Raw genomic sequence first — 246186 nt, forward strand, 5'->3', positions numbered from 1 at the left:
GTGAAATACCTGGAGGGGAGCAGAGCGGGAGAGTGGTGGGGTGTGGAGGGGCTGGGTAGAGCTGAACAGGTACAGGGTCCAGGAGGGGTATGAGGCTGTGTGGATGGCCCCGGGTCAAGAGGCCCCAGGGCCAGAGGCAGGAAACCTGGACCTCTCTCCCTCATCATAGGCTCAGTTCCCTGAGAACCATACTGCCCCTTTGCTGGGAGAGACCTGCTGCTCTATCCTGGGCACGGGGATGGCATAGAGGATGCAGGAGCTCTTGCAAAGGCTTGGGCCCAGGTGGTAATCGTGCAGGTTGCAAGGAGCAGATAGAGAGGGTCTCTAGCTCCTCTTAAGAAAGACTCGGGACGAGTATATTAGAATCCAAACAGGACTCTTCAAGGTGGACAGTGTTTATTCACAGACCAGCCCCTACTCCACACGACTTGCTCAGCTGGAAAATCTGCACATCTTCCTACACCAGGAAGCCCTAGGCTATGATCAATCTCAGTCCCGCAGTGAGCATTGTCACCTCGAACTTTTGCAGCTTGGGATTCTTACACAGTGTCAGCCCAGCTGGAATTTCCCCTTGTAAAAATCCTCTCCAGATGGCCACCCACCCCTTCCTCCTCCCTGGATTCAAACCCTGCAGGGTGACCTTAGCCAAAGTGGAAAAATAATATCACCCAACAGATTCAGGCTTTGGACACCATTCTCTGCCAATTAATCACTGGGGACAGGAGCGAAAAGCTACAGGGGCTATCTACCTTAAGTTTGTGTTTTTTCATCATTGTTTAGATGGTGTTCAATTCCCTTCTAAAACAAGGTTTTGCTATGTCTGGTAAATGCAAGTGAGGTGAGGTATGTGCGTTTGAAAAAAGAAATGTATGGAAGAGGGATATTCTGAAGGGCCTTAAGACAATGTAAAGCAGGATGGGTAAAATGAAATGGCATTAGAAAGAAAGAAACAAAAGAAAATTGTTTGAAGGTCTGAGAGAGAGATTTTGGTGAGAAATCGTGTGTACTCTGGTGTCTCCCCCTCCTCCAACACATTCATGGGCTTGCTCATCGACCAGCAAAGCCCCTCTGATCACTAACTCGTCAGCCGAACGTAGGCCAGGACATCATGGATCCTGCCCCTAGTAGTCCCAGTGATCATGATGATGCTTTTCTTTGTTTCTGCACCCTGTTTTCTCTGCTTTATCCAGGCAAAGCTCTCTGACATGAGCCTTCACTCTCCCAGACCCGGGAAAGCCATTCCTGTAATTGACAGATGAGCAACAGGGCATTGCTCTAGGGGTCTGCGCCAACCTGGGCTGTCCAGTGACCAGTTGCTTATTTCTCTAAACAAATGGATCCCACTGTAAGAGGATGGCAGGCCCGCCTGCGCACACTTGTGGCAGCTGCTCGTCTCGCTAGACAGGCCTTAAAACCCACACTGGGCCAACCTGTACATGTAGTTCTCCACATCAGCTCCACAACCAACTCATTTACCAGGCTCTCTCCCCTCCATCACCTCTTGTCTGTTAGATTTCTACTCTTTGTCAAAGACCCTCTCATCTCCCTCTCCCAATCGATGACTCTCCAACCTGCTAGCCTCACGGGTGTTCCACTCCCTAACGCAGATAACACCCTCTTCTTCTATGGTGGACACCATCACCAGTCGGACAGTGGACCTGCCTTTATCTGAAAGATTACTCCACAGGTCTCCTCCCTGGGCATCACCTGGAAACTACACATTCCCTCCCGACCGCAATCCTCTGGTAAGGTAGAACGGGTATATGGTCTGACCAGAGACCACCTAACCAAACTCTCCACTGAGCTGCGGAAATTCTGTGTGGAGCTGCTCCCACTGGCTTTAATGAACTTCTGAGTCACCCCTTGAGGCCCCTTGTTCCTTACCCCTTTGAATGGATGTATGGCAGACCTCCTCTTACTAACCATGAGCTCCCCGTCCAACCTACACTGTTGGCTGGATATTTTCCATACTGCTGTTTGCTCAGACAGCTGCTCCAAGAACACGCAGACCGTTGTCTGCCACAACCTGTGCCTCCGTCCCTGATGCACCTGTCAACCTGCTGTGTCCTAGAGACCAGGTTCTTATGAAAGCCATCTCTCCAAAATCACTTCTGCCAAAGTGGATGGGTCCACACACGATCATCCTGACTACACAAATGGCTGTCAAGGTCTTGGGCAACACATCTTGGCATCAGCTTTGCAGGGTCAAACCGGTCCCTGTGGACAAGCAGTATGTATGCAAGTGCTGGGCCCAACTCGGGTACGCATCACTGCGCCCCTGGTCCAGGTTCCACTCAGCCTGCAGAGCAGAGGCCCTCTGACTCTCTCTCCTCTGTTCTAATCCCATCACTTCAAGCCACATCCCGTTCTTCTGTCGATGCCTAGAGATTCCAGATCAGTACAGCCTCAGGCAACGTATGAGCACTTCCAGGGCCTCTGATCCTAACCTTATTTTTTCTTTTTGCCCCATGCTTACTGCATTTCATCCAACACCAGATCCAAGACTGCCCCGTAGCACCTTTAACCAACTCCTCCACCCATATCCTCGCGTCCCTGCAAAGACCGTCTCATAACCAGGCCTGAGCCCCACCCTGGTCTTCGCCCCCGTCCAGCAGGAAGTAGCCAAAGAAAGAACCGTCGCCCCTTTTCCTATCAACAAAAGGCTGGTATGAAAGGTCGATGCAGGGGCCAGGAATGGGGAAGCCCACATACAAACAATAAGATGGCCCTAACACCAGTACCCCTGATTCCATCAAACCGAAACTGAAGCCATAAGCAGGAGAAAACAACTCGGCTCCACGAAAAAAACAACTTTGTTCCCCCTAAGCCTGTTTCCCCGCTACCAACCCAGTTTTCCTGCCTAACGTCTCCTCACCCTATGAAATGACATCTCCCCCCACAACGGGCGTGACTTCAGGGACAACCCACCTTGGGTCAGCAAAGCTCGCCTTGGGGCACAATGAGTTTTCCCTTCCTTTGAGAAAGTTTAGCCTGGCTCCCCTTTTCTTTGCCACGCCAAACCTTTCATCTTGGTGCCCGAAACCCAGAAGGCTATGTTCCCTGGCACCAGGGCCGCCTCCCTGTCCCTGGGACTCTCCTCTCCATTGTAGACGCCGCACATCCACCACAGGCCTTGATCCTTGGGGGTGAGTCACCTGCCTGACCCTCCTTCCTGGGAGGCCCTCACCCCTGGTTACCCGGCTCCTCTCCTCACCCCCATCCTGGTTGACTATTCCTTGAACCGAAGTCCTATGCCAGCTGACCCCCATTGCTCCTGGTTCTGGATTTGGGGACACCCGTCCGGCCCAGTTGTCCCAGTCCGGGTGTCAACCGAGCGGTGGAGATGTCCCCCTCGCTCGCCTGCCCCAATTCCAAAGGCCAGGACCGGGTCGTGGGACGCCGCGATTCGGGTCCTGTGCCCCCAAAGGTCAGATGAGGTCATGGAAAACTGCGTTCCTGAGTCTGTACCCCCATTCGTTCAGGAGAGGAGCCAACTTAGCCATTGGGTCCTCACATTCCAAGCTGAGCCCAGTTATCCCTCTGGGACGCCATCTCTCAAACCTCGATCTGCTGGGGCTCAGGCCAGATCTGCGCCTCAGCGTCTAGTCTTCTTCTGCAACACTGCCCAGCCTCAGTGCCCATTGGAGAATGGCTCTCATTGGCCAGAACAGGGCACTTTCCATTTCACGGTCCTTACAGACCTGAACAGTTTCTGTCACCGCAATGGAACATGGTCAGAGATCCCTCATGTCCAGGCTTGCTTTCTCGTGCGCTCCAGTCCCTCCCTCCTGCAAACCAGTTCTACTTCCCAAGTCTCGAGACTCTTCTCACTCTTCACCCTCTCCAGACCACTCTTCTGCATTCTCTGATCCTCTAGATGTTCAGTCTTCACCTCCTTCAGCTTCCCAGGCCTGGGCCCCTTCCACCTCCCAGCCGCCACACCTGCTCTCACAGTCGTCCTCTTTGTCCCCTTAGGGAGGTTGCGGGGACTGAAGGAGTAGGTGGAGTCCACGATCCTTTCCCTCTGTCTGATCTCTCCCAGATTGAAAAGTGTCTCGGCTCTTTCACTAATGATCCCACTAACTACACCAAAGAATTCCGTTATCTTACCAAGGTTACACCTAAGGTTACACCTATAACCTTCGGTGTCATGATTACACATTATCCTCTCTTCCACCCTGACCTCTAATCAAAGAGAACGTGTTTTTCAGTCTGCTCGAGGCCACACAGATCAGGTCCACTTCACTGACACAACCATGCCCCCGGGCCCTGAAGCAGGTCCCCGCCAGGAGCCTTGCTGGGAATACCAGACTGACACTGACGTTGGTCGTGGGAGCAGGGCTCACTGAGGTGTCATTTATAACTAATACTCCTAAGGCATTAGACAGTGATAGAAATGGATATTTTTTGATTCTTTTTTTAAAATATTGGTCATGTGCATTAGTTTTAAAAAGTAGTTATTTTTTTAAAAAGTAGTTAGTCTATCTGTGAAAATACTGAGACATTTTTATTGATGAAATGTAGATACTGGTTTTACTAATTCCTTTAGAATAAATATTTCTCAAAATTGTATATTTTTTATTTATTTTTTTAAAAATATTTATTTATTTATTTATACATGAACCAGGGTACAGGCCAATTGCCTTGGAGGGCAACTTTTTTTTTTTTTTAACCAAATTGCTTGAATGCCTTTTTTTTTTTTTAATATATTTTGGTGCTCCTTCGTTTGGTGAGTATATATTAATGAGTGTTATTTCTTCTTGAAGTATTGTCCCCTTGATCATAATGTAGTGACCATTCAGGTCTTTTTTTATCTTTTGGAGTTTGAAATCTGTTTTATCTGATATAAGTATAGCTGTTCCTGCTTTCTCTTTGGTCCATTTGCTTGTAGGATTGTTTTCCATCCTTTAACTTTGAGTCTATTTTTATCTTTTGTAGCTAGATGTGTTTCCTGGAGACAGAAAAAAGGTTGGGTTTTGTTTCTTAATCCAGAATGCGACTCTGTGTCTTTTTATTGAAGAGTTTAGTCCATTTACATTGAGAGTTAATATTGATATGTTAGCATCTGTATTTGCCATTGTGTTTGTCTTTCCTTTGATTTTATTTATTTATTCTTTTAATAACTTTTTTTTTGGCCTTCTTTTGTTGTTATTCGTCCCTCTGAGGTTCTGGCTTTAGGATTACTTGTAGTATTTTTTGGAGTGGGGATTAGTCATAATGAAATTCCGGAGTTTCTGTTTGTCTGGGAAGGTCCTTATTCTTTCTTCACAGAGGAAGGAGAGCTTTGCAGGATAGAGTATTCTTGGTTGGCATCTGTTTTCTTGGAGTCTGTTGACTATGTCCCTCCATTCTCTCCTTGCCCAGAGTGTTTCTTCGGAGAAGTCTGATGTCAGCCTGATTGGTTTTTCCTTTGAATGTTATCTGTTTCTTCCCTCTTGTCAGCTTCATTATTTTTTCCTTGTCCTAGATTCTTGGGAGCTTTACTATTATGTGTCTTGCTGTGTTTTTCCTTTCGTCGTGGAAGTTTGGTGTTCTTCTTGCTTCTGGTATATCAATTTTCAGCTCCTACTTCACATTTGGGAAGTTCTCTTCAATTATCTCCTGGAATATTTTCTCTGTTCCTACATCTCTCTCCTCTCCTTCTGCTATTCCTATAACTCTTATATTTCATTTCTTCATGGAGTCAGATAGTCCCTGAAATCTTTCTTCGTTCTTTTTCCTTCGTACTTCTCTTTCCTTTTCTGTTTTGGTTCTTTTTATTTCTGTTTCTTCAAGAGTACTTATTCGTTCTTCCATTTCATCTATTCTGCTTTCATTGCTTTTCCCAGAGTTCTTTAGTTCCTCCATTAATTCTTTGATCTCCTGCGTTTCTTTTGCTTCCCTCTTTAGGGACTCAATTTCATTCTTCTGACTATTGTTTTCCCTCTTTAGGGACTCAATTTACATCTTCTGATGATTGTTTTCCTTTATGAGTTCTGTCATTTTTTTAATCACGGCAATTTTAAATTCTCTTTCTGGAAGTCTCAGAAGTTCTTCCAAGTTACTGTCGTTGCAATCTGGGGGGTGGTTTTCTTTTTGTGGTGTGCTTTTTTCCTGAGGGCTTGTTAGGTTGTGTGTGTTTCTTCTACTCCCTACTGTCTGTTTTCTAATTTGTCGTATGCATTGGGACACTGTTGCTGGGACTGGCCGGCATCTTGGGTGAGCTTCTCCACTCCCCTCTGTCTCCTCCAGGAGCCATCTGTCGGTTTCAAGCAGTCTTTACTGAAGAAAGGTGCCTGTTCTAAAATGCCAATGTGGGGACACACTCCCCTGTGTGCTTGGTCTGCCCCGGCGGTGGGTTCCCGCTCCCCTTCTCGGTTTGGACTGCAGGCCAGAAGGGGCCTGGCATGGGCGAGCTTCCCCACTCACCTCTGGCTCCTGAGGGAGCCTTCTGCAGGCAGTCTTTACTGAAGAAATGTCCCTGTTCTAAAATGGCGATGCGGGACGTACTCCCTGCGAGTCCAGTCTCAGGCACACTATTCTGCATGCCCGGTCTGCCCCGGCTGTTGGTGTCCGCTCCCCCTGTGGGCTCAGACTGCTGGTCTGAAGGGCCCTGGGGTGGGCTAACTTCCCAGCTGGCCACGGGCTCCTCCAGGAGCCTTCTGCTGGTCAAGCAGTCTTTTCTGAAGAAAGGTGTTAATGACTTTTTTTCTGGTCACTAGGTGGCGCCAGAGATCTCTCCTAGAGCCCTTGGGGAGCTGTGTTTTTCACCCTGTGGGACAGGGAACAGAGTGGGAATGGTAGGGAAATCCTCAACGGCTTTGGGGTGCTGTGTCTGCCTTGTGTCCCACCGACGTGGAGGGCCCACGCCCCAAATTTCATGCCCCGGGTCTCAGTTCCAAAGCCCTCAGGTCCAGGACATGGGCTGTAGCCCAGTTCACTGGCCCCAGGAATGGCACATTTTGCACCCTGGTCCCGTGTCCGGGCGCCTGGTTTCTGATTACTCAGTGAGGGACTTTCACCTCAGTGAGGGCCCCCGCGTGTCTCCCCGCAAGCCTCGGTCGCAGGCGCGGGGACCTGGGCAGCCGCGATCCTGATCCACGTTTGCTTTTCAAGCGCGCCGCTTTTCCAAGCAAGCTTACCGGCCAGCCCGGGGCTGTGTGCAGGTCTCCAGAGTCTTTGTTGTTCTCTAATGGCGCCTGGAGCCGTTCGCTCACCACCGTGGTGAATCCTGCAGGGTTCTCCACAGCTCCTGTTCACGGGGTGTGGTGGCTGAAGTATTTCCTTTCCACTCCCAGTCCCACTTGCTGCGTAGTTTGTTCTTGTTGTTTGTTTTAGTTTGTTTTTTTCCTCCTCTCTGTTGGTTGGAGAGTGCCGACTTTGTGGGTGGGTGGTGGGGGCAGGGTTCTGCGCTTTCCTCCCTTCTAGTCCTCTTTTTTGGCAACTTTCTTCTTCGGGTAGTTTGCTGGGGTCGTCCATTTATCTTCCGTGCCCCAGTTCTTACTGGGACCTGCCGCTTTTCCATCCTATTATTTTTTTTTTTAATGGGAGATCTTACTCGCAGCGTCTCCTCGCCGCCATGTTGCTCCGCCCTCCTATTTATTTATACATGAACCAGGGTACAGACCAGTTGCCAGGGAGGGTGAGAGGATTCACCAGAGACAGAGTGGCAGACTGATTGTAGGCCAAATGGTTTTCAGGCTTTTCTGCCCTCCCACCATCAGGACTGCCCTGCCTGATGGGGCACCTGCAGTTGTTACATTGTAGCAAACTGTCTTCTTTACTTCTGTGGGCCATGAGAGGAGTCCTGAGAGATAGTCACCAAGAGAAGCAGAAGCAGGAGAGAGGAGAGAGACAAAGAGACAGAGAGAGAGAGAGAAGGGGAGAAAAGAAGCCAGAGAAGCCCAGAGTGAAGACTTAGGGCTTGGAGGCCTGCCGGCCTCTTGGCCCCCTGGCACCCCAGCCTGCCGTGTACCTGGTTGCTGCAATGCATGTAAAGCTCCATAGAAGCCTGAGAAAGCCACTGAGGACTCCAAGACTCTCCTTTACCCTGTCTGCCAGATCAGAGAACCTGCACTGTGCCTATCCTGCCACTACACTGCTGAGGGGAGCAGCAGGTGCCACAGGAGAGGTCTGCAGTGCCATGGGGGACCCTCGTTAGCCAGCCGGGATCAAACTGGCACTGCAGAGGCTGTGGACAGCTTCACAACACTACACTAAAATGACTGGGCCACGAGGGGAGGCCCTCAAATTTATATTTTTAAGAGTGACTTGTTGGCTTTAACTTTTTTTATGTACCATGAGGTATACAGGAGAAGAGACACATTAAGATCTTAATTTATTGTTCGCTTATTCCTGGACTCTCACTAGAAATCTGATTTTGGGGCCTCCCTGGTGGCACAGCAGTTGAGCACTGGGTTGCGTGGCTGGCTGGTTCGATTCCGGGCTGCCGTTCGAGTTCCCACATGGCACTCAGACCTCTCCTGCCACCCGCTGCTCCCCTCAGCAGTATACTTGGTTGGTCTGCCTGCTCTGCTCTCCCCTCTGGCTCTGGTGAAATCTCTCACCCTCCTGCGCTTCTGACTGTACCCAGTTCTTGTATAAATAAATAAAAAATCTTAAAAAAAAAGAAATCTTAGGTTTGGAATTTAACTCGCAAGAGCTGAATTTTCACTCTATAGTTTTAGCAGGCTAAGTAGTTTTAACAAAACTTTACACAGACCCGATAAGCAATTTGGAAGTTTTTCAACCATTAAGTGTCCTGTATAGATTATTAGAAGTCCAAAGTAACTTAGCAATTTTTACAATAAACAGTCAGATTTTAAGATTAGGAAAACACAGGGAAATAGAAATTTATACCCATAGTATTTGTAGTATAGTTAGTATTGCTAGTAAAGAGAGTGAAGTTAGTATTGCTGGTTGAGTTAAGTTAGCATTGTCAGTATTTAGTGAGGTTTAGTGAATACTTGAGTACTATTAGTACTAGTACATTTATTAATATCGTAGGAGAGTCAGTTGTCAGTGGAGGTAGCACAAGGGCAGTGAGCACAGTCAGGGCTGGTGAGTGCTGACCCGAGAGGGAAAAGTCAGGCTGGCAGACTTCGGAATCAGCGTCCAGGGCTTCAACCTGGCTTTGAGCACGTGCTGCTGTCGCCCGGAACACAGGGACCCCGTGGTCTACCTTGGCCAGAGGTACAAAGGCCCCAAGGTGGATGTGTGGAGCCTGGGCATCATGCCCTACCAAATGGTGACCGGCACACTGCCCTTCAGGGGGCCCAGCCTCAGGGCAATCAGGGAGCGCGTCCTGGGTGGGAACGTCCACCTGACCTCCTACCTCACGGTCCAGAGCGGGGACCTGCTGGCCAAAATGCTGGCACGGGACCCCTGGAGGCTCCGCCCCCAGGAGAGCATCCAGAAGCACGCCTGGGTAGCAGAAACGAGCAAGGGACTCCTGCCCTTCAGCGAGCCGTCACTCTGCCCCCAGGACCCAGCCATAACCAAAGGTATGGAGCTCCTGGGCTACCAGAGGCAGGAAATTCGGGAGGCCATTGACGCTAATAAGTACGATGAGGTCATGACCACCTACCTGATCCTCCGCTCCAGGAAGCAGGCGGGGGAGGAGGACTATGAGGAGGAGGGGGAGGAGCAGCCGCGGCGCGTCACTTTCCAGGTGCCGAAGTGCGTTACCTTCAGGAGCCTGGTGACCCGAGGTTTGGGGGAATACACCAAGCCAGTTATCCTGCGAAAGCACCCAGTGCAAAAGAGCGGAAAGGATGCCCACCCGCCCCCCTCCCGCAGCCTGAAGTTTTGGGGAATGCCCGAAGGCCAGGTATCCTGCGAAAGCAGAAGTCCAAAAGAGGGGAAAGGATGCCACCCCGGGCAACAGGGTCATCTCCGCCAGGTCCCTGAGCTGGAGGACGCCCAGGAGCACACCACTGCCACAGGGCCAGGCCCCCTGCTAGAGGACACCCCAAAGGGCAGACCCTCCATGCTAGGCCCAGAGCTGGAGGATGCCTGGGGGGACACCAGCACCTCTGTGGCTGGACCCCAGCAGGAGGATGCCGGGAAGCACAGCAGCACCTCGGTGTCAATCCTCCAGCTGGAGGACGCTGGGGAGCACGGCAGCACCACTGAGACAGGCCCCCAGCTGGAGAGGGACCAGGAAAGCAGGGCCAACACAATCTGTCCAGCTCCCCAGCCCTGCAGCAACGCCCTAAGATGTCTCCCAATACGTGGCTGGCCTTCCAGTGCAGTGGCCCCTTCAGCAGTCATCAGGGCCAGAGATACAGTATTAGAAATTATCCTGGAATTTTGTTGCTGCTGTGCAGCATTGGAACTGGAGAGCAACAAAGATTGAAAATAGCACCATAGCTGGCAGAAGACACCCACCCCCAAAGCACTACCACTCAGTGGCCATGGGGAAAAGGAGTACACCCGGGAAGGTTGAGGCTCTGGAGAGGCCCAGTGGCTGGGCCCAGTCAGAGGGGCCAGGAGCAGCATGAGACTCACAGGACTGCAGCACAGAAGTCTGGGCAGCACAGATGTCCCTGGAGCACAGACGTCCCTGGAGCAGAGCAGGTGAAGGGCCAGGCGGGCAACAAAACTGGTGAAGCACCTGGAGGGGAGAAGAGTGGGTGACGGGTATGGTGTGGAAGGGTTGGGGAGAGGTGAGCAGGTACAGGATCAGGAGAGGGGTGTGGGGCTGTGTGGGCAGAGCCTCCAGTGGCCCCAGGGCCAGAGGCGGGGAACCCTGGAACTCTCTCACCCATCTTAGGTTCTGCCCCTTGGTAGGAGAGACCTGCTGCTCACCCCTGGGCACACGGATGGTGCAGAGGATGCAGGAGCTCTTGCAAAGGCTTGTCCCCAGGTGGTAAAACATGCAGATTCCAAGGAGCAGATAGAGAGGCTCTCTAGGTCCCCTTAAGAAAGACTCGGGGACCAGTATATTAGAATCCAAATGGGACTCTCCAAGGTGGGCAGAGGTTATTCACAGAGCAGCCCTACTCGACCACGACCTGCTCAGCTGGAAAATCCGCACATCTTCCTGCTCCTCGAAGCCTAGGCTATGATCAATCTCAGTCCCCCAGCGAGCACACCTAGGTGTCCAGTGTCCCCTGGGCCAAAGCTGCAGCTTGTCATGGAGTACGTGCAGGAGGGATTTTGCAGCTTGGGATTCTTACACAGTGTCAGCCCAGCTGGAATTTCCCCTTGTAAAAATCCTCTCCAGATGGCCACCCACCCCTCCTCCTCCCTGGATTCAAACCCCACAGTGTGACCTTAGCCAGATTGGAAACATTAATATCACCCAACAGATGCAGGCTTGGGACACCAGTCTCTGCCAATTAAATCACTGGGTACAGGAACGAAAAGCTACAGGGGCTATCTACCTTAAATTTGTGTTTTTTTCATCATTGTTTAGATGGTGTTCAATTCTCTTCTAAAACTAAGATTTAGCTAAGTCTGGTAAATGCAAGTGAGGTGAGGTATGTGTGTTTGAAAAAAGAAATGTATGAAAGAGGGATATTCTGAAGGGCCTTAAGATAATGTAAAGCAGGATGAGTAAAATGAAATTGCATAAGGAAGAAAGCAAAATAAAGTGTTGAATGTCTGAGAGGGAGATTTTGGTGAGAATCCGTGTGTACTCAGGTGTCTCCCCCTCTTTCAACACATTCATGGGCTTGCTCATCTGACCAGCAAAGCCCCCTCTGATCGATACTTTGTCAGCCGAAGCTGGGGCCAGTACAACCAAACGTGGACAAGCTCTCCCTTACTGCCATGGATGCTGCCCCTAGTAGGCCCAGTGATCATGATTAAGCTTTTCTTTGTTTGTACACCCCGTTTTTTCTGCTTTATCCATACAACGCTCTCTGAGATGAGCCTTCTCTCCCCCAGACCCGGGAAAGCCATTCCTGTTATGGACAGATGAGCAACAGGGCATTGCTCTAGAGATTCTGGACCAACCTGGGCCAGTCCAGCAAACAGTTGCTTATTTTTCTAAAAAAAATGGATCCCACTGTAAGAGGATGGCAGCCCTGCCTGCGTGCACTTGTGGCAGCTGCTTGTCTCGCTAGACAGGCCTTAAAACCCACACTGGGCCAACCTGTAAACGTTAGTTCTCCACCTAGGCTCAAGGGCCTGCTCATTCAACAGGCTCTCTCCCCTCCATCACCTTCTTGTCTGTTAGATTCTACTCTCTTTGTCAAAGACCCTCTTATCTCATCTCCCTCTCCCAATCCTCAACTCTCAATCATGCCAGGCCTCAAGGGTGTCCCACTCCCTAACGCAGATAACACCCACTTCTTACTATGGTGGACACCATCACCAGTCGGACAATGGACCCGCCTTTATCTCAAAGATTACTCCACAGGTCTCCTCCCTGGGCATCACATGGAAACTACACATTCCCTCCGGACCGCAATCCTCTGGTAAGGTAGATCGGGTGAATGGTCTGACCAGAGATCACCTAACCAAACTCTCCACTGAGCTGCGTAAATCCTGGGTAGAGCTGCTCACACTGGCTTTAGAGCACCTCTGAGCCACTCCCTGTGGCCCCTTGTTCCTGACCCCGCCTTGAACGGATGTATGGCAGACCTCTTCTTACTAACCATGAACTCCCCGTCCAACCGACACATTGGCTGGATATTTTCCATACTTCTCTTTGCTCAGACAGCTGCTCCAAGAATACGCAGACAGTTGTCTGCCACAACCTGTGCTTCTGTCCCCTGATGCACCTGTCAACCTGCTGTGCCCTGGAGACCAGGTTCTTCTGAAAGCCATCTCTCCAAAACAACTTCCGCCAAAGTGGATGGGTCCACACATGATCATCCTGAGTACACCAACGGCTGTCAAGGTCTTGGGCAACATGTCCTGGCATCAGCTGTCCAGGGTCAAACCGGTCCCTGTGGACAAGCAGTATGTATGCGAGCACATGGGCCCAACTCGGGTACACATCACTGCGCCCCTGGTCCACATCCCACTCAGCCTATAAAGTAGAGGCCCTCTGATTCACCTTCCTCTGTTTTTTTTTTTTTTAAGATTTATTTATGCAAGCACTGGGTATAGTCAGAAGCACAGGAGGGTGAGAGAACTCACCAGAGACAAAGCGAAAAGCAGAACAGGCAGACTTGACGAAGCACATTGCTGAGGGGAGCAGTGGGCGGCAGGAGAGGTCTGCCCGCCTTGTGGGACCCTCGCCTTGAGGCCAGGAATTGAACCGGTGCTGTAGAGGCTGCGGGCAGCTTGGCAATCCAGCGCTCAACCGTCCACCGCTGCACCACCTGGGAGGCTCCTCTCCTTCCTCTGTTTCTAATCCCATCTCTTCAAGCCACTTCCCTTCTGTCTATGCCTGGCAATTTCAGATCAACACAGCCTCGGGCAAAGTATTACCACTCATAGGACCTCTTATCCTAATCTCCTCATTTTTTTCTTTTGCCCCATGCTTACTCTGTTTCATCCAACACGGATCCAAGAACTGTCCCATACCACCTTTAACCAACTCCTTCTCCACCCATATCCTCGCGTCCCTGCAAAGACTATCTCATAACCAGCCCTGAGCCCCCACCCTGGTCTTCGCCGCTGTCCAGCAGAAAGTAGCCAAAGAAAGAACCATTGGCCCTTTTCAACAAAAGGCTGGTATGAAAGGTTGATGCAGGGACCAGGAATGAGGAAACCCACATAAAAAACAACAAGATGGTCCTGACCCCAGTACCCCTGATTCCATCAAACCAAAACTGAAGCCATAAGCAGGAGAAAACAATTTGGCTCCACAAAAAAAAACTTTGTTCCCCCTAAACCTGTTTCCTCCCTCCCCCGCCAACCCAATTTTCCTGCTTAACCTCTCCTCACCCTATAAAATGACATCTCCCCCCACAACGGGCACGACTTCAGGGACCGCCCCCTTCTTGGGACCCCGAAGCTCGCCCGGGGGTGCAATGAATTTTCCCTTCCTTTGAGAAAGTTTAGCTTGGCTCCCCCTTTCTTTACTGAGCCAAACTGTTACAGGGCAACCCTGGTATAAAAAGGGTTGTCTGACTGTTTCCCGATTCTGGTGGAGTGTTTCGGATTCTGGTGGAGCTGCAAGGACACGGCCGGTTCTGAAATGGGAAGAGTTGGGGGTTCTGGAGGGCGGCATCCTGGTGGTGAGATGCTCTGTGAGGAGTCAGAGAAGCAGGGCTCAGAGGAGAGGAGACTCGGGGGAATGCCCTGGGTGTGAGGTTTCCAGCTTTGCTCCCCAGAATCCCTCTCTCCAGCCTCTGGATAACAAAACCTGGGGGAACAGGAAAGTAGATCGTTTTTTCCTTTTACAACCTATTTAGTATTGAGGACATTAAAAATATATATAACATTTAATGAATACTGTTAAATTTACAGAAAAGTTGCAAAGATAGTACAGTTCTTATTTATCCCACACCATTTACACTTTAACATCTTACATGAATTTTTTTGGTATTTTTTTTTTACAGCTAATGAAGCAATATTGACACAATTACCAAACTCCGTGCTTAATTTCATTAGTTTTTCCTAATGTACATTTTATGTTCCATAATCCAAATTGCCTCATTCAGTTACAGCCAGTTCTCTTTGATGTGCCTCTTGCTGACTGTTTCTCTGACTTTGCTTGTTTTTATAACATTGACATTGGTGAGAAGTGATATTTTGGAGAGGTGTTGGGGTCACAGTTGGAGTTCTTGGGTCACGTCTGAGAAAAGTTTCACCAGATTCCCCCTTTCACATACACAGTGAGTTTCCCCACAAGACAGAGACTTTTAGTCTCTGCCAAAGAGAAGTTTTATTATTTATTTTTTTTTAAAAGAGAAAGAGTCAGAACACTGCTACCTCCTCCACCCACTGAGTAGGCACTCTCTGACCAACGGAAAGAAGGAAAGAAAAAAACCCAGCAAGAACAAACTACAGATCAAGTGGGACACTGAGTAGAGAGGAACTATTTCAGGCACCTCACCCCACAAATGGGAACTGTGGAGAACGGTGATGAAATCACCACAGAGGTGATCGAGTGGCTCCGGGCGCCATCAGAGGAAGGCAAGGACTCCACGGAGACCTACAAATAGCCTAAGGCCAGCCGAGAACCACTGGGAAAAAGCAAAGGTCAGCAAGGACAGGTCTCTGGTGCCCCCTCATGACCAGAACAAAATCACCAACTAAGTGATTCCCTGTTGGAACTAAGTAAATACAGAGGGAGGGAACTGTAAGGGACAGTGCCCAGCAACACAGCATCAACACTCTGGTGGAGTTTTGGCCTACCAGTGCTAGTCTCAGTCTGGTGAACAGTTTCCGACACCCCTAGAGGAGCACTCCAAAGAGATGCTCGCCAACACCAGTGGCACAACGCCTCAATGCATAGAACTAAATAGAAAGCAAACAACAGGGAGAAGAAAACATACACAGGGGACGCAAGGCTTCTCATTCTGGCTCAGTCGTCTGGAGCACCCAGAACAACTCAGATTTATGGAGACAGACCACCTCCTAGGTTAGTTACAAAACAGTGGATTATTCTTTTGTTCCTTAGTATTCAGCATTATTCTGGCACACATGCACAGCCAAGGTTCTGCATTATCAGATTATTCTGTTCTCTCTTCTAATCTAGTTTCTCTCACAGGCCTGGTTTCGCTGACACAACATGCTGATCTGTAGGAGGGCCAATCTTCTGACCCGGGCTGATCCATCTTTTAGCCATACCCAGTCTTTCAGCCATGACCCTGATAGTTTCCTTGCCTCAGCACTTTATGCCATAGGGGTCTCCACATCTCCCCCGCCTTTTTGAAAAAAGATTTATTTATTTATGCATACAAGAACTGGGGTACAGGCCAGAAGTGTGGGGGAATGAGAGAATTCACCAGATTGGAGAACAGAACAGGTGGACTAATGGAAATACACTGCTGAGGGGAGCAGCGGGGTGTCTGGAGAGGTCTGCTGTGCCATGTGGGTAAACCCCTGGGTGGAGATCAAACTCGTGTTCACTGGCTTTGGACAGCTTCATAGGTTGCGTCTCAAGCCCTTGCACCAGCAGGGAGGTCCCTTTTTTTTTTTTGTTTTTTAGTGTAGCCTTGACAATGACTATGGCAGCAACATTCAGTTGTTTTCACTCCCGCATGCTTCTTCCTTTACTTTTGTAGAAGAGGATTTAAAGTAACAGATATGCAAAAATAAGGATTAGTGCAATTAACATGAAGATAATTCCCAAAGCTTTTACAAAGTTCAGTTTATTTAAATTGGCTAACCCCCATCATTAAATTTACAACATATTTCCCTCCTACTGCTGATAAGCATTTAACAAATGTCCCCTGTGTATTTTGTTGCAAGTGTTGCATTTGCTCAGACATATTTACATTTCCTTGAAATTGTATTTAATTTGCTTAATATGTTTCCATGTAGCCTGAGTCTGATTATATACAAATGGAGTTACACAGATGGATGTACAGGTCCAGTCACAGGGCTAAGACAGTTGGGTCTGTACAGTGTTTAGCTGATCTCTTGACAACTTTACTGTCTGTTGTCCTTATAGTTTGTCTCTAAGGTCCGTGACATCAGAATAGGAGTTTAGTAGAACAGTGTCACAACAAAACACAACAGAGTTGGTGGTGTCTAGGGGGTTTGACATGATGTCCATCATGTCAGCGTACAGCAGCCTGAAGGGCATCGAGTCTTTATCTGAGGTTCCTGAGAACAGCACAGTCAGTGGGAAGGGTCCTCGTTCCTCCTGTCGGCCTACATAGGTGGCATCCCAGGTGGCAGCTAGATGGCTAATGGCTGGAGCTCTGGAATAAGATGGGTCCTTTTCTGCTGGAATCCAAAGTGGTCCTGTAGGTAATGAAACAGTAACATACCCTCTCCCCCATGTTCAGTGTTTCTTTTAATATTTATCTATTTATTTATGCATACAAGAGCTGGAATACAGGCCAGAGGTGTGGGTGTGTGTGAGAGAGAGAGGATTCACCAGAATCAGAGTGGGGAACAGAACATGCAGATTGACCAGAGTACACCACTGAGGGGAACAGTGGGTGAGTCAGGAGAGGTCTGCTGCACCATGTAGGAAGCTCCCTGGCCGACCGGGGGATCCAACCCCTGCTGCGGTGGCTGCAGACAGCTTCATAGGTTGTGCCTTAAGCCCTTGTGCCTCCAGGGGGGCCCCATGTTCAGTGTTTTAAGGTCCCAGCCAAGTTGGCCTTTGCGATGGACAGTAATCTATGACCAGGGGCCTAGGGCTTGGTGTTGCTGTCATAAAATGCTGCTCCACTGCCCTGAGGAAGTAGGAACGAGATGTTGCTCAGCAGTTGTTAGACCAAAGCAGTTGTAATTCAAGAATTTAAAAGTAAATAAAAAGTTGTATATAAGTACCTATAGGCACAAGATTTCCTCTAGACTCCCCTTATTTTTTGTATTTTAAACCCCGATCTCAGGATTTTAGTGAATAACAATCAGCCGCCAGTATTGTCCGTGCGTGTCTAGTATGATAGTCCTTCATTCCTGGAAATTACTCAGTCCATGGGGGTGGGGGTGAGAAGATTCACCAGAGAGAGTGGGGAGCAGAACAGGAATATCTACTGAAATACACTGCTGAGGGGAGCAGCAGGCAAGGCAGAAGAGGTCTGCTGTACAATGTGTGTAGCTCCCTGGCCAGCCGGGGATCGAAGTCATGCTTCAGTGGCTGGCGATAGTTCGATAATGCTGTATTTAACACCCTGCGCCACCAGGGAGGTCCAGTTTAACTTTTCTAAAAACAAGTTTTCTCCACCTTGACCCAATTTTACACAATAGTACAGCAAAATATTTGCAAACTAAATCTACTCTCAGACCAATTTACTTATTTTTGCATAAAATCACAAGGCAGAGTAACCAAACAGCAATTCTAGCTAACTTTGCTGGAAAACTCCATATAATATCAGAGTGAACTCTTGACATCTAGTCCGTGTAGGCTTCAGAAACAAAGTTGGTTTCCACCTGGAGTTTCCTATTCTCCAGGTTACCAGAACTTTTTTTTTTTTTTTCCCCAGTTGTTGAGTCCTGCCAATGGAGGCAAGCTTCCTCACACTCTTTGGATGTCTCTGGAACCCTAAAAACAAAACAGCAGGTTCTTTTTTCTTGCTTCAGGTCAAATGCAACTTTCACAAAGAATTCCCATCAAAACCACAAAATGAAACATGTCCATAAGAGCTGGGGTACAGGCCAGAAGCTGAAGGGGTGAGAGGATTCACCAGAGACAGAGTGGGGAACAGAACAGGCAGACTGATGAAATAATACATTGCTGAGGGGAGCAGCAGAGAGACAGGAGAGGTCTCCTAAACCATATGGGAAGCTCCCTGGCCAGAGATCGAACTTGTGATGCATGACAGCGGATAGCTTCATAGGTTGTGTCTTATGCCCTTGCGCCACGAGGGAGTCCTGCATCTAATATTAACAAGAAGGTGTGACTTTATGTGTTTCTTTACAAGGGAACAAAATTTTCTGAATGATCTCTAGAGTTTTAGAAGATTCTTTCTAAACCTTTTGTTTAGAAACTTTACGACATTCATCTATATCTCTTGTCTTTGTTTATCAATTGACCCACAATCGATCGATTGATTGATCTATACATCCATCCCTCTATCATCAGTCATCTATCTAGTGTTTTCTCTTTGCTTTTTGTTTTCTTCTGTACATGCACAACAGTTTTTATGTTGAATTTCCATTGGTTATGCTCACTAATTACAATTTCATTTTATGTCTGTAATTAATTTGTATTTTTGTCCTCAAAACTATGAGATTTTTCTCAAACAGATTTTCAATGTCTGTCATTCATCTGTATGTTTTAATTCTGTTGTTTTCTCCTCCTGATCATGTTTGTAAATTGTATAGTAGCATCACATCTTAATTTCATTCATACATAATCTTTTCATCACTTTTTTTTTTCAGAAGAGATGGACAGACTCTTTTTTTTATAAAGATTTATTCATTTATTTATACAAGCACTGGGTACAGTCAGAAGCGCAGGAGGTTGAGAGAATTCACCAGAGCCAGAGCATGGAGCAGAGCAGGCAGAAGGACCGAAGGACACTGCTGAGGGGAGCAGCGGGCGGCAGGAGAGGTCTGCGCGCCATGTGGGACCCTCACCGGTGGCCGGGGGTTGAACCGGTGCTGCAGAGGCGGCGGGCAGTTTCACAGCCCAGTGCTCAAACGCTGCACCACCGGGGAGGCACTAATTCATTTCTTGATTAATATTTGTGCTCAAATTTGATGGGGGTTCAACTCCAGAATTATGTTCTAGAATGTCTTTGTATGTCAGTCCCATTGTCTCTGACCTGTGCACACTGGCAATCAATGGTTTGAAAGAAGGATATACTGGACAATTGTCAAGAACGCCAAGGGGTCCTTAATAACAGCAGCTGATAGGGACTATGTCCACAAAGCCTGCGGACGCTTAGCAGTCCTCAGTCTTGAATTCCCCCAAGTTCTAATATCTTTTAGAGCACACTGAGGGGTGGAAATCAGACAAGGGCTATTTGAGACTGCCTTGGGCCTGGTGAATCACTCAGGACCCCATCATCAAGGACCAGCAGGAACAGTAGCTAATGAGATTATTGGTGGGAACAAGACCTGTGACCCAGTCTTTCTAGGTCTTCTGAGGCTGCTCATCTGGTATGTGGGAGTTCACAGGGGAGCCTGGAGAAGTCGGTCAGTCTTCAGTGTGCTGGGCTAAGGAATCTGGACTTGACATTTAGGTTTCCTCAGGAACCAAAGTGTATCTGGGAAGAGCAGCTGTGAATCAGTCTGGCTCTGAAGTGCTAGAACTATATGCATTAGAGAAGAAGCAGTGGGAGGGAAGGGATGAGAAAAGAGGATCGCTGGAGGTGATGGGAGGCAGCATGGGCGCTAGAGGGAAGGAGCTGACCTGGAGTCCATGCCAAGGGTAAATAGATAAGGGGGAGACAGATGAAAGGCACATCTAAGACATGGAAGGTTCTGGCGATAAGTAAGCATTACATGAGATGTCTGGAATATGGTTCCTCTCTGGCTGACGGACCTTTATCTGTGTTCTGAGAACAGCTTGCATGAGGGGGGTGGCACAGGAGAAGGAATGAGGGAGGAATTCTTACAGGAACTTTCAAAAGTCTGGCTGATTCACTTCTAGAGCTCATCACAGCTATCAAGCTGTTGGCGTTTGCTAGAAGAATTTTAACACCAACCATATATGGAGTGCCACACCCCCCGGGTGGACCTTGGATTACATCCTCCCTTTTTGTTGCTTTCCAGTTGTGATTTTCCCAAACCTGCAGTCTTCAAGTATTTGTTGCCTGCCGCGTCACCCTTTCCGTCAGTCCCCTAACCCAGGCCCCTGCACACACTTTCCCCTCAGGCATCAGTCATGAAGGCTCTTCTGTGTAGGCAGCCTCTTATCTCCTCTCAGCTCTCAGGTGCCCTGCCTCCATGCCTCACTCAGCACCAGAGCATTTCTTTTTCTTTTAGTAGTCCCCATAGCTCTCCCACCACCACATCAACAGTGAACCATCACTGTGTTTTCCTCTACTGTCTTGCCTCCCTCACTCTCCTTCCTTTGCTGTGGACCTCAGCTCTGTGGTCAGTTTTCTAGTTTTATCTTTTTCTTGATTTTTTTTTTTTTGGTTTCTCTATATTCCACATATCAGTGAGACCATCCGGTATTTATCTTCTTCCTTCTGACTTACATCGGCTAGTGTAGCCTTCCAGCTCCATCCTTGTTACCGCAGATGGCGTGAGTTTGTCTTTCTTGATCCCTAAGTAACATTTCATCGTGTGCCACTGCACCAGAGCATTTATGAAGAGCATCACTGGGAAGAGCTCAGCAGGAGTGGACCTGCCTCAGCTGTGTCAGTCTTTGGTCTCAGCTGTCCTGAGACTCCCTGCTCTGTCCTCAGACCTCTCCTGGGTCTTCTCTCTCATCAGCTGGCCTGTGACCTCCAAGTGTGTCCCCCACCTGTTTACAATGACTTCTTGCTTTCGTTCATTGGAACTGAGGCCTCGGACATGGGCCTCCGGACCTGTTTTTCCGGACATTTCTGTACATTGGTATCCTCCTCTTTGCATGAGGAAGTGAAGACAGCCCTCTTTATTCTATCGCTTGGTCTCATCCTTCCCAGCCTGCTCTGTGGCTGCTGCACCACTCAGGCTGTCTCTTGATATCGTCAGGGCATTAGGGGAGACTTCAAAAAGTGGGGAGTCCCTGTGATCCCCTGAAGAGGGAAAGTTGTACTTCCCAGAGACGGGAGTTCTTGCACCTCCCAAAGAAGATCTGAACTAGGGAGTCTCCATGGCAAAGCCTGATGAAGCTCTCCTCTTTGTTCCTAGTTAATGCTGAAGTAAGTTAGTTATTCATTGGCCTGTGAAAACCTAATTCGGACCCAGGTGACAATTGGCTTATTGTTCTTTCGCATGAACTGTCACAAAGGAAGTAAAAATTGTTAAAGATATAGTTAGGAAAGAAATGTTTTCGCCCCGAGAACTATGGAGAACAAGCTGCCCTGAACCAGCTGTGATTGGAAACCATAGCCTAACCTGGGGGTACCTGTTTGAGGCAACAATACATCTCCTGGTGTATTCGGAAAGTTAACAGTGTGCAGGTTGTGTGGAGGTTCGGTATTTCTAGTTGAAAGTTAGATTTCTGTCGAACTAAACAGTATTGATGAGTTACTTTAGATCACTTTGAAGTAATTGATAATGGGCTAGAGGAATTGAGTACTAGGGAATGGGTTGATTTTAGCATAACAATGGACTTTCATGTCCACTGGGAAATTAGGAAGGCTTGACAGGGTGATTGATTGTTACTGAACATGTTAGGAGTTGGCGCCTCAACTCCGTCTGGTGTTCCCAAAAACTACATGGAGCCAGAGATGCAAAAGCAAAAAGGCTTTATTGCTAGCTTAAGCTAGGGTCCGAATCTGCCTGGTGTACTGACACAGCAGTCTCATCAGGTTGAGAGAGGGACCCTGTTAAGGGTGAAAAGCTGTTTTTTATACACTGTTGACAGCAGAAAAAGGGGACCTTTCATACCATAAAAAGGGGACCTTTCACAACAGGGACCAAGTTCAATCTGATTGTGTACCTTTCTTTGGCAGCCTTTAAGTTTTCGCCCTTGCCTTGTGGTTCTTGTGGTTTTACCCTGCAACGGACAGCTGTGCTCTTTAAGACGGTCATTTTCCTTAAAATGGCTGCTGTCTTGCTATGTTTAGTCCTTCAATATCTTACAAACATTTTACTGTGTGAGACAATGGATTACATTAGAAAAAGAGTTGTACCTAAGGGAGTCATTGTCCCTGTAGATTTTCTTAATCAGATTAAGGAAGTGTCCTTTTGTAGTATGAGATCAAGAGGGTCTTTGTATGTTCATGAGAAAATATGTAATGATTGTCTCTGTTCTGCTTTGATGCTTATACTGATATCATCTCACCACTGGCCTTAAGGTATAAAAAAAGACCTGCTGAGACCCTCAGGAGGAGATACTTGCACGAGAGACGGTGTCTGTGTCTTCCTCTCTCCTACCTGGCTCCACTTCCCCTCAGCCCTCCGAAAAACTTCACCAAGGCGGTCCTCTCCTGCTGAGATCCCTGACACCGACATCTAGCTGGAGCTGGTCTCCAGCCTGCTCAGATTCCCCACCTTGAACACTCCCTGTTCACTGAACTCAGCCCTTTATCCTTCAATTAGACGGGAGTATGGAATCAGGGAAGAGGTAAAATGCATCTTGATTTTCCCTAATTCTAACTGAAATTTGGTATTTTATTTAATGGTGGCATCAAATTACAGTTGTAGTAGCAGTGTCTGTGATTGTCCTGCCAGCAGAACCACATGTATTTTCAGCTGTCATGATTGGTTTTGCTTTTACAGTTGACTGGCCTGGATTCTCTTCTTACCCCGTTTGCTTGGCCCAGCCCCTCTCAGCGCCTGAGGTGGTTTTGGGATCCCTGGCTTCCCACTATCAGGAAGGTGGTGATTTTGTTCTGGGCACTAGGTGGTGTCAGAGATCTTTCCTAGTGTCCTTCCAGAACTGCGGGTTTTTTTCCGTGGGCCTCGGGGGAATAGAGTGGGGGTGATGGGGTTTTTGGAGTGCGAGGTACTGGGGTTCACTCTGGGAAATGTTTCCCCAGACCCTGTTTCAGCAGCACCCGGGAGTTTCCCAGGTCGCTTCTCCATGAGACGAAGATGTTAGTTGTGTTTAAAGGGCTGGTTTCTCAGGAAAAGGGAAGGGGACAGGTTTGCTGAGAGAGGCCTGCACGGTTGCAGGCGGGTGGCCTTGAGGAGAGCGGCCTCCGCTGAGGGAGATCAGTGGAGACGTCCTGGCAGGTACAGGCCACCAGCAGGAGGATGCTGCCCCACAGAGGTGAGAGCTGGTGAGAAGAGGCTCCTGCGTGGTCACGGGCGGGCAGGGGGATGGTTGCCCCGGGCCTGTGCGGAGCCTGCCCTGCCACAGTCCCTTTCTCCTTGGGAGGCTCACTCCTCCGTGGAGCAGCTGCTTGTTGCAGATGTTGGGCAACAGGCAGCACTAGAAAGGGACCAGAGATTCCGGGGTGGGCCCCGTCTCCACATCCTTCCTCTCAGGCCTGTGTCCCACTCCCTAGAGCATCGGATCCTGCTCGCCTCTCCTGCCTCGTGACAAGGCGCTGGCGCCTGAGGGTCCGTCCTCCACAGTTGGGTTAAGGGTCGTGTGCATTTCCTCGACCCCCACCTCCTTGTGTGAGTCAGGTTTTGGCCTTGGGGCACGTCCTTTCCAGTCTTTCCATTCTTGTCCTCCATCATCCCCCCATGACCATATCCAGCCCAAAATCTTTTGGGGAGTTGCAGGGAGGAGGTCCATTTTCTGTAGCTGCTTCCAGCTGGAGTGGCATGTAGAGCTGGCCCTACCTCCAAGGGCCCGGGACATGGTCTCCCTGACACGAGTCCCTGAGCTGTCTGTTGGTGGTTCTGGAAGGAGGTGAGGGGTGCATCTGGAGTGCACAGGTGGGGCATCTGGATAGGCTGTTCCTCTTGTACGGGTGAGCTGTTTGTTGGGAAGAGGAGTTTAAACTTGAGGCGCTCCCCCTAGGTTAGAAGAAACAAATTTGAATAGGAGATTGTGTATGTTAAGATTTAAAGAGGAGAATGAGAAGTACAGCAGCAACTAAGGGCCCTCGGTCACAGGTGAAGTTGTAACGGGGGTCCCCAGGAAAGGGGGAGGTTCCAGGTTCCCTGCCCCATCCAAGGGAGAGTGGAGCTGAGCAGGGAGAGAAGAAGCTGCAGAGGAGACTGAGGAAGGAAGGAAGCAGGATGGCAGAACCTGTTTAGAGCAGGCAGGTTTGCGGGGTCTGGGCTGCCCCTCTCCCTGCCCTGTAGCAAAGTCATTGGGGACAGCCGCTGTGTGGTAGGCTTAGTAACAAGAGGAGCAGTAGTAAAATAGCTAGCAAGTTTTGGGGTTGTGACATGAGAGTACATTTCACCAGGGAAGCGACCCATTTTTAGAGTGCTGTTAGACTAAAAAGAATGTCGGTGGGATATTTGTTCCTAGCAGAGGAGCTGTTCTAAATCCCGTGTGTCCCTAGTTAGGGCAACACCCACCCGGGGAGCCCTGAAATGCTGGAGTAAGGCACATTGCCAGGAACTCTGCGGGAGGGTTGGCTTGCTGTGTGTGCAGAGTCGCAAGGCCAGTGAAAACTACTAGTTTCTTAGTTTAGTTAGGGACAGTGTTGATAGCATGATCACTGGGAGGCTAGTCAGACTCTCAGGAAAGTTGGGTGAGATTTAAAGTCAAGTTAGAGTGAGGACCGCAGTCCACCTTTTTATTTATTTATTTATCTATTTGTTTATTCTTTAAAGATTTATTTATTTTTATACAAGAACTGGGGTACAGGTCAGATGCTTGGGAGGGTGAGAGGATTCACCGGAGACAGAGCGGGAAGCAGAACAGGCAGACTGACTGAAATACACTGCTGAGGGGAGCAGCGGGGAGACAGGAGAGGTCTGCTGTACACCTGGGTATCTCCCTGGCCGGGGATCCAACCTGCGCTGCAGTGGCCATGGACAGCCCCATAGCCTGCGTCCCAACCCTTGTCCCACAAGGGAGGCGCCATAAAATGATTTTTTAAATATTTATTTATGCATACATGATCTGAGGTACAGGCCAGAGATGCAGGGGGTGAGAGGATCCACCAGAGAGAGTGGGGAACAGAACAGCAGATTGACTGAAATACACTGCTGAGGGGAGCAGCGGACGAGACAGGAGAGGTCTGCTGCACCATGTGGGTTTCTCCCTGACTTGCAGGGATTGAACCCGTGCTGCAGAGGCTGCGGATTACTTCATGGTGTGGCCCTCAACCGCCTGCGCCACCAGGGAGGCCCCATAAAAAGATTTTTAAAGACGTTTTCCGACGTGGGCCTTGGTCCCATCCTACTCGCTGTTTCCAAGATCTGTGGCTCAAAAACAGTTTCCATCAGAGCCCTGGGGGCAGGAAGGGGTGCCCTGAAAATTCAGTCTGCCCTTTGAGCCCCACTGCCCGGTGACGCTTCGCTGAGGGCACTCTGCAGTTCACCCAACTTGCATACAGCAGCCAGGCAACCGGGGCAAACCGTTCAGTGGGGAGGAGCAATGGGTCTTTAGATCTGTTCCGTGACTTCTGCTAACTGGAAAAATGTCAATCCTTCGCTCTCATTGTTTAAACAGCTTCTCTCTGTCTTGGCCAGAAGATGGCGCGGGGGCTCCACGTGCTGCTCCCAGCGGCGTTAGAAGAAAATCCTGTGGGAGAGAAATTGCTGGGTAAGTGCAGAGGAGCCTCCACCCAACCCTGTGATGCGCACGAACCGGGAAGGAATTTCGAATAGTGGGGGGCGTCAGGTGTCCCGTCCCCACACACATCTTTTCTCCAGGGAGAGACGAGCAGACTCCGGGTGGGTCCTTGGACCACAGTGGGCGCCACCCTTGGGGCAGGGAAGGCTCTGGGGGGACAGCAACCGGGGAAGGTCGGGGGCGCCAGCTCCGGGCAGGGGAGACGGACCTGCAGACCCCTGTGATTTCCCCTCTCCCTGGGGCAGCCCCAGGCAGGGGAGATTCAGCTCCTGCTTTCAGGGGTGTGGGAGCCGGTGTTCTTGACCCAGCTTTTTCTCAAGGGCCTGTCCTGCACTGAATCTAGGGCCACAGCGGCATTTGGGGGGGCTATTCTTCTCCCTTGCAGGTGGAGGGGTGCACAGAGGTGCCACCTGCTGGGGTCTCCCCTTCCGCTTTCCCGTAGACATCCCTGGCCAGCTGGAGACTCCCGTGCAGAAGCCGCCCTCTTGGGCAGGTGTTTGCCCCAGGGATGACCCCGCATTGGGTCTGGGGATCACTGCAGCATGGGCAGGAATGAAAGAGGCCGGGGGGGGGCAGAGACCCCTCGTGGCTCAGGCCCCTTGTTGGGGCAGGTCTGTTCCAGGACAGACATGCGAGATGGCAGAGACCCCGACAGCAAGTCCCCAAAAATTCTGTAGCCTGAGGGCAGGTCAGGTGTGTCCGCTTCCCCCACAGCCCCTGGAGGGGGGACTTGCAGAGAGGATGCCGCAGGCAGTGCCCAAAGCTGTGGTCATCACTGTAGGGGTCATGGGACTGACCCTGCAGGCCCGGGAGGCTTTGGTTCCTTGGAAACTGTTTAACCCTGTCCTTTCTCCTCTCCCTTGCACCCCAACCCTGTTGTTTTCCACAGCAGGGCTTTCACGTGAGGGGGTGTTTGCTCCGCATGCAACAGATGGCAGTGCCAGTGGAGGGTGCGCAGGGTCTGGGGTCTCAGGGTGCCTCTGGTTCTGCCCCAACACTGCCACCTGCTGCTGCCGCGCATCTTCCCTTTCCTTGTCTCCCTCGGCTTTCCCTCCTCTCGTTCCTGGGGTAATGCCTTTAAGGTCCCTTTTCTCTCTGCTCATTGGGGGGCCTCGCCCTGGATTCCCCAGCACGTGCTGAGGACTCCCCACCTGGGTCAACCCTTCCCTTCGGGTTTGCCCTGAAGCACCTCCTGTCTCCCCTTCTGTATACTCCTCTGGGTCTGCGCCGGGATCCTGGGAGGAAACGTCATCTCATCTACCCTGCGGTTCTCCATGGAGACCTTCCTGGAATAAAGGGCATCAGTGGGAGAAAATATACTTGAGTACACGTGGACACCTCCTCGCTCGCCTGGGGAAGACCCAGGAACACTGAGTGACCCACCAACATGGTCTCTGCCCCCTGTGCAATGACATCTTCAACTCCAGAGAAAGGACAGAGGATGGGGGTCAGCCCTGGGGGGCAGTGGGGAGCCCAGCTACAAGGGTGCGAGTGGTGCGGTCCTAAGGGGCTGCCTCTCCCTCTGATAAGGGATGGAGAGATTTGGACAAATCCTTCCAACGTGAGAACCTGGACGCCTCCTCACGGGGATGTTCTCTTATTCGTGGAAATGAGTATCACAAAAGGGCAACCTCCACCCGCCTGTCGGAGCCCCTCCGTCTGACTCCCAGGAGCGCCCAGTAAATGTAATTCTCCTGTAGCAGAAGTGCCTGTAGAGCCACGAGTGTCCTCCCCAGGGTCCACACAGGCTCACACCCCTGCATCCGATTAATGCACGTGCTGGGTCAGCTCAGCCTCTTGGTCATTACCAGATGGAAATTTACCTATAATCTCCACCTGTCTTTTTCGTCCTCCATGATACTCACCTGGTGAAGAGGGGAGGCCGTTGGCCCCTCACCTTCCTGTGCTGGGCCTGTCTGCTCCAGTCCTGCTGTGTGGCTCAGCCTGCTGCCCAGTGAGTATATTTCCCCCAAATACCTAACTCCCCTTCAAGCTTGATTTATTTAAAAGATTCGTTTTTATTTATGTATGAATATAAGAGGTGGGTACAGGCCAGAGGTGTGGGGGTGAGAGGACTCATCAGAGACAGAGTGGGGAGCAGAAAAGGCAGATCTGAGGTTCTTCACTCCTTGCGCCACCAGGGAGACCCCACATATCCTTCTATTCTGGTGAATTCAGCTCCCATGTCCCACAGTTCATAAATCTGACTGGCTTCAGTTCCAGAATACTTTCACTGTCTCTCCTGCCTTCCTGCTGGGGACTCTGCCTGGCAGCGTGCTCTCTGCAGGTCAGTTATCATGGCGAGTGTTTTTAATTTTCTCACTCTATGACATCTGCTGTTGTCTCATCCACATGACAGTGTGATTTACAAGGAAGAGCTAAGCGTTTGGGTCTTCAGTGACGTGTAACCCAACACTACAAAGTGTTGGTTTTTCTTCTTTTGTACCGTGTCTGCATTCAGCAGGCTTTTCACACCACTACGTAGCATGTTATTCCACGTATGTGTTATTCTACCTGCCAACCAGGTGATAACCTCTTCAAGGGGAAGATTTTATTCATCCTTGTATTCATAGACTCAAAGACACTTCCAAATTTGTATGGTAAACTATTGTGGTTCTTTTAGGAGCAAATGGGTTAATCTAGAGGTAAGACTATTTCCCCTGAGAATTCTGTTCACAGCACAGTGTGAGTAGGAAGATGGTGCCTCCTGTACAAGAGCACAAGAAGGAGTGTTTACACTGTTGCTGTGTGACCCAGGCTGACGGCCCTGAAATGAGGAGAAATGTTCCCTCACAGGGGATGGTGTCATTGGAGGATGTGGCTGTGAACTTCCCCTGGCAGGAGTGGGAAGACCTGAATGATGCTCAGAGGACCCTGTACCGGGATGTGATGCTGGAGACCTGCAGTCACCTGGTGTCCCTCTGTGAGGAAGCTCCAGTGTAACACGAGTGCAAGTGCTGTTTTCTACACTGATTAAGTGTGGTCTTTCTTGTGAAATTGGGTGGTGGTGAGGTTGAACATGGCAAACAGACTAGATTGTGGGTGTTCGCCCTATTTCTGAAAAGTTCCAGGTGACCTTCGTTGCACAGCTCTTAACACTGCTTTCGTTAGTCTTCAAAACTGAAGTTTAACTTGACCGAACCAACACTGTTCCTCATCACAGGGCATTGTGTTACCGATCCTGAGGAGAGCATCAGGTTGGAGAAGGGAGTACAGCCGTGAACTGTGGAGGAAGCCACAAGCCAGAACCTCTCAGGTCAGTCAGTGCTTGCCTGGCAGGAGGCTAGCAGGAGGCTGGGAGAGTGGCCAGTGATATTGGCCACACTGCGCTACTTTTCCAGTGTCCAAACCTTGGAGTTTATCTGCATTTATCAAAGTGATTCTTTATTCAGTTTCCACATAAGCTCTCTCCTAGATTTACTCCTGCTCTTTTTTTTAACGGTTGTCAATGTTGGATTTCACCAGAATGCAGTCACTGACACTGCAGGAAATTATTCTGCAGTAGTCACATTTTCTGTGTTCTCTCTATTAGTTTATACTAACCGACTGTTTTCTTTAAGGTACTTCTTCAGGTATTTTTTTAATTAATTAATTAATTAATTTATACAAGCACTGGGTACAGTCAGAAGTGCAGGAGGGTGAGAGAATTTCCCAGAGCCAGAGCGGGGAGCAGAGCAGGCAGAAGGACCGAAGTACACTGCTGAGGGGAGCAGCGGGAGGCAGGAGAGGTTTGAGCGCCATATGAGACCCTCCTCCGGTGGCCATGGAGCAGCCGGGGATCGAACCAACGCTGCAGAGGCTGCGGGAACCTTTGCAACCCAGCGCTCAACCACTGTGCCACTGGGGAGGCCCCAGACATTTGTTTTTTTCACTCAGTATGTTCATGGGAAGTTTTTGAAAGTGATAAATTATCTATGAGTGGGGATAAGAACAGTAATCATGGAAGTATTCTTTGTTTTGTTGAAGTGATATGCTGTGAGAAAGGAAAATGTGGGCCTCCCTGGTGGTGCAAGGGGTTAAGCACAGCACTGTGAAGCTATCTGTGGCCTCTGCAGCATGAGTTCCATCCCCGACTGGCCAGGGAGCTATACACATGGCACGGCAGACCTCTCCTGTCTCGTCTGCTGCTCTGATTTCAGTCAGCCTTTGTGAGGCTGAGGAGAACCCAGAAATCATTCAGTGAGGGACAGGATGTTCTGACATGGGAGGGGAAACCTAAGGTTGTGGTTTCTAAAGCCATGGAATCAAGAGTTTCAGGTTGGGGGCTCATACCTTGGGAGGAGTTTGATCTGTGCAATTCCACCTTCTTGTGGGAATCATCTGGAAGAAAGCAAAAGCATCAGTGAAAGGATGATATAGTACAACTAACATACTAGATAAAAACTTCAGCTGCTATGAATTACGTAGAAACAGGTACCAAGTATTGCAGGGACTCCAGTAGCAGCCAGGGAGTGTTGATGTCAGAAGGATGTGCAGAAAGCCTTTCACAGTGACGACCACAGGCTGGATGCAGAACTTTTTTCCCTTCGATGAGCAGGAGAAAGTTGGACACATGATGAGGCAGCATTTGCTGCATATGCTGTCATTCTGAGCAGTGTGTGATATAACATTTAAATAAGAATTGACAGAAAGGTCTCTCCCTGCCATGAAGGGAAGTACATGCCTTTGAAAATGTCTACAGGTGACTGTAGCCAGTGCCGAGGAGACATAAAAACTAAGGAAATATTTTTATGTGTTTCACTTATGATTTTCTTGGTCTTCTGCCTTTCCTTTCTAGTGAATTAAACTATCATTTTGTTAAATTTATTGCTTTTTTCAAATTCCAGATGTCTCTTCATAGAGAAGCCCAAACATTTTTGCCATCATGTTAACGTTTATGTATTTCTTCTTTATTTTGAAATGTCCTTCTTTATGGAAATTTAGAGTTTAGATTGTTCCTTTTCTAGTTTCTTGAGTTGTGGAGTTAATTTAAGATCCGTGTTATTGTTAGTGTGTCAGTGCTTGAAATTTACATCTTATCGTTTTCTGAGTCCACAGTTTTTGAGAAATTTGTTTCATCTCCATATTTTCAATATATTCTTTAATTTTTTGAATTGAGGTAACACTTGATTTAGGGAATAGAGTTTCATCTTGTCAGAGGTCTGCCACCACCACACTCACCACCAGTGCACTTGTGGGCCTTCTCCATAGATCTTTGAACACCCTCCCACCTCTGTACCCACACCCACTCTCCATCCCTCTGTAATACCCACAATTCTGCAGTCATATTTCTAGTTTGTTCTGGTTTGTCGGTTCCTTTATTTTTTCCTCCAGATTTGAAATTGGAGTGAAGCGATCCAGCAAATGTCTTTCTCCTGATTTTCTACATTAGCTATGCTCCTGCTATGTTCCATCCTGTTGTTGCAAATAGCCTGAGTTCATCCTTTTTTATAGCTTAGCTGTCTCTACTCTATCATGTATGTGAACTGCATCTTGCTTTCAGATTTAAATTTGGCCCTAGTGGTCAACTCACCTTCTTGAACTTACATTATCATTTTCCTTCTAATCGCAGTTGGGGCTGGAACCTCTCCTGGAATTGTATTGTCTTCCTCTTCTGCATTCAGTCCTGCCTGTGTGGTCTGCACACATTCAGCGACCTCACGTTAGTGCATGTGGAATATTTTTAATGACTACCCAAAATATGTCATTTTCTATTGTTGTGATCTTCTTTACATTCTGTGATGGTTTTGACTCAGTTTATATTCTTCTGATATTAGTGTGTTCAACACAGCTCCATATTTGATTATCACTTTTCCCAGCATATAGTTCCATCTTCATTCCTCATGGTGCACTTAAATCTTTGGTGGGTGTGATATGGATAAGATTGTATTGGTATTGTTTTCTTATTCATTCAGACACATTGTCAATTCAGTGTGGAATTTTTTTCATTTATGAACAAACTAATTACAGAAAGGGAGACTCAGGTATTGTTATTTAAAAATGTTTCCTTTATGATCAGCCTTTTTCATACATCATTTCCTCTCGATTGCATCTCTGTGTTTCTTTGACTTTCTGTGACATGCTTTTATTCCTTTCTCCTTTTTTGTCTGGTGATTTTTGTTTAATATGTCATCATATTTTTTATGCTTAGTGAGGTATATTGATTCATAATACTATTTATTGTGTACAGTATTGTCATCTAGCCTGTGTGCACAGGACGTCATGCTCCATGTTCATTTCCCTCCCATGTGTTCTCCTGGTGTCTTTATTGTTATAATGTGCATTACGTGCCATATTGAAAAGCTATGAAACCTTTTAGACTGAAAAGAATGTAATTTGAATTGCACACACGAAACTCAATTCTTTCACATTCCTACCCTACACCAACATTGTTGCCATCACAACATCTCACTACATCGTGTATTCCAGAATAAATTCCATGGGTATTTTTGATGTGGCCTTTCCAAATGCTCAAGCAGAATCAATATTTTTACTACAGGACTATATCATGCAATTTTGTATATTTTCTTTGTATTTACCTTTCCCTAAGGACAGTACCTTTTCATAAACTTTTGTGTTGTTGTCTAGAATCTTTTGGCTTTATAGGAAGAGCAAAGTCATACTGTTACCTATTCTAACATCATGCCTATGTCCTTTACTTGATATTAATTTTATAGACTATGCATTTAATGTATTTTGTCTTGAGTGCTGTAAATGTGGTAAATAGTCACTTGCTTTCTTCCAGTTATCTCTTCTCATGGCATAGTCAGAGTCATCCTCATGCCATAGTCAGGCACAGATTTGCTTCCAGATACGGAACTGGGAGGAGATGGAATCTGTGCCTTTGAGAATTTACAATTAGTGGAAGAACAGACACGCCAAAGATCAATTGAAGGGCAGAACATTTGTTGCAATGAAGATAGCCAAGCTGGAACAATGACCCAGAATACAACTCCTCCCACAAGAAGAGATCATGTGTGTGAAATGTCTTGGGTCAAGCCACATTTTATTCTGTTCCTTGCATAGATAAGGGTGTTTCTGTAAGCAGAGATCTCTATCAGATTTTTTTTTAATATTAAATTTTATTTTTATATTCCCCCACACAATTGCAAACGCCCCATTCTGACCCCAATCCTTCCCCTCCCGCCCCCCACCCCCCAAAAAGTGTCTCTGGTTCATAGTTTTTTGTTGTTTTTGATTTTCACTTTCTTATATTCATTTTCCTGGTCCCTTATTTAAGTTTTCTAGATTCCTGCTATGAGTGAGACCATCCGGTATTTTTCTTTTTCTTATTGGCTTATTTCGCTGAGCATGATCCCTTCCAGCGCCATCCATGTTGCTGCAAATTGCATGTGTTTATCTTTTTTGAATGCTGAGTAATATTCCGTGGTATATATGTACCACATCTTCTTGATCCAGTCATCTATTTTTGGGCATTTGGGTTTTTTCCAAAGCTTAGCTATTGTAAACAGTGCTGCTATAAACATAGGGGTGCAGGTGCTCTTTGGAATAGATGTTTCTGTGTCCTTTGGGTAAACACCTTGGAGTGGAATTGCTGGATCATATGGAAGCTCTATGTTTAGTAGGTCCAGAAATCTCCACACAGCTCTCCATAGTGGCTGGACCAGTGTGCACTCCCACCAGCAGGGAAGGAGAGTTCCTTTTTCTCCACAACCTCGCCAACATTTGTTGTTGCTGTTTTTTTTTTTTTAATATGTGCCATTCTCACTGGTGTAAGATGGTATCTCATTGTAGCTTTGATTTGCATTTCCCTGATTACAAGTGATGTTGAACATTTTTTCATATGTCTGTTGGCCATTTGCATTTCCTCTTCAGAGAAGTTTCTTTTTAGCTCTTCTGCCCATTTTTTGACTGGATTATTTTCTTTGCTGTTGCTGAGTCTCATCAGCTCTTTGCAGATATTTGTGATCAGTCCTTTATCATTAGTGTTGGGTGCAAAAATGTTCTCCCAGTTGGTGGGGTTTCTCTTTGTTTTTGTTATTGTCTCTTTTGCTGTGCAGAAGCTCTTTAATTTGATGTAGTCCCAGCTGTTTATCTTTGTCTTCACTATGACTGCTTTGGGTGATGTGTCTGTAAAGATGTCTTTGATGTGCAAATCCCGTAGTGTTTCGCCTATATTTCCTTCTATGTATTTTATGGTTTCAGGTCTTATGTCTAGTTCTTTAATCCATTTTGAGTTGATTTTTGTGTATGGTGTGAGGTAGTGGTCAAGCTTCATTCTTTTGCATGTAGCGACCCAGTTTTCCCAGCACCATTTATTGAACAAACTTTCTTTGCTCCAATGCATAGTCTTTGCTCCTTTGTCAAAGATTAGTTGACCATAAATCTGTGGGTTTATTTCTGGATTTTCTATTTGATTCCATTGGTCTGTATGTCTGTTCTTGTTCCAATACCATGCAGTTTTGAAGATTATGGCTTTGTAGTATAGTTTGAAGTCTGGGAGTGTGATGCCTCCATTTCCTTCTTTTTTTTTCAGTAGAGCTTTGGCTATTCGGGTTTTTTGGTGATTCCATATGAATTTCATCAATAATTGTTCTATTTCTTTGAAGAATGCCATTGAGATTTTGATTGGAATAGCATTGAATCTGTATATTGCTTTTGGTAGGATGGCCATTTTAATAATGTTTATTCTTCCAATCCATGAGCAGGGGATGTCTTTCCATTTCTTTGTGTCTTCTTCTATTTTTTTAACAGTGTTTTAGAGTTTTCTTTGTATAGGTCCTTTAACTCTTTTGTTAGATTTATTCCCAAATATTTGATTTTTTTTGTTTCGATAATAAAAGGGGTGGTTTTTTTGATTTCTTCTTCTTCAGATTTATTGTTTGTGTATAGGAAGGCTACTGACTTTTGCGTGTTGATTTTGTATCCTGCCACTTTACTGAATGGATTGATGAGTTGAATTAGTTTTTCTGTGGAGATTTTGGGGTTCTCTATGTATATTATCATATCATCTGCAAATAGTGATAGTTTGACTTCTTCTTTTCCTATTTGGATTCCTTGGATGTCTTTCTCTTGTCTTATTGCTCTGGCTAGGACTTCCAGTATTATATTGAAAAGCAGTGGTGAGAGTGGACATCCTTGTCTTGTTCCAGATCTTAATGGAATTGCTTTCAGCTTTTCACAATTGAGAATGATACTGGCTGTTGGCTTGTCATAGATGGCCTTTATGATGTTGAGGTATATTCCTTGTATCCCAAGAATTTCAAGGGCTTTTATCATGAATGGGTGTTGCACTTTGTCGAAAGCTTTCTCAGCATCTATTGATATTATCATATGGTTTTTATATTTATTGTTGTTGATGTGTTGGATAACGTTGATTGATTTTAGGATGTTAAACCATCCTTGTGCCCCTGGAATGAATCCAACTTGGTCGTGGTGAATTATCTTATGGATACATTGTTGGATTCTGATAGCTAAAATTTTATTGAGGATTTTTGCATCAGTGTTCATTAGGGAGATTGGCCTATAGTTTTCCTTTTTTGTGTTGTCCTTATTCGGTTTTGGTATTAGTGTAATATTGGCTTCATAGAACGTGTTTGGTATTGTCCCTTCTTTCTCAATTTTTTGGAAGAGTTTGTGAAGGATAGGCACTAATTCGTCTCTGAATGTTTGGTAGAATTCATTTGTAAATCCATCAGGTCCTGGGCTTTTGTTTTTGGGGAGGTTTTTGATTACCATTTCAATTTCGCTGCTTGTAATTGGTCTGTTTAGGTGTTCTATTTCTTCTTTATCTAGCTTTGGGTGATTGTAGAGTTGTAGGAATTTGTCCATCTCCTCTAGATTGTTGAACTTGTTTCCATATAACTGTTCATAGTAGTTACTGATTATTCTTTTGATTTCTGCTGTGTCCGTTGTGATTTCTCCTCTTTCATTTATGATCCTGTGCATTTGTGCTTTCTCCCTTTTTTCCTTTGTTAGCCTGCCTAGGGGTTTGTCTATTTTATTTATTTTTTTCAAAGAACCAGCTCTTGGTTTCATTGATCTTTTGGATTGTTTTTTTAATTTCAATTTCATTTATTTCTGCTTTGGTTTTTATTATTTCTTTTCTTCTACTGGTTTTGGGGTTTTTTTGTTGTTCTTTTTCTAGATCTTTGAGCTTCGAGGTTAGGTTGTTTCTTTGAGTTCTTTCTTGTTTTTTGATGTCAGCTTCTATTGCTATATATTTTCCTCTTATTACTGCTTTTGCTGCATCCCATACATTTAGGATATTGGTGTCCTCCTTGTCATTCAATTCAAAGAATTTTTTAATTTCTTCTTTGATCTCCTCGTTAGTCCAGTGGTCTTCCAGTAGTGTGGCTTTTAATCTCCATGAGGTAGGATAGTTCCTTGCCTTCTTTTTATGATTTATTTCTAGTTTGATGCCTTCGTGGTCAGAAAAGATGGTTGGTATGATTTCAATCTTGGTGTATCTGTTGATGTTTGTCTTGTGCCCCAGTATGTGATCGATCCTGGAGAATGATCCGTGTGCGCTTGAGAAAAATGTGTACTCCGTTTTTTTTTGGGTTTAGTGTTCTATAGATGTCTGTTAAGCCCAAATGCTCTAGGTCCTTATTTAGAGCTTTAGTTTCTTTACTTATTTTTTGTCTTGTTGATCTATCCATTGTTGATAGTGGTGTGTTGAAGTCTCCCACTACGTATGTGTTTTCTCTGATGTCTGTTTTCAGAGAGGACAACAGTTGTCTGATATATTTTGGTGCTCTTTCGTTTGGTGAGTATATGTTAATGAGTGTTATTTCTTCTTGAAGTATTGTCCCCTTGATCATAATGTAGTGACCATTGGGGTCTCTTTTTATTTTTTTGAGTTTGAAGTCTGTTTTATCTGATATAAGTATAGCTGTTCCTGCTTTCTTTTTTGGCCCATTTGCTTGTAGGATTGTTTTCCATCCTTTCACTTTGAGCCTATTTTTATCTTTTGTAGCTAAATGTGTTTCCTGGAGACAGCAAAAGGTTGGGTTTTGTTTCTTAATCCAGGCTGCAACTCTGTGTCTTTTTATTGAAGAGTTTAGTCCATTTACATTTAGAGTTAATATTGATATGTTAGCATCTGTATTTGCCATTATGTTTGTCTTTCCTTTGATTTTATTTATTCTTTTAATAAATTTTTTTTTTGGTCTTCTTTCGTTGTTATTCGTCCCTCTGAGGTTTTTTTTTTAATTAATAAATTTTATTTTTATATTCCCCATACAATTGCAATCCCGCCATTCTGACCCCAATCCCTCAGGATTCCTTGTAGTATTTTTTGGAGTGGGGGTTTATTCGTAATGAAATTCCAGAGTTTCTCTATGTCTGGCGAGGTCCATATTCTTTCTTCATGGAGGAAAGAGAGCTTTGCGGGATAGAGTATTCTTGGTTGGCATCTGTTTTCTTGGAGTCTGTTGACTATGTCCCTCCACTCTCTCCTTGCCCATAGTGTTTCTTCGTAGAAGTCTGATGTCAGCCTGATTGGTTTTCTTTTGAATGTTATCTGTCTCTTCCTTCTTGTCAGCTTCATTATTTTTCCCTTGTCCTGGATTTTTGGGAGCTTTACTATTATGTGTCTTGCTGTGTTTTTCCTTTTGTCGTGGAAGTTTGGTGCTCTTCTTGCTTCTTGTATATCAATTTTCAGCTCCTTCTTCGCATTTGGGAAGTTCTCTTCAATTATCTCCTGGAATATTTTCTCTGTTCCTACATCTCTCTCCTCTCCTTCTGGAATTCCTATAACTCTTATATTTCCTTTCCTCATGGAGTCAGATAGTTCCCGAAGTCTTTCTTCATTCTTTTTCCTTCGTACTTCTCTTTCCTTTTCTGTTTTGGTTCTTTTTATTTCTGTGTCTTCAAGAGAACTTATTCGTTCTTCCATTTCATCTATTCTGCTTTCCTTGCTTTTCCCGGAGTTCTTTAGTTCCTCCATTAATTCTTTGATCTCCTGCATTTCTTTTACTTCCCTCTTTAGGGACTCAATTTCATTCTTCTGACCATTGTTTTCCCTCTTTAGGGACTCAATTTCCTTCTTCTGATCTATCACTTTTTAATCATGGCAATTTTAAATTCTCTTTCTGGAAGGCTCAGAAGTTCTTCCAAGTTGCTGTCGTTGCAATCTGGGGAGTGGTTTTCTTTTTGTGGTGTGCTTCTTTCCTGAGGAGTTGTTAGGTTGCGTGTGGTTCTTCTACTCCCTACTGTCTGTTTTCTAATTTGTCGTATGCGTTGGGACACTGTGCTGCTCGGACTGACTGACATCTTGGGTGAACTTCTCCGCTCCCATCTGGCTCTTCCAGGAGCCATCTCTGTCTTCTGGGGGAGCTTTCTGCTGGTTTTAGGCAGTTTTTACTGAAGAAATGTCCCTGTTCTCAAATAGCGAAGCGGGATGCAGTCCCTGCGCCTCCGGTTTCAGGCACACTCTTCTGCGCACCCGGTCTGCCCCGGACGTGGGTGCCTGCTCCCTCTGTGGGCTCAGACTGCTGGTCGGAAGGGGCCTGGCGTGGAATAACTTCCCGGCTGGCCACTGGGTCCTCCAGAAGCCTTCTGCCCTTTTCAAGCAGTCTTAAGAAATTTCCTGTTTTATAGGGTGTTAGTGACTTTTTTTTCCTGGTCGCTAGGTGGCGCCAGAGATCTCTCCTATTGTCCTTGGGGGGCTGTTTTTCGCCTCCCCCCACCCCGTGGGACAGGGAACAGAGCGGGAATGGTAGGGTACACCTCAACAGCTTTGGGGTGCTGTGTCTGCCTTGTGCCCCACCGTCGTGGAGAACCCACACCCCGAATTTTCGTGCCCCGGGTCTCAGTTCAATGCCCTCAGTTCCAGGACGCGGGCTGTAGCCCAGTTCAGTGGCGCGGGAATGGCGCCTTTTGCACCGCTCCCGTGCCTGGGTGCCTGGTTCCTGCTTACTCAGGGAGGGACCTTCACCTCAGTGAGGACCTCCGCGCGTCTCCCCGCAAGCCTAGGTCACAGGCGCGGGGACCTGGGCAGCTGCGATCCCTGTCTGCACTTGCTTTTCAAGCGCGCCGGAGCGCGCCGCTTTCCGCACAAGCTTACCGGCAGCCCGGGCTGTGTGCGCATCTCCCGGGGTCTTTGTTCTTCTCTAATGGCGCCCAGAGCCGTTCGCTCACCACCACGGCGAATCCTGCAGGGTTCGCCTCAGCTCTCGTTCACGGGGTGTGGTGGCTGCAATAGTTCCTTTCCACGCACAGTCCTGCTTGCTGCGTCGTTTGTTCTTGTTGGCCGTTTTGGTTTGTTGTTTTCCTCCTCTCTGCTGGTCGGAGAGTGCCGCCTCTGTGGGCGGGGGAGGGGAGCAGGGTTCTGCGCTTCCCTCCCTTCTGGTCCTCTTTTATGGCCACTTTCTTCTTCGGGTAGTTTGCTGGCGTCACCCGTTTATCTTCTGTGTCCCAGTTCTCACTGGGACCTGCCGCTTTTCCTCCCTATTAACTTTTTTTAATGGGAGATCTTACTCGCAGCGTCTCCTCGCCGCCATGTTGCTCCGCCCCCTCCTCTATCAGATTTTTAATAATACATATTCCCTGAGAAGACAGTTAGAACATATAGGCAGTCCCATAGTCCATCATACAATAATCATTCAGTACATTGTGAATATGGGACAGGTGTATACTTTGAGTCAAATAGTACTCAACATCAGAAATGCGAATCGGAAGATAAAAAAAATCTACTTGGGATCATATTGAGAAGTCCTCAAAACTACTTCAACATCACACATTTCAGGAGAATCCCTGCAACTGTAAAGGATATGGCAACACTAACAAATGGTGCTCAAGACTCACTCAACATCAGAGAGAGAAATGGCACAAAAGTGAAGAGTGTGGTGAAGCCTTTTGTTGGCATCCACAGCTCACTAAACATGTAAGGATTCATACTGGAGAAAAGGCTTACACATGTCCACACTGTGGTGAAGCCTTTCTCTACCTGTGTCACCTTTCTGAACACCAGAGAGTTCAAAATGCTGAGAAAACGTACAGATGTGAAGAATTTGGGAAAGCCTTTAACCAGCAGTCAAGTCTTACTCATCGTCACTGAATTCACACAAATGTGAAAGAAAAAACTTACAAATGTGAAGAATTCAGCAAAGCCTTTAAGCAGAAGGCAAAACTTGCTGAACATCGGAGAATTCATCTAAGAGTGAAATGTTCAAAATGTGAAGAATGTGGCCAACTGTTTAACCGGAAGTCAAATCATTGCACATCAGAGAATGCACACTGGGGAGAAACCTGCAAAGGTAAAGTGATGAGTGGTTTGTACGAATAGATATTTTGCAACCACCATTTTCATGCTAGCATGATACTTTGAAGAAGTAAAGATATGGAAAATTAAGTTGTCATAGAATAATCAACTCTAAATATACATTTAAAAATTGCAGTACAATAATAATTCAAAAACTTCACTGATATTTAAATCAGATATTTTTATGGAGCATAAACCAACATTAAAGCACTAAGTATGTATTAGTATCATTTAAATGTGCAAGGTGATGTGTTGGGGACCAGTATAATTACATTCCACGTACTTTTTGTCAGTCATGCTTGAAATATTATGAAGAGGTGATGAATATAATTCAGCTCTAAATCCGTTCATTCTCTGGCTTTGTCCCCTTGTGTATGTGAAGTCAGGCGTTTGATATATATATTTTTTTTTTTTGCTGCCTCAAACATCTGAGAGGCTGTCCTAGTGCATGGATTTGTTTATATCTAACTTGCAAGGTAAATTTAGGACAGTAATGTGCCATGTATCAGGAAAATATGAATGGACATGCTGCTTCTGGTTGACTCAAAACATTGATCAAAATCACCAGGAGTTCTGGGCCTTAATGTTGCCATTGAAGTCAGACAGAGGAACATGTCAAATCATATCACGACAGACTCCTTGAGGAAATGCACAGTTTATTAAAATCATGATGTTTCTTTATGGTAGTAATAGAGAGATGAATATTATTTGATATCATTGCCAAAAGAAATCTTCACAGACACATGATGACAGAACAGGTGACTGTCCCATACTGGGCATAGAATTTATGCATGCACAGTAGCTAAGTAATGACTCTGTTGACCACCAATTTAGGGATCCAGGTTTCAGAAGAACAAGAATGCTTCTTAAATGCCTGCATTTTTATTTTCAACATGGAGCATACAGTGATATTTAAATATTTAGACTATATGTGAACCTAATGCAGGTTTTAATAAAGTCAATTGATTTTTTTCCAAAAGATTTAATTCATTCTTTTTTAATTTTTATTTATTTACTTTTTAAATGTATTTATTTATTCAAGAACTGGGGTACAGTGCAGATGCACAGGAGGGCGAGAAAATTCACCAAAGACGGAGTGAGGAACAGAACAGAAAGACAGACCGTAGTACACTGTTGAGGGGAGCAGTAGGCAAGAGAGGAGAGGCCTGTCCTGCCATGTGGGTTGCTCCCTGGCCAGCCAGGAATCAAACTCATGCTGCAGTGGCTGCAGATTGCTTCGTAGGTTGTGTGTTAATCCCTGCACCACCAGGGAGGCTCTGGATAAATAACTTGTAGAAGTATTGCTGACATATGAAATTTCCATTTTCATTTCTTTAAGAAATCTCTGCCCCATTATCTGCAGGGACAGTCCAACTCTCATGGCCACCAGCCGTGGGTGAGAGCTCTCTTTCCTCTGCACCCTCTCCAGCGTTGTTCATTTCATCTTTTTTTATTTGGACCATTCTCAAGTGTTGAGGTGGCATCTCAGTGTGGTTTTAATTGACATTTCTCTTACAATAAATTAAGGTGAACATTCCTATGTCTGTTGGACCTCAGAATTTCCTCTTTAGTGAAGTGTTTATTTCCTTTGCCCTTTTCTTTTTTTTTTTTAATAGAAGCATGTTTAATTTATTTATTTATTTGTTTGTTTTTGTTTATACATGCACTGGGTACAGTCAGAAGCACAGGAGGGTGAGAGAATTTACCAGAGCCAGAGCCGGGAGCAGAGCAGGCAGAAGGACCGAAATACACTGCTGAGGGGAGCAGTGGGCCGCAGGAGAGGTCTGCGTGCCATGTGTGACCCTCATTGGGTGGCCGGTGAGCAGCCAGGGATTGAACCGTCTCCGCGGAGGCCACGGGCAGATTCTCAACCCAGCACTCAACCACTGAGCCACCGGGGAGGCCCTCCTTTGCCCTTTTCAATTGACTCATTGGTTGGTTTTTCACTCTGGGTGGGAACTTTACAAATTTTGGAATGAACCCCTTGTCAGATGTGTTGCGTGTGTTCTATTCTGTAGGATGCATTTCTGTTTCTGTGCTGGTTTCTTTTGAGTTCTAAAAGCTTTTAGATTTGGTGTTGTCCAAACTTGTGAAACTTGCTTTTGTTTCCCTTGGCATTGGGGTTGTGTTCCCTCGTGCATTTTGCAGCAGCTGTCCTGTAGTGTACCCTTTTATTTTCTTTCAGTGCTTCATGCTTTGGGCTCTTATGTCCAAACTTTTAATCCATTTGGAATTAGTTTTCTGTATGGAGTTTTTCTTTTAAAGATTTATTTATTTATGCATACAAGAAGTGGGGTACAGGCCGGAGGTGTAGGGGGTGAGAGGATTCAATATGTATCACAAACAGGGACAGAGTGAGGAACAGAACAGGCATACTGACTGAAATACACTGGTGAGGGGAGCAGCGGGCAAGTCAGGAGAGGTCTGCTGCACCATATGGATAGCTCTCTACCTGGGGATCAAACTCATGCTGCAGTGGCTATGGATAACTTCATATGTTGTGCCAGCAGGGAGGCCCTGTATGGAGTTTTGAATGGGTCTTGGTTCTTATTTTTACAAGTCATTATTCATGTTTCCCTGCACCCTTTTTTAAAAATATGTATTTATTTATTTATGCATAGAAGAACTGAGATGTAGACCAGATATTCAGGGTTTGAGAAGATTTGCCAGAAACACAGTATGGAGCAGAACAGGCAGATCCAATGAAATACACTGCTCAGGGAATCGGTGAGAGGGACAGGTGAGGTCAGCTGTGCCACGTGTGGGTCAGCTCTCTGGCCTGGAATAGCCGTGATAGCACTGACTCAACCCCTAGGCTGCCAGGGGGCCCATCGCAGTACTGTTTATTAAAGAGGCTGTCTTGTCTGAATGGTATGATTTTAGCTCATTTGTCCAAGATTGAACTCTTCATATTTATATCATTTGCTCTCTGGGTTTTTAGTTGCCTTCCATTGCTCTGAGTTCTGGTTTTGTTCCAGTAAAATAATGTTGTGATTACTGTTGGCATTATATATATTTTGAAGTCAGGAAATGTGATACTTACATTTTCTTCTTTTTTCCCAAGATTTTTTTGCTATTTGGGACCTTCTATGGGTTCATATAAATGTGGGGATTTTCTGTTTCCTTATAAAAATGTCCTTGGTATTTGATAGGTATTGCATAAGTTTGTAAATTGCTCTAGACAATAAGGCCATTTATGATGTTTATTCTCCCCACCTAGAAGGATGGAACATCTTTGTATTTCTCTCTGTCTTGTATTTCCTTTAATAGAGTTTTTTTTTTTTTTATTTTCAGGGTTCAGGTCCCTCACCTCCTTCTTTCACTTTAATGATACAGTCACAGTTATTTCATTCCTTTTGATGTGAATGTCAATGGAAATGTCAGTCATTTTACACACATTCTCTCTCATAGCTTGTTTATACTTCCAGAGAAATGAACCAAAAATGTTATCATGTATTGAATTGTAGTAAAATTTTAAAATAGTTGAACCTATATAATGTAACATTTTTTTGAGAAATTACACTCAAAAACAGTAGCTTTTATTATAATGGATTCCACATTGTATGTCTACATAGTGGGTTTGAAGTATGCACATAGTATCACCCACAGCTTGGTTTCAGAGAGTGCAAACCAAGAGAAACTGTAAATGGAAAGCGATGAGTGAGTGGTTTGTCCAAATATGAATTTTGAAGCCACCAGATTTTCATACTGGAAACTTGAAAGAAGTGAAAATATGATTAAGTAATTTATAATGCAATTTAGATTCATATTAAGGTATTGCAATACAGTAGGAAGTGAGAAACACTTTACATTCCTTAAGTCAGAAAATTGTTATGGAGCATAAGCCAACATTAAAACACCAAATATTAGCATAACTGAAAAGTCTGAGGGCCTTCCTGGTGGTGCAGAGGGTTAAGTCACAGCACTATGAAGCTATCGTTTGGTCCCTGGCCAGGGAGCTGACCACATGAAACAGCAGACCTCTCCTGACTTATCTGCTGCTCCCCTCAGCAGTGTGTTTCAGTCAATCTGCTTGTTCTGCTCTGCACTCTGTCTTTGGGGAATCCTCTCACCCCGTACACTTCTGGCCTACCCCTCTGTTCTTGTATGCATAAATAAATAAAATCAATCTTTAAAAAAATAAGTAAGAGTTGAAGACGATGGTTTGGGCCCTGTATAGTTATTTTCTTTGTCCTTTTTTTAATCAACCATACTTGAGATATTGTGAAGAGACCTGATGAATATAATTCAGCCCTAAATCACTTCACTCGATGGCTTTCTCCTGGTATGTAGGTGGAGTTATGTATTTGACTTTCGTGTGTCAAACATCTAAGGGACCCTCTCCAGTTGATGAGTTTCTTTACATCTTAATTGCTTGGGTACATTTATTATGGTGTCATGCATCATGGATGAAGAAAATCTAAATGGATATGCTGTTTGTGTCTGACTGAAAAGGTTGATGTATATCACCCAGAGGAGTCGTGGACTTCATTGTGGGCATAAAAGTTAGACACGGAAACGTGCTGAGGTTCAACTCATTTCATCATTTTCTCCTTCAGGGAATACACTAACAGTTTATTAATATCCTCATGTTTCTTCATGGTAGTAATGGAGCCATGAATATTATTGGACGTTTTTGCCATAAGAAATCTTCACAAGCATGTGATGAAAGTGCAGGTGAGCTTTTCATAACAGCGTAGAATTCTTGTGCATTCACATTAGCTAAGCAAAGCATCTTTATGTTGAACACCGACTCTGTGATCCAGATATCAGAAGGTCAAGATGCTTCTTAAATACCTGAATGTTGATTTTGATGAAATGTGTCTTGGCATCTGAATGTCTTATTTAGAGTATATGTGAACTTCTTATGTATATTTTTAAAATTTATTCATACAAGAGCTGGGGTGCAGGCCAAAGGGGTGTGTGTGTGTGTGTGTGTGTGTGTGTGTGTGTGTGTGTGAGAGAGAGAGAGAGAGAGAGAGAGAGAGAGAGAGAGAGAGAGAGAGAGAGAGGATTCACCAGAGACAGAGTGGGGCATAGAACAGGCCGACTGACTGAAATACACTACTGAGGGGAGCAGTGGGCAAGAAGGGAGAGGTCTGCCATGCCCTGTGGGAGGCTCCCTGCTGTGGAGGGGGCAGATAGCTTGTCAGTCAGCGCGGTGCTTAAGCCCTTCAGCCCCAGGGCAGCCCTGTTGAGCTCTCTTCCCTCAGAGCTCTGAACCCATTATGGGCCCCGCAGTTTTCACGGGCCTCGCCCACCTGCCAGTTCTCCTCAACCTCCACTCCTCCCACTTCCCGGCCGCAACCCCACCCCGACGGCCCGACGGGCTGCGCAAGGGGTTGTGGGAAATGTAGTCTCCAGCCCCCGTGGTTCCCGCGGAGGTTTCTGGGCGGGGCTTCCGCGATCTGCGCAGGCGCACCCCCCACCCCTCCTCCCTGTCCGTCAGAACGTTCTGGCGCCTCCGCGAGCGCTGGGGCGCCCCGAGGTGAGCGCGGGTTTGTCCCGGGAGGCCGGGCTCGGGTGACTGGCGGCGTCGGGGGGTTGGGTAGCAGGGGGCGCCGGCGAGCGGGGGCCCCGGCCGCGTGGAGTCGGGCGCTTTGGAGCCGATTTCCCCCGGAGCGCGCGTGGGGGCGGGGCAGGGCCGTTGGGGAGACCGTCCCGGCCTTTCCGGGGTGTCCCCGGCGCGGCCGCCCGGCCCTGGCCCGGACTCTAACCCGGGTCTTCCTGGGGCGGGGGGACGGTGTCCCGGAGGCGGGGGCCTGGGGAAGCGCGGGTCCGCCTGTGCGCATGCGCGCTGACTCCTCTGGGCCCCCCGAAAGTCGGGCGGTGAGGGAGGGGAGAGCCAGGCTGCGTTTTCAGGGGGGTGTATTGCGCCCGGGGCCAGATTCACGGACCCATGGTGGGGCGGGTGAGGTCGCGCGGGGTGCCTGGGGAGGCGGCCCCTGTGGGTGCGGGGAGGTCCCGGGAAACTGGGATGGCAGGGGGGGCTCGGGGAGTTACTGGGGCGTTAGAGGCTAGTTGTCTGAATTTCCGGGCGCACTTCGCGTTCCTGCCCCCAGGCGGCGTCCTGCTGGCTGCTGCACTCTGGCCTCCTGCCTGGAGGTGCGCACCCAGGGGTACCAAGTCACTGTGCAGGTGTCCACGGAGAGGAGGGCGGGAAGCGGCGCGGAGACACTGCCGGGGTGTCCTGGCAGAACAGTGCGTTCGGGGCGTGTCTCGTTGGAAATCGTGTCCGCACTCTGACGTGACTCATCAGCTTTGAGACTGTTGTTCTTGGCGTGACTGTTGATGAGGCAGTGGGCAGTGTCACCTTTGTTAAGTTATGGTGAACCGTGAACCCAGGTTCTGACGCTCATGGACTCGAGGGGCCTCTCCTGCCCCTGCTAGAAGTGTCACACGGCCATCACCCGCAGTGACTCTCTGGTGTCTCCAGGCAGCGTGTGGCGGGCTCTGGACAGGAGACTCCAGGACCCCGGGCAGCTGCCTCCGTCCTCTGTGCTGGACCCCATCGCCCCTCCCAGCGCCGCTCCAGAGCCCTCATGCCTCTGTGAGAGCAGCGACAATGGGCCAATCTCTGGTGAGTGCTGTGTTTGCTTCAGCTCCGGATGCATTGACTTTATGCGAGTACGCCAACGGGCAAGTAAATTAGAAACATAGTTTTCTCCAGGGACACATTCCTCACCAGAGAAAGGTGTGGCGTAGATCCAGGCACTTCACATGTCCAGCATGTGTGAAGATGGGGCTCTGCCCTGGTGCTCACGCAGCGCTGAGTCAGAGTCTGTACCTGGGTCGCGGTTGATGACGCTGAAGGTGTGGACTGTGGCTCTTCACCCCGCTGGACAGAAACACTTCCCAGCTCTGTGCTGGTCCGGTGCGGGGTGAGGGAGGAGGGGGAGGATGGGGCCTGAGGACCTGAGTGCAGAATGGGGGTGAAGGAGCCACATGTCTTTTAAAAAGGACAACTGATTTTTTTTCAAGATTTGTTTATTTATTTATACATGCACTGGGTACAGTCAGAAGCGCGGGAGGGTGAGAGAATTCACCAGAGCCAGAGCGGGGAGCAGAGCAGGCAGAAGGACCAAAGTACACTGCTGAGGGGAGCAGCGGGCGGCAGGAGAGGTCTGCGCGCCATGTGGGACCCTCGCTGGCAATCGAACTGGCACTGCAGAGGCTGCGGGCAGCTTCACAACCCAACGCTCAACCCCTTGTGCCCCCCAGGAGGCCCCAACTGAATTTTTAAGGTTTCTGTGCAGTAGCTAAAATCATATACTGTGTCCTGCACAACTCTCGGAGACTTTCATGCAGGCATCAGTCTTGGCATGTGTGCCGTTGAGTCCAGTGGGGGATAATAACACACCTGCCCCTGCCTTACTCTCGGGTGGCCTGCAAACCGAAGGTGCCCAGTAGACTCTTCAGAGTCCTTTTTTCTGGCCGTTGTTTCCACTGCTCCTGCGCATTTCTCCTTGGTGTGGTCTGAATGCATTTCTAGTGACACTACTACACCCTAAGTTGCTCTCCCGTCCAGTTACACTCTCCAAAAGTTCCTGCCATGTTTTAGAACACCATGTGTGACCTTTGGGAAATTTCATTTTTTTTTAATTGTTTTAAAGCTTCTTATACTTTTTTCTTATTCTTTTACTTATTTTCCCTACTCGATCTGTCATTGACATGTGTAGCACTAAAAGCTTTCTGCTGAAATAGTTGCCATTTTTTTCCTACAATCCTAATGTGTCTTGCCCTACCCCTTGTTTCGCCTCCACCAAATCACTCTGGCCCTTCCCCCATCTGCCTCCCTCCCTAACTTCTCCACCCATTTCCCTGTTCCCTCTGGTGGTCATCTTTACCTTGAAATGACCCTGTTCAAGTTTTATTCAAGTATTTTGGCTGTAAATGTTTTTTGGGTATTTATTTTCCACAGATGAGTGAAGCCATCTCAGATGTGTCTTTACTTTTTGGCCTATTTCACTCAATAATAGCACCTCCCGGGGCCTCCCTGGTGGCACAAGGGTTTGAGATGCAACCGATGGGGCTGTCTATAGTCTCTGCAGCACAAGTTCCATCCCCCGGCCAGTCAGGGAGCTACCCACATGGCACAGCAGACCTGACTGGCCTGCTGCGTCCCTCGGCAGTGTATTTTGGTCTCTCTGCCTGTTCTGTACCCTGCTCTGTCTCTGGTGAATCCTCTCACCTTCCTCCCCTGCACCTCTGGCCTGTACCCCAGCTCCTCTATCCATAAATAAATAAATAAATCTTTTTTAAAAAAGAAAAAAAACAATATCACCTCCTTGCCCACACATTTTAATCTCAGTGTGGCCCTTTGCTCCTTCCTCACAGCCCTGCAGTGCTCCCCTGCGTGTGCTACACACTTCCTGCCCTGCCTCTGCCAAAGGGATGTAGATTGGGCCATGACTGGGCAGTTGGAAACACAGCTGCTTTGCTCATGGATGGGATAAATCTTTTTGTGTTTGAGTGTTCCCGTGAGGATAATGTATAGAAGTATTGCAGATGATATGGAATTTCCATTTTTATTTCCTTAAGAAACCTCTGCACCCTCATCCACAGGGTCTTTCCGACTGTCATGGCCACCAGCCGTGGGTGAGAGCTCTCTTTTCTCTGTGCCCTCTCCAGCGTTGTTCATTCCATATTTTTTTTTTTAGTGTTTCACTTTTTTAAATACTATTTTACATATTTTTACATCATTTTCATTTTTGCACAGTGTAATCATTTACATCTTCGTTGTAGTCCCCATAAAATTCTCACCCCTCACCTCCCGTTTTGTATAAATCCATTCGTTTTCATTTGGGCCTTCTCAAGGGGTGACGTGGCATCTAAGTGTGCTTTTAATTTACATTTATCTTGTAATAAGTTAAGGTGAACATTCCTATTGTCTGTAGGATGTCAGAATTCCCTCTCTAGAGGAGAGTGTATATAGTTCCTTTGTCCATTTTTTAATTAAGATTTATTCATTTGTGCATACAAGAACTGGGGTACAGGCGAGAGGTGCAGAGGGTGAGAGGATTCGCCAGAGACAGAGTGGGAGGCAGAACAGGCAGACTTACTGAAACACACTGCTGAGGGGAGCAGTGGGGAGTCAGGAGAGGTCTGCTGTGCCATGCGGGTTGCTCCCTGCCGGCCAGGGATCGAACTTGCGCTGCAGAGGCTGTGGAGAGCTTCATAGGCTGCGTCCCAACCCTTTGTGTCACCAGGGAGGCTCCCTTTTGTCCATTTTTAATTGAGTCATCAGTTGGTTTCTCGCATTGTTTGGGGATGTTATAAATTTTGGAATGAACCCCTTGTCACATGTGTAGCATGCAGATTCTTTTTCTGTTCTATAGACTGCCTTTCAGTTTTTGGGCTCGTTTCTTTTAAGGTATGAAAGCTTTTAGTTTTAATGGTGTCCCACTTGTTGATTTTTGTTTTTGTTTCCCTGGGTGTTGGGGTTGTGTTCCCTAGTGCATTTTGTGGCAGCAGTCCTTAGTGTGTCCCTATATTTTCTGTCAAGTACATCACCAAATATTTAATCCATTTGGAATTTTATAGATTGATTAATTTATCTATATAAGAGCTGGGGTACAGGCCAGACATGTGGTGGGTGAGAGGATTGACCAGAGACAGAGTGGGGAACCAAACAGGCAGATCTGGTGAAATACACTACTAAGGGGAACAGCAAGGAGACAGGAGAGGTCAGGTGTGCCATGTGGGTGAGTTCCCTGACTGGGGATGGAACTCATGCTGCAGGGGCTGTGGATCGCTTCATAGTGCTTTGCCTTAAACCCTTGCTTCACCAGGGAGACTCCATGTTGCTGTATTAAGTCGGTTGGAATTTGTTGAGGATTTTCGCTTCTCTGTTCTTTGGTGGTGTTGGTCTATTTTTCCCTTTTATGCTGGCTTTTTTTGGAGGGTATCAGAGCAATGTTGACCTCATTGTATGTGTTGGTGAGTTTTCCTCCCCTTCAGTGTTTTGGAAGATGCAAATTTCTTTGTGTTTGCTTCTGTCATGGTCTCTCTGATGATTTATTTCCTGTGTCCCTGAATGCTTGAGTATCTTGTGCTTCTGAATGTAGCTAGTCCCTGTGTTCCGATCTGGTCTCCCGTCTTCAGTCTGCACTTCTCCTGAGTGAGTCAGTCAACTGTGTTTTGCCATTTCTGCCAGTTACACTTGCGCGTGGGCCTCCTGCCCAGGCCTAGTACCACAGGCTCGGCTCCCACCTGACTGCGCCTGTAGCCGTCCCGATGGCACCTGCTGCGCATGCAACATGCAAACCTCGTCCTGTGTTGTGCCCTCTCGTGTGGAATTAGATCCTTCTCAGCCCAGGTCTCCCGCCACCAGAAAGGGATTTCTCTGTTCCAGAGTTTAGTCTCACCCAATGTAAGTTACCCTTCAGTATTACCTGATATCTTAATGGTGGCTAACAACAGCACCGCCGTGCATGTGTGCGTGCGTGTGAGTGTGTGTGTTGACTTTCTTTCACATTACAGTTCTCATTCTTGGCCAAACCTGATGGATGCATTTTCTCAGTGATGAGGTTGCTCCCCTTTCTGCCTCTGAATGGGAGGGTGTGGTGACACCTCAGAGTTCAGGGGGAGAAAGTACTCAGGGGTCAGTGGGACACGTTTGAACAAGGGTCATGACACAGACACTCGCTGAGTAAAACCAGGTAGCGCAGATGTTCATCCTTTGACCTTTGGTTGTTGGGAGTTTATGTCAGTGATGCTCAATGTACTTTTTAATAAAGAGCTTCAGGTTTCTGTCATCGAGTCTGGAGTATAGTAGGTGTGTTTGCATTTGTCATACGTATGATTCTTGCTGAAGTTACGGTTAATGTTAGATTTTTTTATTTTGATAGATGTTTATAGAATATTGATAGAATGAATATATTTTGCAACCTAATTTTACCAGCTCTTCTGTCACCTGTGACCATGCAAGTGTTTCATTTTATAAACCTTTGCACTGTGGGGAACAGCAGTGGCTGCTCTTCTGCCCAGCATGACTGTTGCTTCTTTTTCTCCTTTTCCTAGAAAATGTGGCCCTCCATTCATTCATTCATTCATTCATTCATTCATATTTTAAAAGATGAACTTATTTATGCATACAAAAACTGAGGTATGGGCCAGAGGTGTGGAAGGGGGGAGGATACTCCAGAGACAGAGTGGGGAGCAGAACAGGCAAATCTGTTGAAATACACTGCTGAGGGGAGCAGTGGGCGAGTCAGGAGAGGTCTGCCATGCCATGTGGGTAGCTGTCTGGCTGGGGATTGAACTCGTGCTGCTGTGGCTGCGGGACAGCTCCATAGGTAGTGTCTTTACCTTTGAGCCACCAGGAAAGCCCCTGACCCTTTATTTAAATGTAAAATAAAAAGTCTCCTTTCGCTGTTATTGCATGTGGTGTTCTTTGGCTTTTAGTATCTGGCCTTATTATACAGCCATCACAACCATTCCAGATTTTTTCATTTCCCAGTAATAAAATACTGTACTCATTAAACTCTCTCTCCCAACTGCTCTGTCCCTGAGTCCCTGTGTCCACCATTTACTTTCTGTTTTCAAGAGTTTGACAACTCAGACCTGTATGAATGGAGTCTTATTACACCTTGTTTTCTTGGTGAATCTCTTATTTTATTGCATTGTTAACTGTTTTGTCATTTCATAGGTATCATACAGGAGTGCATTCATATTGTAGTGTGTGTCATTGTTTATTTCCATTGTGAGGCTCATTAATAATCTCTTATGTGTATTTTCCAGTCTTATTTATCCATTAATCCATCACCTGGGGCTTGGGTTGATTTTGCTTTGGGCTGTAATGACTGGTGTTGCGGTGACCGTAGGTGAGCAAATGTCTCTGCCCGTCACTGCTGTCCCTGCTATTGGTGAACACCCCGGGGTGGGGGTGGGTCCTCCTGTCATTCTGAGTTCCCTTTTCCCAAGAATCACCTTCCTGTCTTCCCTCCTGGCTGCATCATTTATGTTTGCCCCAACAGTGTGCAAGGGAGCCAGGTCCCAATTTTTGCCAGTACTTGTTCTTTTCTTTCTTTTTAAATCATTGTGATCCCAGCGGACGTGAAATCTCATCTCTTGTACTTCTGATTCATTTTTCCTTCGTGACTGATCGTATTGAGAACGTTCATGTGTTAGGACCCGCTTGGGTATGTGATTTGCAGAGCTGTGTATTCCAGTCCTTTACTCATGGCTGCACATTTCCATTTTGAACAGGGTCGAAAGTGCGAGGGGATTGTATTGTCCCATTTCATCATACGGTCCTTTTATGGCATCCTGAGCCTACTCCTGCTGGGAGGTCCCCGTGAGTTTCTGTGCGCAGACATGAGCCATCCACCTTCTCTTTGCTGTTGTTTTATTTCTCGTATTAGTGTTTTAATCAATGAGCCTGTAAATAAATGCATTTTTGTTTTCCTAGAACTGGGATGTGCCGGGTTATCTTGCAAGAGTTGCTGTCAGTGCAGCAGGCTCATCGTGTTCTGGATGCTGTTTTGTCTTTGCATTGGTTTAATTCATTGTTTAAGCCTCCGGGTTTCTTTATTCCAGCTCAGTCTCTGCCCTTGGTTCCGCTATATGTATCGCTTACTGTTTTGTCATTTCACTGGCAGCGTACAGGAGCTCCTGTGTGTGTGAACACGGGTGTGTGTTATAGTCTGCTCACTGGGTTTTCCTTTCCAGAGTCGCTTTACTGTGGCTTTCATTAGTTTTCCAAGAATGAATTATAACTAGTTATGACCATTTTTATGTATGTTGTCTTTTTGTTGTTGTTGTTACGTAGCGTCACCCAAACCCATTGTGAATAGGGGACACTGAGCGTCTTTGTTAGTCCTACTCTCACTGGGAATGTTGATGTCGCTTGTGGCTGTCAAGGACTTGTTTTGTGTTGAGGAAAAATCCTCTGAATCCATTTTTAGCTAACACAAATGGAAATTTATTTTAATGGGTTCCTATTCTATATGTATGTGGAGGTGCACAGGATTTACTACATAGCAAAGGAAATTATGGAATAAATTTACGGATTTCTTAAGATATTTGTTTTCTTATACCGTGTATCTTATTTTTCAAAACTCTTTCATTGCTATTATCTATTTTTTTCTTTCTCCAAAAGAAATATTTGTCTCTTAGTTGTTTTTCCTCTTCTTTCAATACCTTTTGTTCTGGTCACCGTGTTCTCCCCTACGGTGATGAAAACTATCAATAATATCCTGGAGATTCCCAAATTCTTTCTTTTCTTTAATATTTATTTTATGTATGCATATAAACGCTCGGGTGTAGGCCACAGGTGCAGGGGGTGAGAGGATTCACCAGAGACAGAGTGGGGAACAGAACAGGCAGACTGACTGAAATACACTGCTGAGGGGAGCAGCGGGGAGACAGGAGAGGTCTGCTGTGCCTTGTGGATAGCTCCCTGGTTGGGGATTGAATTCTTGCTGCAGCAGCTGCCGATAGCTTCATAGTGCTGAGACTTAAACTCTTGTGCCACCAGGGAGGACCTGATTCCCAAATTTCTGTTTTCACCTTAGACTTCCTGATCTATCAGACACATGTCCAGTTGCGTGTGGAATTCCAGTGTCTACCAGCCCGTCATGCAGACAGCATATTAGGAAAACATTCCTCATACCTCAGCCACCAAGTTATTACCAAGTTCTCCTCCTTTGTCCTTCCATTTTAGAAGTGATGACCTGATCTGTCTTCTTCTGACTCTGTCAGCTGAACATCTTTTCTTAAAATTTTATTTTATATATATTTTACATCATTTTTTATTTCTGCACAAGTTGTGCATTTTTCATCTTGGTTATAGTCCCCATACATCCCACCCCCCTTATTTTAACCCTAATCTCTCCACCCCCCAATAGTGCATCTCTGGTTTATACTTGCTTGTAGTTGAACATCTCTTACCTTTGCTTTTTCCCACCTCATTGCTTGAACATCCTGGTTTTGGGTTCAGTTTTTGTTTACTGTGAGTTGGAGATAGCAGGCTTTGAGGTCACGGGAGTAAAATATTGGCACAAAGTTGCACATGTTTTTAATTTGTTATGAAGCTCCTTTAGCACATGATTCCGGGTGTGAGTCTGTTACACCTGCCAGTCAGGCTATCAGCTCCTCAAGGAGCCTATTTTATTCATCCTTTTATTCTTAGAATCATAGACACTTCCAAATATATAAGGTAAGCTATAGTTCTACTTGTAGGACCAAAGGGGTGAATGTAGAGGCGAGGCTCTTTCAACTGCAAATTCTATACAGGACTGAAGACCCACAAAATAAGACGTGTTTGCACTTGCTCTGTCTGACCCAGGCTGCCGGCCCTGAGATGAGTAATGTTCCCTCAGAAGGGACAGTGTCATTTGAAGATGTGGCTGTGAACTTCACGTGGCAGGAGTGGCAGTACCTGAGTGAAGATCAGAGGAACCTGTACCGGGATGTGATGCTGGAGACCTGCAATCACCTGGTGTCCTTAGGTGAGGAAGCTCCAGTGTAACACTCTAGTGCAATGCTGTCTTCTGCACTGACAAGTGTGCACTTGCTTATGAAACTGAGTGTTAGTGAGGTTGAACATGGCAGGCAGTGTACATTGTGGGTGTTTCGGTTTTCATTTGGAAAGATTCAGATTGGCCTCTTTTGCACAGCTCTTCACACTGCATTTGTTAGTTTTCAAAGACTGAAGTTGAACTTGATCGAAGACCAACACTGTTTCTCATCACAGGGCACTGTGTTACCGATCCTGAGGAGAGCATCAGGTCGGAGCAGGGATTACAGCCGTGGACTGTGGACGATCCCCCAAACCAGGACCTGTCAGGTCAGTCAGTGCTTGCCAGGCCGGGGGGCTGAGAGGAGGCTGGGAGTGTGGCCAGTGATATTGGCCACACTGAGGTGCTTTTTCAGTGTCCAATCTTGGAGAGTGTGTCTGCATATATCAAACTGATTCTTTATTCAGTTTCCAAATACTACTCTCTTGTGAATTACGTCCTGCTCTTTTAAAAATGGCCGTCTATGTTCTTAAACAGTATGAAGTCCCTGATACATGGGGATGATTCTGCAGTAATCACATATCTCTATTCTCTCTCTTAGTGTATTCTCATAAACTGTTTTCTTTAGGTTCCTGTTGAGGAATTTTTTTTTATTCTTTCTGTATGTTTATGGGGAGGTCACACACGACATAAAAACAGGAGCTGCTATGAACAAAGCAGAAACACAGGTTCCAGCGAGTGCGTTGAGAACACCAGGGTGTTGCTCTCAGAATGATGTGGGAAAAGACTTTAACACTGATAGCCACAGGCTGGATGCAGAACTTTTTTCCTATCAGCAGGAACGTGGGACACAATGATGAGGCGGAGTTTGCTGCATGTATTAGGATTCTGAGCCTTATGTATTTAAATAAGAACTGACAGGTCTCTGCCGTGGAGGGATGTGCATGCCTCTGAGAACCTCTGCAGGTGACCGTGGCCAGGGCCGGGATCGAAAGAAAAACTAAGGAAATGGAGAAGCAGAGTCCTTGTGTCTCAGCAGGCCTCTTGCTTAAAGTGCCTGGGCAATGACTGGGTCACTCAGTCCACAGGTTTCCAGGAAAGCCATGGCCTCTGCAGGGCTTGGTTATTCAGAAAGTACCTGCAAGAGCTGCACAGGGTCAGTCTAAGAAAGAAGGTGTGTAGGATCTATTTTGGATGAAATGCTTCTGGTTGAAATTGACAAATCTAGTTAAAGGACTATTTTCACCAAATATTTATGATTTACAAAGCAATTATTAAATTAGTTTTACTGCTTTGTTATCCTGGTTTGGCATTAGAAAATTTGTTAATTGGGGCCTCCCTGGAGGCCTAGGGATTAAGTCTCTTAGCTCTCACTATTATGGCCTCAGTTTGATCCACAGTGAAGTAGCTCACCCACTTTGTCACAGTAGACCTCCCCTGTCTCACCCGCTGCTCCTCTCAGCAGTGTATTTGAGTCAGTCCACCTGTTCTGTTCAAAACACTGTCTCCACGCTCCCCTACAGCACCCCCACTCCTGCACTTCTGGCCTACACCCCAGATCTTCTATGCTAAAATAAAAAATACCAAAAAATCTAGTCTCCCCATAATTTGCTATGGGCAAAAAGCATGAATCAGAAAATCAATACCTGTAAATTGTGTTGTAATACAGGAGCTTTTGTGCCACTTAGTAGTATTCACTCAAAATGCTTAGAGACATGGCCATTTTTATCTCACTTTAGATGTCCATACTGTGGATCACCTGACTCAGGACAGCCCTGCAAATCAGGGCAGACATGTGTGGCAAGTTCTTACCACCAGCAGCAAAATAGCATTCAACGAGAGAACTGACTTAATGGAAAAAAGCAATTTGCACTCAATTCATTGTTTGAACCATAGTATCAAAAATGAAAACAATTCAGCGATGATGCCTGTGAACTTTACTATACATAGGACCATGATGATCCCTGGTGAGCCTCATGAAGGGTATGCTGGAGAGTACAAGGAGGTCTTTAGTAGAATGAGGGAACCCATCAAGTATCCTGAGCACCTTAGTCACCAGGTGATTCAGAACTTTCAACAGCCTTTTGAATTTCGTGAACAAGGAAAAGTTGTGAGTGAAGAAACAATATTTACACCTAAAGGAGCCCTTCCAGAAGGGGCTGCCCATAAATGCAATGAGTGCAGGGACACCCGTGATGAGGTACCTTTCGTTGCCCGAGACAGAACCCAAGGAGGACAGACTCCCTGCAGTTGTAATGAAAAGGGGAGAGCTGCGGAGATGACTCCAGTGCATTTGAATCTTCCTAGGTATGTTGAACACGAGCAGCAGGAATGTTGTGAAAGTGGGGCCAGTCTCAGCAACATATTTCACACCTATCCGCGTGAGAGTACCCAGTTAGGAAAGAATAATTTGGGATATAAGAGATATGGTGAAGTGGCCTCTAAAACCTCTGTTCTGACTGAACATCAGAAAACACAAGCAGACGATCAACCTGATGAGTGTGGGGGCACCACTGAGATTTCCTTACAGAGGGGATACCAGAGAAATCTCACTGCAGTGAAGTTGTTTGGCTCTAACGATTATGTGAAAACTTACTCATGGAAGACTGCCCTCACTTTACATCCACAATCTCAAACGGGAGTGAAGCGCTACCCATGTCAGGTATGTAAGAAAACTTTCAGGTGGAAATCTGCTTTTAGTGTCCATCAGAGAACTCATATAAGGGAGAAACCCTATGAATGTGAGGCATGCAGGAAAGTGTTCTCCTGTAAGTCAGTTCTTGTTCTACATGAGAGGACTCACACTGGAGAGAAATGCTATGAATGTGAAGGGTGTGGGAAAGCTTTTTCTAGTAAGGCACACCTTATCAGACATCAGAGAATTCACACTGGAGAGAAACCCTATGAATGTGAAGGGTGTGGTAAAGCTTTTTCCAGTAAGTCTTACCTCAGTGAGCATCAGAGAATTCACACTGGAGAGATGCCTTATGAATATGAAGAGTGTGGGAAAGCTTTTTCCCGTAAGTCTTACCTCAGGGAGCATCAGAGAATTCACACTGGAGAGAAGCCTTATGAATGTCAAGAGTGTGGTAAGACTTTCCACTGGAAATCATCCCTCAGTAACCATCAGATAAGTCACACTGGAGAGAAGCCATATGAATGTCAAGAGTGTAGGAAGACTTTCTCCTGGAGATCATCCCTCAGTCACACACCCAGAGAGGTCACACTGGTAAGAAAACCCTATGAATGTCAAGAGTGTGGTGGGAAAATTCAAAGTCACACACCTCAAGACCTAGATCATCAGAGAGAGGTCACACTGGAGAGAAACCCTATGATTGTGAAGGGTGTGGGAAAGCTTTTTCCCGTAAGTCAAACCTCATTAGACATAAGAGAAGTCACACTGGAGAGAAACCCTATGATTGTGAAGGGTGTGGGAAAGCTTTTTCCCGTAAGTCAAACCTCATTAGACATCAGAGAAGTCACACTGGAGAGAAACCCTGAGTGTCAAGAGTGTGGAAAGACTTTCTGCCAGAAAACATCCCTCAGTAAACATCAGAGAAGTCACACTAGAGAGAAGCATTATGAGTGTCAAGAGTGTGGGAAAATTTTTTTCCAGTAAGCATGCTCTCACTGGACATCAGAGATGTCACTGGACAAAATCCCTATGATTGTGAAGAATGTGGGAAAACTTTTCAGGAAGTCAGCCCTCACTAGGCATGACAAACTCCACACTGGAGGGAAATGCTAAGAATGTCAAGAGTGGGCAGGCAGGCCTCCCCCGGTGGGTGCAGATGTTTGAGCGCAGCACTATGAAGCTGTTCGCGGCCTTTGCGGTGGGAGTTTGATTCCCTGGCCGGCCAGGAACAACCCCATGGTGCGGCAGACCTCTCCTGTCTGGGCCGCTGCGTGTATTTCAGCAGTGTATTTCGGTCAGTCTGCCTGTTCTGTTCCCTGCTCTGTCTCTGGTGCATCCTCTCACCCTCCCACACATCTGGCCTGTACCCTGATTGTTGTATGCTTGAATAAATAAAAATCTTTAAAAAAATATTCAAACTTAGGAGCTCAAACCACATCATTCAGTTGAGAGCAATGGGAACTCACATATAGTTTCACTCCTAATTGCGTGGAGTTACCTGGTTCACTCTTCTCCCAAGTTCATGCAGTGATGATGTCGCTGTTCCTGTGCTGTTGCTTCTAGTATCCTCTTAAGTTCCTGAGTGATGCTATGCCTGTCCACAGCAGCTGTCTGTCTACATGGCACACTGCATGTTGTGTGGGTAAGTGATCTCTCTGGGTTTTCTAACTTAGTCGTCACGTTCTGTCCAGTACTCTAAGTCTCTGTGGTGCCCCCCGATGCTGGAATTGCTCACCACCAAAATGTCCTCCTCTAGAAGGAAATGTTGAAATGTGTGCTCTCGGCTATAGGTTGAGGTCTGCAGCTGTCCTTTACCTACCTTTCATGATGAAAGTTTCTCAGGGCCTCCCTGGTGGCCTTGGGGTTAAGTTTCAGCGCTATTGCCTGCTCTGGCCAGGGTTTCAGCCTTTGCTAGGGAGCCGTCCCACATATGCTAGAGGCCGCAGCAGGTCTCTCCTGTGTCACCCGCTGCTCCCGTTAGCCAGGTATTTCAGTGGTTCTGCCTGTTTGTCGCCACACTCAGTATCTAGTGAATCCTCTCACCCCGAACCTCTGGCCTACTCCCCAGTTCTACAAAATGAGGGAATTTTTTTGGAAGATTACTTCTGCATACAAGAACTGGGGTGCAAGCCAGAGTTATGAGGGGGTGAGAGGATTCTCCACAGAGAGAGTGGGGAGCACAACAGGTGGATCTACCGAAATCCACTGCTGAGGGTTCAGTGGGGAGACAGGAGAGGTCTACTGTGCCATGTGGGTCACCTCCCTGGCCAGGGATCGAATTTGTTCTGCAGTACTGAGAGCAGCTTCATAGTGCTGAGACTTTCACCCCTGCGCCACCAGAGGCTCCTATATTATTTTTAAAGGAAAGGATTCTTGCCTTTTATTTTTTTTTTTATTAAATTGTTGTTCATCTTTGTGCAATATTGAATCGCTCCCCTTCTTTATAATTCTTGCAAATGTCCTGTCCGCACCACCCCTGTGACCCGTCACCCCAGGCCCTGGTGCTCCTCCTTCCCTCCTGGCCCCTCTTCTGCCCTGTCCCCTGCTGGCGTCTCAGCTCTGTCATCTGCCTGCTAGATTTGTCTTTTTCCCCTGACCCTTTCTTCGTCTCCCTGTATTCCTCCTGGAGGTGATGATGTAATCCAGGTCTTTTTCCTTCTCTCTTTGTTCTGAACATAATCCCTTCCGACATTGCTGGCCGTGCTCTGAATGTGGTCTTTGTCTGAGTCAGTTCATACCTTGGGGTGAGTAGTTGGCGTGGAAGGTCGTGGCCGAGGAAGTCCTTGATGTCACTCTCTCTACCCCTTTCCCCCAGCGGCCCCGGGCACCTCCTGGTGTATTTCTTTGGCGCTGTGGTGATGCCGAGCAGAGAGTTTGAGCAGCAGGCCCGGAGTCTGAGGCCTCGGTGTGCTCTTCTTCTTTTCTTCTCTTTTGTGTGAAAGTAGTTCCAAGTGGAGCCCAGAGTTCCAGAAGAGCCAGACATTTACTCATAGGAGTAAGGACAAGAAAGCTCCCTGAGCAGAACGGTCCCGAGGGGTGGCCGCTGGGGTCGAGCAGCAGGGGCTCCCATGGCTGTGGCGGGCAGGGAGTGGGGGCTGGTCGTGAGGGTCTCAGCCGCGTGTCTCTTGCTGAGGGGCTTGGCCTAAGGGCTCTCCTGAGGTGCCAAAGCCCGCTGAGTTTGCCCCTGTTACTCACCTGCATGTCCACACCTAGCCTCGTTCTGTGGATTTGCAGTCGTGCCCTGTGTCGGCTCCGTGGCATCCTCTCCGCAGGGCTGGGCTCGAGGCCCGCCCGTCGGGGATTGTTTCTCTGATCATGGATTTGGGACTTGGGCGCCTGCTCCTCCCTGCCCGCACCCTCTACGCAGCTTCCTCCGTCAGGAACATCTCTACAGCCAGAGCCCCCATCCTGTGTTTCCAAGTCAGTGACTGACGGGTTGTCTGTCCCCTGAGAGCATCCTCCCTGATTCAGGGGGAGGTACATTGGTCCCTTTAAACTCCACCTGGCATGTCGGGGCCACGGGCCATATTCCTCAACACGCCATGGGAGGTCGCTGAGGTTTTCATCCCTAGGCTGCAGGCCGCTTTCCATGATGCTGCAGGCTCCTAGGTGTCCTCGAGCGCCCATTAAAGATGACATCGGGCCCCTCAGCCTTCACCTCAGACCTGGTCCAAAGAGGCCTTCAGGGTTTTATAAGACAGCGCTCCTCTGCTAGTGCCATGTTTCCTGGAAGTGTTTGTTGCTGTGACGTTACCCATGTGGGCTGTTGCAGCAAGGGTCACTCTCTGCTCTGAAGGTGAGGGGTTCAGGTGACTTGTGTCACATCCCCCTGCAGGTGTGTTGGGGCGTCCAGGGGTGTGGCGGGTGAGGCTTCTGTGGATGGGTGGGTGGCCCAGGTGGGTGGTGATGCTGTCGGCGGAGGCCCAGGAATGGCCTCCACCATGCTCCGTGGGGACCTTGCCCAGCTCAGCCACATCCCGGGGTCAGGACGTGCAGGATCAGCACAGCCCAGAGACACTGTCCACGCTCCAGCGGTGAGGACACTACAGGAACCCTGAGCTCCAGGGGTAGGGAATGGACCGGGGCGGGGGAGGACTCCCCAGAGATGAGTGGGGAGCAGAACAGGCAGATCCACTGAAATCCACTGCTGAGGGGAGCCGCGGGGAGACAGGAGAGGTGCTGCGCCCTGTGGGTCAGCTCCCTGGCTGGGGATGGAGTTCTTGCTGCAGTGGCTGTGGACAGCTGCACGGTCTGAGACTTACGGAGCAGGGAGGCTATGGGTCCATTCTTGTGTGGGGCGCTTATCCTTCGGGTATGGGGACAAGAGGTGTGTGCTATGTGCAGGTTTGTGCCATCTCCCTTGGTCGCCCCCACCCCTAAGTTCATCCCCTGGATGAAAGGGAGTGTACCCATAAGACCGAGGTGGATGGCTGGTCTTGAGCTGCGAGGTTCTCTTTCTCTGGAGAAGCAGAACTGCTTGGGAAGAACATGTTCATCTTGGTAATGTAGCCAGGCTAGAAGACAGAGAATCGTTTGACTTTGTTAACAGTTAAGCAATGAGCAGAAAGAATGCAGGTCTATTTTGGGGATGTATGTGAGCCTTCGGGGACACCCTGGTTTCAGAAATGAGAGTTACACGACAGAGTGAGTGTATGTAATGCCACCAAACTCTGCATTGAAAAACATATGCCTTCCTAAGTACAAATAATGAACTAGAAGAGGAAATTAACAAAGCCATGCCACCTACAATTGCACACTCAAAAAATTAACTGGGAATAAACTTAACAGAGGAGGTAAAAGACTTTTACAAGGAAAACTATCAAACATTGTGGAAAAAATAATAGAAAGCATAGAGAAATGGAAAGAGAGACCCAGCTCATGGGTTGGAAGAATCAACATTGTCCAAATGGCCATCCAACCCAGAGCCCCTTCTAGATTCACTGCAACCCCAATAAATATCCCGATGGCATTCTTCAAAGGAACAGAACAAAGATTTCTGAGGTTCATATGGAAACACAAAAGACCCCAAATAACCAAAGCTTTCCTGATTAAAAGTGGGGGGAAATGAATGAGTCACACTTCTGACCTCAAACTAAAGGTAAGGGGCCTCCCTGGTGGCCCAGGGGTTAAACACAGTGCTCTCAAACTACTGCCAGCCACTGTGCACAAGTTGGATCCCCAGCCGGCCAGGAAGCTGACTGACATCTGCCTCAGACCTCTCCTGACTGGCCTGCTGTGCCCCTCAGCAGTGTATTTTGTCAGACGGCCTGTTCTGTTCCCTGCTCTGTCTCTGGTGAATCCTCTCAACCCCGACATCCACGGCCTGTACCCCAGCTCTTGTGTGCATAAATAAATAAATCTTAAGTATTCGTTAAACGAGTATTTTGGAAAGCCAAATAATTGAGCTAGAGTTACCTTATCAAATCCTTAGTTATAAATTAATCTGACTTGTGATATTTTGAAGAATACTAATAATATGTATAAATTCATGAAACAAATCTGTAAAAACTTGGATGTGTGCCAGATTATGTGGAACATTCTGAGAGACAGAAAATACATCCCAAGAGCAGGCCAGGATGAGCTGCTCACCTTCTCACAAGCAGGGATGAGCATCAAGCAGTCTCGGGCGGGGAGAGGCCGCGTTGTTTCCAGCTCGTGTCCTGAGACTTTCCTGGGCTGGGCTGCGATGACCCACATGTCGGCCAAGGTGAGGTGAAGTGTGGACTCTCTCTCCGTCCTGAGGAAAGAGTGATCGGGGCTGTCCTCCTGTGGAGAGCTGGGGTGGAGGACGTGGACGCCGCTTGGGGCGCCGTCTCGCTGTGCCTCTGCGCACCCTGCTCCTTGGCCTTTCAGGGTGAGGTGAGGAAACAGTGTGAAGGACACGTGAAGTCTGTGAAAAGGCACCAGCGCTCGCCGCGGTCACTGCTGAGTAGCCCGGGAACGTTTTCCCTCTGCAGCGAGCCCTGTGCTGGCTCTGACTGCTCCCGGCCCTCCAGGGAAGCCCTCGGGGAAGCCGGAGCCGCCGCCTCCAGGGGCCTGAGTCCCTAACTGGGGGGGGGAGTTGGGGGGTGTTCCTGGGGAGGAGTGGATTCGGGCTTCAGAGGCGATGTGGCCCAGAACCTGTGGTGCAGGGAATGGCCCATGGTGGGTGGAGTCCTCCATGGGGCACAAATGTCCTCAAGGCGCTCACTGGGGATTCTCTCCACAGCGACCGGCAAGGCCCGCGGAGGAAATGGGGTGACGAGAAGCCACTGGCGGCGGTGGGCGGGGGGACCTGCACCAGCCCGGGCAGAGGCGGCCCTGGCACCAATACCCATGGGGGCTCGCGCCTTCGTGGCTCGCTCTGCGGGGGGAGGGACCGTCCCGGGTCCCCTGCGGGACCGTCGCCCCCGCCCGCGCTCCCGAGTGACCCACGTGTCCTCCCCGCCCGCGACGGTCTCAGCGCCTCCGGAGAGTCAGCCCGGCCAAGGCACGTCCTCCCTGCGTGCCGGGGTCCGAGCTGGCGGCGCCTCCTCCAGGTTCTCAATCCTCCCTCGACTCTCCCGGGGCGCTGCTCCTCCAGCCCCACTGGACACAGGGTGTCCCCAGGGGTCGGGCGGGCAGCTGTCCTCAGAGTGTGGAGAGACGTGTGCGTGTGGGGGTTGTTCTGTGTCTGTCACTCACCTCCATCGTCTTCTGGAGGGTGTGACGTTGAAATTGGGAATTTAAAGTCCTATTGTTGGGGGGGGGACCGCAAAGCCCCCAGAATATCAGCTCTAGAAAGGGTCTGCCATCTGCTGCATCAAGAAAAAGCTTAAAAGGGGGCCTCCCCAGTGGCACAGCGGTTGAGCGCTGGGTTGTGAAGCTGCCCGCAGCCTCTGCAGCGCCTGTTCGATCCCGGCTGCTCCCCGGCCACCGGTGAGGGTCCCACATGGCGCGCAGACCTCTCCTGCCGCCCGCTGCTCCCCTCAGCAGTGTACTTCAGTCCTGCCTGTTCTGCTCCCCGCTATGGCTCTGGTGAATTCTCTCACCCTCCCGCGCTTCTCACTGTACCCAGTGCTTGTATAAATAAATAAATAAATCTTAAAAAAAAAGGAATGAAATTCTGAGACCTGGATGGATTTTGAAAGTCTTATGCTAAGTCAAAGAATTAAGACACAGAACATAACTTCTTATAAGATTCCATTAATTCCAAAAACCCGATGAGGGATATCTACAGAGAGACAGAGTAGATTGGATTTTGCCAAGCCCAAGGGTTGGTGCAAAAGGGAAGTATCTGTGTATCTGCTAATGGTCTAGAGTTAATTTGGGGGTGATGAAAACTTTCCAAATTTTATTTTGGTGATGTTTGCACAACAGTGAAGTTATCATTTATTTCTATGTTTTAACAGGTAACTTTTATGGTATTTGTATTATATCTTTAAAAACTCTTAAGAAAAATAATGACTATCACCATTAGGTTATGCTAAAACAGCAGTACTATGTAGTGATTTTAAACTTCAAATGAACAAAATTGCTGTAATGTCTGAATGTTTATATGCTGTTGCTCATTTTGTTCTTCACTTAGGAAACATCCTTCAGGCTACATCATAAAATTTACTAAGAAGCACCCTTTGATAGCTATTATTTCTGTTGCTGAAGTGTCAGGGAATGGAGAGACAGAAGAAGATTTTTTGTTTTGTTTTGTTTTGTTTTGTTTTGCTAGACCAAAGTCACACTGTGTGTGACCATTGTGCACCTCCACGTTTGCTATCTGGAGTGAACCCACCACCACTGTCTTTCTTCAGGCCACTCTATTTTCAGCTCCCCTGGGTGGGCTTGCTTGCGTCATGACACAGAATCCTCTTGTGATGGCTGCCTGGAACGGCTGCCTTTCTTGGCAATGAGACACCATGACATATTTGCAATCAGTGACCAAGGGGCTTAGACTTCAGCATGTCTGTTCATGACATGTTTCACTTGTTCAACACCTTTCTATTGTTCCTCGTGGGTTTGTTTGTATTTCTTTTATTTGCCTATCAGATACTATTTTTGTTTGTGTTAACATTAGTGCAAATTTCAGTTCCATCACAAGTATTCCAGTTTGCAGTGAGTTCTCTGTTGTCTGAATTCTTTTCTTTTAAAGATGTATTTGTTTATGTATACAAGAGCTGGGGTACAGGCCAGAGACACGGGTGGGGGGGACAGAAGAGGCAGATCGACTGAAATACACTGCTGAGACAGGAGAGCACCATGTGAGTTCGGGCGAGACAGGAGAGGTCTGCTGCACCATGTGAGTTGCTCCCTGGCTGTCTGGGGATCGAACTCGTGCTGCACAGACAGTGGACAGCTTCATAGTGTGGTGTTAAACCCCTTGCACCGCCAGGGAGGCCCTATTCTCTGAATTCTTATCATGTGCATTAAGTGTTTCACTTCTGTCACAGACCACAAACTACCTAGCACGTGTTAGCTTTGTTGAGCATATACTATGTGCTAAAAACTGCACTAAAAGCTTCCTGTTTTTTCAGCGTATTTAACCATGCAATTTAATCTTGTTTACTTTATTAATAGGCACAACCATTCAGTGAACTTTCATTCTTTTCTGATTGAGTATTTATCTAAATGTCACACAAATTCTATTACAGAAAAGATAGGGCTTGATAAATACTGGTGAATTACTTATTATTTTCTCGTTTCTGTTTTTTTGTCTTTAATTAAGCTACTGAAGAAAACTTACTAAATGTGGTAAAAATATGCTTTGTTCACTCACTGTCACGCCACATCTCAGTAAATTTCAATTATTTATTTTGTAGTTTTTAAATTAATAGACTTTATTTTATGAGTTAATATTTGGAGAAAAATTGAGTGGAAATCTCATAGTTCCCATACATCTCCTCAACCTCCCCAAAAAAGTGTTCCTTCTTATTAATATCTTGCATTGCTGTGGTTCAACTGTTACAATTGATGAGCTATTATTGATACATTATCTTTAAGGTCCATATTTTACATTAGGTTTTACTCTTTCTGTTGTTTATTTTATATCATTTGATAAAGGAATAGCTTACACCAAAATAACTTACACACACATATATGTTTTCAAGGCACAAGTATATGTATATATGTATGTGATAACTTATTTTTTTTTGACCACTGAGCTATATAGCTCATTGTCTGAATATACTACAGCTTATCAGTTCATCTGTTAAAGACTATCTTGGCTGCTTCCAAGTTTTAGAAATTATGAATAGAGCCTGTACAAACATTTCTATGCAGGTTTTTTCTGTAGGACTACTTTTAAAAATTTATTGAATAAATACCAGTGAGGAAAATTTATGGATCATATGGTAAGAGTATGTTTAGTTTTATAAGAACAAATCAGTTTGTTTAGATACAATCATCTTCCCAAGTGGCTGTGCCATTTTGCAATCCCGTCAATAATGAGGAGTTAATGTCGCTACACAGCCTCACAAGAACTTGGGGTTGTTGTGCTTGGGATTTTAGTTATTTTAATATTAATGTGATATTACAATTCTCTTTTAATTTTAAATTTTCTGATGTCATATTATATTTAAAATATTTCTATGCACCTGTTTATCATGTGGATACTATGGTGAAGTGTCTCTTCAGATCATTTGTATATTTGGTAATTAGGTTGTATTTTTTAAAAATATTTAATTTATTTATCCATGAAATATTGGGGTACAGGCAAGAGGTATGGGGGATGAGAAGATTCACCAGAGACAGAGTGGGGAGCAGAACAGGGGATTGACTGAAATACACTGCTGAGGGGAACAGCTTGCGAGACAGAAGAGGTCTGTGCTACATATGGCTAGCTCCCTGGCCAGGGAACCAACTCAGGCTGCAATGTTGAGAGCACTGAGGCTTATCCTAGGCCACCAGGGACGCCCTAGGTTGCATGTTTTCCTATTGATTCTTTTTTAATAAGAATGTTTTGTATTGGGCCTCCCTGGTGGCGCAGCAGTTGAGTGCTGGGTTGTGAGGCTGCCCGCAGACTCTGCAGCGCCGGTTCGATCCCAGGCAGCTCCCTGGACACCTGAGGAGGGTCCCACATGGTACGCAGACATCTCCTGCCGCCCGCTGCTCCCCTCAGCAGTGTACTTCGGTCCTTCTGCCTGATCTGCTCCCCGCTCTGGCTTGGTGAGTTCTCTCACCCTCCCGCATTTCTAACTGTACCCAGTGCTTGTATAAATAAATAAAAATAAATCTTAAAAAAAAGAATGTTTTATATTTATACTGCTCTTTTTTTGGCTTTAATACATTTTATTTTATTTTATATGTTTTAATAATAAATTTTATTTTTATATTCCCCATACAATTGCAACCCCCCATTCTGACCCCAATCCCACCCCTCCCGCCGCCACCCCCCATAGAGTGTCTCTGATTCATAGTTTTTTGTTGATTTTGATTTTCACTTTCTTATAGTTATTCATTTTCCTGGTCCCTTATTTAGGTTTTCTAGATTCCTGCTATGAGTGAGACCATCCGGTATTTTTCTTTTTCTTTCTGGCTTATTTCTCTGAGGACGATCCCTTATAGCGCCATCCATGTTGCTGCAAATTGCATGTTTTTATCTTTTTTGAATGCTGAGTAATATTCCATGGTGTATATGTACCACATCTTCTTGATCCAGTCATCTATTTTTGGGCATTAGTGTTGTTTCCAAAGCTTAGCTATTGTAAATAGTGCTGCTATAAACATAGGGGTGCAGGTGTTCTTTGGAATTGATGTTTCTGTGTCCTCTGGGTAAATAACTAGTAGTGGAATTGCTGGATCATATGGAAGCTCTATGTTTAGTAGGTCCAGAAATCGCCACACATCTCTCCATAGTGGTTGGACCAGTTTGCACTCCCACCAGCAGTGCAGGAGAGTTCCTTTTTCTCCACACCCTCGCCAACATTTGTTGTTGCTAGTTTTTTTAATATGTGTCATTCTCACTGGTGTAAGATGGTATCTCATGGTAGTTTTGATTTGCATTTCCCTGATTACAAGTGATGTTGAACATTTTTTCATATGCCTGTTGGCCATTTGCATTTCCTCTTCAGAGAAGTTTCTTTTTAGCTCTTCTGCCCATTTTTGATGGGATTATTTTCTTTGTTGTTGTTGAGTCTCATCAGCTCTTTGCAGATTTTTGTGATCAGTCCTTTATCATTAGTGTTGTGTGCAAAAATGTTCTCCCAGTTGGTGAGGTTTCTCTTTGTTTTTGTTCTTGTCTCTTTTCCTGTGCAGAAGCTCTTTAATTTGATGTAGTCCCAGCTGTTTATTTTTTCCTTCACTATCACTGCTTTGGGTGATGTGTCTGTAAAGATGTCTTTGATGTGAATATCACGTAGTGATTCTCCTATATTTCCTTCTATGTATTTTTATGGTTTCAGGTCTTATGTCTAGTTCTTTAATCCATTTTGAGTTGATTTTTGTGTATGGTGTGAGGTAGTGGTCAAGCTTCATTCTTTTGCATGTAGCGACCCAGTTTTCCCAACACCATTTATTGAACAAACTTTCTTTGCTCCAATGCATAATCTTTTCTCCTTTGTCAAAGATTAGTTGACCATAAATCTGTGGGTTTATTTCTGGATTTTATATTCAATTCCATTGGTCTGTATGTCTGTTTTGTTCCAATACTATGCAGTTTTGATGATTATGGTTTTGTAGTATATTTTGAAGTCTGGGAGTGTGATGCTCCATTCCTTTTTTTTTTTTTTTTTTTTTTCAGGAGAGCTTTGGCTATTCGGGATTTTTGGTGATTCCATATGAATTTCATCAATAATTGTTCTATTTCTTTGAAGAATGGCATTGAGATTTTGATTGGAATAGCATTGAATCTGTATATTGCTTTTGGTATGATGGCCATTTTAATAATGTTTTTTCTTCCAATCCATGAGCAGGGGATGTCTTTCCATTTCTTTGTGTCTTCATCTATTTCTTTTAACAGTGTTTTATAGTTTTCTTTGTATAGGTCCTTTACATCTTTTGTTAAATTTATTCCCAAAATTTTTTTTGTTTCAATAATAAAAGGGATTTTTTTTTTATTTCTTCTTCTTTAGATTCATTGTTTGTGTATAGGAAGGCTACTGACTTTTGTGTGTTGATTTTGTATCCTGCCACTTTACTGAACTGATTGATGAGTTGAATTAGTTTTTCTGTGGAGTTTTTGGGGTTCTCTATGCATATTATCATATCATCTGCAAATAGTGATAGTTTGACTTCTTCTTTTCCTATTTGGATTCCTTGTATGTCTTTCTCTTGTCTGATTGCTCTGGCTAGGACTTCCAGTATTATATTGATAAGCAGTGGTGAGAGTGGACATCCTTGTCTTGTTCCAGATCTTAATGGAATTGCTTTCAGCTTTTCACCATTGAGAATGATACTGGCTGTTGGCTTGTCATATATGACCTTTATGATGTTGAGGTATGTTCCTTGTATCCCAAGAATTTCAAGGGCTTTTATCATGAATGGGTGTTGCACTTTAGCGAAAGCTTTCTCAGCATCTATTGATATTATCATATGGTTTTTATATTTCTTTTTGTTGATGTGTTGGATAACGTTGATTGATTTTCGGATGTTGAACCATCCTTGTGTCCCTGGAATGAATCCTACCTGGTCGTGGTGAATTATCTTATGGATACATTTTCGGATTCTGATAGCTAAAATTTTAGTGAGGATTTTTGCATCAGTGTTCATTAGGGAGATTGGCCTGAGTTTTCCTTTTTTGTTTTGTCCTTGTTCGGTTTTGGTATTAGTGTAATGTAGGCTTCATAGAACGTGTTTGGTATTGTCCCTTCCTTCTCAATTTTTTGGAAGAGTTTGTGAAGGATAGGCACTAATTTGTCTCTGAATGTTTGGTAGAATTCATTTGTGAATCCATCAGGTCCTGGGCTTTTGTTTTTGGGGAGGTTTTTGATAAACATTTCAATTTTTCTGTTTGTAATCAGTCTGTTTAGGTGTTCTATTTCTTCTTTATCTAGCTTTGGGTGATTGTAGAGTTGTAGGAATTTGTCCATCTCCTCTAGATTGTTGAACTTGTTTCCATATAACTGTTCGTAGTAGTTACTGTTTATTCTTTTGATTTCTGCTGTGTCCGTTGTGATTTCTCCTCTTTCATTGATGATCCTGTTTATTTGTGCTTTCTCCCTTTTTTCCTGTTTGAGCCTGGCTAGGGTTTTGTGTATTTTATTGATTTTTTCGAAAAACCAGCTCTTAGTTTCATTGATCTTTTGGATTTTTTTTTTTTTTTTTTTAGTTTCATTTTCATTTATTTCTGCTTTGGTTTTTATTATTTCTTTTATTTTTCTGGTTTTGGTTTTTTGTTGTTGTTGTTGTTCTTTTTCTAGATCTTTGAGCTTTGAGATTAGGTTGTTTCTTTGAGTTCTTCCTTGTTTCTTGATGTGAGATTCCATTGCTATGTATTTTCCTCTTATTACTGCTTTTGCTGCATACCATACATTTAGGGAATTGGCATCCTCCTTGTCATTCAATTCAAATAATTTTTTAATTTCTTCTTTGATCTCCTCATTAGTCCAGTGTTCTTCCAGTAGTGTGGTTTTTAATCCGCATGATGTAGGAGAGTTCCTTGCCTTCTTTTTATGGTTTATTTCTAGTTTGATGCCTTCATGGTCAGAAAAGATGGTTGGTATGATTTTAATCTTGGTGTATCTGTTGAAGTGTGTCTTGTGTCCCAGTATGTGATCTATCCTGGAGAATGATCCGTGTGCGCTTGAGAAAAATGTGTACTCCGTTTTTTTTTTTTTTTTGGGGGGGGTTTAGTGTTCTATAGATGTCTGTTAAGCCCAAGCACTCTAGATCCTTATTTAGAGCTTTAGTGTCTTTACTTATTTTTTGTCTCGTTGATCTATCTATTGTTAATAGTGGTGTGTTGAAGTCTCCCACTATGTATGTGTTTTTTCTGATGTCTGTTTTCAGATATGACAATAGTTGTCTGATATACTTTGGTGCTCCTTCGATTGGTGAATATATGTTAATGAGTGTTATTTCTTCTTGAAGTATGTCCCATTGATCATAATATAGTAACCATTGGGGTCTCTTTTTAACTTTTTGAGTTTGAAATCTATTTTATCAGATATAAGTATAGCTGTTCCTGCTTTCTTTTTTGGTCCATTTGCTTGTAGGATTGTTCTCCATCCTTTAACTTTGAGTCTGTTTTTATCTTTTGTAGGTAAATGTGTTTCCTGGAGAGAGCAAAAGGTTGGATTTTGTTTCTTAACCCAGCCTGTGACTCTGTGTCTTTTTATTGAAGAGTTTATAACATTTACATTTAGAGTTAATATTGATGTGTTAGCATCTGTATTTGCCATTGTGTTTGTCTTTCCTTTGATTTTATTTATTCTTTTAATAACTTTTTTTTGGCCCTCTTTCATTGTCATTCATCCCTCTGAAGTTCTGGCTTTAGGATTCCTTGTAGTATTTTTTGGAGTGGGGGTGTAGTCATAATGAAATTCCAGAGTTTCTCTTTGTCTGCGACTGTCCTCATTCTTTCTTCATAGAGGAAGGAGAGCTTTGTGTGATAGAGTATTCTTGTTTGCAATCTGTTTTCTTGGAGTCTGTTGCCTATGTCCCTCCACTCTCTCCTTGCCCGTAGTATTTCTTTGGAGACATCTGATGTCAGCCTGATTGGTTTTCCTTTGTATGTTATCTGTTTCTTCCCTCTTGTCAGCTTCATTATTTTTTTCCTTCTCCTGGATTCTTGGGAGCTTTACTATTATGTGCCTTTCTGTATTTTTCTTTTCATCATGGAAGTCTGGTGTTCTTCTTGCTTCTTGTATATCAATTTCCAGCTCCTTCTTCACGTTTGGGAAGTTCTCTTCAATTATCTCCTTGATTATTTTCTTTATTCCTACATCCCTCTCCTCTCCTTCTGGGATTCCTATAACTCTTATATTTCCTTTCCTCATGGAGTCAGATAGTTCCCAAAGTCTTTCTTTGGTCTTTTTCCTTTGTACTTCTCTTTCCTTTTCTGTTTTGGTTCTTTATATTTCTGTGTCTTCAAGAGTACTTATTTGTTCTTCCATTTCATCTATTCTGCTTTCATTGCTTTTCGCAGAGTTCTTTAGTGCCTCCATTCATTCTTTGATCTCCTGCATTTCTTTTACTTCCCTAGTTAGGGACTCAATTTCATTCTTATGTTTGTTGATTATTTTTGCCTTATCATTGTTTTCCATTACGACTTCTGTCATTTTTTTAATCATGGCAATTTTAAATTTTCTTTCTGGAAGGCTCAGAAGATCTTCCAAATTACTGTCGTTGCAATCTGGGGAGTAATTTTCATTTTGTGGTGTGCTTTTTTTCTGAGGAGTTGCTGGGTTGCGTGTGGTTTTTCTTTTCCCTACTGCCTGTTTTCTAATTTGCCGTATGCATTGGGACACTGTGTTGCTGGGATTGGCCGGCATCTTGGGCGAACTTCCCAGCTCACCTCTGGCTCTTCCAGGAGCCATCTGCCGGTTTCAATCAGGCTTTACTGAAGAAAGGTCCCTGTTCTAAAAAGGCAATGAGGTTTCACACTCCTCTGCATGCCTGGTCTGCCCCTGCGGTGGGTTCCCGCTCCCCCTCATGGCTGGGACTGCAGGCCAGAAGGGGCCTGGCATGGGTGAACTTCCCAGCTCACCTCTGTTTCCTCCGGGAGTCTTCTGCCAATTTCAAGCAGTTTTTACTGAAGAAACGTCCCTGTTATAAAGTGGTGATGCGGGCACACACTCCTGTGCAACCAGTCTAACCCAGCATTGGGTTCCCGCTCCTCCTCTGGGCTTGGACTGCAGGCCAGAAGGGGCCTGGTGTGGGCGAACTTTGAGCATTTTTTTTATATATCTTTGGAAAATGCCATTGAAGTTTTTATTGGGATTACACTGAATCTGTAAATTGCATTGGGTCAGATGCACATTTGGTATGTTGATTCTCCCAAACCAAGGGCAGGGAATATCTTTCCATTTCTCTTTTTTTTTTCCATTTCTATTAACAATATCTTACTCTTTTCTTGGCATCTTTACCTCCTTTGTTATATTTACTCCATGGTACTTCATCTCATGATTATATGTGGGATTGTTTTCTTAAGTTCTTTTCTAGTTAATTTTGTGCATATAGAAGGCAATTGATTCTTGTGTGTTGTTTTTTTTTTTTAAAGGTTGGTTTATTTATTAAGTTAACACAAGTTGACAACATTGTGTTTGTTTGTTTATTTATTTATTTATTTATTTATTTATTTATGCAAGCACTGGGTACAGTGAGATGCGCACAAGGGTGAGAGAACTCACCAGAGCCAGCGCGGGGAACAGAACAGGCAGACTAATGAAGTAAACTGCTGAGGCGAGCAGCGACTGGCAGGAGAGGTCTGTGCACCATGAGGGTCCCTCGTCGGCGGCCGGGGATTGAACTGGCACTGTGGAGGCTGCAGGCAGATTTGCAGCCCAATGGTCAACTGCTGCACCACTGGGGAGGCCCTGTGTGTTGATTTTTTACACTTTCAACTACATTGAAGTGGCTTTTTATTTTAATTTGTTTTTCGGTGGAATCTTTTGTTTTCTTAGTGTATATTACATTGTCCACAACAGCTTTAATTGTGCTGAAATGTTCAAATCCATACAACTGAGAGACTGTTAAATGTTTTATTATTTTAAACATTTTAATTATGTTACACAAAACTGACAAATTGTAGGCAATGAATAGTCTCAGTATATGTTTATAATAGTCCGATTCAGCTTCTTCATTCAATACGTGTATTGAATTCTCATTATATCCCATAACCTTCTCTTGATATCCCATGACTTTTATTGACCTGTAAACTATGACAGTAGCTAGAATACATAATAAGTATGTTATCTATCATCAGAAAAAATAAAAATGCCAATGATTTAAAAGAACAGTTGCAAGTGGTCAACCCAGACGTTCAAAGATGATGTTACCATTTTTTAACCATTCCTGGCTGCCTCCAAACTGACATTGTGCCCACATGGGCCTCACCTGGGCTGAAGGCAAGGTCAGCCTGATTAGCACCCTCAGAGCGTGAATGTCTGAGAATGAGTTAAATGTCTGATATCCAGTTGGAACTGCATATTATCATGAAATATTTTGTTGTGAAATTTTCATATTTATGATATGTAAATCCGATGAGGTTTCTCGTTTGAACTACTCCACATGGAAGTGCAAACACTCTGAGAACCCCATAATAATGTGGCCAAAAGGACATTGTCCTCAAATTCCCAGAAATTCTAGGAAATTAAATATATGGGGATAAACACACAAGAAAAGTGTGGTGTGATGTTGTGAGTGCCCTTCCTCAACTATCTCTGGAAATATTAGAATATTGCGTAGTCCACTAGCTAGTATTTTTTTTTTTTACCATTATAGCTTCCAAAGTTCCTTTATTGTTTCTTGAAAAACCCTACTCACTAATTTAGTAAACTTTTAGTTATTATACTGCACATGAAATTAACAGCTTTCACAGGCACTGTCTTATATCTGGTGTCCACTGTGCGCTGAGTGTGTTTATGGTAAATGCCGGTGGCACCCACACCAGAGCCTCCAGGAGGGACTCTACTCTGTCATGTGTGGGTCTTTGTTCACAGAAGGTCATGACCACTCAGTTTCCAACTTGGGCCCTCAGGTCTTCCTTATGCGAGGACGGCCTCACTCACAAAGAACAGGGGCATCTGTCCCACCAATAGCCCCTATTCCCACATGTGACTGCAAGAGTCAGTAACATGAAAGGGGAAGTGACTTAGATACTGGAGATGCTGCCCCAATGAGAGAAATTCTGCTGGTGACTGAGATGAAAACCAACCATCACTCCTTAGCCAAGAGCACAGAAGTGGAGAACAGCAGACAAATGCTGAAGTTAGGTGACCTTCCTTGTACAGAGAATAACAAATTGCAGCTAAGTGTTAAAAAGAGCAACAATCAATGCTAATCGAGTGAATGAGCAGAAGAATATATGAAGTCATCGAAAATATATCTTAAAAATGAGCATCTATTTTTAAATTATACAATAAAATTATATAAAGAATAGGAAGGGGACAATAATGTGAAAATTTAAAATAAATATGTCATAATAGAGTCATGAACTAATCTTCTCCATTACATTTTGGTGAGTCTCCCCTTCATCAGTCTCCCTACAGCCGACTTCATGGCTTGGTTCCTCAGACTGTATATGACGGGATTAAGGGTGGGGGGCACCACAGTGTAGAACATAGAAATGACCGGAGTCTCTGAGGTCGGCTTCAGATAAGCAAAGGATCCAGTGGAGACAAACAGCACCACAACCAGCATGTGGGAAAGGCAGGTGGAGTAGACTTTGGACTTCCCTTCTGTGGATGGGATCTTCCTGACAGCAGAGAAGATATGGACATAGGAAATAACGATAAAAACAAAACAAAAGGAATCCGTCACTACACTAGTGAGAATAGGGACAAGTTCGTTGATTAAATTTCCTGAGCAGGAAGTAGCCAATAACTGGGGGATGTCACAGAAGAACTGGTGGACCACGTTGGACCCACAGTTGGACAAGGAGAAGGTTCCAACTGTGTGCATCACAGCATGGATACCCCCACCCAGCCAGGACACAGCTGTCAGCTGCACACACCTGTCCCTGCACACGATGACCTCATAGTGCAGGGGGTGGCAGATGGCAGCATAGCGGTCATTGCTCATCACCACAAGGATGTGAAACTCTGCAGCCCCTGAAAGAATCAGCACAAAGACCTGGAGGACACAGCCCGAGTAGGAGATGGAGCCGCTGTGCCTCAGAGAGTTGGCAAGGGACTTGGGGACCGTGGCTGAGAGGAAGCAGAGGTCCGAGAAGGACAGACTCCTCAGTAAGAAGTACATAGGGGTATGGAGGTGCCGGTCCAGGGTGGTGATGAGGATGATGAGCCCGTTCCCCAGCAGGGCGCACAGGTAGACCAGGGATCAGAGCAGCAGGTGCAAGAAGCCCATGGTCCCCTGGGTGGGAAAGCCCAGGAGGATGAATTCTGTCACGGCCGTGAGATTGGTCAGCCCTGGAGCCATCATCTATGTAAAAACATCTAGCTGAGTAAAACATGATACCTACAAGGACAGTCACAGGTATGTCCCAGTGGTCACTCTGAGGCTGTGGAGTGCAACAGGTCCATGTCTCTCACTCTGTTGAGCCTTTTGTGTTCAGCTCCAGAAACATGCTTTTATCACACTGGATCTGGGATCAGGAAAGAGGGACATTTTGGTGATCATAGGATTCTGCTCTGGTTGATCTCATAGCCAGACCAACAGCCCCTCCCCACCTCCCCAGTACTGTTGCTCCCGCCTCCTGCCCAAGCCCCAGTGTCTCCGTCCAGCACACTTCCGAGAGGTTATGCAAGGTACAGCCCAAGTGGACACGTGACCAAACCCAGCGCCTCCCCACCCTGGAGAGCCTGTCCCTGCTCCTTCAGCACAGCCCTGGTCTGGGGAGGCCCCACAGGGACGGGTGTGCAGGGAGATAGGGTGTGCGGGTCCCTGATTTCCTGCTCCCCAGGACCAGACACTGTCCTGGAACTGAATGATCTGGGTTGTGTGTCCCCATGTGGTGTGTCCTGACGCCTCCTCTGTCAGATTCCTGCCCCTGTGGCCTCACTGCTTCCTCCTGGTCCATCTCCTCATCTCCCTGCCCCTGACTCCCCACATTTGAGGACCCAGAGACCACGTTTCCCGCAGAGTCTCCTCCTGGGTCACACCCACACATCCCTCCTGCAGGATGGGCTCGTCCACCCCGGGTGCCTCCCGGCCCCTCTGTCCCCCTCAGACTCATGCACGTCTGTGCAGGGAGGAGGCCACAAGCCAGCACACATTTGCTGAAGAGAGTGCTAGGTGACTTTCAGAGATCAAGTGGGTCAGGAGCAGATGAAAAGGAAGAAAACCCCACTTATGTGCATTTCTCTAACCCATGTGGGCAGAACTGACATGGAGGCCCAGTCTGTCTTTACCTTTGCAAATGCTATGAACAATTGGTTGCTGTCTCTTCTCCTTTCATTGGGCCATTATTGTTTTGCTCTAGGTTGTACCCGATATGATGAAGAGATGAAAAGATGTCCGGTGCACCCAATAGTTCTGGGTGGCCTTGTGGAGCTGATTTCTGTTTCTTGGACTTGTTTAGCCCTACACAAGCCATTCCTCTTTTAATTTTTGCATCTATAAAACACGTTACTCATCTCACAGATGCCAAGAAATTCAAAGACTTTGGTTGTGGGGATCCTATGTACTCACTTCCACTCTTCTGGTTGAAACGTCTCAGCCAATGAAGGGAATGGTCAGTCCTTCCTGCTCACCACGACTGAGCAAAGCTTCTCAGCCCAGGAGCACATTCCCCACATTTAATCTCTTCGGACACAGACTCGAGTCTGTCCACCGTGTGGATCCCTGTGTCCAGCACCTGCTGAGGGAAGGGGACACGACGGAAAGTGTGGGCTGAGTGTGAGGAGCTGAAGCGTGGTCACTGGCAGCTCTCAGAGGTCCCAGGAAGCAGCAGGGCAGAGTCCGCCCAGCTTATTAGACTTTAACACTGAATAATGACACGATCTCGCCCTGGACTTCGCTGGCCCCACAGGATGAGCCCATCCCGGGACGGAAACAAACACATCCGCGTGCGGGTCAGGACACACCAGCGAGCTCGGAGCAGGGTCTGGAGGCTGAATACACCTGCCCGCGACTCTGCAGGCACTGGGCGTCCTCCTTAGAGACTGTCCATGTAGGCCTTGGCATATGTCTAGACTGGGGTGCTGCTCCCTGTTGTGGTGGGGACACGTGTGTGGATGGATGAAATGCCCTTGTCAGGAATGTGGGGTGCACATGGCTTCTCCCCATGCAGGGCCTGTGCTCACAGTGGTTTCTGAGGTCCAGGAGTGCTCTAGTGTTGTGGGGCCACTTGTTTATTTCACTTGGGGTTCCCTGTCCTTGGACTTGTGGAAGTAGGAGGGTGTTCACGTGGGTGTTCCATGGAGTGTGAGGGGGGCACCTCACACACAGAGGGGCAGAAATGGAACCCCAAAACAAGACAACAAAGACGTGATTAATGGCAATTATTAACATGACCCCACATCACCCCACTCGGGAGGTAAATTCCTCTTCTCAAAAGAGTCTGGAGGTTTTGCTCAAAGCCAAGACAGAAAGTATGTAAAGGCCGTGGTCCGAGAGTGATGGAGGCCCAGGGGGGAGACACCTGCCTTCAGGGTCTTTCATGTAAAGAGGAGCAGCTTGGGAGACTTCCCCACACATATTTTATTCTGAAATCTCAATGGATTCGGTCTGGCCATTACCATGCATGTTATAAGAGAATTATTGTCTGACTGAGTCTGTTATGATCCGTCAGGCATGTTTGGAGACACCTGTCCAACTGCAGAGAGGACGCATGAGGTAGGAGCCTCCCCCAGTTCATGTTCTCAGGGTGGGTGAGCAGCCGTGAGGCCCCAGTGTTGACAGCACAGAAACTGCCGAGAATAAAAATTACAGATAGTGCCGTGCTTCACTTTATATGATGTAGAAAGAGACATAATCCCAGATGTACCAGAAAGTGGAGGAGAAGACCTGGTGCAGGACATCAACAAACAACCTTGTGAACCCCTAAAATGTGAACTCCTAAAAATAAACACAAGAGCATCAAGTGTCTTAAAAATTATAAAACTTAACAAACGAAACATAGTTCTTCAAAAATAGTTCACAAAAAAAAAAAAAACATGCTTTTGAAGGACTGTAATCAAATCAGAACGCCGCAAAAATGACCATGAAACAGAGGCTTAAATCATAGACTCCGATTCTTTTTTATTTTTAATATTTTTTTATATATTTTTACACCATTCTTCATTTTTTGCACAATGTATGCTTTCTCATCTCAGGTGTAGTCCCTGTGAGATCCCAGCACCCACTCATCCGCGAGAATCACTGCCGTCCTCTGTGCCCTTCCCACCCATTCTGTTCCTGCTCCCTTATCCCCATTGTAGTGTGTCAGGTTTATAGTCGCCTGTTGGTGTTGATTTTTGCTTTATTATAAATACTTTTTTTTTCCTGTTCTCTTATTTGGATCCTCTACGTTCCTGCTATGAGTGAGATCATCTGGTATTTTTCTTTTTCTGTCTGGCTTATTTCACTGAGCATGATCCCTTCCAGCTCCATCCGTGTTGCTGTGAATGGCACAAGTTTATATTTTTGGTTGCGGAGTAATATTCCATTGTGTGTATAGACCACATCTTCTTGATCCAGTTATCGATGAGGGGGCATCCGATGTGGAGAAAAATGAACTCCCCTGCACTGCTGGTGTTAGTATGAACTGGTCCAACCACTATGGAGAGCTGTGTGGAGATCCCTCACACTGATAAAAATGGAGCTTCCATATGATGCAGCAATCCCACTCCTAGGGATCTATCCAAGGGACAAAAACATGTTAATTCGAGAGGACGCCTGTACTGCTAGTTTATTGCAGCACTGTTTACAATAGGTAGGCTACGGAAACAACCCAGATTCACATTGTTTAAGAAACTTCCACCCATCTGTGGGAGATTCATTTCAAGTGCAATTCCTACTTGACTTTTGAACCGAAGAATGAATTTCTTTTGGAGGATGTTGCCCCATTACGAATCCTGAGGGCTGGGAGGCCCCACTTTCTGTCTCCCCTCCCATACCCTCCACAAGGCGGGGTCCTCAATGGAGACACACACAGGAGCTGTGGGTACCGAGTGCCCAGAACTGGGGTCCTGTGACCAGGTACTCCCAAGGACAAACCCCCTTTACAACTGCTTGATTTCATAAATTTTGGAGATAACTGAGCTCTATCTAGAACATTCTTTCACATACCAGCCATAATATTTAAAAAAAAACTAGGATTCATATACTGAATGTCACACAGATATGAGTTTTGAAAAATGACTGCATTATTTTAGGAAAAATATTTTTTTTAAGATTTATTTATCTATACAAGCAATGGGTACAGGCAGAAGTGCGTGAGGGTGAGATAATTCACCAGAGCCAGGGCAGGGAGCAGAGCAGGCCGACTGATGAAATACTCTGCCAGGGGAGCAGCTGGCACAGCAGGAGATGTCTGTGTGCCATGGGGGACCCTCGCCAGCAACTGGGGATCAAACCAGCACTGAAGAGACTATGTGCAGCTTTGCAACCCAGTGCTCAACCGTTGCACCACCTGGGAGGCCCAGGAAATATATTTTTGAAGAATAGAAAAATGTTAAAATTTGTCAAAGGTAATCTGAAATGAAAAGTCTTATTTTACTTTAAAATGGTGATGGTAATAGTTAGAGGGAAAATCTAAATAACTGCTGGGTTCATGAATGTAGATGGTGTAATTAATTTAGGAAAACAATGATATCTCACATGCTGGTGTACTGGCTCTTCATCAGTCTCCCCACAGCCGACTTAATGGCTTGGTTCCTCAGACTGTATATGATGGGATTAAAGGTGGGGGGCACCATCATGTAGAACACAGAAATGACCACGTCAGACGTGGACGGGGTCCCTGAGGTCGGCTTCAGATAAGCAAAACTTCCAGTGGAGAGAAACAGCACCACAACTAGCAGGTGGAGAAGGCAGGTGGAGTAGACTTTGGCCTTCCCTTCTGTGGATGGGATCTTCCTCACAGCAGAGAAGATGTGGACATAGAAAATGATGATGAAAATGAAACAGCTGATACTCCAGGCCACACTAGTGAGAATGGGGACAAGTTTGTTCATTAAATTTCCTGAGTAGGAAATAGGCAATAACTGGGGGACGTCACAGAAGAACTGGTGGACCATGCTGGACCCACAGTAGGACAAGTAGAAGGTGCCAGCTGTGTGCATTACAGCATAGAGACCCCCCCACACAGCCAGGACACAGCTGTCAGCTGCACACACCTGTCCCTCATCATGATGACCTCATAGTGCAGGGGTGGCAGATGGCAGCATAGCAGTCAAGGCTCATCACCATGAGCAGGTGAAGCTCCACAGTTGTTGAAATAACCAGCACAAAGACCAGGAGGACACAGCCCTGTAAGGAGATGGAGCTGCTGTGCCTCAGAGAGTTGGCAATGGACTTGGGGACCATGGCTGAGAAGAGGCAGAAGTCCGAGGACAGTCTCCTTAGGAAGACGTACATGGGGGTGTGGAGGTGCCGGTCCAGGGTGGTGATGAGGATGATGAGCCCGTTCCCCAGCAGGGCGCACAGGTAGACCAGGGAGAAGAGCAGCAGGTGCAAGAAGCCCATGGTCCCCTGGGTGGGGAACCCCAGGAGGACAAAATCTGTCACGGCCGTGAGATTGGTCACCCCTCAGCAGCATTCATCTGTATGAAAAAATAAAGAGGAAGAAACTTTGTCATATCTTCCAATATTGAGCATAAGTGCATTATCAGCATAGAATAATGATTCAATGTATTTAGCCGGTAATCACTCCTTCTATGTGCCACGGAGTCTAGTACCCTCATCTGCATGTGCTGCTGTGTTCAAACTTTCATTTCCATCTCCTGTGAGGGGACATGATCACACTGTCCAATCATGTCCTGAAAATTGGGGAAGGCTTGAAGATTTTAATTGACCCTAAATTCTTTGAACTTTAAGAATTACAATCTCAAACCTCTCAACAAACCCGACTAACTGTCCCTCCCAACTGCCCCAGTCTTGCTGCTCCCCCTCCAGCCCAGGCCCCAGAGTCTCCGCTCAGCACACCTCCCAGAGGTTGTCCAGGACACAGTGCCAGAGGACACGTGACCATGCTCAGCCCCTCCCCAACCTAGAGAGCCTGTCCCTCCTCCAGCACAGCCCTGGTCTGGGGAGACCCCACAGTGACAGGTGTGCAGGGAGATGGGGTGTGCTGGTCCCTGTTTTCCTGCTCCCCAGGACCCAACACTGTCCTCGAACTGAATGATCTGTGCTCGGCGTCCCCGTGCGGCGTGTCCTGACACTTCTTCTGTCACATTCCTGTCCTTGTGCCCTCACTGCTGCCTCCTGGTCCATCTTCTCATCCACTCATCTCCCTGCCACAGACTCTCCACATCTGAGGACCCAGAGACCACGTTTCCCGCAGAGTCTCTTCCTGGGTCACACCCACACATCCCTCCTGCAGGATGGGCTCGTCCATCCCTGGGTCCCTCCTGGCCCCTCTGTATCCCCCTCAGACTCATGCACATCTGTGCAGGGAGGAGGCCGCTCCCGGGCTGAGCCAGATGGGTCTGTGTGTGTGGCTGTCCCTGCCGGTCCCAGGGCCCCGGGTCCCCCGGGTGCGGGTTTGTTCCTCCCCCCAGGCCTGTGCATGAGTAGGGACATCTGGACCCAGGGCAGCCCTGCCCAATCCCCTCCCTCTCCCTAATCTCACCCTGTCCCCCCTCTGTAGATTGGCGGAGGGGCAGGCCCTGGGGAGGCAGGATTTTTAGGAGAATATGGTAATATAAATAATTGCAACCCATTGGTGGGAATAATTTCTGAAATTAAAAAAAAAAGGAAATAAATTAGGGTACTTATTTGTTAATTATGTTGACATCTGTTAAGTGATTTATATACAAATTTAAAATGATAAAATAACATTTGACATTTATCTCCTCCAGGCCCTGTTTAAATATTGTGACTTTATTTTACAATATTACGAACAATCCCTCAGTGATGGAGTTGGGGGAAAATCCCAAGTTCACGTCCATAAATAGTCACACGATGCTGCCAGCCTCATGCTAGAATCAGAGCCCTGAAGCCGTCAACATGTTGCTGTAAATGTTATTGAGTATCTACTTGACTTATATCTGTCATGATGTTTAGGACAGAAATGCTTAACATTCTGAATTTAACAATAAATATTATTTTTTTAGTTTCCTTTAGCATTATTCATTACAGTCTAATTCCATTAATTGTTGTGTTTTTGTTTAGTATCCAAAACACACTGATTGTGCTGATGCTGAAATCCTAGGTATTAACATTAACTGTCACATATCCCATAAATAAAAATCTTTTAATATGATCAATGTATTAAGTCAATATCGTTGACCATCCTAAATTAAAAAAAGAATGTTTTCTCTCATTGAGTCTCACCTAGGCTGACACGGCAGTGGGACATTGAGCAACATGGGCGCCTTCAGCATTAGTTGTCATGATTTAGAAAACAAATAGTTTACCTAGGGCACATTCTCAAGTCTAGAATTAAGCTTGAATTTGAAAACTTCCAAGTGTGAGTGGATTCACCCCTGCAAAGTGCAGATACTTGCAGTCTGGGGGGAAAGATCCTGCTGCCATGTCGAGTCTCTATCCTGAGTTTGTCCACATGGTGCGGACAGAGTGTGTCCCGGCCTCTCACTCCATGGTCGGGGCTCGTGGGGAGCCTCTGAGCACACACAGCATGTTCCACCCTGTCCTGTGCCACCTCATGGACAGAGCAAGGCCTCAGGGCTGGGCTATTTGAGCTCTGGAGCTGGTGTCTGCGTGTTGGACGTGGTCCAGATTCCAGACCTCAGGGACCGTCCTCCAGAGGGAAAGTGTGTGTTTACTTGACTGTGTTAATTGGAGCGTCCTGCAGTGTGTCTCAGAGAGTAATTATCACACTCGGTGTGTAGATGTGATTTTGTGTCTGGCTCACACCTCTGTGGATATGAATTGACAAATCCTCATGTCCAGGTTCCATTTCCCACCTGTTGTGTCCGCCGTGGTGGGCACCATCAGTCATAACAGCGCCCTGAGTCTCTGTCTAGACAGCTGGAGAGTCGCCCGTCGCCCCCCGTGTGACCTTCATGGAGAGGCCTTGGGGATGGGTGTGAGGGGATGCGGAAAGGCCTGAGGCAGGAGGGAAGGGACACGGAGAGAGGCAGGAGGGAGACAAGGGAGGGAGAGTGGGGCAGAAAGACAATGGATGTCCAGCAGAAGTGAGTGACCACGGGGGTCACCAGCCCTGTGGGAAGAGAAACTTAACTCGTCTCTGAAATTGTGTATCCTGCGGTTCTTTTCCACCCCAACTCCTGACACAGCACTTACATTAGAACTGTTATAAGGTTTGAATAATTTTACTTTTAACCTTAACAAAATGGAGTAGAATATTAGGGTTTCTTCTCATGATGTCATATACTTAGGATTGCTGCATGACGATGGTGACGTCACACATGGAAACAGGCATTTATCTCCTTGAGTTTACTCTTTGTAGGGTGTGGGACAGGACTTGCTTCACTCTGCTGCGTGTGTCTGTCTGCTTCTCCCAGGGCCATTTCCCCACTTTCCTGCTCCAGTGCCTGCTCTGGCTCCTCTGCCGTAGGGTCACTGTCCATCCTGATGAGGGTGGGTTCCTGGGCCCTCGTTATATTCCATTGTTTTGCATGTCTGTTTTTGTCCCAGTGCCATGCTGCTTTAACTATTAGAGCTTTATTGTATAGACTTAAGTCTGGGATGTGCTGCCTCCATTCTTCTTCATTTTTGTCAGGATTATTTTGGGTTCTGTGTCTTTTGTGGTTCTATATATATTCAAATATTATTTGCTTCATATCTTTGAAGAATACCATTGAAATATTCATTGGGTAACTGTTAAATGTGTAAATTGCTGTGGTTCTTATGGATATTTTGTAATGCTGATTCTTCAATTCATAAGGAGGGTTTATCTTTCCATTTTTGGGCATTTCCTATTTATTTTAAGAATGTCTTACAATTTTCCATCTTTTGGGTTTACTCCTAGGTACTCAATTTTGTGATTATATAAAGGACTCCCTTCTCACCTTCTCTTCTTCATATTTTGCATATAAGAATGCAATCGGTTTTCATGTGTTCATTTTGTAAACTTCCACGTAAACAGAAGTGGTTTATTTAATTTAATTTAATTTGGGTTTTTTTTGGAGTCTCTAAAGTTCTCAATGTATAATAACATGTTGTCCAACAATTTTAAATGTCTAAATTCCAACAAACTTGAGGTGTTTAATGTTTTGTTCACTTACATATTTTAATTATGCTATACAATGACTTGAATAGTCTCAGTGAATGTTTATAATGCTTGATTCAGGTTCTTAATTCAATACATATATTGGATTCTTATTGTATCACAAAACTTTATACCTGTAAAGTATAACAATACCAAGAATTAATATGAAGAAAGTCATTTATTGGCAGAAAAATTAAAATTGCCTATCACTTAAAAGAAGAGTATGAAGTTGTCATCCCACACTTTTAAAGATGGAGATGTTGCTACTTTCTAACCGTTCCTGGCTGTCTCCTTATTTACTTTGTGTCCACATGGGTCTCACCTGGGCTGGAGGCAAGGTAGGCCTGACTAGCGGCCTCACAAGGTGAACTCTGTGAGAATGACTTAAATGTCTGACATCCAATTGGAACTACATTTTCATCATAAAATATTTTGGTGTGAAATTTTCAAATGTGGGACATCACAGCCGGGAAAGCAAAGGTGGATGTAGTCAGTGGAGAGGAGCTGAGGCCAGACAGCAAGTGACAATCATGGGGGTATTTTGCTTCCCAAATTGAAATCTCCTTCAAATTATTTACTGTCTTTACATGTACACTGAATGATAATATTATTTTATTGTATGTCAATCTGATGAGTTTTTTTCATTTCAACATGTTCGTAAAAAATGCAGACATTCTATGTACGATTCCTCTTGATGACCTGTCCGGCCAGGGCATTTTCCTGCCATTCCCACCCACTCTAGTGATGAAATAAATGGGGATAACACTCCTGTAAATTTTGGGGTGAGGTCATGGATGGCATCCCTAACACATTTCTGGAAATACTAGATATGAGGTTGGCTACTAGCTATTAATTAGAGCATCATAACTTGCTAAGTTCTCTTATTGCTTCTCAAAAATTCCCACCCAATCCATTTTTGTAATTGTTTTTAGTAATTACAGTGCACATGAACTTAACTTTCTTATTTCTGGTGTCCACCATGCACTGAATGTGTTTATCATAAATGCCGGCAGCACCCACCCACACCAGAGCTTCCAGGAGTGTCTCCACCATGTCACATGTGTAGGTCTTTGTCCACAGAAGGTCGTGACTACTCAGATCCACTTGGACCAAAGGCCTTATTTATGATGTGAAGGCCTCACTCACCAAGTAAAGGGGCCTCTATCCTCCCCGAGGTCCCTGATCACGTGACTGAGAATGTCAGTGACATGAAAGGGGAAGCTGCCTTAGAGACTGGAGATGCTGCCCAGTGAGAGAACTTCTGCTGACCCCTGAGATGAAACCCAAACATCACCTCTCTCGGCCGGGATCACAGAAATGGAGACCAGCAAAGAGTGTCTGGAAGTTCCCTCCAGTACACACGGAATCTCACCATGCACCTAAGTGTTAAAAAGAGGATCAATGCTAATAGAGTATATGAGCAGCAGACTATATGAAGTCATCATAAATATGAACATGAGCATATATTTTAAATTTTACAATGAAATTAGAAAAACATAAAGGCCAGTATTATGTTAAATTTTAAAATATGTGTCTCATAATCGAGTCATGAAGTCATCTTCCCGATTACTTTTAGGTGTGTCTCCCATTCATCAGTCTCCCCACAGCCGACTTCATGGCTTGGTTCCTCAGACTGTATATGATGAGATTAAAGGTGGGGGGCACCACCGTGTAGAACATCGAAATGACCAAGTCAGACATGGACAGAGTCTCTGAGGTCAGATTCAGATAAGCAAAAAATCCAGTGGAGACAAACTGCAAAACAACCAGCAGGTGGGGAAGGCAGATCGAGTAGACCTTGGCCTTCCATTCTGTGGATGGGATCTTCCTGACAGCAGAGAAGTTGTGGACGTAGGAAATTATGATGAAAATGAAAAAGCAGATACTCAACACCACACTAATGAGAATGGGGACAAGTTCATTCATCAAATTTCCTGCCTTTTGCACCCCACTCCCATGTCTGGGTGCCTGGTTTCTGATTACTTAGTGAGGGATATTCACTTCAGTGACAGCTCCATTGCATCTCCCCACAAACCTAGGTTGTAGGCACGGGGACCTGGGCAGTTGTGATACACGTATTTGTTTTTAAGATTTATTTATTTATTTATTTATTTATTTATTTATTTATTTATTTATTTATTTATACAAGAACCGGGGTACAGGCCAGATGCATAGGAGGGTGAGAGGATTCACCAGAGACAGAGCGGGGAGCAGAACAGGCAGACTGACAAAATACACTGCTGAGAGGAGCAGTGGGCACAACAGCAGAGGTCTGCGTGCCATGTGGGACACTCGCCTACCGGCCAGGATCGAACCAACACTGCAGAGGCTGCGTTCAGCTCCACAGTGCTGCACTCAACTGCCTGCATCACCAGGGGAGGCCCGATACACGTGTGCTTTTCCAGTGTGCGTCCTTTTTCTGCACAAGCTTACCAGCTGGCCTTGGGCTATTTGCAGGTCTCTCGAGGAGTCCGAGGAGTCCTTGTCTTCCTCCAATTGCGCCTGCAGCTGTTCGCTCACTTCCTGGCGATTCCTGCACGGTTCTCCACAGTTCCCATTCACAGGGTGCGGTGCCTGAAATAGTTCTTTTCTACGCAGTGTCCCACCGATCTGTAGTTTTTCCGATTTCTTGTCTTTCTTTCTTTTTTCCTACTTTCTGTTGGTCAGAGAGCGCCGACTTTGTGGGTGGGGAGGGTAGCATGGTTCTCTGTCTCTCATGATGATATTGCTAGTTCCTTCACACAAAAGTAGAGACACCTGTGGAAATCTATTATGGATGTGATCTTGTTTTTATTTTTTTTCTTTTTTTTTAATTCCACACAACAACAGAGCTATGTAAATTCTAATTTTGTCAATATAAATATGTATTCTCGAATGCTGAAAAAGCTTTTAACCTAGGCTACAACATTTTTTTGAGTTGATTTTTTTTCTTGTTTTCATTAAATTATCTGGAATTGTTTCTCTTATATCTTACAGAAATTATACACTATTCCATTCTCCTAAAAATCTTACAGTCACCAGGATCTACCCCTCCGGCACCCCCACAGAGGGAGGAGAGGATGAGATTGGGGGGGAGGAGTGGAGTGGGTGGGGCTGCCCTGTGTCCAGCTGTCCCCACTCACACATGGTCCTGAACAAACCTGCACACGGGCCTGGGGGGCTGGGGCCACAGGGAGGGGCTGTCGGTTTACTATGAAATTCAACCAGAGCAGAATCCTAAGATCAGCTGAAATGTCCCTCATTTCCCGATCCCAGATCCTGTGTGATAAAGGCACGTTTCTGGAGCTGAACACAAAAGGCTCAACCGAGAGCGAGAGACATGGACCTGCTGCACTCCACACCCTGAGAGTGACCTCGGGGGCACACCTGTGACTGTTCTTGCACGTGTCATAGTTTATTCTGCTCAATATTTTTATACAGATGACGGCTTCAGGGGTGACTAATCTCACAGCCATGACAGAATTTGTCCTCCTGGGATTCCCCACCCAGGGGACCATGGGCATCCTGCACACACTGCTCTTCTCCCTGGTCTACCTGTGAGCCCTGCTGGGGAACAGGCTCATCGTCCTCATCACCACCCTGGACCGGCACCTCCACACCCCATGTACTTCTTCCTGAGGAGTCTGTCCTTCTCGGAACACTGTATCATCACAACCACGACCCCCAAGTCCATTGTCAACTCTCTGAGGAACAGCAGCTCCATCTCAATCCCAGGCTGTGTCCTCCAGGTCTTTGTGCTGATTCTTTCAGGAGCTGCAGAGTTTCACATCCTTGTGGTGATGAGGTATGACCGCTATGCTGCCATCTGCCACCCCCTGCACAATGACATTATCATGAGCAGGGACAAGTGTGTGCAGCTGACATCTGTGTCCTGGCTGGGTGGGGGTGTCACCTCTGTGATGCCCACAGCTTGAACATTTTCATTGTCCTAATGTGGGTCCACTGTGGTCCCCCAGTTCTTTTGTGACATCCTCCAGTTATTGGCTATTTCCTGCTCAAAAAATCTAATGAGTGAACTTTTTCCCGTTCTCATTAGTGTGACATTGGATGTGGATTATTTTACTTTCATCATCATTTCTTATGTCCACATCTTCTCTGCTGTCAGGAAGATCCCATTCACCGAAGGGAAGGCCAAGGCCTACTCCACCTGCCTACCCCACCTGCTGGTTGTGGTGCTGTTTCTCTCCACTGGATGCTTTGCTTATCTGAAGCCAACCTCAGGGACCTCGTCCATGTCTGACCTGGTCATTTCTATGTTCTACATGGTGGTGCCCCCCACTTTTAATCCCGTCATATACAGTCTGAGGAACCAAACCATGAAGTCGGCTGTGGAGAGACTGCTGAAGGGCCAATACTATAAGATGTGAGATAGCACAATCTAAAATTACAGCCCCTCATTTATTCAGTTTTTCCCTTTAACTCTGCATGTTATCGTTTATAAAGTACAGATTTCTTGCATTAGGATTTTTCCTTTTCCAGAAATTTATATTCTCATATTCTTCCATAAGCTGTAAAGGTTTCCTGATTACTGCTATCATTTTTCAAACCTCCAATTATGTGATGTTCATAAACTGAATTCCCACTAACATTTGAAAACATAGAAAGAAGAGCATTGAAAAAATGGTCTAGATCTCACACATCACCAACATTTATGTGAACCCAAGCAGTGGAAAATGGGGTTTATCCTTGGGAGCACACTGTCACTGGACCCCAGTCCTGGGGCACTCGGTTCCCTCGGCCTGTGTGTGTCTCTACTGAGGGCCCCATCCTGTGGAGGGGAGGGGAGACAGCTGAGTGGGGTCCCCCAACCCTTCCAATTATAATGGGGTGTCTTCCTATATAAGACATTCATGTTTCTGTTCAAAAGACAAATGGAAACCACAGCTGACTCTGCCAGAAATGGAAGGATGGAAACTTCCTTGGGGATCTGCAGTCTATGCTAAACCCTACAACTCGTGAATATTAATTTCTATGATGCCTGATTTGATTGTAACAGGGCTACACTGTTTAAGTACTACAATAAAAGTAAAAAGTGTATGATATTTATTGAGGAACTACATTTTTACTTTTCAAATATATGTTTTTTTATACACATCATTTTTTATACACATCAAATAAAGGGCTTATTTTTGGGTTCCCTTAGTTTTTGAAATTGTATTTTGAGTCTTACGCCAGGACTTCTTGTTGACTCTGGAAGATGACAATCACTTCCCTTTTCTTCTACTTTGGAAATAGCTATTTATTATACTATGTAAAGAATATTATGTAAAGGTCAGCATGACACAATTTGTAAATATTTATTCTTGTACATCATTTGTACCCTAAATACTCAGCTTCTCATTATTGTCTTCCTTCTACTGAGACCATGAGCTGGGTTGATGTTCTTCCCTCAAGAGTATTTTACTGGAGTAGGTCGCTGTGTCTCCACAGTCTCCTGACTGATCATTACATACTCAGTCCAGAAACCATTTCTTTTAAAATATATATATGAGAACCACCAAACCAAGTCCATTCAGATTTCAGAATTGAACATGTGCTAGAAAATCACACAAATAAGCATTCATTTCAATGAATGTATTTGAGTAAAGACCTATCCCCTTGGGATCCTTATTTCAGTCTCCTCTGTTTTTCAAAATATTTTCAGTTCTTCACTTGGACAAAACTTCTGTCTTTTGAGATGGGGATTTGATTTCATGAGTGACATAATATGAAGTCATGTGAAGTTATAACTTGCCACCATCAACTAAACACTTTATTCATGGGTTTTGGTGGCTTTCATTTGGGGGTTAGTTTCCCACTCTGTATTCACAGGGCCCCTGCACTCCACAAAACACCCATTACTACCTCATCCACTTCCATGCCCACCCTCTATCCCCTGTTACCTCTGGTAACTACATGTTTTCCCTAGTCCAAGATTTGCTTTTGCCACATTTTGTACTACAGGATTTCTGTATTTTCTATTCCCAGATGAGTGAGACCATCCACTATCTGTCTCTTGCTGTCTATTATTTCACGTTATAAAATCACCACAAGGTCCATCCGTGTTGACCCATATACATGATTGCATGTTTTTCATAGCTGTATAGTATTCCATTGAGTGTGGACCCACATTATTTATTCCTTCCTCTGTGCACAGCCCTTGGGTTGGGGCCATGAACAGCAACGGTGGATGGCGTGCCTGTGAACATGGGTGTACGTGGTCTGCCTTGTAGTGTCTGGGCATCTGGGACAAATACCTAGCCGAGGTTGCTCCATCCTGTGGTTGTTCCGATTTTGTTGTCTGAAGAAATCTCCAAGCCATTTTCCCAAAAGAGGTGAGAGGCCCATTCTCTCCCTCCCTCACCTCCTGGTGTGTCCAGTCTCTTGATTGGTCCCTGCTTGCAGGGGAGAATGACAAGTTACTGCAGTTTAACTTGTGTTCTCTCACCATTAGTGCTGTTGTACAATATTCTGTGGATTGAAATTACGATAGGACCCAAAACCATAAAATAGCAGATAGAAAACATGGGGTGATGTCCTAGTGGACACAGACCCCAGAATGTTTACAGGGACACAAGTCTAAGGAGAAGGGAACAAGAGCATGTAGGAACAAGTGGCCCCCCGACACTTGAGCGTTCCTGGGACTAGAAACGGCTGTGAGCACAGGCCCTGCGCGTGGAGAAGCCACGTGCACCCCACACTCCTGGCAAGGGCAAGTGTCCATTACACAAGTGTGTCCCCACCACAACAGGGAGCAGCACACCAGTTAAGACACGGGCCAAGGCCGACACAGACAGTCTCTAAGGAGGACACGCTGGTGCCAGCAGAGTCGCTGGCAGGTTGGATTCAGGCTCCAGACCATGCTCCGAGCTTCGCAGGCACCTCCTGACCCCCTCACAGATGTGTTTGTTCCCATCCCATGATGGGCTCACCCTGCAGGGCCAGTGGAGTCCAGGGCGTGATCATGTCATTATTCAGCATTAACATCTAATAAGCTGGGCGGACTCTGTCCTGCTGCCTCCAGGGACCTCTGAGAGCTGCCGGTGACAATGCTTCCGCTTATCACACTCAGCCCACACTTTCCATCATGTCACTTTCCCCTCACAGAGTGTGCTGGACACACAAATCTACGTGGTCCAAGTCTGTTTTCTGAGAGACTTAAATGTGGGGAATGTGTTCCTGGATGTCGAGAAGCTTTTCACAGCCGAGGTTAGCAGGAAGGACTAACTATACTTTTTCTCAAGTCATGAACAGAACATTCAGATGACACAGATTACCCCATGATACCTGGGGGCAACAGCCCCAGTTGCTCCTCCATCAGGTACCTCACAACCTTCTCCCTGAACCCCTATATAGACACCAGCCCAGCGTTATCTCCTGGCCCTGTTCCCGCAGTCATATCCTCTGCTGAGTAGGAGCAAAGGGGGTGTCCTCTCCCCAGAGGGCACCCGACAGAGTGTGCAGGGGACCCCCTCCCTGCAGGCAGGAGCCTCCCAGGGCAACCGGGAGAGCCAGGCCCAGCCCCAGGTAGGGAACTGGGGGACAACCTTTGGTGGACAGGGGGAATTGCAGGCCTGGAAGGAGGGCCTCTCCTCAGCGACCACATGCCAGGAGCTGAGGTCAAAGCTCTCTGCCCTCGAGTCTGGGGAGGTCATCATGGGTCATGGAAACCATGGACACTGAGCTGGGCCCACCCACCACGTGGACCCACACTGTCTTTAATAATGGGACCAGCACCTAGTCCCCATGGCAGGTCAGTGGAGGCTGATGGAGTCTGAGGAGGAGGAACCAGAGTTCAGTCTCCATAGGAGTCAAGACTAACAGAACTGCCTCTGGCACCCTCAGTGCATTAATTATCACTGGGATGTGCTGCAGGACGACGCCAATTAAGACAGTCAACAACAATAAAAAATGCACTTGTCCCACTGGAGGAAGGTCCCCGAGGGCTGGAATCTGGACAATGTCCAACACACGGACACCAGCTCCAGAGCTCAAATAGCCAAGCCCTGAGGCCCTTCTCGGTCCAGCAGAAAGGTCAAAGCTCCTCAGGCCTCTGCTCTGGAGTCAGACGTGCCTGCCCCGAGTTTTCTGAGGCCTCAGAGCTAGCGTCACGGCCGCACAGCTGAGAATCTGGCATCTCCTCTGTGGATGCCACTTGATGGCTTCGCAGGAAGCAAAATTTAAAAGACAACTTGCCTCGCAGGTTGTGGGGGCTGTACTGGCGTGTGTCTGGGAGAGTCACTTGGTTTAAGGGGATGGTGCTAAGTCACGGAAGCCAGAGTTGGAAGAGACCCAGAGGCCTTCCTGGGCGGCCCGGACCAGAACGCAGAGCTGACCCAGTCACCGACATGCCTGGCAGGTCCACAGGCCCAGGGCACGGGGCAGCAGCCAAAGTGGGTAAAGCCTGTGGTGCTGGGGTGGTGGGTGTGTAGACACTGCGGCTGGGGGGGTTACCCCCTAGGTCGTGTGCACCCCGTCATGCAATGTTACCTCAGCGATGAAAAGACCACAATTAAAAAAAAAATCCATAGATTTAAAAAAAAATATATAGATTTGAGAACAAAGTAGAAATTGTTATTTCACGATAAAAGTAGTGATAGCTAAAGGGGTATTTTATTGCTTGGTGCAGTAATTGTGCAGTTTTCACAGCCAAATGTCGGGAGCAGTTTCAGTGGAGAAAATGTTTTTTTTTTTCTCTTTAATTGAAGGTGTAGCTCTGATTTTGGTTTTAATAGATTTGCCCCTTTCCTGCTACATGTGACAACTATCTGGTTCCAGGCCACTATGTGCTCAGCCCATGAGCACACTAAGGGACTTTGTGTTCAATTCTAAGTGAAATCATAAGAATGAATGACAAGACATTAAACACAGTGAAACTGATCAAACAAGGCTAAAGCTAAAACGCTAACACTGTCTTTCCCAGACCCAGTTGATCAATGGCATATCTGATTCGGATGGAAATTCAGGAACATGGAGGCAATGCCTGATGAGTTGAGACCTTTCATGTTGTGAATATTGACTCTGTGAATGAGTCGAGCACAGCCAGGTCAGTGTCTCCTTAATCTCCTAGCAAAAGCCCAGATGGTAGAGCCCCCTGCGTCGGGGTTTTGTTGACAGCAGGCGGAGACCTGTCGCGTGGGGTGGGTAGAGCAGGTTGTGGCACAGGATGCTGCTCACCAGGCCGTGCTGACATTGGATTCCCGGACGGTGGGCACACGGGCTGGCTTGGCAGGGCCCGGGAGGAAGGGACAGACACAGGCGGGCCTGGTCCACTGGTCGTTCTTTCCACTGACTGGAAAATATGCGAGGGTTTTCCAGGTCTTGTTATTGTAAGTTGAAATTTCAAATCTTTCTGTCTTTCATATGAAAAACTTTCATATGAAAATGTATCAGGGCACATTCAAGGTGAAAATGCAATTCTTTGACAGGATGAAGCTACTTGGAGAATGACAAGGGATGAGACCCGGGAGGACCAGGAGTGGGGGTGGTGAGAAGCTGCTGTGATTGTTGTCTGAGGCACCCAGTTACACTCAGTCTGGGGAGACTGGACAGCACTGATTTCTTCCTCCCCACATTTTTATACAGTAATGTCTTCAGAGGTGACCAATCTGATCATCATGACAGAATATGTCCTCCTGGGGTCCCCCACCCAGGGGACCATGGGCTTCTTGCACCCGCTGCCTTTCTCCCTGGTCTAAATGTGCGCCCTGCTGGGGAACGGGCTTATCTTCCTCATCACCACGCTGGACCGGCACCTCCACAGCCCCATGTAATTCTTCCTGAGGGGTCTGTCCTACACGGACCTCTGCCTCTTCTCAGCCACGGTCCCCAAGTCCATTGCCAACTCTCTGAGGCAGAGCAGCTCCATCTCCTTCCCAGGCTGTGTACTCCAGGTCTTCATGATAGTTATGTCAGCAGCTTCAGAGATGCCCCTGCTCATGGTGATGAGCCTTGACCGCTATGCTGCCATCTGCCACCCCCTGCACTATGAGGTCCTAATTCAGCAGGGACAGGTGTGTGCAGCTGACAGCTGTGTCCTGGCTGGGTGGGGGTCTCCATGCTGTGATGCACACACCTGGAACCTTCTCCTTGTCCTACTGTGGGTCCAACATGGTCCACCAGTTCTTCTGTGATGTCCCCCAGTTATTGCCTATTTCCTGCTCAGGAAATTTGATGAGCAAATTTGTTCCCATTCTCATTAGTGTGGTCTGGAGTATCTGCTGTCTTATTTTCATTGTCATTTCCTATGTCCACATATTCTCTGCTGTCAGGAAGATCCCATCCACAGATGGGAAGGCCAAGGTCTACTCCACCTGCCTTCCCCACCTTCTGGTTGTGGTGCTTTTTATCTCCACTGGATGCTTTGTTTATCTGAAACCGACCTCAGGGACCCCGTCCACGTCTGACCTGGTCATTTTTATGTTCTACACGATGGTGCCCCCCACCTTTAATCCCATCATATACAGTCTGAGTAACCATGCCTTGAAAATGGCTGTGGGGAGACTGATCAATGGCCTGTACTCCAAGATGTGAGATATTGAAATCTAAAATTATAACCTCTCATTAATTCAGCTTGTCCCCTCTCACTCTTAACATGTTATTCATAAAGAATAAATTTCTTGAATTAGGATTATTCCTTTGTCCCAAATTCATATTCTCACATTCTTCAATAAACCCTGCTTCCTAAAATTTCCTGAAATACTTTGCCAACCGTCTCCCTGTGTTTATTTCATAAACTGAATCCAGCTCATGGTTAAAGACATGAATTTTCTGTGGAAAGAATGTTCTGGAACTCACATATCACCAACCTTTACATGAAATGAAGCAGTGTAAATAGGGGTCTGTTCTTGGGAGCACAAGGTCATGGGACCCCAGTCCTGGGCACTCAGTCCCCACAGCCTGTTTGTGTCTCCATTGGGGGGATCCTGTCCCTGTGGAGGGGAGGGGAGCACAGTTTATTGTTGGACCCCATCCCTCACAATTCCTAATGGGACATGTTCCTCTAGGAGAAGGTCATGTTTCTGCTCACAGGATAAAGGGAAACCACACTTGACTCTGCCAGAGGTGGAAGGATGGAACCTTCCTTGGTTCATAGGAATCTGTGACTGAAACCTGGAATGGATGGAATATCAATTTCTATGATGCCAGTTTTGATGCCAGTGTGACTGCACCCCCGGATGTGGTGTTTGCAAAAGTAAAGTTTTATGAATTATTTTTGAAGAACTACATCTCTTCTTAAAAATTTGTAATTTTTAATTTGTTATTGTGTTTAGGTTCCTTTAGTTTTCCATATTGTATCTTGATCCTATACTAGGTCTTCTTCTCAATTTTCTTATAGATTACACTTAAGTTCCCTTTTTTTATACTTGGGAACTGTTTTTTTGTTATGTAAAACATCATGCAAACTAAAGCCTGACAATATTTGCTGATTTTTTTTATAGTCCTACACATCTGCACTGCACGTACGGAGGTTCTCACATTGTTCCCTAACACTGAGAACGTGAGCTGGGGTGACGTCCCTACTCTCCGGAGCAGGTCACTGTGTCTCCAAACTTTCCTGGCCGATGAGCACATATTGTCCATGAAACTATTTATGATAATAAAATGTAGTTAATCACAAGACATGACTCGTCCATTCAAATTTCAGAATGAAAACTGTGCTAGAAAATCACTCACAGTAATATTTGCTTCAGTGATAGCATGAGAGCACAGCCCCCACCCCTTGGATATGACCTCATTCCCTGGTCAGATTCCTGTTAATTTTCTAGTTCTCCTTTGAACAAATGCAGTGAGTGTCTGCTGAGAAGGGATCTTTACCATGAGTGTTTCATCACACCGTCACGTTAATTTGTTATATGTTCTTATAAAAGGAGGACACTCATGTACACTTTTTACTGTTTTCACTGTTTACTGTGGGTCACTTTTCACTCCCCCACCTGCACAAGTGTCCACTCAGAATCTACTAAGTGCCTTGCAGTGCCCGCCCTGTCCATCCACACTCCTATCTCCTCCCCATTCCCTCTCCCTGTTCCCTCTGATAATGAGCAAAGCTTTGCAATCAGTCCAACATTTCCTTTTGCTGTTTGCCACTATATTTTCTCAGTTATTGACCTTTTTGTATTATAATCCACAGATGGGTGAGACCAGCCAATATCTTTCACTTTTTGGCTTATTTCTCTAGCATAAGCACCTCAAGGTCCACCTTTGGTCCCTAAGGGCACTAGTTCACCTTTTTGATAGCTGTGTAGCATTCCATTGCATGTGGACCCACATTATTTATTTATTCACTCCACTGTGCATAGCAATTGGGTTGGGGCCATGGCCAGCAACAGTGGTCAGTGCTGCTGTGAACACAGGTGTGCATGGTGCATCAGAGAGTCTGCACATCTGGGACAAATACCTGCAGAGGTTGGTCCAACCTGTGGTGGTTCTGTTTTCATTGTCTGAAGACATATCCAAGCTGTTTTCCCAGCAGAGGTGAGAGGCCCTTTCTCTCTGTCCCTCACCTCCTTGCTGTGTCCAGTCTCCAGCTTGGTCCCTTCTCACAGGTGACAATACATTACAGTTTGGATTTCTATTTTCCTTATTATTAGTGCAGTTGAACATTTTGGAATGAATTAAAATCTGCATTGACAAGGGCTTAAATTACCAGAAAGCACACCTGGGTACTGCCCACTGCACATCCACCCCACAGATGAACTTGGGGACACATCACGAAGGACCAGGGAACAAGGGCACTTAAGAACAAGTGACCCCCACACACTACAGAGCTTCTGTGTCTCAGATGATGCCATCCCCAAAATGGGCCACTGCACTGGGAGAAAACTGTGCACATCACACCCCTGACAAAGCAAGTGTCCAAAATACACAAAACCTACAAACCCAGCACAGAAAGAGACACCCCAATCCAATGTGGCCTCTGACCCCCAGAGACATTTTCTAGGAGAAACGCTCAGTGGCCCTGCAGAGTCATTTGCAGATTTTATTCAGGGTCTAAACCTTCCCTGCTCCGGAGCTTGTCTTCATGTCTGAAGTGACGTGAACGTGCTTCCACCAAGGCACAGGTGCTGGTGTGCGCGACTTTCAATCTCTCACCTCCTCTGTGCTTCTTTATCATTTCATCATGTGAGAATAATCGATCCCGAATTGGTTCTGCCAGGTCATTCCCTGCGGCTCTGATGGTGGCAAACTGGTCCTTCCCATCCCGCCCGCCCGCTGCCCCCTGTCCCCCAGGGCCTCTGGGGCGACGTGCACCTGAGTCTGTGCTCTGAGCCGCACCCGCGGGCGCCGGGGTGGACGCTGCGCGCCAGGACGGCGGGAGGGACGGACACACCCTTGTGGGCCGAAACACGACCCAGTGTCTGCGGCCACGCGGGTTCCCCGAGACCCTGCAGGCAGCGCCCCAACTCCTGCCCTGCAGACTGAGCCCCACCCCTGGGCAGGGCAGGGTCACGGTCCAGGCTGAGGGCAGACAGGGTCGCTGCGTCCGTCCCCCAAACACGCCCGCGGGGATCCCCGGAGTTGGGAGAAGCGCCAGGCACCCTCCCGGCCACGGTCTCGGCCCGTCCCCTGGGCAGCGCGTGTCCCTCCCCAAGGCCTCGGCCAGCCCCGGGCTCCGCGCAGACCCCCCTGACCCCCGCCTGCCCTCGGGGCCGCGTCTGCCCCGCGGAGCCCTTGGGGCACAAATACCCACGTTTCAGCCAAAGGCGCACAAGATGGGGATTTTCTGGACTGTCCTGCGCGTGCAACAAGTCAGAATCGCAGGCACCGGAGGGGCCGGCGGGAGCGTCGGGACAGGGAGAGGTGTCCGGACCCCGCAACTCGCACTTCGGGGAACCGTTTCTGCCATTCTGGCCCCGGTCCAGGCCGACACACTGACAAGTGAGATAGCACAGTCTCAGTTACAAGCCCCACTTTACTCAGGTTTTCCTCTAACTCTCACATCCTCATTTCCAGATAGAATTTTCTCTTAAAGTTATTGCATTGCCAGAAACTTATATTCTCATATTTTTCCTTGAAGTTTGTTCTGTAAGTTAATACAGTCTTTCACAAAACCCTTCCCCAAGTGAAGCTCATAGCCCGAAATCTATGCCATGTTAAAAAAAATGTGATGAAGGGCCTCCCAGGTTGTGCAGCTGTTGAGCACTGGACTGGGAAGCTGCCCGCAGCCTCTGCAGTGCCAGTTCGATCCCCAGCTGCCAGGTGAGGGTCCCACATGGCACGCAGAACTCTCCTGCTGCGCCCACTGTTCCCCTCAGCAGTGTACTTCATCAGTCTGCCTGCTCTGCTCCCCGCTCTGGCTCTGGTAAATCCTCACACCCTCCTGCGCTTCTGACAGTACCCAGTGCTTGTATAAATAAATAAATAAACCTTTAATAAAAATGTGATAAAGTTTGCAAGAAGTCACACATTTCAGACTCAGAAAGAAGTCAGAACTCAGAGGTCACCAACAGTTACTAACAGTGACAAGATGCAAGTTATTTTCTCCCAGGAGCACCAGTCACGGGACCCGGGCACTCGCTTCCCCCTCAGCATGTGTCTCCACTGAGGCCCGTCCTTCTGGTGAGCAGGGGGACAGCTGAATGTGTGCTCCCACCCTCATGATTCCTGATGGGGCGTCTTCCTCTAAGAGACATTCATGTTTCTGCTCAAAGTTTGCGTAGCAACTACACTTGCCATGAATCTGCCTGAGGTGGGAGTTGGACGCAGGCCAGGGAATAGGAGTCTGGGGCTGAAATCTGTCATGGATGTGACTGTTACTTTCTGTGATGTCTGACTTGATCCTATCACCACTGTACTCCTGTGATGCAGTGTTCTTTTTTTAAAGTAGATGAATTATTTTTGAGTCAGTGCATTTGTATTTCAAAAATTAATGTTAAGACCATTGTTGTGGTGGTGTTCATTTTCAGGTTCCCTGAGTTTTCCAAATTGTATCTTGATTTCTCTACCTGGTTTTCAACTTGACATTATTTTAGATAACACTTAAGTTCACTATTTTTCTACTTCACTAACCATGCTATCTTTTTTATATGATGTAAAACTTTATAAAGTAGAACACTGCAATATTTATGAATTTTTATTCTGCTGAAGCTTCTGTGCTATAAACCCTGAGGCCTCATGACTGTTTACCCACCCAGAGAACATGAGCTGGGGGGATGCTCCTCGCTCAAGCATTTTCTCTGGAGCAGGTCACTGGGTCTCCAAATGCTCCTGAGGGATCATAACATACTCCCTCCAGAAAATGCTTCTTTTAAAAAATGTATGTGAATGACCAGACTGACTCCATTCAGATTTCAGAATAAAATCTGTGTTGGAAAATCTCTCGAGTTAATAATCTTTCCAATGAAAGACCTTGATCTTATGTTTCTCCTCCCGGAACTATGCCACCCTACTGCACATCCACCCCCAGATGAACTTGGGGACACATCTCCAAGACCCCAAGGACAAGAGAAATGAGCATGTAGAAACGTGCCCCATCACACTAGAGAGTTCATAAACCACTATAAAAAGAGGCCCCTGCACTGGGAAAAAATATGTGCACATCATGCATCTGACACGGGGCTGGTTTTCATTCATCTAAGTTATGTCACAGCCCAACAACAAAAAGCAGACACCCCAATCAAGAAGTGGGTAAGAAACCAACATAGATATTTCCAAGGAGGACACCCAGTTTCCCTGCAGAGTTGTCGGCAGATGATATTGGGTTTCTAAACCATGCCTGCTCCTGAACTTTGCCTGCATGTGCTGACACTGGCTGACCTTGAATGTGTTTTGTTAAATCCCCAGAGAATACCACATCTTACATGGAATAGCAGTAGTCTAATTCATATTTTTTATAATTATATAATATAAACTAATAATGATGCATTAGTTCTGTCATACTGTTTCCTTGTGATTTTGAGTGATGCAAATTATGGAGTTTTATTTCATCACATCTAATATATACTTTACAACATTTTCATTTTATCTACACAGATTGTACATGCACACCCGAGTCTGTTCCCTGATACAATATAAAAGCTTGGGAAATATCTACTGAAGTCTCCAAAATTATCTTTGCATCTGTGAGACATGACAACGAACCTACTTGGCTTTGGATATTTGAAAAACAATTGGCATAGTTGGCAGGATATGACTCCGAGAGCAGACATACCAAGTGGCATCTACAAATGGGGTGAAAGACAACATCAGAAATGCTGGAGACAGGTGGTGGCCAAAGTCCAAGAAGAGCTAAAGATGCTGCAGGAGCAAAGAAGGTGGACAAGGTCTGGGAGATGGAGGACAAGCACTGGGAAACATCTCGGACCTTGTGGGGAGGAGAAGAAAACCCTGCAAGGCCCAGCCCACCATACCCCTGAGGCAGCAGACTTGTCAGGAAAAAAAGGGGACCCCATCCATCATCCGTAGCTTGCCCAGTGACAAGGATGACACTGTCTGACTTGCGCAAACAATCCTGCCAGAAGGCAGAGAACTTTGGGACCTGGGGTGGACAGAATAATTTGCCCACCACAGAAAATGAAGTGCAAAGGATGGACCTGTCATCCTTGGTGGCTTAAAGCAAGCTTATCTGCTGCCCGGCACTCTCAGGGCCACAGGGTGGCTGTGCCAGGCACTAGGAAGAGGTGAAAAAATCCTGAAGGGGTGTATTGTAGGGTTTATGAGGTAAAAGTCAGGCTTTTTGTCCCCTCCTGTTATTAGCCTCTGTGGCTGGCACCCAAAGTCTTGTACATGTGCATGTGAGTGTGGACATCGAGGCCCAAAGAATTTTGGGTATGTGCTTACGTAAACCAAGGGATGAGGCGGTATAAGGGCAGCATCACTCTGAATTCCAAAGCATTTCACACAGTGAAGGCCACCCACAAAAGGCCTCTTACCATGTATTTGAAGACACAATAGTCATGACATCAAACCCCAGGAATCTCAAAACATGAAGTACCATCCACCAGAACCACTCCAACTGCAATGGCCCCTCTCTTTGTGAAGATAAAGGAAACACTCACCAGCAGTAGCTATTCAGATTCAAAGAGACGTGTAGATGCTGAGAACGGACCATTAAAATATAAACCAAAGCACACACTGGTAAATTTGTGATGACAGGAACCATTTCTACTTCAGAAGATTGTTTTCTTCCCATCTATCATTCAGTTATGTTGAATTTCTTTTTGTCTTCCTTCCCGCTTTCCTTTCTCCTTTAGCTCCATCCTACTTTATTTCCCTTCCTCTTTCCCCAACCTCTTCACAACTGCCTCTGCAGGTTTCCCCGTGAGGGAGCACAGGGGATGATGGTGACTTTGCAGTTCCCTGTGGACATGGCTATGATAACAGGGCCACACCTGGGCCCCCATGGCCACTCACTGGATACTGATGGAGCCTGAGGAGGGTGAAACACTGTCCTGCTTGTGGAGTCTCCTGTGACCCCCTGGCTGTGCTGATGACTCAGGAGGCTCATTACTGGGGACACCATTAAGAAGTCCATGGGTACAAGGGATAACTGGTCCCCTCAGGGTGAGGTCCCTGAGGAAGGGGTCCTGGGGATGGAGGCAGGGCCTGGGAGGCAGTAGGAGAAGGAGATAGTGAGCCCTGTGGCCTGTCTGCTGGAGTCTGTGAGCCAGAGGCCTGGACCCCAGACACTAGAGGCCAGCAGAGCAGAGGGCAGCAGGTGACCGAGACATCAAGTCAGGTTTGCTTTTCCTCCTGTCTCTGTGAGGGTGAGAATTTTGTGGGAAACAAACTTCTGGGACAGCGGGTGCGTCACGCCTGACTGAGGTGTCTGTCAAATAATTTTAAAAAGTAAGTTTTTTTAAATCTTAAATTTTTAATTTACTGACATTCCATTTAACCTATACATCAAAGTGTTGGCATTTCAACATGAAATATTTATTATTGTGTGTGTTTCCAATGGTGACTTTGTTTCTTTATTGAGATAACACTGTTTTACAACACAGTATCACTTCAAAATGCATATTGTATTTCAGGAGAACAGTAGCTAGACTATTCATTTTATAAATAAAAACTAATAAATTATAAAGTTGGATTATGGTTCAGTTTCAGAATTCCATTTTGTTCTGGGATAATCTTAATTTAAGATGTTCCACAGATTATTATCTTTTATGCATTTATTATTTTATATTATTCTGACCTAGGGTATATAGGGCAATTATTGTTTCATAGCTAATTTTTTAACATTTAGCACTCTGAGTTGAAAGTATATAATGTTACATGAAATCTTATTTAATGGAAGTATTTAGAGGGCAGTGGGGAAAATCTGAAAGGAAATTTAAAATACTGCTAATTGTTTAGGTATGCATCCTCATCCCTAAAATATTATGACAATAAATGGAGTCAGACAGAAATTCATGACTTTTTCATGTTATCTGTTTTTTTAATTTTTTTTTATTTTACACTAACATTTTACAACGCATTTTTTTTTATTTTAAACAATATTTGCTTTCCCCCACCCCCTCATGTTGAGTCCCCATAGAATTTCCTTTCCCAAGGCACCGTGCACCATCACCTCAGACCCCTGTGCTCCTCCCTCCTTCTCTCTGATCCCTCTCCCTCCTCCTCCCCTGCAGGATGTCTCTGATTTATAATTTTCTGATTTTGCCTTGTTGTGTTTTTTTATGAATTATTTATTTATTTATACAAGCACTAGGTACAGTCAGAAGTGCGGGAGAGTGAGAGAATTCACCAGAGCCAGAGCAGAGAACAGAGCAGGCAGAAGGACTGAGGGACACTGCTGAGGGGAGCAGCGGGCGGCAGGAGAGGTCTGCGCCATGTGGGACCCTCGCTTCCAGCCGGGGATCAAACCGGTGCTGCAGAGGCTGTGGGCAGCTTCACAGACCAGCACTCAACCGCCAAGCCACTGGGGAGGCCCATTTTACTGTGTTTTGTACTGTTATTATTATGTCTTGCTGTGTTGGATTACACTTATTTTCATATGTTGAACCATACTTGTGTCCCTGGAATGAATCCCACTTGATCGTGGTGTACTATCCCTTTGAAGCATTGCTGGATTATGTTGGCAGGATTTTGTTGAGGAATTTTACATCAGTGTTCATTAGGGAGATTGACCTGTAATATTCTTCGTTTGTGCTGTTTTGTTTGGTTTTGGTATTAGTACAATGTTGGCTTCATAGGACATATTTGGTAGTATTCCTTCTTTTTCAATTTTTTGAAATAGTTTGTGTAGGATAGACACTAATTCACTGCAGAACATTTGGTAGAATTCATTTGTGAAGCTGTCTGGGGCTGGACTTTTTTCTTTGGGGAGTGCTTTGATTACTGACTCAGAGACCATACTTGCGGACCTGTGCTTTTTCCCAGTGGTTCTCTGAGAAATGGAGGAGGGGCAGAGGGGAGCACCTCAACACAGAGACTCTTATTCAAGCTGGGTGCTCTGTCTGCCCCATGAAAACCAGGCTCTGTGCCCACAACTATATGGATCCCATGCCCTGAATTCTGTGCTGTAGGTCTCCGCTCCAGGGCTATCAGATCCAAAACGCTGTCTGTCACTCTGCAGTGCCTGCTGCTATGGCACGTCCCTCATCCTGGATCCTGCACCTAGCTCTAAGTTCCAGAATGTGGATCTTGCTCCATGCCTTATTTCCCTTCTTAGCCCCATTTGCATGGCCCATCCTTTCTCAGAGCCTGAGAGTGTTTTTGGGATCCCTGGTTTCCAACTATCAGGATGTTGGTGATTTTGCTCTGGTCGCTAGGTGGCGCCAGAGATCTCTCTTTCCTAGTGTCCTTGGGTCTGGGGAAGAGTGGGGGTGTCGTGGAGCACCTCAGCAGCGTGGGAGTGCCGTGTCATCCCTGTACCCACCATCGTGGGTATCCCACACCCTGAATTTTGTGTCCCGTTTCTCAGTTTCGAAGCCCTCAGATACAGGCTGCGTGAGCAAGTGACACTCTGTAGCTCCAGCCCGGGAAGGAGATGGAGCTGCTGTGCCTCAGAGAGTTGGCAATTGACTTGGGGACCGTGATTGTGATGAAGCAGAGGTCCGAGAAGGACAGGCACCTCAGTAAGAATTACACGGGGGTGTGGAGGTGCCGGTCCAGGGTGGTGATGAGGACAATGAGCCCGTTCCCCAGCAGGGTGCACAGGTAGACCAGGGAGAAGAGCAGCGGATGCAAGAAGCCCATGGTCCCCTGCGTAGGGAACCCCAGGAGGACGAATTCTGTCACGGACGTGATATTGGTCACTCCTGGAGCTGTCATCTGTGTAAAAATATTGAGCAGAATACAAAATATGTGAAACCTTCCAGTCTGAGTCTAGATGACACCTACAAGGACAGTCACAGGCATGTGCCAGAAGCCACTCTCAGGGTGTAGAGTGGAGAGGCTGAACATGGGATTATGCTCTGATTGATCTCATAGCCTGACTGACAGCCCCTCCCCACCACCTCAATTTTGCTTTCCCACCTCCTGCCCAGGCCCCAGCGTCTCAGCCCAGCACACCTACCAGAGGTTATCCAGGGCACAGCCCCAGAGGACAAGTGACCATGCCCAGCCCCTCCCCAACCTGGAGAGCCTGTCTGTGCTCCTCCCGCAAAGCCCTGGTCTGGGGAGGCCCCACAGGGACGGGTGTGCAGGGAGATGGGATGTGCGGGTCCCCGTTTTCCTGCTCCCCGGGACCCAACACTGTCCTGGAACTGAATGATCTGGGCTCGGCGTCCCCGTGTGGCGTGTCCTGATGCCTCCTCTGTCAGATTCCTGCCCCTGTGGCCTCCCTGCTGACTCCTGGTCCATCCCCTCGTCTCATCATCTCCCTGCCCCTGACACCCCACATCTGAGGACCCAGAGACCATGTTTCCCGCAGAGTATCCTCCTGGGTCACACCCACACGTCCCTCCTGCAGGATGGGCTCTTCCACCCTGGGTCCCTCCCAGCCCCTCTGTCCCCCTCAGACTCATGCACATCTGTGCAGGGAGGAGGCCGCCCCGGGGCTGAGCCAGATGGTCTGTGCATGTGGCTGTCCCTGCTGGTCCCAGGGCCCTGGGTCCCCCGGATGTGGGTTTGTTCCTTCCCCCAGGCCTGTGTGTGAGTGGGGATGTCTGGACACGAGGCAGCCCTGCCCTCACTCCTCCCCGACAATCTCATCTCCCCCACCCCCCACCCCTGGTGGGATGACGGATGGGAGGCCCTGGTGAGGCAGGATTTTTAGGAGATTGTGCTGCTATAGAATTATTGTATGAGACTAGAGGAACAACTTTTGCTAACTTAATGGAAACAAGAAAACAAATTCAGAAGCTGCTGTTTTGTGCCCTTTGCCAAAACCTTTTCAGTGATTTAAAATAATAAGTATGTTGATAATATAATATTTTATATAGCTGTGTTGCTGTGTGGAGTCAGGTAAAATGTTCACATCCATGATAGACTGATTTCTACACGTCACTATCACTTCAATGTGAAAGAAAAAAAAGATCAATATTTATCGCCTTAAAAATTTATGAATATCTCACTCATGATTGTGTCATATTCTGGGGATGAATATGTGAAGCTTTCCCTTTTAAACTACTAGTGTGAATTTTGACTTCCTCTTAAGGTTTTTCCTCACTGTTCCTAAATAGCTCTCGTACGTGTGATATTTAACATGTGATACACTTTCATCTCAGTGTCCTTAATGCCGAAATACATGGCTATGAACAATAATTGTCAGATAGACCATAATTAAAATATTATATAACCACAAATATATTAAAAACCTAAGCTGAAGAAGTCCTTTAGTTGAAGAAAAGTAAAAAAAAAAAAAAAAAAAAAAAAAATATATATATATATATATATATATATATATATATATATATATATTTCCCTCTTTGAAATTCATCCCAGAAAATATGGCACTGTGAAATTGAACTGTGAGTTTTATTTTTTTTAAATAATAAATTTTATTTTTATATTCCCCCATACAATTGCAAACCCCCCATTCTGACGCCAATCCCTCCCCTCCCACCCCCCACCCCCAAAAAGTGTCTCTGGTTCATAGTTTTTTGTTGATTTTGATTTTCACTTTCTTATAGTTATTCATTTTCCTGGTCCCTTATTTAAGTTTTCTAGATTCCTGCTATGAGTGAGACCATCCGGTATTTTTCTTTTTCTTTTTGGCTTATTTCGCTGAGCATGATCTCTAACAGTGGCATCCATGTTGCTGCAAATTGCATGTGTTTATCTTTTTTGAATGCTGAGTAATATTCCATGGTATATATGTACCACATATTCTTGATCCAGTCATATATTTTGGGCATTTGGGCTGTTTCCAAAGCTTAGTTATTGTAAATAGTGCTGATATAAACATAGGGGTGAGGTGTTCTTTGGAATTGATGTTTCTGTGTCCTTTGGGTAAATACCTAGGAGTGGAATTGCTGGATCATATGAAAGCTCTATGTTTAGTAGGTCCAGAAATCTCCACACAGCTCTCCATAGTGGTTGGACCAGTTTGCACTCCCACCAACAGTGTGGAAGAGTTCCTTTTTCTCCACATCCTCGCCAAAATTTGCTGTTGCTAGTTTTTTTTTTTTTTTAATATGTGCCATTCTCACTGGTGTAAGATGGTATCTCATGGTAGTTTTGATTTGCATTTCCCTGATGACAAGTGATGTTGAACATTTTTTCATATGTCTGTTGGCCATTTGCATTTCCTCTTCAGAGAAGTTTCTTTTTAGCTCTTCTGCCCATTTTTTGACTGGATTATTTTCTTTGGTGTTGCTGAGTCTCATCAGCTCTTTGCAGATTTTTGTCATCAGTCCTTTATCATTAGTGTTGTGTGCAAAAATGTTCTCCCAGTTGGTGGGGTTTCTCTTTGTTTTTGTTATTGTCTCTATTGCTGTGCAGAAGCTCTTTAATTCGATGTAGTCCCAGTTGTTTATCTTTGACTTCACTATCACTGCTTTGGGTGATGTGTCTGTAAAGATGTCTTTGATATGCAAATCACGTAGTGTTTCGCCTATATTTCCTTCTATATATTTTATGGTTTCAGGTCTTATGTCTAGTTCTTTAATCCATTTTGAGTTGATTTTTATGTATGGTGTGAGGTAGTGGTCAAGCTTCATTCTTTAGCATGGAGCAACCCAGTTTTCCAGCACCATTTATTGAAAAAACTTTCTTTGCTCCATTGCATAGTTTTTGCTCCTTTGTCAAAGATTAGTTGACCATAAATCTGTGGGTTTATTTCTGGATTTTCTATTTGATTCCATTGGTCTGTATGTCTATTCTTGTTCCAATATCATGCAGTTTTGATGATTATGGCTTTGTAGTATAGTTTGAAGTCTGGGAGTGTAATGCCTCCATTTCCTTCTTTTTTTTTTTTCACTAGAGCTTTGGCTATTCGGGGTTTTTTGTGATTCCATATGAATTTCTTCAATAATTGTTCTATTTCTTTGAAGAATGACATTGAAATTTTGATTGGAATAGCATTGAATCTGTATATTGCTTTTGGTATGATGGCCATTTTAATAATGTTTATTCTTCCAATCCATGAGCAGGGGATGCTTTTCCATTTCTTTGTGTCTTCTTCTATTTCTTTTAACAGTGTTTTATCATTTTCTTTGTATAGGTCCTTTACCTCTTTTGTTAGATTTATTCCCAAATATTTGATTTTTCTTGTTTCAATAATAAAATTGATTTTTTTAATTTCATCTTCTTCAGATTTATTGTTTGTGTATAGGAAGGCTACTGACCTTTGCGTGTTGATTTTGTATCTGCCACTTACCTGAATTGATTGATGAGTTGAATTAGTTTTTTTGTGGAGTTTTTAGGTTTCTCTATGCATATTATCATATCATCTGCAAATAGTGATAGTTTGACTTCTTCTTTTCCAATTTGGATTCCTTGGATGTCTTTCTCTTGTCTTAATGCTCTGGCTAGGACCTCCAGTATTATATTGAAAAGCAGTGGTGAGAGTGGACATCCTTGTCTTGTTCCAGATCTTAATGGAATTGCTTTCAGCTTTTCACCATTGAGAATGATACTGGCTGTTGGCTTGTCATAGTTGGCCTTTATGATGTTGAGGTATGTTCCTTGTATCCCAAGAATTTCAAGGGCTTTTCTCATGAATGGGTGTTGCACTTTGTCGAAGCTTTCTCAGAATGTATTGATAATATCATATGGTTTTTATATTTCTTTTTGTTGATGTGTTGGATAACGTTGATTGATTTTCAGATGTTAAACCATCCTTGTTTCCCTGGAATGAATCCTACTTGGTCGTGGTGAATTATCTTATGGATACATTGTTGGATTCTGATAGCTAACATTTTACTGAGGATTTTTGCATCAGTGTTCGTTAGGGAGATTGGCCTGTAGTTTTCCTTTTTTGTGTTGTAATTGTTTGGTTTTGGTATTAGTGTAATGTTGGCTTCATAGAAGGTGTTTGGTATTATCCCTTCGTTCTCCATTTTTTGGAAGATTTTGTGAAGGATAGACACTAATTTGTCTCTAAATGTTTGGTAGAATTCATTTGTAAATCCATCAGGTCCTGGGATTTTGTTTTGGGGAGGTTTTGGATTATCATTTCAATTTTGCTGCTTATAATTGGTCTTTTTAGGTGTTCTATTTCTTCTTTATCTAGCTTTGTGTGATTGTAGAGTTGTAGGAATTTGTCCATCTCCTCTAGATTGTTAAACTTGTTTCCATATAACTGTTCATAGTAGTTACTGATTATTCTTTTGATTTCTGCTGTGTCCGTTGTGATTTCTCCTCTTTCATTGATGATCCTATTTATTTGTGCTTTCTCCCTTTTTTCGTTTGTGAGCCTGGCTAGGGGTTTGTCTATTTTATTGATTTTTTCAAAGAACCAGCTCTTGGTTTCATTGATATTTTGGATTGTTTTTTTAGTTTCAATTTCATTTATTTCTGCTTTGGTTTTTATTATTTCTTTTCTTCTATTGGTTTTGGGTTTTTTTGTTGTTCTTTTTCTAGATCTCTGAGCTTCGAGATTAGGTTGTTTCTTTGAGTTCTTTCTTCTTTTTTGATGTGAGCTTCTATTGCTATAAATTTTCCTCTTATTACTGATTTTGCTGCATCCCATACATTTAGGATATTGGTGTCCTCCTTGTCATTCAATTCAAAGAATTTTTTAATTTCTTCTTTGATCTCCTCGTTAGTCCAGTGGTCTTCCAGTAGTGTGGTTTTTAATCTCCATGAGGTAGGATAGTTCCTTGCCTTCTTTTTATGGTTTATTTCTAGTTTGATGCCTTCATGGTCAGAAAAGATTGTTGGTATGATTTCAATATTGGTGTATCTGTTGATGTTTTTCTTGTGCCCCAGTATATGATCGATCCTGGAGAATGATCCATGTGCACTTGAGAAAAATGTGTACTCCGTTTTTTAGGGGTTTAGTGTTCTATAGATATCTGCTAAGCCCAGATGCTCTAGGTCCTTATTTAGAGCTTTAGTTTCTTTACTTATTTTTTGTCTTGTTGATCTATCCATTGTTGATAGTGGTGTGTTGAAGTCTCCCTCTATGTATGCGTTTTCTCTGATGTCTATTTTCAGAGATGACAACAGTTGTCTGATATATTTTGGTGCTCCTTCGTTTGGTGAGTATATGTTAATGAGTGTTATTTCTTCTTGAAGTATGGTCCCCTTGATCATAATGTAGTGACTGTTGGGGTCTCTTTTTACATTTTTGAGTATGAAGTTTGTTTTATCTGATATAAGTATAGCTGTTACTGCTTTCTTTTTTGTTCCATTTGCTTGTAGGATTGTTTTCCATCCTATAACTTTGAGTCTATTTTTATCTTTTGTAGCTAAATGTGTTTCCTGGATACAGCAAAAGGTTGGGTTTTATTTCTTAATCCAGGCTGCCACTCTGTGTCTTTTTATTGAAGATTTTAGTCCATTTACATTTAGAATTAATATTGATATGTTAGCATCTGTATTAGCCATTGTGTTTGGCTTTACTTTGATTTTATTGATTTATTCTTTTAATAACTTTTGTTTTGCCTTCTTTCATTGTTATTCGTCTCTCTGAGGTTCTCGCTTTAGGATTCCTTGTAGTATTTTTTGGAGTGGGGTTTAGTCGTAATGAAATTCCAGAGTTTCTGTTTATCTGGGAAGGTCCTTATTCTTATTTCATAGAGGAAGGAGAGCTTTGTGGGATAGTGTATTCTTGGTTGTCATCTGTTTTCTTGGAGTCTGTTGACTATGCCCCTCCACTCTCTCCTTGCCCATAATGTTTCTTCAGAGAAGTCTGATGTCAGCCTAATTGGTTTTCCTTTGAATGTTATCTGTTTCTTCCCTCTTGTCAGCTTCATTATTTTGTCTTTGTCCTGGATTCTTGTGAGCTTTATTATTATGTGTCTTGCTGTATTTTTCCTTTTGTCGTGGGTGTTGGTGTTCTTCTTGCTTCTTGTTTATTAATTTTCAGCTCCTTCTTCACATTTGGGATGTTCTCTTCAATTATCTCTTTGAATATTTTATCTGTTCCTACATCTCTTTCCTCTCCTTTAGGCATTCCTATAACTCTTATATTTCCTTTCCTCATGGAGTCAGATTGTTCCCGAAGTCTTACTTCGTTCTTTTTCCTTCATGCTTGTCTTTCCTTTTCTGTTTTGTTTCTTTTTATTCTTTTTATTTATGTGTCTTTAAGAGTACTTATTTGTTCTTCCATTTCATCTATTCTGCTTTCATTGCTTTTCTCAGAGTTCATTAGTTCCTCCATTAATTTTTTGATCTCCTGCGTTTCTTTTGCTTCCCTCTTTAGGGACTCAATTTCATTCTTCTGACCATTGTTTTCCCTCTTTACGGACTCAATTTCCTTCTTCTGATCATTGTTTTTCTTTATGAGTTCTGTGATTTTTTTAATCACGACAATTTTAAATTCTCTTTCTGGAAGGCTCAGAAGTTATTCCAAGTTACTGTCTTTGCAATCTGGGGGGTGGTTTTCTTTTTGTGGTGTGCTTTTTTTTTCCTGAGGAGTTGTTACTTTGCGTGTCGTTCTTCTACTCCCTACTGTCTGTTTTCTAATTTGCCATATTCTCTGGGACACTGTGTTGCTGGGACTGGCCGGCATCTTGGGTGAGCTTCTCCGCTCCCCTCTGGCTCCTCCAGGAGCCATCTGTCGCTTTCAAGCAGTCTTTACTGAAGAAAGGTGCCTGTTCTAAAATGCAGATGTGGGGACACACTCCTCTGTGTGCTTGGTCTGCCCCGGTGGTGGGTTCCCGCTCCCCCTCTGGGTTTGGACTGCAGGCCAGAAGGGGCCTGGCATGGGCGAACTTCCCCACTCACCTGTGGCTCCTGAGGGAGCCTTCTGCAGGCAGTCTTTACTGAAAAATATCCCTGTTCTAAAATGGCAATGCGGGACGCACTCCCTGCGCGTCCGGTCTCAGGCACACTCTTCTGCATGCCTGGTCTGCCCCGGCTGTGGGTGCCCGCTCCCCCTGTGGGCTCAGACTGCTTGTCTGAAGGGGCCTGGGGTGGGCTAACTTCCCAGCTGGCCACGGGCTCCTCCAGGAGACTTCTGCTGGTCAAGCAGTCTTTTCTGAAGAAAGGTGTTAGTGACTTTTTTTTCTGGTCACCAGGTGGCGCCAGAGATCTCTCCTAGAGCCCTTGGGGAGCTGTGTTTTTCACCCCGTGGGACAGGGAACAGAGTGGGAATGGTAGAGAAAACCTCAACGGCTTTGGGGTGCTGTGTCTGCCTTGTGCCCCACAAACGTGGAGGGCCCACGCCCCGAATTTCGTGCCCCGGGTCTCAGTTTCAAAGCCCTCAGGTCCAGGATGTGGGCTGTAGCCCAGTTCAGTGGCCCCAGGAATGGCGCCTTTTGCACCCTGCTCCCGTGCCTGGTTTCTGATTACTCAGTGAGGGACTTTCACCTCAGTGAGGGCCCCCGCGTGTCTCCCCGCAAGCCTAGGTCGCAGGCGTGGGGACATGGGCAGCCGCGATCCTGATCCACGTTTGCTTTTCAAGCGCACCGCTTTTCCGAGCAAGCTTACTGGCCAGCCTGGGGCTCTGTGCAGGTCTCCAGAGTTTTTGTTGTTCTCTAATGGCGCCTGGCGCCATTCACTCACCACCATGGTGAATCCTGCAGGGTTCTCCACAGCTCCCGTTCACGGGGTGTGGTGGCTGAAGTATTTCCTTTCCACTCCCAGTCCCACTTGCTGCGTAGTTTGTTCTTGTTGTTTGTTTTAGTTTGTTTTTTTCCTGCTCTCTGTTGGTTGGAGAGTGCTGACTTTGTGGGTGGGTGGGGGGCAGGGTTCTGCGCTTTCCTCCCTTCTAGTCCTCTTTTATGGCAACTTTCTTCTTCGGGTAGTTTGCTGGAGTCGTCCATTTATCTTCCGTGCCCCATTTCTCATTGGGACCTGCCGCTTTTCCTCCCTATTAACTTTTTTTTTAATGGGAGATCTTACTCGCAGCGTCTCCTCGCCGCCATTTTGCTCTGCCCTCCTATTTATTTATATATGAACCAGGGTACAGACCAGTTGCTAGGGAGGGTGAGAGGATTCACCAGAGACAGAGTGGCAGACTGATTGTAGGCCAAATGGTTTTCAGGCTTTTCTGCCCTCCCACCTTCAGGACTGCCCTGCCTGATGGGGCACCTGCAGTTGTTACATTGTAGCAAACTGTCTTCTTTACTTCTGTGGGCCATGAGTGGAGTCCTGAGAGATAGTCACCAAGAGAAGCAGAAGCAGGAGAGAGGAGAGAGACAAAGAGACAGAGAGAGAAGGGGAGAAAAGAAGCCAGAGAAGCCCAGAGTGAAGACTTAGGGCTTGGAGGCCTGCCGGACTCTTGGCCCCCTGGCACCCCAGCCTGCCATGTACCTGGTTGCTGCAATGCATGTAAAGCTCAATAGAATCTTGAGAACGCCACTGAGGACTCCAAGACTCTCCTTTACCCTGTCTGCCAGATCAGAGAACCTGCACTGTGCTGTGCCTATCCTGCCACTACACTGCTGAGGGGAGCAGCGGGCGCCACAGGAGAGGTCTGCAGTGCCATGTGGGACCCTCGTTAGCCAGCCGGGATCGAACTGGCACTGCAGAGGCTGTGGAGAGCTTCACAACACTATGCTCAAATGACTGGGCCACTAGGGGAGGCCCTCAAATTTATATTTTTAAGAGTGACTTGTTGGCTTTAACTTTTTTTTATGTACCATGAGATATACAGGAGAAGAGACACATTAAGATCTGATTTTATAGTTCGCTTATTCCTGGACTCTCACTAGAAATCTGACTTTAAGGACTCCCCGGTGGCACAGCAGTTGAGCACTTGGTTGCGTGGCTGGCTGGTTCGATTCCCGGCTGCCGTTCGAGGGTCCCACATGGTGCTCAGACCTCTCCTGCCACCCGCTGCTCCCCTCAGCAGTATACTTGGTTGGTTTGCCTGCTCTGCTCTCCCCTCTGGCTCTGGTGAAATCTCTCACCCTCCTGCGCTTCTGACTGTACCCAGTGCTTGTATAAATAAATAAATAAATCTTTAAAAAAAAAAAGAAATCTTAGGTTTGGAATTTAACTCGCAAGAGCTGAATTTTCACTCTATAGTTTTAGCAGGCTAAGTAGTTTTAACAAAACTTTACACAGACCTGATAAGCAATTTGGAAGTTTTCTCAACCATTAGGTGTCCTGTATAGATTATTAGAAGTCCAAAGTAACTTAGCAATTTTTATAATAAACAGTCAGATTTTAAGATTAGGAAAACACAGGGAAATAGAAATTTATACACATAGTATTTGTAGTGTAGTTAGTATTGCTAGTAAAGAGAGTGAAGTTAGTATTGCTGGTTGAGTTAAGTTAGCATTGTCAGTATTTAGTGAGGTTTAGTGAATACTTGAGTACTATTAGTACTAGTACATTTATTAATATCGTAGGAGAGTCAGTTGTCAGTGGAGGTAGCACAAGGGCAGTGAGCACAGTCAGGGCTGGTGAGTGCTGACCCGAGAGGGAAAAGTCAGGCTGGCAGACTTCGGAATCAGCGTCCAGGGCTTCAACCTGGCTTTGAGCATGTGCTGCTGTTGCCCGGAACACAGGGACCCCGTGGTCTACCTTGGCCAGAGGTACAAAGGCCCCAAGGTGGATGAGTGGAGCCTGGGCATCATGCCCTAACAAATGGTGACCTGCACACTGCCCTTCAGGGGGCCCAGCCTCAGGGCAATCAGGGAGCGCGTCCTGGGTGGGAACGTCCACCTGACCTCCTACCTCACAGTCCAGAGCGGGGACCTGCTGGCCAAAATGCTGGCACGGGACCCCTGGAGGCTCCGCCCCCTGGAGAGCATCCAGAAGCACGCCTGGGTAGCAGAAACGAGCAAGGGACTCCTGCCCTTCAGCAAGCCGTCACTCTGCCCCCAGGACCCAGCCATAACCAAAGGTATGGAGCTCCTGGGCTACCAGAGGCAGGAAATTCGGGAGGCCATTGACGCTAATAAGTACGATGAGGTCATGACCACCTACCTGATCCTCCGCTCCAGGAAGCAGGCGGGGGAGGAGGACTATGAGGAGGAGGGGGAGGAGCAGCCGCGGAGCGTCACTTTCCAGGTGCCGAAGTGCGTTACCTTCCGGGAGCCTGGTGACACGAGGTTTGGGGGAATACACCAAGCCAGTTATCCTGCGAAAGCACCCAGTGCAAAAGAGCGGAAAGGATGCCCACCGCCCCCCTCCCGCAGCCTGAAGTTTTGGGGAATGCCCAAAGGTCAGGTATCCTGCGAAAGCAGAAGTCCAAAAGAGGGGAAAGGATGCCACCCCGGGCAACAGGGTCATCTCCGCCAGGTCCCTGAGCTGGAGGATGCCCAGGAGCACACCACAGCCACAGGGCCAGGCCCCCTGCTAGAGGACACCCCAAAGGGCAGACCCTCCATGCTAGGCCCAGAGCTGGAGGATGCCTGGGGGGACACCAGCACCTCTGTGGCTGGACCCCAGCAGGAGGATGCCGGGAAGCACAGCAGCACCTCGGTGTCAATCCTCCAGCTGGAGGACGCTGGGGAGCACGGCAGCACCACTGAGACAGGCCCCCAGCTGGAGAGGGACCAGGAAAGCAGGGCCAACACAATCTGTCCAGCTCCCCAGCCCTGCAGCAACGCCCTAAGATGTCTCCCAATACGTGGCTGGCCTTCCAGTGCAGTGGCCCCTTCAGCAATCATCAGGGCCAGAGATACAGTATTAGAAATTATCCTGGAATTTTGTTGCTGCTGTGCAGCATTGGAACTGGAGAGCAACAAAGATTGAAAATAGCACCATAGCTGGCAGAAGACACCCACCCCCAAAGCACTACCACTCAGTGGCCATGGGGAACAGGAGTACACCAGGGAAGGTTGAGGCTCTGGAGAGGCCCAGGGGCTGGTCCCAGTCAGAGGGGCCAGGAGCAGCATGAGACTCACAGGACTGCAGCACAGAAGTCTGGGCAGCACAGATGTCCCTGGAGCACAGACGTCCCTGGAGCAGAGCAGGTGAAGGGCCAGGCGGGCAACAAAACTGGTGAAGCACCTGGAGGGGAGAAGAGTGGGTGACGGGTATGGTGTGGAAGGGTTGGGGAGAGGTGAGCAGGTACAGGATCAGGAGAGGGGTGTGGGGCTGTGTGGGCAGAGCCTCCAGTGGCCCCAGGGCCAGAGGCGGGGAACCCTGGAACTCTCTCACCCATCTTAGGTTCTGTCCCCTTGGTAGGAGAGACCTGCTGCTCACCCCTGGGCACACGGATGGTGCAGAGGATGCAGGAGCTCTTGCAAAGGCTTGTCCACCTGGGGAGGTGGTAAAACATGCAGATTCCAAGGAGCAGATAGAGAGGCTCTCTAGGTCCCCTTAAGAAAGACTCGGGGACCAGTATATTAGAATCCAAATGGGACTCTCCAAGGTGGGCAGAGGTTATTCACAGAGCAGCCCTACTCGACCACGACCTGCTCAGCTGGAAAATCCGCACATCTTCCTGCTCCTCGAAGCCTAGGCTATGATCAATCTCAGTCCCCCAGCGAGCACACCTAGGTGTCCAGTGTCCCCTGGGCCGAAGCTGCAGCTTGTCATGGAGTACGTGCAGGAGGGATTTTGCAGCTTGGGATTCTTACACAGTGTCAGCCCAGCTGGAATTTCTCCTTTTAAAAATCCTCTCCAGATGGCCACCCACCCCTCCTCCTCCCTGGATTCAAACCCCACAGTGTGACCTTAGCCAAATTGGAAACATTAATATCACCCGACAGATGCAGGCTTGGGACACCAGTCTCTGCCAATTAAATCACTGGGTACAGGAACGAAAAGCTACAGGGGCTATCTACCTTAAATTTGTGTTTTTTTCATCATTGTTTAGATGGTGTTCAATTTTCTTCTAAAACTAAGATTTAGCTAAGTCTGGTAAATGCAAGTGAGGTGAGGTATGTGTGTTTGAAAAAAGAAATGTATGAAAGAGGGATATTCTGAAGGGCCTTAAGATAATGTAAAGCAGGATGAGTAAAATGAAATTGCATAAGGAAGAAAGCAAAATAAAGTGTTGAATGTCTGAGAGGGAGATTTTGGTGAGAATCCGTGTGTACTCAGGTGTCTCCCCCTCTTTCAACACATTCATGGGCTTGCTCATCTGACCAGCAAAGCCCCCTCTGATCGATACTTTGTCAGCCGAAGCTGGGGCCAGTACAACCAAACGTGGACAAGCTCTCCCTTACTGCCATGGATGCTGCCCCTAGTAGGCCCAGTGATCATGATTAAGCTTTTCTTTGTTTGTACACCCCGTTTTTTCTGCTTTATCCATACAACGCTCTCTGAGATGAGCCTTCTCTCCCCCAGACCCGGGAAAGCCATTCCTGTTATGGACAGATGAGCAACAGGGCATTGCTCTAGAGATTCTGGACCAACCTGGGCCAGTCCAGCAAACAGTTGCTTATTTTTCTAAAAAAAATGGATCCCACTGTAAGAGGATGGCAGCCCTGCCTGCGTGCACTTGTGGCAGCTGCTTGTCTCGCTAGACAGGCCTTAAAACCCACACTGGGCCAACCAGTAAACGTTAGTTCTCCACCTAGGCTCAAGGGCCTGCTCATTCAACAGGCTCTCTCCCCTCCATCACCCTCTTGTCTGTTAGATTCTACTCTCTTTGTCAAAGACCCTCTTATCTCATCTCCCTCTCCCAATCCTCAACTCTCAATCATGCCAGGCCTCAAGGGTGTCCCACTCCCTAACGCAGATAACACCCACTTCTTACTATGGTGGACACCATCACCAGTCGGACAATGGACCCGCCTTTATCTCAAAGATTACTCCACAGGTCTCCTCCCTGGGCATCACATGGAAACTACACATTCCCTCCGGACCGCAATCCTCTGGTAAGGTAGATCGGGTGAATGGTCTGACCAGAGATCACCTAACCAAACTCTCCACTGAGCTGCGTAAATCCTGGTTAGAGCTGCTCACACTGGCTTTAGAGCACCTCTGAGCCACTCCCTGTGGCCCCTTGTTCCTGACCCCGCCTTGAACGGATGTATGGCAGACCTCTTCTTACTAACCATGAACTCCCCGTCCAACCGACACATTGGCTGGATATTTTCCATACTTCTCTTTGCTCAGACAGCTGCTCCAAGAATACCCAGACTGTTGTCTGCCACAACCTGTGCTTCTGTCCCCTGATGCACCTGTCAACCTGCTCTGCCCTGGAGACCAGGTTCTTCTGAAAGCCATCTCTCCAAAACAACTTCCGCCAAAGTGGATGGGTCCACACACAATCATCCTGAGTACACCAACGGCTGTCAAGGTCTTGGGCAACACGTCCTGGCATCAGCTGTCCAGGGTCAAACCGGTCCCTGTGGACAAGCAGTATGCATGCGGGCACATGGGCCCAACTCGGGTACACATCACTGCGCCCCCGGTCCACATCCCACTCAGCCTGTAAAGTAGAGGCCCTCTGATTCACCTTCCTCTGTTTTTTTTTTTTTTTAAGATTTATTTATGCAAGCACTGGGTATAGTCAGAAGCACAGGAGGGTGAGAGAACTCACCAGAGACAAAGCGAAAAGCAGAACTGGCAGACTTGACGAAGCACATTGCTGAGGGGAGCAGTGGGCGGCATGAGAGGTCTGCCCGCCTTGTGGGACCCTCGCCTTGAGGCCAGGAATTGAACCGGTGCTGTAGAGGCTGCGGGCAGCTTGGCAATCCAGCGCTCAACCGTCCACCGCTGCACCACCTGGGAGGCTCCTCTCCTTCCTCTGTTTCTAATCCCATCTCTTCAAGCCACTTCCCTTTCTTCTGTCTATGCCTGGCAATTTCAGATCAACACAGCCTCGGGCAAAGTATTACCACTCATAGGGCCTCTTATCCTAATCTCCTCATTTTTTCTTTTTGCCCCATGCTTACTCTGTTTCATCCAACACCGGATCCAATAACTGTCCCATACCACCTTTAACCAACTCCTTCTCCACCCATATCCTTGCGTCCCTGCAAAGACTATCTCATAACCAGCCCTGAGCCCCCACCCTGGTCTTCGCCGCTGTCCAGCAGAAAGTAGCCAAAGAAAGAACCATTGGCCCTTTTCAACAAAAGGCTGGTATGAAAGGTTGATGCAAGGACCAGGAATGAGGAAGCCCACATACAAACAACAAGATGGTCCTGACACCAGTACCCCTGATTCCATCAAACCGAAACTGAAGCCATAAGCAGGAGAAAACAACTCGGCTCCACGAAAAAACAACTTTTCTCCCCCTAAACCTGTCCCCCCCCCGCCAACCCAGTTTTCCTGCCTAACCTCTCCTCACCCTATAAAATGACATCTCCCCCACAACGGGCACGACTTCAGGGACCCCCCCCTTCTTGGGACCCCAAAGCTCACCCGGGGGTGCAATGAATTTTCCCTTCCTTTGAGAAAGTTTATCTTGGCTCCCCCTTTCTTTGCTGAGCCAAACTGTTACAGGGCAACCCTGGTATAAAAAGGGTTGTCTGACTGTTTCCCGATTCTGGTGGAGTGTTTCGGATTCTGGTGGAGCTGCACGGACACGACCGGTTCTGAAATGGGAAGAGTAGGGGGTCCTGGAGGGCGGCATCCTGGTGGTGAGATGCTCTGTGAGGATTCAGAGAAGCAGGACTCAGAGGAGAGGAGACTCGGGGGAATGCCCTGGGTGTGAGGTTTCCAGCTTTGCTCCCCAGAATCCCTCTCTCCAGCCTCTGGATAACAAAACCTGGGGGAACAGGAAAGTAGATCGTTTTTTCCTTTTACAACCTATTTAGTATTGAGGACATTAAAAAAATATATAACATTTAATGAATACTGTTAAATTTACAGAAAAGTTGCAAAGATAGTACAGTTCTTATTTATCCCACACCATTTCCACTTTAACATCTTACATGAATTTTTTTTTGTATTTTTTTACAGCTAATGAAGCAATATTGACACAATTACCAAACTCCATGCTTAATTTCATTAGTTTTCCTAATGTACATTTTATGTTCCATAATCCATATTGCCTCATTCAGTTACAGCCAGTTCTCTTTGATGTGCCTCTTGCTGACTGTTTCTCTGACTTTGCTTGTTTTTGTAACATTGACATTGGTGAGGAGTGATATTTTGGAGAGGTGTTGGGGTCACAGTTGGAGTTCTTGGGTCACGTCTGAGAAAAGTTTCACCAGATTCCCCCTTTCACATACACAGTGAGTTTCCCCACAAGAGAGAGACTTTTAGTCTCTGCCAAAGAGAAGTTTTATTATTTCTTTTTTTTAAAAAAAGGGAAAGAGTCGAACCCTGCTACCTCCTCCACCCACTGAGTAGGCACTCTCTGACCAATGGAAAGAAGGGAAGAAAAAAAAAAAACAGCAAGAACAAACTACAGATCAAGTGGGACACTGAGTAGAGAGGAACTATTTCAGGCACCTCACCCCACAAATGGGAACTGTGGAGAACGGTGATGAAATCACCACAGAGGTGATCGAGTGGCTCCGGGCGCCATCAGAGGAAGACAAGGACTCCACGGAGACCTACAAATAGCCTAAGGCCAGCCAAGAACCACTCGGAAAAAGCAAAGGTCAGCAAGGACAGGTCTCTGGTGCCACCTCATGACCAGAACAAAATCACCAACTAAGTGATTCCCTGTTGGAACTAAGTAAATACAGAGGGAGGGAACTGTAAGGGACAGTGCCCAGCAACACAGCATCAACACTCTGGTGGAGTTTTGGCCTACCAGTGCTAGTCTCAGTCTGGTGAACAGTTTCCGACACCCCTAGAGGAGCACTCCAAAGAGATGCTCACCAACACCAGTGGCACAACGTCTCAATGCATAGAACTAAATAGAAAGCAAACAACAGGGAGAAAACATACACAGGGGATGCAAGGCTTCTCATTCTGGCTCAGTCGTCCAGAGCACCCAGAACAACTCAGATTTATGGAGAAAGACCACCTCCTAGGTTAGTTACAAAACAGTGGATTATTCTTTTGTTCCTTAGTATTCAGCATTATTCTGGCACACATGCACAGCCAAGGTTCTGCATTATCAGATTATTCTGTTCTCTCTTCTAATCTAGTTTCTCTCACAGGCCTGGTTTCGCTGACACAACATGCTGATCTGTAGGATGGCCAATCTTCTGACCCGGGCTGATCCATCTTTTAGCCATGCTCAGTCTTTCAGCCATGACCGTGATAGTTTCCTTGCCTCAGCACTTTATGCCATAGGGGTCTCCACATCTTCCCCCATTTTTAAAAAAAGATTTATTTATTTATGCATACAAGAACTGGGGTACAGGCCAGAAGTGTGGGGGAATGAGAGAATTCACCAGATTGGAGAACAGAACAGGTGGACTAATGGAAATACACTGCTGAGGGGAGCAGCGGGGTGTCTGGAGAGGTCTGCAGTGCCATGTGGGTAACCCCCTGGGTGGAAATCAAACTCGTGTTCGCTGGCTTTGCACAGCTTCATAGGTTGCATCTCAACCCCTTGCACCAGCAGGGAGGTCCCCTTTTTTTTTTTGTTTTTTAGTGTAGCCTTGACAATGACTATGGCAGCAACATTCAGTTGTTTTCACTCCCACATGCTTCTTCCTTTACTTTTGTAGAAGAGAATTTAAAGTAACAGATATGCAAAAATAAGGATTAGTGCAATTAACATGGAGATAATTCCCAAAGCTTTTACATAGTCCAGGTTATTTAAATTGGCTAACCCCCATCATTAAATTTACAACATATTTCCCTCCTACTGCTGATAAGCATTTAACAAATGTCCCCTGTGTATTTTGTTGCAAGTGTTGCATTTGCTCAGACATATTTACATTTCCTTGAAATTGTAGCTTAATATGTTTCCATGTAGCCTGAGTCTGATTATATACAAATGGAGTTACACAGATGGATGTACAGGTCCAGTCACAGGGCTAAGACAGTTGGGTCTGTACAGTGTTTAGCTGATCTCTTGACAACTTTACCGTCTGTTGTCCTTATAGTTTGTCTCTAAGGTCCGTGACATCAGAATAGGAGTTTAGTAGAACAGCGTCACAACAAAACACAACAGAGTTGGTGGTGTCTAGGGGGTTTGACATGATGTCCATCATGTCAGAGTACAGCAGCCTGAAGGGCATCGAGTCTTTATCTGAGGTTCCTGAGAACAGCACAGTCAGTGGGAAGGGTCCTCGTTCCTCCTGTGGCCTACATAGGTGGCATCCCAGGTGGCAGCTAGATGGCTAATGGCTGGAGCTCTGGAATAAGATGGGTCCTTTTCTGCTGGAATCCAAAGTGGTCCTGTAGGTAATGAAACAGTAACATACCCTCTCCCCCATGTTCAGTGTTTTTTTTTAATATTTATTTATTTATGCATACAAGAGCTGGAATACAGGCCAGAGGTGTGGGGGTGTGTGTGTGAGAGAGAGAGGATTCACCAGAGACAGAGTGGGGAACAGAACATGCAGATTGACCGGAGTACACCACTGAGGGGAACAGTGGGTGAGTCAGGAGAGGTCTGCTGCCCCATGTAGGAAGCTCCCTGGCCTACCTGGGTATCCAACTCCTGCTGCGGTGGCTGCAGACAGCTTCATAGGTTGTGCCTTAAGCCCTTGCGCCTCCAGGGGGCCCCCATGTTCAGTGTTTTAAGGTCCCAGCCAAGTTGGCCCTTGCGATGGACAGTAATCTATGACCAAGGGCCTAGGGCTTGGTGTTGCTGTCATAAAATGCTGCTCCACTGCCCTGAGGAAGTAGGAATGAGATGTTGCTCAACAGTTGTTAGACCAAAGCAGTTGTAATTCAAGAATTTAAAAGTAAATAAAATGTTGTATATAAGTATCTATAGGCACAAGTTTTCCTCTAGACTCCCCCTATTTTTTTTGTATTTTAAACCCCAATCTCAGGAGTTTAGTGTATGCTAGAGAATAACAATCAGCCGCCAGTATTGCCCGTGCGTGTCTAGTATGATAGTCCTTCATTCCTGGAAATTACTCAGTCCATGACGGTGGGGGTGAGAAGATTCACCAGAGAGAGTGGGGGGCAGAACAGGAAGATCTACTGAAATACACTGCTGAGGGGAGCAGCAGGCAAGGCAGAAGAGGTCTGCTGTGCCATGTGGATAGCTCCCTGGCCAGCTGGGGATCAAACTCATGCTTCAGTGGCTGGCAATAGTTTGATAATGGTGTCTTTAACACCCTATGCCACCAGGGAGGTCTGGTTTAACTTTTCTAAAAACAAGTTTTCTCCACCTTGACCCAATTTTATACAATAGTACAGCAAAATATTTGCAAACTAAAACTACTCTCAGACCAATTTACTTATTTTTGCATAAAATCACACAGCAGAGTAACCAAACAGCAATTCTAGCTAACTTTGCTGGAAAACTCCATATAAGATCAGAGTGAACTCTTGACATCTAGTCCGTGTAGGCTTCAGAAACAAAGTTGGTTTCCGCCTGGAGTTTCCTATTCTCCAGGTTACCAGAACTTTTTTTTTTTTTCCCAGTTGTCTAGTCCTGCCAATGGAGGCAAGCTTCCTCACCCTCTTTGGATGTCTCTGGAACCCTACAAACAAAGCAGCAGGTTCTTTTTTCTTGTTTCAGGTCAAATTCAACTTTCACAAAGAATTCCCATCGAAGCCACAAAATGAAACATGTCCATAAGAGCTGGGGTACAGGCCAGAAGCTCAAGGGGTGAGAGGATTCCCCAGAGACAGAGTGGGAAACAGAACAGGCAGACTGATGAAATACATTGCTGAGGGGAGCAGCAGAGGGACAGGAGAGGTCTGCTAAACCATATGGGAAGCTCCCTGGCCAGAGATCGAACTTGTGATGCATGACAGCAGATAGCTTCATAGGTTGTGTCTTATGCCCTTGCGCCACGAGGGAGTCCTGCATCTAATATTAACAAGAAGGTGTGACTTTATGTGTTTCTTTACAAGGGAACACAATTTTCTGAAAGATCTCTAGAATTTTAGAAGATTCTTTCTAAAACTTTTGTTTAGAAACTTTACCACATTCATCTATATCTCTTGTCTTTGTTTATCAATTGACCTACAATTGATCGATTGATTGATCTATACATCCATCCCTCTATCATCAATCAGTCATCTATCTAGTGTTTTCTCTTTGCTTTTTGTTTTCTTCTGTAAATGCACAACAACATTTTTTATGTTGAATTTCCATTGGTTATGCTCACTAATTACAATTTCATTTTATGTCTGTAATTAATTTGTATTTTTGTCCTCAAAACTATGAGATTTTTCTCAAACAGATTCTCAATGTCTGTCATTCATCTGTATGTTTTAATTCTGTTGTTTTCTCCTCCTGATCATGTTTGTAAATTGTATAGTAGCATCACATCTTAATTTCATTCATACATAATCTTTTCATCACTTTTTTTTTTTTTCAGAAGAGATGGGCAGACTCTTTTTTTTTTTGGTGAAGATTTATTTATTTATTTATACAAGCACTGGGTACAGTCAGAAGCGCGGGAGGTTGAGAGAATTCACCAGAGCCAGAGCAGGGAGCAGAGCAGGCAGAAGGACCGCACTACACTGCTGAGGGGAGCAGCGGGTGGCAGGAGAGGTCTGCGCGCCATGTGGGACCCTCGCTGGTTGCCGGGGGTTGAACCGGCGCTGCAGAGGCGACAGGCAGCTTCGCAGCCCAGCGCTCAACCACTGTGCCACCGGGGAGGCGCTAATTCATTTCTTGATCAATATTTGTGCTCAAATTTGATGGGGGTTCAACTCCAGAATTATGTTCTAGAACATCTATGTATGTCAGTCCCATTGTCTCTGACCTGTGCACACTGGCAATCAATGCTTTGAAAGAAGGATATACTGGACAATTGTCAAGAACACCAAGGGGTCCTTAATAACAGCAGCTGATAGGGACTATGTCCACAAATTCTGCGGACGCTTAGCAGTCCTCAGTCTTGAATTCCCCAAGTTCTAATATCCTTTTAGAGCACACTGAGGGGTGGAAATCAGACAAAGGCTATTTGAGACTGCCTTGGGCCTGGTGAATCACTCGGGACCCCATCATCAAGGACCAGCAGGAACAGTAACTAATGAGATTATTGGTGGTAACAAGACCTGTGACCTAGTCTTTCTTGGTCTTCTGAGGCTGCTCACCTGGTATGTGGGAGTTCGCAGGGGAGCCTGGAGAAGTCGGTCAATCTTCAGTGTGCTGGGCTAAGGAATCTGGACTGACATTTAGGTTTCCTCAGGAACCAAAGAGTATCTGGGAAGAGCAGCTGTGAATCAGTCTGGCTCTGAAGTGCTAGAACTATATGCATTAGAGAAGAAGCAGTGGGAGGGAAGGGATGAGAAAAGAGGATTGCTGGAGGTGATGGGAGGCAGCATGGGTGCTAGAGGGAAGGAGCTGACCTGGAGTCCATGCCAAGGGTAAATGGATAAGGGGGAGACAGATGAAAGGCACATCTAAGACATGGAAGGTTCTGGAGAAAAGTAAGCATTACATGAGTTGTCTGGAATATGGCTCCTCACTGGCTGACGGGCCTTTATCTGTGTTCTGAGAACAGCTTGTATGAGGGGGATGGCACATGAGAAAGAATGAGGGAGGAATTCTTACGGGAACTTTCAAAAGTCTGGCTGATTCACTTCTAGAGCATATCAAAGCTATCAAGCTGTTGGCGTTTGCTAGAAGAATTTTAAACCAACCATATATGGAGTGCCACAACCCCTGGGTGGACCTTGGATCACATCTCCCTTTTTGTTGCTTTCCAGTTGTGATTTTCCCAAACCTGCAGTCTTCAAGTATTCGTTGCCTGCCACATCACACTTTCCGTCAGTCCCCTAACCCAGGCCCCTGCACACACTTTCCCCTCAGGCATCAGTCATGAAGGCTTTTCTGTGTAGGCAGCCTCTTATCTCCTCTCAGCTCTCAGATGCCCTGCCTCCAGGCCTCACTCAGCACCAGAGCATTTCTTTTCCCTTTAGTAGTCCCCATAGCTCTCCCACTACCAAATCACCAGTGAACCATCACTGTGTTTCCTCTCCTGTCTAACCCCCTCACTCTCCTTCCTTTGCTCTGTACCTCAGCTCTGTGGTCAGTTTGCTAGTTTTGTCTTTTTCTTGATTTTTTTTTTTTGGTTTCTCTATATTCCACATATCAGTGAGACTGTCCGGTATTTATCTTCTTCCTTCTGACTTACATCGGCTAGTGTAGCCTTCCAGCTCCATCCTTGTTACCGCAGATGACGTGAGTTTGTCTTTCTTGATCACAGTAACATTTCATCGCGTGCCACTGCACCAGAGCATTTATGAAGGACATCCCTGGGAAGAGCCCAGCAGGAGTGGACCTGCCTCAGCTGTGTCAGTCTTTGTCTCAGCTGTCCTGAGCCTCCCTGCTCTGTCCTCAGACCTCTCCTGGGTTTTCTCTCTCATCAGCTGGCCTGTGACCTCCAAGTGTGTCCCCCACCTGTTTACAATGACTTCTTGCTTTCGTTCATTGGAACTGAGGCCTCGGACATGGGCCTCCGGACCTGTTTTTCCGGACATTTCTGTACATTGGTATCCTCCTCTTTGCATGAGGAAGTGAAGGCAGCCCTCTTTATTCTATCGCTTGGTCTCATCCTTCCCAGCCTGCTCTGTGGCTGCTGCACCACTCAGGCTGTCTCTTGACATCGTCAGGGCATTAGGGGAGACTTCGAAAAGTGGGGAGTCTCTGTGCTCCCCTGAAGAGGGAAAGTTGTACTTCCCAGAGACAGGAGTTCTTGCACTTCCCAAAGAAGATCTGAACTAGGGAGTCTCCATGGCAAAGCCTGCTAAAGCTCTCCTCTTTGTTCCTGGTTAATGCTGAAGTAAGTTAGTTATTCATTGGCCTGTGAAAACCTAATTTGGACCCAGGTGACAATTGGTTTATTGTTCTTTTGCATGAACTGTCACAAAGGAAGTAAAAATTGTTAAAGATATAGTTAGGAAAGAAATGTTTTGCCCCGAGAACTATGGAGAACAAGCTGCCCTGAACCAGCTGTGCTTGGAAACCATAGCCTAACCCGGGGGGTACCTGTTTGCGGCAACAGTACATCTCCTGGTGTATGCGAAAAGTTAACAGTGTGCAGGTTGTGTGGAGGTTCGGTATTTCTAGTTGAAAGTTAGATTTCTGTCGAACTAAACAGTATTGATGAGTTACTTTAGATCACTTTGAAGTAATTGATAATGGGCTAGAGGAATTGAGTACTAGGGGATGGGTTGATTTTAGTAATATAGCATAACAATGGACTTTCATGTCCACTCTGAAATTAGGAAGGCTTGACAGGGTGATTGATTGTTACTGAACATTGTACTGTCTTAGACAATGGATAACGTTAGAAAAAGTGTTGTACCTAGGGAGTCATTGTCCCTGTAGATTTTCTTAATCAGATTAAGGAAGTGTCCTTTTGTAGTATGAGATCAAGAGGGTCTTTGTATGTTCATGAGAAAATATGTAATGATGGTCTCTGTTCTGCTTTGATGCTTATGCTGATGTCATCTCACCGCTGGCCTTAAGGTATAAAAAAAGACCTGCTGAGACCCTCAGGAGGAGATACTTGCACGAGAGACGGTGTCTGTGTCTTCCTCACTCCTACCTGGCTCCACTTCCCCTCAGCCCTCCGAAAAACTTCACCAAGGTGGTCCTCTCCTGCTGAGATCCCTGACACAACATCTAGCTGGAATTGGTCTCCAACCTGCTCAGATTCCCCACCTTGAACACTCCCTGTTCACTGAACTCAGCCCTTTATCCTTCAATTAGACGGGAGTATGGAATCAGGGAAGAGGTAAAATGCATCTTGATTTTCCCTAATTCTAATTGAAATTTAGCATTTTATTTAATGGTGGCATCAAATTACAGTTGTAGTAGCAGTGTCTGTGATTGTCCTGCCAGCAGAACCACATGTATTTTCAGCTCTCATGATTGTTTTTTCTTTTACAGTTGACTGGCCCTTAAGCAACATGGGGTTGGGGTGCTGATTCCGGGCGGTGGAAAATCCATGTATGACTTTTGAGCCCCAGAAACTTTATAGTCATCCCTTGGTATCTGGGGGAATTGGATTTGAGAATGACACCCCCACACCTCCAGCAGATAGCAGAAGTCCACAGATACTTAAGTTCCATATAGTTGGCCAGGAGAGTCCTCAACACAGAGTCAACCTGCTGACATCTGTTCACCGGACCGAGTCCAGCACCGCGAGCCAAAACGCCACCAGGGCCCTGATGCCCTGTTTCTGGGCTCTGCCCCTTGGTTCCCGCCCTCTGTGTTTACTCAGTTCCAGCAGGGAATCAGCTCGTCGGTGGTTTTGTTCTGGTCACTGGGTGGCGCCAGAGACCTGCACTTGGTGACCTGTGCTTTTCCCCAGTGGTTCTCTGAGAAAAGGGGGGGGGCACCTCAACACAGGGGCTGTCGTTCAAGCCGGGTGCTGTGTCTGCAGCGCGTTCACCTGGCGCTGTGCCCACAGCTGTATGGATCCCACCCGCGAATGCTGCGCTCTAGGTTTCATTTCCAGGGCTGTCAGGTCCAAAACGCTGGCTGTCACCCTGTGCAGTGCCCGCTGCTAGGACACGTCCCCACCCCGGGTCCTGCGTCTGGCTCTCAGCCCCAGGATGGGGTCTTGCTCCACGCCTGGTTTCCCTTCTTACCCCGTAGGCACCGCCCAGCCCCTCTCAGCGCCTGAGGGTGGTTTTGGGATCCCTGGCTTCCCACTATCAGGAAGGTGGTGATTTTGTTCTGGGCACTAGGTGGCGCCAGAGATCTTTCCTAGTGTCCTTCCAGAACTGCGGGTTTTTTCCGTGGGCCTCGGGGAATAGAGTGGGGGTGATGGGGTTTTTGGAGTGCGAGGTCCTGGGGTTCACTCTGGGAAATGTTTCCCCAGACCCTGTTTCAGCAGCACCCAGGAGTTTCCCAGGTTGCTTCTCCATGAGACGGAGATGTTAGTTGTGTTTAAAGGGCTGGTTTCTCAGGGAAAGGGAAGGGGACAGGTTTGCTGAGAGAGGCCTGCATGGTTGCAGGTGGGCAGCCTTGAGGAGAGCGGCCTCCGCTGAGGGAGATCAGTGGAGACGTCCTGGCAGGTACAGGCCACCTGCCAGGAGGCTTCGGCCCCGCAGAGGCGAGAGCTGGTGAGAAGAGGCTCCTGTGTGGTCACGGGCAGGCAGGGGGACGGCTGCCCCGGGCCTGTGCAGAGCCTGCCCTGCCACAGTCCCTTTCTCCTTGGGAGGCTCACTCCTCCGTGGAGCGGCTGCTTGTTGCGGATGTTGGGCAACAGGCAGCACTAGAAAGGGACCAGGGATTCCGGGGTGGGCCCCGTCTCCACATCCTTCCCCTCAGGCCTGTGCCCCACTCCCTAGAGCATCGGATCCTGCTCCCTCTCCTGCCTCCTGACAAGGCACTGGCACCTGAGGGTCCATCCTCCACAGCTGGGTTAAGGGTCATGTGCATTTCCTCGACCCCACCTCCTTGTGTGAGTCAGGTTTTGGCCTTGGGGCACGTCCTTTCCAGTCTTTCCATTCTTGTCCTCCATCATCCCCCCATGACCATATCCAGCCCAAAATCTTTTGGGGAGTTGAAGGGAGGAGGTCCATTTTCCGTAGCTGCTTCCTGCTGGAGTGGGATGTAGAGCTGGCCCTACCTCCAAGGGCCCGGGAGATGGTCTCCCTGACACGAGTCCCTGAGCTGTCTGTTGGTGGTTCTGGAAGGAGGCGAGGGGTGCATCTGGAGTGCAAGGGTGGGGCATCTGGACAGGCTGTTCCTCTTGTACGGGTGAGCTGTTTGTTGGGAGGAGGAGTTTAAACTTGAGGCGCCCCCCCTAGGTTAGAAGAAACAAATTTGAGTAGGAGATTGTGTATGTTAAGATTTAAAGAGGAGAATGAGAAGTACAGCAGCAGCTAAGGGCCCTTGGTCACAAGTGAAGTTGTAACGGGGGTCCCCAGGAAAGGGGGAGGTTGCAGGTTCCCAGCCCCACCCAAGGAAGGGTGGAGCTTAGCAGGGAGAGAAGAAGCTGCAGAGGAGACTGAGGAGGGAAGAAAGCAGGATGGCAGAACCTGTTTAGAGCAGGCAGGTTTGCGGGGTCTGGGCTGCCCCTCTCCCTGCCCTGTAGCAAAGTCATTGGGACCAGCCGTTGAGTGGTAGGCTTAGTAACAAGAGGAGCAGTAGTAAAATAGCTAGCAAGTTTTGGGGTTGTGACATGAGAGTACATTTCACCAGGGAAGCAACCCATTTTTAGAGTGCTGTTAGACTAAAAAGAATGTCGGTGGGATATTTGTTCCTAGCAGAGGAGCTGTTCTAAATCCCGTGTGTCCCTAGTTAGGGCAACACCCACCTGGGGAGCCCTGAAATGCTGGAGTAAGGCACATTGCCAGGAACTCTGCAGGAGGGTTGGCTTGCTGTGTGTGCAGAGTCGCAAGGCCAGTGAAAACTACTAGTTTCTTAGTTTAGTTAGGGACAGTGTTGTGAGCATGATCACTGGGAGGCTAGTCAGACTCTCAGGAAAGTTGGGTGAGATTTAAAGTTAAGTTAGAGTGAGGACCGCAGTCCACCTTTTATTTATTTATTTATCCATTTGTTTATTCTTTAAAGATTTATTTATTTTTATACAAGAACTGGGGTACAGGCCAGATGCTTGGGAGGGTGAGAGGATTCACCGGAGACAGAGCGGGGAGCAGAACAGGCAGACTGACTGAAATACACTGCTGAGGGGAGCATCGGGGAGACAGGAGAGGTCTGCTGTACACCTGGGTATCTCCCTGGCCGGGGATCCAACCTGCGCTGCAGTGGCCGTGGACAGCCCCATAGCCTGCGTCCCAACCCCTTGCCCCACCAGGGAGGCGCCATAAAATGATTTTTTAATATTTATTTATTTATGCATACAAGAGCTGAGGTACAGGCCAGAGATGCGGTGGGTGAGAGGATCCACCAGAGAGAGTGGGGAACAGAACAGCAGATTGACTGAAATACACTGCTGAGGGGAGCAGCGGACGAGACAGGAGAGGTCTGCTGCACCATGTGGGTTTCTCCCTGACTTGCAGGGATTGAACCCGTGCTGCAGAGGCTGCGGATTACTTCATGGTGCGGCCCTCAACCGCCTGCGCCACCAGGGAGTCCCCATAAAAAGATTTTTAAAGACATTTTCCGACTTTGGCCTTGGTCCCATCCTTCTCGCTGTTTCCAAGATCTGTGGCTCAAAAACAGTTTCCATCAGAGCCCTGGGGGCAGGAAGGGACACCCTGAAAATTCAGTCTGCCCTTTGAGCCCCACCCACCCGGTGACGCTTCGCTGAGGGCACGCTGCAGTTCACCCACCTTGCATGCAGCAGCCAGGCAACCGGGGCAAACCTTCGTTCAGTGGGGAGGAGCAATGGGTCTTCAGATCTGTTCGGTGACTTCTGCTAACTGGAAAAATGTCAATCCTTCGCTCTCATTGTTCAAACAGCTTCTCTCTGTCTTGGCCAGAAGATGGCGCGGGGGCTCCACGTGCTGCTCCCGAGGCGTTAGAAGAAAACCTTGTGGGAGAGAAATTGCTGGGTAAGTGCAGAGGAGCCTCCACCCAACCCTGTGATGCACACGAACCGGGAAGGAATTTCGAATAGTGGGGGGCGTCAGGTGTCCCGTCCCCACACACATCTCTTCTCCAGGGAGAGATGAGCAGACTCCAGGCGGGTCCTTGGACCACAGTGGGTGCCGCCCTTGGGGCAGGGCAGGCTCTGGGGGGACAGCAACGGGGAAGGTCGGGGGCGCCAGCCCGGGCAGGGGAGATGGACCTGCAGACCCCTGTGAGCTCCCCTCTCCCTGGGGCAGCCCTGGGCAGGGGAGATTCAGCTCCTGCTTTCAGGGGGTGGGGTCGGTGTTCTTGACCCAGCTTTTTCTCAAGGGCCTGTCCTGCACTGAATCTTGGGCCACAGCGGCATGGGGGGGCTATTCTGCTCCCTTGCAGGTGGAGGGGTGCACGGAGGTGCCGCCTGCTGGGGTCTCCCCTTCCACATTCCCGTGGACCTCCCTGGCGAGCTGGAGACTCCCGTGCAGAAGCCGCCCTCTTGGGCAGGTGTTTGCCCCAGGGATGTCCCCGCAGTGGGTCTGGGGATCACTCTGCAGCATGGGCAGGAATGAAAGAGGGGGGTGGGGGGGACAGAGACCCCTCGTGGCTCAGGCCCCTTGTTGGGGCAGGTCCGTTCCAGGACAGACATGCGAGATGGCGGAGACCCCGACAGCAAGTCCCCGAAAACTCAGGAGCCTGAGGGCAGGTCAGGTGTGTCCGCTCCCCCACAGCCCCTGGAGGGGGACTTGCAGAGAGGATGTGGCAGGCGGTGCCCAAAGCTGGGGTCATCACTGTGGGGGTCATGGGACTGACCCCACAGGCCCGGGAGGCTTTGGTTCCTTGGAAACTGTTTAACCCTGTCCTTTCTCCTCTCCCTTGCACCCCAACCCTGTTTTCCACAGCAGGGCTTTCACGTGAGGGGGTGTTTGCTCCGCACGCAGCAGATGGCAGTGCCGGTGGAGGGTGCGCAGGGTCTGGGGTCTCAGGGTGCCTCTGGGTCTGCCCCTGACACTGCCACCTGCTGCTGTCGCGCAACTTCCCTTTCCTCGTTTCCCTCGGCTTTCCCTCCTCTCGCTCCTGGGGTAATGCCTTTAAGGTCCCTTTTCTCTCTGCTCATTGGGGGCCTCGCCCTGGATTCCCCAGCACGTGCTGAGGACTCCCCACCTGGGTCAACCCTTCCCTTCGGGTTTGCCCTGAAGCACCTCCTGTCTCCCCTTCTGTATACTCCTCTGGGTCTGCGCCGGGATCCTGGGAGGAGGAAACGTCATCTCATCTACCCTGCAGGTTCTCCATGGAGACCTTCCCGGAATAAAGGGCATCAGTGGGAGAAAATACACTTGAGTACACACGGACACCTCCTCGCACACCTGGGGAAGACCCAGGAACACTGAGTGACCCACCAACATGGCCTCTGCCCCCTGTGCAATGACATCTTCAACCCCAGAGAAAGGACAGAGGATGGGGTCAGCCCTGGGGGGCAGTGGGAAGCCCAGCTACAAGGGTGCGGGTGGTGCGGTCCTAAGGGGCCGCCTCCCCCTCTGATAAGGGATGGAGAGATTTGGACAAATCCTTCCAACGTGAGAACCTGGACGCCTCCTCACGGGGATGTTCTCTTATTCGTGGAAATGAGTCTCACAAAAGGGCAACCTCCACCCGCCTGTCGGAGCCCCTCCGTCTGACTCCCAGGAGCGCCCAGTAAATGTAATCCTCCTGTCACAGAGGCGCCTGTAGAGCCACAAATGTCCTCCCCAGGGTCCACACAGGATCACACCCCTGCATCCGATTAATGCACGTGCTGGGTCAGCTCAGCCTCTTGGTAATTACCAGATGGAAATTTACCTATAAACTCCCCCTGTCTTTTTTGTCCTCCATGATACTCACCTGGTGAAGAGGGGAGGCCGTTGGCCCCTCACCTTCCTGTGCTGGGCCTGTCCACTCCAGTCCTGCTGTGTGGCTCAGCCTGCTGCCCAGTGAGTATATTTCCCCCAAATACCTAACTCCCCTTCAAGCTTGATTTATTTAAAAGATTCATTTTTATTTATGTATGAATATAAGAGGTGGGTACAGGCCAGAGGTGTGGGGGTGAGCGGACTCATCAGAGACAGAGTGGGGAGCAGAAAAGGCAGATCTGTGGTGCTTCACTCCTTGCGCCACCAGGGAGACCCCACATATCCTTCTATTCTGGTGAATTCAGCTCACATGTCCCACAGTTCATAAAAGCTGACTGACTTCAGTTCCAGAATACTTTCACTGTCTCTCCTGCCTTCCTGCTGGGGACTCTGCCTGGCAGCGTGCTCTCTGCAGGTCAGTTATCATGGCGAGTGTTTTTTTTTTTTTTTTTTCACTCTATGACATCTGCTGTTGTCTCATCCTCATGACAGTGTGATTTACAAGGAAGAGCTAAGTGTTTGGGTCTTCAGTGACGTGTAACCCAACACTACAAAGTGTTGGTTTTTCTTCTCTTGTACCGTGTCTGCATTCAGCAGGCTTTTCACACCGCTACGTAGCACGTTATTCCACGTTTGTGTCTATTCTACCTGACAACCAGGTGATAATCTCTTCAAGGAGATTTTATTCATCCTTGTATTTATAGACTCAAAGACACTTCCAAATTTGTATGGTAAACTATTGTGGTTCTTTTAGGAGCAAATGGGTTAATCTAGAGGTAAGACTATTTCCCCTGAGAATTCTGTTCACAGCACAGTGTGAGTAGGAAGATGGTGCCTCCTGTACAAGAGCACAAGAAGGAGTGTTTACACTGTTGCTGTGTGACCCAGGCTGACGGCCCTGAAATGAGGAGAAATGTTCCCTCACAGGAGATGGTGTCATTGGAGGATGTGGCTGTGAACTTCCCCTGGCAGGAGTGGGAAGACCTGAATGATGCTCAGAGGACCCTGTACCAGGATGTGATGCTGGAGACCTACAGTCACCTGGTGTCCCTCTGTGAGGAAGCTCCAGTGTAACACGAGTTCAAGTGCTGTTTTCTACACTGATTAAGTGTGGTCTTTCTTGTGAAATTGGGTGGTGGTGAGGTTGAACATGGCAAACAGACTAGATTGTGGGTGTTCACACTATTTCTGAAAAGTTCCAGGTGACTTCGTTGCACAGCTCTAAACACTGCTTTCGTTAGTCTTCAAAACTGACGTTTAACTTGACCAAACCAACACTGTTCCTCATCACAAGGCATTGTGTTATCGATCCTGAGGAGAGCATCAGGTTGGAGAAGGGAGTACAGCCGTGGACTGTGGAGGAAGCCCCAAGCCAGAACCTCTCAGGTCAGTCAGTGCTTGCCTGGCAGGAGGCTAGCAGGAGGCTGGGAGAGTGGCCAGTGATATTGGCCACACTGCACTACTTTTCCAGTGTCCAAACCTTGGAGTTTATCTGCATTTATCAAAGTGATTCTTTATTCAGTTTCCACATAAGCTCTCTCCTAGATTTACCCCTGCTCTTTTTTTTAACGGTTGTCAATGTTGGATTTCACCAGTATGCAGTCACTGATACTGCAGGAAATTATTCTGCAGTAGTCACATTTTCTGTGTTCTCTCTATTAGTTTATTCTCACCGACTGTTTTCTTTAAGGTACTTATTCAGGCATTTTTTAATTAATTAATTAATTTATTTATACAAGCACTGGGTACAGTCAGAAGTGCAGGAGGGTGAGAGAATTTCCCAGAGCCAGAGCGGGGAGCAGAGCAGGCAGAAGGACCAAAGTACACCACTGAGGGGAGCAGCGGGCAGCAGGAGAGGTTTGTGCGCCATATGAGACCCTCCTCCAGTGGCTGGGTAGCAGCTGGGGATCGACCCAGCGCTGCAGAGGCTGCGGGAAGCTTTGCAACCCAGCGCTCAACCACTGTGCCACTGGGGAGGCCCCAGACATTTGTTTTTTTCACTCAGTAAGTTCATGGGAAGTTTTTGACAGTGATAAATTATCTATGAGTGGGGATAAGAACAGTAATCATGGAAGAATTCTTTGTTTTGTTGAAGTGATAAGCTGTGAGAAAGGAAAATGTGGGCCTCCTGGTGGTGCAAGGGGTTAAGCACAGCACTGTGAAGCTATCTGTGGCCTCTGCAGCATGAGTTCCATCCCCGACCAGCCAGGGAGCTATACACATGGCACGGCAGACCTCTTCTGTCTTCTCTGCTGCTCCCCTCAGCAGTGGATTTCAGTCAGCCTTTGTGAGGCTGAGGAGAACCCAGAAATCATTCAGTGAGGGACGGAATGTTCTTACATGGGAGGGGAAACCTAAGGTTGTGGTTTCTAAAGCCATGGAACCAAGAGTTTCAGGTTGGGGGCTCATACCATGGGAGGAGTTTGATCTGTGCAATTCCACCTTCTTGTGGGAATCATCTGGAAGAAAGCAAAAGCATCAGTGAAAGGATGATATAGTACAACTAAATACTAGATAAAAACTTGAGCTGCTATGAATTACGTAGAAACAGGTACCAAGTATTGCAGTGACTCCAGTAGCAGCCAAGGAGTGTTGATGTCAGAAGGATGTGCAGAAAGCCTTTCACAGTGACGACCACAGGCTGGATGCAGAACTTTTTTCCCTTCGATGAGCAGGAGAAAGTTGGACAAAAGATGAGGGAGAGTTTGCTGCATATGCTGTCATTCTGAGCAGCGCGTTATATAACATTTAAATAAGAATTGACAGAAAGGTCTCTCCCTGCCATGAAGGGAAGTACATGCCTTTGAGTCCACAGTTTTTGGGAAATTTGTTTCATCTCCATATTTTCAATATATTCTTTAATTTTTTGAATCGAGGTAACATTTGATTTAGGGAGTAGAGTTTCATATTCTCAGAGGTCTGCCACCACCACACTCACCACCAGTGCACTTGTGGGCCTTCTCCATAGATCTTTGAACACCCTCCCACCTCTGTACCCACACCCACTCTCCATCCCTCTGTAATACCCACAATTCTGCAGTCATATTTCCAGAGATTGTTCTGGTTTGTCGGTTCCTTTCTTTTTCCCTCCAGATTTGAAATTGGAGTGAAGCGATCAAGCAAATGTCTTTCTCCTGATTTTCTACATTAGCTATGCTCCTGCTATGTTCCATCCTGTTGTTGCAAATAGCCTGAGTTCATCCTTTTTTATAGCTTAGCTCTCTCTACTCTATCGTGTATGTGAACTGCATCTTGCTTTCAGATTTAAATTTGACCCTATTGGTCAACTCACCTTCTTGAACTTACACTATTATTTTCCTTCTAATTGCAATTGGGGCTGGAGCCTCTCCTAGAATTGTATTCTCTTCATCTTCCGCATTCAGTCCTGTCTGTGTGGTCTGCACACATTCAGCGACCTCACGTTAGTGCATGTGGACTATTTTTAATGACTACCCAAAATATGTCATTTTCTATTGTTGTGATCTTCTTTACATTCTGTGATGGTTTTGACTCAGTTTATATTATTCTGATATTAGTGTGTTCAACACAGCTCCATATTTGATTATCACTTTTCCCAGCATATAGTTCCATCTTCCATTCCTCATGGTGCACTTAAATCTTTGGTGGGTGGGATGTGGATAACATTGTATTGGTGGTGTTTTCTTATTCATTCAGACACATTGTCATTTCAGTGTGGAATTTTTTTTTCATTTATGAACAAACTAATTACAGAAAGGGAGGCCCAGGTATTGTTATTTAAAAATGTTTCTTTATGATCAGCCTTTTTTCATGCCTCATTTCCTCTTGATTGCATCTCTGTGTTTCTTTGACTTTGTGTGACATGCTTTTATTCCTTTCTCCTTTTTTGTCTGGTGATTTTTGTCTAATATGTCATCATATTTTTTATGCTTAGTGAGGTATATTGATTCATAATACTATTTATTGTGTACAGTATTGTCATCTAGCCTGTGTGCACAGGACATCATGTTCCGTGTTCATTTCCCTCCCATGTGTTCTCCTGGTGTCTTTATTGTTATAATGTGCATTACGTGCCATATTGAAAAGCTATGAAACCTTTTAGACTGAAAATAATGTAATTTCAATTGCACACACGAAAATCAATTATTTAACATTCCTACCCTACACCAACATTGTTGCCATCACAACATCTCACTACATCGTGTATTCCAGAACATAATTCCATGGGTATTTTTGATGTGGCCTTTCCAAATGATCAAGCAGAATCAATATTTTTACTACAGGACTGTATCATGCAATTTTGTATATTTTCTTTGTATTTACCTTTCCCTAAGGACAGTACTTTTCATAAACTTTTGTGTTGCTGTCTAGAATCCTTTTAGCTTTATAGGAGGAGCAAAGTCATAGTGTTACCTATTCTAACATCATGCCTATGTCCTTTACTTGATATTAGTTTTATAGACTATGCATTTAATGTATTTTGTCTTGAGTGCTGTAAATGTGGTAAATAGTCACTTGCTTTCTTCCAGTCATCTCTTCTCATGACATCCAAGCCCTCATGCCATAGTCAGGCACAGAAGATTTGCTTCCAGATATGGAACTGGGAGGAGATTGAATCTGTGCCTTTGAGAATTTACAATTAGTGGAAGACCAGACATGCCAAAGATCCATTGAAGGGCAGAAATTTTTTTGCAATGAAGTTAGCCAAGCTGGAACAATGACACAGAATACAACTCTTCCCACAAGAAGAGATCATGTGTGTGAAATGTCTTGGGTCAAGCCACATTTATGTCTGTTCCTTGCATAGATAAGGGTGTTACTGTAAGCAGAGATCTCTATCAGATTTTTAATAATACATATTCTCTGAGAAGACAGTTAGAACATGTAGGCAGTCCCATAGTCCATCATGCAATAATCATTCAGTACATTGTGAATATGGGACAGGTGTAGACTTTGAGTCAAATAGTACTCAACATCAGAAATGCAAATGGGAAGATAAAAAAAAATCTACTTGGGATCATATTGAGGAGTCCTCAAAACTACTCCAACATTACACATTTCAGGAGAATCCCTGAAACTGTAAAGGATAAGGCAACACTAACAAATGGTGCTCAAGACTCACTCAACATCAGAGAGTGAAATGGCACAAATATGAAGACTGTGGTAAAGCCTTTTATTGGCATCCACAGCTCACTAAACATGTAAGGATTCATACTGGAAAAAAGGCTTACACATGGCCACACTGTGGTAAAGCCTTTCTCTACCTGTGTCACCTTTCTGAACACCAGAGAGTTCATAATGCTGAGAAAACATACAGATGTAAAGAATTTGAGAATGCCTTTAACCAGCAGTCAAGTCTTACTCATCGTCACTGAATTCATACAAATGTGAAAGAAAAAGCTTATAAATGTGAAGAATTCAGCAAAGCCTTTAAGCAGAAGGCAAAACTTGCTCAACATCGGAGAATTCATATAAGAGTGAAATGTTCAAAATGTGAAGAATGTGGCCAACTGTATAACCAGAAGTCAAATCACTCTGCACATCAGAGAATGCACACTGGGGAGAAACCTGCAAAGGTAAAGTGATGAGTGGTTTGTACGAATAGATATTTTGCAACCACCATTTTCATGCTAGCATGATACTTTGAAGAAGTAAAGATATGGAAAATTAAGTTGTCATATAATAATCAACTCTAAATATACATTTAAAAATTGCAGTACAATAATAATTCAAAAACTTCACTGATATTTAAATCAGATATTTTTATGGAGCATAAACCAACATTAAATCACTAAGTATGTTTTAGTATCATTTAAATGTCTAAGGCGATGTGTTGGGGACCAGTATAATTACCTTCCATGTACTTTTTGTCAGTCATGCTTGAGATATTATGAAGAGGTGATGAATATAATTCAGCTCTAAATCAGTTCATTCTCTGGCTTTGTCCGTTGTGTATGTGAAGTCAGGTGTTTGATTTTTTTTTTGTTTGTTTTTGCTGCCTCAAACATCTAAGAGGCTGTCCTAGTCGATGGATTTGTTTATATCTAACTTGCAGGGTAAATTTAGGACAGTAATGTGCCATGTATCAGGAAAATATGAATGGACATGCTGCTTCTGGTTGACTCAAAACATTTATCTAAATCACCAAGAAGAGTTCTGGGCCTTAATGTTGCCATTAAAGTCAGACAGAGGAACATGTCAAATCATATCACGATGGACTCCTTGAGGAAATGCACAGTTTATTAAAATTGTGATGTTTCTTTATGGTAGTAATAGAGAGATGAATATTATTTGATATCATTGCCAAAAGAAATCTTCACAGACACATGATGACAGAACAGGTGACTGTCCCGTACTGGGCATAGAATTTGTATATGCACAGTAGCTAAGTAATGACTCTGTTGACCACCAACTTAGGGATCCTGGTTTCAAAAGAACAAGAATGCTTCTTAAATGCCTGCATTTTTATTTTCAACATGGAGCATAAATATTTAAATATTTAGACTATATGTGAACCTAATGCAGGTTTTAATAAAGTCGATTGATTTTTTCCAAAAGATTTAATTCATTCTTTTTTAAATTTTTATTTATTTTTTAAATTTATTTATTTATTCAAGAACGGGGTACAGTCCAGATGCACAGGAATGTGAGAGGATTCACCAAAGACATAGTGAGGAACAGAACAGACAGACAGACCGAAGTTCACTGTTGAGGGGAGCAGTAGGCAAGACAGGAGAGGTCTGTCCCGCCATGTGGGTTGCTCCCTGGCCAGCCAGGAATCAAACTGGTGCTGCAGTGGCTGCGGATTGCTTCATAGGTTGCGTGTTAACCCCTGCACCACCAGGGAGGCCCTGGATAAATAACTTGTGGAAGTATTGATGACATACGAAATTTCCATTTTTATTTCTTTAAGAAATCTCTGCCCCATTATCTGCAGGGACTGTCAATCTCTCATGGCCACCAGCCATGGGTGAGAGCTCCCTTTTCTCTGCACCCTCTCCAGCGTTGTTAATTTCACTCTTTTTTATTTGGACCATTCCCAAGTGTTGAGGTGGAATCTCAGTGTGAATACTTAGCAGTGACTCAGTGTGGTTTTAATTGACATTTCTCTTACAATAAATTAAGGTGAACATTCCTATGTCTGTTGGACCTCAGAATTTCCTCTTTAGCGAAGTGTTTATTTCCTTTGCCCTTTTCAATTGACTCATTGGTTGGTTTTTCGCACTGGGTGGGAACATTACAAATTTTGGAATGAACCCCTTGTCAGATGTGTTGTGTGTGTTCAATTCTGTAGGATGCATTTCTGTTTCTGTGCTGGTTTATTTTGAGTTCTAAAAGCTTTTAGATTTGGTGTTGTCCCACTTGTGAAACTTGCTTTTGTTTCCCTTGGCGTTGGGGTTGTGTTCCCTCGTGCATTTTGCAGCAGCTGTCCCGTAGTGTACCCTTTTATTTTCTTTCAGTGCTTCATGCTTTGGGCTCTTATGTCCAAACTTTTAATCCATTTGGAATTAGTTTTCTGTATGGAGTTTTTCTATTAAAGATTTATTTATTTATGCATACAAGAACTGGGGTACAGGCCGGAGGTGTGGGGGATGAGAAGATTCAATATGTATCACAACCAGGGACAGAGTGAGGAACAGAACAGGCATACTGACTGAAATACACTGGTGAGGGGAGCAGTGGGCAAGTCAGGAGAGGTCTGCTGCACCATATGGGTAACTCCCTACCTGGAAATCGAACTCATGCTGCAGTGGCTATGGATACCTTCATATGTTGTGCCACCAGGGAGGCCCTGTATGGAGTTTCCAATGGGTCTTGGTTCTTATTTTTGCAAGTCATTATTCATGTTTCCCTGCACCATTTTTTAAAAATATGTATTTATTTATTTCTGCATAGAAGAACTGGGGTGTAGACCAGAGGTTCAGGGTTTGAGAAGATTTGCCAGAAACACAGTATGGAGCAGAACAGGCAGAGCCACTGAAATACACTGCTCGGGGAATCAGTGAGAGGGACAGGTGAGGTCGGCTGTGCCACATGTGGATCAGCTCTCTGGCCTGGAATAGCCATGATAGCACTGACTCTTAACCCCTAGGCCGCCAGGGGGCCCATCCCAGTACTATTTATTAAAGAGGCTGTCTTGTCTGAATGGTATGATATTAGCTCATTTGTCCAAGATTGAACTCTTCATATGTATATCATTTGCTCTCTGGGTTTTTAGTTGCCTTCCCTGCTCTGAGTTCTGGTTTTGTTCCAGTAAAATAATGTTGTGATTACTGTTGGCATTATATATATATATTTTGAAGTCAGGAAATGTGATACGTACATTCTCTTCTTTTTCCCAAGATTTTTTTTTGTATTTGGGACCTTCTGTGGGTTCATATAAATGTGGGGATTGTTCTATATCCTTATAAAAAACGTCCTTGGTATTTGGTCGGTATTGCATAAGTTTGTAAATTGCTCTAGACAATAAGGCCATTTATGATGTTCATTCTCCCCACCTAGGAGGATGGGCCATCTTTGTATTTCTCTGTGTCTTTTATTTCCTTTAATAGAGTTTTTTAATTTTCAGGGTTCAGGCCCCTCACCTCCTTCTTTCACTTTAATGATACAGTCACAGTTATTTCATTCCTTTCGGTGTGAATGTCAATGGAAATACCAGTCATTTCACACACATTCTCTCTCATAGCTTGTTTATACTTCCAGAGAAGTGAACCAAAAATGTTATCATGTATTGAATTGTAGTAAAATTTTAAAATAGTTGAACCTACATAATGTAACATTTTTTGAGAAATTACACTCAAAAACAGTAGTTTTTATTCTAATGGATTCCACATTGTATGTCTACATAGTGGGTTTGAAGTATGTACATAGTATCACCCACAGCTCGGTTTCCTTCATAGTATTTGAATAATCTTGAATTCTTTGACAAGACTACATTCATCCATGTAGTGTGTATGTGGTCCCATTTTTATTAATTGAAACATAACATTGTATACTGTGTCCTGTGTCTTTCCTTTTTTTAACCAAACCATTCTTGTAGGCTATAAAACCTGCTGTGTTCATTCATTTAGGGTCCTCTTTGATTCATTTTAGCTCAGATCTGTAGGGAAAACCCTGGTCTGTAATATCGTGGGTGTTTGAGGATATGGTCACATAAAAGATAAAGTATATTAAAAGCTCAGAGAATTATATCTGGTTCATACATGAGTCTAATGAAAGCTGTGGGAACGGGGTCTCCTTGGTGGGGCAAAGGCTAAGCACAGCACTGTGAAGCTGTCCGCAGCCTCTGCAGCACAAGTTCGATCCCTGGCAGGCCAGGAGGCTGCCCACATTGTGCAGCAGACCTCTCCTGTCTCATCCGCTACTCCCCTCAGCAGTGTAATTTGGTCAGTCTGCCTGTTCTGTGCCCCACTTTGTCTCTCTGGTGACTCCTCTCACCTCCCACACTTCTGACCTGTACCCCAGTTTTTGTATGCATAAAAAATTATCTTTAAAAATGATCATTTTTGTTGTTGTCGCTTTGCTTAGTATTTGATCATTACCTACAATTTCCTTTCAGTCTTTCATCTCCATTTCTACTATGAATTTTCCAATTGTCCTGCCTCCTTGTTGTACAGATATGTGTCCTGGGTCGGATTTGACATCACTGAAATTATAGCGTCCACGGTGGTTTTGTGGGCATATGTGATCCTCTGGGCTCAGTGGGTGCATTAGACTGTTGCTGTGTAAACATGGATGTCACTGCGTAAGGGCATTCTTCTTTCTCAGAACCAGGTCTCCCCATTTTTTTTAAAGATTTATTTTATTTACTTATACATAAATTGGTGAGGTATGGGCCAAAGGTGAGGGTTTGGGGGGGTGAGAGGATTCACCAGAGACAGAGTGGGGAGCAGAACAGGCAGATCTACTGAAATAAACTGCTGAGGGGCGCACCGGACGAGACAGGAGAGGTCTGCTGTGCCATGTGAGTCAGTTCCCTGGCCAGAGATCAAACTTGTCCTTAAGTGGTTGTCATAGCTTCATAGTGCTGAGACTGAACCCCTTGTGCCACCATGGGGCCCCTCACAACTCTCTTTTTACTTTGTGTCCTATTTAGAGCTCTGCTGGTGGCCATGTATTAACTGTGTAATTTGATTTCAGGAACCCTTGACCTTCAGAGATGTGGCCATCAAATTCTCACACAAGGAGCAAGAGGGCCTGGACCAGCTACAGTGGAAATTGTACAGGGACGTGGTGCTAGAGAACTACAGAAATGTGGTGTCCTTGGGTGAGGAGAATATCCCTGTAGATTTCCTCACCTGTCCTCAGTGTTTCCTGTACCACGTGTGGATGTGCTCCAGGGATGCCCAGGATTGTTGGATACTTTTAAGTCCCTGTTTTAAAGAAAAACGGTGTGGGTTTGTTGGAAAGTCTCATGATGTTTCATCATGGCTTAAATTTCTCTTGTCTTAGGATGATCGGCAACCTTCTCTCTGTATGAGTGCTCATTCAAGAAAATATGTGACTTAAGTGTTATGGCTACAAGCAAAATCCCAGCTTCTCTATCACATTGCTAGGACTCAGAGGTGTAGAAATGGTTCTTAGGATATGAAAATTTCAATGATTTCTGGTAAAGGTGCTGTCAGAAAAAGTATTTGCAGTGATCCTTTTCCAGAACCTTCTATACTGTCCCCTCTACTGAACACAATACTGTATTGGGAATTTGAGAATCTTCAGGCCATCTCATATCACCTGTCCTAATAAACAGATCTTGCTGTGTCTACACCTGAGCTGGTCATCTTGTTAGAGCAAAAAAATGGAGCCCTGGGATGTGAAGAGAAGTCTTAGTCTTGTTCTCCCTGGGGGCGTCTCCTCTCTGACACTTGAGTCCTCTGTCTTTCCTTCTTACTGAATTGAACTTAGGTTTTGTCCATTTTGTTGATCTTTCAAAATCCAGACTTCCTTTCATAGAGAAGCACCTGCTATTTGGTCATAATTTTCTATTTATGTATTTCTTATTATTTTCAATGTCCTCCTTTCTGCCAATATGGAGCTAAAATTGTTCTTTTTCTAATTCCTGGAGGTGTGAAGTTACATTGCTCAACTGAGATCTCTCTTATTGCTAGTGTAATTGTTTAATGCTTTAAATTTACCTCTTAGTATTGTTTTCTGAATGACAAGTTTTGGGGAGTTTGCTTTGTTGCAATGTTTTCTCAGTATTGCTTAGTTTTTTGGAATCAAGGAACCATGGTTTTATCTCACTCTTCGTCATTCAGGGAATAGATTTTCATATCCTCAGATGTCTGTCACCACCATACCCACCACCAGTGCATTGTGGGATTCTCCATAAATCTTTGAATCCCCTGCCACTTTTGTACCCACACCTACTGTCCTTCCCTCTTTGTACCCTCATTCTGCAGTCCTATTTCTAGAATTTTTTTTGTAATGTCAGTTTCTTTGCCTTGTTTTTCCAAAGTCCAAATAGTAGTGAATTCATCCAGTAAGTCTTTCTCCTTCTGATTCTTTTCACTGAGCATAATCCTCCACCAGCATTCCATTGTTGTTGTTGCACATGTCCAGATGTATCCTTTTTCATAGCTCACTAGTATTTCATCCTGTCTATATACCACTTCTTTCATTTTGAATTATTTTTCACCCGTTTGTCAACTCTGATTCCTGAATTGATAACATTATTTTCCTTCCAATTGCAATTGGGCCTTGAACCTCTCCTTGATTTTATTGTTTTCATCTTCTGCATTGAGTTCTGTCTTTGTTTGTGGCACACATTCAGGATCTCATCTTACTGTATAGGTAATATTACAATGACTTCTCAATAGAGGTAGTTATCTGTTATTTTCTGGGGTCATTCTTTTCATTCTGTGATGCTTTAGACTCAGATCATATCATTAGAGTGATCTACACGGCTCCATTTTCATGATTAGTCTTCATAGAATCTAGTTCCATCCTTACATTCCACATAGTGCGCTGAAGGCTAAGTTGAGTGTCATATAGGCAAGATTGAATTGGTGTTATTTTTAATTCATTCAGACACATTTGTCATTGTATTGTGGACTTTTATTTACACCAAAGTATTACTGAAAGGGAGGCGTTAACTTTATTAAAGAATGATTCCTCTATTCTCAGTCATTTTATTTTTTTTTAATTTTTTAAGATTTATTTATTATTTATTCAAGCACGGGGTGCAGTCAGAAGCACGGGAGGGTGCGAGAATTCACCAGAACCAGAGCGGAGAACAGAACAAGCAGATTGACAAAGTACACTGCTGAGGGGAGCAGTGGGCAGCATGAGAGGTCTGCACAATATGTGGGACCCTTGCTGGCAGCCGGAGATCTAACCAGCTCTGCAGAGGCTGCGGGCAGCTTCACGACCCAGCGCTCAACCGCTGTGCCACTGCGGATGCAGTATTCTCAGCCATTTTATACCCCATTTCCAACCTACTGCATCACTGTATATTTTTTGACCTTTTCTTATATGCTTTAATTCCTCTCTCCTTTCTTGTTGATTTCCTTCCACTTTCAGACATTTTGATGTTAATGGAGGTATATTGGTTTGTAATATTGTTTACAAACATTGTAAAGCATTGTCATCCAACCTATGTACACATAACATCAGTCTCTGTTTTCATTTCTTTTCCACGTATTTTACGGTATTTTTTTTCTCATGGGCATTCCATAGCATGTTGAATAGTTATGACAGTCTTTTCTAAAGTGAAAACCATGTAAATTCAGCTGCATACCAAAACTCCACTCTTTAACATTTCTACCCCTACTGACATCACAAATTATATCTCATGATATTTGTATTCTATAACATGAATCTATGATTTTTTTTGTGCCATATTTCCAAATTCTGAAGCAGAAACAATATTTTTACTATAGGGTTATATCTGTATTTGCTATGAATTTACCTTTCCCTAAGGATGTTACCTATTCATAAGCATGTGTGTTGCTGTCTAGTGCTGATGTTACCTATCCAAAATCATGTCAGGGGTCTTTATATGGTATTTATTTTATGTCTTAAATATTTAAAGTATTTTGTCTTGAGTTCTGTGTGTGGGGTAGTTATTCCTCGTTGTCTTCCTGCCCTGTCTTCTCAAGACAACCAGGTCTCCATGCCACAGTCAGGCACAGAAGATTTGTTGCTATATGTGGGACTGGGAGGAGATGGAATGGGCACCTTTGAGAATTTACAATTATTGATAGACCAGACATGTCAAGAGGCATGTGAAGGGAACAACAGTTGTTGAAAATGAAGATTCTCAATAAGGGACAATTATCCATAACAAAATTCCTCCTGTACAAAGTGATCCTGCGTGTAAACCATGCTGGGTAAAACTCCATTTTACGTCTGTTGCAGGTAGAGATAAATATGTTTCTGTTAGCAAAGATCCACGTGACATTTTTAACAAGACACAATCTCTGAGAAGAATGTTGGAACATATGGGAAGTCCCCTAGTACATAATGCTAATGATTATTCAAAACACTGTCATAAACTTTCAGTCATGTCATTCTCAACATCAGAGAATTATAAAGGAAGATGAAAAATCTACACAGGATCCTATTGAGGAGTCCTCAATACTTTTCCAGCATCGTGTACTTCATGAGAAACTCTACAATTGTAAAGGATATGGCAAAGCTACCAAATGGTGCCTAAGACTTACTGAACATCACAGAGAGAAACCTCACAAGTGTGAAGAGCATGGTAAAGCCTTGTATTGGCATCCACAGCTGACTAACCATCTAAGGATTCATGGTGGAGAAAAGCCTATACATGTCCTGATTGTGGTAACACCTTCCTGTGCTGTGTCACCTTTCCCGACATCAGAGAGTTCACACTGGGGAGAAACCTTACAGATGTGAGGAATGTGGGAAAGCCTTTAACCAACTGTCAGCCTTTAACTATCTTAGCATCACAGAATTCATACTGAGGGGAAACCTTACAATTGTGAAGGATGTGACAAAGCCTTTAACAATAAGTCATGTCTTACTCGACAACACAGAATTCATACAGGGGAGAAACCTTCCAGATGTGAAGAATGTAGGCAAAGCCTTCTACCATCCATCACATTTAAGTCAACATCACAGAATTCATACTGGGGAGAAACTTTACAAATGTGAAGAATGTGGCAAAGCCTTTCACCGCAAGTCAAGTGTTACTCTACATTAGAGAATTCACATCAGAGAGAAATGTTAAAATTGTGAAGTCAATTTTTTTTACTTTAGTCTCTTTTTTTCAATATTTATTTTATTATGCATATAAGAACTGGGGTATCTGCCAGAGGTGGGGGTGTGTGAGAGTATTCATCAGAGGCAGAGTGGGGAACAGAACAGGCGGATTGACTGAAATAAACTGCTGAGGGGAGCAGCAGGCGAGACAGGAGGGGTCTGCTGCACCATGTGGGTAGCTCCCTGACCTGGAATCCAACTCGTACTGCAGTGGCTGCGTATAGCTACATAGGTTGTGTCTTAACCCCTTGTGCCACCAGTGAGGTCCCAACTTTGGTGTCTTTAACCAGAAGTCCAGAAGTTTAACCAGAAGTGTCAAAGTGATTAACCAGAAGTCAGATCATCCTAAACATCAGAGAGTGCAAACCAAGAGAAACTGTAAATGGAAAGTGATGAGTGGATTGTCCAAATATGAATTTTGAAGCAACCAGGTTTTCATACTGGAAACTTGAAAGAAGTGAAGATATGATTAAGTAATTAATAATGCAATTTAGATTCATATTAAGATATTGCAATACAGTAGGAAGTGAGAAACACTTTACATTCCTTAAGTCAGAAAATTTTTATGGAGCATAAGCCAACATTAAAATACTAAATATTAGAATAACTGAAAAGTCTGAGGGCCTTCCTGGTGGTGCAGAGGGTTAAGTCACAGCACTATGAAGCTATCGTTTGGTCCCTGGCCAGGGAGCTGACCACATGAAACAGCAGACCTCTCCTGACTTATCTGCTGCTCCCCTCAGCAGTGTGTTTCAGTCAATCTGCTTGTTCTGCTCTGCACTCTGTCTTTAGGGAATCCTCTCACCCCGTACACTTCTGGCCTACCCCTCTGTTCTTGTATGCATAAATAAATAAAATCAATCTTTAAAAAATAAATTAGAGTTCAAGACGATGGTTTGGGGCCCTGTATAGTTATTTTCTTTGTCCTTTTTTTAATCAACCATACTTGAGATATTGTGAAGAGACCTGATGAACATAATTCAGCCCTAAATCATTTCACTCTATGGCTTTCTCCTGGTATGTAGGTGGAGTCAAGTGTTTGACTTTCATGTGTCAAACATCTAAGGGACCCTCTCCAGTTGATGAGTTTCTTTACATCTCAATTGCTTGGGTACATTTATGATGGTGTCATGTATCATGGATGATGAAAATCTAAATGGATATGCTCTTTGTGTCTGACTGAACAGATTGATCTAAATCACCCAGAGGAGTGGTGGACTTCATTGTGGGCATACAAGTTAGACATGGAAACGTGCTGAAGTTCAACTCATTTCATCATTTTCTCCTTCAGGGAATAAACTAACAGTTTATTAATATCCTCATGTTTCTTCATGGTAGTAATGGAGCCATGAATATTATTGGACTTTGTTGCCAACAAAAATCTTCACAAGCGTGTGATGAAAGAGCAGGTAAGCTTTTCATAACAGCGTAGAATTCTTGTCCATTCACATTAGCTAAGCAAAGCATCTTTATGTTGAACACCGACTCTGTGATCCAGATATCAGAAGGTCAAGATGCTTCTTAAATACCTGAATGTTGATTTTGATGAAATGTGTTTTGGTAGCTGAATGTCTTATTTAGACTATATGTGAACTTCTTATGTATATTTTTAAAATTTATTCATACAAGAGCTGGGGTGCAGGCCAAATGTGTGTGTGTGTGTGTGTGTGTGTGTGTGTGTGTGTGTGTGAGAGAGAGAGAGAGAGAGAGAGAGAGAGAGAGAGGATTCACCAGAGACAGAGTGGGGCATAGAACAGGCCGACTGACTGAAATACACTACTGAGGGGAGCAGTGGGCAAGAAGGGAGAGGTCAGCCATGCCCTGTGGGAGGCTCCCTGCTGTGGAGGGGGCAGATAGCTTGTCAGTCAGCGCGGTGCTTAACCCCTTCAGCCCCAGGGCGGCCCTGTTGAGCTCTCTTCCCTCAGAGTCCTGAACCCGTTATGGGCCCTGCAGTTTTCACAGGCCTCGCCCACCTGCCGGTTCTCCTCAACCTCCACTCCTCCCACTTCCAGGCCGCAGCCCCACCCCGACGACGGCCCGACGGGCTGCGCAAGGGGTTGTGGGAAATGTAGTCTCCAGCCCCCGTGGTTCCCGCGGAGGTTTCTGGGCGGGGCTTCCGCGATCTGCGCAGGCGCACCCCCTGTAACCCCCCCACCGTCCGTCCGAATGTTCTGGCGCCTCCGCGAGCAGTGGGGCGCCCCGAGGTGAGCGCGGGTTTGTCCCGGGAGGCCGGGCTCGGGTGAGCGGAGACGCCGGGGGGTTGGGGAGCAGGGGGCGCGGGCGAGCGGGGGCCCCGGCCGCGTGGAGTCGGGCGCTTTGGAGCCGATTCCCCCCGGAGCGCGCGTGGGGGCGGGGCAGGGCCGTTGGGGAGAACGTCCCGGCCTTTCCGGGGTGTCCCCGGCGCGGCCGCCCGGCCCTGACCCCGGACGCTGCCCGGGGTCTTCCCGGGGCTGGGGGACGGGGTCCCCAAGGCGGGGGCCCTGGGGAAGCGCGGGTCCGCCTGTGCACATGCGCGCTGACTCCTCTGGGCCCCCCGAAAGTCGGGCGGTGAGGGAGAGGAGAGCCCAGCTGAGTTTCTGGGCGGGGTTGTATTGCGCCCGGGGCCAGATTCATGGACCCAAGGTGGGCTGGTGACGTTGCTCAGGTTGCCAGGATGGAGGCAGCCCCTGTGGGGGTGGGGAGGTCCCGGGTTTGGGGGGGGTTTCTGCTGCGTTAGAGGCTTGTTGTCTGAATTTCCAGGCTCCTTTCGCATTCCCGCCCCCAGGCGGCGTCCTGCTGGCTTCTGCATTAGGCCTCCATCCTGGAGGTGAGCACCCAGGGGGACTGTGTCCCTGTTGGGGTGTCCACGGAGAGGAGGGCGGGAAGCGGCGCGGAGCCACTGCCGGGGTGTCCTGGCAGAACAGTGCGTTCGGGGCGTCGTCTCGTTGGAAATCGTATCCACACTCTGAAGTGACTCCTCAGCTTTGAGACGGTTGTTCTTGGCGTGACTGTTGATCAGGCAGTGGGCAGTGTCACCTTTTACTAAGTTATGGTGAACCCTAAACCCAAGTTCTGCCACTAATGGACTCGCAGGGCCTCTCCTGCCCCTGCTAGAAGTGTCACACGGCCGTCACCCGCAGTGACTCTCTGGTGTCTCCAGGCAGCGTGTGGCGGGCTCTGGACAGGAGACTCCAGGACCCCGTGCAGCTGCCTCCGTCCTCTGTGCTGGACCCCATCGCCCCTCCCAGCGCCGCCTCCAGAGCCCTCATGCCTCTGTGAGAGCAGCGACAATGGACCAATCTCTGGTGAGTGCTGTGTTTGCTTCAGCTTGGGGTGCATTGACTTTATGGGAGTAACTCAACGGACACGTAAATTAGAAACATAGTTTTCTCCAGGGACACATTCCTCACCAGAGAAAGGTGTGGCGTAGATCCAGGCACTTCACATGTCCAGCATGTGTGAAGATGGGGCTCTGCCCTGGTGCTCACGCAACGCAGAGTCAGAGTCTGTGCCTGGGTCGCGGTTGATGACGCTGAAGGTGTGGACTGTGGCTCTTCACCCCGCTGGACAGAAACACTTCCCAGCTCTGCGCTGGTCCGGTGCGGGGTGATGGAGGAGGGGGAGGATGGGGCCTGAGGACCTGAGTGCAGAATGGGGGTGAAGGAGCCACATGTCTTTTAGAAAGGAGAACTGATTTTTTTTTCAAGGTTTGTTTATTTATTTATAAATGCACTGGGTACAGTCAGAAGCACAGGAGGGTGAGAGAATTCACCAGGGCCAGAGCGGGGAGCAGAGCAGGCAGAAGGACCGAAGTACACTGCTGAGGGGAGCAGCCGGTGGCTGGAGAGGTATGCACGCCATGTGGGACCCTCGCTGGTGATCCAACTGGCGCTGCAGAGGCTGTGGGCAGCTTCACAACCCAACGCTCAAACCCTTGGGCCCCCCAGGAGGCCCCAACTGAATTTTTAAGGTTTCTGTGCAGTAGCTAAAATCATACACTGTGTCCTGCACAACTCTCGGAGACTTTCATGCAGGCATCAGTCTTGGCATGTGTGCCGTTGAGTCCAATGGGGGATCCTTACATACCTGCCCCTGCCTTTCTCTCAGGTGGCCTGCAAACCGAAGGTGCCCAGTAGACTCTTCAGAGTCCTTTTTTCTGGCCGTTGTTTCCACTGCTCCTGCGCATTTCTCCTTGGTGTGGACTGAATGCATTTCTAGTGACACTCACTACACCCTAAGATGCTCTCCAGTCCAGTTACACTCTCCAAAAGTTCCTGCCATGTTTGAGAACACCATGTGTGACCTTTGGGAAATTTCATTTTTTTTAATTGTTTTAAAGCTTCTTATACTTTTTTTCTTATTCTTTTACTTATTTTCCCTCCTCGATCTGTCATTGACATGTGTAGCACTAAAAGCCTTCTGCTGAAATAGTTGCCAGTTTTTTCCTACAATCCTAATGTGTCTTGCCCTACCCCTAGTTTCCCCCTCTAGCAAAACACTCTGGCCCGTCCCCCGTCTTCCTCCCTCCCTAACTTCTCCACCCATTTCCCTGTTCCCTCTGGTGGTCATCATTACCTTCAAATGACCCTGTTCAAGTTTTATTCAAGTATTTTGGCTGTAAATGTTTTTTGGGTATTTATTTTCCACAGATGAGTCAAGCGATCTCATATGTGTCTTTACTTTTTGGCTTATTTCACTCAAGAATAGCACCTCCCGGGGCCTCCCTGGTGGCACAAGGGTTTGAGATGCAACCGATGGGGCTGTCTGTAGTCTCTGCAGCACAAGTTCCATCCCCTGGCCAGCCAGGGAGCTACCCACATGGCGTAGCAGACCTGACTGGCCTGCTGCGTCCCTCGGCAGTGTATTTCGGTCTATCTGCCTGTTCTGTTCCCTGCTCTGTCTCTGGTGAATCCTCTCACCTTCCTCCCTTGCACCTCTGGCCTGTACCCCAGCTCCTGTATGCATAAATAAATAAATATTTAAAAAAAAAAAAACAATATCACCTCCTTGCCCACCCATTTTATCCTCAGTGTGGCCCTTTGCTCCTTCCTCACAGCCCTGCAGTGCTCCCCTGCGTGTGCTCCACACTTCCTGCCCTGCCTCTGCTAAAGGGATGTAGTTTGGGCCATGACTGGGCAGTTGGAAACACAGCTGCTCTGCTCATGGATGGGATAAATCTTTTTATGTTTGAGTTTTCCCGTGAGGATAATGTGTAGAAGTATTGCAGATGCTATGGAATTTCCGTTTTTATTTTTTTTATTTTATTTTAAGAAACCTCTGCACCCTCATCCACAGGGTCTGTTCCGAATGTCATGGCCACCAGCCGTGGGTGAGAGCTCCCTTTTCTCTGTGTTCTCTCCAGCATTGTTCATTCCATATTTGTTTTTTTTTTTTTTTAGTGTTTCACTTTTTTAAATACTATTTTACATAATTTTACATCATTTTCATTTTTGCACAGTGTAATCATTTACATCTTTGTTGTAGTCCCCATAAAATTCTCACCCCTCACCCCCCGTTTTGTATAAATCCATTCATTTTCATTTGGGCCTTCTCAAGGGGTGAGGTGGCATCTAAGTGTGCTTTTAATTTACATTTCTCTTAAAATAAGTTAAGGTGAACATTCCTATTGTCTGTAGGATGTCAGAATTCCCTTTCTAGAGAAGAGTGTATGTAGTTCCTTTGTCCATTTTTTAATTAAGATTTATTCATTTATGCATACAAGAATTGGGGTACAGGCGAGAGGTGCAGAGGGTGAGAGGATTCGCCAGAGACAGAGTGGGGAGCAGAACAGGCAGACTTACTGAAACACACTGCTGAGGGGAGTAGTGGGGAGTCAGGAGAGGTCTGCTGCTCCATGCGTGTTGCTCCCTGCCAGCCAGGGATCAAACTTGTGCTGCAGAGGCTTTGGAGAGCTTCATAGGCTGCGTCCCAACCCCTTGTGTCACCAGGGAGGCCCCCCTTTGTCCATTTTTAATTGAGTCATCAGTTGGTTTCTCGCATTGTTTGGGGATGTTATAAATTTTGGAATGAACCCCTTGTCACATGTGTAGCATGCAGATACTTTTTCTGTTCTGTAGACTGCCTTTCAGTTTTTGGGCTGGTTTCTTTTAAGGTATGAAAGCTTTTAGGTTTAGTGGTGTCCCACTTGTTGATTTTTGCTTTTGTTTTCCTGGGTGTTGGGGTTGTGTTCCCTAGTGCACTTTGGGGCAACTGTCCTTAGTGTGTCCCTATATTTTCTGTCAAGTACATCACCAAATATTTAACCCATTTGGAATTTTATAGATTGATTTATTTATCTATATAAGAGCTGGGGTACAGGCCAGACATGTGGTGAGTGAGAGGATTGACCAGAGACAGAGTGGGGAACAGAACAGGCAGATCTGGTGAAATACACTACTAAGGGGAACAGCAAGGAGACAGGAGAGGTCAGGTGTGCCGTGTGGGTGAGTTCCCTGACTGGGGAACGAACTCATGCTGCAGGGGCTGTGGATAGCTTCATAGTGCTTTGCCTTAACTCCTTGCTTCACCAGGGAGACTCCATGTTGCTGTATTAACTCGGTTGGAATTTGTTGAGGATTTTCGCTTCTCTGTTCTTTGGTGGTGTTGGTCTATTTTTCCCTTTTATGCTGTCTTTTTTTTGGAGGGTATCGGCAATGCTGACCTCGTCGTATGTGTTGGTGAGTTTTCCTCCATTTCCAGTGTTTTGGAAGATGCAAATTTCTTTGTGTTTGTTTCTGTCATGGTCTCTCTGATGATTTATTTTCTGTGTCCCTGAATGCTTGAGTATCTTGTGCTTCTGAATGTAGCTAGTCCCTGTGTTCCGATCTGGTCTCCCGTCTTCAGTCTGCACTTCTCCTTAGTGAGTCAGTCAACTGTGTTTTGCCACTTCTGCCAGTTACACTTGCGCATGGGCCTCCTGCCCAGGCCTAGTACCACAGGCTCGGCTCCCACCTGACTGCGCCTGTAGCCGTCCCAATGGCACCTGCTGCTCATGCAACATGCAAACCTCGTCCTGTGTTGTGCCCTCCCGTGTGGAATTAGATCCTTCTCAGCCCAGGTCTCCCGCCACAAGAAAGGGATTACTCTGATCCAAAGTTTAGTCTCACCCAATGCAAGTTACTCTTCAGTATTACCTGATATCTTAATGGTTGCTAACAACAGCACCGCCGTGCATGCGTGCATGCGTGTGAGTGTGTGTGTTCACTTTCTTTCACATTACAGTTCTCATTCTTAGCCAAACCTGATGGATGTGTTTTCTCAGTGATGAGGTTGCTCCCCTTTCTGCCTCCGACTGGCCAGGGTGTGGTGACACCTCAGAGTTCAGGGGGAGAAAGTACTCAGGGGTCAGTGGGACACGTTTGAACAAGGGTCATGACACAGACACTCGCTGAGTAAAACCAGGTAGCGCAGATGTTCATCATTTGACCTTTGGTTGTTGGGAGTTTATGTCAGTGATGCTCAATGTAGTTTTTAATAAAGAGCTTCAGGTTTCTGTCATCAAGGCTGGAGTATAGTAGGTGCGTTTGCATTTGTCATACATATGATTCTTGCTGAAGTTACGGTTAATGGTAGATTTTTTTAATTTTGATAGATGTTTATAGAATATTGATAGAATGAATATATTTTGCAACCTAATTTTACCAGCTCTTCTGTCACCTGTGACCATGCAAGTGTTTCATTTTATAAAACTTTGCACTGTGGGGAGCAGCAGTGGCTGCTCTTCTGCCCAGCATGACTGTTGCTTCTTTTTCTCCTTTTCCTAGAAAACGTGGCCCTCCATTCATTCATTCATTCATTCATTCATTCATGTTTTAAAAGATGAATTTATTTATGCAAAAACTGAGGTATGGGCCAGAGGTGTGGGAGGGGGGAGGATTCACCAGAGACAGAGTGGGGAGCAGAACAGGCAAATCTATTGAAATACTCTGCTGAGGGGAGCAGTGGGAGAGTCAGGAGAGGTCTGCCACACCATGTGGGTAGCTCTCTGGCTACCAGTGTTATACAGCCATCACCACCTTCCAGATTTTTTCATTTCCCAGTAATAAAATACTGTACTCATTAAACTCTCGCTCCCAACTGCTCTGTCCCTCAGCCCCTGTATCCACCATTTGCTTTCTGTTTTCAAGAGTTTGACAACTCAGACCTGTATGAATGGAGTCTTATTACACCTTGTTTTCTTGGTGAATCTCTTATTTTATTGCATTGTTAACTGTTTTGTCATTTCATAGGTATCGTACAGGAGTGCATTCATATTGTAGTGTGTGTCATTGTTTAGTTCCATTGTGAGGCTCATTAATAATATCTTATGTGTATTTTCCAGTCTTATTTATCCATTAATCCATCACCTGGGGCTTGGGTTGATTTTGCTTTGGGCTGTAATGACTGGTGGTGCAGTGACAGTAGGTGAGCAAACGTCTCTGCCCGTTCCTGCTGTCCCTGCTATTGGTGAACACCCTGGGGTGGGGGTGGGTACTCCTGTCATTCTGATTTCCCTTTTCCCAAGAATCACCTTCCTGTCTTCCCTCCTGGCTGCATCATTTATGTTTGCCCCAACAGTGCGCAAGGGAGCCAGGTCCAAATTTTTGCCAGTACTTGTTCTTTTCTTTCTTTTTAAATCATTGCGATCCCAGCGGACGTAAAATCTCATCTCTTGTACTTCTGATTCATTTTTCCTTCGTGACTGATCGTATTGAGAACGTTCATGTGTTAGGACCCGCTTGGGTATGTGATTTGCAGAGCTGTGTATTCCAGTCCTTTACTCATTGCTGCACATTTCCATTTTGAACAGGGTCGAAAGCGTGAGGGGATTGTATTGTCCCATTTCATCGTATGGTCCTTTTATGGCATCCTGAGCCCACTCCTGCTGGGAGGTCCCCGTGAGTTTCTGTGCGCAGACATGAGCCATCCACCTTCTCTTTCTTTGCTGTTGTTTTATTTCTCGTATTAGTGTTTTAATCAATGAGCCTGTAAGTAAATGCATTTTTGTTTTCCTAGAACTGGGATGTGCCGGGTTACCTTGCAAGAGTTCCTGTCAGTGCATCAGGCTCATCGTGTCCTGGATGCTGTTGTGTCTTTGCATTTGTTTTATTCATTGTTTAACCCTCCAGGTTTCTTTATTCCAGCAAGTCTCTGCCCTTGGTTCCGCTACATGCATTGCTTACTGTTTTGTCATTTCACTGGCAGCGTACAGGAGCTCCTGTGTGTGTGAACATGGGTGTGTGTTATAGTCTGCTCACTGGGTTTTCCTTTCCAGAGTCGCTTTCCTGTGGCTTTCATTAGTTTTCCAAGAATGAATTATAACTAGTTATGACCATTTTTATGTATGTTGTCTTTTTGTTGTTGTTGTTGTTACGTAGCGTCACCCAAACCCATTTTGAATAGGGGACACTGAGCGTCTTTGTTAGTCCTTCTCTCACTGGGAATGTTGATGTCGCCTGTGGCTGTCAAGGACTTGATTTGTGTTGAGGAAAAATCCTCTGAATCCTTTTTTAGCTAATACAAATGGAAATTTATTTTAATGGGTTCCTATTCTATATGTATGTGGAGGTGCACAGGATTTACTACACAGGAAAGGAAATGATGGAATAAATTTACGGATTTCATAAGATGTTTGTTTTCTTATACCGTGTATCTTATTTTTCAAAACTCTTTCATTGCTATGATCTATTTTTTTCTTTCTCGAAAAGAAATATCTGTCTCTTCTAGTTGTTTTTCCTGTTCTTTCAATACCTTTTGTTCTGGTCAACGTGTTCTCCCCTACGGTGATGAAAACTATCAATAATATCCTGGAGATTCCCATATTCTTTATTTTCTTTAATATTTATTTTATGTATGCATATAAACGCTCGGGTGTAGGCCACAGGTGCAGGGGGTGAGAGGATTCACCAGAGACAGAGCGAGGAACAGAACAGGCAGACTGACTGAAATACACTGCTGAGGGGAGCAGCGGGGAGACAGGAGAGGTCTGCTGCGCCTTGTGGATAGCTCCCTGGTTGGGGATTGAATTTTTGCTGCAGCAACTGCCAATAGCTTCATAGTGCTTAGACTTAAACTCTTGTGCCACCTGGGAGGACCTGATTCTCAAATTTCTGTTTTCACCTTAGACTTCCTGATCTACCAGACACATGTCCAGTTGTGTGTGGAATTCCAGTGTCTACCAGCCCGTCATGCAGACAGCATATTAGGAAAACATTCCTCGTACCTCAGCCACCAAGTTATTACCAAGTTCTCCTCCCCTTTGTCCTTCCATTTTAGAAGTGATGACCTGATCTGTCTTCTTCTGACTCTGTCAGCTGAACATCTTTTCTTAAAATTTTATTTTATATATATTTTACATCATTTTTTATTTCTGCACAAGTTATGCATTTTTCATCTTGGTTATAGTCCCCATACATCCCACCCCCCTTATTTTAACCCTAATCTCTCCACCCCCCATAGTGCATCTCTGGTTTATACTTGCTTGTAGTTGAACATCTCTTACCTTTGCTTTTTCCCACCTCATTGCTTGAACATCCTGTTTTCGGGTTCAGTTTTCGTTTACTGTGAGTTGGAGATAGCAGGCTTTGAGGTCACGGGAGTAAAATATTGGCACAAAGTTGCACATGCTTTTCATTTGTTATGAAGCTCCTTTAGCACATGATTCCGGGTGTATGTCTGTTACACCTGCCAGCCAGGCTATCAGCTCCTCAAGGAGCCAATTTTATTCATCCTTTTATTCTTACAATCATAGACACTTCAAATATATAAGGTAAGCTATAATTTTACTTGTAGGACCAAAGGGGTGAATGTAGAGGCGAGGCTCTTTCAACTGCGAATTCTATACAGGACCGAAGACCCACAAAATAAGATTTGTTTGCACTTGCTCTGTCTGACCCAGGCTGCCGGCCCTGAGATGAGAAATGTTCCCTCAGAAGGGATGGTGTCATTTGAAGATGTGGCTGTGAACTTCACGTGGCAGGAGTGGCGGTACCTGAGTGAAGCTCAGAGGACCCTGTACCGGGATGTGATGCTGGAGACCTGCAATCACCTGGTGTCCCTAGGTGAGGAAGCTCCAGTGTAACACTCTAGTGCAATGGTGTCTTCTGCACTGATAAGTGTGCACTTGCTTATGAAACTGAGTGTTGGTGAGGTTGAACATGGCAGGCAGTGTACATTGTGGGTGTTTCGGTTTTCGTTTGGAAAGATTCAGATTGGCCTCTTTTGCACAGCTCTTCACACTGCATTTGTTAGTTTTCAAAGACTGAAGTTGAACTTGATCGAAGACCAACACTGTTTCTCATCACAGGGCACTGTGTTACCGATCCTGAGGAGAGCATCAGGTCGGAGCAGGGATTACAGCCGGGGACTGTGGACGATCCCCCAAACCAGGACCTCTCAGGTCAGTCAGTGCTTGCCAGGCCGGGAGGCTGAGAGGAGGCTGGGAGTGTGGCCAGTGATATTGGCCACACTGAGGTGCTTTTTCAGTGTCCAATCTTGAAGAGTGTGTCTGCATATATCAAACTGATTCTTTATTCAGTTTCCAAATATTACTCTCTTGTGAATTTCGTCCTGCTCTTTTAAAAATGGTTGTTTATGTTCTTAAACCAGTATGCAGTCCCTGATACATGGGGATGATTCTGCAGTAATCACATATCTCTATTCTCTCTCTTAGTGTATTCTCATAGACTGTTTTCTTTAGGTTCCTGTTGAGGAATTTTTTTTATTCTTTCTGTATGTTTATGGGAAGTTTAGCCAGTGGTAAATTTTCTGAGCGGGGAGAGCAACAGTACTCACAGAAATGATCTTTACATTCTGAAGTTATACACTTTGTGAGGAAAGAATATGTAATAAATACATTTATTAATAGAGAGGTAAAGCCACAGAGATCTTTGACCAGCATGAGTTAAACAGAGTGGAGAATGTTGTTTTTGTGTGTGCTCCATACGCATCATTATAGAGATTAATTATTTTCTTTCAGAGCTCAGGTGAGGTGAATGGGTTGCACTGACATGTCATATCTATAGTTCCCTCTGCAGTCTGGGATAGAGGCTATGTATTGCTATTGGAGATGTCACTGAGCAGGTGACTAACTCAAAAGGGATAGAGAGGCGTTGACTGGAGAGTTATTTAGAACATGAGTAGTGTTTCAGGGCAAGCCTTGTGACCGCCCTCATAGTAATTGTGAGGCTGAGGAGGACCCAGAATTGTTCAGCGTTGGAAGGGATGTTCTGTGACATGGGAGGGGGAACCTGAGGTGGTGGTTTCTAAAGCCATGGCACTAAGAGTTTCAGGTGGGGGCTCATACCTTGAGGAGCAGTGTGACCTGTGCAATTCCACCTTCTCGTGGGAATCGTTGGGAGGAAAGTAAAGGAATCTACGACAGTGTGATGTAGCTGAGAGTCACACACAACATAGAAACTGGAGCTGCTATGAACAAAGCAGAAACACAGGTTCCAGGGAGTGCGTTGAGACCACCAGGGTGTTGCTCTCAGAAGGATGTGAGAAAAGACTTTAACGCTGATAGCACAGGATGGATGCAGAACTTTTTTCCTATCACTTAGCAGGAACGTGGGACACAATGATGAGGCGGAGTTTGCTGCATGTATTAGGATTCTGAGCCTTAATGTGATATGATATTTAAATATGAACTGACTGGTCTCTTCCATGGAGGGAAGCACATGCCTCTGAGAACCTCTGCAGGTGACCGTGGCCAGGGCCAGAGTCGAAAGAAGAACTAAGGAAATGGAGAAGCAGAGTCCTTGTGTCTCAGCAGGCCTCTTGCTTAAAGTGCCTGGGCAATGACTGGGTCTCTCAGTCCACGGGTTTCTGGGAAAGCCATGGCCTCTGCAGGGCTTGGTTATTCAGAAAGTACCCTCAAGAGTTGCACAGGGTCAGTCTAAGAAAGAAGGTGTGTAGGATCTATGTTGGGTGAAATGCTTCTGGTTGAAATCGACAACTCTAGTTAAAAGACTATATTTAGCAAATATTTATGATTTTATAAAACCATTGTGAAATTAGATTTACTGCTTTGTTATCCTGGTTTGGCATTAGAAAATCTGTTAATTGGGGCCTCCCTGGAGGCCTAGGGATTAAGTCTCTTAGCTCTCACTATTATGGCCTGAGTTTGATCCACAGTGAAGGAGTTCACCGACTTTGGCACAGCAAATCTCTCCAGTCTCACCTGCCGCTCCCCTCAACAGTGTATTTCAGTCAGTCCGCCTGTTCTGGTCAACACACTCCCCTACAGCACACTCCCCTACAGCACCCCCACTCCTGCACCTCTGGCCTACACCCCAGATCTCCTATGCTAAAGTAAAAAAATACCAAAAAATCTATTCTCCCCATAATTTACTATGGGCAAAACACATGAATCAGAAAATTAATACCTGTAAATTATTTTGTAATATAGGAACTTTCGTGCCGCTTGGTAGTATTCACTCAAAATGCTTCCTTTTTAGAGACATGGTCATTTTTATCTCACTTTAGATGTCCATACTGTGGATCACCTGACTCAGGACAGCCCTGCAAATCAGGGCAGACATGTGTGGCAAGTTCTTACCAACAGCAGCAAAATACCATCCAACGAGAGAACTGACTTAATGGAAAAAAACAATTTGCACTCAATTCATTGTTTGAACCATAGTATCAAAAATGAAAACAATTCAGCGATGATGCCTGAGGACTTTACTATACATAGGACCATGATGATCCCTGGTGAGCCTCATGAAGGGCATGCTAGAGAGAACGAGGAGGTTTTTAGTAGAATGAGGGAACCCATCAAGTATCCTGAGCACCTTAGTCACCAGGTGATTCAGAACTTTCAACAGCCTTTTGAATTTTGTGAACAAGGAAAAGTCGTGAGTGAAGAAATAGTATTTACACCTAGAGGAGCCCTTCTGGAAGGGATTGTCCGTAAATGCAATGAGTGCAGGGACACCCGTGATGAGGTGCCTTTCGTTGTCCGAGACAGAACCCAAGGAAGACAGACTCCCTGCAGTTGTAATGAAAAGGGGAGAGCAGCGGAGATGACTCCAGTTCATTTGAATCCTCCTAGGTATCTTGAACATAAGCAGCAGAAATGTTGTGAAAGTGGGGCCAGTCTCAGAAAAACATTTCACACCTATCCGTGTGAGAGTACCCAGTTAGGAAAGAATAATTTGGGATATAAGAGATATGGTGAAGCGGCCTCTAAAACCTCTGTTCTGACTGAACATCAGAAAACACAAGCAGACGATCAACCTGATGAGTGTGGGGGCACCGCTGAGATTTCCTTACAGAGGGGATACCAGAGAAATCTCACTGCAGTGAAGTTGTTTGGCTCTAACGATTATGTGAAAACTTACTCATGGAAGACTGCCCTCACTTTACATCCACAATCTCAAACGGGAGTGAAGCGCTACCCGTGTCAGGTGTGTAAGACAACTTTCAGGTGGAAACCTGCTTTTAGTGTCCATCAGAGAACTCATACAAGGGAGAAACCCTATGAATGTCAGGCGTGCAGGAAAGTGTTCTCCTGTAAGTCAGTTCTTGTTCTACATGAGAGGACTCACACTGGAGAGAAATGCTATGAATGTGAAGGGTGTGGGAAAGCTTTTTCCAGGAAGGCTCACCTTACTGAGCATCAGAGAATTCACACTGGAGAGAAGCCTTACGAATGTCAAGAGTGTAGGAAGACTTTCCTCTGGAAATCATCCCTCAGTCTCCATCAGAGAATTCACACTGGAGAGAAACTCTATGATTGTGAAGGGTGTGGGAAAGCTTTTTCTAGTAAGGCACACCTTATTAGACATCAGAGAATTCACACTGGAGAGAAACCCTATGAATGTGAAGGGTGTGGTAAAGCTTTTTCCAGTAAATATTACCTCAGTGAGCATCAGACAATTCACAGTGGAGAGAAGCCTTATGAATGTCAAGAGTGTAGGAAGACTTTCCCCTGGAAATCATCCCTCAGTAAACATCAGAGAATTCACACTGAAGAGAAGCCTTATGAATGTCGAGTGTAGGAAGACTTTTCTCTTGAAATCAAACCTCAATAAACATGACAGAATTCACACTGGAGAGAAACCCTATTATTGTGAAGAGTGTGGGAAAGCTTTTTCTAGGAAGTCATCCCTCAGTCTCCATCAGAGAATTCACACTGGAGAGAAACTCTATGATTGTGAAAGGTGTGGGAAAGCTTTTTCTAGTAAGGCACACCTTATTAGACATCAGAGAATTCACACTGGACAGAAACCCTATGAATGTGAAGGGTGTGGGAAAGCTTTTTCCAGTAAGTGTTACCTCAGTGAGCATCAGAGAATTCACACTGAAGAGAAGCCTTATGAATGTCAAGTGTAGGAAGACTTTCCTCTGGAAATCATCCCTCAGTAAACATCAGAGAATTCACACTGGAGAGAAACCCTGTGATTGTGAAGGGTGTGGGAAAGCTTTTTCCTGTAAGTCAAACCTCATTAGACATCAGAGAAGTCACACTGGAGAGAAACCCTTTGATTGTGAAGGGTGTGGGAAAGCTTTTTCTAGTAAGCCACACCTCATTACACATCAGAGAATTCATAGTGGAGAGAAATCCTATGAGTGTCAAGAATGTGGGAAGGCTTTCCGCCAGAAATCATCCCTCAGTAAACATCAGAGAAATCACAGTGGAGAGAAGCCTTATGAGTGTCAAGAGCGTGGGAAAACTTTTTCCAGTAAGCAAGCTCTCACTGGACATCAGAGATGTCACTGGACAAAATCCCTATGATTGTGAAGAGTGGGAAAACTTTTCAGGAAGTCAGCCCTCACTAGGCATGACAAACTCCACACTGGAAGGAAATGCTATGAATGTCAAGAGTGGACAGGCAGGCCTCCCCTGGTGGTGCAGGTGGTTGAGCGCAGCGCTGTGAAGCTGTCCATGGCCTTTGTGGTGGGAGTTTGATTCCCTGGCTGGCCAGGAGCAACCCCATGGTGCGGCAGACCTCTCCTGTCTGGCCCGCTGCGTGTATTTCAGCATTGTATTTCGGTCAGTCTGCCTGTTCTGTTCCCCGCTCTGTCTCTGGTGCATCCTCTCACCCTCCCACACATCTGGCCTGTACCCTGGTTCTTGTATGCTTGAATAAATAAAAATCTTTTAAAAATATTCAAAGTTAGGAGCTCAAACCACATCATGCAGCTGAGATCAATGGGAACTGACATAGTTTCAATCTTAATTGCTTGGAGTTACCTGGTTCACTCTGTTCTCCCAAGTTCATGCAGTGATGATGTCGTTGTTCCTGTTGCCGTTGCTTCTAGTATCCTCTTAAGTTCCTGGGCGATGCTATGCCTGTCCACAGCAGCTGTCTGTCTACATGGCACACTGCATGTTGCGTGGGTAAGTGGTCTCTCTGGGTTTTCTAACTTAGTCGTCACATTCTGTCCAGTACTCTAAGTCTTTGTGGTGCCCCCCGATGCTGGAATTGCTCACCACCAAAATGTCCTCCTCTAGAAGGAAATGTTGAACTGTGTGCTCTTGGCTATAGGTTGAGGTCTGCGGCTGTCTTTACCTACCTTTCATGATGAAGGATTTTCGGGGCCTCCCTGGTGGCCTTGGGGTTTAAATCTCAGCGCTATTACCTGCTCTGGCCAGGGTTTCAGCCCTAGCTAGGGAGCCGCCCCACATATGGCCACAACATGCCTCTCCTGTGTCACACGCTGCTCCCGTTAGCCATGTATTTCAGTGGTTCTGCCTGTTTGTCACCACACTCAGTATCTGGTGAATCCTCTCACCCCCGAACCTCTGGTCTACACCCCAGTTCTACAAAATAAGGGAATTTTGTTGGAAGATTAATTCTGCATACAAGATCTGGGGTGCAAGCCGGAGGTATGAGGGGGTGAGAGGATTCTCCACAGAGAGAGTGGGGTGCACAACAGGTGGATCTACTGAAATCCACTGCTGAGGGGGCCAGTGGGGCCACAGGAGAGGTCTACTGTGCCCGTGGGGCACCTCCCTGGCCAGGGATCGAACTCGTGTCTGCAGTACTGAGAACAGCTTCGTAGTGCTGAGACTTCACCCCTGCGCCAACAGAGGCCCCTGAATTTTTTTTAAAGGAAAGGTTTCTTGCCTGTTATTTTTTTTTTATTAAATTGTTGTTCATCTTTGTGCACTATTGGATTGCTCCCCTTCTGTATAATTCTTGCAAATGTCCTGTCTGCACCGCATCTGAGACCCGTCACCCCAGGCCCTGGTGCTGCTCCTCCCCTCCTGGCCCCTGTTCTGCCCCATCCCCTGCTGGCATCTCAGCTCTGTCATCTGCCTGCTAGTTTTGTCTTTTTCCCCTGATCCTTTCTTCATTCCCCTGTATTCCTCCTGGAGGTGATGATGTAATCCAGGTCTTCTTCCTTCACTCTTTGTTCAGAACATAATCCCTTCCGCCATTGCTGGCCGTGCCCTGAATGTGGTCTTTGTCTGAGTCAGTTCATACCTTGGGGTGAGTGGTCGGTGTATTAGGTGGTGGCTGATGATGTCCTTGATGTAACTCTCGCTACCACTCCCCCCTCAGGGGCCCCGGGCACCTTCTGGGGTCTTTCTTTGGCTCCGTGGTGATGTCGAGCGGAGAGTTTGTGCAGCAGGCCCGGAGTCTGAGGCCTCGGGTGTGCTCTTCCTCATTTCTTGTCTTTGGTACGAAAGTACTTCCAGGTGGAGCCCAGAGTTTCAGAAGAGCCAGAGATTTACTACAGGAGTAAGGACAAGAAAGCTCCCTGAGCAGAACGGTCCCGAGGGGTGGCTGCTGGGGCCGAGAAGCAGGGGCTCCCATGGCTGTGGCGGGCAGGGAGCGGGTGCTGGTGGTGGGGGTCTCTGTGGCGTGTCTCTTGCTGAAGTGCTTGGCCTGAGGTCTCTCCCGAGGCTCCGAGGCCCGCTGAGTTTGCCCCCGTTAATCGCCTGCATGTCCACACCTAGCCTCTGTCTGTGGATTTGCAGTCGTGCCCTGTGTAGGCTACTCAGCGTCCTCTCTGCAGGGCTGGGCTTGGGGCCCCTCCGTCGGGGATTGTTTCTCTGATCATGGATTTGGGACTTGGGCGCCCGCTCCTCCCTGTCCGTGCCCTCTACGCAGCTTCCTCCGTCAGGAACATCTCTATGGCCAGAGCCCCCATCCTGTGTTTCCAGTTTGGTGACTGTCGGGGTGTCTGTCCCCTGAGAGCATCTTCCCTGATTCAGGGGTTAGGACTGAATCAGGAGGTACATTGGTCCCTTTAAACTCCACCTGGAGTGTCGGGGCCACGGGCCATATTCCTCAATGCGCCGTGGGAGGTTGCTGAGGTTTTCACCCCTAGGCCGCAGGCCGCTTTCCACGATGCTGCAGGCTCCTAGGTGTCCTTGAGCGCCCATTAAAGATGGCATCGGGCCCCTCAGCCTTCACCTCAGACCTGGTCCAAAGAGGCCTGCAGGGTTTGCTAAGACAACGCTCCTCTGCTAGTGCCACGTTCCCTGGAAGTGTCTGTTGCTGTGACGTGACCAATGTGGGCTGTTGCAGCAAGTGTCACTCTCTGCTCTGAAGGTGAGGGGTTCAGGGGACTCGCGTCACGTCCCCCTAGAGGTGTGTTGGGGCGTCCAGGGGTGTGGCGGGTGAGGCTTATTTGGATGGGTGGGCGGAGGCCCAGGAATGGCCTCCACCGTGCTCCGTGGGGACCTTGCCCAGCTCAGCCACATCCCGGGGTCAGGACGTGCAGGATCAGCACAGCCCAGAGACACTGTCCATGCTCCAGCGGTGAGGACACTACAGGAACCCTGAGGAACCCTGAGCTCCAGGGGCAGGGAGTGGACCAGGGCGGGGGAGGACTCCCCAGAGACGAGTGGGGAGCAGAACAGGCAGATCCACTGAAATCCACTGCTGAGGGGAGCCGCGGGGAGACAGGAGAGGTGCTGCGCCTTGTGGGTCAGCTCCCTGGCTGGGGATGGAGTTCTTGCTGCAGTGGCTGTGGACAGCTTCACGGTCTGAGACTTATGGAGCAGGGAGGCTATGGGTCCATTCTTCTGTGGGGTGCTTATCCTTCGGATATGGGGACAAGAGGTGTGTGCTACTTGCAGGTCTGTGCCATCTCCCTTGGTCGCCCCCACCCCTAAGTTCATCCCCTGGATGAAAGGGAGTGTACCCATAAGACCGAGGTGGATGGCCGGTCTTGGGCTGCGAGGTTCTCTTTCTCTGGAGAAGCAGAACTGCTCGGGAAGAACATGTTCGTCTTGGTAATGTAGCCAGGCTAGAAGACAAAGAATAGTTTGACTTTTAACCCTTTGCACTCCGAACCATTCTGGACATTGGCTACCAGCTATTCGACGCTAGTTTGCGGCGGAAACGTGCATTTACAGACCCTCGTATTATTTATTATAATTTTGGAACCAAGTAACATATTAGAATGATATTGTACTTACATAAATTGGGTGACATCGAGGAATGTATATGCCCAAAAAAAACAATATTTTATTGTTTATAATTTTGTACAGTATGATAAATTTTGTAACACTCCCCAATATGCATTGTGGGCTGATTAGTGGAGCTCATCTTTACTACTACTTGTGTCATGAGACTCATTCGTGGTTGGACGCTTTGCCATTGTTCTAATAAAAATATGAATAAATGCATGGGTTGAAAATTTCTAATTGTTATTACTAGCTGACAAGATGATATTTACCAAAATAGCTTTCACCAAACAATTTATTCACTAAGAAAAGAATCACTTTTCCGATTTTCTCCTCGTTAGATCATTGTGCACTGCTCGAAGCTTCAAACCAAAATGACCTCAGCTTTGAAAATCTTTTCCTCCAGATGTAGACTTGTTTATTTTTAATTATATATCTCACTACACAGTGTGCACTATGTTTGAAAACCGACCTTTCTTCTACAAACTCCCCTTATCACTCTTTTCAAGTGGTGTTTTGAAGTGTTCTGACCATCGTGAGCACGCATCTCACATTCTCGTCCGACACAAAACCCGGTGACATTTCTTGTATATATCTTAGTAATTTTACGATATTTTTATTTAATTTCCTGTGCCATTTCAAGATAAAACTTCAGGGAAACATGCATGTCTCAAAAAGTTGCATTGAAATAACTCAATTCCCCATAATCACTAATAAATTGCAATGTCCCCTGAGAGGGGACATCCGAGTGATATGCTAGAATTCCAATGTCCCCTGAGAGGGGACAGCGGAGTGCAAAGGGTTAAGCAATGAGCAGAAAGAACGCAGGTCTATTTTGGGGGTGTATGTAAGCCTTTGGGACACCCTGGTTTCAGAAATAAGAGTTATACGACAGAGTGAGTGTATGTAATGCCACCAAACTCTGCATTGAAAAACATATGCCTTCCTAAGTACAAATAATGAACTAGAAGAGGAAATTAACAAAGTCATGCCACCTACAATTGCACATGCAAAAAAAAAAATAACTGGGAATAAATTTAACAGAGGAACTGAAAGACTTTTACAAGGAAAACTATCAAACATTGTGGAAAAAAATAATAGAAAGCGTAGAGAAATGGAAAGAAAGACCCAGCTCATGGGGTGGAAGAATCAACATTGTCCAAAGGGCCTGGATTTATCCAACCCAAAGCCCCTTCTAGAATCACTGCAACCCCAATAAATATCCCGATGGCATTCTTCAGAGGAATAGAACAAAGATTACTGAGGTTCATATGGAAACACATCAGACCCCAAATAACCAAAGCTTTCCTGATTAAAAGTGGGGGGAAATGAAGGAGTCACACTTCTGATCTCAAACTAAAGGTAAGGGGCCTCCCTGGTGGCCCAGGGGTTAAACACAGTGCTCTCAAACTACTGCCAGCCACTGTGCACAAGTTGGATCCCCAGCCAACCAGGGAGCTGACTGCCATGTGCCTCAGACCTCTCCTGACTGGCCTGTTGCACCCCTCAGCAGTGTATTTTGTCAGTTGGCCTGATCTGTTCCCTGCTCTGTCTCTGGGGAATCCTCTCAACCCCACCATCTACGGCCTGTACCCCAGCTCTTGTGTGCATAAATAAATAAATCTTAACTATTTGTTAAACAAGTATTTTGGAAAGCCAAATAAATAATTGAGCTAGAGTTACCTTATCAAATCCTTAGTTATAAATCTGACTTGTGATATCATTTTGAAGAATACTACTAATAAGTATGTGTAGATTCATGAAACAAATCTGTAAAAACTTGGATGTGTGCAAGATTATGTGGAACATCTTGAGAGACAGAAAATACATCCCAAGAGCAGGCCAGGATGAGCTGCTCACCTTCTCACAAGCAGGGATGAGCATCAAGCAGTCTCGGGCGGGGAGAGGCCGCGTTGTTTCCAGCTAGTGTCATGAGACTTTCCTGGCTTGGCTGCGGTGACCGACATGTCGGCCAAGGTGAGGTGAAGTGTGGACACTCTCAGTCCTGAGGAGAGAGTGATCGGGGCCGTCCTCCTGCAGAGAGCTGGGGTGGAGGACGTGGACGCCGCTCGGGGTGCCGTCTAGCCGTGACTCTGCGCACCAGCAATGTGTGAGAGAACTGGTTTCACTGTAGCCTCACCATCATTGAATGTTATCATGTTTTAACCATTCTGGTAGGTAAGTAGTAGCTCTCATTTTGGTTTTAATTTGAATTTATGTAATGGTTAATGGTATTGACTCTTATCATGTATCTGTATGATATCTGTATAGCGTCTTCAGTTAATTGTGCATTTCGTTGCCCGTTCTCTTCTGAATTATTTGTCTTTTCTGTCAAGTTTTGAGGGATTTTTAAAAAAAGATTTATTTATTTATGCATACAAGAACTGAGGTGTAAGCCAGAGGTGTGGGAGGTAGGAGGATTCATCAGAGAGAGAGTGGGGAGCAGAACAAATCTATGTACTGAAACACATTGCTGAGAGGAGCAGCAGGCGAGACAGGAGGGGTCTGCTTTGCCATGTGGGTAGCTCCCTGGCCAGGGATCAAATTCAGTAATAATCCCTGCACCACCAGGGAGGCCCAGTTTTGAGAGATTTTTTTGCATTCTAGATACAAGTCCTTTATTATGTATGTAAATATTTTCTTTTAGTCTGTAATGTGTGTTTTCATCCTCTCAACAGAGTCATCCACAGAGCAAAAGTATTTAATATTCTGGAGTCCAATTTATCAATATTCAATTTTATATATAGTGCACTTGATTTCCAGTTTAATATATTCTATGATGTTTAAAAGTTTCATACTTTTATATTTTACTTTTAAGAAAGATGATTCAACTTGAGTTAATTTTCATATACGATGTGAGGTTTAGGACAAGATTAAGGAGTTTTTTGCCTATGCATATTCAATTGCTCCAGCATCATTTATTCAAAAGACTATTCTTCCTCAATTGCTGAGATTTTGCTCCTTGTTAAAAACTAATGGTGCATATTTGTATAGGTATATGTATGTTAAGCCTACCTATCGATTTAAAGAGATGTATAACTTCCCAAACATAGGAGTTGGCATTACTATGGTTAAGTCTTCCACTCTTGGAACACCATAATCCATGAAGCACTAGGTCTTATTTGGTTTTTCTCAGTAGTATTTTGTAAATTATATTGAACAGACCCTTTGCATATTTTATTGTATTTATGCCTCAGTATTTAATTGTTAAAATAAGGATTGCATTTTATATGGGTTTCCACTTGTTCATTATTGTCTTATTTGTTCTAGGAGTTTCCATATCAATTTTGTGCATCCCATGGTGTCTTCCATGCAGACAACGATGTTGTCTGCAAATAGAGGCAGATTTACTTTGTCTTCTCCATTTTTCATTCTGTTTATTTCTCACATCTAATTGCAGAAGCAAGAACTCTAGAAACGTGTTTAATAGGTGTGGTGAGACAAAAAGTTCTTGCTTTTCCCTGACATTAGCATGTTTATTCTAATGTGTTCAATAAATATGATGCTAGCTGTAGATTTCTGCAAGTGCCTGATTTTGAGTAATGTTTCCCTCTATTCCTACTGTAATTAGAATTTTTATCATGACTCAATTTGATTTCACCATTTTTTTAATCTATCAATTGATTTAATCATACATTTTTCTCCTTTAGACAACTAACTTGACAGATTGCATAAATATTTTTAAAATATGAATCCAGCTTTATATATCTGGAATATATTCTAACTGATAAACAACTATATATACATTGTTAGATTGAATTTGGTGACATTTTATTAAGGATTTTTATATCTATGTTGATGAAGGCATGGGTCTGTAGCTTGGGGTGTGTGCATGTGGGTGTGTACTTTCACACCCTACTTGCCTAGCTTTTTATCATTTTATTTATTTTTACATCATTTTAAATTTTTGCACAATGTATGCATTTTCATTTTGGTTATATTCCCCATATAATTCACACCCCCCTTATTTTGACACTAAACCCTCCTTCGCTCATCAAACTCCCATAGTGTATCTCTGGTTTATGGTTGCTTGTTGATTTTGATTTTTACTTTATTATAATTAGTCTTTTTCCTGGTCCCTTATTTAGGTTTTCTAAATTCCTGCTATGAGTGAGACTATCCAGTATTTTTCTTTTTCTTTCTGGTTTATTTTGGTGAGCATGATCCCTTCCTACTCCGTCCATGTTGCTGCAAATGCCATGAGTTTATCTTTTTTGAATGCTGAGTAATATTCCATTGTGTATATGGAGTAATATTCCATTGTGTATATGGACCACATCTTCTTGATCCAGTCATACATTTTTGGGCATTTGGGCTGTTTCCAAAGCTTAGCTATTGTAAACAGTGCTGCTATAAACATAGGGGTGCAGGTGCTCTTTGGAATTGATGTTTCTGTGTCCTTTGGGTAAATACCTAGGAGTGGAATTGCTGGATCATATGGAAACTCTATGTTTAGTAGGTCCAGAAATCTCCACACAGCTCTCCATAGTGGTTGGACCAGTTTGCACTCCCACCAACAGTGCAGGAGAGTTCCTTTCTCTCCACACCCTCACCAACATTTGTTGTTGCTAGTTTTTTTTTAATATGTGCCATTCTCACTCGTGTAAGATGGTATCTCATGGTAGTTTTGATTTGCATTTCCCTGATTACAAGTGATGTTGAACATTTTTTCATATGCCTGTTGGCCATTTGCATTTCCTCTTCAGAGAAGTTTCTTTTTAGCTCTTCTGCACATTTTTTCACTGGATTATTTTCTTTGTTTTTGTTGAGTCTCATCAGCTCTTTGCAGATTTTTGAGATCAGTCCTTTATCATTAGTGTTGTGTGCAAAAATGTTCTCCCAGTTGGTGGGTTTCCCTTTGTTTTTGTTATTGTCTCTTTTGCTGTGCAGAAGCTCTTTAATTTGATGCAGTCCCAGCTGTTTATCTTTGCCTTCACTATCACTGCTTTGGGTGATGTGTCTGTAAAGATGACTTTGATGTGAATATCACGTAGCGTTTTGCCTATATTTCCTTCTATGTATTTTATGGTTTCAGGTCTTATGTCTAGTTCTTTAATCCATTTTGAGTTGATTTTTGTGTATGGTGTGAGGTAGTGGTCAAGCTTCATTCTTTTGCATGTAGCGACACAGTTTTCCCAGCACCATTTATTGAACAAACTTTCTTTGCTCCAATGCATAGTCTTTGCTCCTTTGTCAAAGATTAGTTGACCATAAGTCTGTGGGTTTTATGGATTTTCTATTCAATTCCATTGGTCTGTATGTCTGTTTTTGTTCCAATACCATGCAATTTTGATGATGATGGCTTTGGAGTATAGTTTGAAGTCTGGGAGTGTGATGCCTCCATTCCCTTTTATTTTCAGGAGAGCTTTGGCTATTCGGGGTTTATTGTGATTCCATATGAATTTCATCAGTAATTGTTCTATTTCTTTGAAGAATGACATTGAAATTTTTATTGGAATAGCATTGAATCTGTATATTGCTTTTGGTAGGATGGCTATTTTAATAATGTTTATTCTTCCAATCCATGAGCAAGGGATGACTTTCCATTTTTTTGTGTCTTCTTCTATTTCTTTTAACATTATTTAATAGTTTTATTTGTATAGGTCCTTTACCTCTTTGGTTAGATTTATTCCCAAATATTTGATTTTTTTGGTTTCGATAATAAAAGGGATTTTTTTTTTATTTCTACTTCTTCAGATTTATTGTTTGTGTATAGGAAGGCTACTGACTTTTGCGTGTTGATTTTGTATCCTGCCACTTTACTGAACTGATTGATGAGTTGAATTAGTTTTTCTATGGAGTTTTTGGGGTTCTCTATGTATATTATCATATCATCTGCAAATAGTGATAGTTTGACTTCTTCTTTTCCTATTTGGATTCCTTGTATGGCTTTCTCTTGTCTTATTGCTCTGGCTAGGACTTCCAGTATTATATTGAAAAGCAGTGGTGAGAGTGGACATCCTTGTCTTGTTCCAGATCTTAATGGAATTGCTTTCAGCTTCTCACCATTGAGAATGATACTGGCTGTTGGTTTGTCATATATGACCTTTGTGATGTTGAGGTATGTTTCTTGTATCCCAAGAATTTCAAGGGCCTTTATCATGAATGGGTGTTGCACTTCGTCGAAAGCTTTCTCAGCATCTATTGATATTATCATATGGTTTTTATATTTCTTCTTGTTGATGTGTTGGATAATGTTGATTGATTTTCGGATGTTAAACCATCCTTGTGTCCCTGGAATGAATCCTACTTGGTCGTGGTGAATTATCTTATGGATGCATTGTTGGATTCTGATAGCTAAATTTTTATTGAGGATTTTTGCATCAGTGTTCATTAGGGAGATTGGCCTGTAGTTTTCCTTTTTTGTGTTGTCCTTGTTTGGTTTTGGTATTAGTGTAATATTGGCTTCATAGAACGTGTTTGGTATTGTCCCTTCCTTCTCAATTTTTTGGAAGAGTTTGTGAAGGATAGGCACTAATTCATCTCTGAATGTTTGGTAGAATTCATTTGTAAATCCATCAGGTCCTGGGCTTTTGTTTTTGGGGAGGTTTTTGATTACCATTTCAATTTTGCTGCTTGTAATTGGTCTGTTTAGGTGTTCTATTCCTTCTTTATCTAGCTTTGGGTGATTATAGAGTTGTAGGAATTTGTTCATCTCCTCTAGATTGTTGAACTTGTTTCCATATAACTGTTCTTAGTAGTTACTCTTTTGATTTCTCCTGTGTCCATTGTGATTTCTCCTCTTTCATTGATGATCCTGTTTATTTGTGCTTTCTCATTTTTTCCCTTTGTGAGCCTGGCTAGGGTTTTGTCTATTTTATTGATTTTTTTGAAGAATGAGCTCTTAGTTTCATTGATCTTTTGGATTTTTTTTTTTTTAGTTTCAATTTCATTTATTTATGCTTTGGTATTTATTATTTCCTTTCTTCTTCTGGTTTTGGGGTTTTTTGTTGTTCTTTTTCTAGATCTTTGAGCTTCAAGATTAGGTTGTTTCTTTGAGTTCTTTCTTGTTTCTTGATGTGAGCCTCTATTGCTATATATTTTCCTCTTATTACTGCTTTTGCCGCATCCCATACATTTAGGAAATTGGTGTCCTTGTCATTCAATTGAAAGAACTTTTTAATTTCTTCTTTCATCTCCTCATTAGTCCAGTTGTCTTCTAGTAGTGTGGTTTTCAATCTCCATGAGGTAGGAGAATTCCTTACCTTCTTTTTATGGTTTATTTCTAGTTTGATGCCTTCATGGTCAGAAAAGATGGTTGGTATGATTTCAATCTTGGTGTATCTGTTGATGTTTGTCTTGTGTCCCAGAATGTGATCGATCCTAGAGAATTATCCGTGTGTGCTTGAGAAAAATGTGTACTCTGTTTTTTTTTTTTTTTTGGGGGGGTTTAGTGTTCTATAGATGTCTGTTAAGTCCAAGCACTCTAGGTTCTTATTTAGAGCTTTAGTGTCTTTACTTATTTTTTGTCTCATTGATCTATCCATTGCTGTTAGTTGTGTGTTGAAGTCTCCCACTACATATGTGTTTTCTCTGATGTCTGTTTTCAGAGATGTCAATAGATGTCTTATATATTTTGGTGCTACTTCATTTGGTGAATATATGTTAATGAGTGTTATTTCGTCTTGAACTATTGTCCCCTTGATCATAATGTAGTGACCGTTGTGGTCTCTTTTTACCTTTTTGAGTTTGAAATCTGTTTTATCTGATATAAGTATAGCTGTCCCTGCTTCTTTTTTCTTCCATTTGCTTGTAGGATTGTTTTCCATCCTTTAACTTTGAGTCTATTTTTATCTTTTGTAGCTAAATGTGTTTCCTGGAGACTGCAAAAGGTTGTGTTTTGTGTCTTAATCCAGACTGCGACTCTGTGTCTTTTTATTGAAGAGTTTAGTCCATTTACATTTAGGGTTAATGTTGATATGTTAGCATCTGTATTTGCCATTGTGTTTGTCTTTCCTTTGATTTTATTTATTTATTCTTTTAATTACTTTTTTTGGCCTTATTTTGTTGTTATTCTTCCCTCTGATGTTCTGGCTTTAGGACTCCTTGTAGTATATTTTGGAGTGGGGGTTTAGTTGTAATGAAATTCAAGAGTTTCTGTTTATCTGGGAAGGTCCTTATTCTTTCTTCATAGAGGAAGGAGAGCTTTGTGGGATAGAGTATTCTTGGTTGGCATCTGTTTTCTTGGAGTCTGTTGACTATGTCCCTCCACTCTCTCCTTGCCCATAGTGTTTCTTCGGAGAAGTCTGATGTCAGCCTGATTGATTTTCCTTTGTATGTTATCTGTTTCTTCCCTCTTGTCAGTTTCATTATTTTTTCCTAGTCCTGGATTCTTGGGAGCTTTACTATTATGTGTCTTGCTGTTTTTTTTTTTTTTTTCCTTTCATCGTGGAAGTTTGGTGTTCTTCTTGCTTCTTGTATATCAATTCCCATCTCCTCTACACGTTTGGGAAGTTATCTTCAATTATCTCCTTGAATATCTTCCCTGTTCCTGCATATCTCTCCTCTCCTTCTGGTATTCCTACAACTCTTATATTTCCTTTCCTCATGGAGTCAGATAATTCCTGAAGTCGTTTTTTGGTCTTTTTTCCTTCGTACTTCTCTTTCCTTTTGTTTTGGTTCTTTTTATTTCTGTGTCTTCAAGAGCACCTATTCTTTCCTCCATTTCATCTATTCTGCTTTCATTGCTTTCCCCAGAGTTCTTTAGTGCCTCCATTAATTCTTTGATCTCAGCATTTCTTTTACTTCCCTCTTTAGAGACTCAATTTCATTCTTCTGATTGTTGATTATTTTTCTGTTGTCATTGTTTTCCTTTCTGACGTCTGTCACTTTTTTAATCGCAACAATTTTAAATTCTCTTTCTGGAAGGCTCAGAAGTTCTTCCAAGTTACTGTTGTTGCAATCTGGGGGGTGGTTTTCTTTTTGTGGTGTGCTTTTTTTCCTGAGGAGTTGCTAGGTTGCGTGTGGTTCTTCTACTCCCTACTCTCTGTTTTCTAATTTGTCATATGCATTGGGACACTGTGTTTCTGGGACTGGCCGGCATCTTGGGTGAACTTCTCCACTCCCCTCTAGCTCCTCCGGGAGGCATCTGTCAGTTTCAAGCAGTCTTTACTGAAGAAAGGTCCCTGTTCTAAAATGGTGATGCGGGGACACTCTCCACTGCATGCCTGGTCTGCCCCGGCAGTGGGTTCCCACTCCCCCTCTGGGCTCGGACTGCACGCCAGAAGGGGCCTGGTGTTGGCGAAATTCCCTGCTCGCCTCTGGCTCCTCCGGGAACCTTCTGCTGGTTTCAGGCAGTCTTTACTGAAGAAATGTCCCTGTTCTAAAATGGTGATGCGGGATGCACTCCCCCGCTCCAGGTCTCGGGCACACTCTTCTGTGCACCCGGTCTGCCCCATCCATGGGTGCCCGCTCCCCCCTCTGTGCTTGGACTGCTGCTCAGAAGGGGCCTGGCGTGGGCAAAATTTCCTACTCACCACTGGCTCCTCCGGGAGCCTTCTGCCGTTTTCAAGCAGTCTTTTCTGAAGAAAGGTCCCTGTTATATGGGGTGTTGGTGATTTTTTTTCTGGTCACTAGGTGGCACCAGAGATCTCTCCTAGTGTCCTTGGGAGCTTTTTTTTTTTTTTTTTTTTTTCAACTGGTGGGATGGGGAACAGAGTGGGAGTGGTGGGAAAAGCCTCAATGGCTTTGGGGTGCTGTGGCTGCCTTGGGCCCCACCTTTGTGGGGAACCCATGCCCTGAATTTCGTGCCCAGGGTCTCAGTTCCAAAGCCCTCAGGTCCAGGACGTGGGCTGTAGCCCAGTTCAGTGTCCGCCAAAATGGCTCATTTTGCACCCTGCTCCCATGCCCGGGTGCCTGATTTCTGATTACTCAGGGAAGGACATTCACCTCAGTGAGGACCCCCGCACATCTCCCCGCAAGCCTAGGTTGCAGGCGCAGGGACCTGGGCAGCCGTGATCCGCGTTTGCTTTTCAAGTGCGTCTCTTTCCCGCACAAGCTTACCGGCTGGCCTGGGGTTGTGTGCAGGTCTCCGAAAGTCTCTGTTTTTCTCTAATGGCACCCGGAGCCGTTCACTCACCTCCACGGTGAATCCTGCAGGGTTCTCCACAGCTCCAGTTCATGGGGTGTGGTGCTGAAATAGTTCCTTTCCATTCACAGTCCTGCTTGTTGCGTAGTTTGTTCTTGTTGGTTGTTTTAGTTTTTTGTTTTTATCCTCTTTTCTGTTGGTCGGAGAGTGCTGACTTTGTGGGTGGGGGAGGGTAGCAGGGTTCTGAGCTTTCCTCCATTCTACCCCTTTTTTATGGCAACTTTCTTCTTCAGGTAGTTTGCTGGAGTCGACCGTTTATCTTCCGTGTCCCAGTTCTCACTGGGACCTGCTGCTTTTCCTCCCTATTAACTTTTTTTTTTTTTTTTATGGGAGATCTTACTCACAGCGTTTCCTCTCCGTCATGTTGAACCGCATCTCTCCAAAACATGATACTTTAATGGGAAGGAACTTTAATACAATTAGGAAACAACTCAAGAAAGGTAAAGAATATAGATTCTAAATCAAGCACCCAAAGTTACCCATCCCCTCATGGGTAAAACTCCATCCATATGGGATTGGCACAGAGCAAGGCCCCAAACCCTGCCACAAGTCATAAGCATCTTCCAGGGGGGACCCACAGAAAAGTGTCAGAAACAACCAGACAAGCCTGGAAGGAAAAAAGCAAAATCAAAATAAAAGCTGCCATTGTCACCTCCCCACTGGTCTCACCCACATCTGTGTCACCCAGTCCACGACCAAAAGACAAGTGCAGTTTCTTCACGTGTCTCTAGGCTCCATGTGCCTCCTCCAGGTCTCCTTCTGGCTCCATCCTGCTTCCTTCCTCAGTCTCCTCTGCAGCCTCTTCTCTAACTGCTCAGCTCCACCCTCCATTTGGGTGGGGCAGGGAACCTGGAACCTCCTCCTTTCCTGGGGACCACCCTGTTACAATCCAACCCTTTTAATTTTTATTCCACCATATCTATGGTGACACAGATCTCAGGGTGTAATCTTAGGAGACAGTTTTTTTTTTTTTCAGGGTTACAATGTGTGTAAAAGAAGCAACAATTAGTCAGCAGCATTGTCCATGAATGTCCAGTATGAGAGTTTTCCATTACTGGAAAATAGTCCATTATTCTAGCCAAAAGAAAAAAAAATCTGGAGCATTAGCTAAAACAAGACAACAAATATATCAAAATCACAGGGAAAAAAGTCTTAAAATTGGCTAAACTTATGTAAAACACACATTTTCTCAACCTTGATCCCAAACTTTTAATAGCATAGCAAAAGTTTGCAAACTAAATCTACTTTTGCATAAAAACTAAACCTATTTTTGCATAAAATCACAGGGCAGAACAACTAAACAACAATTTTAGCTGGCTTTGTTGGAATACTCCATATAGGATCAGAGCAAACCATTGGCATCTGGTCAATGAAGGCTTCAGGAACAAAGTTGGTCTCATCAGACTCCACCTGGGCTTTCCTATTCTCGAGGGTACCAGGGACATTTCGTTGGCTGGGTTGTCCAGTCCTGCCAATGGAGGCAAGCTTTCTTACCTTCTTTGGAGGTCGCTGAAACCCTACAAAAAAAGCAAACAGGTTCTCCTCTACTTGGTTAAGCTCTGTTTCAACTTTCTGGAAGATCTCCACTCAAAGCCACACAATGAAACTTATGTCCAATTTTTTTTAGTTTAAGCAGACAAAATCCCTATGGAAGTTATGCAAAAACAGACTCTGAGGTAAGTAGTAAAAGATTACTATCACTATTTTATGCTGTGTTGGTATCAAGGGGAGATAAAATGCAAACTCAAGTTAGCTTTGCTGGAAAAAAAATGCAACTTTGCTGCAGATCCTGGTCACCAAAACAATAAAACTTTGTGGATTCAGAACAAAATGCAAAAAAGTTACCAGTATTATGTCAAAGAAAACTTAGTAAATATCAGGTGTATTTCCAAGTCTATTCAGTCCTTAGTAGGAAAGTTTTACTCTCAACAGTTCCAATCTGTTGAGACCTTTTGTCCCTATATTTCCAGAAACAATTTCTGTAGATATTAAACAATTGAAGTATACAATATTACAAGGTGACAATCACCATTGACAATTTACATTCATATCAGGTCAAGGTGTTACCCGTTTTCCCAAGGGACAATGCTTCCCTTCTTGTTTTACTCTACTAGATAAACAAAATAGAACAAATTCATCTAATGCCTTTCCCAGGAGGAAAGGAAGAAACTTTGTCAAGTGTCTCAGGAGCTCTACTGAGGTTCCACAAAATTTCATTGTATCAGCCAAATGGCAGGCTACCAAACTTGTACTTGAATTTAGATTTCTGGGAAGTTTTGCCATAAATATCAGAAAAACAACAGAAACAACAATATTCAATCTCTATGAAGGCGATGGCTTAGTTCAGTAGTACAATGTTGACAATCAAACCATTACCTTTAGTTTTTTTCTCATAACTGGAGACTTTTTTTTTTCAACGTCTGTGGGCACCATGTATACCAAATTTTCAACCTCTAGAGGCCAAGACAGACACAAAGACATATATCATATAGACAGTTTTTTTTTTTTTTTTTTTTTTTTTTTAGTTATGCCATGTGGAATATATTATGTAGCTGCAGTTTTACTCCATAGGCTCAGAAAAAAAAATATTCAAGTCCAAAAAAAATGTGGAGTGTTGCTGGCAGAAAACAGTTTCCAGTTGTCATCCTACAAACCTGAGACTTTGGTAATAGGAGGGAAAAGTTTTATTAATCACAAGAGTTACATGACCTTGTTTATCACTTTAGGGTTTTCAGTATTCAAGACTTTTTATTAGAAGTCAATCCTGTACAGAAGCTGAAAGAGTAAAATCAACAGTTAACTTTTAAGCATAATGAGTCATCTCTTGTTAGTCACCAAGCAAGCACTCCTTGGGTTTCCTGGAACGGAACCTGAAAAAGCAAAATCAAAATATCAGTAATTAACTTTCAATTAAAATGAGTCATCTCCTTACTTCTGTTAGCCACTCTGGGACAAAAGCTGAAAGAGCAGATTCAACATCAAAGCATGGATTACCCCTCCCCCACAGTAGGGAGGGACAACAACAACACAGGTATGAAAACCTGGTACAGTTACATGCTGCACCATAAAGAGTGCTTTCCACAACAGACCTTCCTCAGTAGAAAGCAGAAACTTAGAATCTTGTCTTACGCCAGCAATTGAACAAATCCAGGATTCAAAATGGCAAATCCTTTCAGACTCAGACAAAATCTTGTTAATATTTCTGATCCAGACTTTGCAAAAATTCAAGTTATCTCCAAGAATCTATTATCAAGGCTACCAGCAATTACCAGTTACTGTTTAAGGCTACTCTTTCCTTAATACCCAGGCATACATTTGCTAATTTAAACACCACTGCTCCACAATTGGCTTGCAAAATCCATCTGGCAGAAGTCAGGAAGTAGACAAAGACAAAGCAACATATCACTGAAGAATCATTATTGCCTTTAGAAATGCTAATGAGACAGCAGAGATTACAAAAAGAAAGAAAAAAAAAGTTCCAAAGTCCTAGAAACAAGAACCTCTGAATTTTACAAGAGCCTGCCAAGTGGCCTCAGATGCCATCTTTGATCTGGCCACATGGTCCAATGTACTACCTAATATTTTAAGTAAAACTGATGTACAGAACAATTTGCACAAAATCAAATGTCTTAGCAAGTCAGTACAAACAAATTACATACAGACACAGATCTTCACAAAGCCCAATCAAGTTTTTCAACAGCAAATCTACATATGAAGCAAACACACCAGAGAAACCAAAAATCACATCTGTGCTTATGGGAACCAGTGCCATAGGGAAGCCCAGTTTCCCCAGGGGGCTGACTAAGCATGGATGGCTCTGTCATAAATCACGTTGGTTTTCAAATCTGTTATAGGGCAGGGAGAGGGGCAGCCCAAACCCCGCAAACCTGCCTATTCTATATAGGGTTCTGCCATCCGCCGCATAAACACAAAACATGAGACTTTAATGGGAAGGAACTTCAATACAATTAGGAAACAATACAAGAAAGGCAAAGAATCTAGTTTCTAAATCAAACACACAATGTCACCTGTCCCCTCATTGGTAAAACTCCATCCAAATGGGATTGGCCCAGAGCAAGGCCCCAAAGCCTGCCACAAGTCTAAAGCATCTTCCAGTGGGGACTGTGGAACCAAGCTTAGCCAAGGTTTCGCCATTTTGTATATCCTCCCCCTTGATATGTTAGTCCTTGTACAGCCACATTCTGGAGATAGTTTCAGCAGTCACAACCCTCACTCCACTTGGTGACAAAAAAGCAGACCATCCCAGCCGCCAATGAGGGCAGTCCTATCCATAAATGGAACAGCATCACTAACCGTCCAATCAGTTTGTAACTATAACCGTGCATGTCAAAATGCCTTTGTAGTAGCCAATGAGTAATTGCCAGCTTCTTTCAAAATTCGCGCCACTCGTGACCCTATAATAGACCCCTGCTTCCTCTGTTTGGGGCTATTGCTATCTGCCACTGTGTTGGTAGGTGCCGTGAGCCCGGACTTGAGCCCGTAATAAACTCCCTTTTGCATTTGCATCAGCTGCCTCGGATTCTTGGACGCTATGCTCGCCAAGTCTGCTGATCTTGGGCACAACAGGGACCCACAGAAAAGGTCAGAAACAACCAGACAAGCCCAGAAGGAAAAAAGCAAAATCAAAATCAAGATAAAAGCTGCCATTGTCACCTCCCCACGGGTCTCACCCACATCTGTGTCACCCAGTCCATGACCAAAAGACAAGTGCAGTTTCTTCATGTGTCTCTAGGCTCCATGTGCCTCCTCCAGGTCTCCTTCTGGCTCCATCCTGCTTCCTTCCTCAGTCTCCTCTGCAGCCTCTTCTCTTCCTGCTCAGCTCCACCCTCAATTTGGGTGGGGCAGGGAACCTGGAACCTCCCCCTTTCCTGGGGACCACCCTGTTACAGTTTCTCAAACCTTATTTGCAAAGTGAAACCTGAAATGATATCAGGGAATATTTCCTATCCTGTTACATTTCCATAGGCCTCTCTTGCTTTTTGATTGGAACTTGTGCTAATGTGTGATTTTTTTAAGGTGATACATTGTTTCACTAAGTTACATGGATCTTTAGTGTTAATTACACTGGAATCAAATGATCAAAAATGTTTTATTTTTTAATCACAAATCCCAAATGAAAAATTTGTACTGTAAGTTGTCAAGATTAGCAGGAAGGACTAACTGTACTTTTTCTCAAGTCATGAACAGAACATTCAGATGACACAGATTACCACATGATACCCAGGGGCAGCAGGCCCAGTTGCCCCTCCCCCAGGTACCCCACAACCTTCTCCCTGAACCCCTATACAGACACCAGCCCAGCGTTAAATCCTGGCACTGTTCCCGCAGTCATATCCTCCGCTGAGTAGGAGCAAAGGGGGTGTCCTCTCCCCAGAGGGCACCCGCCCAACGGAGTGTGCAGGGGACCCCCTCCCTGAAGGCAGGAGCCTCCCAGGGCAACCGGGAGAGCCAGGCCCAGCCCTGGGTAGGGGGCTGGGGAACAACCTCTGGTGGACAGGGGGAAATTGCAGGCCTGGAAGGAGGGCCTCTCCTCAGCGACCACATGCCAGAAGCTGAGGTCAAAGCTCTGTGCGCTCAAGTCTGGGGAGGTCATCATGGGTCATGGACCCCATGGACACTGAGCTGGGCCCAACCACCATGTGGACCCACACTGTCTTTAATAATGGGACCAGCACCTGGTCCCCACGGCAGGTCAGTGGAGGCTGATGGAGTCTGAGGAGGAGGAACCACAGTTCAGTCCCCACAGGAGTCAAGACTAACAGAACTGCCTCTGGCACCCTCAGTACATTAATTATCACTGGAATGTGCTTCAGGACGACACCAATTAAGACAGTGAACAACAACAAAAAATGCATTTGTCCCTCTGGAGGAAGGTCCCTGAGGGCTGGAATCTGGACAGTGTCCAACATGGGGACACCAGCTCCAGAGCTCAAATAGCCCAGCCCTGAGGCCCTGCTCAGTCCATGAGGCGGCGCAGGACAGGGTGGAACATCCTGTGAGTGCTCAGAGGCTCCCCACGAGCCCTGACCATGGAATGAGAGGCCGGGACGCCCTCTGTCCTGCCACGGGGACAACCTCAGGAGAGAGACTCAACACGGCAGCAGAATCTTTCCCCTGAGACTGCAGGTATTTAGCTCTTAAACAGTTTCCAAGGAGAATCCATTCAGATTGAAAGATTTCAGATTTCAAGCTTCATTTCACATCTCAGAAAGCACCGTAGTTAAAATATTCATTTAGAAAAGAACGACACATTCTCAAGGTTCCAAATAGTTCTGTTTCATACCACAATATTTTTTATGGGATTAGTTTCAATGGGAGAAATTAACTTTTTCATTAACTCTTCCAAAGTCTGTGACATTTAATACATTTTTCATAGAGAAGTTTTTTGAATTGTGGCTGATGACAATATTATTTAATAACTGATTTTAGCATTCAGCACAGTGAGTGAATATCAATTATTAAATAAAATCACAAGTAATGGAATTATAATGATAAAGAAATATAAGATGAAAGAATAGAAATATAAGATGAAATTCAAAATATGTATTGCTAAAATTCAGAGCATTATACCTTTTTTTCCCAAAATTTACAACTCGTATGTGTCAAACAAAAATTCAAAAACATTTTAAGCAACAACTGTTGATGGTTTCATGGCTCTGACACTAATTTGAGCCTGGCAGGAGTGACTATTTATGGACAAGAACTTGGAATTTTTCCAAAACTCCGTCACTCACAGATTGTTAGCAATATTGTAAAATGAAGAAGTGACAGTATTTTAACAGAAATATGTCAAAATTTATCTTATTATTATAAATATTTAAATCAATGAAAATATTTGACATCTAGAATATTCTGTGCCCTTATTGATAATATGATTTTTATTGAAGTATTTTTAAGTATTCAAACTAATGTATACCTACAAGTTTATTTCCTACATTCTCTTTCAAAGTCCTGCCTCCCCACGGCCTGCCCCTCCGTCACTCCACAAAAGAGGTGAGAGGGTGAGCTTGGGGGTTGGAGAGAGGGCAGGACTGCCTTGTGTCCGGATGTCCCCACTCACGCACCGGCCTGGAGGAGGAACAAACCCGCACCCAGGGGACCCGGGGCCCTAGGCCCGGCAGGGACAGCCACAGGCACTGACCGTCTGGCTCAGCCCCGGAGGGGCCTCCTCCCTGCACAGACGTGCATGAGTCTGAGGGGGACAGAGGGGCTGGGAGGGACCCGGGGTGGACGAGCCTGCAGGAGGGACGTGTGGGTGTGACCCAGGAGGAGACTCTGCGGGAAACGTGGTCTCTGTGTCCTCAGATGTGGGGAGTCAGGGGCAGGGAGATGAGGAGACAAGGGGACAGACAAGGAGGCAGCAGTGAGGCCACAGGTGCAGGAATCTGACAGAGGAGGCGTCAGGACACGCTGCATGGGGACGCCGAGCCCAGATCATTCAGTTCCAGGAAAGTGTCGGGTCCTGGGGAGCAGGAAAACAGGGACCCACAAACCCCATCTCCCTGCACACCTGTCACTGTGGGGCCTCCCCAGACCAGGGCTGTGCTGGAGGAGCAGAGACAGGCTCTCCAGGGTGGGGAGGGGCTGGGCATGGTCACGTATCCTCTGGGGCTGTGCCTTGGACAACCTCTGGGTGGTGTGCTGGGCAGAGAGGCTGGGGCCTGGCAGGTGGGGAGCCATGGGCCTGGGGCAGTTGGGAGGGGCATTCACTTGGGTTTATTGACACATTTGAGATTCTAATTTGTTCAAGTTTGTAGGGGAGAGTTGAAATTTTCTGGTCTTTACCAAATTTCAGCAACAATCTGGACAACATAATCATGACACAGGAGATGGAAATAAAAGGTTGAATTAGCAGGACAGGCAGAGGAGGATATGAGACTCCACAGCACCTAGAAGCCTTGGCCAGCAACAGTGGTCAGTGCATTGTGAACACAGGTGTACGTGGTCTGACTGTAGAGTCTGCACATCTGGGATAATACCCGGCAGAGTTTGGTCCAACCTGTGGGAGCTCTGTTTTCATCATCTAAAGAGATCATCTGAGGCCCTTTATTTACTTCCCTTCTCACAGGTGACAACTCTATACAGTTTGGATTTCTATTTTCCTTATTAGTGCGGTTGAACAATTTGGAATGGATTAAAAATCTGCATTAGATGAAGCCTTAAAATAACAGAAGGAACACACAGGTGCTGTCCACTGCACACTCACCCCACAGATGAACTTGGGGACACACACCAAGGACCAGGGAACAAGGTCACGTAGGAACAAGTGACACCCCCACACCAGAGCGCTTCTGTGCCTCAGAAGACGCCATCCCCAAAATGGGCCCCTGCACTGGGAGATGATTGTGCACATCACACGCCTGACAAGGGCGAGTGTCCAAAATACGCAAAACCTACAAACCCAGCACAGAAAGAGACACCCCAACCACACATGGCCCGGGCCTCTCCAGCCACCTCTGCAGCCCCGCTCGCCCGTCGGGGGGCCCGCCCCATGCCCTGCCAGGCCGCGACCTGCGCCCGCCCCTGGCACTGTCGGGTCGCCCCTCTCAAGCTCCTGGCTGACCTGGAGCTGTTTGGTGCCGCCATCACGGACCGTGTCCTATCTGCATTCTGCGCGTGGTTGCCCCTTCCTGGACCCGCCGTCTGCAGCCTCGAAACCAGGTCACGAGGCGGGTGTGCAGAAGCAAAGCGCTGGGCAGCGCCTGACCGCGGAGGATGCCTGCTTTTCCAGCACCAACAGCGCGTAGTCGCCTTGGCGAGGCTGCCGAAGGGCTGAGGAGCACCTGCCCATGGGGTTGGGGGCGGGTCGCACTTGGGTGGGGGCGGGTCGCATGCGGGTGGGGCGCTTCGCACTTGGGGTGGGGGCGGGTCGCACTCTGGCCCGTGTCTCCGAGGCCAGGCTGCTGCCAGCGCGCTGGCCTTTCGCGTGCTTTGAGGTGCCCATGGGTCCCCGCGGGTGACTGGAGGGTCCACCTCGCCGCCCGCCCTCCCGCAGGGCCGCTGCCCCATCGCTGCTGCTGCTGCTGCGGCCGCGCTTCCCTCGCTCTGCCGGGCGCGGTGCCGTCAACTCTCCCGACCCGCAGGGAATGAAGCATTCATTCTGCTCAGAAGTGTCCGAGGAGCGGCTGCCAAAGCTGTTCACTGCACGTACAGCAGGATGACGAAAAAAACTGCAAAAATGTATTAGGTGGAATTTTGGGGAACAAATAAGAGGATGTAATTTTGTAATTATAATAGCAAAATCAGAAATCCCAGCATCCTTGTAGTCTAATATTTCCAGAAATCGCCGAGGAATGGCACCGCAGCCTCGCCCCACACCTGCAGTCTTTGTCCCCATCTGCTCATTTTCTTCAGTGCTGTGGAGATTCGGAAAAGTGTCCTGAGGGCACCTCGCCGTGGGATTCTCACCCAGAGGGCCGGAGTTTCCCAGTACGTGTTGAATTGACAAAATTTATGGGATTTGCGTGCATTAATATAATACTATCATTTAGTGTAGGCATAAAGACATGCAAAGGATATTAAGAAGGGACTCCCCGGAGGCGCAGCGGTTGAACGCTGGGTTGCAAAGCTGCCCGCAGCCTCTGCAGCACCGGTTCCATCCCCGGCCTGCGGCGAGGTTCCCACATGGCGCAAAGAACTCTCCTGCTGCCCGCTGTTCCCCTCAGCAGTGTACTTCGTCAGTCTGCCTGCTCTGCTCCCCGCACTGGTGAATCCTCTCACCCTCCCGCGCTTCCGACTGTACCCAGTGCTTGTATAAATAAATAAACCTTTAATAAAAATGTGATAAAGTTTGCAAGAAGTCACACATCTGACTCAGAAAGAAGTCAGAACTCAGAGGTCACCAACAGTTACTAACAGTGACAAGATGCAAGTTATTTTCTCTCCCAGGAGCACCGGTCATGGGACCTGGGCACTCGGTTCCCACTCAGCGTGTGTCTCCACTGAGGCCTGTCCTTCTGGTGAGCAGGGGGACAGCTGAATGTGTGCTCCCACCCTCACAATTCCTAATGGGGCGTCTTCCTCTAACAGACATGCATGTTTCTGCTCAAAGTTTGCATAGCAACTACACTTGCCATGAATCTGCCTGAGGTGGGAGTTGGACGGAGACCAGGGAATTGGAGTCTGGGGCTGAAATCTGTCATGGACGTGACTGTTACTTTCTGTGATGTCTGACTTGATCCTATCACCACTGTACTCCTGTGATGCAGTGTTCTTTTTTTTTAAAGTAGAGATATTATTTTTGAGTCAGTGCATTTCTACTTCAAAATTTAATGTTAAGGCCTTTGATGTTGGGCCTCCCCAAAGGCACAGCGGTTGAGCGCTGGGTTGTGAATCTGCCTGCAGCCTCTGCAGCGCTTGTTCAATCCCCGGCTGCTCCCTGGCCACCTGAGGAGGGTCCCACATGGCGTGCAGACCTCTCCTGCCAGCCGCTGCTCCCCTCAGCAGTGTACTTCATCAGTGGGCCTGCTCTGCCCCCCGCTCTGGATCTGGTGAATTCCCTAACCCTCCCGCGCTTCTAACTGTACCCAGTGTTTGCATAAACAAACAAATAAATAAATCTTTACAAAAAATAAAAAAAAAGAACTTTGATGTTGTTGTGATCATTTTCAGATTCTCTGAGTTTTCCAAATTGTATCTTGATTCCTCTACCAGATTTTCTACATGACATTCTTTTAGATAACACTTAAGTTCACTATTTTTATACTGCAGGAACCATGTTATCTTTTTATATGATGTAAAACTTTATATAAAATAAAACACTACAATATTTATGAATTTTTATTCTCCAAAAGCTTCTGTGCTATAAACCCTGAGGCCTCATGACTGTTTACCCACTCTGAGAACATGAGCTGGGGGGATGCTCCTCGCTCAAGCATTTACTCTGGAGCAAGTCACTGGGTCTCCAAATGCTCCTGACGGATCATAACATACTCCCTCCAGAAAATACTTCTTTTAAAAAATGTATGTTAATGACCACACTGACTCCATACAGATTTCAGAATAAAATCTGTGTCAGAAAATCTCTCAAGTTAATAATCTTTCCAATGAAAGACCTTGATCTTATATTTCTCCTCCCGGGACTTCATCACTCTCTGCTCACGTCCTTTACATACTTTCTGTCTTTCCTTTTTAGAAAACTCTAAACTCTGTTGAGAAGAGGATCTGACTTCAGGAGTGGGGTAACATGGGGTCATGTTAATGAACAATTGCCACTTAAAGGAAACACTCATTGTCACATCTCTGTTCTCTTATTGCGGGCTGCATCTCTGCCCCTCTGTGTGTGTGTGTCTCCCCTCACACTCCGGGGAACACCCACATGAATACCTACTTGTGTCCACTCCTTATCCCTCTCCTATCCACAGTCTCGACTGGTAAGAGTGAATTTATTCACTAGTGCAAACAGGTTTTGCTGTATTTTGTAATGTCAGTTTTCCTTTAGTTTCTTTTTTTAAAAGATTGATTTATGCATACAAGAAGTGGGGCACAGGCCAGTGTTGTGGGGGGTGAGATGATTCATCAGAGACAGAGTGGGGAACAGAACAGGTGCACTGAGTGAAATACACTGATGAGGGGAGCAGCAGACGAGGCAGGAGAGGTCTGCTGTGCCACGTGGGATAGCTCTCTGACCAGGGATCGATCTCATTCTGCAGTGGCTGTGGCTAGCTTCATAGGTTGCATCTTAACCCCTTGGGCTACCAGGGAGGCCTGGTTTTCTGTATTTTCTATCCCACAGATGAGTAAGACCATCTGCTATTTGTCTATCACTATCTGTTTTTTTTTTTTCACTTAACAAGATAACTTAAAGTTCTACTCACCTTGTCCCAAATGTATGATTTGATTTTTTTAATCGCTGTGTACAATTCCACTGACTATGGTCCCACAATTACTTTATTTACTCCTCTGTTGAAAGCCCTTGGGCAGGTTCTGCAATGGTGTATGGTGCTGTTGTGACACCAGTGCACATGAGTGTCTCTGTATTGTAGAGTTTTCACATTCTGGGATAAAATTTTAGCAAAGGGATTGCTAGTTCCAATGGGATTTCCATTTTTATTTACTTAGGACATCTCCAAACCATTTTCCTAGAGGCTTTACCTACTTATATTCCCACCAACAGAGGTGAGAGTTCCTTTCTCTCCATATCCACAGAACATCAGTTGTGTTCAGTCTTTTTGATTGGCCCATTCTCATAGGGGTGGGTGACAAGTCATTGCAGTTTTAGTTTGTGTTTCCCTTATAATTAGAGCTACTGAACAATATTATTTGGATTAAAAATTTGGATGTGACAAAGCCATAAATACTTGAGGAACTATGCCACCCTACTGCACATCCACCCCACAGATGAACTTGGGGACACATCTCCAAGGCCCGAAGGACAAGAGAAATGAGCATGTAGGAACAAATGTGTCCTACCACGCTAGAGAGTTCATAAACCACAATAAAAACAGACCCCTGCACTGGGACAAAATATGTGCACATCATGCATCTGACATGGGGCTGATTTCCATTCATACAAGGTATGTCATAGCCCAACAACAAAAAGCAGACACACCAATGAAGAAGTGGGTAAGAAACCAACATAGATATTTCCAAGGAGGACACCCAGTTTCCCTGCAAAGTTGTCAGCAGATGTTATTGGGCTTCTAAACCATGCGTGCTCCTGAGCTTTGCCTGCATGTCCTGACACTGGCTGACCTCGAATGCGTTTTGTTAAATCCCCAGAGATTAGCACATCTTCCATGGAATAGCTGTAGTCTAGTTCATAATTTTATAATTATATAATATAAACTAATAATGATGGATTAGTTCTGTCATACAGTTTCCTTGTGATTTTGAGTGATGCAAATTATGGTGTTTTAATTCATCACATCTAATATATACTTTACAACATTTTCATTGTATCTTCACAGATTGTACATGTACACCTGAGTCTGTTCCCTGATACAGCATGAAAGCTCTGTAAGTATCTACTGAAGTCTCCAAAATTATCTTTGCGTCTGTGAGAGATGACAACGAGCCTACCTGGCTTTGGATGTTTGAAAAACATTTGGCATAGTTGACAGGATATGACTCCGAGAGCAGACATACCAAGTGGCATCTACAAATGGAGTGAAAGACAACATCAGAGTTGATGGAGACAGGTGGTGGCCAAAGTCCAAGAAGAGCTAAAGATGCTGCAGGAGCACAGAAAGTGGACAAGGTCTTGGAGATGGAGGACAAGCCCTGGGAATCATCTTGGACCTTGTGGGGAGGAGAAGAAAACCCTGCAAGGCCCAGCCCGCCATACCCCTGAGGCAGCAGACTTGTCAGGAAAAAAAAGGGGACCCCATCCATTATCCAAAGCTTGCCCAGTGACAAAGATGACACTGACTGACTTGCACAAACAATCCTGCCACAAGACGGAGAACTTTGGGACCTGTGGTGGACAGAATAATTTGCCCACCACAGGAGATGAAGATCAAAGGATGGGCCTGTCATCCTTGGTTGCTTAAAGCAAACTAATCTGCTGCCAGGCACTCCCAGAGCCACAGGGTGGCTGTGCCAGGCAGTAGGTAGAGGTGAAAAAATCCTGAAGTGGCGGGTTGGAGGGTATATGAGGTAAAAGTCAGGCTTTCCCCCCTCCTGCCATTAGCCTCTGTGGCTGGCACCCAAAGTCTTGTACATGTGCATGTGAGTGTGGACACCCGGGCCCAGAGAATTTTGGGGATGTGCATATGTAAGCCAAGGGATGAGGTGGTATTAGGGCAGCATCACTCTGAATTCCAAGCATTTCACACAGTGAAGGCCACCCACAAAAGGCCTCTTACCATGTATTTGAAGACACAATAGTCATGACATCAAACCCCAGGAATCTCAAACCATGAAGAACCATCCACCAGAACCACTCCAACTGCAATGGCCCCTCTCCTTGTGAAGATAAAGGACACACTCACCAGCAGTAGCGATTCAGATTCAAAGAAGACTTGTAGATGCTGAGAACGGACCATTAAAAAATAAACCAAAGCACACACATGGTAACTTTGTGATGACATGAACCATTTCTACTTCAGAAGTTTGTTTTCTTCCCATCTATCGTTCAGTTATGTTGAATTTCTTTTTGTATTCCTTCCTGCTTTCCTTTCTCCTTTAGGTCCATCCTACTTTATTTCCCTCCTTCCCCAACCTCTTCACAACCGCCTCTGCAGGTTTCCCCATGGAGGGAGCACAGGGGATGATGGTGACTTTGCAGTTCCCTGTGGACGTGGCTCTGATAACAGGGCCACACCTGGGTCCCCATGGCCACTCACTGGAGGCTGATGGAGCCTGAGGAGGGGGAACCACAGTCCTGCTTGTGGAGTCTCCTGTGACCCCCCTGGCTGTGCTGATGACTCAGGAGGCTCGTTACTGGGGACACCATTAAGAAGTCCATGGGGACAAGGGACACCTGGTCCCCTCAGGGTGAGTTCCCTGAGGAAGGGGACCTGGAGATGGTGTCAGGGCCTGGGGGCCAGTAGGAGAAGGAGATAGTGAGCCCTGCGGCCTGTCTGCTGGAGTCTGAGATCCAGAGGCCTGGACACCAGACACCAGAGGCCAGCACAGCAGAGGGCAGCGGGTGACCGGGACATCAAGTGAGGTTTGCTTTTCCTCCTGTCTCTGTGAGGGCGAGAATTTTGTGGGAAGCAAACTTCTGGGACAGCGGGTGTGTCACACCAGACTGAGGTGTCTGTCAAATAATTTTAATAAGTAAGTTTTTTAAATCTTAATTTTTAATTTACTGACTTTCTGTTTAACCCATACATCAAAGTGTTGGCATTTCAACATGAAATATTTATGTTATTGTGTGTGTTTCCAATGGTGACTTTGTTTCTTTATTGAGGTAACACTGTTTTACAACACAGTATCACTTCAAAATGCATATTGTATTTCAGGAGAACAGTAGCTAGAATATTCATCTTATGAATGGAAACTAATAAATTATAAAGGTGGATTATGGTTCAGTTTCAGAATGCCAATGTTGTTCTGGGATAATCTTAATTAAAGGTGTTCCAAGATTATTATCTTTCATTCATTTATTATTTTATAATATTCTGACCTAGGGTATGTAGGACATTATTGTTCCATAACTAATTTTTTAACATTTAGCACTCTGAGTTGAAAGTATATAATGTTACATGAAATCACATTTAATGGAAGTATTTAGAGGGCAGTGGGGAAAATCTGCAAGGAAATTTAAAATACTGCTAATTGTTTAAAAAGGGAAGGTACACATCCTCATCCCTAAAATATTATGACATAAAGGGAGTCAGAGAGAAATTCATGACTTTTTCTTGTTATCTGTTTTTTTTTTTATTTTACACTAACATTTTACAATACATATATTTTTTTTTATTTTGAAACAATATTTGCTTTCCCCCACCCCCTCAGGATGAGTCCCCATAGAATATCCTTTCCCAAGGCACCGTGCACCATCACCTCAGTCCCCTGTGCTCCTCCCTCCCTCCCTATTATCCCTCCCCCTCCTCCTCCACTGCAGGATGTCTCTGATTTATAATTGTCTGATTATGCTTTGTTGTGTTTTTTTTAAGTATTATTCATTTATTTATACAAGCACTGAGTACAGTCAGCAGTGCGGGAGGGTGAGAGAATTCACCAGAGCCAGAGCAGGGAGCAGAGCAGGCAGAAGGACCGAGGTACACTGCTGAGGGGAGCAGCGGGCGGCAGGAGAGGTTTGCGCGCCATGTGTGACCCTCACTGGCGGCCGGGGATTGAACCAGTGCTACAGAGTCTGTGGGCAGCTTCACAGCCCAGCGCTCAACTGCTGCGCCACCGGGGAGGCCCACTTTGTTGTGTTTTGTACTGCTATTATTATTTTTTTACACTAATGTCTTACTGTGTTGGATTACACTTATTTTCATATGTTGAGCCATCCTTGTGTCCCTGGACTGAATCCCACTTGATCGTGTTGTACTATCCCTTTGATGCATTGCTGGATTCTGCTGGCAGGATTTCGTTGAGGAATTTTACATCAGTGTTCATTAGGGAGATTGACCTGTAATATTATTTTTTTTTGTGCTGTCTTTGTTTGGTTTTGGTATTAGTACAATGTCAGCTTTGTAGAACATATTTGGTAGTATTCCTTCTTTTCAATTTTTTGAAATAGTTTATGTAGGATAAGTACTAATTCACTGCTGAATATTTGGTAGAATTCATTTGTGAAGCTCTCTGGGCCTGGGCTTTTGTCTTTGGGGAGTGCTTTGATTACTGCCTCAGAGACCATACTTGCTGACCTGTGCTTTTTCCCAGTGGTTCTCTGAGAAATGGAGAAGGGGCGGAGGGGAGCACCTCAACACAGGGACTCTTATTCAAGCTGGGTGTTTTGTCTGCCCCATTTTCACCGGGTGCTGTGCCCACAACTATATGGATCCCGTAGCCTGAATTCTGTGCTGTAGGTCTCCATTCCAGGGCTATCAGATCCAAAACGCTGGCTGTCACTCTGCAGTGCCTGCTTCTATGGTGCGTCCCTCATCTTGGATCCTGCGCCTCAATCTCAGTTCCAGAATGGGGGGTCTTTCTCCATGCCTTATTTCCCTTCTTAGCCTCGTTTGCATGGCCCATCCTTTCTCAGAGCCTGAGTGTGTTTTTGGGATCCCTGGTTTCCAACTATCAGGATGTTGGTGATTTTGCTCTGGTCGCTAGGTGGCACCAGAGATCTTTCTTTCCCAGTGTCCTTGGGTCTACGGAACAGAGTGGGAGTGTCGTGGAGCACCTCAGCAGCGTGGGGGTGCCGTGTCTTCCCTGTGCCCCACCATCGTGGGGATCCCACACCCTGAATTTCGTGTCCAGGTTCTCAGTTTTGAAGCCCTCAGATACAGGCCGCGGGCGGTAGCCCAGTTCAGTGTCCGCAGAAATGGTACCTTTTGCACCCCGCTCCCATGTCTGGGCGCCTGGTTTCTGATTACTGAGGGAGGGACATTCACTTCAGTGACAGCTCCAGTGCATCTCCCCACAAACCTAGGTTGTGGGCGCAGGGACATGGGCAGTTGTGATACACATATTTTTTTTTAAGATTTATTTATTTATTTATACAAGAACCGTGGTACAGGCCAGATGCATGGGAGGGTGAGAAGATTCACCAGAGAGAGAGCAGGGAGCAGAAAACGCAGACTGACGAAATACACTGCTGAGGGGAGCAGTGGGCGCAACAGGAGAGGCCTGCATGCCATGTGGGACACTCGCCTGCTGGCCGGGATGGAACCCGCACTGCAGAGGCTGCGTTCAGCTCCACAGTGTTGTGCTCAACTGCCTGTGCTGCCAGGGTAGGCCCGATACACGTAGGCTTTTCTAGAGTGCATCATTTTTCTGCACAAGGTTACCAGCTGGCCTTGGGCTATTTGCAGGTCTCTCGAGGAGTCCTTGTCTTCCTCTAATGGTGCCTGGAGCTGTTTGCTCACTTCCTGGCAATTCCTGCACGGTTCTCCACAGTTCCCATTCATGGGGTGCGGTGCCTGAAATATTTCTTTTCTAAGCAGTGTCCCCCTTGATCTGTAGTTTGTTCTTGTTTATTTTCTTTCTTTTTTCCTACGTTCCGTTGGCCAGAGAGTGGGTGGGGAGGGTAGCAGGGTTCTCTGATCTGTCATGTTGATATTGCTAGTTCCTTCACACTAAAGCAGAGACACCTGTGGAAATCTATTATGGATGTGATCTTGTTTTTATTTTAATTCCACACAACACCAGAGCTATGTAAAATCTAATTTTTGTCAATATAAATATGGATTCCAGACCACTGAAAAAGCATTTTCCCTAGGCTACAACATTTTTTGAGTTGATTTTTTTCTTGTTTTAATTAAATTAGCTGGAATTGTTTCTCTTATATCTTACAGTAATTATATACTACTCCATTCTCCTAAAAATCTTACAGTCACCAGGACCTGCCCCTCGTCACCCCACAGAGGGAGGAGAGGATAAGATTGTGGGGAGGAGGGGAGTGGGCGGTGCTGCCCCATGTCCAGAAATCCCCCCAGAGGGTGAGCAGTGGGGCTGGTGTGATAGGGAGGGACTGTCGGTCGACTATGAGATTCAACCAGAGCAGAATCCTAAAATCAGCTGAAATGTCCCTCATTTCCCAATCTCAGATCCTGTGTGATAAAGGCACATTTCTGGAGCTGAACAAAAAGGCTCAACAGAGAGTGAGAGACACAGAGCTCCTTTCCACACCCTGAGAGTAACCTTGGGGGCACACCTGTGACTGTACTTGCAGGTGTCATGTTTTATTCTGCTCAATATTTTTATACAGATGATGGCTCCAAGGGTGACCAATCTCACGGCCGTGACAGAACTCATCATCCTGGGGTTCCCCTCCCAGGGAACCATGGGCTTCTTGCACCCGCTGCTCTTCTCCCTGGTCTACCTATTCGCCCGGCTGGGGAACAGGCTCATTTTCCTTATCACCATCCTGGACCGGCACCTCCACACCCCCATGTACTTCTTCCTGAGGAGTCTGTCCTTCTCGGACCTCTGCCTCATCTCAGCCACGGTCCCCAACTCCATCGCCAACTCTCTGAGGCACAGCAGTTCCATCTCGTTCAAGGGCTGTGACATTCAGGTCTTTGTGCTGATTCTTTCAGGGGCTGCAGAGTTTTACATCCTTGTGGTGATGAGCCTTTACCGCTAAGCTGCCATCTGCCACCCCTGCACTATGACATCATCATGAGCAGGGACAGGTGTGTGCAGCTGACAGCTGTTTCCTGGCAGGGTGGGGGTGTCATCTCTGGGATGCACACAGCTGGAACATTTTTGTTGTCCTACTGTGGGTCCACTGTGGTCCCCCCGTTCTTTTGTGACATCCCCCAGTTATTGGCTATATCCTGCTCAGAAAATCTAATGAGCGAACTTGTCCCCATTCTCCTTAGTGTGATATTGGATGTGGATTATTTTACTTTCATCATCATTTCCTATGTCCACATCTTCTCTGCTGTCAGGAAGATCCTGTCCACAGCAGGGAAGACCAAGGCCTTCTCCAACTGCCTTCCCCACCTGCTGGTTGTGGTGCTGTTTCTCTCCACTGGGCTCTTTGCTTATCTGAAGCCGACCTCAGGGACCCCGTCCATGTCTGACCTGGTCATTTCAATGTTCTACATGGTGATGCCCCCAACCTTTAATCCCGTCATCTCCAGTCTGAGGAACCAAGCCATGAAGTCAGCTGTGGGGAGACTGCTGAAGGGCCAATACTATAAGATGTGAGATTTCACAATCTAAAATTACAGCTCCTCATTTATTCAGTTTTTCCCTTTAACTCTACATGTTATCGTTTATAAAGTACAGATTTATTGCATTAGGATTTGTCCTTTTCCAGAAATTTATATTCTCATATTCTTCCATAAGCTGTGATTTCCTAATTACTGCTATCATTTGTCAAACCTCCAATTATGTGATGTTCATAAACTGAATTCCCACTTATGTTTGAAAACATAGAAAGAATGGCATTGAAAGAATGCTCTAGAACTCACACATCACCAACATTTATGTGAAACCAAGCAGTGGTAAACGGGGTTTGTCCTCGGGAGCACACTGTCACTGGACCCCAGTCCTGGGGCAATCAGTTCCCTTAGCCTGTGTGTGTCTCTACTGAGGGCCCCATCCCGTGGAGGGGAGGGGAGACAGCTGAGTGGGGTCCCCCACCCCTTATAATTATAATGGGGCATCTTCCTCTAAGAGACATTCAAGTTTCTGTTCAAAAGACAAATGGAAACCACAGTGGACTCTGCCAGAAATGGAAGGATGGAAGCTACCTTGGGGAATTGGAGTCTATGCTAAACCCTACAACTGATGTGAATATTAATTTCTATGATGCCTGATTCGATTGTAACAGGACTACACTGTTTAAGGACTACAATAAAAGTAAAAAGTGTATGATATTTATTGAGGGACTACATTTTTACTTTTCAAATATATGCTTTTTTTATACCCATCATTTTTTATACACATCAAATAAAGGGTTTATTTTTGGGTTCCCTTAATTTTTGAAATTGTATTTTGAGTCTTATGCCAGGACTTCTTGTTGACTCTGGAAGATGACATTCACTTCCCTTTTCTTCTACTTTGGAAATAGCTATTTATTGTACTATGTAAAGAACATTATGTAAAGGTCAGCATGACACTATTTGTAAATATTTATTCATGTACATCATTTGTACCCTAAATACTCAGCTTCTCATTATTGTCTTCCTTCTACTGAGACCATGAGCTGGGTTGATGTTCTTCCTCAAGAGTATTTTCAGAGAGCAGGTCACTGTGTCTCCACACTCCCTGACTGATCATTACATACTCAGTCCAGAAAACATTTTTTTTTAATATATATGGGAACCACCAGACCAAGTCCATTCAGATTTCAGATTTCTAGCACTAATATGTGCTAGAAAATCACTCAAATAAGCATTCATTTCAATGAATGTATTTGAGCAAAGATCTATCCCCTTGGGATCCTTATTTCAGTCTCCTCTGTTTTTTAAAATATTTTCAGTTCTTCACTTGGGCAAAACTTCTGTCTTTTGAGATGGGTATTTGAGTTCATGAGTGACATAATATAAAGTCTTGTGAAGTTATAACTTGCCGCCATCAAATAAATGCTTTATTCACCGGTTTTGGTGGCTTTCATTTGGGCGTTAGTTTCCCACTCTGTATTCACAGGGCCCCTGCAATTCACAAAACACCCATTACTACCTCATCCACTTCCATGCCCACCCTCTATCCCCTGTTACCTCTGGTAACTACATGTTTTCCCTAGTCCATTATTTGCTTTTGCCACATTTTGTGCTATAGGATTTCTGTATTTTCTATTCCCAGATGAGTGAGACCATCCACTATCTGTCTCTTGCTGTCTGTTATTTCACTTTATAAAATCACCACAAGGTCCATCCGTGTTGACCCATATACATGAGTTCATGTTTTTAATAGCTGTATAGTATTCCATTAAGTGTGGACCCACGTTAATTATTCCTTCGTCTGTGCATGGCACTTGGGTTGTGGCCAAGGACATCAACGGTGAGTGGCGTACCTGTGAACACAGGTGTATGTGGCCTGCCTTGTAGTGTCTGGGCATCTGGGACAAATACCAAGCAGAGGTTGCTCCATACTATGGTTGTTCCATTTTTGTTGTCTGAAGAAATCTCCAAGCGATTTTCCCAAAAGAGGTGAGAGGACATTTCTCTCCCTCCCTCACCTCCTGTTGTGTCCAGTCTCTTGACTGGTCCCTGCTTGCAGGGGAGAGTGACAAGTCACTGCACTTTAACTTGCGTTCTCTCACCCTTAGTGCTGTTGAACAATATTTTGTGGATTGAAATCACGATAGGACCCAAAACCATAAAATAGCAGAAAGAAAACATGGGGTGATGTCCTTATGGACACAGACCCCATAATGTTTACAGGGACACAAGTCTAAGGAGAAGGGAACAACAGCATGTAGGAACAAGTGGCTCCCCCACACTAGAGTGTTCCTGGGCCTAGAAACCGCTGTGAGCACAGGCCCTGTGCGGGGAGAAGCCATGAGCACCCCACAATCCTGGCAAGGGCGAGTGTCCATCACACAAGTGTGTCCCCACCAAACAGGGAGCAGCACCCCAGTCGAGCCATGGGCCAAGGCCTAGGCGGGTAGTCTCTAAGGAGGTCGCCTGGTGCCTGCAGTGTCGCGGGCAGGTGGATTCTGGTCCAGACCCTGCTCCAAGTTCACTGGCGCGTCCTGACCCCCGCACGGATGAGTTTGTTCCCGTCCAGGGATGGGCTCATCCTGCGGGGCCAGCGGAGTCCAGGGCGTGATCATGTCATTATTCAGCGTTATCGTCTTATAAGCTGGGCAGATGCTGTCCTGCTGCTTCCTGAGACCACTGAAAGCTGCCGATGACGACGCTTCAGCTTCTCACACTCAGCCCGAACTTTCTACCATGTCACTTTCCCCTCACAGGGTGTGCTGGACACCCAAATCCACGTGGTCCGAGTTTGTTTTCTGAGAGACTTAAATGCGGGGAATGTGCTCCTGGATGCCGAGAAGCTTTTCTCAGCCGAGATTAGCAGGAAGGACTAACTATACTTTTTCTCAAGTTATGAACAGAACATTCAGATGACACAGATTACCCCATGATACCCGGGGCAGCAGCCCAATTGCCCCTCTGCCAGGTACCCCACAACCTTCTCCCTGAACCCCTATACAGACAGCAGCCCAGCGTTATCTCCTGGCCCTGTTCCCGCAGTCATAACCTCCGCTGAGTAGGAGCAAAGTGGGTGTCCTCTCTCTGGAGGGTACCCACCCACAGAGTGTGCAGGGGACACCCTCCCTGCAGGCAGGAGCCTCCCAGGGCAACCGGGAGAACCAGGCCCAGCCCCCGGTAGGGAGCTGGGGAACAATCTCTGGTGGACAGGGGGGAATTACAGGCCTGGAAGGAGGGCCTCTCCTCAGCGACCACATGCCAGAAGCTGAGGTCAAAGCTCTGTGCGCTCAAGTCTGGAGAGGTCATCATGGGTCATGGACCCCATGGACACTGAGCTGGGCCCACCCACCCCGTGGAACACACTGTCTTTAATAATGGGACCAGCACCTGGTCCCCACGGCAGGTCAGTGGAGGCTGATGGAGTCTGAGGAGGAGGAACCACAGTTCAGTCCCCACAGGAGTCAAGACTAACAGAACTGCCTCTGGCACCCTCAGTGCACTAATTATCACTGGGATGTGCTGCAGGACGACGCCAATTAAGACCATCAACAACAACAAAAATGCACTTGTCCCTCTGGAGGAAGGTCCCTGAGGGCTTGAATCTGGACCGTGTACAACACGCGGACACCAGCTCCAGAGCCCAAATAGCCCAGCCCTGAGGCCCTGCTCGGTCCATGAGGCAGCACAGGACGAATTAGAACATACTGAGAGTGCTCAGAGTCGCCCCACGAGCCCTGACCATGGAGTGAGAGGCCGGGACTCCCTCTGTCCAAGCCATGGGGACAACGTCAGGAAAGAGACTCAACACGGCAGCAGAATCTTTCCCCTGAGACTGCAGGTATTTAGCTCTTAAACAGTTTCCAAGGAGAATCCATTCAGATTGAAAGATTTCAGATCTCAAGCTTCATTTCACATATCAGAAAGCACTGTAGTTAAAATATTCATTCAGAAAAGAACTACACATTCTCAAGGTTCCCAAATAGTTCCGTTTCACACCACAATATTTTTTATGGGATAAGTTTCAATGGAAGAAATTAACTTTTTCATTAACTCTTCCAAAATCTGTGACATTTAATACATTTATCATAGAGAATGTTTTGAATTGTGGAATTGTGGCCAATGATAATATTGTTTAATAACTGATTTTAGCATTCAGCACAGTGAGTGAATATCAAGTATTAAATAAAATCACAACTAATGAAATTATAATGATAAAGAAATATAAGATAAAAAATAGAAATATGAGATGAAATTTAAAATACTTATTGTTAAAATTCAGAGATTTATGCCTTTTTGTCCCCAAATTTACAACACATAGGTGTCAAGAAGAAAATAAAAAAAAAATTAAGCAACAACTCTTTATGGTTTCATGGCACTGACACTCATGTGAGCCTAGCAGGGATGTCTATTTATAGACATGAACTTGGAATTTTTCCAAAACTCCATCACTCACAGATTGTTAACAATACTGTAAAATGAAGAAGTAACAGTATTTTAACAGAATTATATGTCACAATTTATCTTATTATTGTAAATATTGAAATCAATGAAAATATTTGACATCTAGACTACTTTGTGCCCTTATTGATAATATTATTTTTATTAAAGTACTTTTAAATGTTCAAACTAATGTATAACTACAAGTTTATTTCCCACATTCTCCTTAAAAGTCCTAACTCCCCAGGGCCTGCCCCTCTGTTACCCCACAGAGGGGGGAGAGGGTGAGGTTAGGGGGAGGAGAGAGGGCAGGGCTGCCCGTGTCCTGATGTCCCCACTCACGCACAGGCCTGGGGTGAGGAACAAACCCACACCTGGGGGACCCAGGGCCCTGGGACTGGCAGGTACAGCCACATGCACAGACCGTCCGGCTCAGCTCTGGAACAGCCTCCTCCCTGCACAAATGAGCTTGAGACTGAGGGGCACAGAGGGGCCAGGAGGGACCCGTGGGTGGACGAGCCCATCCTGCAGGAGGGACGTATGGGTGTGACCCAGGAGGAGACTGCGGGAAACGTGGTCTCTGGGTCCTCAGATGTGGGGAGTCAGGTGCAGGGAGATGAGGAGACGAGGGGACAGACCAGGAGGCAGCAGGAGGCCACAGGGGCATGAATCTGACAGAAGAGGCATTAGGACACGCCACACGGGGACACCAAGCTCAGATCATTCAGTTTTATGACAGTGTCGGGTCCTGGGGAGCAGGAAAACGGGGACCTGCACACCCCATCTCCCAGCACACCCATCCCTGTGGGGCCTCCCCAGACCAGGGCTGTGCTGGAGGAGCAGGAACATGCCCTCCAGGGTGGGGAGGGGCTGGGCATGGTCACATGTCCTCTAGGGCTGTGCCCTGGACTACCTCTGGGAGGTGTGCTGGGTGGAGATGCCAGGGCCAGGGCAGGAAGGGGAGCCACAGGCCTGAGAATGACTGGTCACCAATGGTCTCTCAATTCAGTTCACTGAGAGACCTGATATTCAGATTTTGTCATGGTCATTTACCATTTTCATTTCTTCATGAAATTTTAGACATATGTTAGGACAATACATCAATAGTGCATTCACATGAGATAAAATATGAAATGATTGCATTATTCTATGTGTTTTTTTTGTTTATTTTTAAAGATTTGTTTGTTTGTTTGTTTATACAAGCACTGGGTACAGTCAGAAGCGTGGGAGGGTGAGAGTGTTCACCAGAGGCAGAGCGGGGCGCAGAGCAGGCAGAAGGACCTAAGTACACTGCTGAGAGGAGCAGCGGGCGGCAGGAAAGGTCTGCGCGCCATGTGGGTCCCTCCTCTGCTCTGGGGAGCAGCTGGGATCGAACTGGTGCGCAGAGGCTGCGGTCAGCTTCGCAACCCGGCGCTCAACAGCTGCGCCACCAGGGAGGCCGGATTCTATATGTTGATAACACATTTTGTGTCCAATATTGGAAGATATGATAATGTTTTTTTTATTTATAATAAATTTTATTTTTGTATTCCCCATACAATTGCAACCCCCTCATTCTGACCCCAATCCCTCCCCTCCCGCCCCCCACCCCCCAAAAAGTGTCTCTGCTTCATAGTTTTTTGTTGATTTTGATTTTCACTTTCTTATAGTTATTCATTTTCCTGGTCCTTATTTAAGTTTTCTAGATTCCTGCTATGAGTGAGAATATCCAGTATTTTTCTTTTTCATTCTGGCTTATTTCGCTGAGCATGATCCCTTCCAGCGCCATCCATGTTGCTGTAAATTGCATGTGTTTATCTTTTTTGAATGTTTTCTTCCTCTTTATTTTTCTTTCAAACAGATGATGGCTCCAGGGGTGACCAATCTCACGGCTGTGACAGAATTTGTCCTCCTGGGGTTCCCCACCCAGGGGACCATAGGCTTCTTGCACCCAATTCTCTTCACCCTGGTCTACCTGTGCACCCTGCTGGGGAACGGGCTCATCGTCCTCATCACCACCCTGGACCGGCACCTCCACACCCCCATGTACTTCTTCCTGAGGAGTCTGTCATTCACGGATCTCTGCCTCATCTCAGCCACAGTCCCCAAGTCCATTGCCAACTCTCTGAGGCACAGCAGCTCCATCTCGTTCTGGGGCTGTGTAGTCCAGGTCTTCATGGTGATTATGTCATCATGTGCAGAGCTTCATCTGCTCACGGTGATGAGCTTTGACCGTTATGCTGCCATCTGCCACCCCCTGCACTATGAGGTCATCATGAGCAGGGACAGGTGTGTGCAGCTGACAGCTGTGTCCTGGCTGGGTGGGGGTCTCGATGCTGCGATGCACACAGCTGGAACCTTCTCCTTGTCCTACTGTGAGTCCAGCGTGGTCCACCAGTTCTTCTGTGATGTCCCCCAGTTATTGTCTATTTCCTGCTCAGGAAATTTGATGAACGAACTTGTCTGCATTCTCATTAGTGTGGTCTGGGCTATCTGCTGTTTCATTTTCATCATCATTTCCTATGTCCACATCTTCTCTGCTGTCAGGAAGATCCCATCCACAGACAGGAAGGCCAAGGCCTACTCCACCTGCCTTCCCCACCTGCTGGTTGTAGTGCTGTTTCTCTCCACTGCATGCTTTGCTTATCTGAAGCCAACCTCAGAGACCCCGTCCATGTCTGACCTGGTCATTTCTATGTTCTACACGGTGGTGCCCCCCACCTTTAATCCCGTCATATACAGTCTGAGGAACCAAGCCATGAAGACGGCTGTGGGGAGTCTGGTAAATGGCAAATACTCTAAGATGAGATTTCATAATGTAAAATTATAACTCCTCATTAATTCAGCTTTTCCCCTCTAACTCTTAACATGTCATCATTTATAAAGCATAGGCTTCTTGCATTGGAATTCTTTCCTTTTCCAGAAATTTATATTATCATATTCTTCCATAAACTCCTGTTGGGCCTCCCCAGTGGCGCAGCGGTTGAGTGTTGGGTTGCGAAGCTGCCCGCGGCCTCTGCAGCACTGGTTCGATCCCCGACTGCTCCCCGGCCCCCGGAGGAGGGTCCCAAATGGCGCGCGGACCTCTCCTGCCGCCCGCTGCTCCCCTCAGCATTGTACTTCGGTCCTTCTGCCTGCTCTGCTCCCCACTCTGACTCTGGTGAATTCTCTCGCCCTCCTGCGCTTCTTACTGTACCCAGTGCTTGTATAAATAAATAAATCTTAAAAAAAAAAACAACAAACTCCTGTTTCCTAAAATAATACAATACTTTCCCCAACCCCTCCCTACATGGTATGCATTGACTGAAACCAGCTCATGGTGAAAAACATCTATTTGGTGTAGAAAGAATGTTCTAGAACTCAGGCATCACCAACTTTACAAAAATGAAGCAGTGGTAAAAGGGGTAGTCCTTGAGAGCACACGATCACGAGACCCAGTCCTGGGCACTCGGTTCCCACAGCTGATGTGTGTCTCCACTGAGAGGCCCATCTTTGTGCAGTGGAGGGAGACAGAGAGCGGGGTCCCACCATCCCTCACAATTTCTTTTTTTTAAAATGCTGATGAACTTGGCCTCTCAAGTGTGTTTGTTTTTTTAAGATTTATTTATTTATTTGTTTGTTTGTTTGTTTATTTGTATATTTATTTATACATACAAGCACTGGGTATAGTTAGAAGTGCGGGAGAGTGAGAGGATTCACCAGAGCCAGATCAGGGAACAGAACAGGCAGACCGACGAAGTTCACTGCTGAGGGGAGCAGCTGGCGGCAGGAGAGGTCTGTTTCGCCATGTGGGACCTTCGCCGGGGGCCAGGGATCAAACCGCCACTTCAGTGGCTGCAGGTTGCTTCGGGGCCCAGCGCTCAACCACTGTGCCACCAAGGGAGGCCCCCTCAGAATTTCTAACAGAGCATTTTCCTCTAGGAGAAGTTCATGTTCCTGCTCACAGGACAAAGGGAAACCACACTTGACTCTGCCAGAGATGAAAGGATGGAGGTTCCTTGGTTAGTCGGAATCTGTGATTGAATCCTGAAATTGATGGGAACATTAATTTTTTATGATGCCCTGTTTTGATGCTAATGTAACTAACACTCCCTTGATGTGGAATTTTCAAAAGTAAACTTATTGGAATTACTTTGGAAGAACTGCATTTCTACTTAAAAAATTATAATTTTAATTGTTGTATTTATTTTTAGGTTCCTTATTTTTCCAGATTGTAACTTGATCCTATACCAGGTCTTTTTCTCATCCTTCTTGTAGATTACACTTAAGCCCAGTATTCTTCTACATGGGAACTATGTTATTTTTTTATTATGTAAAACATCATGCAAAATAAAGCCTGGCAATATTTGTTCATTCTACACATCTGCACTCAGTATTATTGTTTCCCTAACCCTGAGAATGTGATCTGGGCTTGTTGTTCTTGCTCTCAAGTACTTTCTCTGGAACAGGTCACTGTGTCTCCAAACTCTCCTGATTGATTATCACATATTTGTCCATAAAAATATTTCTTATAATAATATGTGTAGTTAACCACAAAACCTGAGTAGTCCATTCAAATTTCAGATTTAAACATGAGTTAGGGGCCTACCCGGTGGCGCAGCGGTTGAGCACTGGGTTGTGAAGCTGCCCGCGGACTCTGCGGTGCTGGTTCGATCCCCAGCTGCTCCCTGGCCACTGGAGGAGGGTCCCACATGGCGCGCAGACCTCTCCTGCCACCTGCTCAGCAGTGTACTTCGGTCCTTCTGCTTGCTCTGGCTCTGGTGAATTCTCTCACCCTCTGTGCTTCTGACTGTACCCAGTGCATGTATAAATAAACAAAACAAACAAACAAACAAATAAATAAATAAAACATGCCTCTATAAAAACAAATACATAAAAATATTTTTAAAAAATAAAAATAAACGTGAGTTAGAAAATCACACAAATTAGGGGCCTCCCTGGTGGTGCAAAGGGTTAAGATACTACCTATGAAGCTATCTGCATCCACTGAAGCACCAGTTCAATCCCGGGCCAGGGAGCTACCCACATGGTGCAGCAGACCTCTCCTGGCTCTCCCGCTGCACCCCTTAGCAGTATATTTCAGTATATCTGCTTGTTCTGCTCCCTACTCTGTCTCTGCTGAATATTCTCACCTCTGCACACATCTGGCCTGTACCCCAGTTATTGTATGCATAATATATCTATTTAAAAAATGAATCTGTGGGAAAAAGAAAGAAAATCACTCCAAGTAATATTCATTTCAGTGATAGTATGAGATCACAGGTGCCATCCCTTGGGATATGACATCATTCCCTGGTCAGATTCCTGTTAATGTATTTTCTGTTTTTCCTTTGAACAAATCCAGTATCTGTTGAGAAGGGATCTTTACCATGAGTGTTTCATCGAAATGTCACTTTAATTTGTTATTTGTACTTATCAAGGATGACATTTACACTCTGTACTGTTTTCACCATGGGTCACTTTTCACTTCCCCACACGCACCGGTGTCCACTCAGAATCTACTAAATGCCCTGCAGTGCCTGGTCCCTCTGTCCACACTCCTATCTCCTCCCTGGTTCCGTCTGGTGCTGCAGGAGGCCTTGATGCCCCAGCCAGATAAGACACTGGCAAGCAGTGAAGGTAAAGGGCCTCAGACCGTGGGGCCAAAGGTAAAGGGCCTCATACCGTGGGGCTGAAGATTCCTTGTGCCTCACACTGTGGGGCTGAAGATCTGACATTCCTTCATTTTTTGTTCTTGGTCATAAAGAGAGACAAAATTTCCCAAAAAGTACATTAGGCTATAAATTGTATGTATCAGCAGACTGCAAGCAATTGGCATGGGAAATTACCTGTTTAGAAATTAGTTACTACACAATTCGGCCCAATTAACAATGGGAGACAATTTATTGTATATATCTGACAAGCAATCCAGCATAACAATTATAGTAAATGCTTCTTTTGTTTTTTTAGAAGTTTCCTTTTTATTTAGAAGTTTCTTAGGAAAGTTTTTAAATGAAGTTAACTGTGTTAAGAAGTTTGTAGGTAGAAAAAGTTCTGATAGCTGAATAGCAGCTGGTCTCTGACTGAAGGCCATGTGAATGAAATAGTCTTTTGATGCTTAGGCTTTAGCTGATAGGGATGCACTGGCGGCTATCCACTGTCTTAGATAATTGTCTAGCTGAAAAAATAAGTTTTAGTGTTAGGTCTGCTTTTTTATCTATTAACATTGAAGGCTACCATCTAGCTGGGACCCGTAGGAGCCAGTAGTTCATGGGAATAAAATACACTAACTGTTTCTGCTTTACACATGACATGTATTTTTTTTCTGCTTACTAAAATGAATAAATAAAGAACTGCTGAGTCTTTCGGAAGAAGATACTTGCACCTCATCCAAGTGTTAGTGTCTCCTCACTACCTCATCCCTTTCCCTTCAGCCCTTAAGTTTCAGACCCTCACAGGTCACCGAGGCCGTCTCAATCCTTTCAGGAACCCCTGACATGACATTTTGCCGGAGGTTGGTCCCCGGCAGTCTGGTAATGAGCAAAGTTGTGAACTCAGTCCAACATTTCCGTTTGCTGTTTGCCACTATACTTTTTCAGTTATTGAATTTTTATGTTATCTTCCACAGATAGGTAGGACCAGCCATTATCTTTCACTTTGTGACGTATCTCACTAGCATATGCAGCTCAATGTCCTCCTTTGGTCCCAAAGGGAATAGGCTCATCTTTATAATAGCTGTGTAGTATTCCACTGAGTGTGGACCCACATTGTTTGTTCACTCTTCTGTGCACCGCACTTGGGTTGGGGCCATGGCCAGCAACAGTGGTCAGTACAGCTGTGAACACAGGTGTACGTGGTCTGCACTGTAGAGTCTGTGCATCTGGGATAACACCCGGCAGAGGTTGGTCCAACCTGTGGGAGCTCTGTTTCCATCATCTGAAGACATCTCCACGCCTTTTGGCATCAGAGGTGAGAGGCCCTTTATTTCCTTCCCTTCTCACAGGTGACAACTCATTACAGTTTGGATTTCTATTTTCCTTATTAGTGCAGTTGAACAATTTGGAATGGATTAAAAATCTGCATTAGACGAAGCCTTAAGATAACAGAAGGCACACCTGGGTACTGCTCACTGCAAATCTACCCCACGGATGAGCTTGGGGAAACACGCCAAGGACCAGGGAAGAAGGGCACGTAGGAACAAGTGCCCCCCCACACCAGAGAGCTTCTGTGCCTCAGAAGAAGCCATCCCCCAAATGGGCCCCTGCACTGGGAGATGATTGTGCACATCACATGCCTGACAAGGTGAGTGTCCAAAATACGCAAAACCTGCAAACCCAGCACAGAAAGAGACACCCCAACCACACATGGCCCGGGCCTCTACCGCCGCCTCTGTAGCCCCGCCCGCCCATCTGGGGGCCACACGGGGCCCTGCCAGGCCTCGCGCTGACCCTCCCGTGCGCTTCCGGCTGACCTGGAGCTGTTTGGGGCCACAGTCGCATAGCGGAACCATGTCCTCTCTGCATTCTGCGTGCGGCTGCCCCTCCCTGGGCCCACTGTCTGCAGCCACGAAGCCAGGTCACGAGGCGGGAGTGCAGAAGCTGAGCGGGGGCAGCACCTGAACACGGAGGACACCTGCTCGTCCCGCACCAAGGAGCCCACGCAGGGTGGGGCGGGTCGCTCTCCAGTCATGTTTCCCAGGCCAGGCTGCTGTCAGCGCGCAGGTCCCATGCGTGCTGCGAGGTGCCCAAGGGCCAGCGCGTGACTGGAAGGTACACCGCGCCGCCCACCCTCCCGCAGGGCCGCTGCCCCCCCACCCCACGGCTGCTGCTGCTTTGGCTGTGCTGCCCTCGCTCTCCCTGCGCGGTGCCTCTGCGCTCCAGGCCCAGGGCAAGGAAGGAGCAGCTGCGAAAGCTGTTCACTGCGCGTACAGCAGGATGACGAAAACATTGCAAAAATGTTTTAGGTGGAATGTCGGGGGACAAATAAGAGGATGTAATTTTGTTAAGTATAACAGCAAAAGCAGAAATCCCAGCCTCCTCGTAGTCTAGTGTCTCCAGACATCGCGGAGGATGGCCCCGCAGCCTCGCCCTGCACCTGTACGTGTTTGTCCCCATCTGCTCATTTTTCTCTGCTGCGGAGACCAGGACAGTATCCCGAGGGACCTCGCCGTGGGGCTCTACCCCAGAGGGTCGAGTTTCCCAGTACGGGTCTAAATGACAAAATTACGGGATTTGTGTGCATTAATGTAACACCATCATTCAGTGTAGACATAAAGACATGCAAAGGATATTGAGAAGGGCCTCCTTGGTGGCGCAGCGGTTGAGCGCTGGGCTGCAAAGCCGCCCTCAGCCTCTGCAGCGCCGGTTCGATCCCCAGCCCCAGTGAGGGTCCCACATGGCGCACAGACCTCTCCTGCCGCCCGCTGCTCCCCTCAGCAGTGTACTTCATCGGTCTGCCTGTTCTACTCCCCACTCTGACTCTGGTGAATCCTCTCACCCTCCCGCACATCTGACTGTACCCAGTGCTTGTATAAATAAATAAAGAAATAAATCTTAAAAGAATATTAAGAAGATTTAAATTTGGGAAGATAAAATGCCCAATGTGTGTCGCTGGCTACGGATCCTCTCTGCTGACTCCATTGATATCCCCATCTGTGATGTCCAATATTTCAAAATTTCACACCAAAAATTCCATGATAAAATGTAGTTCCAATTGGATATCAGACATTTAATTCATTCTCAGACATTCACCCTGTGAGAAGCAAGTCAGGCTGATCTTACCTTTGGCCAAGGTGAGTTCCAGGTGGGCACAATAAAAATTTGGAGGCAGCCAGGAATGGTTAGAAGAAATGGCAATATCTCGATATTTGGACTTCTGGGTTGACAACTTGTAAATGACTGGCATTATTAACTTTATTTTTTTGGCCCATAGATAATTTTGTGAATATTAATCCTTGATTCTCTTATCGTTTACTGGTCAATAAAAGTGATGGGATGCAATGAGAATTCGATATGCATACCGAATTATGAAACTGAATTAAACCATTATAACCTTATACTGAGAATATTTATTGCCAACATTTTTGCCAAGTTTGTATTACATAACTAAAATATTTAAATTTATAAAACATTAACTGTCTCAACGTTGTAGGAATTCAAATTCATTCCCATTTATTCACAATTAAAACTATTGTGGATAGCATGATTATGTACACTAAGATCTCTCAATATATCTGGTTTCATTCTTCTGAATGTTACCACCCAGTTCTCCCAACCCCACTTATTGAAGGCTCTTCACTTGCTCCAGTGTATATTCCTCGCTCCATTATCAAGATTAATTGTGTGAAACTAGATCAATATCTCATATTTCCATGCAAAAACTAATTAAAACAATAAACCATTTCAGTTAAGTTGGAAGGTTACAAAATCAACACATGAAAGTCAGTTACCTTCCTATACGCAAAAAAAAAAAAAAAAATGAGGCAGAAGAGGAAAGAATTAAGAAATCAATCCTATTGCAGTCACAAAATTAAGCACCTAGGAGCAGGGCCTCCCCTAGTGGTACAGGCAGTTGAGTGCTGTGCTGTGAAGCTGTCCACAGCCTCTGCAGCTCTGTTCGATCCTGGCCGGCCAGCAAGGGTCCCACATGGTGCGGCAGACCACTCCTGTCTCCCCGCTGCTCCCCTCAGCAGTGTATTTCATCAGTTGGCTGTTCTGTTCCCTGCTCTGTCTCTGGTGACTCCTCTCACCCTCCCACTCATCTGGCCCATACCCCGGTTCTTGTATAAATAAATACATAAAAAAATAAAAGAACCTAGGAGCAAACCTAGCAAAAGAGGTGAAGGCTCTACACAAAGAAAATTGTAAGATATAGTTAAAGATCTGGAAAATGCAAAGAAATGGAAATATATTCCCTTTTCAATGATTACAAGAATTGGCATTGTCAAAAGGCCATCCCACCCTAAGCAATGTACAGATTCAAGGTAACCCCAGTGAGAACTTCAATAGCATCTTCAAAGATATGGAACAAAATGACTGAAATGCATATGGAACCACAAAAGAGCCCAAACAGACAAAACGATCCTGACAAAAATGAGGAAAATGGAGGAATCACACCACCAGCCATCTATCTATACAATAAAGCTATAACAGTTAAAACAGCATGGTAGTGGGACAAAAACAGACACACAGACTTCTGGAATATAATGAGAGCCCAGGAATACACCCACATCGGATGGACAGTTACTCTACGACAGAGGAGCCAAGAGTATGACTGCAAAAAGGAGAGTGTGGAAATGGGGTTGGGAAAACTGGGCAGCCACATGCAAAAGAATGAAACCACATCACTATCTCCCAGAAGACACCCCCAAAAAAACCTCAAAATGGATTAATTGACTTTTTCCAAATATGAGAAGTCACCATAATCGTTAGAGTGCAAATCAACTAACATGACCACATGTACAGAAGCCCCAATAATCACTCCTATATGTTAAGGATAAATGAATAATTATTCAAACATATAATAATTATTATAATTTAAATGCAGAGTCGCAAGTACAGAAAACAGAACAGAATTACATGAATAAACAGGTTTTAAGCGACAAGAATAAATCACTTTCTCAGATGATTGTGTATTCATCCCCTGGCCAATCCCTTCTGCTGAGTTTCTCCTTGTCCCCCTCCTCACGCTCCCTCCCTCGCCCCTTCCTTCCTTCATGTCTTCCCTTCCTTGCTGCCTCCACAGTTTCCTCACTTTGCCTCACACCAAGCTGCCCAGGTCTCCCCATGAGGGGCACACAGTGGGGACGGTGACTTTCCAGCTCCCTCCTCAACACGTGCTCTGAGGACGGGGCCTGCACCTGGGTCAGTGGAGTCTGATGGAGCCTGGAAAGGGGATGAATTACATTCCTCCCCACACAGGTGCAAACCACCAACAAACTGCCTCTGACACACTCAGTGCTCCAATTACCCGCTGATTGTGCCACAGGATGACGCCAATTAAGACAGTCAACTCACAAAGGGCACTTGTCCCTCTGGAATAAAGTCACTTTACAGAAGGATCTTGGACAGTGTCCAACATGCGGACACCAGCTCCAGAGCTCAAATAGCCCAGCCCTGAGGCCCTGCTCTGTCCATGAGGCGTTGCTGGATGGGGTGCAACATCCTGTGAGTGCTCAGAGGCTCCCCACGAGCCCTGATCATGGAGTGAGAGACCGGGACGCCCTCTGTCCTGCCATGGGGACATCCTCAGGAGAGAGACTCGACACGGCAGCAGGAACTTCCCCCCCAGACTGCAGGTATCTGCCACCGGCCATTGACAGGGAATCTTTTCAGACTTGAAAGTTTAAAAACTTCAAGCTTCATTTTAGACTTGAGAAAGCACAGCAGATAAATATTCATTTTGCAAATAATGAAAACTAATGGATTCTAAATGAGCACAAGTTGCTCAGTGTCCCATAACGCTTCATCCTGGGGTAAGTCTCAATGAGAGAAAATAATTTATTCTTAATTTAAGGAGCTCAAACAATACTGACTTTTTGGTACATTTATCATATGAGAGGATTTTCACTTATGGTGCATCCCATGGCATAGGATGGTTATTGCTTTGGAACTGTGATGTGAGCATGGAGCACAGTGAGTGTGTCTAGAAAGTGAAAGAGCCAGGACAGTCAGGGACGTGCAGCCACGGGGAGACACACGGGAGTCCAGGGACGCTGCTGGCGGGGATGGGGTCATGAAGAGCCCGGCCTGGCTCTGGGCCACAGCGGGTCGCGTGCTCAGAGGAGCCGGTTCCCTCCAGACCCAAATGTCCTCTACTGCCCGGGGGAACGGGAGGGCTGGGGGGATGGGGGGACAGGGAGTGGAGACCCGGAGCAGTCACAGGGTCCCTCTCACGGGGAGCTGCCCCCTCGCTGGGAAGGGGGCTGCTCTGAGGACAGGGGTGTTGGGCCTGTCCATGGCCAGCAGGCTGCGGTTTCAGGGGAGCGACAGTCAAGGGGTTCAATGCAGTGTCTGGGGAGAGGGATCTTTCTCTCAACACGTGGTGTGGCCACTACTGTGTCCGTTACTGGACACGCACTTCGGGGGGATCTGACCTCATCACTCCCTGACACTGTGGTGTGCAGGAGTCCCAGTATCTGATCAGGGCCAGGGGCAGAGATGTGTCACGACTAAATTTGTCAGAAGAATCCCAGCCCCTGATGACGGTGTGTCCTAAACTGATCCCTTTAGTTCTTCAAACATCTGGGTAATTTCCACGAACCTATCACAGTTATTTCACATCAGCACATTCTCCTAAAAGTCCTGCCTCCCCAGGGCCCGCCCCACCCTCACCCCATAGAGGGGTGAGTGGGTGAGGTTGGGGAGGGGGAGGAGAACAGGCAGGACTGTCCCGTGTTCAGGTGTCCCCACTCACACCTGGGCCTGGGGGGAAGAACAAACCTGAACACGGGGGACCCGGGACCCTGGGACCAGCAGGGACAGCCACATGCACAGACTGTCCGGCTCAGCCCTGGAGCGGCCTCCATCCTGCACAGACATGCATGAGTCTGAGGGGGAGAGAGGGGGCCAGGAGGGACCCGGGGTGGTAGAGCCCATCCTGCAGGAGGGACGTGTGTGTGTGACCCATGAGCAGACTCTGCAGGAGACACTAGAGATGGAGGAAGGTCCTTTAATGGGAAATCACAGTGGGACAAGCTTATGTCTCTTTGCCCACAGCCAGGGCCCACATGGGAGGAGTGTGGTGACCAGTGACCAGAGAAGTATCATCGCAGAATGTGGATGTTAAGACAACTCCTTTCATGAGTGTCTGCGTATGTGCTGGGGACTGTGTGGCGTTTGGGTTGATGACACTGCAGTGACCAGTGGGGGTTGTACAGGCGCCCTTAAGAGCATGATGCTGGGGAAAGAGCAGACCCCGCCTGTGCTGTGGTAGCGTCATCCCACAGCACCCGTTGGAGACACAGGGGGTGACACTGAAAATGTGTTTACTCACCGAGGGCTTCAGGGGGACATGAGTCTGTGAGCAGATATTTTTTCTACTCCACAAACTGGTGCAATGGAAACCAGACCCCAGGATCACCATGTTTCCAAACTTATCGACAAGGTGTCCCACTGCGCAGTCTCTAGGGCCCGGCCTTCCCGTCATACCTCCCGATGTAGCCCTTTCTCCAGGTCATCATCTCGTGCTCTTGCTTAATTTCAAAGGAGTCTACAGGGTCTGGTGTCCTACACTCTTTTAGATCACATAACTGACCATGCTGTTCTCTCCTCGTATTGGAGGGCAGAGCTCCACGCAACCAAGAAGGCGGTCCATTAGGCCTGTTAGTCTAGCAGACCAACATGGCTGCCGAGTGTCTACTGAGTCCTCAATACGAGTGCAGATGTTAGAGGTCTCTACAGTGTGTGCCTCGAGGGCAGGACATGGATTGAAGGTATCTAGGTGGAGGAAGGAGGTTCAGTGAGTTTCCTCCTCAGATGTGGCTTCAGCTCTGGACAGGCCTGAACCGGGATCCTGAGGGGCTGAGGGTGTGGGAGCAACAGGAATAACAGCAATGCTGGGCAGGTTATGGAGAGATGTGGGAGGACAGTCTGGTGGTTTCTGAGGGGAAGGGGAAGTGTCCAGTCTCAGTGTTTCTAACATGAGCTGTTTGGACAACATAACAAATCTTTTTCAGAAGAACTGGAAATATAGTAATTTGTCAGGACACAGTACTCAGAGAATGACTAGAGATGGAGACACGGGAGCACCAGGGGTGTGGTTGGTGAGTAGCTAGTGTGATTGTCATATGAGGAGTGCAGTTATATTCAGTCTGCAGAGACGGAACAGTGGTGATTTCTTCCTCTCCACATTTATTACACAGAATACGGCTCCAGGGGTGACCAATCTCACGGCTGTGACAGATTTCGTCCTCCTGGGGTTCCCCACCCAGGGGACCATGGGCTTCTTGCACCCACTGCTCTTATCCCTGGTCTACCTGTGCGCCCTGCTGGGGAACGGGCTCATCGTCCTCATCTCCACCCTGGACCGGCACCTCCATACTCCCATGTACTTCTTCCTGAGGAGTCTGTCCTTCTCAGACCTCTGCCTCCTCTCAGCCATAGTCCCCAAGTCCATTGCCAACACTCTGAGGCACAGCAGCTCCATATCCTTCCTGGACTGTCTCGTCCAGGTCTTCACTCTGGTGGTTTCAGGAGCTACAGAGCTGACCCTGCTCACAGTGATGAGCCTTCACACTATGCTGCCATCTGCCACCCCCTTCACTATGAGGTCCTCATGAGCAGGGACAGGTGTATTCAGCTGACATCTGTGTCCTGGCTGGGTGTGGGTCTCTATGCTGTGATGCACACAGCTGGAACCTTCTCCTTGTCCTACTGTGGGTCCAACGTGGTCCACCAGTTATTCTGTGACATCCCCCAGTTATTGGCTATTTCCTGCTCTGGAAATTTAATGAGTGAACTTGTCCCCATGTTCATTACCGTGGTGTTGGAATTCTGCTGCTTTGTTTTCTTTGTCATTTCCTATGCCCACATCTTCTCTGCTGTCAAGAAGATTCCATTGACAGAAGGTAAGGCCAAGGCCTACTCCACCTTCCTTCCCCACCTGCTGGTTGTGGTGCTGTTTGTCTCCACTGGACTCTTTGCTTATCTGAAGCCAACCTCAGGGACCCCGTCCATCTCTGACCTGGTAATTTCTATGTTCTACACGGTGGTGTCCCCCACCTTTAATCCCATAATATACAGTCTGAGGAACCAAGCCATTAAGTCGGCTGTGGGGAGACTGATGAAGGGGAGACTAACCAAAATGTAATAGAGAAGATGAGTCATGACTCAACTAAGAGACACTTATTTTAAATATTTGTATCATACTGTCCCTTTCATTCTTGTAATTACATGTAATTCCATTGTATAATTAAAAATACATACTTATTTTAAAATTGTATTTACAGTGACTTCATATATTCCTATAGCTTTAACTGATGTTCTTTTTAGCACTTAGTTGTTTTCTGGTATTCCTTGTGTACTGGGGTAATTGAACTTCAGCATCTCATCTTTCTGCTGCCCTCCAGTTCTGTGCTCCTGGCTGAGAGAGGTGATGTTTGGGTTTCACCTCTGGTGTCAGCAGAAGTTCTCTTACTGGGGCAGCATCTCCAGTCTCTAAGGCACTTCTCCCTTCCTGTCACTGACCCTCTTGGTCACATGTGGGGCCAGGGCCTGGGTAAGACAGAGGCCCCTTTACTTGGTGAGTGAGGCCTTCACAGAATGATAAGGCCTGAGGATCTGTAGTGAAGCTGAGTAGTCACAACCTTCTGTCGATAAGGACCACACGTGACATGGTGGATACCCTCCTGGAAGCTCTGGTGTGGGTGCCACCGGCATTTACCATAAAAACACTCAACTCAAGGTGGACACCAGAAATAATACAGTGGCTGTGAATGCTGTTAATTTCATGTGCAGTATAATTTCTAAGAATTTAGTAAAATATATCGGGTAGGGTTTTTTAAGAACTAATAAGAGAACATAGAAAGCTATAATGGTGAAAGCAAAATAATAGCTAGTGGACTGCACCATACTCTAATATTTCCAGAGATAGTTGAGGAATGGTACTCGCAACATCATGCTGCACTTTACACATGTGTTTATTCACATTTATTTAATTACAAAGAATGCCTGGGAATTTGAGGAATATATCCTTTTTGGGCACATTGTTATGGGCTCTCAGAGTGTTTGTTACCATATGGAGTTTTTCAAACAAGAAAACTCATCAGATTTACATACCATAAATAACACTATCATTTAGTGTAGATGTAAAGACATAAAGAATTTGAAGAAGATTTAAAATTTGGGAAGTGAAATGCCCCGTGGGTATGGCCTGCTGTCTAGCCTGAATCCTCTCTGTAGACTGCATCAACAACTGCTTTCCTATCTGTGATGTCCAATGTTTGAAAATTTCACACCAAAATTTTTCATGATAATATGTATTTCCAACTGGATATCAGACATATAACTCATCCTCACCCTCTGAGGGTGACCTGCCTGCAGCCCAGTGTAATTCTATGTGGACACAATGCCAATTTAGAGGCAGCCAGGAATAGTTAAAACATGGTAAAATCTTGATATTCAAATTGCAAGACTGACAACTTGCTACTGTTATTTAAATCATTGGCATTTATTTATCTACTGATAAATAACTCTCTTAATATTAATTATTGATACTGTCATGGCTTACTAGTCAATAGACATTATGCAATATAACAATAATGTTATTGGATGAGGATTCCAAACATGTCTTGAATGAAGAAAGTGAATCAGACTCTTATAAAGATAAACTGAGACTATCCATTGTCTACATTTTGTCTCTTTTGGGTAACATAATTGAAATTTTCAAATTAATAAATCATTAGCTGTCTCTAGGTTGTATTAACTTAAACATTTAAGCACAATTAAAGCAGTGTGGACAACATAATGTACACTAAGAAAGCTATAGATTCCACTGAAAAATAAATTAACTCAATAAGCCACTTCAGTGTAGTTGCAAACTTACAAAGTCAACACATGAAATCAATTGCCTTCTTATATGCAAAAAATGAACTACAAGAGAAGTTAAGGAAACAATCCTACTTATAACCACGAGACTAAGTACCATGGAGTAAACATAACTAAGGAGGTGAAGATACAAAGAAAAGAGAAAGACATAGTTAAAAGAAATAGAAAAGAGAAAGAAATGGAAAGATATTCCCTGAACTTGGCTTGGAAGAATCAACATTACCAAATGCCCATCTGACCCAAAGTAATCATAGTTTCAATGTAATCCCAATAAGAAATTCTATGGCATTTGCCAAAGAGATTAAAAAAAATACTTAAATGAATATGGAACCACAAAAGACCCCAAACACCCAAAACAACCCTGACAAAAATGAGGTAGAATGGTGGAGGCAGCACATTCCAGACTCAAGTCCATACAATAAAGCTCTAATACTTAAAGCAGCATGGTACTGGGACAAAAACAGACACACAGAGCAATGGATTATAATGAGGGCCCAGGAATACACCCTCATCGAGATGGACAGTTACTCTATGACAAAGGAGCCAAGAGCATGCACTAGAAAAAAGAAAGTTGAGAAATGGTGCTGGGAAAAGCAGACAGACACACACAACAGAATAAACCAGGTCACTGACCCACACCCTACAGAAAAATAAACTCAAAACAGATAAACACCTGTTTGCAAAGGAATGAAGTCACTATAGTCATGCAGTAAACCTAAGTTTATGACACCACGTGCAGAAACCCTAATATTCCACTCCATTTTGTTAAGGTTAAAAGTAAAATTATTCAAACATAATAACAGTTCTAATTTAAATTCATAATTACAGGTGCTGAAAATTTTATTAGTCTCTAATAAAATTTCTCTTTCCAAAGGGCTGGTGACCCCCGTGGTCACGCCCTTCTGCTGGACGTCCATTGTCTTCCCAACGCACTCTTCCTCCCTTGACTCCCTTCTGCCACTCTCGGTGTCCCTTCCCTCCCACCTCTGGCATTTCCACATCCCCCTCACAACCATCTCCAGGGCCTCTCCATGAAGGGCACAAGGTGGGTGATGGGCGACTGTCCAGCTGTCTAGACAGGGACTCTCGGCACTGTTATTACTGATGGTGCCGACCACGGCGGACATAACAGGTGGTGAATGGAACCTGGAAATGAGGATTTTCCTTTTTTTTTAAAAAAAAGAAAAAGATTTATTTATTTTTATACAAGAGTGGGCTACAGGCCAGAGTTGCAGGAGGGGGAGAGGATTCACCTGAGACAGAGCAGGGAGCAGAACAGGCAGACAACAGAAATACCCTGCTGAGGGGAGCAGTGGACAAAACAGGAGAGGTCTCCGGCACGCTGTGAGACCCTCGCTGGCCTGCCAGGATCAAACATGCACTGCTGAGGCAGCGGACAGATTCACAGTGTGGTGCTCGGCCTGCTGCACCACCAGGGAGGCCCAAAATAGGATTTTGCTATTTACTTCCATAGAGGTGTGAGCCAGACACAAAATCACATCTACGCACCGAGTGTGATAATTACTCCCTGAGACACACTGCAGGACACTCCAATTAACACAGTCAAGTAAACACACACATTCCCTCTGGAGGAAGGTCCCTGAGGGCTGGAATCTGGACAGTGTCCAACACACGGACACTAGCTCCGGAGCTCAAATAGCCCAGCCCTGAGCCCCTGCTCTGTCCATGAGGCAGCAGCAGGACAGAGTGGAACATCCTGTAGGTGCTCAGAGGCATCCCCACGAGCACCTCACGGGCATGGAGTGAGAGGCCTGAACACCCTCTGTCCACAACATGGGGACAATCTCAGGAGAGAGACTTGACACAGCAGCAGGAACTTTCCCCCCAGACTGGAGGTATTTGCATGGTAGAACCCAGTCATACTTGAAAGTTTTCAGATTAAGCTTCATTTTAGGCTTGAGAAAGTGCCGCAGTTCTACTATTCACTTTGTAAATCATGACAACTAATGCTGAAAGTGCCCAAGTCGTCATGTCCCACTGCCCTGTCAGCCTGGGTGAGATTCAATGAGAGAAAACATATTGTTATTTGAGGGTTTTCCACAAATATACCATTTTAATATAATCATCATATCGGATGACTTTATGATAAATATGACATTTGTTTCATGAGTGATTTTAGCATACATCTACTATTGTGTATTAAGTGTTAAATGGAATCACAAAAGTTAATCATTATTTTGTCACTAAGAAGAAATTCAGGATGAAATTTCAAAATATTTATTGCTAAATTTCAATTTCTTGTTTCTTTTTGTTCCTAAATATTGACAGATATGAAAGAAGAAATGCAACAACTTTTATAACAATGTTTTTCTACTTTATGGCTCTGACACTAAAGTGCAGGTGGCAGGGACATCTGACTATTTATGGACATGACCTTGAGAATTTTCCCCAACTCTATGACTCAGGGATTGTTAGTGATAGAAAATAAAGTCACAGTATTTGAATAGAGAAAGAAGATTATATATAAAAATTTACATCAGTTATAATATGTATTTTAAATCACTCAAAATATGTCTACAAATTTAACCATGTGGTATCCTTATTTGTTTTTTTTTTTGTTTTATTAAAATATTTGGAAATATTCCACTAATATATTTATATCAATTTATTCCCCACATTCTCCTAAAAATCCTACCTTCACCAGGGCCTGCCCCTCCATTATCCCACAGAGGGAAGAGAGGAGGAGAGTGGGGAGGGGGAGTGTGGGCAGGGCTGCCCTGTGTCCAGATGTCCCCACTCACGCACGGGACTGGGGGGATGAACAAACTCGCACCCGGGAGACCCGGAGCCCTGGGACCGGCGGGGACAACCACACACACAGACCGTCCGGTTCAGCACTAGAGTGGCCTCCTCCCTGCACAGACGTGCATGAGTCTGAGGGGGACAGAGGGGACGGGAGGGTACCGGGGTGGACGAGCCCATCCTGCAGGAGGGACATGTGGGTGTGACCCAGGAGGAGACTCTGTGGGAAACGTGGTCTCTGGGTCCTCAGATGTGGGGAGTCACGGGCAGGGAGATGAGGAGATGAGGGGACGGACCAGGAGGCAGCAGTGAGGCCACAGGGGCAGGAATCTGACAGAGGAGGCGTGAGGACATGCCACACGGGGACGCCGAGCCCAGATCATTCAGTTCCAGGACGGTAACGGGTCCCGGGGAGCAGGAAAATAGGGACCCGCAAACACCATCTCCCTGCACACCCATCCCTGTGGGGCCTCCCCAGACCAGGGCTGTGCTGGAGGAGGAGGGACAGGTTCCCCAGGGTGAGGAGGGGCTGGGAATTGTCACGTGTCCTCTGGGGCTGTGCCCTGGACAACCTCTGGGAGGTGTGTTGGGCGGAGAACCTGGGGCCTGGGCAGGAGGGGGATCCGTGGGACTGGGGCAGTTGGGAGGGACTGTCAGTCAGGTTTGTTTAGAGGTTTGAGATTGTAATTCTTAAAGTTCTGTTGGGTCAGTGGAAATCTTCAAGCCTTCAACAATTTTCAGGACAAGTTTGGACAGTGTGATCATGTCCCCTCACATGAGATGGAAATGAAATGTTGAACACAGCGCACATGCATGCACATGAGTGTACTAGACTCTGTAGGACCTATAAGGAGTAATTACCTGGTGAGTAAACGGTATCATTATCTTATGCTGATAACTCATTTTATGACAATATTGAAGATATGACAATATTTTCTTGTTCTTTATTTTTTCCAATACAGAAAATGACTCCAGGGGTGACTGAGGACAGTCTCACGGCTGTGACAGTATTCGTCCTCCTGGGGTTCCCCACCCAGGGGACCATGGGTTTCTTGCAACTGCTGCTCTTCTCCCTGGCCTACCTGTGCGCCCTGCTGGGGAACAGGCTCATCGTCCTCATCACCACCCTGAGACCGGCACCTCCACACCCCCATGTACTTCTTCCTGAGGAGTCTGTCCTTCTCGGACCTCTGCCTCATCTCAGCCACGCTCCCCAAGTCCATTGCCAATCTGTGAGGCACAGTAACTCCATTTCCTTCTGGGCTGTGTCCTCCAGGTCTTCATGATGGTTATGTCAACAGCTACAGAGATGCACCTGCTCACGGTGATGAGCCTTGACCGCTATGCTGCCATCTGCCTCCCCCTGCACTATGACGTCATCATGAGCAGGGACAGGTGTGTGAAGCTGACAGCTGCGTCCTGGCTGGTTGGGGGTGTCATCTCTGTGGTAAACACAGCTGGAACCTTCTCCTTGTCCTACTGTGGGTCCAACGTGGTCCACCAGTTCTTCTGTGAAGTCCCCCAGTTATTGGCTATTTCCTCCTCAGAAAATGTGATGAGTGAACTTGTCCCACTTTTTATTTGTATTACATTGGATATGTCCTGTTTCATTTTCATCATCATTTCCTACGTCCACATCTTCTCTGCTGTCAGGAAGATCCCATCCACAGAAGGGAAGGCCAAAGTCTACTCCACCTGCCTTCCCCACCTGCTGGTTGTGTTGCTATTTGTCTCCACTGGGCTCTTTGCTTATCTGAAGCCGACCTCAGGGACACCGTCCATGTCTGACCTGTTCATTTCTATGTTCTACATGGTGGTGCCCCCCACCTTTAATCCCATCATCTATAATCTGAGGAATGAAGGCATGAAGTTGGCTGTGGGGAGACTGATGAAGGGCCGTTACACCAACAAGTAAAGCTCACCCTTCTTTCCCTCAGCCACAGAGACTGTCTACAAGTGCACGCCCGGGTCCTCCAGCCACACTCACAGGTGGTTGTGTCACAGGGACACCAGCCCCTCCTTTGTCCCTGTGCCCTCCCCTCCCTCTCAGAGCCTCAAGGGGTTGTTCTCAAAAACTTTTCAAGTGTTCCCTGCTCAGATGCCTGTTTTCTGCTGCACCCCCGATTTTGTGTCCATGTCTGACTTGCTTTGTTGTGTGTATTTCTAAAACTCCCTCCTTCTGCATGGCCCTGCCCTCGCCCTGTCCGTGCCCACCCGGGTGTGGATGCGCCACCAACTGGTCCTTGGTCCATGGGCCGAGCAGGCCTGCTGGGGATGACACCGCCATGATGGTGGCAGAGCTGTGAGAGAGTCCTGCTGCCCGTGCCTGCGTGTGACCCACTGCTTGATCCATCCTGGAGTTTTAAGCCAAGGTGGTTGCTCTGCGAAGTTTCTCTATCCCCCCAGCCGTGCGACGGGGCCCTTTCTCCACAACCTCTAGTGCCTGTGGGCCCCTGTGACATGGCGTTTTCCCAGGATGAGGGGTGTCTCCTTGTACCAAAATGTCTGTCTCTGGTGAGCAGTGGGGCAGCTAGTTACCCCATAGACTCAGGGTCCCTCAGGGGGAGCCTCCCCTCCCACGGGCAGCTGGGTCCACCCAGGCTGGGGAGCAGGTGTCCTCTCTGTCCTTTGTGGGCCAAGCACTAACTGTCCTTTGCCCAAACCCGGGGGCATCGTCAGACCTGGAGAAGAGATGGTGGCCTGCGCACGGCTCCCCCAACAGGTTCCCCAGTGGCCCTCGGCCCAGCTGAGCAGCCCAGTCCGTCCCCTGGAAGCTGTTCCTGGGGACTCTGGCACCAGCAGTTTGGGTTTCAGGGAAAGGAGAGGAAGGCCCAGGCAGGTCTGGGTTGTGGGTGGGCGGGTCCAGCCTTGGTTCACAGACTCAGCAGAGCTGCCCACCGCCTGCAGTGGACACAGGGCTGGGTGGATGCTGCATCCCACTCTGGTCTAGTGGGGCCAGCCCAACCCCACAACCTCGCCCATCCTGGGCCTCCGTCTCCACCACCCTCAGGGAGGCGCCAACTTGCTGGGCCACTGTGGGCTGGGCAGTCGGACACTGGGGACACGGGCAGGACAGCATTTTGGCCCGGAACTGTCATCCCCTGTCTCCTCAGTCAGTACCCCCACCCCATTGTCTGTGGCTGACCTGGTGGGCCCTATGAGGACTCTGGGTGAGACCCACAGCTGCGAGAGGGCCCCCCACTCTGCTGTGTCAGAAACCCAGACACAGACCACCCCATGGACACGCCGGACAGCTCTGCCTCAGGACTGACCTGCAGTGGAAGATAAACATAAGCTTCCCTCACACACGACAACAGTTCAAATGTGATGAGAGGGTTATAGGTGCTGAGAGTAAATGCCATTTTTAAATAAACAAATTCTGAGTCGCACAAACAAATTCTCGTATCAGAAGATCCAGGGGCTTCCCCTTCTCACTCCTGGGGGATTTCATCCTGGTTTTCCACCTCCCTCCCCTTCCCGCCTCTACAAGGCCCTCTACCCCCCCACCTGCCAGGCCCCAGGATGGTGCATAGGGGGAGGCAGAGACTTTCCAGCTTCCTGTGAAGTGGGCTCATCTGTGGCTTTGACGACGTGGCCACACTCGGGTGCCCCATAGTAGGCTCAGTCGATGATGGTGGAGCCCGAAAGGGAATGAATTACATTCCTTTCCACTGAGGTGTAAACCACTAACACAACTGCCTCTGGCACACTCAATGTACCAATTACCCACTTAATGTGCTACAGGATGACACCAATTAAGACAGTGACCTGAAAAAGGGCGCTTGTCCCTCTAGAGGAGGGTCCCTGAGAGCTGGAATCTGGACAGTGTCCAACACGCAGACACCAGCTCCAGAGCTCAAATAGCCCAGCCCTGAGGCCCTGCTCTTTCCATGAGGCAGCGGAGGACGGGGTGGAACATCCTGTGAGTGCTCAGAGGCTCCCCACGAGCACCCGCCCATGGAGTAGGAGGTTGGGACACGGTCTGTCCCACCATGGCCACAACCTCCGGAGAGAGACAGGACATGGCAGCGGGAACTTTCCCCCCAAGATGTCAGGTATCTGTCCCCAGCTATTTGCAGAGGAGAATCCACTCACACTTGAAAGATTTTAGATTCCAAGCTTCTTTTTACCTTAGAGTGAGCATAGCAGTTAAAATCTTATTTTATAAATAATGAAAGTAATAAATTATTAAAATGCACAAGTTGCTGGATTTCACAATTCCATATTCTCCTGGGATGAATTTCAATGGGATAAAATAACATTTTTTTTTATTTTAACTGTTCCAATTACTATGATGTTTTATAGCATCATCGTAAAGTAGATCATGACATACGATACATCTAACATCACATCGTCACTGTGGTTGGGCACTCAGCACAGTGTGTCCATATGTGTTCAGTGTCAAATACAATCAAAACATTTGATGCGATTAATGTGAGGGAAGCTAAACTTAATATGAAATTAAAAATAATACTTATTGTTAAAAACCAGAATGTTATGTCATTTTGTCTTTAAATCTTATGACCTATATGTCAAGTAGAGATTCAATAACTTTTTACAACAACATCGGGGAGAGTTTCACGGCTCTGACAATGAAGTACAGGTGCAGGGACATCTGACTATTTATGGATCTGGACTTGGATTTTTCTCCAACTCTGGCACAGGCAGCCGCTGGCCGGCGGGGGCAGGTGGTCGTGGGCTCTGGGGCATGTGCTGAAGCCTGAGCTGACTGAACAGGCCCTGTCTGACCTCCGCTGGCGCACACGGGGCAGAATGTGGCCCCTCGTGTCTGGAATCATGGGTTTCTCTAGTGGTCCTCAGGGCGGGCAGGTCCTTGACGGGGTTGGAGGGACTTTGGGGGTCAGGAGCCCGGCTGCAATGGTGCCTGGAGCAGCACCTGTGAGCCCAGCAGAGCCGCGGGCTGCGTCTCCCTCCCCTCCCCACCCCAGGGTGTCCAGCTCAGCCTCCCCCTGTGGCAGGCACCATCTTGCTGAAGCAGCTGTAGGCTGGGCCGGGCGGACACTGGGCAAGGGGCAGGGCAGTGCATGTGGCCCAGGACTGCCCTGTCTCCCTCCCCAAATCGCCCGTTGTCCATGAACCCTGCCCCGGTGGGTGTGAGCACACGGGGGAGACACCCCTGGGAAAGGGTTCCCCCACTGCTGTTTCAGAGCCCAAGACACAGACCAGGAAGTGGACATGCCAAAGACAGCACCCCTCGGGACTCGCCCGAATAGTAACAGAAACACAAGATTTAGTTAAATACAAGGATTCAGGTTGTATAACATTTATAGGTGCTGAGAATAAAATGGCATTTAAATAAAAATATTTAGTAATGTGAGTAAATTCACATATTTCTTGGTTTTCCTCCTCTCCCTCCCACTCCTGCCTCCACATTTCTCCATCCCCCTCATGTCCATCTCTCAGGACTCACCACGGAGGGCACACAGTGGGTGACAGTGACTTTCCAGCGCCCATTGGAGTTGACTCATCATGTGCTCCACACCCCTGTCCCCCATGGCCAGTCTGCGGAGGGTGATGGAGCCTGGAGGAGGAGGAGCTGCAGTCCTGTCCACACAAATGTAAGAACTAATGAAATTGCCCCCGGCATGCTCATTAAACTAATTATCACTGAATGGGCTATAGGACAACGCCAATTAAGACAGTCAACTCAAAAAGGGCACTTGTCCCTCTGGAGGAAGGTCCCTGAGGGCTGGAATCTGGACAGTGTCCAACACCCGGACACCAGCTCCAGAGCTCAAATAGCCCAGTCCTGAGGCCCTGCTCTGTCCATGAGGCGGCGCAGGACGGGGTGGAACATCCTGTGAGTGCTCAGAGGTGTCTCCACGAGCCCAGACCATGGAGTGGGAGGCCAGGACACCCTCTGTCCATGCCATGGCCACAACCTCAGGAGAGACAGGACACGGCAGTGGGAACTTCTCCCCAGACAGCAGGTATCTGCTACCAGCTCTTTACAGAGGAGAATCCATTCAGAATTGAAAAATTTTCTATTTTAAACTTCATTTTTGACTTGAAAAGCAGTTAAAATGCTCATTTTGTAGATTATAAAAGCTAATAAATTTTAAAGTTGCACAAGTTGCAATTCCCTATTCTGGGATGAATTGCAATGAGAGGAAATAATGGTTTTTAATGTAACTATTCTAAATATTTTGAATTTTAATAGCATCATCAGATTTTGATTTGTGATAAAAACTAAACCTGAGTTGAAATTAAAATTTTATTATAAAAAATCAGAATGTTATGCATTTGTGTCCAAAAATGTGATGAGATCTGTAAGATTCAAGCAGAAATTCATTAACTATTTACAGCAACATTGGTGACAGTTTCATGGCTCTGACACTGAAGTGAGGGTGCCATGGACATAGACTATGGACGTGAACTTGGGATTTTTCCCCAACTCCATCACTCAGAGATTTTAAGTGATATTGTGAGAGGAAGAAGTAACATTTTTTTTTTAAAGCCAGGAAGGGATTTGATCAAAACATATTTTGTCAATATATTTACTGTAATCAAAAGATTTCTACATCTAGACCACTTTAGCAACTGATTTAGTTTATTATTTTTATTAAACTATTTTTTAATTGTTTGCAGTAAGCTTATTCACCACATTTTCCTTAAAAATCCTGCCACAGAGGGGCGAGAGGATGAAATTGGGGGGTGAGGAGAGTGGGCAGGGCTGCCCCGTATCCAGACATCCCCACTCATGCATGGGCCTGAGGTGATGAACAAACCTGCACACGGGGTACCCAGGTCCCTGGGACTGGCAGGGACATCCACACGCACAGACCGTCTGGCTCAGTCCCGGAGAGGCCTCCTCCCTGCACAGATGTGCATGAGTCTGAGGGGGACAGAGGGGCCGGGAGGGACCCGGGGTGGACGAGCCCATCCTGCAGGAGGGACGTGTGGGTGTGACCCAGGAGGAGACTCTGCGGGAAACGAGGTCTCTGGGTCCTCAGATGTGGGGAGTCAGGTGCAGGGAGATGAGGAGATGAGGAGATGGATCAGGAGGCAGCAGTGAGGCCACAGGGGCAGGAATCTGACAGAGGAGGCTTGAGGACATGCCACACAGGGACACTGAGCCCAGATCATTCAGTTCCATGACAATGTTGGGTCCTGGGAAGCAGGAAAACAGGGACCCGTACACCCCATCCAGCTGCTAACCTGTCACCGTGGGGTCTCCCCAGACAAATACTGTGCTGAGGGGCAGGGACAGGCTCTCCAGGGTGAGGAGGGGGGCTGGGCATGGTCACGTGTCCTCTGGGACTGTGCCCTGGACAACCTCTGGGACAACCTCAGCACAACCTCTGTGCTGGGCAGAGATGCTGGGGCCTGGGCATGAGATAGGAGAGCAAGACTGGGGAAAAATAGGGAGGGCTGTCACTTGGGTTTGTTGACACATATGAGATTCTAATTTGTTCAGGTTTATAAGGGAGAGTTGACATTTTTCCTCTTTACCAAATTTCAGAGAAAAGTTGGACAAAATAAAATGACACATGAGATTGTCAAAAAAAGGTTGAGTACAGCAGACACACTGTTGAAGATTTAGACTCCACCAAACCTCGAAGGAGTAATTACCTGGTAAATAGACTGAATTATTACCCTATGCTTATAAACCATTTTATATTCAATATTGGAAGATTTGATTTTTTCCTGTTTCCTTTTTTTACAGATGATATCGCCAGTGGTGACCAATTTCTCGACCATGACAGAATTTGTCCTCCTGGGGTTCCCCGCCCATGGGACCATGGAATTCTTGCAACCACTGCTCTTCTCCCTGGTCTACCTGTGCGCCCTGCTGGGGAACGAGATCATTGTTCTCATCACCACCCTGGACCAGCACCTCCACACCCCCATGTACTTCTTCCTGAGGAGTCTGTCCTTCACGGACCACTGCCTCATCTCAGCCACGGTCCCCAAGTCCATTGCCAACTCTCTGATGCTCAGCAGCTCCATCTCGTTCCCAGGCTGTGTCGTCCAGGTCTTCATGATGGTTATGTCAGCAGGTACAGAAATTCACCTGCTCACAGTGATGAGCCTTGACCGCTATGCTCCATCTGCCACCCCCTGAACTATGAGGTCATTATGAGCAGGGACAGGTGTGTGCAGATGACAGCTGTGTCCTGGCTGGGTGGGGGACTCTATGCTGTGATGTTCACAGCTGGAACTTTCTCCTTGTCCTACTGTGGGTCTAGTGTGGTCCACCAGTTCTTCTGTGATGTCCCCCAGTTATTGGCTATTTCCTGCTCTGAAAACCTAATGAGTGGATTTGTCCCCATTCTCGTTGTTGTGGTGTTGAGCACCTGCTTTTTCATTTTCATCATTATTTCCTATGTCCACATCTTCTCTGCTGTCAGGAAGATCCCATCCACAGAAGGGAAGGCCAAAGTCTACTCCACGTGCCTTCCCCACCTGCTGGTTGTGGTGCTGTTTCTCTCCACTGGATGCTTTGCTTACCTGAAGCCGACCTCAGAGACCCCGTCCATGTCTGACCTGGTCATTTCTATATTCTACACGATGGTGCCCCCCACCTTTAATCCCCTCATATACAGTCTGAGGAACCAAGCCATGAAGTCAGATGTAGGGAGACTGATAAATGGCCAGTACTCCAAAATGTGAGATATCATAGTCTACAGTTATAACCTCTCATTTATTGTTTTCCCCTCTAACTCTTGCATGTCATCACTTAGAATGTATAGACTTCTTGCATTAGGATTTCTCCTTTGACAGAAATTTATTTTCTCATATTTTTCCATAAGCTTTAGTTTCCTCCAAAACACAATCCTTTACCCAACCTCTACCTGTGTGATATTCATAAACTATATCCAGTTGATTGTGAAAACATTGTAATTGTTGTGGAAAGAATGTTCTAGATCTCACACATGACCAACATTCACGTAAAATTATGCAGTGGGATATGGTGTCTGTCCTTGGGATTACTCGGGCCATGGGACCCCATTTCTGGGCACTTGGTTCCCACAGCCCGTGTCTGTCTCCACTGAGGGCCCCATCCATGTGGAGGGGAGGGGAGACAGTTGAGTGGCATCCCCAACCCTTATAATTCCTAAAGGAGTGTCTTCCTCTAAGAGACATTCATGTTTCTGCTCAAAAGACAAGGAGATCTGCTCCTGAATCTGCCAGGGATGTGCGGATGGAAGGATGGAAGCATCCTTGGGGAATCGGAGTCCACGCCGAACCCCACAACTGATGTGAACATTCATTTCTATGATGTCTGATTTGATCTAACAGGACTGCACTGTTGGATGGGCTATCACAAAAGTAAAAAGTGTGTGAATTTTGCTGAGGAACTACATTTCTATTTTTAAAATATACTTTTTTTATACATTCGTCCATGTGTTTACTTTCAGGTTCCCTTAATTTCCCCAGTTGTATTTTGAGTCTCACACCAGGACTTCTTTCGACACTCGGGTAGATGACATTTGCTTCCCTTCCCTTCTACCTCAGAATCTGCTATTTATTATATCATGTAAAGAATGTCATGTAAAGGTCAGCATGACACTATATGTCAGTTTTTATTTTCCAGCAGCTTCTGTGCAGCAGACCCCGGTGCCTCACGGCAGCTTGCCCACCCTGAGAACATGAGCTGGGGGTGATATTCCTCCCTCAGGCCTTTCCTGGGAGCAGGTCACAGTGACCCCTGCACTTCCTACTGATCATGACATGCTAAGTCCATGAAAACTTTTCTTACAAAATGTTTGTAAACCACAGGACTTGTGTCAATTAAATTTCAGAATAAAAACGTGTTAGAAAAATCTCTCAAATTACTGTCATTTCTACGAATGTCTTTGAGCAGAGATTTCTATTCCCTGGGACACTTACATCAGGCCCTGGTCAGATTTTTTTTAAATATTTTCCATTTTCCTGTGGACCACACTTCTACATCTCTGTTGAGCCAGAGAGTTGATTTCATCAGTGATGTCGCGTGAGGTTATGCGAGTTTACAACTTGCCACCATCCAAGAAATGCTTTATTCATGTGTTTTGGTTGCTTTAATGTTGGGGATAATTTCCCACTCTGTGGGCACAGTGCCCCCCGCAGTCCACACAACACCCTGTGAGTGCCTCCTCTTCTTCCATGTGTGTCCCCTTGTTTCTCTCTGATCCCTCAAGTAACAGCACATTTTTTCACTAAGCCTGACATCTGTTTTTGCTGCATTTGGTGATGGAGCTTCTCTATTTCTGTTCCACAGATGAGTGAGACGATCCACATCTGTCTCTCACTCTCTGGCTCATTTTGCTGAAGAAAATCACCTCAGGATCCAGCTATGCTGTCAAAAATGACAGGATTTCATCCTTCCAGAGCTGGGTGGTACCCACTGAGTGTGGACTCACACTATGTATTCACTGCCCTGTGGCCGACACTTTGTTGGGGCCAGGACCGGCCATGGTGGACGGTTCTGCTGTGACCACAGGTGCACGTGGTCTGCCACAACTCCCACCCCAGAGTGTTGTGAGGACACACTCCCAGGAGAAGGGCATGAGGGCGCATGGACTAGTGGCCCCACACCCTAGAAAGCATTTGAGCCTCAGAGACACCATCCCCAAAATAGTACCCTGCACTGGGTCTTGCATGTGTGTCTGTGATGTGGACACCAGAAGAGGCCAGAGCATGAACACACACATTAATGGGGACCATGTACCAAGGGACACAGGGATGTAAGGGCAGCGTCATCTGAGACCCAGAGGGCGGGAGACACCAGAGAAATGCGTGCCCGCCACAAGCTCGTTTGTTCTCTGTGACCCTGATCTGGGGGGACTGTGAGGACTCGGGAAGACCCACACCCAGGAGAGGGTCCCCCATTCTGCGGTGTCAGAGCCCGAGGCACACCCACCGTGAGGACATGCCGGACGGCGCCACCACAGGCCTGACCCCCATTGTAAGGTCACCATGCGCCTCCCTCAGACATGACCATTCACATGTTGTTCCATTTCCAGGCACTGAGGTAAACGGCCATTTTGAATAAAATAATTCTGAGACGTGAACAAATTCCCGTGTCAGAAGACCCAGGTGCTTCCCCGACCCGCTCCTGGGGGATTTCACAGTTGCCTCCCTCCCACCCCCTCCAGGCCCAGGGGGTGCCCAGGGTGGCGGCGACTTTCCCACTCCCTGGGGACGGGGCTTGACCTAGTGTGATGCCAGGGCCACCCTGTCCCATGGGGTCAGCGGGGTGATGCGGCTGAGGGGGACCAGGTCCTGCCCGCAGGGCCTCCCGGGCCCTGATGTGCTATGTAAAGGTCAGCATGACACTATATGTCAATTTTCTGTTTTTTTTTTTTTTCTTTTCTTTTTTTAAAGATTTATTTCTTTATTTTACACAAGAACCGGGGTACAGGCCAGATGTGTGGAAGGTTAAGAGGATTCTCCAGAGCCAGAGTGGGGAGCAGAATAGGCAGACTGATGAAATGCACTGCTGAGGGGAGCAGCGGGCTCAGCAGGAGAGGTCTGTCCCTCGATGGCCGGCCGGGATCGAACTGGCCCTCAGAGGTTGCGGGCAGCTTCACAAGCTGCACTCAACCACCTTGGCCACCAGGGGAGGCCCTGGTCAGATCTCTTTAAAATTTTCTATTTTCTTTTGGAACAAACTTCTACATCTCTTTTGAGCTGGAGAGTTGATGTCTTCAGTGATGTCACATGAAGTTATGCGAGTTTACAACTTGCCACCATCCAAGAAATGCTTTATTCACAGGGTTTGTTGCTTTAATTTGGGGGTTAATTTCAGCTGTGTGGGCACAATGCCCACCGCAGTCCACACAACACCCCATTAGTGCCTCCTCTCCTTCCATGCCCGTTCCCTTGCTTCTCTCTGTTCCTCAAGGAACAGCACATTTTTTCACTAAGCCCGACATCTGCTTTTGCTGCATTTGGTGATGGAGCTTCTCTGTATTTCGGTTCCACAGACGTGTGAGACCATCCGCATCTGTCTCTCACTCTCCGGCTCATTTCACTTCAGAAAACCACCTGAGGATCCAGCCATGCTGTCGAAAATGACACAATTTCATCCTTTCTCAGCTGGGTGGTCCCCACTGAGCGTGGACCCACATTCTGTATTCACTGCCCTGTGGCCAGCACTTGGAGGGGGCAGGACTGGCCATGGTGGACGATGTGGCTGTGACAAAAGTAGCACGTGGTCTGCCACGACTCCCACCCCAGAGTGCTCTGAGGACACACTCCAAGGAGAAGGGTGCCGAGGGCACATGGACAAGTGGCCCCACACCCCAGGGAGTGTTTGAGCCTCAGAGACACCATCCCCGAAACCAGCCCCCACTCTGGGTCGTGTGCATGTGTCTGTGATGTGGACACCGGGGCCAGAACATGGACACACACATTAATGGGGATCATGTGCCAAGGGATGCGGGGGATGAGGGCAGCGTCGTCTGAGACCCAGAGGGTGGGAGAGGCCAGAGAAAAGCTGCAGGAGAGCGGGTCAGCCCCTGGGTCAGCTTCACAGGCCTGAAAACTTGACCAAGGCCACAAAAGCATCATCATGTTTGAGAACCAACCACGACCCGCGTGGCCTGCGATGGCTGCACAAAAGGGCCCAAACCAGGCTCCCAGAGCCTGTGTTGGAAGATAAATTAGCCTTTCAGGGACAGATGGTAACGGGGGCCTTTCTTGCTTCACTGGAGAAGCCATTTTAATGTCCGTGCCCAACTACAGAAAATAGTCACAGTAACTCTTCTGTCACTGCAACATCACTGAGAGATTTACTTAAACGACCTGGAAATGGTGGAGGATGTTGCGTAGGAAGAGTCTCAGCCCAGCCTCTCATTCTCGGCCCATGCACCGCCTCTGGCATGGAGGTGGTGATGGCTGCTCCCGGGTGTGGCAGAACTCAGAGACCATCACACACACATGCCACACGCAGCCCCTCTGGTCAGCACTGCAGCATGATCTGCTCACTGAGGTACTGACTGTTCCCAAGCATCTCACAGTCCAGGCCACACACAAAAGTCCCCAGGCCATGACAGCCAACCAGGAGCTGCATACACGCACAACCATCCATGACCACAGGCAACACCACGGCCCCTCCCCACATGAAGACCACGAAGAACCTCCCACGAGCAGCAGCTACTCAGACTCCAACCAGACGGGCAGGCATAAGGTGGAGCAGCCATGCGTACGTGACCAAACACACATGCAGGAACTCATGAGGGCGTGAAACACCTCACTTCAGAGGGTCCATTTTCTTCCCTCTGTCGTTCATTCTGGTGAATTTCTCTTTGTCTTCCTTCCCTCTTTCCATTAGTTCCATCCTACTTTATTCATTTCCCTTCCTCCAACCTCAACCTATACACAAGCACCTCTGCAGATCCCCCCAAGAAGGACACACAGGGGTGATGGTCATTTGCCCACTCCCTGTAGACGTGGCTCATCTGTGGCTTTCGATAGGGCCACACCTGGGTTGCCGTGGCTGGTCAGTGGATGATGAAGGAGGCCTCAGATGACGATTAATTGCAAGCTTTTAACAGAGTGCAGACAACACACAAAATCACCACTGACAACTCGGTGAACCAATTATCACTGAACGTGGGACAGGATGACGCCAATTAAGACAGTGAACTCAAAAAGGTCATTTGTCCCTCTGGAATAAAGTCACCTGATGGACAGAATCTTGGACAGTGTCCAACACATGGACACCAGCTCCAGAGCTCTAAAAGCCCAGCCCTGAGGCCCTGCTCTGTCCCTGAGGCAGCAGCAGCACGGGGTGGAAAATCCTGTGAGTGCTCAGAGGTGACCCCACAAGCCCCAACCATGGAGTGAGAGGCTGGGAAACCCTCTGTCCATGCCATGGGGAGACCCTCTGTCCACGCCTCAGGAGAGAGACTCGATACACCTGTAAATTTCCACTCAGGTATCTGCTCCCCAGCTATTGTCAGAGGAGAATCTATTCTGATTATAAAGTCTAAAAATTTCAAAAATTTCAAGCTTCATTTTAGTTTTGAGAAAGTACCATAATTAAAATACTGATTAATAAAGAAAACTATGAAAATAAAAGGTGGACAAAAAGTTGAATTTCACAATGCTGTATTAATCTGGGATATGTTTCAATGAGGGAAAATATTTTTTTTCTTTACATTGTTCCAAAGATTATGGCATTTTAATACATTTAAGATATCAAGACATATTGATTTATGGCATAATAAAATTATTGGTTCATAACTGTAATTTTAGCATTCACCACATGAAGTGGGAGTGTATTAAGTAAGGAATAAATCACAAATGAATGAACTTAAATTGAAATAAAGATATAATGAGAACAAAATTAAAAATAATACTTCTTATTCCATTTCAGATTGTTGTTTGTTTTTGTCCCTAAATATTATGACACATGAAAGACAAGTGGAAATTAAATAACTTTTACAGAAACATTGTGGACTGTTCGTGGCTTGGACACTGAAGTGAAGATGAGTGTGGAAATCTGAGTATTGTCAATGTGAACTTGAATTTTTAACTCCATCGGTGATGAATTCTTATTCATATTTTCAAATGGAGAAGTCACAGATTTTAAAAGAACCGGGAAGAGAATATTTATCAACATATCATAATTATATTTATTTTAAATCAGTGAAATGTTGTCTACACATAGGATCACCATTTATCCTGATTTATTAACTTGTTTTTATTAGAACTATTTGGAATTATTTCCACTAATCTATTACAATTATTTTCTATTGTTACATTCTTCTAAAAATACTTCCTCACCAGGGACTGCCCCTCCGTCACCCCACAGAGGTGGGAGAGGATGAGATTGGGAAGGAGAGCGGGCAGGGCTGCCCTGTGTCCAGACATCCCCACTCACGCGCGGGCCTGGGGTGAGGAACAAACTCATACTCGGGGGACCTGGGGCCCTGTGACCAGCACACCTCACCCCATCTCCTTGTGCCCACCTGTCACCATGGGAACCTCCCCAGACCAGGGTTTTACTGGAGAAACAGGGACAAGCTCTCTAGTTGGAGGAGGGGCTGTGCATGGTCAAGGGTCCTCTAGGACTGTGCACTGGACAACCTCTGAGAGGTGTACTGGGCTGAGATGCTGGGGCCAGGGCAGGAGGCAGAAGCAGCGGGGCTGTGGTGGAAGGGAGGGGTTGAGTTTGTTGTCAGTTGAGTTTGTTGACACATAGGAGATTTTAATGTGTTAATGTTTTGTACAGAGAGTTGAAATTTTCAGTTCTTTACTAAATTTCAGAGACAAGTTAGACAGCATAATAAAGATACATGAGATGGAAATGAAAGGTTGAATACAGCAGTACACGCAGATCAGAATATTAGACTCTGTTGGACCTAGGAGAAGTAATTACGCCACAGAGAGATTGAATCCATTGGCCTATGTTGATAACCCATTTCATGTTCAGTACTGGTAGATTTGTCAATGTTTTCTCCCTATTTATTTTTTTACACAGATGATGTATCCAGTGGTGCCAAATCTCACAGCCATGACAGATCTCATCCTCCTGGGGTTCCCCACCCAGGGGACGATGGGCTTCTTGCACCCACTGCTCTTCTCCCTGGTCTACCTGTGTGCCCTGCTGGGGATAGGGCTCATCATCCTCATTACCACCCTGGAGCAGCACCTCCACACCCCCATGTACTTCTTCCTGAAGAGTCTGTCCTTCACAGACCTCTGCCTCATCTCAGCCACGGTCCCCAAATCCATTGCCATCTCTCTGAGGCACAGCAGCTCCATCTCGTTCCCAGGCTGTGTTGTCCCGGTCTTCATGGTGATTATTTCAGCAGGTGCAGAGCTGAACCTGCTCACGGTGATGAGCCTTGACCGCTATGCTGCCATCTGCCACCCCCTGCACTATGATGTCATCATGAGCAGGGACAGGTGTGTGCAGCTGACAGCTGTGTCCTGGTTGGGTGGTCTCTATGCTGTGATGCTCACAACTGGAACACTCTCCTTGTCCTACTGAAGGTGTAACATGGCCCACCAGTTCTTCTGTGACATCCCCCAGTTACTGGCTATACCCTGCTCAGAAAATATAATGAAATAATTTGTCCCCGATCTCATAAATGCAGTGATAGAATTTGGTTGTTTTACCTTTATCTTCACTCCCTGTGTCCACATGTTCTCTGTTGTCCGGAAGATCCCATCCACAGAAGATAAGGCCAAGGTTTACCGCACGTGCCTTCCCCACCTGCTGGTTGTGGTGCTGTTTCTCTCCACTGGATGCTTTGCTTATCTGAAGCCAACCTCAGGGACTCCGTCCATGTCTGACCTGGTCATTTCTATGTCTACACAGTGGTGCCCCCCACCTTTAATCTCCCCTCATATACAGTCTGAGGAACCAAGCCATTAATTCAGCTGTGGGGAGACTGATGAAGGGCCAATACTACAAGATGTGAGATATCACAATCTAAAATCATAACTCTTCATTTGGATTTTCCCCTCTAACTCTTACATGTCATCATTTATAAAGCATAGACTTCTTGCATTAGAATTTTTTTCCTTTTCCAACTATTTATATTCTAATAATCTTCCATAAACTCCTGTTTTCTAAAACACTACAATCCTTTCCCCTACCCCTTCCTGTGTGATTTTCATAAAGTGAATGTGGCTCTCAGTCAAAAACATGTATATGGTGTACAAAGAATGTTCTAGAACTCACACATCACCAACATTTAAGCGAAACAAAGCAGTAGTAAGGTTGGGGGGGTGTCTGTCCTCTGGCACACACAGTCACAGGACCCCCAGTCCTGGGATCTAAGTCCTCACAGCCTATGTGTGTCTCTATGGAGGGCCCCGTTCCCTGTGTGGGGGAGGGGAGAAAGTTGAGTGGGGTCCCTCACCCCTCATGATTCCTAATGGGGCGTCTTCCTCTAAGAGATATTCATGCTTTTGTTCAAAAGACAAGGAGAATCTACTCTTGAATCTGATGGAGCTGGGAGGATGGACGTGTCCTTGGGGAAAAGGAATATGTGATTGAAAGCAACAACTGGTGCGAATATTAATTCCTAGATGTCTAATTTGATTATAACAGGACTGGACTGTGTGACATACTTTAATAAAATTAAAATGTGTGTGAATTATTATTGAGGAACCACATATATACAGTTAAAATGTGTAGGTTTTAGACATTTGTTTTTTTGTGTTTATGTTTAGGTTCCCTTAGCCTTCAAAATTGTATTTGATGTCTCACAGCTGGACTTCTTTTTCTTTAAGATATATTTATTTCTACACTGAAGAACTGGGGTGTGGGCCAGAGGTGCAGGGGTGGGGGTAAGAGGATTCCCCAGAGACAGAATGGGGAGAAAACTGAAATCCACTGCTGGGGGGAGCAGCGGGTGACAGGAGAGGTCTGTTGCACCATGTGGGTAGCTCCCTGGCAGAGAATCAAACTCCTGCTGCAGTGGCTGCCAATAGCTTGATAGAGCTGTGTTTAACCCCTGCACCACCAGGAGGCCATCACACCTGGGCTTCTTGTCAGTGTTCCTATAGATAATATTTAAGTCCTTTTCTTCTACAATGGAACTATGTTTTTTTTTAATATTATGTAAAGATTTTTATATAAAGTAAAGCATAGCAGCAATGAGAATTTTTATTCTCCAGCAACTTCTGGGCTATAAATGCCGGGGGTCTCACAGCTGCTCACGCAACCTGAGAACATGAGCTGGGGTGATTTTTCTCACACGTTCTCTCTGCAGCAGGTCACTGTGTCTCCAAACACCCTGACGGATCACAACATGAAAATATTTCTTGCCGTAGATTTACAAGCTGTGGACACAGTATTTCCTTTGATGATCTAGCTGGCCCTGGCCCCTCGAGCAGCACCACAGCTGTCCCTTGGCCTCATGACCTTCCCCTGAGCCCATAACAGACTCTCTGTCCCAGGGCACAGACCCAGCCCTGCACCCTGTCACCCACACCCCCCTGCTGAGCAGGAGAAAATGGGGTGTCCTCTCCAATGAGTGCCTCTGGCTCAAGGAGAGCCCAGGGTGTTGCGGTTACAACAAACTGGTGAATGGGAGTCAGGAGCAGGCTGCACAGGGCAGGACACTGCTGAAAGAGCCAGGCCCGGCCTTCTTAGTCCTGGAACCAGTGCACGGAGCAGCTGTAGGGCCCGAGGACACTGGGAAAGGAGGGCAGGACGAGAAACGTGCTGGCATCTGAGGTCAGGGTTGGGGGTTCCCAAGCTTCTCACTGCGGGGCTACTCAGCACTGAGATGGGGACCAAGCCCTCCCCTGGCCACGGTTTCAGTCTTATCATGGCGTCCATGCATCAGCTTCCGGGTCCCTTGTCGTGCATCAGTTAATAGCCCCCGGCGTTCTGGGTCACCCCTCATGATGCACACCCTTCCCGGTGCCCCACTTTCGGCGCTTGGTTGGGCTCTGTGACTGTGGGACTGGGGAACCGGGCAGCCCTTACCCTGCACAGGAAACACCTGCAGGTGACAGCGATGGGGCCACTCAGGAGGAACAGACCACAGTGGTCAACCATACTGCCGGCGAGTCCTTCTGCAGGTCCGGCAGAAGCGCCAGGTGCACCTCCTGTCTCAGCCACAATCCTGGCCACCACTGGGCAGTGCGTGTTACTCACGCCCCTCAGCCTTGGGCTTCCTGCCTGAACATGCAGAGGGGCTTTTCCATCACTGCACTGCTGGGGGCTGGTTTCCTCTCTAGTCAGAACTTCTTTCTGGGATAATGTTATCAAGTTCTAGTCATATTTGTCAGAAAACAATTCACAATTCATATTTTTCCTGATTTATGTCATTTTCATTAAACTCTTATTTCCCTTAAGAGCACACCATTTGTGAATGTGGAAATGTGCAAAATATTTCCCTTTAGTTGGGCTAAAATGTTACAATATCATTTTATTTTAAGCTGCCCTGTTGGGCACCAGGACTGGGGGGATCCTCATGTCTCAGGAGAGGAATTTCTCAAAGCACCAGGATAAGGGCAGCTCCACAGCTGGTTAAGGACAGCTGGAGAGGCTGGGCAGAGTCCGGAGGGGGTGAGCAGCAGAGAAGCGGGCAGTTCAGGGGTCTCCCTAGCAGGGGGAGGGGCCCTCGGAATTGAATCACTGTGCTACCCCCACTACTGATTCTGGACTAAGTGGGGAGCCCCTGACCACCTCCCCCTTTTCCACTTGCCAGACGCCATCCAGAACAGAGCCAAGCCAAATCATGGGAGCCGGGGCGGACGTCCTCGGGCTAGTTTCCGGGCTGCGGTGAAGGCCTGGTCACGGAGGGCATGAGGCTCTCCCACCCTGGGTCACCTCCTCTTCCAACCAGGCCTCGAGTGTTGATTCTGTGTCTGACATGCTTTTTTCCCCTTTAAAATACCAAACAATATTATGAATTTTTATAAATGAATGTTCCTTGTGTAATTATTCTGCCTCGTAAATAACACTATTCTCAAGTTTCTGTATGTTCTCTTTGCTTTTCTTCTATCTAAAATTAAAAGTAATAATTTTCACTAAAAACACACATTTTTCTTTTATTTCCTCGAACATCTCTCATCAATAGGTACCTGTTAAGGACAGAAACTAGGTGTGATTTTTCTTTTATTTCCTCGAACATCTCTCATCAACATATACCTGTTAAGGATGGAAACTAGGTATGATTTCTATTTTATTTCCTAAAAACAGACATTTAATAACTTATCCTCAACCTGAAGATGGAGGGATGGTTTGCTTGAGAGGAGCAGATTGAATCCTAATATGATTTTCTACTTGAATGTCAGCACCTTCAATATGAATTACTAAAGTTTTAGCCTGTAGGGTAAATGACTTAAAAGTCAGTCTTATTCTCAGCATCCTGCCATCAGCCTCTATGGCTGGCCCCTGTGGTCTTGCACATGTGCCTGTGATTGTGGGCACCTGGGTCAGAGCTCCAGGGCATGCACATATATAATGGGGACACCAGTGACAACAGGTGAGAGGGGGTGTAAGGGTGTTGTCACAGTGAGATCCAGAGGCCAGGGAGATGGCCAGAGAAATGGAGGGAAAGAACTGGTCAATCCCGTGAGTCAGCATTAAAGGCCTGAAAAATCTACCAAAGGCCACAAAATTAACCTTTGTCTGTGAGAAGCGACAATGGACTTATTGAGCTAAATGGGTGGAAAACAAGTGACGGAGTTGGCAGGATTTTATGCAAACAGAGAGAAGACCCACCGAGTGGCCTCTGTCAATTGAGTCAAAGACATTGTTGGAGTCGCTGCGGGAGCACAGCTGGTGGCCAGTGTTCAGGAAGAGCTGCCAAGTGCAGGCGGTGGACGAGGCCTGGGAGATGCAGGACAAGCTGCTGTGGAACACCTGGGACCTTGCAGGGAGGAGGAGACAACCTGATGAGGACACATATACTAGCCCTGAGGCTGCAGACTTGACAGGGAAAATGAGCCCCTTTGCCTGTCATTCAGAGCTCGCCCGGTGGCAAAGATCACACTGACTGACTCCAACAGAAAATCCTGCCGAGGCAGGGTCTTTGGGAAGTTGACAACTATGATTATGGGGCCTGGGGGGAGAGGGTCATCTGCAGACCCCAGGAGATGAAGATCCAAGGATGGCCGCTGGGCCTTGCTATCCTATTGCAGCCTATTGCAGGAACCGCCATGCGCTCAGCCTGGCATGGCAGTGCAACCTTGAGATGGCTGAGAATGGGGGCAGGGCCAGCATGACAGAAGCTCAGGGCTGGCAGAGCTTGGTGCCCTAGCCAGGTCTATGCAGCCAGGCAGGAGATGCAACAGGAAGCCAACTCAGAGAAGGCCAACCACTGGTGCCAAGGTCAGGAGGTCCTGAGCGGTTGAGAAGCAGCCGAAGGGATTTGAAGTGGGCAGTGAGTCTCTTAAAATAACCCGTGGGTGATACCCGGTCAATTTTGAGTAAGTGTCAGGTGCCAAAGAACCTGTCCATTGGGGGAGGGTGGGGAACATGGCTTGTGGTGGAGACCACAGCTGGCAGGGGAAAGAGAGTGGCAGCGTGGGGGTGGGGGGTTTTGTCCTCAGGTCCCCGCCTGTGAGTCACAGAGGGTTGGCTGCAGTTCCCAAGACCCAGTTTTCTTTCCCTCTTCATTGAAATCAGATTCACTTTTCTTCCTTGCCTGCCCTTGTCTCCCTCCCTCCTCTCGCCTGTCTCCTTAGTTCCTTCCTACCTTTATTTTCCCTTCTACCTGCCCCGTCTCCCACCCACCTCCTAGGGCCCCAGGAAGGGTGCACAGTGGGTGACAGTGACTTTCCAGCTCCCTGTGGATGGGGCTCATTCTGGTTCTGATGACAGGGCCACACCTGGGTCCCTTTGGCGGTCAGGGGAGGTGATAGGGCCTGAGGGGGAACAGGTCCTGGTTGCAAAGTCTCCTGGGACCCCTGATGGGGCCACTGACTCTGGAGGCTCATTACCGGGGATCCCACTGAAGTCCACAGGGATGAGGGACACCCGGTCCCCTTGGGGTGAGGTCCATGAGGAAGGGAATTGTGGACACGCCAGGGCCGGGAGGAGTCGGGGATGAGACAATGAGCCCTACAACCCGTCTGTGGAGTCAGTGAGCTGGAGGCCTGGACCCCGGATGTCAGAGGCTAGCACAGCAGGGGGCAGCGGGGGACTCGGCCATTGGGAGAGGGTTGCGTTTCCTCCTGTCTCTGTGAGGGTGAGAGTTTTGTGGGAAGCAACTTCTGGGTCAGTGGGTGCATCAATCCAGACTGAGTGTGTCAGTCAAATACTTTTTTAAAAAGTAAGGTTTTCAATTTTTTAATTTTTAAATTACTGACATATTTCATTTAACCCCATATGTCAAAGTGTTAGTATTCAACATGAAATACTTGTTATTGTTTGCTTCAAATAGTGACTTTATTTTCTTTATTGAAGTAACATTTTTTACCAAAGAGTATCATTTCAAAATGCATTTTGTATTTCAAAAGCACTGTAGTTGGGCCTCCCCGGTGGCGCAGTGGTTGAGCGCTGGATTGCGAAGCTGCCTGCAGCCTCTGCAGCGCCAGTTCGATCCCCGGCTGCTCCCCGGCCACCGGAGGAGGGTCCCACATGGCGCTGCAGACCTCTCCTGCCTCCCGCTGCTCCCCTCAGCAGTGTACTTCGGTCCTTCTGCCTGTTCTGCTCCCTGCTCTGGCACTGGTGAATTCTCTCACCCTCCCGCACTTCAGACTGTACCCAGTGCTTGTATAAATAAATAAATAAATAAATATATCTTAAAAAAAAAGCACTGTAGTTAAAATATTCATCTTATAAATGAAAACAAATGAATTATAAATGCAGACAAATAGTTCAGTTTCAGAATGCCCTGTTGTTCTGGGATGAGTTTCTAACAGAGAAAATACATTTTTTATACTTTATGGTGTTTGACATATGATCTTCACTGCATTTATCATTTTATAACATTTTGATTTATGGTATCTACAGTAACTATAGTATAAAAACATTATTTAAGCACATTGTACTCTTTCTGAGTTGAAACTGGAAGCAGTGAAGAAGAAACCCAAGAGAAACTTAAAATAATACAATGGTTTAGAAAGTAAAGCTACACATATTCATCCCAAAATATTATAAAAATTAAGTGAATTGGACAGAAATGCATGTCCTTTTCCCATGATCTATGTTGATATACACATGTAGATATCTATTTTGGACCTGACTTTGTTTTATTTTAACTGAAAACAACAACAGCTATAAATAAAACCTAAATTTGTCAATATTATGTATCTAAATCACTGGAAAACTTTTTACATAAGTTACAGCAGGTTCCAAGTTTAATCTCCTGTTTTCATTATAAAAGTTGAATTGTTGCTCAGAACTCTTAGTTATTTTATATCAGCACATTCTCCTAAAGATCCTGCCTCCCCAGGGCCTGCCACTCCGCCACCCCACAGAGGGAGGAGAGGATGAGATTGGGAGTAGGAGAGAGGGCAGGGCTACCCCGTGTCCAGACAGGAGGTAGGAGCAGCGGGACTAGTGTAAAGAGGGGTGTTGTCAGTTGAGTTTGTTGACAGATATCAGATTTTCAGTTTTTCATATTTTGTAGGGGAAAGTTGAAATTTTTCAGTTTTCTTAAGTTTTCAGGACTTCTTAGAAAATGTAATAACGGCACATTCACATGAGTGGAAATATATGGACTGAATAATGAAGTCTATGCAGATGATGATTTTTGACTCAACTGGAACTAGAAGGAGTAATTATGTAGAAAGTAGATTGAATTATTACCCAATATGATAACCCATATATTCCACCTTGGAAGATTTTGACATTTTCATTCATTCTCCTTTCTCAATACAGATGATGTCTCCAGGGGTGGCCAATTTTACGGTCATGACAGAATTTTCCTCCTGGGTTCCCCACCCAGGGGACCATGGGCTTCTTGCACCCACTGCTCTTCTCCCTGGTCTACCTGTGCGCCCTGCTGGGGAACGGGCTCATCGTTCTCATCACAACTCTGGACTGGCACCTCCACACCCCCATGTACTTCTTCCTGAGGAGTCTGTCCTTCTCAGACCTCTGCTCATCTCAGCCACGGTCCCCAAGTCCATTGCCAACTCTCTGAGGCACAGCAGCTCCATCTTGTTCCCGGGCTGTGTAGTCCAGGTCTTCATGATGGTTATGTCAGCAACTACAGTGTTTTACCTACTCACAGCAATGAGCCTTGACTGCTATGCTGCCATCTGCCACCCCCTGGACTATGACCTCATCATGAGCAGGGACAGGTGTGTGTAGGTGACAGCTGTGTCCTGGCTGGAGGCATCATCTATGTGATGCTCAAAGCAGGTGCCTTCTCCCTGTCCTACTGTGGGTCCAACGTGGTCCACCAGTTCTTCTGTGACATTCCCAGTTATTGGTTATTTCCTTCTCAGGAAATTTAATCCACAAACTTGCCCCCCTTCTTATTAATGTGACATTGGATATGTGTTGCTTTATTTTCATCGTCATTTCCTATGTCCACATCTCTCTGCTGTCAGGAAGGTCCCATCCACAGAAGGGAAGGTCAAAGTCTACTCCACCTGCCTTCCCCACCTGCTGGTTGTGGTGCTGTTTCTCTCCGCTGGAAGCTTTACTTATATGAAGCCGACCTCTGGGACCCCATCCACGTATGACCTGGTCATTTCTATGTTCTACACGGTGGTGCCCCCCCACATTTAATCCTGTCATATACAGTCTGAGGAACCAAACCATGAAGTTGGCTGTGTGGAGACTGATGAAGGGCCGTTACACAGCAAGTAAAGCTCGCCATTCTTTCCTTCAGTCACACAGACAGTGTATGAGTGCATGCCCATGTCCTCAAGCCATGCTCACAGGTATTATGTGTTACAGGGACACCAACCCCCGCTCTGTCCTCTGAGCCCTCCCCTCCTTTCTCAGAACCTTAAGACTTTTCAAGTGCTTCCCTGCTCACATGTCTGTTCTCTGCCCCCCCGGAGTGCGTGTCCCCCGGGGAGCTGGTCCTGGGGGCTCTGTGCCATCGGTTGTGGTTTCAGGGTAATGAGAGAAAGGCCCAGGCAGGTGTAGACGGGGTCAGGTGGCCCCAGCATTGGTCTCACAGACACAGCGGAGCTGCCCACAAGCAACAGTGAATGCAGGGCTGGGCTGGATGCAGCATCCCACACTGGTCTAGAGGGGCCAGGCCGACCCCAGACCCCACAGGTGTGGGCGCAGATCCCTTGGGAACTTCTGGTGGCATGTGGCCCCAGGGCTGGCAGGCTTGGAAGGGGTGCACAGGTCTTCGGGGGTCCAGGAACCGGGGATGCTGCGGGGCCTCAGGAGCAGTGACCACGAGCACCCTCATACTAGGATGGCCCCCCAACCCCACCACCCAGGTCTCTGGCTCCCCCACCCTCAATGGTGATGCCGTTTTTGCTGGGCTGCTGTGGGCTTGGCCTGGTGGTCGCTGCGGACCTGGAGTGGAGGGGACAGCACGTGGGCCCGGGACCATCCATCCCGTGTCCTCCTCCAGTACCCTCCACTGTCTCCGCCTGGCTTGGTGGGGCCCCTGAACACACAGGGGAACACAGCTGGGAGAGGGCCCCTAATCTGCTGTGTCAGAGCTGAGTCATAACCACCCTATAGACATGCCGACAGCGCCGCCTCGGACTGACCAATGTTGGAAGGTAAACACAAGCTTCCCTCACACATGACAGCAGTTCCAGTGTAATGACAGAGTTACAGGTGCTGAGAGTAAATGGCATTTTTAAATAAAATAGTTCTGAGAGACACAAACAAATTCCCATGACAGACGATCCAGGTGCTTCCCCGTCTAGCTCCTGGGGGATTTCTTGGTTTCCCTCCCTCCCTCCTCCCCCTCCCGCCTCCAATGCCCATTGCCCACCTGCCAGAACCAGGAGGGCACACAGTGGGTGATGGTGACTTTCCAGCTCCTGTGGATGTGGCTCATCCGTGGCTCTGACCACAAGCCACACCAAGTCCCCGCGGGGTCAGGAGAGGGGATGGTGTCTGAGAGGGGACCAGGTCCTGTCCTCCCTGGGTAATAACTAAGGAAATCGCCTCTGGCACACTCGGTGCCCTAATTGCTCAGTGGTGGTTATTTGAGGTTGAGGCCAATTAAGCAGATGAGAGGGGGAGAGAGCACAGCCCTCCTCCCCAGGGATGAGCCTGGGTCGGGATCAAGGACATAGAGCACCTGGGGGACCAGCAGGAGGTCAGAGCTCCTCAGGCCCTGCCTTGGTCAGACTCGTGCTGCCCCGAGTTTTCTGAGGCCTCAGAGCCGGCATCAGGGCACACAGCTGGGATCTGGCATCTCACTGTGCGCGCCACTTGCTGGCTTCACAGGAAGCAAAATTTAACAGACGACTTTCCTCCCAGGCTGTGGGGGTTGTGCTGGCGTGTGTCCAGCGAAGTCAGTTGGGTTAGGGGGACGGTGCTAAGTCAGGGAAGCTAGAGTCAGAAGAGACCCAGAGGCCCGGGGCGGCCCAGAGCCAAACGTGGAGATGACTGAGTCACCAAGGTGCCCGGCAGGACCATAGCCACAGGGGACCAGGCAGCTGCCGGGCAGGTGAGGCCTTGTGGTGCTGGGGTGGTGGTGTGGAGACGCTGCGGCCGGGAACTACACCTAGGTCGTGTGCACCCTA

The 246186-nt window shown here is 46.3% G+C and overlaps 3 protein-coding genes across 11 annotated transcripts; all 3 read left to right on the forward strand.

Moving 5' to 3' along the window:
* Nucleotides 1-46120: 46120 nt before the first annotated feature.
* LOC119250698 (zinc finger protein 39-like) lies at nucleotides 46121-88464 on the forward strand. Of its 9 annotated transcripts, none has more exons than XM_054697674.1 (4): nucleotides 53753-54421; nucleotides 54667-54759; nucleotides 56170-57092; nucleotides 81652-82096. In XM_054697674.1, exons 1-4 carry the CDS (start codon nucleotides 54274-54276, stop codon nucleotides 81898-81900), a joined length of 1413 nt encoding a protein of 470 aa, XP_054553649.1. In that variant the 5' UTR covers nucleotides 53753-54273; the 3' UTR covers nucleotides 81901-82096. The 9 variants fall into 9 exon arrangements, 7 of the variants coding, with proteins under 7 accessions (XP_054553654.1, XP_054553653.1, XP_037374242.1 ...); XM_054697675.1 differs by lacking the exon at nucleotides 81652-82096 and adding an exon at nucleotides 82577-82967 and having other exon boundaries at nucleotides 53755-54421; XM_054697676.1 differs by lacking the exon at nucleotides 81652-82096 and adding an exon at nucleotides 77056-78705 and having other exon boundaries at nucleotides 53755-54421.
* On the forward strand, nucleotides 57650-164083 carry LOC119250859 (zinc finger protein 883-like). Its single transcript, XM_054697680.1, is given in 3 exon segments — nucleotides 57650-57659; nucleotides 161260-162766; nucleotides 162768-164083. Coding segments are annotated over 2 exon segments (1737 nt in total). The 5' UTR covers nucleotides 57650-57659; nucleotides 161260-161372; the 3' UTR covers nucleotides 163111-164083.
* LOC129146166 (zinc finger protein 669-like) lies at nucleotides 149974-169912 on the forward strand. The gene is made up of 5 exons (XM_054697682.1): nucleotides 149974-150020; nucleotides 150956-151100; nucleotides 158672-158834; nucleotides 159080-159172; nucleotides 169184-169912. Exons 1-5 carry the CDS (start codon nucleotides 149983-149985, stop codon nucleotides 169255-169257), a joined length of 513 nt encoding a protein of 170 aa, XP_054553657.1. The 5' UTR covers nucleotides 149974-149982; the 3' UTR covers nucleotides 169258-169912.
* The last annotated feature ends 76274 nt before the right edge of the window (nucleotides 169913-246186 follow it).

The sequence above is a fragment of the Talpa occidentalis genome, unplaced genomic scaffold (assembly GCF_014898055.3).
Source record: "Talpa occidentalis isolate TD23 unplaced genomic scaffold, MPIMG_talOcc4v2.1 talOcc4.18, whole genome shotgun sequence".
NCBI lineage: Eukaryota > Metazoa > Chordata > Mammalia > Eulipotyphla > Talpidae > Talpa > Talpa occidentalis.

What these genes read in the sequence shown, in the direction of transcription:
- LOC119250698 (XM_054697674.1), top strand. Translation starts at nt 54,274, where the DNA reads ATGAGTAATGTTCCCTCAGAAGGGACAGTGTCATTTGAAGATGTGGCT. An exon ending in CCCAAACCAGGACCTGTCAG is followed by an intron (nt 54,760 to 56,169) that starts GTCAGTCAGTGC and finishes ATCTCACTTTAG; the next exon opens with ATGTCCATACTGTGGATCAC. An exon ending in TGAAGCGCTACCCATGTCAG is followed by an intron (nt 57,093 to 81,651) that starts GTATGTAAGAAA and finishes CAACTGCCCCAG; the next exon opens with TCTTGCTGCTCCCCCTCCAG.
- LOC129146166 (XM_054697682.1), top strand. Translation starts at nt 149,983, where the DNA reads ATGTTCTGGCGCCTCCGCGAGCAGTGGGGCGCCCCGAG. An exon ending in CAATCACCTGGTGTCCCTAG is followed by an intron (nt 158,835 to 159,079) that starts GTGAGGAAGCTC and finishes TTCTCATCACAG; the next exon opens with GGCACTGTGTTACCGATCCT. An exon ending in CCCAAACCAGGACCTCTCAG is followed by an intron (nt 159,173 to 169,183) that starts GTCAGTCAGTGC and finishes GTCCTCCTGCAG; the next exon opens with AGAGCTGGGGTGGAGGACGT.